The following is a 247,662-nucleotide window of genomic DNA, read 5'->3' on the forward strand; positions in this document are numbered from 1 at the left end:
GCATGAATAGAAATAAATTGCCTGGGCTCCGAGGGCCGGATTTAACATGCCCCATTGGAGCCAGAGATGGCTGGAGGCCGATGGTTTTGGAAATCCCTGCTCCGATCTGTGAAGCTGTACTGAAGCGTGAGGCGCTGTAGTTTATATTTTGTATTGCAATCAATGGTAAATCTGTGCCGTGTACAGTACCTCGGGCTGTAAACCCGCACACGCCAGCACGTAGCACTTTCATATTGATCTTGCCAGTGTAAATAGTGCAGGCTTATTCGCCGTGCCTTTTGTTCAAAGAAGAGAGCGATGAACAGGAAAGCAGAAAGAACCCTTGTACTTATTGACACGAGCTTAGAGCTGTCTACAAGGCTCACTATATCTGCACAGAACGATAGTTTTAATTGGCGGTCACTTTCCAAGTCCAGAAAGAGTGCAGGGGATGTGGCAGGCTGGTAATTTGAAACTCTGTGGCACACACGGAATACTGCTAGTCAAGGCAGAGACGATTGTGAGAGCTGAGATTGCAATGGACCTCTGCAGCTGGACTGATGAGGTTAACATTCTGTCGAAACCTTTGAGATTGACTTATGTTAAAGGCACAGTAAAAATAAATGCAAGTTGCTATCTTTCTTCAAAGTGATGGATGTAGAAAAAGACAAAACCATTCAGTTTCCTGCACTGAGTTACAGGGAGTCGAGGGTTATGGGGAGCGGGCAGGGAAGTGGAGTTGAGACCAAGATCAGATCAGCCATGATCTTACTGAATGGCGGAGCAGGCTCGAGGGGCCACATGGCCTACTCCTGCTCCTATTTCTTATGTCTGATATGTAAAGGAGCAGGAACTACTGTAAATGTGCAGCAGATCAGTCAGTATCTGAAAGAGAGAAGCTGGGTACGCATCACCGGAAGCTGGGGAAGCCCTTTGATAGGGCTGACTGAAAGAAAGAAAGACTTGGATTTATATAGCGCCTTTCACGACCACCGGACATCTCAAAGCGCTTTACAGCCAATGAAGTACTTTTGAAGTGTAGTCACTGTTGTAATGTAGGAAATTTACCCACAGCAAGCTCCCACAAATTTCCTAACTGTTTTGTAAATGATTCCAGGGTTTTTGTCTTCACCCCCTATCCAGGAGTCGGTTCCACCTGTCAATCACACCTTGGGGGTCATTTTCATTTCAATCATGGTGCGATAAACTGATGCTGGATTTTCTGCAGCCCATGTTACGCCTCACTGGAGGGGTCGTCAGTAGAAAAGGAAAGCTGTCAAACTGCTATCAGCTGTCTTTCCCCCAGCGATAAAAGTTAAAATGACCCCCCTTGTGTGAAGAGCTTCGTGATTTGCCTTTTCCGTACAGTTTACAATCTCTCATCGGGTCACCACACAGTCACCGCCACTCAACCGTGTAAAGACCAAGATTCTCCAGAATCCCTTTTCAAAGCATCTTAGTGGCGAGAGAGTGAGAGAGAGCGACAGACAGGCAGAGAGAGAGAGAGAGAGAGAGAGAGAGCGACAGACAGACAGACAGGCAGAGAGAGAGAGAGAGACGGACAGGCAAAGAGAGAGAGAGAGAGAGCGACAGACAGACAGACAGGCAGAGAGAGAGAGAGAGAGAGACGGACAGGCAAAGAGAGAGAGAGAGAGAGCGACAGACAGACAGACAGGCAGAGAGAGAGAGAGAGAGAGCGACAGACAGACAGACAGACAGGCAGAGAGAGAGAGAGAGAGACGGACAGGCAAAGAGAGAGAGAGAGAGAGAGCGACAGACACAGACAGACAGGCAGAGAGAGAGAGAGAGAGACGGACAGGCAGAGAGAGAGAGAGCGACAGACACAGACAGACAGGCAGAGAGAGAGAGAGAGAGACGGACAGGCAAAGAGAGAGAGAGAGAGAGAGAGTGAGAGAGAGGGACGGACAGGCAAAGAGAGAGAGAGAGAGAGAGAGAGGGACGGACAGGCAAAGAGAGAGAGAAAGAGAGAGAGAGGGACGGACAGGCAGGCAGGGTACGAGACAGGCAGAGTACAAGACGAGATAGACAGAGAGTGAGAGATAGACAGAGAGTGAGAGATAGACAGAGAGTGAGACAGAAGTCAGGTCGTGACAAGTTTCTTCAGTCTCCCTTTTCGAAGGGGGGGGTGGACAGGGGCGGGGTGGGGGGGAAGAGAGGAGAGAGGGGGAGGGGGAGGGGGAGGGGGCAAAGGGAAGAGGAGAGAGGAAGGGGGGGAGGGGGAAGAGAGAGGGGGAGGGGACTGAGAGGGAGGGGGAGAGGGGACAGAGAGAGGAGGGGGGAGAGGGGAGAGGGGCAGAGAGAGAGGAAAGGAGAGGTGGCGAGGGTGGGGGCGGGGGCGGGGGGGGGGTGAGAAATTACGCTCTAAGAATGCAACATATCAAGAAACAGTGTGGAAGATGAAGTAAAGAAATAATTTAAAGAGACAGCATCTCTTTTATTGCCCTTACAGAAAGCTGCGTTATTAAGCTCTCATCAATCACACCAGCACTTTGCTGTGTAAAGTTGCCAGCTCTCCTGTCAGGCTGAAGGATTTTAACGTAAGTCTTGTCATTGACGGCAGCTCTGGAGAATTTGTTCCAGCCTTATTTGTGGATTTTACAACAAATGTTATTTAGAATGTTCTAATAGTTCAGTTTTCTTTGTTACCGAAAAGGCTCATTATAATGAGTTCTTAGTTACATCGTCGAAAGCACAGGAACAGGCCATTTGGCCAACTGCTCCATGCCGGTGTTTATGCTCCACACGAGCCTCCTCCCACCTGACTTCATCTCACCCTATCGGCATATTCCTTTCTCCCTCGTGCTTATATAGCTTCCCCTTAAATGCATCAATGCTATTTATTGGTCTGTTTCCCCTGCAATATATGATTAAAATTCCATTTCAATACTCTTGAATGACACATGCTTACAGGACCATCTTAGCCCTGTGGCAATGGTCAGGGACCTTCGGGGTCTTTGGGACTGAAGTGGGCAGGGACCTTATGATCTGGAGCTGTATCTCCACTTTCCTAAACAGGCATGGTGACTTCCCCATCCCCTGGGGCCATTATTGCTCCTGCTACACAGTTTGAAGATGGGACTGATGTAAAAAGACCAAGGTCCATCTAGTTTGCCTTCTACCATCCTGGTTATCGCACAATGCAACAATAATGGAGTTGTTGACTAATTGTAGCAATTGATCTCGATCAATGAGTCTACAACAGACCCAGACATGAGGCGAGGAAAACCCCTAGTGATGGGGAGCTTTGGGAAACATAGGCCCAAAGTCATCCGTTCCTTCGAAGTATCCTACACTCACCACACGTCATGTCTCAAATTACTCATATACTGTATCTCCAAATTTTATTTTGTGAAAGAAATCTAAATGATTGATTCCTGTAATGAGAGGATTGTCCTCTGAGGAGAGATTGAGTGGATTGGGCCTGTGCTCTCTGGAGTTTAGAAGAATGAGAGGGGATCTCATTGAAACTTATATGATTCTGAGGGGGGTTGACAGGATAGATGCTGAGGGGGTGTTTCCCCTGGCTGCAGAGTCTAGAACTTGGGGCCACAGTCTCAGGATACGGGGTTGGCCTTTTAAGACTGAGATGAGGGGGAAATTCTTCACTCAAAGGGTTGTCTATCTTTGGAATTCTCTGCCCCAAAGAACTGTAGATACAAGTATATCCAAGGCTGAGAGCAATAGATTTTGGACTCTAAAGGAATCAAGGGATATGGGGAGAGGGCAAGAAAGTGCAGTTGAGGTTGAAGATCAGTTGTGATCTTATTGAATGGCAGAGCAGGCTCTAGTTCTTATGACCTGGACCTTAATTAAACTCAACTCCAGTAATCATTGTTGGTCTTCTCAGCTTCTTGCTGTGTCAGCGTCTACCCAGGGACTTCAATTTATCCAAAGGATTCAAGCCCTGACCTTTGTTCATCTTCACTGGCTCCGTGCGTCCTAGCTCATCAATAGCAAAATACTTCTACCTGTCTTCAAATTCCTTCAAGACCTAGCTTGACTCGGCCTCTGCGATTCTCCATCAGTCCTCTGCTCCAACACCGCTTGTTTCTCCAGCACGGGTCCACTATTTGTGCCCCTCTCCCCGCACCACCATTAGCGGACATACTTTTTCACCCACTACACTCTCCCACTCTGAAACTCCTGTTATATCTCTTTAGCATGCCACCTCTCTTCCCTTCTTCCAAAGACCTCCTCAAAGCAAACCCATTCTACTGTGCGTGTAGTCATCTCCTGTTTCCTACTCTGTAAAGGAGTGTTTTTCAAACTTTTCATCCTGGGTCCCCTGTAAATATTGACACACTCCCTGGGATCCTCCCAAATTTCAACACGCCTCTAGGGTCCCTCATGTAAATATTGATACATTCTTGAGAATCCCCCCCCGCCCCCCACCACCTTCTCAGCTTCCAAAAGCACAATTTCAGCTACTCAAAGGTAAACAGTGGCTTCATTGCAGAAAACGTTTCTTAGTAAAAAGTGACAGAAATAACACGGTCGTAAGTCAACAAATATAGAAATGTGTTGAACAGATGGAATTCTGTGACTTTGCAATCCCTGGAGATCCCCTCACAGATTCCCCCAAGGCCTGAACATCCCAGTTTGGAAACCTAGTCCGTTCAGGTCAGAACACGGACCAATTGAACTGAATACTCTGAGCCACTTTTGTGTTTTATTTAAATCGACAGAGCGGACCTGAAAATCCTGGAACCAGAAAAGTTCAAACAAATAAATAACTCGCCCAAACGATTGAATTCTTTGGGATGATGTTCCGCATGAGTCCGAGTGAACAAATAATGCGGAAGGAAGTGTTTGAACAGAGCGGCAGGAATGCGTGGGGAGCACATTTATGTTTTAACGATGGAAAGAGATTTAGTTGTTTACCAGGCGGCTGAAGCAGTGAGGCTGTTCCTCTCCTCATCATAGGCAGTCCCTCGGAATCGAGGAAGACTTGCTTCCACTCTTAAAATGAGTCCTTAGATGGCTGAACAGTCCAATACTAGAACCACAGTCCCTGTCACAGGTGGGACAGACAGTCGTTGAGGGAAGGGGTGGGTGGGGCAGATTTTCCGCACGCTCTTTCCGCTGCCAGTGCTTGATTTCTGCATGCTCTTGGCGATGAGACTCGAGGTGCTCAGTGCCCTCCCGGATGCACTTCCTCCACTTAGGGTGGTCTTTGGCCAGGGACTCCCAGGTGTCAGTGGGGATGTTGCACTTTTATCAGGGAGGTTTTGAGGGTGTCCTTGTAATGTTTCCTCTGCCCACCTGGGGCTCGCTTACCGTGAAGGAATTCCGAGTAGAGCGCTTGCTTTGGGAGTCTATCCTGCAGCCCTCACCTGTTCCTGCAGACATCTGTGGGACAGGCAGAAATAAAAACTCCAATTGTCCTCTCGAAAACAAAGGGCCGAGAGGTGACCTAATAGGGGGAGTTAAAATTATGAAGGTGTTTGATCAGGTAGACATAGAGAAAGTGTTCCAACTTGTTGGGAGACTAAAACTAGGGGCCATAAACATAAGATAGTCACAAATAAATCCAGTAGGGAATTCATGAGAAACCTCTTTACCCAGAGAATGGTTAGAATGTGGAAATCGCTGCCACATGGAGTGGTTGAGGCAAATAGTATAGATGTATTTAAGGGGAACATAAGGAATAGGAGCAGGAGTCGGCCATTTGGCCCCTCGAGCCTGCTCCGCCATTCAGTAAGATCATGGCTGATCTAATCTTGGCCTCAACTCCACTTTCATGCCTGTTCCCCATAACCCTTGATTCCCCTATCTTCAAAAGTCTGTCTATCTCAGCCTTGAATATATTCAATGACTCAGCCTCCATAGCTCTCTGGGGTAGAAAATTCGAAAGATTCACGATCCTCAGAGAAGAAATTCCTCCTCATCTCTGTCTTTAATGGGCTACCCCTTATTCTGAAACTATGCCCCCTAGTTCTAGATTCCTCCACGAGGGGAAATATCCTCTCAGCATCTTGTACGTTTCAATAAGATCACACCTCATTCTTCTAAACTCCAATGAGTATCGGCTCAACCTTTTCTCATAAGCCAACCCTTTCATCTCAGAAATCAACCAAGTGAACCTTCTCTGAACTGCCCCCAATGCAAGGATACCCCTTCTTCAATAAGGAGACCAAAACTGTACGCTGTACTTGAGGTGTGGTTTCACCATCGCCCTGTACAGCTGTAGCAAGACTTTCCTGCTTTTATACTCCATCCCCCTTGCAATAAAGGCCAGAGAAGCTAGATAAATACATGAGGGAGAAAAGAATAGAAGGATATGTTGGTAGGGTGAGATGAAGTAGGGTGGGAGGAGGCTTGTGTGGAGCATAAACACCGGCATAAACCAGTTGGGTCGAGTGTCCTGTTTCTGGCTGTAAATTCTATGTCAGAAGTTTTTTCGTGATGGGTTTCAGGGGAAGCTGTTGGTTCTCTGCAAGTTACCTCATCTCATTAGCAGTGATGAAGCTGGAGTAATTGTGGAAAATGAGAGTTTTTAAAAGTAATTATTGCCTATTAATTATAATAGTGCAAAAATAAACTTGATCCACGTGTCGTTCTTTTAATTGAAATACGTCGGCGAAGCTCCAGTAGTGTGCAGGATTGGAATGATTAGGAGAGAAGGTGCAATGAATCAAAAACTGATGTAAGGATTGGGGTATGAAAGGCTGTGGATTGCAGGAGGAAGGGCGGCCTGAGGAATTGGATAGCGTTGAGGTCCCAGGAAAGAATGAGTTGGAGTTGGTGCATCAGGTCTTAATTTCAATTCAATGAGGTTGCTGGGAGAAGGAAGAGTATGTAGGATGTGGCATTTGGAGCCTCGAAGGGGTAAGAATGTTCAGAGGACTATAGAAAGACTTGCATTTATACAATGCCTATCATGACCTCAGAATGTCCCAAAGCTCTTTGCAGCCAATGAAGTACTTTTGAAGTGCAGTCACTGTTGTAATGTAGGAAACGCAGCAGCTAATTTGCGCACAGCAAGCTCCCACAAACAGCATTGTGATAATGACCAGATCATCTGTTTTTTTTTTAGTGATATTGGTTGTGTTATATATGTAGAGATATTCTCTGTATCGTCACTGTATAGTTGCATAAGATGGAGACTTGTTACCTGATGTCCTATCAATATGGTTTACACTGTGTATATACTATGCTGGCACCACTGGTGGGTGCAACTGGTGGAGACCAGGGTTTCCTCCCTCTGTGGCAAAGGCTGTCTACCAGAGGGCACTGCGGTGGGAGACCTGAGGGTCACCTGCATAGGTGTGCAGGGCTCTGTATAAAAGGCTGCCCACCATGCTTGTGCCTCACTCTGGAGTTACGAATAAAGGACCAAGGTCACTACAGTTTGAGTACAACACATTGCCTTGTGGAGTCATTCATAAGTGCATTACAGACATAACAGGTTGAGGGGTAAATATTGGAGAACTGCCCTGCTTTTCTTTGAAATAGTAGCCATGGGAACTTTTACATTCACCCGAGAGGGCTGTTGGAGCCTCGGTTTAACGTCTCGTTTGAAAGACGGCAGCTCCGACAGTGCGGCGCTCCCGCAGTACTGCACTGGGAGTGTCGGCCTAAATTTTGTGCTCTAGTCTCTATAGTGGGTCTTGAATCCACGACCTTCTGACTCAGGACGAGCGTGCTATCAAGTGAACCACGGTATAGTAGAATCAATGAAACAATTGGGCTGGTGCTGAAGGCATAGTGCAAATGCACCTTACAACAGTCCCAGTATGCAGCGGTACCTTATAAAATGGCAAATGCTGAAGATAACCAGCAGGAGTGTCAACATCTGTGAAATGCAAAAACAGGTTAACAGTCTGAGTAGAGAATCCTGTGTCAGGAACGCTCTCTTTACTCTTTTCCAGTGCTGTGTAATTTCAGTTTTGCTTGTTATTCCGCCAAGTAATTATGATAGTTCTGTCTCTAAACTCTGCATCCCACACCATGTGACAGTGGGACAGGCTATATGTGTGGCTCCACAGACTGCATTGTAGAGAGGGCTCACTGCACTTGTTCTGTCATTTCAATTTAATCTTCGATAGGCGCAGGGAAAAAGGTTGGAGCAGGATTGAGGAATCAAAGCACTGGAAGCAGGAAATAATGCCAAAGTACACAAGTACATTGCGCAAGCTAATATTTAGTGATGCGAACAGTTAGATTGCCAGGCCCCTCAATAACTTGAACGCATGCTAAATTTCTGCATTAAAAATAATGCAACTACTGGAAAATGCCATTTCCCTTGGGTGTTCTGAGCATTTAGTGCTAGGTACTCCCTGACCAAAATTCCATATGTGAGTTTTCTACTCTTTGTCTTGGCCAGGAGCTACTTGGAGGCTGAGGGGGAGGGTAAAAGAAGGAAAGAAAGGCTTGCATTTATATAGCACCATTGACGTCCCTAAGCGCTTTGCATTGAATGAAGTACTTTTGGCGTGTAGTCACTGTTGTAATACAGAAAACGCGGCAACCAATTTGCACGCAGCAAAGACCGATAAACAGCATTACAGATAATATGTGTTCAGTGACGTTGATCGAGAACTCTCCTGCTATTCTTTGAAATAGTGCCATGGGATCTTTTACATCCAGCCGAGAGGGCAGATGTAAAACATTGGTTTAACATCTCAACTGAAAGACGGCACCTCTGACAGTGCATCACTCCCTCAGTATTGGCACTTGGAGTTTCGGCTGAGATTTTGTGCTCGAGTCTCTGGAGTGCAACTTGAATCCACAACCTTCGGATTCAGTGGAAAGAGTGCTACCCACTGAGCCACGGTTGACATCAATGGGGAATGGGCGGAGAAGGACAGTATTTGGGAAGAAGAACTTCAAAAATAGGGCCTCCCACCAACTCAAATTATTTTTTTTCACAAATCCTTTGGTGCCTTTAAGTGGGAGTAGGGTTGCACTGCTCCAGGGTTGTCCTGGAGTCTCCTGGAATTAAAGATTTGTCTCCTGGACCCTGCTTCCAGAAACCCAGGACAAAAATCATTTCAAAAATTGTGTCTTTTGTTTGGGAATTGAATACTAGGTCTGATTGAATTGAAGCCATTTTATGTTCAATCCCGCTCCCCGGTATGGACCAGGATTGTAATACACCCTTTCCCCGCCACATAAAAATCCCTTAAGTGGTATGTGCCTATTATACACCGATTCGGAAATATATCAGAAATTTGTGTCCCATAATGGAGGGCTAGAATACTCGAAGATTTGCAATATTTTAGGGACGATGTTTATGGAATCAGAAACTCCATTAGCATTGTATCGTATGGCTCTCAGGATGGCAGAAGGCACACAAGATAGACTGGATGTTACTCTCCACAGATGCTGCCTGACCCGCTGAGATTTCCAGCATTTTCTGTTTTTATTTCAGATTCCAGCATCCGCAGTATTTCGCTTTTGTAGATGGAGCTTGGTCTTTTTTTGGGTCCAGCAATTCCCATGTTTCCTTTACTTTCTCTGACGTTCTGTCCAACTCCCGCATTGTCCCGTTTCTGGATGGACAATCTCTTCCCAATTCTCTGCCGGTGCCGTTCAGTAACCAGCTTGCAGGTTGTCATGTACAACTCTGTTCATGGGTGCTGATCCCCCCTCCCCCCCACCCCCTGGACCTCGGTGAGAGCGAGGCAGTGAGAGCGGACACTGCGATTTCCAGCATCCCATCGCCCTGTTCCTGCTTAGTGAGCGGGATGGCCATCGCTCCAAGAAAATACAGTACCATTTAAAAGGGAATCGGATCAGTATTTGAAAAAGTTAAATATACAAGGTTATGGGGTAAAGGGCATCATCACAGGCAGTCCCTCAGAGTCGAGGAAGACTTGCTTCCACTCTTAAAATGAGGTGGCTGAACAGTCCAATCCGAGAGCCACAGTCCCTGTCACAGGTGGGACAGATAGTTGTTGAGGGTAAGGGAGAGTGGGACAGATTTGCCGCACGCTCTTTCCGCTGCCTGTGCTTGATCTCTGCATGCTCTCAGCATAAAACTGGGGTCAGTGTCAATTGACATAAGGGGTCAAATGGGCTCTCTCGCTGCTTGAAATTGTGGTTGCAAACCAAACATTGTTGCATCAGTGTCTCCAGCCAGCTGTATCATAACACTACCTCACTGCTGGACTTGTTTTTTATACTACGTAAAGGCCATTAATTTTTTTTTTAAGTAAATCCGGTTTCCTTTGTTGCAGTTCTCACTCAGCGCACATTGTGAGGTTCAAGGGGAATGACCTGGGACTCAAGTGATTGGTGGTTACTGTGACATCCAGCCCAAAGGATAACAGCCTCCTGTGACAAGTAAGACGCAATTACGGGGTTTATGTACAGATTGTATATACGTTGATATCAGGCTAACTGTTGAACTGTGAGCTAATTCAAGATCGTTGCATTGAAGAACAGCAAGCTCCTAAAATATGAAGGGGAGGAAGTTTTGCTACAGCTATACAAAGCCCTGGTTTGACCACATCTAGAGTACTGTGTACAGTTCTGGGCACCGCACCTTAGAAATTATATATTAGCCTTGGAAGAAGTGCAGCACAGATTCACCAGAATGTTACCAGGGCTCTGTTATGTTATGAGGAGAGATTACATAAACTAGGCTTGTATTCCCTGGATTGAGCATTTTAGGACAGTTAAAGTTATGCCTATACTTAAGAAGGGAGCTCGAACATGTCCAGGGAACTATAGACCAATCAGCTGAACATTGGTGGTAGGAAAGGTAATGAAATCGCTACTAAAGGAGAAAATAGAAAAACATCTAGAAACTAAAAATATAACAATTGATAGTCAGCATGGATTTCAAAAGGGAAAGTCTTGCTTGACCAACCTCAATGAATGCTTTGAAAAGGTAACCGAGAAGAAAAGAGTAATGCAGTAGGTGTAATTTATTTAGATTTCCAAGAGGCCTTGGATAAGGTACCACATAATAGTCTAATGAATAAGGTCAGAGCAGGCAGAGTCAGGGAACAAGTAGTAGAATGGATAGCTCGCTGGCTGCGAGATAGAAGGCAGAGACTTGGGGCAAAGGGTAGCTATTCAGAGTGGCAGAAGGTGGAAAGTGGGCTCCTACAAGGATCAGTACTAGACCACTGTTGTTCGCAATTTATATTAACTTAGACTTTGGAATCAAAAACACAGTTTCTAAATTTGCAGATGACATCAAATTGAGGGAGATAGTTAATACTGAGGAGGACGGCAACTAATTACAAGAAGACATTAAAAAAACTTGTAGAATGGGCATATAATTGGCAAATTAATTTCAACATAGGCAAATGTGAGGTATTGCATTTTGGTAAGATAACTAGGGAGGTCACATATTACTTGGAAAATAAGAATCTAAATGGGGTACAGGAGCAAAGGGATCAGGAAGTACAAATACACAAATCACTAAAAGTAGCTCCACAGGTTAATAAGGCCATTAAAAAAAAATCAAACTGGTGTTTATTCCGAGAGGGATAGAATTGAAAAGTAGAGAAGTTATGTTAAACTTGTATCGAACCTTGATTAGATCACACTTGGAGTACTGGGTACAGTTCTGGTCGCCATATTATAAAAAGGGGCACTGCAGAAGGTGCAAAAAGGATTTACAAGGATGATACCAGAACTGCAAGGTTATACCTATCAGGAAACATCTCTTTTCTCTTGAAAAGAGAAGGCCAAGGGGTGACCTAATAAGGGTCTTTAAAATTCTGACAGGTTTTGATAGAGTTGACACAGAGGAAAATTCATGTTCACCAACAAAGCTGCCGGTGCTGTTAACGGCTGCTGGAAATGGCTGCTAATGATCTGGGTGAAATTGGTCTGGGCGGCATGGAGATAGGTGCGCAGCGCTCACCCTTCCGCGCAATGCCCTCCTGGTGGCATTGCTGGAGGGATCCGGGATGAAGTTTCTGTCCAGATCCGGCGTTGTTGCAACTTCTGTGAGCAAAACTGTGGAGCTCGCACGGAATTGTGGGTAATGAAGAGGTCTGAGATTTAAAGGGGCCATGCCTACTGAAGCAATACAAAATAAAATGCAGCGAATCAATACATTCTTCAGCTCTTTCTGCCTTTGAAGAAATATTCAATATTTAAAAGAAGTTCCAAATGTGAATATTCAGCTATTAAAGCTGAATTTACCTTTCGAACCTCAACAAATGGGAAAACTGGCACGGAAGCATTTAAGAGGAAGTTAGATAATAATGTGAGCAAGAAGGGAATTGAGGGTTATGCAGATAGAGTTAGATGAGGAGGAACAGGAGGAAGCTCGAGTGGAGCATAAACGCCGGCATGGACTGGTTGGGCTGAATGGCCTGTTTCTGGGCTGTATATTCTGTGTAATTCACGTAAAGGATGGGAGAAGTGTGGAACTCTCTCCCACAAAAAGCAGTTGATGCAAGCTCAGTTAATAATTTTAAATCTGAGATTGATCGATTTTTGCTAGCCAAGGGAATAAAAGGACATGGAGCGAAGGCAGGTGGATAGAATTAAGATGCAGATCAGCAATGATCTCCTTGAATGATGGAACAGGCTCAATGGGGCTGAATGGCCTCTTCCTGTTCCTATGTTTAGTTCTTATGTTTTCTTCCTCAAGCCCAGAGGTTTCAAAGTCAATCGTAACACCACGACAATCAGCTCTGGCTGAGGTCTGTTTACTCGGCATAGACTGGGAATTAAACCCAGTTCCTTCTCGTCTCTGAACCTGCAGGGAAGCCAGGAAAGATTTTTTTTTTGTTTAATTTTTATGTAGCATTTTCCCACGTGTTCAATTCCTGGTAGTTAGTAGCAAACATCTAATGGGAAAACCACATGTACGCGAGTGCTTATATGAGGGGACACATGATGTTAGTTAAATACTGGCAGCTACTGAAAGTTGTCTGAAACTGCTTTCTTTGAAAATAAAATTTACCACAAATTGAGAAGTGAAAAATTATTAGCGGGCGCTCGGCAAGGTCATAATTCCCGAGTAAGTTAATCGTCTCCTGACAACATCCAATGGAATGGCAGCTGTTGTGTTATCTGGCAGGAGGGACACTGGGAGGAGGGAGGGCTGAAGGAGGGATGGAAGAGGGAGGGTGGGAGGGATGCTAAGAGGAGGGAGGGAGAGAGAGGTGGGAGGAGAAGGGAAGGAGGGTGAGAGGAGTGACGGCGGGAGGAGGGAGGTTGGGAAGAGGGACAGTGGGGGAGGGGGGAAAGGAGAAGGCAGGACGGTGGGAGTATGAGAGGAGGGAGGGAGGTGGGGAGGAGGGGAGGGGAAAGGAGAGGCTGGCAGGAGGGAGGATGGGAGGAGGCACGATGGGAGGGTGGGAGGGGGAGGCTGGGAGGAGAGTAGGGGAAAGGAGAGGGTGGGAGGATGAGAGGAGAGATGGTGGGAGGAAGGGAGGAGAGGGTGGGAGGAGGGATGCTGGGCGGAGGGGAGAGGAGAGGGCGGCAGGGTGGGAGGAGGGACGATGTACTGAGCTAGTTGATCTCAGTTGAACCAGGTGAACAAGGGCTACATTTGGCCTTCACGCTGAGGGCTGGGAGAAGGCAGAATGGCCTGGGTCCTCGTTCCTTATCACCATTACATGACTCGTGTTGGCAAGATGGCTACTGAATAGCTCCTGTTGGTGAATGTAGATGTTGGGTGACAGCGGTGTCAGGCTTGGCTATGATGCCCTCTACAGTTGAAAAGCCTGCTAATGCTGACAACCCTGGCTCACCTGTGGAAATGGTCACTTGGGTGAGCTATGGGCCGTATGCTTGTACTCCAGCACGATTCAGCGTCTGCAGCAGAGGAGGGGAGCAAAGATTCTGATGGTAGTCGCCAACTGAAGCATTAAGCTGCCCTTTTCTCTATTCAGGCATTGACGGACCAGTTGTGTATTTCTGGCGGTTTCTGTTTTCATTTCAAGCTTTGCAGCACTTCACAGTTTTTGTTCCCCTCCTTATCTCTGCGTTGTGAGTGTTAGTTAGGCTGCAGTTCCAGCAGCTGCTGTTGCAATGCGAGCTTTCCCCTATTGCCGGTATAATGCTGTTTGAGCAGCGTCCACAGCAGGCTCTGCGACAGTTAAAAGAGCTGAACATAGGAAGCGGAGTAGGCCATTCAGCCCCTCAAGCATGTTACATAGAATTACATAGAAATGATAGCGTAGAGGTAGGCCATTCGGCCCAACAGGTCCATACTGGTGTTTATGCTCTACACAAGCCTCCTCCCACTACTCTTCATCTCACCCTCTCAGCATCTCCTTCGATTCCTTTCTCCCTCATGTGATATCTAACTTCCCCTTAAATGCATCCATGTTATTTGCCTCAGCCACTCCCTGTGGTAGCGAGGTCCACATTCTCAACACTCACTGGGTAAAGCAGTTTCTCCTGAATTTGTTGTCAGATTTTTTTCAGTGACTATCTTTTATCTAAGGTCCCTAGTTTTAGTCTCTTCCCCCGCCCTCCGCGCGAGTGGAAACCTCTTCTGTATGTCTACCCTAGCAAACCACTTCGTGATCTTAAAGACCTCTATCAGGTGACCCCTAAGCCTTCGCTTTTCTTGCGAAAAGATCCCCTGCCCATTCAACCTAATCTGACAGGTATAACTTCTCAGTTCTGGTATCATAACAACAACTTGCATTGATATAGCGATTTTAACATAGTAAAACATCCCAAGATGCTTCACAGGAGTGTTACCAAACAAGTTTTGACACCAAGCCGCACAAGGAGATATTAGGACAGCTGACCAAAAGAGGTAGGTTTTAACAAACGACTTAAAGGAGGGGAGAGTGGTAGAGAGGCGGAGAGGTTTGGGGAGGGAATTCCAGAGCTCGGGCCCTAGGCAGCTGAAGGCACAGCCACCAAGGGTGGAGCGATTAAAATTGAAGATGCGCAAGAGCCCAGAATTGGAAAAGCACGGAGTTCTGGGAGGGTTGTAGGGCTGGATGAGATTACAAAGATAGGGAGGAGCAAGGCCACGGAGGGATTTGGAAATAAAGTTAATCGTTGTAAATCATGGCTGATCTGTATCTTGACTCCATAAGAAGATAAGAACATAAGAAATAGGAACAGGAGTAGACCATACAGCCCCTCGAGCCTGCTCCGCCATTCAATAAGATCATGGCTGATCTGATCATGGACTCAGCTCCATTTCTCCGCCCCTCCCCATAACCTCTTATCCCCTTATCGTTTAAGAAACTGTCTATTTCTGTCTTAAATTTATTCAATGTCCTAGCTTCCACAGCTCTCTGAGGCAGCGAATTCCAAAGATTTAGAACTCTCTGAGAGAAGAAATTTCTCCTCATCTCTGTTTTAAATGGGCAGCCCCTTATTCTAAGATCATGTCCCCTAGTTCTAGTCTCCTCCATCAGTGGAAGCATCCTCTCTGCATCCACCTTGTCAAACCCCCTCATAATCTTATACATTTCGATAAGATCACCTCTCATTCTTCTGAATTCCAATAAGTAGAGGCCCAACCTACTCAACCTTTCCTCACAAGTCAGCCCCCTCATCCCCGGAATCAAACCAGTGAACCTTCTCTGAACTGCCTCCAAAGCAAGTATATCCTTTCGTAAATATGGAAACCAAAACTGCACGCAGTATTCCAGGTGTGGCCTCACCAATACCTTGTATAGCTGTAGCAAGACTTCCCTGCTTTTATATTCCATCCCCTTTGCAATAAAGGCCAAGATACCATTGGTTTTCCTGATCACTTGCTGTACTTGCATATTATCCTTTTGTGTTTCATGCACAAGTCCCCCCAGGTCCCGCTGTGCTGCAGCACTTTGTAATCTTTCTCCATTTAAATAATAACTTGCTCTTTGATTTTTTTCTGCCAAAGTGCATGACCTCACACTTTCTGATATTATACTCCATCTGCCAAATTTTTGCCCACTCACTTAGCCTGTCTCTGTCCTTCTGCAGATTTTTTGTGTCCTTCTCACATTGCTTTTGCTGCCATCTTTGTATCGTCAGCAAACTTGGCTACGTTACACTCAGTCCTTTCTTCCAAGTCGTTAATATAGATTGTAAATAGTTGGGGTCCCGGCACTGATCCCTGCGGCGCCCCACTAGTAACTGGTTGCCAACCAGAGAATTAACCATTTATCCCCAATCTCTGTTTTCTGTTAGTTAGCCAATCCTCTATTCATGCTAATATATTACCCCCAACCCCGTGAACTTTTATCTTGTGCAGTAACCTTTTATGTGGCACCTTGTCAAATGCCTTCTGGAAGTCCAAATACACCACATCCACTGGTTCCCTTTTATCCACCCTGCTCGTTACATTCTCAAAGAATTCCAGCAAATTTGTCAAACATGACTTCCCCTTCATAAATCCATGCTGACTCTGCCTGACTGAATTATGCTTTTCCAAATGTCCTGTGATGCTTCTTTAATAATGGACTCCAACATTTTCCCAACCACAGGCTAACTGGTCTATAGTTTCCTGCTTTTTGTCTGCCTCCTTTTTTGAATAGGGACGTTACATTTGCAGTTTTCCAATCTGCTGGGACCTCCCCAGAATCCAGGGAATGTTGGTAAATTACAACCAATGTATCTACTATCCCTGCCGTTACTTCTCTTAAGACCCTAGGATGCAAGCCATCAGGTCCAGGGGATTTATCTACTGTTAGCCCCATTATCTTACTGAATACCACCTCCTTGGTTCCAAAGCCCTTCCTACAATTGCCTAACAAAACTTCTCCATCTCAGTTTTGAAATGTTTCAATTGACCCCTAGCCTCAACAGCTTTTTGGGGGAGAGAGTTCCAGATTTCTACTGCCCTTTGTGTGAAGGAATGCTTCCTGACTTCACCCCTGAACAATCTAGCTCTAATTTGAAGATTATGTCCTCCCGTTCTGGACTCACCCCACCAGAGGAAATGGTTTATTCACTGGAGTTTAGAAGGATGAGAGGGGATCTCATAGAAACGTATAAGATTCTAACGGGACTGGACAGGTTAGATGTGGGAAGAATGTTCCTGATGTTGGGGAAGTCCAGAACCAGGGGACATAGTCTTAGGATAAGGGGTAGGCCATTTAGGACTGAGATGAGGAGAAACTTCTTCACTCAGAGAGTTGTTAACCTGTGGAATTCCCTGCCGCAGAGAGTTGTTGTTGCCAGTTCATTGGATATATTCAAGAGGGACTTGGATATGGCCCTTACGGCTAAGGGGATCAAGGGGTATGGAGAGAAAGCAGGAAAGGGGTACTGAGGGAATGATCAGCCATGATCTTATTGAATGGCGGTGCAGGCTCGAAGGGCCGAATGGCCTACTCCTGCACCTATTTTCTATGTTTCTATGTTTCTCTCTATCTACCCGATCAACTTTAATTAGCGTAAATCAGCTTGAAAACTCCCAGGAAGGAGGAAAAGTCCCTTTGGCATAATTACAGGGACTTTTCTAGAGCCTGGTTCTGTGTGCTGTCAGCCATCTCCCATCAGATCTTGACAGATGTTTTGCATCCATTAAAACACTTCTATGCTTGTTGAATTGTCAGTGATTGCACCTTAACCAGGCTTTTGGCTTTAACTGCTGTTGCTGTCTCTCATGGGAGTGCTCAGTGAAAATGTTACTTTTACACTCCTGAAGTAATTCTTTCCTGTCTGCTTTCACGATTAAGAACTGGATTCTTTCATTCAGACGTGTTCAGCAGTGTTACCGTAGTAACTGATTTTTGGACTTGAAGAATTGTAATCCCAGTCCAGGAGAGAGAAACACCAGTTCGCACAGGATATAAATCTTCCAGCACATTCAGTTTCACCAGTTAATTAATATTCCAACAAAAAAAATGTTGAATATTAAAAGAAAAGCAGAAGACTTGCAATTATAAAGCTCCTTATCACGTCCGTCAACACAGTTGCCAAGTGCTGCAAGTGCAGTGACTCACTTAGAATTTTTTTGAAGTGCAGGAACTGTTGCCATGTAGCCAAATCTCAACCACTATTTTGTGCGCACAGCAAGATCCCATAAAGAAACGCACTGTGGCAAATAACCACTTGCACAAAAGCAAAATACTGAGGATACTGGAAATCTGAAGTATAAACAGAAAATGCCAGAAACACTCAGCAGGTCAGGACAGCATCCGTGCAGAGAGAAACAGAGGTCACTTTTCAGGTCGATGAGCTTTCATCAGAACTGGAAGAAGTTGGAGATTTAACAGTTTCTAAGCAAGTGCAGAGCCAGGGAAAAGGGGGGTGGGGTGGAGTTGCAAGGGGGAATGGGAGGAAGAATCAAAGGTCTGTAATAGTGTGGAGGACAGGAGGAGGGTGCAAGGCAAAAGAGGGTGTTTATTGGACAATAAAGATGGGTCCAGGGGAGGTGTGAATGGTTGCAGCAGAACCATTATTATCTGCTGTCTGAGAAAATGGACTGTGATGACCAGAACTCGATGGAGTATTCAAGATGTGTCATTACTTAGGTTAATGGTTGATCATGTCGCTCCACAATCTCTCGTCGCTGCTTGATCGGGGCCCAGGAGAGGCGTGAGTTCGGGGCCCAGAAGAGGCAAGGGCCCAGGGGCAGCACGGGCCAGCCCACACTGCGATATGTGTGCACACTAGGGCCGTGCAGCAGAGCTGGTCTCCAGTCGTCCTGGTTAATCCTTGCCGCAGGACCAAGACCTAGCTCTGTCAAGCCCGTATGGTGACTGGTGTGCAACGGCCACCACAGGTTAAAAAAATCCACGCACAGGCATCTTCCACTCTTCAACAAGTAGTTCGGGATCTGGAATATTAGGTCCTTCATTGAAACACCTTTTTGTGTGGAAGCAAATCATCCTCGATACGGGGGACTGCCTAAGAAGAAGTCAAGGTTGAACAGGTTGACAAAGCAGTTAGTAAAGCATATGGGATCCTGGGCTTTATAAATAGAGGCATTGAGTTCAAAAGCTCGGAAGTTATGTTGAACCTATATAAAACACTAGTCCGGCCCCAGCTGGAATATTGTGTCCAGTTCTGGGCATCATACTTCAGGAAGGACATGATGGCTGTGGAGAGGGTACAGAAGAGATTTATGAGCATGGTACCAGAGGTGAGTTGCAGTTACATGGAGAGACTGGAGAAGATGCGGATGTTCTCCTTAGAGCAGAGATTTGATCGAGGTGCTTAAAATCTTGAAGGGTTTAGATAGAGTAGATAAAGAGAAAGTGTTTCCAGTGGCTGAAGGGTCGATAACCAGAGGGCACAGATTTAAGGTGATTGGCAAAAGAACCAGAGGTGATATGAGGAAAAACTTTATTACGCAACGAGTGGTTAGGATTTGGAATGCATTGCCCGATAGGGTGGTGGATACAGATTCAATAGAAGCCTTCAAAAGGGAATTGAATAAATACTTGAAGGAGAAAAGAATTGCAGGGATATGGGGAAAGAGCGGGGGAGGGGGACTAACTGGGTTGCTCTTCGAATGAGCCGGCGCAGACTCGATGGGCCGAATGGCCTCCTTCTGTGCTGTACAATTCTATGATTCCGTGAGTATCACTACCTCTTCTGACTTGCATTCGACTATTTTGGCTATGCATTTCAACATTCTCTTGGCTTTGTTGATGGTCCACTTTGGTTGCACATGTTTAGCATTGGGCCTATTTAGTTCGCCTTCAGCTTTTTCTTCACCATCAGTATTTGTATCATTTATTTTCCTTCTGTTGTTCTGCTCGCTTACATATCTTCTCACGTTGTAATTTCTAAACTTCTGATTCCACTTGCCCTTATAGTTTGGTACAATTTGAAAATTTGGCATGACCTCTCCCCTAAGGGTAGGAGCGGCAAATTTACAAGCAGCTACCAATCTTTAAAAACTTGCCTTGGCAATTGGTCTCGAATTGACCCTGGAAAAATCCGTTTCCCCACAGAGGGTTTCTGAGCACTGACGTTAAGGAGCTAGTGCATGTCCACCTTAGCAGCTAAACATAACTGTGCTTCGAAACCCCAGACTAGCTGTGTACAATGCCAGAGGAGATCATCTAGTCTTCCATGTTAATGGGAGTGCCTAGATTCCATGTAAAGAAAAATGTTTGCATTTATATAGTGCCTTCTGCATCCACAGGACGTCCCAGCGCTTTACAATCAATGAACTACTTTTGAAGTGCAGTCATTGTTGTTGCATAGGTAAACATGGCAGGCAATTTGTGCACAGTAAGGTCCCACAAACAGCAGTGACCAGTTATTCAGTGTTGGCTGTGGGATAAAGTTAGTCAGGACACCAGGAAAATGCTTCAAGTAGTCTAACATTTTACGTTGACCTGAGCAGGCAGCCAGGGCCTTGACTTAAGGTCTCATCCAAAAGACGGAACTTCCCATCAACGCAGCACGCACTCGGTGCTGTTCTCAAATGGTTAGCCTAGATTATGTGCTGACGTGGGACTTGAACCCACAACCTTTTGGCTGAGCGTGCTACCACTGAATCAAGCTGACCCATCTGTAGATGCATGCTTTTTTTGGGGTCGGAAAACCTTGACTTCCGTGTGATTCATTTGTTTTCTGCAGAAATGATTGGCTGGTGATTTAAAGGCTTACAAAATGCAGCATAAACTGCACACAGATGAGTGGACACTATTGCTGCAAGACTCACACACCGTCGGCTTCGCAGCAGTTGTAGCTCACGCATTTTCAGTCCTAAAATTAATACAAGATTAAATCCGGACTGGATTTCAAGGGTTAGGGAAAAGGAAAAAAAGACTTCCATTTCTATAGTGTCTTTCATGACCACCGGACGTCTCCAAGCGTTTTACAGCCAATGAAGTACTTTTGGAGTGTAGTCACTGTTGTAATGTGGGAAACGTGGCAGCTAATTTGTGCACAGCAAGCTCCCACAAATAGCAATGTGCTAATGACCAGATAATCTGTTGATTGAGGGATAAGTATTGGCTAGGACACCGGGGAGAACTCCCCTGCTCTTCTTCAAAATAGTGCCATGGGATCTGTTACGTCCACCTGAGAGAGCAGACGGGACCTCAGTTTAATGTCTCATCTGAAAGACGGCACCTCCAGCAGTGCAGCACTCCCTCAGCACTGCGCTGCGAGTGTCAGCCTAGATTTTTGTGCTCAAGTCCCTGGAGTGGGACGTGAAGCCACAACCTTCTGACTCTGAGGCGAGTGTGCTGTCCACTGAGTCACAGCTGACACTCAAAAAAAAAAAGCAGGAATTACAGAGAATTGAAGATGCACGAAGGAGTCATTGAGAGCAAACTTCAGAGACCAGCTCATCCAATGGACACAGGGCTTGGTGTGACTCATTCTGACCAGAAGGATATCTATGGCTCTGACCCGCTATTGTGTACCCAAAAAATGGGCAGGTGCAGTGGTGGTGTGAAGCTATCACTTGCTTCATAGACTCATACAGCACAGAAGGCCATTCAGCCCATTGTGTCTGTGTCAGCTCTCTGAAAGAGCTATCCAATTAGTCCCACTCCCCCTCACTTTCCCCATAGCCCTGGGGAATTTATATATATGTAGATATAATTTCCCCATTGAAAGTCACGATTGAATCTGCTTCCACCACTCTTTCAGGCAGCGCATTCCAGATCATAGCAACTCGCTGTGTGTAAGAAAAAAAAATTCTCCTAATTTTGAACTGAGCAGCATGGTTCGAGTAGTCTGTCTAGCCATTGCTGAGATGTTAGACCGAATGCTGAAAGATTGTTTTTAAAAATAGAAGTTGACTTTTCCCACTGTGCTTCCTCGTTTCTATTGGTTATTATTGTTTTTAACATATTTTCATTACTAGCAACTCAATGGAACTCGGCAGATATTCAGAACTCGATCCATTATCTCTTCTCTGACTTACATAGGGCTCAATTTTCCCCAACTACCTGCGCCGTTTTTTTTGGAGTAAATTAAAATCTCCAAGTTTCCCCAAAGTTTCTGCGCTAGCGTAATTCACTGAGGATTATTTTAGGCTCCAATTTTTTTTTAATCTCATTGGGGCATAGAAACATAGAAACATAGAAACTAGGTGCAGGAGTAGGCCATTCGGCCCTTCTAGCCTGCACCGCCATTCAATGAGTTCATGGCTGAACATGCAACTTCAGTACCCCATTCCTGCTTTCTCACCATACCCCTTGATCCCCCTAGTAGTAAGGACTTCATCTAACTCCTTTTTGAATATATTTAGTGAATTGGCCTCAACAACTTTCTGTGGTAGAGAATTCCACAGGTTCACCACTCTCTGGGTGAAGAAATTCCTCCTCATCTCGGTCCTAAATGGCTTCCCCCTTATCCTTAGACTGTGTCCCCTGGTTCTGGACTTCCCCAACATTGGGAACATTCTTCCTGCATCTAACCTGTCTAACCCCGTCAGAATTTTAAACGTTTCTATGAGGTCCCCTCTCATTCTTCTGAACTCCAGTGAATACAAGCCCAGTTGATCCAGTCTTTCTTGATAGGTCAGTCCCGCCATCCCAGGAATCAGTCTGGTGAACCTTCGCTGCACTCCCTCAATAGCAAGAATGTCCTTCCTCAGGTTAGGAGACCAAAACTGTACACAATACTCCAGGTGTGGCCTCACCAAGGCCCTGTACAATTGTAGCAACACCTCCCTGCCCCTGTACTCAAATCCCCTCGCTATGAAGGCCAACATGCCACTTGCTTTCTTAACCGCCTGCTGTACCTGCATGCCAACCTTCAATGACTGATGTACCATGACACCCAGGTCTCTTTGCACCTCCCCTTTTCCTAATCTGTCACCATTCAGATAATAGTCTGTCTCTCTGTTTTTACCACCAAAGTGGATAACCTCACATTTATCCACATTATACTTCATCTGCCATGCATTTGCCCACTCACCTAACCTATCCAAGTCGCTCTGCAGCCTCATAGCATCCTCCTCGCAGCTCACACTGCCACCCAACTTAGTGTCATCCGCAAATTTGGAGATACTACATTTAATCCCCTCGTCTAAATCATTAATGTACAGTGTAAACAGCTGGGGCCCCAGCACAGAACCTTGCGGTACCCCACTAGTCACTGCCTGCCATTCTGAAAAGTACCCATTTACTCCTACTCTTTGCTTCCTGTCTGACAACCAGTTCTCAATCCATGTCAGCACACTACCCCCAATCCCATGTGCTTTAACTTTGCACATTAATCTCTTGTGTGGGACCTTGTCGAAAGCCTTCTGAAAGTCCAAATATACCACATCAACTGGTTCTCCCTTGTACACTCTACTGGAAACATCCTCAAAAAATTCCAGAAGATTTGTCAAGCATGATTTCCCTTTCACAAATCCATGCTGACTTGGACCTATCATATTACCTCTTTCCAAATGCACTGCTATGACATCCTTAATAATTGATTCCATCATTTTACCCACTACCGATGTCAGGCTGACCGGTCTATAATTCCCTGTTTTCTCTCTCCCTCCTTTTTTAAAAAGTGGGGTTACATTGGCTACCCTCCATTCCATAGGAACTGATCCAGAGTCAATGGAATGTTGGAAAATGACTGTCAATGCATCCACTATTTCCAAGGCCACCTCCTTAAGTACTCTGGGATGCAGCCCATCAGGCCCTGGGGATTTATCGGCCTTCAATCCCATCAATTTCCCCAACACAATTTCCCAACTAATAAGGATTTCCCTCAGTTCCTCCTCCTTACTAGACCCTCCAACCCCTTTTATATCCGGAAGGTTGTTTGTGTCCTCCTCAGTGAATACCGAACCAAAGTACTTGTTCAATTGGTTCGCCATTTCTTTGTTCCCCGTTATGACTTCCCCTGATTCTGACTGCAGGGGACCTACGTTTGTCTTTACTAACCTTTTTCTCTTTACATATCTATAGAAACTTTTGTAATCCATCTTAATGTTCCCTGCAAGCTTCTTCTCGTACTCCATTTTCCCTGCCCTAATCAAACCCTTTGTCCTCCTCTGCTGAGTTCTTTTCTCCCAGTCCCCGGGTTCGCTGCTATTTCTGGCCAATTTGTATGCCACTTCCTTGGCTTTAATGCTATCCCTGATTTCCCTTGATAGCCACGGTTGAGCCACCTATCCTTTTTTATTTTTACGCCAGACAGGAATGTACAATTGTTGTAGTTCATCCATGCAGTCTCTAAATGTCTGCCACTGCCCATCCAAAGTCAACCCCTTCAGTATCATTCGCCAATCTATCCTAGCCAATTCACGCCTCATACCTTCAAAGTTACCCTTCTTTAAGTTCTGGACCATGGTCTCTGAATTAACTCTTTCATTCTCCATCCTAATGTAGAATTCCACCATATTATGGTCACTCTTCCCCAAGGGGCCTCGCACAACGAGATTGCTAATTAATCCTCTCTCATTACACAACACCCAGTCTAAGATGGCCTCCCCCCTAGTTGGTTCCTCGACATATTGGTCTAAAAAACCATCCCGCTGCCACCCGCACCAATTCTGGCCATTTAAGCAAGTTTGGCCAGCTCTGATTTACTCCAATTTTTCTTAGGACAGCTTATGTGACCACTCTGAGAAAAACCTTCTGGGCAGTTAACAAAATCGGCACAGGTAAAGAAATCAGCGCAGCAGACACTGTTCCACGGCTCGGACAGCAACAGCAGAGAGGGGGAGAGGACAGAGTAGGGGCTGGTGGGGAGAGGGAGGGGGGGGAGGCCCTTCGGCCAGGGTTAGGAGCAGCACCGGCACTGACGTGGGCGGCGGGGGGGGGGATAGAATTTTGGCAAAAACACATTAATAATTTAATGATGGAATGCTGTTGCAATGTGTAAGGTGCTTGGGCAGGTTGCTGTGAGCTGGTCAGAATGTGTTGTATGTTTCACTTTCCAGCCTCAGCCCACAGTGTGATCCTTGTTGCCCTGGCAACCCAATCTTTTTGGCACAGATCTTAGGCTCCACCCCCAAAGCTAAAGGACAGTCAACAATTCAAACGGGGAAAGTTGGATGATTTTTTTTGTAGTTGGGCCCCAAAAAAACTCTTCAAGTATGCCAAGAAACGGCTTTGGGGAAAATTGAGCCTCTTAGAACATAAGAAATAGGAGCAGGAGTAGGCCATTTGGCCCATCGAGCCTGCTCCGCCATTCAATAAGGTCATGGCTGATCTGATCTTGGCCTCAACTCCACTTTCCTGCCCACTCCCCATAACCCTTGACTCCCTTATTGTTCAAAAATCTGTCTATCTCCACCTTAAATATATTCAACGACTCAGCCTCCATAGCTCTCTGGGGCAGAGAATTCAAAAGATTCACTACCCTCTGAGAGAAGAAATTCCTCCTCATCTCCGTCTTAAATGGGCGAACCCTTATTCTGAAACTATGCCCCCTGGTTCTAGATTCCCCCACGAGGGGAAACATCCTCTCTGCATGTACCGTGTCAAGCCCCCTCAGAATCTTGTATGTTTCAATAAGACCACTTCTCATTCTTCTAAACTCCAATGAGTACAGGCCCAACTTGCTTAATCTTTCCTCAAAAGACAACCCCTTAAGACTTCTGTCAAATTTTGGACTTGGGAAAAGGTGCAAGTCTACCACACACTGTGGCACAGGTCTCTCCCGATTGCTTCACTTAATAGTGTGCAGACGCGCTCGGTCAGGGCTGTCTAGGGCAGGTGCCAAACAGAACTCAAGTGTGTCCTTTGAAAGGGCCGTGGGGAGGGAGGCGGGGCCATTGGAGGGAGCAACGTGCGGTGGCATACCACTGCAGGGAGCAGCGCGTGCTGCTGCAGGAGGGCGACGGCTATGAAGCCAGGTCGCTGATTGCAGTGCGGGCAGGCACAGCATGGGGGGGGCGAAGGAGCGGCAAGAGTCCAGAGAGGGAAGTGACCGGGGCCCAGGAGAGGTGTGAATCTGGGCCCAGAAAAGGCGAGGGCCCAGGGGCAGCACGGGCCAGCCCACACTGCAATATGTGCACGCGCTCGGTCTGTGCAGCAGAGCTGGTCTCCAGTTAGTCTTGGGTAACCCTTGGGCCACTGGACCAAGACCTAGCTCTGTCAAGCCCGTGTGGTGGCTGGTGTGCAACGGCCACCACACGTTAAAAAAATCCACACACAGGCATCTTCCACCCTCCAAGATGTAGTTCGGGATCTGTAATATTAGATCCTTCATTGAAACACCTGTGAACTCATCCCTTTTTGGCGTGGAAGCAAGTCATCCTCGCTTTGAGGGACTGCCTCAATAATGATGTTGGGGAGGGAGGAAATCCAGGGACTTGAGCACAAAAATCTAGGCTGACACTCCAGTGCAGTGCTGAGGGAGTGCTGCACTGTCGGAGCTGCTGTCTTTCAGGTGAGACATTAAACTGATGCCCCGTCTGCTCTCTCAAGTGGAAGTAAAAGATCCCATGGCACTATTTCGAAGAAGAGGTGTCCTGGCCAATAATTATCCCTCAATCAACATCACAAAAACAGATTATCTGATCATTATCATATTGCTGTTTGTGGGAGCTCGCTGTGCGCAAATTGGCTGCCGCGTTTCCCACATTACAACAGTGACTACACTCCAAAAATACTTCATTGGCTGTAAAGCGCTTTGAGATGTCCGGTGGTCGTGAATGGCGCTATATAAATGCAAGTCTTTCTTTCTTTTTTCTTTCTCAGTACCTGTGTTCTAGTTAGCTGAGGTCGAGAAGCAGGTTTGTTCCCCACCCTTGGGCACTCTGTGGTTAATGCAGGAAATATTTTGGGTGGAAAACAGCTAACTCAGCAACACATTACATTTATATAACAGCTTCGATGCAGTGCAACATCTTGGGCTGCTTCCACAGACCCGAGCAAGGGTAAGGAAAGGGTTGAGGAGGTGGTCAGAAAACTCCGTTTTAAGAAAGATTTTTAAAATGGGAAGGAGTGCAGCAAGAATTTCGGGAGAGGATTGCAGATTATGGGACACAGTTGGCTGAAGGTGCCGTCACCAATGCAGAGGGAGAAGGAATGCACAGTCGGCTGGAACTGGAAGGAGCGAGATTGTCAGTGGGAATGTCGGACTGGAATCAGAAGGGTTATATATTAGCTTTGGTGCAGTGTTTACTGGGGGTTCAGTGTATTATGTGAAGGACAACATAAATAGCGACATCTTGTTAGGCTGTAAATCACTTTTTTTTTTAACAACTTACTTGTGTGAAATCCTGGTTTGTCACGCTGGATTGCAAATGTGTGCAGTCGTGTGTAAGTGAGGTGCTGTGTGACTGATGTCCACTGCAGGGAGCAGCGCGTGCTGCTGCAGGAGGGCGACGGCTACGAAGCCAGGTCGCTGATTGCAGTGCGAGCAGGCACAGCAGGAGGGGTGAAGGAGCAGCAAGAGTCCGTAGAGGGAAGTGACCGGGGCCCAGAAGAGGCGAGGGCCCAGGGGCAGCACGGGCCAGCCCACACTGCAATATATGTGCGCACTTGGTCTGTGCAGCAGAGCTGGTCTCCACTTAGTCTTGGGTAATCCTTGGGCCACTGGACCAAGACCTCGCTCTGTCAAGCCCGTGTGGTGGCTGGTATGCAACGGCCACCACACGTTAAAAAAATCCACCCTTCACGATGTAGTTCGGAATCTGGAATATTGGATCCTTCATTGTGAACTCATCCCTTTTTGGCATGGAAGCAAGTCATCCTCGCTTCGAGGGACTGTCTATGATGATGATGACTGATGTACTGCAGCTATCAGCAAGGAACAGGAAAAGGGCATTAGCCTCAAAAAAATGCCATCCCTTTGTACAGAGATCTTCCTCACAATCTACTCACCATATCCCTCAACCTCTTCATTTTCTTTCCAAATGTCTGCTTCAAACGTGACTTATTTTTAATTTTACCGACAACTTCAATCAGAAAGTCGTGCTCGGCACCCTATCTTAGAAACACAGAAACATAGAAAATAAGTGCAGGAGTAGACTATTCGGCCACTCGAGCCTGCACCGCCATTCAATGAGTTCATGGTTGAACATGCAACTTCAGTACCCCATTCCTGCTTTCTCGCCATACCCCTTGATCCCCCGAGTAGTAAGGACTACATCTAACTCCTTTTTGAATATATTTAGTGAATTGACCTCAACAACTTTCTGCGGTGGAGAATTCCACAGGTTCACCACTCTCTGGGTGAAGAAGTTTCTCCTCATCTCGGTCCCAAATGGCTTACCCCTTATCCTTAGACTGTGTCCCCTGGTTCTGGACTACCCCAACATTGGGAACATTCTTCCTGCATCTAACCTGTCTAAACCCGTCAGAATTTTAAACGTTTCTATGAGGTCCCCTCTCATTCTTCTGAACTCCAGTTGATCCAGTCTTTTTTGATATGTCAGTCCCGCCATCCCGGGAATCAGTCTGGTGAACCTTCGCTGCACTCCCTCAATAGCAAGAATGTCCGTCCTCAAGTTAGGAGACCAAAACTGTACACAATACTCCAGGTGTGGCCTCACCAAGGCCCTGTACAACTGTAGTAACACCTCCCTGCCCCTGTACTCAAATCCCCTCGCTATGAAGGCCAACATGCCATTTGCCTTCTTAACTGCCTGCTGTACCTGCATGCCAACCTTCAATGACTGATGTACCATGACACCCAGGTCTCGTTGCACCCCCCCTTTTCCTAATCTGTCACCATTCAGATAATAGTCTGTCTCTCTGTTTTTACCACCAAAGTGGATAACCTCACATTTATCCACATTATACTTCATCTGCCATGCATTTGCCCACTTGCCTAACTGAACTTCTTTCAGTTTTAACTTGTCTCCATTCCAGTTGTTCAGGGACATATTACTGAAAAAGCTGCTCGCCGTGAGATTCTAAGACTAGGAACAATGCTTCTCCACAGCACACTCTAATAACCTTATGCTGTTCTGGGGGTTTGCTTGCAGTACATTTAAATGACAGCTGTGGCGTAATTTTTGACTGCCAATACTCGGTTAAAAATCAGGTGTAATTGAGGGCTTAAAATTCTGTTTTTTTTTGTAGAAACAGGAAATTTTGCCCAACAAGGTTGTACTGGTGTTGTTCTCCACATGAGCCATCTAGTCTAATACCCCCCTGCCCTCTTCTGCTCACTCCACAAAGCCTTTAACACTTAATTTTTAAGCAACGATCTAACTCCCTTTTAAAATAATTTATGGACTCTGGTTTGGAGCAGAGAATTCCACATTCCCTGTGTAAGGCTCGATTTTCCTTTCCGCTATATGAATTTAATTTGTGCCCTCGTATTACCATCTCAACGTTAGTGCAAACAATCCATCAGCATTTATCACCATTTACCCTGTCATGAACCTTCATAATCTTGAAGACCTTTATCACGTCACTCCCTAGCCTTCTCAGTGCTGGTTAAAAAGGCCTTCACTTTTCGAGTCTCTCTTCGTAGCTGTGACCCCTCATCTTCAGTAACATCTGAGTGACTATATGATCTGAAATTCCTCAGGGTTTTAATTCCTCTCAGGTGGATGTAAAAGACCCCATGGTACTATTTCGAAGAAGAGCAGGGGAGCTCTCCCCGGTGTCCTACCAACATTTATCCCTCAATCAACATCACGAAAACAGATTATCTGGTCATTATCACGTATCTGTTTGTAGGAGCTTGCTGAGTGCAAATTGGCTGCCGTGTTTCCCTGCATTACAACGGTGACTGCACTCCAAAAAGTAGTTAATTGGCTGGAAAGCATTTTGGGACATCCTGAGGTTGTGAAAGGCGCTATACAATTTAATTTATTTTCTTTTTCCTCTGTTCAATATTTGAATGATCATTTACTTTATTATTTCAATTGGCTAATGAGTTAATTTAAGTAACGAACGAGAATTTCATGTGGAAGAGTTAACCAGTTAACTCAGCATCGAACATTGGGAAATTTACAATCCATGACAATTGCGGCCAACTGATATGCTGTATACCTCTAAATGTTATCGAGCCAGATATCTGCGCGCTGACTTGTGCCACAAAGCCCTCCCTTTGTTTCTGTGTTGTATGCTTCAAAGCAGCTGGTCAGAGCAGAGGTGGAAAGGAGGAAAGAAAATGAAAGTGTTGAAGCTGCACAGCAGGCTTGTCGGAACCAGAAAGGGAAAAGATGGGACAATGTTTTGAGTGTAGACCCTTAATTACAACGAGAAAGTGGACAATATTAAGCCCCATAACATCAGCAAAATGCGATGGAAATGTGAAATAAAAACAGCAAATGCTGGAAACACTCAGCAGGTCAGGCAGCATCTGTGGAGAGAGAATCAGAATTAACGTTTCAGGTCGATGACCTTTTCTCAGAACTGGAAGAACTGGAATTTTTAAGCCCCTTTATAAGTGTGAACAAAATAAAAGCGGGAAGATGAAACAACAAATACATGTCACTGATTCCTGTCAATAAGAAGCTGTTATTAAGTTCAGAATGGCTGAATTATTAAATTGCCCAATGACAAGTGAGCGGGCAAAGATTTGGCAGATGGAGTATAATGTTGGAAAGTGTGAGGTCATGCACTTTCACAGAAAAAAATCAAAGAGCAAGTTATTATTTAAATGGAGAAAGATTGCAGAGTGCTGCAGTATAGCGGGACCTGGGGGTACTTGTGCATGAAACACAAAAGGATAGTATGCAGGTACAGCAAGTGATCAGGAAGGCCAATGGTATCTTGGCCTTTATTGCAAAGAGGATGGAGTATAAAAGCAGCGAAGTCTTGCTACAGCTATACAGGGTATTGGTGAGGCTAAACCTGGAATACTGTGTGCAGTTTTGGTTTCCATATTTACGAAAGGATATACTTGCTTTGGAGGCAGTTCAGAGAAGGTTCACTCGGTTGATTCCGGGGATGAGGGTGTTGACTTATGAGGAAAAGTTGAGTAGGTTGGGCCTCTGCTCATTGGAATTCAGAAGAATGAGAGGTGATCTTATCGAAATGTATAAGCTTGACAAGGTGGATGCAGGGAGGATGTTTCCCCTGATGGGAGAGACTAGAACTAGAGGGCATGAACTTAGAATAAGGGGCTACCCATTTAAAACAGAGATGAGGAGAAGTGTCTTCTCTCAGAGGGTTGTAAGTCTGTGGAATTCACTGCCTCAGAGAACTGTGGAGGCTGGGTCATTGAATAAATTTAAGACAGAAATAGGCAGTTTCCTAAATGACAAGGGGTTAAGGGGTTATGGGGAGTGGGCGGGGAAGTGGAGCTGAGTCCATGATCAGATCAGCCATGATCTTATTGAATGGCGGAGCAGGCTCCTATTTCTTATGTTCTTATGATATAGAAAGATCATCACAGTCGGAGCAGTGGAAAAGCTTTAGAAGAAGAAAAGGTATAAAGCAGTGCTTCAAGTTCGAGCAGAGTCTGGGAGCCAGACGTTTTGTACACAATCCCTTTCCCAGATGACCCTGCAAATTATATTTTTCCCTCTGTACCTATTCCTGAGGTTGCTGGAGGGGGAATTCTGCAAAACATATCGGCCTAGAAATTGGCCCCGTTAGCGCCTCCCGTTAGCGCCTTCCATATTGGGCGGGAGTTTTGCCGTGGCAGTACTACGTTGCGCCCTGATCTCCCACACCCGGAGATCGTCACAACATCGCTGTGCGTAGCGCCCCAGACCCGATCTTAGGTTCCGCCCCTTGCAGCATCGCCGGGCAAAAACACCGGCAGCTTCGGGGGCGATGCTTAAAGGCGAGGAGGCCAAGGTAAGTATAAAAAATTTTAAAAAACCTTCTCTCATGCCGTTTTTTTTGCGGGTTCCTGTCCGCGATCGATCAGCCCGTGTGCACGATCGATCAGCTTGTGTGCCGGGCTGATCGGGCGGGATGGTGGCTGCTGTCATGGAGATGGTAAGTTTTTTTCCCTGCAGCGATGGCCCTTCCCTTTAAGGGAGGGAAGTAGTCTTTCCACGCGGCAGTGCTGCACGGCCCAGCGCTGCCCCACTTACCGCCCTGCCTGCTGCCCATTGCATTCCAGGAAGGAAGTGCAGCGTTGATTTAGCTCTCCCCTTCCTTCCTGCAGCGTAGCCACCAAATTTTTTGAAAGTTTGAAAACTTTAGCGCCTGCCGTTAATTTATCAAACTTTTAAAAGTTAGTGCGCAAAGCGGGGCACTCCTGAATTTCTCCCCCATCTTTCCTTGGATTGCCTCGAGAACACAGATAGCCCCTTTTATAGAATTACCTTTATAAATGTTAATGAGAAGGTGATAATGTCTTAAAGTCTTAGCATATTGTAAGAAGTACAGCTGAACATAGTTACTTGTCACATAATCAGTAGGAACGAGCTGGTCGATTTCTTCAGAGACTCCCCCTGCGGGATTAGCGAATGTCTCATGACTTTCCGGTTCACCCTCTCCTGGAACTAATGCGCACAGTTATCAGCGCATACGCCTCAACACTCGACGCAACAGATGGGACTAAAGAGGAATTCTACTCCAGCCTCGAACAATCCCTGTCCCGAGTGCCTACGGACGACAAACTGATCCTCCTCGGCGACTTCAACACCAGAGTCAGTAAGGACACAGATCTCTGGGGAGGCGTGATCGGCAGAGAGGGGGTAGGGAAAACCAACTCCAGCGGTACCCTGCTCCTGACAAAATGCCTAGAACACGACCTTGTCATCACCAACACCTTGTTCCGCCAGAGGGACAAGTACAAGGCATCGTGGCAACATCCAAACACTGGCATCTGCTCGACTACGTCAATGTCTGAGAGAGGGACTGCAAGGATGTGTGCATCACCCGCGCCATGACGGGAGCTGACGACTGCTCGATGGACCACCGCCTAATCTGTTCCGTCATCAACATTAATATAGCCCCAAAGCGGCAATGGCAACGGAAGCAATGCCGCAGAAAAATCAACGCCAGGACACTCAAAGACCCAGTTAAGAAAGCCCTATACAGCCAGCGCCTCACTGCCAACCTGGCGACCCTCGATGACCACGAGACGCAGAGTGCCCACAGCGCCTGGTCTGCCCTCCAGGCCACCATAACCAGTGCTTGCGAAGAGACGCTCGGTCACTCAACCAGGAAACACCAGGACCGGTTTGACGAGAATGACCAGGAGATCCAAGAGCTAGTAAACCGCAAGCTCGAGGCATTTCTGAACTTGAAGCAGCAACCCAACTCGGGAGCAGCAAAGCAGCTGAAGGCCGAGGTCCAACAAAAAACCCGTGACCTAAAGAATAGATGGTGGGTGGAGAAAGCACAGGGGATTCAGCAGCTGGACGACAGCCGTGACATGTGAGGGTTCTTCATCGCAGTCAAGTCCACCTACAGCCCAAGCACCCAAGGCCCTACCCCACTGCTGGCCAAGAACGGGGAGACACTCATTAAGGACACCGAGGCCGTCAGGGCCCACTGGAAGGAGCACTTCGAAGATCTCCTTAATCGAGACTCTGCCTTTGACACAAGTGTCCTCAACTCCATCCCGCAGCATGCTACCCATCACCATCTCAGCAAAACCCCAGCCCTGCACGAGGTAGAAAAGGCCATCCGTCAGCTCAAGAACAACAAGGCATCAGGAGCGGATGGAATCCCCGCTGAGGCATTAAAAGTATGGCGGAGAGGCACTATTGGCACGAATGCATGACCTCATCTCTCTCATCTGGAAGGAGGAGAGCATGCCCGGAGATCTCAGAGATGCCGTAATCGTGACCATCTTTAAAAAAGGGGACAAGTCCGACTGCGGCAACTACAGAGGAATCTCCCTGCTGTCGGCGACTGAGAAAGTAATTGCTAGAATCCACTAAGGGGTACAACGGACATGATCTTCATCGCGCGACAACTACAAGAGAAATGCAGGGAACAGCACCAACCCTTGGACATGGCCTTCTTTGACCACACAAAGGCTTTTGACACTGTCAAACATGAGGAACTATGGAGCGTCCTCCTCCGTTTCGGCTGCCCCAAAAGCTTGTCACCATCCCCCACCTGCTCCACGAAGACATGCAGGCCGTGATCCTGACCAATGGATCCACCACAGATCCAATCCACGTTCAGACCAGGGTCAAGCAGGGCTGCGTCATCGCGCCAACGCTCTTCTCGATCTTCCTCGCTGCAGTGCTCCATCTCACTCTCAACAAGCTCACTGCTGGAGTGGAACTAAACTATAGAACCAATGGGAACCTGTTCAACCTTTGTCACCTCCAGGCTAGATCCAAGGTCGTCCCATCCTCCATCATCGGACTACAGTATGCGGACGACACTTGTGTCTGCACACATTCAGATGCTGAACTCCAAGCCATTGTCAACATCTTCACCGAGGCGTACGAAAGCATGGGCCTTATGTAAGACAAAGGTCCTCCACCAACCTGACCCCGCCACACAGCACTGCCCCCCGATCATCAAGATCCACGGTGCGGCCTTGGACAACGTGGACCATTTTCCATACCTTGGGAGCCTACTATCAGCAAGGGCAGACATTGACAATGACATCCAACACCCCCTCCAGTGTGCCAGCGCAGTCTTTGGGAGCCTGAGGAAGAGAGTGTTTGAAGACCAGGACCCAAATCTGCACCAAGCTTATGGTCTACAGGGCAGTAGTGATACCCGCCCTCCTATATGGCTCAGACACGTGGACCATATACAGTAGACACCTCAAAGCGCTGGAGAAATATCACCAACGCTGCCTCCACAAGATCCTGCAAATCTACTGGGAGGATAGACGCACCAACGTTAGTGTTCTCGATCAGGCCAATATCCCCAGTATCGAAGCACTGACCACGCTCAACCAGCTACAATGGGCGGGCCACATCTTCCGCATGCCCGACACAACACTCCCAAAGCAAGTGCTCTACTCAGAGCTCCGACACAGCAAGCGAACCCCAGGTGGGCAGAGGAAACGTTTCAAGGACACCCTCAAAACCTTCTTGATAAAGTGCAACATCCCCACCTGCACCTGGGAATCCCTGGGCCAAGACCGCCCAAAGTAGAGGAAGAGCATCCGGGAGGGCGCTGAGCACCAAATGCAGGCAGCGGAAGGAGCGTGCGACAAACCAGACTCCCCACCCACCCACCCTATCCTTCAACGACTGTCTGTCCCACCTGTGACAGAGACTGTATTTCCCCTATTGGTCTGTACAGTCACCTGAGAACTCACTTTTAAAGTGGAAGTATGTCTTCCTCGATTTCGAGGGACTGCCTATGATGATGAATCAATAGGTTTGGAAAAGTGGTTCAATGCTGTTTCCTTCTGCACAATGTTGAAGCAGCAGTCAGAGGATTTGTTTGGGCTTTGCATAATGCAAATGGATGGTAAACCAGTGGACAGTAGTTGGCCATTAATTATGTTATGTAATGATCTGTGTATCGTCCCAGTACCTTAAATGTATTGTAAGTACTATGCCACACCACAGAGGGCGCTGCGGTGGGAAACCCTGGTAGTACCTATAACAAAGGCTATATAAGGCTGACCACCACACCTGGGAGGCACTCTGGAGCTGAACAATAAAGGACGAAGGTCACAGCAGTTAGACTTACACCAGACCGTGTGGAGTCACTGATTTGTGTGCCACATACACCACAAATTAGCTCATATTGGCAGTTTCTTAGCACATGCAGTACAGCAGTATTAGATGCTGAGAGGCTGTTTCTCCTGGCTGCAGAATCTAGAACCAGGGGTAATAGTCTCAGGATAAGAGGTTGGCCATTTAGGACTGAGATGAGGAGAAATTTCTTCTTGCAGAGGGTGGTGAATCTATGGAATCCTCTACCCCAGAGGGCTGTGGATGCTCAGTCATTGAGTATATTTAAAAATGAGACCAATAGATTTTTGGACAATAAGGAAATCAAGGGATATGGGAATAGGGCGGGAAAGTGGAGTTGAGGTAGAAGATCAGCCATAATCTTATTGAATGGTGGAGCAGGCTCGAGGGGCAGTTTGGCCTACTCCCGCTCCTATTCCTTATGTTCTTATTTGGACTGCTTTTGTAAAGAGAATCACAAGTGTAGAAACCTCAGTCTCAGTGGGCGTTGTATCGCTTTGTTAAAGGGGTTCTTTGTTGGTCTGCTCGATAAAGATTTTTGGGGGGGACAGGAGAGGAAAGGAACATCGAGCACATCCTTTCCTGCTGGATCACGCTGCCAGTCAGTGGCGAATGTGGAACATAAGAACATAAGACATAGGAGCAGGAGTAGGCCATTCAATACGATCATGGTTGATCTGATCTTGGCCTCAATTCCACTTCCCTGTCCGCCCCCCATAACCCTTGACTCTCTTATCGTTCAAAAATCTGTCCATCTCCGCCTTAAATATATTCAATGACGCAGCCTTCACAGCTCTCTGGGGAAAAGAATTCCAAAGATTCATGACCCTCTGAGAGAAGAAATTACTCCTCATCTCCATTTTAAATGGGCAACCCCTTATTCTGAAACTATGCCCTCTAGTTCTAGATTCCTCCACGAGGGGAAACATCCTCTCTGCATCTACCCTGTCAAGCCCCCTCAGAATCTTATACGTTTCAATAAGATCACCTCTCATTCTTCTAAACTCCAAAGGACACAAATACGTGCCGCTCAGTGTGGTGTTTAATCAAACTGTGCAACTCAGAGGACAAAAAGAAAGAGCTTGCATTTAAACAGCACCTTTCATGACCTCCGCACATCCCAAAGCTCTTTTCAGGCATCGAATCTTTAATGTTCACCTGAACCACAGGAACAGGTAGACGGAGCCTTGGTTTAATGTCTCATCTAAAATACGCCACCTCTGACAGCGCAGGGCTCCCCTCAGTACCCCACCGAAGCATCAGCCTCGATGATATCGTCAAATCCTGGAGTTGACCTTGAAGCCACCTTGTTTACGCTGGGCGACTTTTAACATTGCTCATTCTTTCCCCTGTAACATTTGTGAATGGACGTGCAGCGTGTTGAATGGGAGCGTGATTTTCTGAGCAGGTCAGCTAATATTGCCTGATCGGGAGCCTTGCACGGTGATGTTACCTGCCACAGCAGCACTGTTTTTATGTCAGAACGTCAAGCTTAAAGACGGGACAGTTGAGAGCTGTGGTCCTTTCTCTTCCCAGCCAGTCTCCAACTTTATTGATAGAAAAGCAAAATACTGCGGATGCTGGAATCTGAAAATAAAAACAGAAAATGTTGGAGTTCATGGCGGGTCAGGCAGCATCTGTGGAGAGAGAAACAGAGTTAATGTTTCAGCTCGATGATCCTTCGTCAGAACTGGCAAAAGTTCGAAATAGAAAATAGGTGCAGGAGTAGGCCATTCAGCCCTTCGAGCTTGCACCATCATTCAATACGATCATGGCTGATCATGCAACTTCAGTACCCCATTCCTGCTTTCTCTCCATACCCCTTGATCCCTTTAGCCGTAAGGGCCATATGTAACAGATTCTTAAAGGAGTGCAAGGAGCACTGAAAGGGGGAAGAGGAGGAATGGGCGAAGGGCTGAATGGCCTACTCCTGCACCTATTTTCTATGTTTCTATGTAAAGCACAAAAGGGAAGGTCTGTGATCAGGTGGAAGGCAGGAGAGATTTGAGAGACAAAAGGGATGATGGGCCAAATTGAAATGGTAATGGCACAAGTTAGGAAACAAAAGATGAATCTCGATAGATTGTCAATGGCGGAATCATTACCAGCTGCCATGGGAAACAGAAAAAAATAAATAAAAATAAAAAGGCGGGGGGGTTTAAAAAAAAAATGAGGAAAGGGAGCAAAATAATAAGTGTGGACTCTGGCAGTAGTTATTCTTCTTCTTTCTCTTTCACACGCCCCCCACCTCCATGCGATTTTAACAACTGAATCCCAGCTGTGGTAACATACCACACATGTGGAGAGTGCATTGTATCTTTAAGTAAGTTAGAAGTCAGTTAAGTTAAATTTTTTTTAAGTTCCTGGTTGCAGTGTGTACTGAATTCATCTACAGAATGTGTGTGACCTTTATTTAATATTACTGTTGGTTTGAAATATTAATTTTTATGTCGCACTTGACATTTACGAGTGTGGTACTTTTGCTACTGGTGTGCACGTTGAAAGAAAAATATGTCATATTTTTCCCCCAAAATGTGTAACGTGTCAAACAAATTGAATTTCAAAATCTGACATCCCTGTAATGCATTTCTACCAGTTTGCTGACAGCAATATTAGACTAAAACAAAAAGTGTAATAATTCTTTCAAAAAAAAGCAGATTTAGTCATTTGAAATATTCTGAAGAGCGCTGTTTAATTTAGTGCCTGGACTCAGGCTGGTGTCAGCAGGGGCGCTAAATTAACCTCAGGGCCTCTGCGCTGGGGAACAAAAACAGACCACATTCCCGTTCCTGATTGCCATCCAATGATCCTGCTCCAGTGTTTGTTTGCGTGTACATTGAATGAGGAGAGCCATGATACCCCCCGCCGCCCCCCCTCCCAAGCCCTATAATCTGCACAAGTTTTGCGCATAAACACACACGGGAAGAAAGCTGACTTGAGACGCACCAGAGGGCTGCCAGTGATTTGAAAAATGTATATATCATTCTTATGATGTGGCAAGGCCGGCATTTATTTCCCATCCCTAATTGCCCTTGAGAAAATGGTGGTGAGCCGCCTTCTTGAACCGCTGCAGTGCGTGTGGTGAAGGTACTCCCACAGTGCTGTTAGGGAGGGAGTTCCAGGATTTTGACCCAGCAACGATGAAGGAACGGCCGATGTCTATCCCAAGTCAGGATGAACTGTGTGAAGATCCCAGGAGTAATGGGGAGAAAATGGAGATGAAACTTACATCCACTCTAAATTTCTACAGACTCCAGCATTTTTTTAGCTTCAGACTTGTCTGCACAGATTTCTGTTGATCAGTTCTGCAAAGCATGCATCTTTATAAATACACTACTTATTATTTGTCATGTTACGGGGTCACACAGTAGTGTAAGAAGATACTGACTGGCAGAGTTAATCCAACCAATTCCTTGTTCCAGTGGATTCTCTGTATCAATGTGCTGCTCTTCATCTGTGCAATCATTAAAAAAAAATCTTTCACTCAGGACTTTATTAAAATATAAAATCAGGAGAGTTTAAACAGGCTGGGGCTCCTTGATGACCTGGTAGAGGTTGTTAAGATTATGAAAGGGTTTGACAGGGTAAACGTAGAGATGTTTCCACTTGTGGGGGAGGCCAAAACTAGGGATCCTGAATATAAGATAGTCACCAATAAATCCAATAGGGAATTCAGGAGAAACCTCTTTACCCTGAATGTGGTTAAAATGTGGAACTCATTGCCACAAGGCGTAGTTGAGGCAAATAGATTAGATGCATTTAAGGGGATGCTGGATAAAACTCATGAGGGAGAAAGGAATAGAAGGTTATGCTGATAGAATTAACATATGAATATAAGAAATAGGAACAGGAGTCGGCCATACAGCAGCTTGAGCCTACACTACCATTCAATAAGATCATGGCTGATCTTCTATCACATCTCCACTTTCCCGCCCTATCCCCATATCCCTTGATTCCTGAGTGTCCAAAAAATCTATCTATCTCAGTTTTGAATATTCTTCTCAGTCTTGAATATACTGTTGGTTAGATGAAGAGGGATGGGAGGGAGCTCAACTGGACAAGTTGGGCTGAAAGGCCTGTTTTTGTGCTGTCCGTTCTATGTAATTTCAAACGGGTTCAGTATTGGACAGAATTGGATGCGTGGGGCCAAATGACCATCGCAAGGGACTGGGGTTGGCATGCAGCCCAGACAGATGGGGCAGAAAGTCTCTCTGACCGTTGTCCAGGGTCCAAAGTGAAATGGATTTCAGCAGCTTAATGTTCCCAGGAGCCATCAGTGCATGGCACAGAAACGGCCTGTAATTTAACATTAATTGGGACATCTCACTCCAAGAGGCCATAGGGGCACGTGTTGTGGGAAATGGAAATATCACGTCAGCACAGTAAGGGATGCTTTTCTGAGTGTGCGATGACTAAGCATGAGGCACTGCAGAGGGAAGACTAAATCTGATACGTGCTGTACCCGACGGGGTGAGATGGTGTGCAACGAATCTACGAGCAAATGCGTTTTACTTCCCAATGCTTACAACATCCAGAGAAAGAAAGACTTGCATTTAGACAATGCCCTTCATGGCCTCAGGACCTTGTTAAGCACTTTACAGCCAATGAAGTATATTTGAAGTGTAGTCACTGAGAATTCTCAGAAATAGGAAAGGGAATATATTAAAAAAGAAACAATTACCAGCATATATCATTTTTAAAGAGAAGTTCTAGTCATCATTAAGCATGTAAGAAAGTTCAGAGCGAAGAAGTTCAGTCAGACCATTGATCCTGCTCTCGTTCAGTGGTTTTTCCACTGTCTGTCGATCTCCTACTTATTCTCTGCCTGCTGCGCTCCTCCAATTCTGGCCTCTTGATTTTAATCCCCGATTTTAATCATTCCAACATTGTCAGCGGTGCTTTTAGCTAGGCCCTAAGCTCTGGAATTCCTTCCCTAAACCTCTCCGCCTCTCTCTCTCTTTCTCTAAGACGCTCCTTAAAATCTACCTCATTGAACAAGCCTTTGGCCATCTGTCCTAATATCTCCTTATGTGGCTCGGTGTCAAATTTCTTTTGATAATACTCCCGTGAAGCGCCTTGGGACAGATATATTACATTAAAGGCGCTATATAAATGAAAGTTGTTGTTATTATTGATGTAATTTCTCCTACTTCCCCTGAAAGAAAGATAAAACCATGCAGTTAATATCTGTGTTACCCAAAGTGATTTGCTGCATCATAGCATCCTGCAAAACATCTGCCATTTGGATAAGTCTTTTGATATGTCTGTCTGTTCCGATGATAAAGATCCCTGGGAACTGTTTGAAGAAGAGCACGGACTTCTCTCAGTGTCTTTGCCAACATTCTTCCCTAAACCATTACTGTCTAAAACAGATGATCTTCATCATTCATTTATTTGCTGTTAGTGGGACGTAGCAGTTTGCAAATTGACTGCTGTGTTTGCCTACAGAACAAGTGACTTTGCTTTGAGAGTAATTAATTGGCTATGAGGCACTTTAAGATACCCCGGGGATGTGGAAAGTGCTATATAAATGCAAGTTTCCTCTTTCTTTACCATCTGCAGTGCAATTTGCATAAAAAGTCTCAGATGGATTGAAAATAGTTTCTCTGCATATACTCTATTGAATCCCGTTACCATTTTAAGCACCTCAACTAGACCACCCCACAGGTTTCTAAACGCAAACCAAGTTTATGCAACCTGTCTTCATAATTTAACCCTTTAAGCCCAGATATCATTCTGGTGAATCTGCGATGCACTCCCTCCAAGGTCAATATATCCTTCCTGACATGTGGTGCCCAGAACTGAATGCAGTTCTCCAAATATGCTCTGACCAGAGTGTTATATAACTGTACATAACTTCAACCACTCTATATTCCATCCCCCTTGAGATAAAGATCAATATTCCACCAGCTTTTTACCACTCGTTCTTTTAATATATTTATAAAATCTTATGCTGTAAACTTTGAAAACTCTTGCAAGTTTTGCAAACTTTTTGCATCTCTTTGTAACCCATTGTTGCTTTGTATAGGTCTCCCAGTCCCTTTTTCCCTGTATTTGTGTAAGCCTTTTATTTAGCTTTATACTGTCTCTTACCTAAGTTGTTGATAATGGTTTCTTAACTACACAAGTGCCGTCGCCTATTAAGGGGTATGCACTGATTTGTATCGCAGCGAATACTTCTTTGAATACTTCCCACTGGTTGTAGATTTACTTGTTAGCAGTTCAGCCCAGTTTACAGTCAATTCAGTCGTCATCCCTTCGAAGTTTGCCTTACTTAAATTTAAAACCTTGACTTGTGACTCTCCTTTCTTCCTCACAAACCTAATATCAAATTCAATGATATTACAGTCACTACTTGGAAGATACTCCCTTACCATTAGATCGTTGACAAATTCTGCTTTCCTGCTCATCACAAAGTCCAATCTGGCCTGTTCACTTGTTGGTTCTAAAACCTATTGTTCTAGAAAACTGTCCCGAACACTTTCTAGAAATTAATTGCCTGATGTATTCATTACCTGAGCTGTTCTGTCTCTCCCAGTTGATGTGGAAATTAAAATCTCTCGTTATAACCACATTGTTTTTGCTGCAGTTTTTTTTACTCATTCCTGGGATGTGGGCGTCGCTGGCAAGGCCAGCATTTATTGCTCAACCCTAATTGCCCTTGAGAAAGTGGTGGTGAGCCATCTTCTTGGACCACTGCAGTCCTTGTGGTGAAGGTACTCCCACAGTGCTGTTAGGGAGGGAGTTCCAGGCTTTTTACTCAGCGACGATGAAGGAACGGCAATATATGTCCAAGTCAGGATGGTGTGTAACTTAGAGGGGAACTTGCAGGTGATATTGCTGCCATGCGCCTGCTGCCCTTGTCCTTCTAAGTGGTAGAGATCGTGGGTTTGGGAGGTGCTACTGAAGAAGCCTTGGTGAGTTGCTTCGCTGGGTAGGTCACATAGTACGCATGCCAGATACGAGACTCCCTAAGCAAATGCTTTATGCGGAGCTCCTTCATGGTAAACAAGCCAAAGGAGGACAGCAGAAACGTGATAAGGACACTCTCAAAGCCTCCCTGATAAAGTGCGACATCACCACTGACACCCGGGAGACCCTGGCCGAAGACCACCCGAGGTGGAGAAAGTACATCCGGGAGGGTGTCGAGCTCTTCGAGTCCCAACTCAAAGAGTATGAAGAAGCCAAGCGCAGGCAGCGGAAGGAGCGCACGGCAAACTAGCCCCACCGATCCCTCGACGAATGTCTGTCCCACCAGTAACAGGGTCTGTGGCTCTCGTATCGAACTCACTTTGGGAGTGGAAGCAAGTCTTCCTCGATTCCGAGGGACTGCCTATGATATGATGATGGTGAGTTGCTGCAGTGTATCTTGTAGATGGTACGCACTGCAGCCACTGTGCGCCGGTGATGGAGGGAGTGAATGTTTAAGGTGACGGATGGGTGGCATCCCTGATCTCCATATTTTTATATCCCCCCCCCCTTCCTGTCTCAGGGTTGCCAACTCTGGCCGGACATATTCCTAGAGATTTTGTCACATGACCTCTCGTCTCCAACCGCCGCCACGCTCCCGCCTTTGGTCGTCCAACACGTCCAACCTTGCTGAACGCTGCCTTCCGACGGCCAATTGGAAAACGAACACACTCGTCGTTAGCTGATTGGATGATTCTTGACTGTCAATCAAACAACCTGATAGAGGTGTTTAAAATCATGACGGGTTTAGACAGAGCAAATAAAGAGAAACGGTTTCCAATGGCTGAAGGGTTGATAACCAGAGGGCATAGATTTAAGGTGATTGGCAAAAGAACCAGAGGCCACATGAGGGAAATCCTAACAAGTGGTTAGGATTTGGATTGCACTGCCTGATGGGGTGGTAGATACAGATTCAATACTAGCTTTAAAAAGGGAATTGAATAAATATTTCAAGGAGAAAAAATTGCAAGGGTATGGTTGAAGAGCGGGGGAGTGGAACTAACTGGGTTGCTATTCGGATGAGCCGGTGCAGACTCGATGGGCCGAATGGCCTCCTTCTGTGCTGTATTGTTCTATGATTGTTCTAAATTTTTTCCCCATCTCCAATATTTTTATAACTAATAAACAACATTGTTCAAAAGAAGATGGAAATAAAAACACAGTTTTTTTTTAATGGCCCTCTGATTTTTCCCTTGAGTGTTGCGAGCAGCGGTGTCCAGGAAATTACTTCCTGGAGATTCCAGGGCAATCCTGGAGGATTGGCAACCCTACCACCTCCACCCCACCTCACCCCTCCGCTCCAACTACATCACTACTTCATTGGCTTAACAACAGGAAGTGGTGATTTATGCAGTGAGGGTTTTCTCCGCTCTGTGCACAATTAACAAAGTGTGGACAACAGTGACGAGTGCATTTGCACAACATGGACCGAAGACTGACGACCTTTTATCTCCCAAAGTGGAACATTTGGCTTCGAAATCAGCGACTTACAGAGCATGCCTCGAGTCAGTTGTTTTAAGGCCATGACTACATTGCAGATTGTCACAGACGATCCTGCTGATGTGGTGCAGGAGTAGATGAGACCACAGCAGCCACGTTCTGTACCGCACTGGGAATTCACCCATCAGACCTCCACACAATCAGTTGACGAATGTCATTGTAATGTCGGGTGGCACTCTGCCTAGCGTACTATTCCACCCTGAGCAGGGTGTCTCCATTGGGAATTCCTCCCATAGCTCTTAACACAGTGAAGCGTAACATCTGTAAATGTGTCACACACCAACCATTTCAGGACTTTTCTACTGTCTGCTTAAAAATGTATTGTTCTACCTTTCTACTTAGCGATGATATTCTGAAGTGCGATATCGCATGTAACTTTACACATCTGACATTCAAATTTATTGATAGACTTCCTTCAATGAAATTAAACTTAATGTAATGTTTAATCAGTGCCAAATTGGATACATTCATATTACATTTTGTTACTTTTGGCAATACAGATCCTGTGATGTTCCCTTCTTCATCTTGTGCCTCTTTTTCATAGCAATGTGTTTTCTTGAGCGCCGCCTTGGCAGTGGGACTCACTTCTGGCCTTCCGCAGGCTGTTATGACTTATTTTGCCAGGCTCATCGGCCTCCAGTGTTATTCTAAGTCACTGTGACCATAGGAAGCAGGAATCCCCAGCAGAGGGCATTCTCTTCTCGCCCCCCCCCCCCACCCCACCTCGGCCCTGCCCCCTTTGTATAGCTGGCCTTGCGGGGGAGGGTTCAAAGGGAATGCAGCATGTCGGCGATGAGCCTGGGTCCGTCAATTTCCGTGATCCCTTGGGTGCAGCTCCAACTGGGTGATGGGAATCCTAGGTTGTTTTCCCCATGTGGAGCGAAGGTGTGCTGAATGGCTTCTTTCATCTGCAACTATTATGCGATCATTGAACAATGTCATTCACATGTACGGAACACTTTAATACCTATAATGGCAGTATGTTTAAGTATAGAATCATGCAGCCCAGAAGGAAGCCATTTGGTCCCTTGTGCCTGTGCCGGCTGTTTGAAAGAGCAATCAATTAATCTCACTCCCTTACTCTTTCCTAATAGCCCTGTAAATTTTTCCTTTTCAAGTATTTATCCAATTCCTTTTTGAACGTTACTATTGAATCTGTCCCCACCACCCTTTCAGGCCGTGCATTCCAGATCATAACAACTCGCTGCGTAAAAAAAAAAAACCTCCTCATCTCCCCTCTGGTACTTTGCCAATGATCTTAAACCTGTGTCCTCTGGTTACCGACCCTCCTGCCATGGGAACTGTTTCTCTGCATCTACTCTATCAAAACCCCTCATCATTTTGAACACCTCTATTAAATCTCCCGTTAACCTTCTCTGCTCCAAGGAGAACAATCCCAGCTTCACTTGTTTCTTCACATAACAGTAAATTACAATTTTTTGTTACTTTGTGATCGTTCAACTGAGGGATTACATCGGATATACAACACAGAAACAGGCCATTCGACCCAACCACTCCATGCCGTGTTACAGATGTGAATGGAGCTCTTCAGTGTCAAACACTCCCAGGTCCTGTGTAACATAGTCAAATGCATAATAGTGTCCCTGTCCTCTGTCTCAACAATACACCCTACTGCACCAGTATGACCAATATCACACCAGCCATCCTGTGGCCTCGTTCTAACCTGTCCTGTTTATCCATCACCCCTGTGCTCACTGACTTACATTGGTTCCCGGCTAAGCAATGCCTCGATTTCACTATTCTCATCCTTGTTTTCAAATCCCTCCATGGCCTTGCCCCTCCCTATCGCTGCAATCTCCTTCAGCCTCAGTACCCTCTGAGATCTCTGCGCTCCTCTAATTCTAGCCTCTATTGAGCATCCCTGATTTTAATCGCTCAACCATTGGTGGCCGTGCCTTTAGCTGCCTGGACCCTAAAGCTCTGGAATTCCCTTCCTAAACCTCTCCGTCTCTCTACCTCTCTTTTCTCCTTTAAGATGCTTCTTAAAACCTACCTCTTTGACTAAGTTTTTGATTATCTGCCCTAATTTTTCCTTATATAGCTCGGTGTCAAATTTTGTTTTCGAATACTCCTTGGGACATTTTAATACTTTAAAGGTGCTATATACGTTTATTGTTTGTTGAGTGAGATTGGCTATTAACACCAAATTAAGAACCTTTCCCTGCTGTTGTCCCATGTCCACTTGAGGCATGATTGAAATTACCCAAATTCCTTTGACGTAGTTACCCGACAGCTAGAAAAGACAAGTGTGGGCTGGATTTGAACCCAGGTTCCAGAGATAAAAGGGGCAGTGTCTAACACAGTGTGCCACCCAGTTCCTTTATAATGTGATGTACTATGACGTGTAGTCTTGTTTCTTTATTAATTCATAGAAAATATTCCCGTAATATTCCTGTACGTGCAACTATTACCATCTTTGGTACAGTAAAAATGTGTCAGACATTTACACTTTGGTGATAGCTGTTACTGCTGTTTGCTCACTGATAACATGCTACCCGTATCCTAACTCGCGGCAAGTCCCATTCGCCCATCATCCCTGTGCTCGCTGACTTGCATTGGCTCTCAGTCCAGCAACGCCTCGATTTTGAAATCCTCATCCTTGTTTTCAATCGCTCCATTGCCTCACCCCTCCCTATCTCTGTAACCTCCGCCTGCCCCCTCAACCCTCCAAAATCTCTGCTCTCCTCCAATTTGGCCATTTGCGCATCCCTCGATTTCCTTCGCCTCACCATTGGCGGTCGTGTCTTCTGGTGCCTTGATCCTAAGCTCTGGAATGACCTCCCTAAGCCACTTCGCTTCTACACCACTTTATCCTCTAAGATGCTCCATAAAATCTACCTCTTTGACTCAGCTTTTGGTCACCTGTCCTAATGTGTCCTTATGTGGCTCAGTGTCAAACGTTTGCCTGATAGCGCTCCTGTGAAGCGCCTTGGGATGTTTCGCTGTGTTAAAGGCGCTATATAAATGCAAGTTGGTGGTGTTTTTAGTTTGATGTCACCAACATGTAATTTTATACAAGAAGATTTTAAGATGTTCAGGCGTGTGAGCAGGCCAGAGAATAATGCTGAATTTTGTTTTCCCTTGAGACAGTTCAATTCAGTTACTACAGCCAGCAAAATAAATTACAATAACATGTCGCCGTACGGTGGTTGGGTGTAAAGGAAATCCACACGTATCAGGTTTAAATTAGTCACAAGTGCCACTTTAAATAAGAAACAACCGCAAACTGGGCGCATAAAACCCCGGCTTTTCCCTCGCACAATTTGAACCCACAGATTGCATGCGCTGCTTGGGTTATTTCAGCGGCAGTCAATACTGCGTAAAAGATAAACCCTTCTTCTCTCATGTTTAGAAACCCACTCCCTTAATAGCAAGCCTTTAATCAGATCAATTTCTGTGGAAGATCAAGCCTTGGCTCAGCAGATATGAAATCTGATGATTGCAGAAGAGTCCCTGTGCATTACCCTTTCTGCGCGTGTACAGGATGTGAGGCTTCGTGAATGAGGACGTGACCTTTAAGGCTGTTTTTTTTCTTGGTGTGTTCTCACATCGCAGGTCCTTACATTACACTGAGCTGTTGCAGCATGTTGCGAAACGTTCTACTTCTGCTGGCACAAGAGAGAAAGAAAGTCATGAGAGAAAGAAAGACTTGGATTTGTATAACGCCTTTCACGACCATCGGATGTCTCAAAGCGTTTTACAGCCAAGGACTTTTTGGAGTGTAGTCACTGTTGTAATGTAGGAATAAATTCAATGAAGGTGATGCCCCAAACCCAATTAAAATATGGTTGAATTGAAAACAACACCAACTTGCATTTATATAACGCCTTTAACGTAATAAAACATCCTAAGGCACTACAGAGGAGCATTATCAGACAAAAAATTGACATGGAGCGGAGACACATAACGAAAGATTAGGACAGGTGACCAAAAGTTTGGCCAAAGAGGTAGGTTTTAAGCAGCGTAGTAAAGGAGGAGAGAGAAGCGGAGAAGTTTCGGGAGGGAATTCCAGAGCGTAGGGCCCAACAGCTGAAGGCACGGAGGCGGGTGGTGGAATGATTAAAATTAGGAATGGCAGAAAAATGTTTTCAAGCTCTGGAATTCCTTTCATAAACCCATCCCCTTCTCCATCTCCTGCTCCTTCTTTAAGACCCTCCTTAAAACCCACCTCTTTGACCAAGCTTTTGTCCACCAATTTTAAAAACCCCTTCTTCGGCTCGCCATCCATTTTTCTCTGTGAACTGCCTTGGGCAGTTTTTCTTTAGACTAGGCGAGGCACAGATGCAACTTCTTGTTGTCGGTATGCCGGGGGCCGCAGATTGGGAGCAGCTCAGAGGAAATTCCGGGCCTAGTTAAATCAAGATGTAGTGGTTAGATTGGCTTTTGGTACGAGGAAAGCAAGACTAAAGATTAACTGCCAATCATAATGTGAGTACAACATCTGGGTTTGTGGAAGATTACATTTTTGGTTACATCTATGGTCGTGCTGTGGTTACGTTACTGGACTGGTAATGTTAGCAGCCTAGACTAACAATCCAGAGAGCGTGAGTTCAGATCCCACTGTGGCTATTTGAGAATTTGAATTTATTTGAAAACAATCTGGAATAATAAAACTGGGGCTATCAGTAAAGGTGACCATGAAACTGTCAGATTGTTGTAAAGGCCCAATGGGTTCACTGATGTCCTTTTGGGAAGAAAATCTGCTGTCCTTACGTGGTCTGGCCTATATGTGACTCCAGTCCCACGTCTACGCGGTTGGCTCTTAACTGCCCTTTGAAGTGGCCTAGCAATGCTACTCAGTTCAGTGCAGCTCGGGATGGGCAATCCGTGCCAGCCTTGCCAGTGACGCCTGAGAATGAATAAAAATATATGGGCGGATCCCACTTGAGAGAATTATAATTTTACCGTTGCCGGTATCATTGGAGACCTGTCTGTCCTGACTGAAATGCAGCACCAGTTCAGATATTTGTGCTAGCATTGTAACAGTGCGAGGTCCACGCACTGGATTGAAGAGAAGGATATGACACAAATATTGTTGCTGAGCCACAATTAGTTCCCAAGCTTGCTCTGCGGCTACAGTAACTGGACTCTGAAAATGTAGAAGTGTTGTACAGCGATATGCCCAAACTTTCTCCAAACGTCGCACCACATAACCTGCAGACACGCTTGAATCCAGGCACATTTGTTGCAGCTCTGCTTGCAGTTGGTGCAAATGCTTCAGTATCTTTGAATCTTTAGATTTAGTGGCTTTAATTGGTATTGTGCTCAGTATTATGAAGGTATTTGGAGCACCATGCACTGTTCTGGTCTCCATATGATAAAAATGAACATAGAGGCACTGGAAAAGGTGCAAAAGGATTTATAAGCACAGTGCTAGAGCTGAGAGGTTTATACCTATCAGGAAAGATTGAACAGGCTGGGGCTCTTTTCTCTAGCAAAGCGAAGGCTGAGGGTTGACCTAATGGAGGTCTTAAAGATTATGAAAGGGTTTGATAGGGTAGACATAGAGAAAATGCTTCTCCTTGTGGGGAAGACCAAAACGAGGTGTAATAAATATAAGATAGTCAGTAATAAATCCAATAGTAAATTCAAGAGAAATGTCTTTATGCAGAGAGTGGTTAGGATGTGGAACTTGTTAACACAGGGAGTAGTTGAGGCAAATAGAATAGATGCATTTAAGGGTGTCATGTATGTAGACCATGTAAACTAACTGTATAGTCACATAAGGTGTGCCACCAGGGGGCACTGCGGTGGGAGACCTGAGGGTCACCTGCATAGGTGTGCAGGGCCCAGTATAATAGGCTGCCCACCATGCTTGTGCCTCACTCTGGAGTAACAATAAATGGGACTGAGGTCACAACAGCTCAAGTACAATACTAGACCTCGTGGAGTCATTCATAAGAGTATTAAAGACATAACAAAGGGGAAGCTAGATAAACACATGAGGGTGAAAGGATTAGAAGGTTATGCTGATAGGGTTAGATGAAGAGGGGTGCAACGTAATCACCGGCATGGATCAGTTGGGCCGAATGGCCTGTGACTGTGTTGTAAATTCTGTGTAACTCGATGTAAAAATGGTTCTGGAGGGTATTACACAAACCTAATTTCCAGTGGAACCTACCTGAAGGCTAGTAGTCGGCTGGCTATTATTATTGTGGCCATCAGGAGGCAGGGCCCATTGTTCCCTGACAAAACTGCACCCAGAGATACCGAGAACAAATGACCTCCTGCACATTACTCCTAACAAGAGCACAGCCACAACAAGGAACTTTAATGCATTAATATACTCTCCCCACAAGCGCCATGCAATCAAATTGTGCAGGTCATTAATAAAGTATATATGTGAAAGTAAACTCTTCAAATTTCAATTGAAAAATCTGCACCGAACCTGGAGTAATGCTGGCTGACAAAGGTGTAAAAAACTGTTCCATTCCCCGGGTCTGTTTTGCTTCGACAGTGTGACTTAACTCCAGCCCTTTAGGGGAGATGTGCAGAAGCATTTTTTCACACAACGGGTAGTGGAAATCTGGAATTCTCCTCCCTCCCTTAATGGTTGTGGATGCTGGGCATCAAGACTGAGATTGATAAGAGTTTTATTATGTAAAGGTCTCGGGAAATATGACCGAAGGTGGCTATAGGTCAGCCATGATCCAATTGAATTGCTGTGCAGGCTCAAGGGGCTGAATGGTCGCCTCCTGTTCCTATATTCTCTTAAAATGGTCCCTCCATTACAGTTTTGTGATTTTTTTTCCCCACTTCCCAAAGCTGCCATCCTGATGTTCTCTCTGAACCAGATTGCTGATTTGTGCTAATTTGCGGCTAATCTTATGCTGTGAACTCGTGCGCACTGAGAACTGGCCCAAACTCCAGGAAGCAGCTGAGAGGATATTTTTCATCCCTTTCTCTCTGGGCTGTGTTCAAACCCAGGTTCAAGAGGTGAAAGAACAGTGTGTGAACGAACTGAGGCACTCAGTCCCCATTGTGGAAAGACAGCGATAACCTTGCCTTAGGTGGATTATATTACCTGTGTGGCTTTGTAACTAGCTTGCCTGCTGGATGTAATTGAGAATCATAAAATTAAGGATGCTGATTTTGGCATCTTTGGAATGTGATCTACTCTGGTACAGAGGAAAGTGCTGGGCCTGTGTTTACCTCTTCCCGCAGCATAAAGCTATCCCTCAGCCTGAGCAGCCACAGTTAAATCAATTATATTTCTCATCTATATAAAACCCACACAACATGGATGCAGTGCAACTAAAGGATTCAAACATCAAACCATTTGGAAGATCCAAACTTAACTTGAGTTTTTCAGTAAGTTAAGTGCAGCCACTGAAAATGGAACAAATATTTTAAAATAAGATTTTAATGAATAATACTAGAAACGTTATTTATATATATTTTTATATATACTATATATGATGACAGGATAGAAAAGCAAAGGACAATAGTTAGTCTTTGTTGTGGCAAGTGTCAATTTCCAGCAGATGGGAACAACTCTGGACTGAGGGTTTTAAGGGTTCTTTGACAACATTTGAAAGTCACTGTATGATGGGTTTAAGTTGAAGTTGCTTTTGCACCAGATGCTTGCTTAGGTGGATTCTTGGAGACCAGCGATTGTGAGACGGCTCCTGTGGTCACACTGCTAAATCCGTAGGTCCCTTATCCCAGCATTAAAATCACAGACTCACGAGAAAGCAGATCCAGGCGCCTGCTGCCTGATTCGGGGAGCCAGATTTAGTAGTGCAGACAATCCACATCCGGCTGTTTGATGTGGGTCTGCTGGAATCGAATTAGATAAGCGACTGTATAAAGGACTGTAATAGTAAACTTTAGCGTATTGTCTCCTTTGGGATTGAAGATAAGTGTCTTCTTTCTGACCAGTTGATTATTGTGCTCCATCTTTTTTCCGGTTACTATTTTTGGAGAAAAAAAATTCCAGAGAATATCTTGGAACAGTTGGGATCTTCCAATAACAGGTCAAATATAGCGGGGAGGATAGGATAGAATTAAAAGTTCATTGGAAATTGGAGAAAAAAATCTTGCGTAGTTATTTTTTTAAGATCTGTGCAAGTATTTTTTGAGTGCATTGTCGGTAATTGTGAGGATGCAAACAACAGAGACATCGCATTAGGAAAGAAAGAACAACTTGCATATGTATTGTATCTTATCGTGTCCTCAGGAAATCCCAATCACTTTGGAAGTGCAGACACTGTTGTTCTGCAGACAAATGTGGCAACCAATTACCCGTATTAGCGAATTAGAGGAACGACGTCCATCGTTTTTTTTTCCCGGTGATGTTAGTTGGAGGGAGGAATGTTGGCCTCAACCTAATCAAAATGCTGGGCAGGAAGGGAGCCTGCTGGGTTTTGGGGAGCCGGGAACAGTATTTGGACCCAGTATTGGTTAGGACCACTGTGGGTACTTACTTGTTCCCATGCCAGCCATCGTCATGGTGAATCTGGGTGAGATTTCCAATTTGCACCAATGCTTGGGCTGTGTTGTACAATTGGAACTAGGTTGAGGCAGAAACAAATGCATTTCATTAGCGTTCAAGACTGAAATCGATAGACTTTTGTTAGGTATCGAGGAATATAGATCAAAGGCTGGGAAATGGCGTTACATAAGAACATAAGAAATAGGAGCAGGAGTAGGCCATATGGCCCCTTCAATAAGATCATGGCTGATCTGATCTTGGCCTCAACTCCACTTCCCTGCCCACTCCCCGTAACCCTTGACTCCTTTATTGTTCAAAAATCTGTCTATCACCACCTTAAATATATTCAATGATCCAGCCTCCACAGCTCTCTGGGGTAGAGAATTCCAAAGATTCTCGACCCTCTGAGAGAAGGAATTCCTCCTTATCTCCGTCTTAAATGGGCTACCCCTTATTCTAAAACGATGGCCCCAGTTCTAGATTCCCCCACGAGGGGAAACATCCTCTCAGCATCTACCCTGTCAAACCCCCTCGGAATTTTATGGGCTAGATTCGAATAAGAACATAAGAAATAGGAACAGGAGTGGGCCATAAGGCCCCTCAAGCCTGCTCCGACATTCAATAAAATCATGGCTGATCTGATCGTGGACTCCACTTCCCCGCCCGCTCCCCATAACCCCTTATCCCCTTATCGTTTAAGAAACTGTCTATTTCTGTCTTAAATTTATTCAATGTCCCAGCTCTTTGAGGCAGCAAATTCCACAGATTTACAACCCTCTGAGAGAAGAAATTTCTCCTCATCTCTGTTTTAAATGGGCGGCCCCTTATTCTAAGGTTATGCCCCCTAGTTCTAGTCTCCCCCATCAGTGGAAACATCCTCTCTGTATCCATCTTGTCAAGCCCCTCTCATAATCTTATACATTTCGATAAGATCACCTCTCATTCTTCTGAATTCCAATGAGTAGAGGCCCAACCTACTCAACCTTTCCTCATAAGTCAACCCCCTCATCCCCGGAATCAACCGAGTGAACCTTCTCTGAACTGCCTCCAAAGCAAGTATATCTGACTTTGCGACCTGGTTTTCACCGCGATTTGACCCTCAGCAGTGAAAACCCGGTCGGCGGGATCCTTGGTGACTTCTTTGCGGCGGCGCTTCCACGTATGCTGGGGAGAGGTGCGTTTGCGTCGCACTTTCGGCTCTCTTGGGATCCGTGCGCCACGCCCACAATACCGACGGGTCAAACCTGTCGGTGCAGCCCTTCCAGCAGCGGTAAGTATGAAGAGCTGCAAAAAGGTAAGTTAAAGTTTTTTAATTTTTCAATTATTTTGCAGCGATTTGGTAGGTAAGTGTTTTTTGAATGTTTTTTGCAGTTTTTAATTTGTTTCCCCCCCCCCCCCCCCAAGACCTCTCTCGCAGCACTACCGGCCTCGGACTAAAGTTGCCGAAACTCGCGGCTAGCGCCGCAAATCTTTGTGCAATGCCAATTTTACCGATAGTGCAGAAGTAAAGACTGAAAGTTAGGCCTGAAAATGGTTGCGCAGCAAAAACGTTAATTTTGACGTAAAATTTCATTCGCAAAAAGCCAAAAATCCAGCCCTATATGCTTCAAGTTGAGGTAGAGATCGGCCATGATCTGATAGCATGGCAGTGAAGGCTCGAGGGATAAAATGGCCCCCTCCTCTTCCTGTGTACCTATTCAGGATCCTTCCAACCAGCAATGAAAGGAGATTTCCATCTCATCAGTCTAGGATGTAATGTCCCAGGGATGAGAGCCTCGTGAATTAATCCACGATGTTAATTGTTATGTCTGTAATGCACTTATGAATGACTCCACGAGGCAATGTGTTGTACACAAATTGTAGTGACCTTGGTCCTTTATTCGTAACTCCAGAGTGAGGCAGCCGCCTGGTGGCTACCCTTTTATACAGCCCCTGCCACCAGGGCAGGAAACCCCGGTCTCCACCAGTTGCACCCTCTAGTGGTGCCAGCATAGTATAGACACAGTGTAAACCTTATTGACAGTACATTAGGTAAACAAGTCTCCATCTGCTGCAATTATACAGTGACTACACAGAGAGTATATCTATAGTCTACAAAAATAATAATAAAAGCCCTCAGAAAAGCAAGCTACCATGTTTAAAAAAAAAATTAATTCCCAGTACTCCTGTGCAAGTGATATCAATCGCAAATGGGGACCAGTTCTTTCGTTTTAATTCTTTTTCATCCTTTCCCCCTCTTGCTCCATCCTTCAGCTGGGAAAGGTTTAGGAAAGTAGACGACATATACATCTCTGCAGCTGCAGTCAGTGTGCTCACTTAGTAAATCAAGGAGCTGGCTAATCCTTTCACCTTTCTCTTCATTTCCCTCATGCCCCTCCCTGAGACAAAGTGCTGTATTAAAATAAGAAAAAACACGTTTATTTATCGTCTTTCACGGTGTCCAAAGTGCTTTACTTTCGAAGTGTAGTCACTGTTATAATGTAGGAAACATGGCAGCCAATTTGCGCACAACAAGCTCCCACAGACCGCAATGTGATAATGACCAGATAATCTATTTATTTCAGTGATACTGGTTGAGGGATAGATATTGATCCAGGGCACTGGGGAAAACTCCCCATGCTCTTATTCGAGCTCGTGCCGTCCATCCACCTGAGAGGGTTTAAAGTCATATCCAAAAGACAGCACTGAAGTGCCAGTGTTGATTATGTGTCGGGAGTGGGGCTTGAACCCACAACCTTCCGACTCCGAGGCGAGAGTGCTACCCGCTAAGCTACAGCTGACACCATGGAATGCTTCTCAGCTAAAAGGGTGCTCAATGGCTAGCAGATCCCCCCCGAGCAAATTGTAATTGTGCTCAGAATGGCTGCCCAGTTCTCTTCCTCTGGTGGGACACATTCGGTTTATGACTACTCCTCAGCATTTTATTCGTGATCTTTGTGGAGAACATGATAATGGAGAGCGGGCGGCAGTTGGCACTGGTAATATCGCATAACCGTGCAAAATGAAGATACTGATAGGAATTCTTGTTTTATAGCACAATGTGTTCCAATGGTGAAAGATTTTCTCTGCAAACTGTGTTCAGTGAAATTGTAAACCAGCTCTGTGTAACCAAATTTTTGTAGTGTGCTGAGGAAATCTTCCACCACCCACCGACGTGTGTTCAAAACAGAAAAAAGGGGCGATTGGGTGACTGTCGGGTGGCTTGGTGGGGTGTGGTGTGACGTGGCTGACCTTTGACCTTCATACCGAGGCTCTGGCCTTCTGTCTGGCGGAACCCAAGGTCAAAGAGTAAAGGCCGGTGACGCCAACGTCATGAAGTGAGTCTTGCCTGTCAAAATCTTTGTAAGAGTTTAGTTTTTTTTTTGTTTAAAGAGGGAGGTGCTTTAGTCATCGTACAATCAATACGGGAGGCGAAAATCTTTTTCGTAAACAGCTGCTCGTTTTTAAAAGTTTGTGAAAACCATGAATATTGCGACACGAGCCTGAGGGCAGTTCTGTATCACCGAGGTTGTAGGTACTGCCCAGCCCTTGTCTGAAAACGGCTCACAAACGATGCCATCCAAATGGAACGCCTGCGCTTCTGGACCTGAGCCGCCTTCACACGGTAACAGAGATCAATAGCTTCGTTTGTTTTAGTTGTATAATATCACCACCTTTGGCCTAATTTTGCATTGAAGTGGAATTTTTTGCAGTAATGCTTGGCTCGCGAGCACCAGTATGATGTGTCGGGTCACGCCACCCTTTTCAAATGTAGTGTTCAAAACTATTTGGGAAAAATAAAGAGCCCACTTAATTAGAAGCGTTTACCTTGCAATTTACAGTTTCCTCGCTATCCATCTTTCCTTCCGTTTTCTGTCACATTTTCAAAGGGCCCAGCTCTGCAGCCTCTCCCCTTCGCAAAGGTATTTGGAGCCTGAATAGAGACTCCTTTCAGGCAGAATGTGAACAACAGCGGTTTGAAAAAAGCATCTGCATTTGACGACAGCCAGGACTACAGTCTGCAGATTTTGTGAAAATTAATGTCTCTTGAATTATTGGATCTTTGCACAAGGTTCAAACTAGAAGGGTGAAAACAATTGGTGAGCAAAAGTTATCGGAGACCATTTTTAGAAATTCCCCCCCTTCCTGCAGTTGCTTGATTCCTCTGGTTGGAGAGTCAGTGACAAGGAGTCATAGGAACAGGAGGAGGCTGATCAGCCCTCAAGCCTGTTCCGCCATTCAGTTAAATCATGGCTGGTCTGTATCTTAACTCCATTTACCCACTTTGGTTCCAAAACCCTTAATACCCTTGCCGAACAAAAACCTATCAATCTCAGTTTTGCAATTTTCAATTGAACCTCAGCCTCCACAGCTTTTTGGGGGAGAGAGTTCCAGATTTCCACTACCCTTTGTGAGAAGAAGTGCTTCCTGACATCACCCCTGAGTGGCCGAGCTCTAATTTGAAGGTTATATCCCCTTGTTCTGGACTCCTCCCACCAGAGGAAATAGTTTATCTCGATCTACGTTATCAACTCTGTTAATTATCTTGAACATCTTAACTAGATGTCCCCTTAATCTTCTATGCAAGTGTAGTCAATGCAACCTGTCTTTATAACTTAATCCTTTTAACCCCGGTATCATTCTGATGAATCTGCACTGCACCTCCTCCAAGACCAAAATATCATTCCTGAAGTACAGTGCCCAGAACTGAACAGGTGGATTCTAGCCAGAGCTTTATATAAATTATCGCTAAGAGCAAGGAGAATAGGCTTGGAAAAATATCTTTACACAGAGGATTGTTGTAACATGGACTGCTTTGCCACACAGGCAGTGGTTGAGGCAGAGACCATTTCATGTTGAGGAAAAAGTGGATCAATATTTGAGGCAGAGAGATGCAGGGCTATGGAAGAGAGCAGGGTGGTGGGATTACTTTTTGATTGCTCTCGCAAAGAGCCAAGTGGAAGAGATGGACTGAATGGCCTCCTTCTATGCTGTGAACTTCAATGCTGTCCTGCATCACAGGCGGTCCCTCGAACGAGGATAACTTGCTTCCACATGAGTTCACAGATGTTTCAATGAAGGATCCAATGTTCTAGTCCTGAACTCCAGTTGAAAGGGTGGAAGATGCCTGTGTGTGGATTTTTTTTTAACGTGTGGTGACCGTTGCACATCAGCCACCACACGGGCTTGACAGAGCTCGGCCTTTATCCAGTGGCAAGTGTTAACCAGGACGACTGGAGACCTGCACTGCTGCCGGACCTAGTGCGCTCACATATCGCAGTGTGGGCTGGCCCGTGCTGCCCCTGGGCCCTCGGCTCTTCTGGGCCCCGTACCCTCATTTGCCGCATCTCCGCCACGATCCCTCACCGCTCCTCCGCCACAAAACACTCGCCGCACCTCCACCACGATCTCCCACTGCACCTCCGCCATGATCACCCACCGATTCTCAGCCACCCATCCCTCAACACTCCTGTGCCTCGATCACTCGCCGCACCTCCACCATGACCTTCCCACTCCTCTGCTGTACCAGGGCCCCACCGATGGTCCTACAATGCTGCGCTAACCATGAATCCTTTTGTACCTTGCCTCAAGTGCCCTTTCGTCAGGTTGGAAATCTGGGGAATGAGTGTCGTAGAATGTTACAGCACAGAAGGAGGCCATTCAGCCCATCGTGCTTGTGCTGGCTCTTTGAAAGAGCTGTCCAATTATTCTCATGCTCCTGCTCTTTCCCCATAGCTCTGCAAATGTTTCCTTTTCAACCAAATATCCGATTCCCTTTTGAAAATTACTATTGAATCTGCTCCCGCCACCCTTTCAGGCAGTGCGTTCCAGGTCATAACAACCCCCTGCATAAAAATATTCGCCTCATCTGGCTCTTTTGCCAATTATTGTCAATCTGTGTGCTTTGGTTACAGACCCTCTTGCTCAATGGTGGCCGAGCTTGATCCTGTTTTCACTTGATGTCCATGCACATGCACTGACCAGTGGGACTCACTCGATAGTGATCGGGAACCAGAGTCCTCACTGACCCTCTTACTGCTCCAAAGTCCAGGGGTGCTGAGAGTAAACTGTAACACCCTTTGTCTCCTCTGGGCTCTGATAGCACAGCAGCCACACCAGGGATTCAACCTGGGATGTCCAGATCTGTAGTGGCAAAAAGGATTTACTGGGATGATATCTGAACTGAAAGGTTATAACTTTCAGGAAAGACTGAACCAGCTGGGGCATTTTTTTTTCGAGAAAAGAGCAGGCTGAGGGGTGACTTGATAGAGGTCTTTAAAATTATGAAAGGATTCGATAGGGTAGAGGTAGAGAAGATGTTCCTCCTTGTGGGGGAGATCAGAACCAGGGGCCATAAATATAAGATGGTGACTAACAAATCCAAAAGGAATTCAGGAAAAACTTCTTTATGCAGAGAGTGGTGAGAATGTGGAACTTGCTTCCACAGGGAGTGGTTGAGGCAAATAGCATTGCAGCATTTAAGGGGAGGCTCAATAAACACAGGAGGGAGAAAGGAATCTAAGGTAATGCTAATAGGGTTAAATGAAAACGGGTGGCACATGTGGTGCATGAAGACCGTCATAGACCACTTGGGCCGAATGGCCTGTTCCAGTGCTGTAAATTCTGTGTCATCCTATGTCTACCTCAGTGCCACACTGGCTGCATAGTTACCAAGTGGGCCAAAAGCTTCTATAGATATGTAAAGAGAAAAAGGTTAGTAAAGACAAACGTAGGTCCCCTGCAGTCAGAATCAGGGGAAGTCATAACTGGGAACAAAGAAATGGCAGACCAATTGAACAAGTACTTTGGTTCGGTATTCACTAAGGAGGATACAAACAACCTTCTGGATATAAAAGGGGTCAGAGGGTCTAGTAAAAAGGAGGAACTGGGGGAAATCCTTATTAGTCGGGAAATTGTGTTGGGGAAATTGATGGGATTGAAGGCCGATAAATCCCCAGGGCCTGATGGACTGCATCCCAGAGTACTTAAGGAGGTGGCCTTGGAAATAACGGATGCATTGACAGTCATTTTCCAACATTCCATAGACTCTGGATCAGTTCCTATGGAGTGGAGGGTAGCCAATGTAACCTCACTTTTTAAAAAAGGAGGGAGAGAGAAAACACAGGGAATTATAGACTGGTCAGCCTGACCTCAGTAGTGGGTAAAATGATGGAATCAATTATTAAGGATGTCATAGCAGCGCATTTGGAAAGAGGTGAAATGATAGGTCCAAGTCAGCATGGATTTGTGAAAGGGAAATCATGTTTGACAAATCTTCTGGAATTTTTTGAGGATGTTTCCAGTAGAGTGCACAAGGGAGAACCAGTTGATGTGGTGTATTTGGACTTTCAGAAGGCTTTCGACAAGGTCCCACACAAGAGATTAATGTGCAAAGCACATGGGATTGGGGGTAGTGTGCTGACGTGGATTGAGAACTGGTTGGCAGACAGGAAGCAAAGAGTAGGAGTAAATGGGTACTTTTCAGAATGGCAGGCAGTGACTAGTGGGGTACCGCAAGGTTCTGTGCTGGGGCCCCAGCTGTTTACATTGTACATTAATGATTTAGACGAGGGGATTAAATGTAGTATCTCTAAATTTGCAGATGACACGAAGTTGGGTGGCAGTGTGAGCTGCGAGGAGGATGCTTTGAGGCTGCAGAGTGACTTGGATAGGTTAGGTGAGTGGGCAAATGCATGGCAGATGAAGTATAATGTGGATAAATGTGAGGTTATCCACTTTGGTGGTAAAAACAGAGAGACAGACTATTATCTGAATGGTGACAGATTAAGAAAAGGGAAGGTGCAACGAGACCTGAGTGTCATGGTACATCAGTCATTGAAGGTTGGCATGCAGGTACAGCAGGCAGTTAAGAAAGCAAATGGCATGTTAGCCTTCATAGCGAGGATATTTGAGTAAAGGGGCAGGGAGGTGTTACTACAGTTGTACAGGGTCTTGGTGAGGCCACACCTGGAGTATTGTGTACAGTTTTGGTCTCCTAACTTGAGGAAGGACATTCTTGCTATTGAGGGAGTGCAGCGAAGGTTCACCAGACTGATTCCCGGGATGGCGGGACTGACCTATCAAGAAAGACTGGATCAACTGGGCTTGTATTCACTGGAGTTCAGAAGAATGAGAGGGGATCTCATAGAAACGTTTAAAATTCTGACGGGTTTAGACAGGTTAGATGCAGGAAGAATGTTCCCAATGTTGGAGAAGTCCAGAACCAGGGGTCACAGTCTAAGGATAAGGGGTAAGCCATTTAGGACCGAGATGAGGAGAAACCTCTTCACCCATAGAGTGGTGAACCTGTGGAATTCTCTACCACAGAAAGTTGTTGAGGCCAATTCACTAAATATATTCAAAAAGGAGTTAGATGTAGTCCTTACTATTAGGGGGATCAAGGGGTATGGCGAGAAAGCAGGAATGGGGTACTGAAGTTGCATGTTCAGCCATGAACTCATTGAATGGCGGTGCAGGTTTGAAGGGCCGAATGGCCTACTCCTGCACCTATTTTCTATGTTTCTATGTTTCTATCAGGGGAGCTTGTTTTTGTATTGTACAGCGGTTATCAAAATGGTCACATAGCTTATTTATTATTTGTTGTACTTCACTACACACAAAATACACAGATGTAAAGTACTGCTGGAGGGAAACAAGAAAGGCCAGAGTGAAGCAGTAAATAGGAGAAGGCCAGAGTGAAGCAGTAAATAGGAGAATTGATCTGATTAACTGTGGATAAATACTGGACGCATCAAAACCCAATCGCCAAAGCTTTGGCCCTTGTTTGTTGGCTCTGTGTGTCACGGTTACATGTTTCAAGCGATGACCCTGTAATATAGATTCCTGACATTCAGGATATCCTGCCCACCGAGGCACGTGAGCCCTCCAGTGTCTGAGTCTGGACCTGTCCAAGCCCATTCATTGCCCAACTGTCGTTTTCCTGATAGCCACGTTAAGCCCGCCCAGGGGAAAAGGGGGTTAAACAGGGATTGGCCGGAGTGGTGTCACTTATTGTTGCCATAACATCCGTGTGGAAAACTGTGCGATTAGCATGGAAAAACTCAAATATAAGCCTTCGATTGAGCGTGAAATTGGGCAGGGTGTAAATCGGGCATCAAACCTGCACCCACTGGACGGGTTGGGTTACATTTGGGGCAATAAGATTTTGCAGGTTTACAGCTACGGGTCTTTAAGATTTTGAAGGGATTTGATGAGGTACATATTTCCACTTGTTGGGTGTCCAAAACTAGGGGCCATAAATGTAAGATAGTCATTAATAAATCCAATGGGGGAATTCAGGAGAAACCTCTTTACCCAGAGAGTGGTGAGAATGTGGAACTCTCATTGAGTACATGAGGGAGAAAGGAATAGAAGGTTATGCTGTACGGTTAGTTGAAGAGGGGTGGGAGAAGGCTCATGTGGAGCATGGATCAGTTAAGCCGAATGGTCTGTTTCTGTGCTGTACATTCGATGTAATTCTATTCATTCATAAAGCACCAAGGGGGAGAAATTTGGTCGCGCCTCAGTTGGAACGCTAACCCGAGCAGAGCGGTAAATTATGCGTCGGCAAATGGTTTGTGTCTGCCGCTGCAAAATGCATCAGCTGTGCCCTGAGTTTGGTGCGGAGCGCTAAAGGAGGCGTTGCACACCTCTTTTAGGGTGCTCGGCCAGCTGAGCAAACGAAAATCCCGAGCTAAACAGCCAGCCTCGGAGCGCCCTAAGAGAGGCCTCTGGGGGGAATTTTGAGAAAAAAACACCAAAAACATTCCCAATAGCTCACGCCACCACCATGTAAATCGCAAATTTAAAAAAATGAAAAACTATCACCCTTAAACTCAGGTGGACGTTACTTACCTCACTGGAGCCACAACAGCTTGGAAAGCCAGCGTCCACAGGCATTCCCACCAGGGCATGTTACGGGGCGCTAAGGGTCGGGTGTGATCCAAATATCGAACCGTTGTCGCAACCAGGGGCTTTGCACGCCGGCTCACCTCTCCCGGGCGGTACTGCTCCGCGCTCTCTCAAAACTGCCAGCGAATGTCCCGTTGGGGTGCCGGAAGCTGGCTGCACACCCGGAAGTGCTGACTGCCGCCATTGCCGCCCCTGCGGGACGCTAACAGGGGCGGCAGAAAACCGAAAATCCAGCCCTGTGTCTGTAAGTTTTGATGTGACTGAAGAAATTGCAACAATATTCAACTGTTAGTTCACAGTAGCTGACTGTTACAAGTTTTGGATCTGCCTTTCATATTCCCTTGGGTTCAGCAGTGCTGGTCACCTTTAGGTGTTCTGAGTGTCTTATGTTGAGGGGTGCACCCATATTGACCAATATCTCACTATACAGTAGTGCAACCCAGGGATGTAACAGGAGTATTATTTTTTGATCGAAATTGGGTAGTCAGGTCTTTTGCACGAGCTGTAAAGACGGATAAAGCACTTGGTAAAGCACAAGTAATTAGCTACTTTATTTCACAGCATGTGAACATACAAAGCAACAGTAATAATGGGTAGTGGGTCTGCTGCCAGTTGCACACTGGGCAGGATTTAACACATGTTTTACAAATGTTTTACACATGTTTCACACTTTTTACTTCAGTTAATACAACAGCAACTACTTGTATTTATATCGTAAAATGTCCCAAGGCGCTTCATGGGAGCGTTATAAAACAACATTTGACACCGAGCCACATAAGGAGAAATTAGGGTAGGTGAGAGATTGGTTTTAAGGAGCGTCTTAAAGGAGGAAAGAGAGGTAGAGATGCGGAGAGGTTTCGGGCGGGAATTCCAGAGCTTAGGGCACAGGCAGCTAAAGCTCGGCCACCAATGGTTGAACGATTAAAATCAGGGATGCTCAAGAGGCCAGAATTAAAGTGCGCAGACCATCTCGTGGAGACTTCTGCAAAAGCAAAATGTTGCGGATGCTGGAAATCTGAAATAAAAACAGAAAATGCTGGAAATACTCAGCAGGCCAGGCAGCATCTGTGGAGAGAGAAACCGAGTTAACGTTTCAGATTGATGCCGTTTTGTCAGAACATGGAGACTTCAGTGACACGGACAGCTTCATGAAGCTGGCATTGTTCCCCTCAGAGCAATGAAGGCTAAGGGGAGTTTGGATAGAGATGTTCAGAATCATGAAAGCTTTTGTTACAGTAAATCAGGAGAAATTGTTTACAGTGCCAGGAGGGTCAGTAACCAGAGGACATAAGCAGAGGGGAGATGAGGAAAGACATTTCTACGGAATGAGTTGTTATGATCTGGAACGCGTTGCCTGAAAGGGCGGTGGAAGCAGATTCAATAATAACTTTCAAAAGGGAATTGGATAAATACTTGAAGGAGAAACAATTGCTGGGCTATGGGGAAAGGGCAGGGGAGTAGGGCTAATTGGATAGCTCTTTCAAAGAGCTGGCACAGACACGATAGGCTGAATGGCCGCCTTCTTTGCTATATCATTCTAAGATTCCATGATTTACAGCCCCGCTGAAGACACATGTTCTGTCTGATGATTTCGCAGATACTCTTGAGATCGCCTCATTGATGTCCTGGGGTCATTTTGAGAATCTAATGGACTGCAGTTTCTCAATCTTGTCCCCACCCACACCCCCCACCCCAGTAATACTAATTTCTGTCAGGGTGAACTTTAAACACCTTGCCAGGCAGTCAAATTTGCCTTGAAGACTCATTATCATACACTGCTCCTCATGCAAATTTCAGTGCAGACTTTCAATAAACTGGAAGTTTAAAATGCTGGCGATAAGTGAAAACAGAAGCATACACATCTTTAATGTGATGTGTTTCCTATTCTGGGTCATGTGCCGCTTTACAATCGGCCCCTTTTTGTTTCACACATTGGACCTTAATGGAAAAAAAGTTAAGCAGCCGGAAGATCGAAGCCACAGTGTTTCGTCGACATTTTCAAGCTGAGTATGTGCGTTCTATTTTTACTCACTGTCTGTGAACCAGTTTCCTGTTTACACTCAATAACTGGTGGGCGTTCATTTTACCTGTGGCTGATCCCCAGCCATAGACCATTTCCTTCCAGCTATTTTTAAACACTTCCTGAAAGGCAGCACATTATCACACACGCTTATCAGATTTGTAGAAAAGAAAATGAGTCGGTGATGAAAAGCCTCTGCTTCTCACTGGTAACCAGTCGAGGCTGGCTGGCACCTGTTGCATCATTAACCAATTCCAGGTTACTTTGCCAAAGTCCCAGCTTTGGGCGCCGATGTAATTCCAGGCTCCCGCCGCCAGAAATAACAGCGGGTTAAATGTTATTGGTGTGTAAATTATCCAGCAACTTGTCCAGCGAGGAGGGACCGCTTGAATTGCGAATTGCCACAGGTTGCTGGACGATTTGCGCCACTCTGCTATTAGTTTCGCGAAAACGGCAGCTCTCCCGCCCCTTGCGTCTCCACAAAATACTGCGTTTCCGCATCAATTGCCAATGAAACTAGCCGCAGGAAGTTAGGGCTGGTACTTCACTGCGAACAATGAACCCCTCCTTAGGCGATTGAAACTGGTCCTGGAGCTCACCTTGGCCCTGAGCGGTTGTAGCAATAAAGTGACTCCCGTGGTTGTTGACAGTGAGATCAGCTGATTGATAATCAGGAAATACACTTGTGCGTGGTTTGGTTTCTCCCGTGGAGGGAGCAGAATTTATTGAAATGCCCAAAATAGCCAGCATGCTTAACACGTTATAAGGGGTGCCTTTGTAATTGACTCTGATGATGATGGTGAACAGTTCGTGCCATTTGCCTGTTTTAGGCGGCTGCCTGTGATAAGTGTGGATGGTGTAAGTAGTGGGGACTGTAATAGGAAATTAGGGGCTTTCACGGGAGGAACGAACAACCACCAGTTTCTGATTATTCCAACGCTCTCCTGGCCGGCCTCCCATCTTCCACCCGTAAACTTGAACTCATCCAAAACCCTGCTGCCCTGATCCTAACTCGCATCAGATCCCCTTCACCCATCACTCCTTGTGCTCGCTGACCTACATTGGCTCCCGGTCCAGCAACGCCTCGATTTTAAAATTCTCATCCTTGTTTTCAAATCTCTCCATGGCCCCGCCCCTCCCTACCTCAGTAACCTCCTCCAGCCTCACAACCCTCTGAGATCTCTGCACTCCCCCAATTCAGGCCTCACGCGCATCCCCAATTTTAATCACTCCACCAGTGGTGGCCGTGCCTTCTGCTGCCTGGGCCCTAAGCTCTGGAATTCTCTCTGTAAACCTCTCCACCTCTCTCTCCTCCTCAAGATGCTCCTTAAAACCTACCTCTTTGATCAAGCTGGTCACCTGTCCTAATATTTCCCTCGGTGTCAAGTTTTGTCAGATAACACTTCTGTGAAGCGCCTGGGGATGTTTTACTACGTTAAAGGCGCTATATAAAAGCAATTTGTTTTTGTTATATTGTTTTCATCGCTCTTTCCACCCATTCCAGAAATCTGTAGCTGGTTCAGTGCTGAAACGGGCTGTTTGTCGGGCTGGTGGAATCTGAGTGTACGGCTGGACTGTGATTCTCCACCCGCTCAGCTTCCAGCTCCGAACCATTACTTTTAAGAGGGGAGGTTGGGGAAGGGGAGAAAGTGAAGATTCAGCCCTTCAGGAAGGAAGGAGGCATTGATCAGTATTTGACTCTGCCCGCTCCTTTGCGATTTGATTACTGCCCTTGCGTTGCTTCCTGTTATCTGCAGTTATTTATAATAACGTTTAAGATTTACGTTCTTCTCGAGGGGGGTGGGAGTTGCCTCATTCAGGGTTAATTTTTGCAGCCGATAGCTGTTGATGCACCAGGTCCTTGACTCCTGATGACATTCACACAAGATAGGGACTTTGCCACTGCAATGTTAGATGGAGAAATAACCTGCAATCCGTTACTGGGAGATTCTCCAGGCATCGCATGTTGTAATCGATCACCAACAGCCCTGCAGGACTGAGCAGCAGTGGCTAACGACTTTCTTCATGACGCACAAATACAACCTGGACGTACAGTAAGTCGGACCTCGTCCGATTGCTTCCTATTAATCTTTGCGAGCTGCATTCTGTCCGCTTGCCTTTACGGAAGAAAAAAAAAAACATGTTTTCAGCTTTTAATTTTCAGTACATCAAAATCTTTTCCTGCGTGTGTTTTTGTGAAGGTACCAAGTCTCTGCTTTGCCCCCTCCCTCCCAGTCATACCTGTGTTTTCCCAGGTTGTGGAGCGCAAGGGGCACATTGGACAACCAGGACTTGGCCAACAGGCGTGGCTCAGTGAGCAGCGCCCTCGCCTCTGAGTCAGAGGTCAGGGTTCAAGCCCCACTGCAGGACCCCAGCGCACAATCCAGGCTGACACTGGAATGCAGTCCTGAGGGGCTGCTGCACGATTGCAGGAGACGTCTTTCGGATTGAGCCGAGCCGCCTCCTGCTGGTTCAGGTGGATGTAAAAGATTCAGTCGTTCTCCGGGAGTCCGGGCTGGCCTTTCACCCTTAATCAACGCCACTAAAACATATTATCTGGCCACTTAACCTCATCGCTGTTTGTGGAACCTTGCTGAGTGCAGATTGGACAGCCACGTTAACCTACCAAACAACAGTGGCTATGGGCTAGAGTTACCGCTTTGGATGCAGTCAGTGAAACGGGCACAAAATGCGCCCAAAATCAGGCCCATTTTGAAAAGTGCTTCTTTCCTCAAGTTTCCACTGAAATTAATTTGCATATCGTTGAACGCAAAATCTGCCATGAACCAGCACAATTGGGCAGCATTTTAAAACGCAATATTTAACAAAAAAATTGTTTTAAAAAATATTCCTTGATATATTTAAGTGGTAACTTGGTGCAGTTTGATTAATAGAGCTGAAAATGAGCCTATCACAAAATGATCAGCTTTCTTAATCAGTGTCAATCTACCACTTCGAGTAAGCCGATTTAAAAATACAGAAAATTACTTAAAAAAAATACAGAATCATTTGCCAGTTATATTGGGGTGCAGTAGTCAGTTTCTTAGTAAATTAAAAACAAATTATATTCAAGAGCTTTCAAAACGTGCCTATGAGTGTCCTTGTGCAAAAAAGATTCAGCTTAATTTTTGTTGCCTCCTCAAAGGCTCAGAAACGAGCACAATTCGTGGAAACTCACAATGGTGATGAATTCATCCTGGGGGCGGGGCCAGTTTTAGTGCAATGTCTTTCAAACAAGTGCAAAAGATCGCGGAAACTCGATTTGCGTTGAACGTAATTTAAGCATAAAATTTCACGATCTTTTGCAAGTTACAACGATATCGGGTGAATTGTGTCAAAAAAAACAGCACAACCGAGCAGAAACTCCAAACCTATCTATTTTTCTTCATTCATTGACTGTAAGATGCTTTGGGACTTCCTGAGGACATGAAAGATGCGAGCTCTTTTGTTGCCAGAAGGGTTAAAACGTTTGATTCTGCGCTTCTAGCCCACATCAGGAGCATGTGTTGTGCATCCCCAGCTCCGGACTTTAAATCCATTAGTATTACTGGATGAGGAATCGTTGTCTGGGGCTGCACAATATTGGTACAGAAGTGGAACTTTCACCCCAGTATAGTCACCAGTGCTGCACTAGTCCGCAACACCACATTCACAACTGAGCTATGAGATGCACAGCCGCAGTGCAGATTCTGGTCGTCCAAGCCTGTATTGTGTTGTGTCTACATGGGGCATTTTGAGTTGTATAGAGCTGGAGGCAGTTCTGAATGTTACAGTTTGGAGCTGGTGTTAGGAGCACTTTGAACACACGCTGGGTGTTGCTGACATTGCGTATCACACAATACTGAAGCGCAGTGGGTTAAATAGTCATTTTTCTCCCAGTGAATTGATGCTCTTGGGTTAAATGAGCCCAGGCATGACACTTGCCGATACAGTATGATGCCATGACCAGAACACACGCAGCAATCTTGCCGTGATGATACTACCTCTGATTCTCTCTCCACTTAGAAAGAAAGATTTGCATTTCTATCGCGCCTTTCATGACCTCAGGACGTCCCAAAACACTTTACAGCCAATGAAGTACTTTTGAAGTGTAGTCGCTCTTGTAATATAGGAAATGTGGCAGACAATTTGTGCACAGCAAGCTCCCACAAACAGCAATGTGGCAATGACCAGATCATCTGTTTTTCCGTGATGTTGGTTGAGGGATAAATATTGGTCCTAGAACACAGGGTAGAACCCCTACCCCGCCCCCACCCCTCTCCTTCTTCGAAATAGTGGTATGCGATCTTTTCCGTCCCCCTGAGAGGGCAGATGAGGATTTGAGGTTTAGTGTCTCCTCTGACAGTGCAGCGCTCCCTCAGTACTGCACTGGGAGTGTCCGACTGAATCCTGCATTCAAATCCCTGGTTTCCATTCCGCAGCTCTATACGGTAACAAACTGAAACCAGCGGTCAGTCTGACGTTCTCTCTGTGTTGGTGCTTCAGTGCACTGCCCTGGCCTTATATTTGTGTCTGGGGGGTGCGCAGTTGGGGGAACACACCCCAATTTTGTTCCTCTTCTGTTTCCCCCGAACCCCCGACCCCATCCTGAATGTACCACCTCTTTCAGGATTTCCACATTGGCTCCACCCCTCTGGCACCGTCTCACATAAGCAGCCACAAATCCAGGTAATGAGTGTAGGCAAGCTATTGGACTGTGGAGGGCATTGTGACCAAACCCGATGCACTTGACATCAGCACATGTAAAGCCTGAGTTAAGAAGCTTGCTGAGCAGCTGGATCCCGGAATGATTTATTTTTTCTTCTCCCTCCCTTCTAACTCTGAACTGAGCCGCCCCCCCCACCCCCCGTCCAATTCTACAGCATGCCGTACCATTCGCCCTTGCGACATGCATTGTTGACAAATGGTCAAATCGCTCATAATTATTACAAAAGAGAAGGAACACTGACGAGCCCCTGAATCTGTCACAATCGTGCTGCAGCTCATAAACTGACTACAAGGAAAATCAGTCAGGGAAATCAATAATTTAGCAGCTGCTATATAAAGCTGCTGAGTCCCCAGAGGGGTGTCTGATGTTACAGACCACTGCTAGTGCTGTTACCTCGAGCTAATTGAGATGAACAGTTAATAAAATGTAAAAGCGCGCATACACTAACACGAACACACATACACACACAGAAATGTACGTACACACACACGTACATACACACATACATACACACACACACACACGTACATACACATGTACATACACACACACATACATACATACACACACACACAATTACACACACACGTACACATACACACACGCACACATGCACAATTACACACACGTGTACACGCACACACGTGTACACACACACGAATGTACACACACATATACACACACACACGTACACACACACGTCAATTGTTGTAAACAGTCACTAAGGGGAAGAGGTGTTACAGCTTGCGATGATGAGTTATGACATAAGCTGCTTTGCTGCAAAAAAAAATCCGAGTCATTGAGGCGCTGGGCGCTCTTGTGACGCTGCGTGTTACTGCGCCGTGATTCTGCTTACACCGAATTCTCAATGGCGGCCGTAGCAATCTAGGAAGGTGCCAACAACAACTTGCATTTATATAGCGCCTTTAACGTAGTAAAAACTATCCCAAGGCGTGTTATTGGATTAAATTTTGACGCTGAGCCACGTAAGGCACAGGCAACCAAAAGAGGTAGATTGTAAGGAGCGTCTTAAAGGAAGAGAGAGTGTCGGAGAGGTTTAGGGTGGGAATTCCAGAGCTTAGGACCAAGGCAGCTGAAGACACAGCCGACAATGGTGCAGCGATTAAAATCGGGGCCGTGGGAGCGACCAGAATTGGAGGAGCGCAGAGATCTCCGAGCACAGGCCTGAAGAAAAGAGTAAATTAGAGCACCACGAAGACTGCAGCCCGATGTGCAACACACGTTTTCCTGCTCTCCCTCCTCCCTCAGATTACTACAATGATGTCATGGTTGGGAAGGAGCTGCCTGCGTCTCCGAGGGGATCTGTTCACTCCCGAGATGGCCAGAGCCTCAGGCGGGTACAGCCGGCACTGCCAATGGGTTGGAGAATTGCCACTCCTGTCTCGGTAGCGCGGGTCAGTGAATTTACTCCTTTGCTTTTTAGCGTTGAGGGATAACTTTGAAGAAAAAGTAATCCCCCCTCAGACTTTCCTTCCCCCTTCGTGGAGGAGGTTTACCAGAATGGTACCAGGGATGAGGGACTTCAGTGAAGTGGAGAGACTGGAGAAACTGGGCTTGTTCTCCTTACAGCAGAGAAGTTACAGGGAGATATAAAGGTGTTCAAAATTATGAAGGGCTTTGATAGAGTAGATAGAGAGAAACTGTTTCCAGTGGCTGAAAGGTTGGTAACCAGATAACACAGATTTAAGTTAATTGGCAAAAGAACCAGAGATTTTGTGATCTGGAACGCACGGCCTGAAAGGGTGATTGAAGCAGATTCAATAGTAACTTTGGAAAGTGCAATGTATTTGCTTCAGGGGTTCTTTGCTTAAGAATTCATAGCAACACATTGCTGTTAAGAATGAGTTAGTTTATTATGATTAGGTTTAACAATCACACTACACATTCCCAGTTCATCCACCAGGCTCACAACCACCTGCCTCATCGTGGCTCCCCTGAACCCAACTGGCTGGGGTTTTATTGAGTCAAGTGACTGGCAAAGCCAATCCCAACTCAACAGCTCTACAAACCTGTGAGCATACTCAGAGGTGCATATATTACAAAATTGGATAAATAGTTGAAGGAGAAAGAATTGCAGGACTATGGGGAAAGAGCAGGGGGAGTGGGACTCATTGGCTATATGGCTTACCCTTTATCCTTAGACTGTGACCCCTGGTTGTGGACTTCCCCAACATCGGGAACATTCTTCCTGCATCTAACCTGTCCAATCCCGTCAGAATTTTATATGCTTCTATGAGATCCCCTCTCATTCTTCTAAACTCCAGTGAATACAAGCCCAGTCGATCCAGTCTTTCTTCATATGTCAGTCCTGCCATCCCGGGAATCAGTCTGGTGAACCTTCGCTGCACTCCCTCAATAGCAAGAATGTCCTTCCTCAGATTAGGAGACCAAAACTGAACACAATATTCCAGGTGTGGCCTCACCAAGGCCCTGTACAACTGCAGTAAGACCTCCCTGATCCTGTACTCAAATCCTCTTGCTATGAAGGATAACATGCCATTTGCCTTCTTCACCGCCTGCTGTACCTGCATGTCAATTTTCAATGACTGATGTACCATGACACCCAGGTCTCGTTGCACCTCCCCTTTTCCTAATCTGTCACCATTCAGATAATATTCTGCCTTCGTGTTTTTGCCACCAACGTGGATAAAATCACAATAATCCACATTATACTGCATCTGCGATGTATTTGCCCACTCACCTAACCTGTCTAAGTCACCCTATAGCCTCTTAGCATCCTCCTCACAGCTCACACTGCCACCCAGCTTGGTGTCATCTGCAAACTTGGAGATATTACATTCAATTCCTTCGTCTAAATCATTAATCTATATTGTAAATAGCTGGGGTCCCAGCAATGAACCTTGCGGTACCCCACTAGTCACTGCCTACCATTCTAAAAAGGACCCGTTTTATTTTGCTTTTGCTTCCTGTCTGCCAACCAGTTCTCCATCCACATCACTGCATTACCCCCAATACCACGTGCTTTAATTTTGCACACTAATCTCTTGTGTGGGACCTTGTCAAAAGCCTTTTGAAAGTCCAAATGCACCACATCCACTGGTTCTCCCTTGTCCACTCTACTAGTTACATCCTCAAACAATTCTAGAAGATTTGTCAAGCATGATTTCCCTTTATAAATCCATGCTGACTTGGACCGATCCTGTCACTGCTTTCCAAATGTGCTGCTATTACATCTTTAATAATTGATTCCAACATTTTCCCCACTACCGATGTCAGGCTAACCAATCTATAATGCCCTATTTTCTCTCTCCCTCCTTTTTTAAAAAGTGAGGTTACTTTAGCTACCCTTCAACCCATAGGAACTGATCTAGAGTCTACAGAATTTGGAAAATGACCACTAATGCATCCACTATTTCTAGGGCCACTTCCTTAAGTAGTTTGGGATGCAGACTATCAGGCCCTGGGGATTTATCGGCCTTCAATCCCTTCAATTTCCCTAGCACCATTTCCTGACTGATAAGGATTTCCCTCAGTTCCCCCTTCTCGCTAGACCCTCGGTCCCCTGGTATTTTTGGGAGGTTATTCCTGTCTTCCTTAGTGAAGGCAGAACCGAAGTATTTGTTCCATTTGTCTGCCAGTTCCTTGTTCCCCATTATAAATTCACCTGATTCTGACTGCAAGGGACCTACATTTGTCTTCACCAATCTTTTTCTCTTCACATATCTATAGAAGCTTTTGCAGTCAGTTTTTATGTTCCCTACAAGCTTCCTCTCATATTCTATTTTCTCCCTCCTAATTAAATCCTTAGTCCTCCTCTGCTGAATTCTAAATTTCTCCCAGTCCTCAGGTTTGCTGCTTTTTCTGGCCAATTTATATGCCTCTTCCTTGGATTTAACACTATCCCTAATTTCCCTTGTTAGCCACGGTTGAGTCACTTTCCTCTTTTTATTTTTACGACAGACAGGGATGTACAATTGCTGAAGTTCATCCATGTGATCTTTAAGTGTCTGCCATTGCCTATCCACCATCAGCCCTTTAAGTATCACTCGCCAGTCTATCACAACAATCCAGTTATTTCCTGGTCATCATTATTCATTCTAGTTTTTTTGTCCAGATTTATTTAATTAACTGAATTCATATTCCACAGCTGCCATGGTGGGATTTGAACTCATGTCTCTGGATTACTAGTCCAGGCCTCTGGATTACTAGTCCAGTAACATAACCACTATGCGACCACACCTCTATTGTTATAAAGGTGTATTAAATACCTGCAGTGTTTTGTTTGTTTGTTCATTTTTTTTCTTCAGGAGTGTATTGAAGATCAGGGATGTCAGCACAAGGTCTGAATGAAGAGAGTCTTTCCCAGGGATATGAGTTTGTGTCGGGCCTCTGCGATTCAGGCCCCGATCACAACCAACAATCCTGATGGGGCTGGTGGCAGGGCGGGCGGCGGCGGGGGGTGGGGGGGGAGGAGAGAAAATAACAATACCCCAGTCAGCAATGTCCCAGGAACTGGAAAGCTGGAAAGCATGGCTCAGTGGGTAGCACTCTCGTCTCTGAGTCAGAAGGTCATGGGGTCAAGCCCCACTCCAGAGACTTGAACAAATAATCTAGGTTGGCACTCCAGTATTTTGGATGAGACGTTAAGTCGAGGCCCCCGTCTACCCTCTCAGGTGGACGGAAAAGATCCTATGGCACTATTTCAAAGAGCAGGGGAGTTCCTCCCTGGTGTCCTGGCCAATATTTACCCCTCAACCAACATCACTAAAAAAAATACATTATCTGGTCATTTATTTCATTCCATATGTGGGAGCTTGCTGTGTGTGAAATGGCCACTGGTGTTTCCTACATTATAACTTGCTTTGGAGGCGGTTCAGAGAAGGTTCACAAGGTTGATTGCAGAGATGAGTGGGTTGACTTATGAGGAAAAGTTGAGTAGGTTGGGCCTATTCATTGGAACTCAGAAGATTGTGAGGTGATCTTATCGAAACGTATAAGATTATGAGGGGGCTTGACAAGGTGGATGCAGAGAGGATGTTTCCACTGATAGAGGAGACTAGAACTAGAGGGCATGACCTTAGAATAAGGGGCCGCCCATGTAAAACAGAGATGAAGAGAAATTTCTTCTCTCAGTGGGTTGTGAATCTGTGGAATTCGCTGCTTCAGAGAGCTGTGGAGGCTGGGACATTGAATAAATTTAAGACAGAGATAGACAGTTTCTTAAATGATAAGGATATGGGGAGCGGGCAGGGAAGTGGACCCGAGTCCATGATCGGATCAGCCATGATCATATTAAATGGTGGAGCAGGCTCGAGGAGCCGTATGGCCTACTTCTGCTCCTATTTCTTATGTTCTTATGTAACAGTGAGTACATGTCACTACATCATTGGCCATGAAAGGCATTATATAAATGAAAGTTATTTCTCCTTTTAATGGCCCCCCCCCCACCTCCCCGCCCCCCCCCCGGCCATCTCATTTCAACAGCTGTGTCCTGTCGCTGAATGTATTTTGACTGTGTGCAGATTTATGCACTCTGCCATGTATCTCTTGAGGTTTTAAAGTGCAGATTTCTAATAGCTCCCCCCTACACATGCACACATAGACACAGGCACACACAGACACACACATGCACACACAGACACATGCACACACAAACACATGCACAAATAGACACACACACACACACAAATGCACACACAGACACATGCACAAGTAGACACACACACACACAAATGCACACACAGACGCGCGCGCACACACACACACACCCACACACACACACACACACACCTGTAATGGGCACTGCTTGGGTTCTCAAATATCAGTTCCAATCTAACATGTGAACGAACACCAGACTTTCCTTCCGATGACGGACGTGGTGCAGCTTTTTCAAACCAAGCCATGTGGAGTCTCGCCAGTAACTGTGTGGCAAAGTGCCTATTGCAGCTTCAATAGACAACTGTTCCACAGTTGATGCACATTCAAAGATAGAATGACTTGCATTTATATCGTGCCTTATCCTCGCCTCTCAGAAACATCCCAAAGCACTTCACACAGAATCGTGTTGAAGTGTAGTGACCATTGATATGTTATGCAGCTGAGTGTGGCAGCCATTTTGCACAGCAACGTCCTCCAAACACCAATTTGATGAATGAGCTGTTAATCTGTGGGTTTTGGTGGTACTTGCTGACAGCTTATTGGCAAAAAATAAAAGCGTATGCAATTGGAGGTAACCTTGTGACATGGGTTAGTGATTGCTTGGGAAGTGGAAGACCGATAGTAGGAATAACGGGAATCCACTCTGATTGACAGGATGCGACAAGCGGTGGTCCCCAGGGATTTGTGCTGGGGCCTCACCTTTTCATCATATATATCAATGACATAAATTAAGGCTGTAGAGAGTTGTATCTCCCAAGTTTGCAGGTGACACTAAGTTTGGAGGCAAAGTAAGTTGTGTGGATAGAGCAGGAAGTCGCAGATGGACACTGACCGATTAAGTGAATGGCCATGGGATTGTGGACTTGCACCTGAACCACCAGAACTAGTGGGCAGGCCTCGGTTTAACGTCTCCTCCGAAGGGCGACTCCTCTGACAGTGTAATTATCACACTGCAACGCTAGCCCAGATTATGTGCTCAGCTCCTGGAGCGGGATTTGAACTCTCTTTAACAACTTTATGACTCGGTGGTGCAATTGAAATGATGACAGTGTTGGAAGGAGAACAAACCTGTATTTTGGGCGCTTACCATAATCGCTAAATGAAGCTGCACGCTTTGCAAGCAAGAACGTCGCTGATAATCTTGGTGGTAGTAAGCTGAATATTCCACTTTGGACATCCCCTGTTCTCGAGAGCTTAAATTGTGTCTAGACATTTTGTCATCTTTGCCAAGACTTCAGCACAGCATTACTTGTAAGGCCATTTAAAAACCACTTCAGCGATGGAATCTTTGAGATTGTCGCAAAAGATAAGGTGCCTCCAGCTGTGAGTAGCGAAGATACCCTTGACAAGAAGCTTGATAAGAAGCTGAATTGTTTATTTTATCCTTACCCGGGTCTCCCCGGGACCACCTGTGACCAGCATCCCAGAGGATGAGTGGGTGCTGCTCTGGACCACTCAACAAGAGGCAGGTATAACGTGCCGAGGACAACTCTGTCTTCACTGTTTTTGGCCCTGCTCCATCCTGACAACAAGGACTGACGGTGAAAATTGTGCAGAGTGGGATTATCATACCTGTCGTGTGGAACAGTACAGCCAGGAATTGGTTTTATACCAAGTCTTTATCCTGTCCCTTGCAAGTGCCCTAAATTTAAACACATTTCACAAATTAATAACTTTACGAATGAACACCAACTGATTGATTGACCGTTCAGTGAGAGTATCTTGCTATTGTGATTACTGATCAGCTCAAGGTTGTAAAGCAGACAAAAGGAGTGTCGTTGAATTAATGATTGATATGTTGCTCGCCACAATCAACCAGCAATTGAAAAACATATACGCTTCAGAGATTGGAAAAAGAAGCTGTGGTTTTTGCAACTGGCTGCCTGGCAGGAAAGGGGAATAGTTAAATAGTTGCAGTAGTTTCAGCTGGCAACATTTGACCTGAGTGAGCTAAAATCTGGGAGACTGAGTGTAATTTGTCATGCATTTTATATATAGATATTGATAGATATAGATACATATATTACATGCATCTTTTAAACTATCTATATTTGATAGACAGACACGATGGGCCGAATGGAAGGGATTGAGTGTAATATCTCCAAGTTTGCAGATGACACTAAGCTGGGTGACAGTGTGTGCTGTGAGGAAGAAGCTAAGAGGCTGCAGGGTGACTTGGACAGGTTAGATGAGTGGGAAAATGAATGGCAGATGCAGTATAATGTCGATAAGTGTGAGGTTATCCACTTTGGTGGCAAAAACACGAAGGCAGAATATTATCTGAATGGTGACAGATTAGTAAAAGGGGAGGTGCAACGTGACCTGTGTGTCATGGTACATCAGTCACTGAAGGTAAGCATGCAGGTACAGCAGGCAGTAAAGAAAGCAAATGGTGTGTTGGCCTTCATAGCGAGATGATTTGAGTATAGAAGCAGGGAGGTCTTGCTGCAGTTGTACAGGGCCTTGGTGAGACCACACCTTGAGTATTGTGTGCAGTTTTGGTCTCCTAATCTGAGGAAGGACATTCTTGCTATTGAGGGAATGCAGCGAAGGTTCACCAGACTGATTCCCAGGATGGCAGGACTGACATATGGAGAAAGACTGGATCGACTAGGCTTATATTCACTGGAATTTAGAAGAATGAGAGGGGATCTCATAGAAGCATATAAAATTCTGATGGGATTGGACAGGTTAGATGCAGGAAGAATGTTCCCGATGTTGGGGAAGTCCAGAACCAGGGGTCACAGGCTAAGGATAAAGGGTAAGCCATATAGCCATATACGAGATGAGGAGAAACTTTTTCACTCAGAGAATTGTGAACCTGTGGAATTCTCTACCACAGAAAGTTGTTGAGTCCAGTTCGTTGGATATATTCAAAAGGGAGTTAGATGTGGCACTTTTGGTTAAAGGGATCAGCGGGTATGGCGAGAAGGCAGGAGTGGGGTACTGAAGTTGCATGATCAGCCATGATCATATTGAATGGTGGTGCAGGCTCGAAGGACCGAATGGCCTGCTCCTGCACCTATTTTCTATGTTTCTGTACCATAAGTTTCTATGATTTTCTCTGATATAGATAGATACTTAGATAGATACAGATATACGTATCGATAAATAGATAAATATAGGTATGGATAGACAGATAGACATACGTATAGATAGATATATAGATCATCATCATAGGCTGTCCCTTGAAATCGAGGAAGACTTGCTTCCACTCTAAAAGTGAGTTCTTGGTTGACTGTACCATCGAATCCGGGAATTACAGTCTTTGTCACAGGTGGGACAGACAGTTGTTGGAGGAAAGGGTGGGTGGGGAGTCTGGTTTTCCGCACGCTCCTTCCACTGTCTGCGCTTGTTTTCTGCATGCTCTCGGCGACGAGACTCGAGGTGCTCAGCGCCCTCCCGGATGCTCTTCCTCCACTTAGGGCGGTCTTTGGCCAGGAACGCCCAGGTGTCGGTGGGGATGTTGCATTTTTATCAAGGAGGCTTTGAGAGTGTCCTTGAAACGTTTCCTCACCCACTCCTGCCGTGTAGGAGCTCCGAGTAGAGCGCTTGCTTTGGGAGTCTTATGTCGGGCATGCGGCCAATGTGGTCAGCCCAGCGGAGCTGGTCGAGTGTGGTCACTGCTTCGATGCTGGGGATATATCGAAGCGTATAAAATTCTGACGGGATTGGACACACCATCACCTGCAAGTTCCCCTCCAAGTCACACACCATTCTGACTTGGAAATATCGCGCCGTTCCCGCATCATCATTGGGTCAAAATCTTGGAACCCCCTCCCAAACAGCACTGTTGGGAGCACCTTCACCACACGGACTGCAGCGGTTCAAGAAGGTGGCTCACCACCAATATCTCGAGGGCGATTAGGGATGGGCAATAAATGCTGGCCTCGCCAGAGACACCCACATCCCATGAACGAATAAAAAAAACACATGTATATAAATATATATATATACTTATATCTATATAAATATATACAAGTGCTCCTCATTGCTAGTTATAAACAAAGAGTCATTAGCAGGATCCAGGTTCGCAGTTATTTGATCTGCTTTCCATTTGGGCTCAGCAAACTGTGGAGAAATCGGCCCAAGTCCCCCACTCCTGTCCGTTATCTACTGACGCCTACTGGAAAAGGAGCCTGTGCACATTGAGAGACTACTATTTAGATGGTGTCTTTCATGTTCAACGTCTCAAAGTGCTTCACGGCCAATGCGTTATTTCTGACTTTGCAGTGACTGTTGTTAAGTAAGCAAACGATGCTGCTGATTGGCGCACAGCAAATGGGATATGGGATTAGTTCATCTGTTTTGGCAGTGTTGGCTGAGGGAGGAATGTTGGCCAGGACTCCAGGGATACCTCCCATCCTCTTCCTCAAAGAGATCTTCTACGTCGACCTGGAAAGGTTTAACGTCTCAGCCTCCCCTAGTATTGCACTGAAGTGAGTTAAGCAACGCCTTGATTTCCAAATTCTCATCCTTGTTTTCAATTCCCTCCATGGCCTCGCCCCTCCCTATCTCTGTAATCTCCTCCAGCCCCACAACCCCCCCGAGATGGCTGCACTCCTCTAATTCTGGTCTCTTGAGCATCCCTGATTATAATCATCGCCTCGGCCCTATGCTCTGGAATTCCCTCCCTACACCTCTCCACCTCTCTACCTCTCTTTCCCCCTTCAAGACGCTCCTTAAATCCTACCTCTTTGACCAACCTGTCCTCATTTCTCCTTCTGTGGCTCGGTGTCAATTTTGTTTTGTGTCTCATAACACTCCTGTGAAGCGCCTTGGGACGTTTCACTACATTAAAGGCGCTATATAAATACAAGTTGTTGTTGTTGAAGTGTCACTGAGATTATGTGCTCGGGTCCTGGAGTGGGACTTGAACCCACAGGCTCTTGACCCAAAGGCAGGAGTGCTTACACTGAGATATGGTGGGTGACAGCAGGACTGGTCTCAACTATGATACATTCCATGGTAGAATAGCTTAATGGCACTATCTGACATGGCGTGTGAGAAATGACTGGCGGAGAGAGGTCCATGCGAATGCCACTGCAGTGTACAATTCCAAAAAAGAGTAATAGAATTAATTGGCAAAATACGTGCAATAAAAACTGAAAATGCTGGGAAATACTCAATAGGTCGGGCAGCATTTGCGGAGAGAGAAACAGAGCCAACGTTTCAGGTCGATGACCCTTCGTCAGAACTGACGAATGTTCAAAATGAACAGATTCCTCAGGAGCACTGGGAGGGGAGGAAAGAACAAAAGGGAAGGTCTGTGATAGGGTGGAAGGCAGGAGAGATTTGAGAGACAAAACGGATGATGGGCCGACTTGAGATGGTAATGGCAGAAGTTAGAAAAAGCTGAGTCTGGATAGGGTGTGAACAGCGGAATAATGACCAGCTGCCATGGGAAGCAGAGAGAGAAAAAAATACATCGGAGCAAAATATGGGCAGAGGTTAAGGTCTGAAATGTGTTCGATGTAATTTACAAACGTTGTTGTTTTTTGTTGAGGATAGGGAAGGGTTAATGCCAGTGCTAATCTTGTGATTTCTAACACAGTAAGAAAGTATGCTGATCTGTGTGAGGGTACAGCTGTTAACTTTCTACAGCTGACTGCCTCTCTCACAGCTGACCGAGGAAAATAAGGAAATGAAAGCATTGCTTTCCACACCGTTTGCTGCCATGCTGTGAATCTGACCAATGTTCAGTTAGTCCATTTACTCAGGAAAGTGTAAAAATTACTTTTATTTTTATGAGAATAATTTTCCAGGATTAACTTCAAAAAAAGATATTCCAGTGCTCCAGGTACGGTACGACCTTCGCTGTGTTTCTGATCAGATGCCTTCTTGTGAGTGGGCCGACAGAAGAAGCAGGTTACCTTCAGTGAACATATACATCGCAGAGCGCATGGGGCAGGTGAGAAGATATCTGTAACCGGGTCGGGTGTGCGAGGGGGAAGAACTGGCGAGTCTACAGGCGGTAAATTTTCTCACGGCCCTTGTTTCCCCCACCTGTCATTTTGTTGTAGAAATTAAAACATCGCAGATGTTTTGCATGATATCAGAGGTGGTCAGGTGGAAATGTAGCCATGTGACAGCTCCCCTGTTTTACACTACATGCGTATTGCACGTGTGTGTATACTCTGCACATGTGTGTATATGCTGCACGTGTGTGTATATGCTGCACGTGTGTGTATATGCTGCACATGTGTATATATGCTGCACATGTGTGTATACTCTGCACGTGTGTGTATACTCTGCACGTGTGTATATACTTTGCACGTGTGTGTGTGTAAATTAGAATGCACAACGGGTCTAATGCCCTGGACAACTGGGAAAATGACTTGTCCCAATTTCTGTTCGGATGTTTTTCAGGCATCCTTGGGGCACAGGACGTTGGGGAAACGGATGCAGCAAGGTCTAATTTCTACCCCCTTATGTTTGCATGTACTTCCAGTCACCTGTTCCATTGTAAGCTTCTATGCTCTCGTTTATAATGGAGACTTCCTATGTTAACGTGTCACACTGTAATGACACCCTCCTGCTGGTGGAGGCGCTACAGCATCATTACCGACGAGGATTGAATTACAGTGCGACAAGGCTAGATAGGCAGTTCCCATTATTAATGTGGTCAGAGAAATTTATAATGGAAGTGTAACACGAAGAACTGAGTCTGTGCATTCAGAATGGGGACGAAATGACACCTGTGTACTTATTTGAGTTTTCCACCAGCCTCTAACCTCTCCTCAACCTGAACACGACACTTTTCCTCAACTCCCTGTGTGCAACACCATGGAAGATTGATTCTTGATGTTAATGGTCTTGCTTAAAAAGCATTTAGTTCCTGTCACATGTTCCCTGTCACACTTCTGATGTCACACTTTAGTCTATTTTCTGACTTAGCAAGCACACGATCTGCTATTGGTTTTAAACTTCTAATTCTTTCACTAACTTATACTTCGGTTCTCTTCCTATTACAACTAAAGTAATATTTTGGGTTCACCTTGCCCTTCCCATTTAATCTCTCACATACCTTGAGGGGGTCCTATCCCTTAACTGCCTTGAGGTTAATGCTGTGTGATACTGATGCACTCGGATACATTTTCTCTGAAAAGTATTTTAACAACATTTAAAAGGACCAGGCTAACATCTTTGTTAAGATATCAGAGGAATTCTAGATAATTTTGCACCAACCTGTTTGTTACTGATATCACATGGTACACTTTCGATCTAGAGTGCAGACTTTCATTAATCGTTCCTCACAACTCAAACCCTTTATGTCAGCTGTGGCTCAGTGGGTAGCACTCCAGGGACTTAAGCACAAAAAAATCTAGGCTGACACTCCCAGTGCAGTGCTGAGGGAGTGCTGCACTTCGGAGGTGCCGTCTTTCAGATTCGACGTTAAACTGAGACACCATCTGCTCTCTCAAGTGGACGTACAAAATCCCATGGCCCTATTTTGAAGAAGAGCAAGGGAGTTATCCCCGGTGTCCTGGCCAATATTTATCCCTCAATCAGCATAACAAAAAAAACAGATTATCTGGTCATTATCACATTGCTGTTTGTGGGAGCTTGCTGTGCACAAATTGATTGCCACATTTCCTACATTACAACAGTGACTATACTTCAAAAAGTACTTCATTGGCTGTAAAGCCCTTTGAGACGTCCAGTAGTTGTGAAAGGCACTATATAAATTCAAGTCTTTCTTTTTATGTAACAATTATAAAACAATGTTTCATGGTTCTGTCACGACAAAGTGTGAGGAAGGGAGGTCTTAATCTGTGAGTGATGACAGCTGTTGGTATAAGGTAAGCTTGTGGCTTAATGCTTACCTTCCCATTATAGCAGGGCCTTGTTTTTAAGTTTGGCAACTGTGCGATACAGTGGTTAGAGCCAGTCAAGAGCCTCTGACGACCTGATAAAAGTAAATGTTACATGCATTACGCATAGCTTAAATGGGAACGAAAGTGCTTGAAGTGCTTCCTCAGTGCATGAGTGTGTAAAATATAAAATCTCTTGTATCTGCATCCGCTCCCTGTCAACATTTTCCATTATAAATTCCTCGCTGTACATTTATAATGTAAACCTGTCACGTTACAATTCTACACTTTCCTCGTGGAGGTGATGCAGCATCACTACTGGTGAGAGTGTGTAATTACACTGGAAATGTGCGATTGTTTGCAGGGGTCCCTGGGAATGTGTCAATATTGGAAGGGGGTCCTTGGGAGTGTGATAGTATTGGTTGGGATTCCTGGTATTATGTGTGTATTTGCAATGGATCCCTGCAATTGTGAGAACATTTGCAGGGAGTTCCCATGATTATGCGAGTATTTGCATTGGACCTCTGGGATTGTGTGAGTGTTTTAATCTCTGGGAGCATGCCAATATTTGCAGAGGGTTCCCTCAGACTGGAAAGTTTGAAAACCACGTTGTTATTTTTATCCAACTACTGCCTGAGATTTGTTTACAATTGGCTCCCAGCTCCTCAGGAGGAAGCTTTTGATTTAGGGGAAGCATTCTTGCCTCTGAGACAGGAAAGGTGTTGGGTTCGAACCCCACTTCAGACAGAGTGAAGACCGGAACTCTGGCTCAGAACTCTGGATTGGCATCCAGCGGGATACTTGTGTCCGATGGGTTGACGGAGCCCATAAAACCGTCCCGGCGTACAGGACTAACCACCCGATCAGTTGGTATAAAGATGCTCATGGCCATAGAAGCAAAGAGAGGGCATGAGAAGATATTGGCAAATAAAATCAAAGAAAATCCCAAGATGTTTTATAAATACATAAAGAGCAAGAGGATAACTAAGTAAAGAGTATTGCCTGTTAGAGACCAAAAACGTAATCTGTGTGTGGAGGCGGAAGATGTGGGCATGGTTCTTAATGAATACTTTGTGTCTGTCTTCACAGAAGAGAGGAACGATGCAGACATTATAGTTAAGGAGGAGGAGTGTTAAATATTAGATGAGATAAACATAGCGAGAGAGGAAATATTAAGGGGTTTAGCATCTTTGAAAGTAGATAAATCGCCAGACCTAGATGAAATATATCCCAGGCTGTTAAGAGAATCAAGGGAGAAAATAGCGAAGGCTCTGACTATCATTTTCCAATCCTCTGGCTGCAGGCATGGTGCCAGAGGACTGGAGGACTGCTAAAGTTGTACCGTTGTTTAAAAAAGGAGAAAGGAATAGCCCAAGTAATTACAGGCCAGTCAGCCTAACCTCGGTGGTGGGCAAATTATTGGAAATAATTATGAAGGACAGTATTAAGGACAGATAAGGTGGCTAAGCAGGGCATATAGGCTTCTTTCCTTTATTAGCCGAGGCATGGAATACATGAGCAGGAAGGTTATAGTTAGGCCACAGCTAGAATACTGCATATAGTTCTGGTCACCACATTACAGGAAAGACGTGATTGCACGAGAGAGGGTACAGAGGAGATTTACGAGGATGCTGCCAGGACTGGAGAATTTTAGCTATGAGGAAAGATTGGATCGGCTGGGGTTGTTTTATTTGGAGCAGAGGAGGCTGAGGGGAGACTTAATTGAGGTGTATAAAATTATGAGGGACCGGGATAGAGTGGACAGGACGGACCTATTTCCTTTAGCAGAGGGGTCAATAACCAGAGGCCACAGATTTAAAGTAATTGGTAGAAGGATCAGAGGGGAGTTGAGGAGAACTTTTTTCACCCAGTGGGGATCTGGAACTCACTGCCTGAAAGGGTGGTAGAGGCAGAAACCCTCACCACATTTAAAAAGTGCTTGGATATGCATTGGAAGCGCTGTAACCTACAAAGCTATGGACCAAAGAGCTGGAAAGTGGGATTCGGCTGGATAGCTCTATTTTGGCTGGTGCAGTCACGATGGGCTGATTGGCCTCTTTCTGTGCCATACTTTTCTATGATTGTTCACGTTGCAGCCTGTCAGTGTGTTAAACATCCTGCAAATCAAGTCTTGCATTTATATAGCGCCTTTCGTGACCTCAGGACATCCCAAAGTGCTTTACAGCAAATGAAGTACTTTTTGAAGTGCTGTAATGTAGGAAACGCGGTGGCCAATTTGTGCACAGCAGGGTCCCATAAACAGCAATGAGATTAATGACCAGAACATCTGTTTTAGGTATTTGGTTGAGGGATAAATATTGGCCAGGACATCAGGGAGAACTCCCTTACTCTTCTTCAAAATATTGCCACGGGATCTTTTATGCCGACCTGAGAAGGCCGACGGGGCCTCGGTTTAACATCTCATCCGAAAGACAGCACCTCCGACAGTGCAGCACTCCCTCAGCGCTGTACGGGGAGCGCCAGCCTCGATTTCGTGCTCAAGTCCCTTCAGACCACTCTCCAAGGGAAGAGCGCGAAGATACAAAAAGCAACATCCATCTTCTCAATCACACCTTGTCCTGACTCCTCAGGACTGGTTCCTCTGCCGTGATTGGATATTGTTTCCTGCATTTGACATCTCCTGCCTTCAGGACTTGCCGCTTGCCCGACACAGGCTCAGCGTAAGTCAACTTTAGTTGATACCATATATGTATTTCCTGTGCTGTGCGTAAGGGAGCTGACACTTGCAGTTCACAGATGGGCCTGAACTGCAGCACACGTGTTACTGCTGTGAACTGCTAGCTTTTACCCGCTGTGTGCTGCTTGTGTTTTGCACCTTGCCATTTCTCAGTATTCCATCTGATAGCCAGTCCTGAGCATGACGAATGCCTCTGTCCCGGCCCGATCGTTAGTCACTCTGTCTGTGACTGCCAGCTTTACTTCACTATCTTAAATGATTCAACCATGATCAAATATGTTTACCGTTTAGAAGAATTGATTCAGGCTCTTCTGAGATCATAATCTTCCAACACAGTCGGCCAGTGTAAGACACGGTGGGAAAGAATTGCTCACATGTGCAGTGTGCAGCAGTGTTATAAATGTATTCAATTGCAAGGATAACTCGCCCACAGCCCAGAGCACTGCTTCCCCAAATATTGTCTTTTCCTTCTTCTTGAATCACTTTATTTTAATTTGCGCCTCCCTCCTCTCCTGAAAGCGCTTATTCTTGCTCCGGCAATGTTCCTTGGGTGCTAGCAGCCCCTGTTAACTCGCTCAAGTGACCATTCTTCATGTATGAGCCCAGATGGTGAGTGTCAACGAATTAATTCATACCGCACAGTAGGAGGTCATTCGGGCCATCGTGCTCTTTGATAGAGCTGTCCAATTAGTCCCACTCCCCCTGCTCTTTCCCCATAGCCGTGCACATTATTCCCCTCTGTTGAACACAAGCACATTGGTGAGTGTCGCAAGCTACTTGACAGTGGGAAGGCGTCACGGAGGAGGAGCTATGATCGTTGTCCTCATCCAACATCTGCACATGGATGTCAACCAACATCGGTAATGCATTTATCTCATTGCTGTTTGTGGGAGCTAGCTGTGCTCAAACTGTCTGCCGTATTTCCTGCTTTACAACAGTGACTATACTCCAAAAGTACTTATAGGAACATAGGAAAGGAGGAGGCCATTCAGCCCCTTGAGCCTGTTCTGCCATTCAATTAGTATCTATATCTCAACTCCATCAATCCACCTTGGTTCCATAACCTTTTGCCTAACAAAGATCTATCAATCTCAGTTTTGAAATTATCAATTGACTCCCAGCCTCAACAGCTTTTTGGGGAGAGTTCTATATTTCCACTGCCCCTTTGTGTGAAGAAGTGCTTCCTGACATCACCCCTGAAAGGCTTAGCTCGAATTGTAAGGCTATGCCTCCCTTGTTCTGGATTCCTCCACCCTGAGGAAATACTTTCTCTCTATTCATCCTTCTGACTCGCTTCTGGGTCAGAATTATTGGGTCAAGTTATTATTTAAATGGAGAAAGATTGCGAAGTGCTGCAGTACAGCGGGACCTGGGGGTACTTGTGCATGAAACACAAAAGGATAGTATGCAGGTACAGCAGGTGTTCAGGGAGGCCAATGCAATCATGGCCTTTATTGCAAAGGGGATGGAGTATAAAAGCAGGGAAGTCTTGCCACAGCTATGCAGGGTATTGGTGAGGCCACACCTGAAATACTGCGTGCAGTTTTGGTTTCCATATTTAAGAAAGGATATACTTGCTTTGGAGGCAGTTCAGAGAAGGTTCACTAGGTTGATTCCAGAGATGAGGGGGTTGACTTATGAGGAAAGGTTGAGTAGGTTGGGCCTCTACTCATTGGAATTCAGAAGAATGAGAGGTGATCTTATTGAAACGTATAAGATTATGAGGCGGCTCGACAAGGTGGATGCAGAGAGGAAGTTTCCTCAGATGCGGGAGACCAGAACTAGAGGGATCTTAGAATAAGGGGTTGCCCATTTAAAACTGAGATGAAGAGAAATTTATTCTCTGAGGGTTGTAAATCTGTGGAATTCGCTGCCTCAGAGAGCTGTGGAAGCTGGGATATTGAATAAATTTTAGACAGAAATAGACAGTTTCTTAAACGATGAGGGGATAAGGGGTTATGGGGAGCGAGCAGGGAAGTAGACCTGAGTCTGTTGTGTATGGAGAAAGAGTCAGACTGAACACTGTGAGCTCAAAGTAAAGTGTGACTTTAGCCTTTTATTGCAGGTCTCCAGAGTGCTTCTCCAACCTGTGAAGCCTCCTTAAATACCTGTGCTCCCAAGGGATTATGGGATCCCTTGGGACTCCAGGGGATGAGCCCTCTGGTGGCTGTACAGAGTAAATACAAGTCCACATATATAACAGAGTCCATGATCGTTTTAAATGGTGGAGCAGGCTCGAGGGGCCATGTGGCCTACTCCTGCTCCTATTTCTTATGTTCTTAGAATGTTGGGGGTTCAGTCCCACTCCAGGGACTTGAGCACAGAAATATAGCCTGATGCTCCAGTGTAGTGTTGAGGGAGTGCTGCGCAGTCGGAGGTGCCGTCTTTCGAATGAGGCGTTAAACTGAGGCCCCGTCTAACCTCTCAGGTGGACGTAAATAATCCCACAGCACTATTTCGAAGAAGAGCAGGGGAGTTATCCCTGGTGTTGTGGACAATATTTATCCCTCAATCAACATCACAAAACAGATTATCTGGTCATTATCACATTGTTGTTTGTGGGAGCTTGCTGTGCACAAATTGGCTGCCCCATTTCCTATACTCCAAAAGTACTTCACTGGCTGTAAAGCACTTTGAGACATCTGGTGGTTGTGAAAGGCGCTATAGAAATCCAAATCTTTCTTTTTCTGTCAATTCCTTTAACCATTTTAATCACCTCAATTGGATCATCCCATAATCTTCTATACTCAAGGGAATACAAGCATAGGCTATTAAGAGAATCAAGGGATATGGGGATAGTGCAGGAAAGTAGAGTTGAGGTAGAAGATCAGGCATGATCTCATTGAATGGCGGAGCAGGCTCGAGGGGCCGAGTGGCCCACTCCTGCTCCTTTTTCTTATGCTAACCGGCCCTCATATTTCTTAATGAAGCATTTTTGAAGTGTGGTTACTGTTGTAATGTCGGAAACCTGGAGCCGATTTGCACACCGCAAGCTTCCACAAACAACAATGAGACAATGACCAGAGAATCTGTTTTAGTAATGTTGGTTGAGGGCTAAATATTGTACAGGACGAATGCTATAAGCCAGACAGAGCAGTGCAAAGCAATCGTCCTGCATATTGTATTTTAACCCAAGTCTTCCCAAAGTTTTTGAAGTGTTACAGTGGCACGCATAAATTAATGGTAATTTATTGATGTGGCGTTCATGTTTTGATTCTTTAATTTCACTTCGTGTGACACATGATGGGTGATTTCAGTAGTGGTTGAGATGTTCCTTGATAAGGGCAGTTTCATAGGAGTGTAGGCAGTTACTGCAAGGACGTCACAGAGATCATTTTCCATTCAAAATAAGTTTATTGAAGGCAAAATCAGACTCCGAGCCACTCAGAAAATAATCTTTACCTTTGCATGAGAAACGTTTGCTAATGATAACATATCATCGATTAGATTTTCCATCTGTTGGTTATAAATGGCAGAAAATCTAGTCCATAATATGTGAAACAAAATTCACTGAGTACTGGAAATCTAGGAAAAAAGCAGAAAATGCTGGAAGTAGGCAAGGATTCTGTTAGCATCTGTAAAGAGAAAGGAAATTTGAGTCTGTACATATGTTGTTTTATCGTGCAGACTGTATGCAATTATATCTAGCAATGTGGGTACTGTGGAATCTTTCTGGATCGGGAATTAAGATGGGCTGAATGTGCTTCCAGATCCGTAAGTAAGTGAACACAGCACCTCAATTGTAGTATTCTGATGCTTGCATTCAAATCCCTCTATTGACCCACCCCTCAATATCGCTGTAACCTCCTCTAGCCCTACAAACCTCTGAAATCTCTGCGTTCCTCCAATCCTGTCCTCTTGTGCTTCCCCGATTTTCATCTCTCCACCATTGGCAACTGTGCCTTCAGCTGCACAGGCCCTAAGCTCTGGAACTCCCTTCCTAAACCTCTCCGCGTCTCTACCTCTCCTCCTTTAAATCGCTCCTTAAAACCTACCTCTTTTGATCACCTCTCCTAATATCTCTTTATGTGGCTCTGTGTCAAATTGTGTCCGATAGCACTCCTGTGAAGCACCTTGGGACGTTTCTACTACATTAAAGACTCTATATATCTGCAGTGTATTGTTGTTGAACGTTGCAAGTGTTAACAAAAAAAATGACCAGTTAGAAGGCGCCCTTGTTTCTTGCGGGGGCCGTGACGTCAAAAGTGAGAGCGCGCACTTCTCTCATCCACTTCCTACCCTCAACCACATCCTGGGGTTTTCTTTGTCATTGCGATAAAGGCTAAATATTGCAGACGGCGGCTAAATTTAGCTCCTCGCCCACGGACTCTGACTTGCGTGGGCCGCAGTGGTGGGGAGGTGAATGGGCGTCGTGAAATGCCATTTTTGGTGTCTCACTTCCACTTCCACGGTTTGACACGTCGGACAGATTGCCGACAGAACAGTTAGCTATTTTTTTCTCCCTCCCTCTTGTCTCTCTGAAACCCAGAGCCAGTTGCTTTTCCGAACCGAGAAAGAGAGATGAAAAAATATAGAACAAGCCCACGCACTTATTTTTAACCTCGCCCGCCCCCGCCATCAGACAATGTTTCGAAGACCGTCATTGTTGCGGAATAGATAAACATCCGTTGATCAGTGCGACGGTGGAGAAATATTGGGAGCTGCAGCTGAGCATGTGGTACCATGGACGGATTACAATGGCTCATTTGATGAGTGACAGCCCATCACTGAGCTGTGACACTGAGATCTGCTTCATGAATGAAGTGACCTTTGTGTCCACGGGCATTACTGCCCCTGCTGTGTTCTCTTCTGTTTCCAGTTCAGCTTCAAATTGATTCCCCCTCTCCGACGGCAGGGTGACTACAGGTGAAAGCGACCTATGCAGACGATCAACATTGATGGTCGCCATTGACCAACAACTCAACTGGACCAGCCACATAAGTGACGTGGGGGACTAAAGCAGGTCAGAGACTGGACGTTCTGTAGTGAGTGGCTCATCTCCTGACTCCCCAAAACCTTTCCATCGCGTCCAAGGCACAAGTCAAGAGTGTGATGGAATACTTGCCTGGATGAGTGCAGCTCCACCAACACCCAAGAAGCTCAACGCCATCCAGGACAAAGCTGTCCGCTTGATCAGCAGCCCATCCACCACCTTAAACATTCACTCCCTCCACCACCAGCGACCGTGGCTGCAGTGTGCACCATCTACAAGACGCACTGCAGCAACTCGCCAAGGCTTCTTCGGCCATGCCTTCCAAATCTGCGACCTCCCCCACCTCAAAGGACAAGGGCAGCAGGCACTACCTCCAAGTTCCCCCTCCAACTCGTACACTGTCACGGCTTGGCCATCTATCACCCGTCCCTTCATCGTCTCTGGGTCATAATCCTGGAACTCCCTCCCTAACGTCACTGTGGGAGAACCTCTGTGAGCGATTCAAGAAGGAGGACCACCATCCCCATTTTAAGGGCAATACATGCCGGCCTTGCAGCGACGCCCATATCCTGAGAATGAATAAGAAAAAACCTGCCCTCTTGAGAGAGCCACTTTTACATTTAGAAGTGCCACCAATTGCCATGCAGCATAAAATGCAAACTCGTGTTTGGTGAGCTGTGGCGAGGCTAGGTCCTCCCTGGGTCTGCCGATTGTCCGCAGGCAGGCTGAGCTCCTTTGGTTGGTGGATTCAGTGTGCTTCCATCACAGTGCTGTCTCAGCATCAGATCGTTCTCAACACCTGGAAATCACCGACAAGCGCACAGCACCCCAAGGCTCACCGTCCCGGCTGAAGGAACCTGTATGCTTGCGAAACAACGGTTTCCTGCTTCGTGGCTCACTCTCCCGAGACCTGCGGACTCTACGCCTGCCAAAGGGCGGTTGAGTCCACCCTGAGGGAAGGTTCTGTGTTATCATCTGCACAAAGCTAATCAAGCAAAAATGGCAGAATCCTCACCCACCCTTTGTTATGGGAGACAAAATTTAGTTTTGAATCGGCACCATTTTAAAAGCCAATTTGCCCCTTTGTTTTTTTTTGTTTCTCAAAATTCTTGGGCAGCCATCAAAACTAGACTATCTGCTTCTAATCAGCCCAGGTGGTCACTCACTCTGCACATGGGAAACTCTGGCCAGTGTGAAAAGGCACCAAGTTTTCTTTAAAACATCTTTGGACACGAGGCTGAAGATGTCAGTTGTAGTTTGAATATTCTAAACCATTTGTCCTTGTGAGCTTTTGCTCGATGAGTTCTTTGCGGAGAGGGAACTGGCTAAGAAATCTTACCTCAGTGAAAATCTCTGGGCTAATGTCTTGTGGTAGAAGGTAGCAAGTCACCTTTATTGATCTTTTCATTTAAGACACACCATTAAGTGCAGCCTGTGGAGCAGGCCGTCTGGTCAAGTGGCAACATCCTGTTATGGTAAAAATTATATCAATTATTTGTTCATTTCAAGATAAATTGAGACCATCGAAAGACCTCTATGTATTTAGGGCCTTATCATGACTCTCAGAAACGTCTCGGACCGCGTCAAGCAAATAATTACTTTAGGAAGTGCAGTTACTATTGCTAGACCGGCAAATGCAGCATTTTGCACACAGCAAGTTTTGACGAACAGCAGTGAAGTGAATGAACAGTTAAGGTGTTTTTGGTAATGTTTGTTGAAGAATTTTGATCGGGATTCCAGGGAACTCCCCGTTCTTCTTTGAGACCTCTATTGGCTCCCGGTCCAACAACGCCTCCATTTTAAATTTATCATCCATTTGTTCAAATCCCTCCCTGGCCTTACTCCTCTCTATCCCTCCATGGCCTCTCCCGATCTCTGTAACCTCCTCCAGCCCTACACCCCTCCGTGAAGTCTGTGTACCCTTAACTCTGGTCTCTTGTGCATCTCCCATCCCCTTCACAACACCACTGGCGGCCGTGCCTTCGGCCATCTGAGCCCTGAGCTCTGGAATTTCGACGCACCCATACACTTTTTTTCGCAGCAAAGCACAAATTGAGTGTTCACATTGCTGAGCTCTGCTCTTTACCTCCCAGGTTGGTTTGTGTGACTGGCAGGAATGGGATGATAGGGGATACATGTCGGAAACATGTGTACATGGATCACGTGCTACTGAAATCCAGTACCCCCACCTCCCTAAAAAAACATTTAAGTATCTATTGAATGGTTGGTGTGAGGATCATAATCTACAGACATTTATACTGCAGAAGGAAGCCATTTGGCCCACCACATCTGGGCTGTTCTTTTGCGAGAGCATCCCAAACGAATCCCATTGTCCTGCTTTCTACCTCTGCTTTAAGTGTTTATCTGAGATCATCTTGCAAGTAGGCCCTTTATCTCTTACCTGGGCCTGGGGAAAATGTAAGAATGGAATATCTGAAGGGCATTACAGCTCTAATAGGTGCGATATAATGGTGTATCATGCATTCCTCAGGATATGCTTAGTATGGGCCCTAATGATAGTGTAGAAAGTGTCAATTGGCATTACGATGGTCTATATCATTGAACCACGCAATACTGAGATGCTTGACCAATTCTGGCCTCTTGCGCATCCCTGATTTTCATCGCTCCACCATTGGCGGTCATGCATTCTGCTGCCTAGGGCCCAAGCTCTGGGTCTAGTGAAAAGGAGGAACTGAAGGATATCCTTATTAGGCAGGAAATTGTGTTGGGGAAATTGATGGGATTGAAGGCCGATAAATCCCAGGGGCCTGATAGTCTGGATCCCAGAGTATTAAGGAAGTGGCCCCAGAAATAATGGATGCATTGGTGATCATTTTCCAACAGTCTATCAACTCTGGATCAGTTCCTATGGACTGGAGGGTAGCTAATGTAACACCACTTTTTAAGAAAGGAGTGAGAGAGAAAACGGGTAATTATAGACTGGTTAGCCTGACATTGGTAGTGGGGAAAATGTTGGAATCAATTATTAAAGATGAAATAACAGCACATTTGGAAAGCAGTGACAGGATCGGTCCAAGTCAGCATGGATTTATGAAAGGGAAATCATGCTTGACAAATCTTCCGGAATTTTTTGAGGATGTAACTCGTAGAGTGGATCAGGGAGAACCAGTGGATGTGGTGTATTTGGACTTTCAAAAGGATTTTGACAAGGTTCCACACAAGAGATTGGTGTGCAAAATTAAAGCACGTGGTATGGGGGTAATGTACTGACGTGGATAGAGAACTGGTTTGCAGACAGGAAGCAGAGAATCAGGGTAAACGGGTCCTTTTCAGAATGGCAGGCAGTGACTAGTGGGGTGCTGCAGGGCTCAGTGCTGGGACTCCAGCTATTTACAATATAGTGCGGATGACACTAAGTTGGGTGGCAGTGTGAGCTGCGAGGAGGATGCTATGAGGCTGCAGAGCGACTTGGATAGGTTAGGTGAGTGGGCAAATGCATGGCAGATGAAGTATAATGTGGATAAATGTGAGGTTATCCACTTTGGTGGTAAAAACAGAGAGATAGACTATTATCTGAATGGTGACAGATTAGGAAAAGGGGAGGTGCAACGAGACCTGGGTGTCATGGTACATCAGTCATTGAAGGTTGGCATGCAGGTACAGCAGGCGGTTAAGAAAGCAAATGGCATGTTGGCCTTCATAGCGAGGGGATTTGAGTACAGGGGCAGGGAGGTGTTGCTACAATTGTACAGGGCCGTGGTGAGGCCACACTTGGAGTATTGTGTACAGTTTTGGTCTCCTAACCTGAGGAAGGACATTCTTGCTATTGAGGGAGTGCAGCGAAGGTTCACCAGACTGATTCCCGGGATGGCGGGACTGACCTATCAAGAAAGACTGGATCAACTGGGCTTGTATTCACTGGAGTTCAGAAGAATGAGAGGGGACCTCATAGAAACGTTTAAAATTCTGACTGGGTTAGACAGGTTAGATGCAGGAAGAATGTTCCCAATGTTGGGGAAGTCCAGAACCAAGGGACACAGTCTAAGGATAAGGGGGAAGCCATTTAGGACCGAGATGAGGAGGAATTTCTTCACCCAGAGAGTGGTGAACCTGTGGAATTCTCTACCACAGAAAGTTGTTGAGGCCAATTCACTAAATATATTCAAAAATGAGTTAGATGAAGTCCTTACTACTAGGGGAATCAAGGGGTATGGTGAGAAAGCAGGAATGGGGTACTGAAGTTGCATGTTCAGCCATGAACTAATTGAATGGCGGTGCAGGCTAGAAGGGCCGAATGGCCTACTCCTGCACCTATTTTCTATGTTTCTCTATGTTTCTATTAATGATTTGGATGAAGGAATTGAGTATAATATCTCCAATTTTGCAGATGACACTAAACTGGGTGGCGATGTGAGCTGTGAGGAGGACGTTTAGAGGCTGCAGAGTGATTTGGACAGCTTAGGTGAATGGACAAATGCATGGCAGATGCAGTATAATGTAGTTAAATGTGAGGTTATCCACTTTGGGGGCAAAAACACAAAAGCAGAACATTATCTGAATGGCGGCAGATTAGGAAAAAGGGAGGTGCAACGAGACCTGGGTGTCATGGTTCATCAGTCATTGAAAGTTGGCATGTAGTTACAGCAGGCTGTGAAGAAGGCAAATGGTAAGTTGGCCTTTATAGCTAGGGGTTTTTGAGTATAGGAGCAAGGAGGTCTTACTGCAGTTGTACAGGGCCTTGGTGAGGCCTCACCTGGAATATTGTGTTAGTTTTGGTCTCCTAATCTGAGGAAGGACGTTCTTGCTATTGAAGGAGCACAGCAAAGGTTCACCAGACTGATTCCTGGGATAGCTGGACTGACATGAGGAGCGACTGGATCAACTGGGTCTTTATTCACTGGAGTTTAGAAGGATGAGAGGGGATCTCATAGAAACTTATAAAATTCTGACGGGATGGGACAGGTTAGATGCGAGAAGAATGTTCCCGATGTTGGGGAAGTCCAGAACCAGGGGACACAGTCTAAGGATAAGGGGTAAGCCATTTAGGACCGAGATGAGGAGAAACTTCTTCACTCAGAGAGTTGTTGACCTGTGGAATTCCCTACCGCAGAGAGCTGTTGAAGCCAGTTCGTTAGATATATTCAAGAGGGAATTAGATATGGCCCTTACGGCTAAAGGGATCAAGGGGTATGGAGAGAAAGCAGGAAAGGGGTACTGAGGTGAATGATCAGCCATGATCTTATTGAATGGTGGTGCAGGCTTGAAGGGCTGAATGGCCTACTCCTGCACCTATTTTCTATGTTTCTATTCTTTTCCTAAACCTCTTATCTTCTTTATCTCTCGTCCTTTAAGATGCTCCCTATCTCCATATCGCCTTACGTGACTCAGTGTCAAATGTTGTTTGGTAACGCTCCTGTGAAGCGCCTTGGAACATTTTACTACGTTAAAGGTACTACATAAATGCAAGTTGTTGTTGTTGTTGTCGGCCTGCTGAATTGCTATTGGCAGTTGCCAGATACTTGCCTTAAGGGAGGTCGGAAAATTGCGGAGAGTCAGCCAGGCAGAGCTGTTCTGTGACTGGTGCAAAACAGCACTGGGGAAAGCCTGGGAGTTGGTAATTAAAGATCACAATCCTTGGTCACACAGTCAGTGCATGATATGGGGGAGACCAGCAGAAATTCGGAGAAATTAGAAGGAAGGCAACTGTGCCATAATATACTTCAGTAATGGGGTGAAATTAATCTCAGCGAAATTTGTAACCAACATGTTTTGAAATAACCCAGAGAGGAACTTTGCAAAGACGTAGTATTCATTGTTACATGTCCTGCGTGAAGCAATTTCGCCCCTTACGTTGTTCATTATTGGTAGTAGAATCAGAAATGCGAGTGTCAAGAACGTTTGTGATCTTGCGTCCAATAGCAAAATGGAGGCTATCTTCTTCCAGGATTGACAAATGGCAAACGCTTAATTGTGATTTTTTTATCTGCAGGTAAAACAACAAAACTGAATTAGAGGTGTCAAGAAATCCACGCAGAGTGAAATAGAGAATGGATCTGTATTAATTACAGCAAAAACCAAAAGGTAAATGTGTTCTGGTTGGATGATGAATACTTATCGGCTACAGCTGCCATTCCGGATTGTTGGTCCAGTTACCTCTTTGAATATGTTGGAGTGCTTCTATATTGGACCCCAATCTATCAAACATCACCATTTGGTCCTTGTGCACCACACGGCAGTTTTCTTTCACATGAACTTTCCTATGATGTACACATATTCGTGTATACACATGCTCGCAAATATCCACATTCACGTATACACACTTGCACTGGCATATACACACACGCGTGTATATACACGTGCTGGTGTATGTACACGCTTGCATATACACACTCACGTATACTGACTGGTGAGGGTCGGGATTCTTGGTGTAACTGGGAAACTCCGGGATTGTTGTTGTGTCAGAGGAGCGCTGAGATTGTTGGTGGTTTGTTGATGTAACTGGGGAGTGCAGGAATTGTTGGTGTAACTGGGGAGCGTTGGGATTGTTGTTATAGCCCATTTTATGGAGGGCTCTTTTGGATTCGCTGACTGGAATTTAGGGTTGAGACGTGAAGTGGTTTGAGCTAATAGATGAGCTATTCCTGCGAAGGGGAATCCTGATTAACACCGGATAATTGAGACTCTGTTTTATATAAAAGCTCTTTGATGCTGACTCTGCTTGTACATTTATTGATACAGTTCAATTTGAGATGAGAACTTGATTAATATCTCTTCAGATAAGTTTCAATTTCCTCTTGTTCCTGAGAATTGCATGTGGCAGTTCTTTGGGCTTCTGTACAGTCAAGTTATACGTGTTCACTGTAGACTATAGCCATACTGCTCATATGATTGAGTAGTACACTGGGTTTCCTGGAACTGGGTAGGACTATAAACATAGTTGCACTTTGAGAAAACACTCACTGTTATGATTCAGGCACTGTGTCCAATACGAAGGAAAGCTTCCACAGACTAGCTAATGCTTCCTATGGCCTATAAGGTGAGCAGAGCTTAGGCTCTTCTCTCTGGAAAAGAGAGGACCGAGAGGTGACCTGAAAGAAGTCTTTAAAATTACGAAAGCGTTCGACAGGGGAGACATAGAGATGATTTTTCCACTTGTGGGAAGACCAAAGCTAGGGCCCAGAAATATAAGATAGTCACTAATAAATCTAGTAGGGAATTCAGGAGAAACTTCATTACCTAGAGAGTGGTTAGAGAGTGGAACTCGCTTCCACAGGGAGTAGTTGAGGCGAATAGCGTAGACGCATTTAGAAGGAAGTTCGATAAGTACATGAGGCAGAAAGGAATAGAAGGATATGTTGATAGCATGAGATAATTTAAGTAGAGTGGGAGGAGGCTGGTGTGGAGCATAAACATCGGCATAGAGATGTTGGGCTGAATGGTTTGTTTCTGTGCTGTAAATTGTATGTAATATAATTATATATAATCTCCAGTAATCTTGGAGGTAGCTTTCCCGGGTTGAACAATAAACCCATTTTAATGTCGATGAGCTTCCTGGATACATATGAGCTGTCTTTCTTTCTCCCATTCTCTTTGATAGGTATACAGACAATTCGCACTTTGGCAGACCATATATCTCAGGCTAAAAAACTACAAATCGGATTTATTAAGAAATAAAATTGCACAGAAGCAACAACAAACACCGCAGATGCCATTTGATTATATAATATCTGATAAAATCTTCCATTGTCTCTTTTAAATATAGCAAAAAGTGAAAAATACTTGAGCAGTTCTTGCCAGCACATTAAATAACTTGCATCCTTGATGAAATTCTTTGAAATGAGAAATGAACACTTTTGGAGTCCTCCAGTTTATTTACACCTGAGTGATAGTGCAGTCAGACGTGAACCTTCGGGCTGCAGAACTCTCAAAGATAGTTCTTTGGAGATACGAGTGACTAACCCCGAGAAACCTGTTTCAAGCCCATCGGCCATTTCCAGGCTGAAGTAAGGCTGTGGGTGTGATAAACAGGCAGCCTTAGGGTTACCAACCCTCCATTAGTGGCCTGAACTCGCCAGAACTTGAAGATGAATCGCCAGGATGCTGCTGCGGACAACCTTGGGGGCATTAAAAAAAAATTGTGTGTTTTTTTTTCATTTTCTTTGAACACCTGGTGTATTAATTGTAAAAATATTGAAGATGGGGGAAAAAAAAGGGCTGTTTGACTGAGAGTCAAGCATCATCCAGTCGGGTAATGAAGAGTCTGTTCGCTTTTCAATTGGCCATGGGAAGGCGGGGCACGGTGAGGATGGGCACGTTGGGTGACCAATGGCGGGAGCGTGGGGGTGGGGCAGTTGGAGATGGGAGGTCATGTGATGAAACCTCCAGGAATACGTCCAACCAGACCTGGCAACCCTGGGCCCTCGTTGGAGACAGCCCTTGCAGCCAGCTATGACTTGGGTGAACTTTGAGGCATCACTCACTTGCCAAACAATTGGTTGACAAAACCTCCCCGTCTTCCACCCGCCCACACATGCCCTTGCATGTAATTGACAGCAAAGTGGAGAAGGAACTCTAGGACAGCCAACTTGTATGGCTGTGAGCCACAGATGTATATTCGAGCTGGCCAGTCTGTGCTCAGTCAGAGCATTAACCAAATTAAACTTGATGTCAAGACATGAGCTTCTGTGAAGAAATATTAATAATATGAAGGCCTCTTACGAAATGAAATAGGATAGAACTGTGATCTATCAATCGCGACCTTGCTGTGAACCCGTGAGATGGGAAGCATTGGCATAATGGTGACTGGGTGCGACTGTTTTTATATTTTGGTGACCTAATCGGCGGTGAGTAGAGCTAACTGTGCCGTGTTTGTATTTCTTAATATGCAGAACGCGTCTTATTATGTATCCTTGGCAGTTCTTCAATAAACCTGTTAAAGTAATGAGCCAGAGTCTTGAGTTCAGTCTTAATACAGGGGCTCTGCCGATTCCCATGAACTCATCAGACAAGGGTATGATGTCCTTTAGCTGTTGTGCTGTCTGACGAGCAGGTTGCATAATGTGTGGCTGTCCAGGGGCAGAGAGAGGGCCGAGCAGCAGACGGTCTGTACCTTCTGCAGGGACTGTGTACAAAAGACTGACTTTAATGGTCTTTGCACTGGCAGCCATTGCTCAGTACAGCTGTGGTGTCAAAGGGAGTGCGGAGAGCACAATCATCACTGCGATTTGGAAAGGGAGAGCCAGTAAAGTCTTTTTCGAATCACCTTTTAGATAAAATATTTGATTATCATAAAGCTTTGGTTACATGATGGCGCACTTCATATAATCCACGTGAATACAGAACTGGAGGCATGGTTTCAGAATAAGGGGTCGCCCATTTAAAATGGAGATGAGGAGGAATTTCTTCTCTCAGAGGGTCATGAATCTGTGGAATTCTCTACCCCAGAGAGCTGGGGAGGCTGGGTCATTGAATGCATTTAAGGTGGAGATAGACAGATTTTGGAACCGTAAAGGAGTTGAGGGTTATGGGAAATGGGCAGAGAAGTGGAGCTGAGTTGATGATCAGATCTGCCATGATCTTATTGAATGGCTGGCCCACGCCTGCTCCTATTTCTTATGTTCTTATGTATTCTACATTACAACAGTGACTACAGTTCAAAGGTACTCAATTGATCTCCTGAGGTTGTGAAAGGCATTATATTATTGATAATGAAGAGGAAAGTCATGGGCTGCAGGAGGATATCAATCTACTGGTCAGGTGGGCAGAGCAGTGGCAAATAGAATTTAATTCAGAGAAGTGTGAGGTAATGCACTTTGGAAAGGCTAATAAAGAAAGGGTATACACAATAAGTGGTAGGCCACTTAATACTGTAGATGAATAAAGTGACCTTGGAATGCTTGTCCACAGATCCCTGAAAGTAGCAGGCTAGGTGGATAAGGTGGTTAAGAAGGCATATGAAATGCTTGCCTTTATTGGCTGAGGCATAGAATATAAGAGCAGGGAAGTTATGCTTAAATTGTATAATATTTTGGTTAGGTCACAGCTGGAGTACTGCGTGCAGTTCTGGTCGCCGTATTATAGGAAGGATGTGATTGCACTAGAGTGGATGCAGAGGAGATTTACTAGGATGCTGCCAGGAATGGAGAATCTTAGTTATGAGGACAGATTGGATAGGCTGGGTTTATTCTCATTAGAACAGAAGAGGTTGAGAGGAGACCTCATTGAGGTGTACAAAATATTGAGGGGCCTGGACATAGTGGATAGTAAGGGTTTATTTCCATTGATGGAGGGGTCTATTATGAGGGGGCATAGTTTTAAGGTGGTTGGTGGAAGATTTAGAGGGGATTTGAGGGAGGGCTTCTTTACGCAGAGGGTTGTGGGGATCTGGAACTCGCTGCCTGGAAGAGTGGTAGATGCAGAAACCCTCACCACTTTTAAGAGATGGTTGGATGGGCACGTCAAGTGCCGTAACCTGCAGGGTTACGGACCTAGAGCTGGTAATCGGGATTAGACTGGATGACATTTTGTTGAACGGTGCAGATATAATGGTAAGCACTGCAGTGTGATCTCCTGGACTAGTTTTGATCGCCTGGATGGGTCGGAGAGGAATTTTCCCAGATTTTTTCTCCCTAAATTGGCCTGGGTTTTTAATCTGGTTTTTGTCTCTCCCAGCAGATCACATGACTCCAGTTGGGGTGGAGTGCAGAATGTTTCATTTTAAGGGGTGTCGCAGTTGTGTGAGATGGATTGGTTGGGCTGGATGCTCTTTGCCTTTCCGTTATTGTTCATAGGTTTATATGTAACCTTTAGGGCTGCTGACCAAGGGTCGTGCGGCTCTTTGTCGGCCAGCGTGGATATAAAATGGCCTCCTCTGCGCTGTAAATTTCTATGTTTCTATTAATGCAGGTCTTTCTGTTCTTTATATTATAGAATGTTTAGAGGGTGGCACCATTCATATATACAATGGGATGTCACCCTGGGATAACATAGTTCATGCACTGTGGAGTATTCTCCTGGGTAATGCATTTCATGTGTTGTGAGGTATTGCTTTTCACTAAAGCACTTTGGGGGATGAAACTCCTGCCTACTTTTTCAGTAAAAGTAATTAAAGCACAAATCTATCGCCCTTTATCTGTTGAGGGAAGTTGCCCAAGGGTAATGCACTTCATATACTGCCCTTGAACAATGTAACACAGCGAGAACAGCCTTCTTCCACAAGGGTAAGTATAGATGAGAGAGGCCATTTGACCCATCCTTCCATGATCCCCTATCATTGCACCCAACTGCGCCTTGAATGATTGTAAAGTTTTTGATTTCCACTCCCCGTCTAAGTCACTCTTTGTGGGTTTTTTAAAATTCATTCCAGGATGTATACATTCTAGTAAGGCCAGCATTTATTGCCCATCCCTAATTGCCCTCGAGAAGGTGGTGGTGAGCCGCCTTCTTGAACCGCTGCAGTCCTTGTGGTATTTCCACAGTGCTGTTAGGGAGGGAGTTCCAGGATCTTGACCCAGCGATGATGAAGTAACGGCAATATGGCCCCAAGTTTCCACATGATTTGCTCCTGATTTTTAGGAGCAACTGGTGTAGAACGGAGTATCTTAGAAATCGGAATTCTCGTCATTTAGTTTGCTCCAGTTCTAGTCAGTTAGAACAGTTTCACTTTGGAACAGAATTTTTTTTCAAAAGGGGGCGTGTCCGGCCACTTACGCCTGATTTCAAAGTTTCGTGAGTGAAAACTTACTCCAAACTAACTTAGAATGGAGGAAGTGAAGATTTTTGTACGCTCGAAAAAACCTTGTCTACACTTTAGAAAATCAGGCGTAGGTTACAAATCAGGCGTAGGGAATGGTGGGGGGGGGGCGGGGTTTAAAGGGAAGTTTACAAACATTAAACACTTCAGTTTTACAAATAACGAGCCATCATCAATAATAAATGATAAATACATCAATAAATCAACCAATAAATCAATCAAAAAAAATTAATAAGAAAATTTTTTTTTTTTAAATCAATAAATAAAACATTTTTTACTTACCGACTGCAGCACCGGGAGCCCTCCAACAGCGTGCTGGGATGCCCCCTCAGTGTGTCTCTGTCAGTGTCTGTATCTCTCTGTCTGTCTGTGTGTCTCTCATTCTCTGTCTGTCAGTGTCTGTGTTTCTGACAGCGAGGGGGGTAGAGGGAGAGAGGGGGGAGCAGAGGGAGGGAAGGGGGGGGAGCAGGGGGAGGGATGGGGGGGAAGGGGGAGAAGGGGAGGGGGGGAGAAGGGGGAGGGATGGGGAGAAAGGAGATGGGGCGGAGATTGGGAGGGGGGAGAAGGGGAGAAAGGAGATGGGGGGAAGGAGATGGGGGGGAAGGGGTGGGGGGGAAGGAGATTAGGGGGGTGGTGGGGAAGGAGATTGGGGGGTGTGGGGGCGAAGGAGAAGGGAGAGGGAGGCTGAACGGGCCGGGCCCGAGACTTCGGGCAGGGCCCGTCCCAGCACCAGATTTACAGGTAGGTGGCGTTGGGTCGGGTCGGGGGGGGTGGTGGGAGGGAGGTCGGTTCGGTTCGGGTCGGGGGAGGGAGGGAGGGAGAGGGAGGTCAGGTCGGGGAGAGGGAGGTCAGGTCGGGGGGAGGGAGGTCAGGTCGGATCCAGTCCGGGGGTGGGGGGTGGAGCGGGTGTCGGGTCCGGTCTGGGGACGGGTGTCGGGTCCGGTCCGGGGGCGGGGGGGGGGGGGGAAGCGGGTGTCGGGTCCGGTCCGGGGGCGGGAGCGGGAGTCGAGTCAGGTCGGGAGGAAGCAGGAGCTGGCCGTGGGAGGAGCCTTATTCACGCAGCCCCAGTGAGGCCATAGGGCTAGGGGCTGCGTGCTTCGGGCCCCTCCCACACAGTTTCGGGCGCCTGGAGCTACTGCATTTGCGCGCCCACTGTAGCGCATGTGCAGAGTTCCCGGCACTGTTTTCAGCGCAGGGACCTGGCTCCGCCCCCTACAGCTCCTGCTGCGCTGCGCCGAGGGCCAGAGGACCTGCAGGGAGGTGGAGAATACGGAGGTTTTTTTTAGGCGCACTTTGTGGCGCGAAAAACGGGCGTCCAGGTCGGGACTGCGCCGTTCTAGGCGCGGCTCGAAACTTGGGCCCTATATTTCCAAGTTAGGATGGTACGTAATTTGGAGGGGAACATGCAGATGATGGTGCTCCCATGTGCCTGCTGCCCTTGTCCTTCTAGGTGGTAAAGATCGTGGGTTTGGGAGGTGCTGTTGCAGAAGCCTTGGCGAGTTGCTGCAGGGCATCTTGTAGATGGTACACACTGCAGCCACGGTGCGCCGGTGGTGGAGGGAGTGAATGTTGAAGGTAGAGAATGGGATGCGAATCAAGCGGGCTGCTTTGTTCTGGATGGTGTCGAGCTTCTTGAGTGTTGTTGGAGCTGCACTTATCCAGGCAAGTGGAGAGTATTCCATCACACTCCTGACTTATGCCTTGTAGATGGTGTAAAGAACTGCCTCTGTGATATCAGTCCTGAACTTGCCTCTCCTGTTGCTTGTTTAAATTTATAGTCCCTATTTCACAGTCCTGGTTATACTTGAAATAGTGCTCCAGAATCACATTTTCTCATCCACTTTGTATATTGTGTATCTCTATGTCAGCCAGGCAAAGGAAACCAGTTTCATCTTTGCAGAAAATATTTATACTCGTGTGCATGTGTCTGTGAATTGATGTATCTCCATAGATATAATAGGTTACAAATTTAGGACACACATTCGATATTCTCTCAGTGCTGGTCACTCCTGTAAGTGGTCTGAATGTCTTACACTTAGGAGTGTGCCCATACTGCCTGTGGAAACATAGAAGAACATCTCAAGACCCTTCACAAAATCGCAAAGAAAAATACGGACTTTGGGCCAAAGAAGGAGATGTTAGGTGGAGGTGCCAAAAGCTTGGTCAAAGGTTTAAGAAGGATCTTGAAGGAGGAGATGGAGAGGAGGAGAGGTTTGGGAGGGACTTCCAGAGCATGGGGACTAGGCAAGTGAAGGAACGGCCTACAATGGTAGGGTGATGGGAGGAGATGGATGCACGAGAAGCTAGAATTAGGGGAATGGGGTGATCGGGGAAGGGTGTTTTAACGCTGAATGTGGTTACGGAGATAAGGAGGAGCAGGAGCATGGATGGATTTAAACACGAGGATGAGAAGTCTAGATTTTAAGTTTAAATTTGAATTTACGGTAATGCTCTCTGGCTCCCTATAACTGATATTTTGCTTTTGAAAGCTCAGATTTTTGTGGCTAAAGGCAGGATGAATGCAACAACAACAACAACTTGCATTTATAGAGCAACTTTAACGTCCTAAGGCGCTTCACAGGAGCGTTATCAGCCATCATTTGACACCGAGTTACATAAGGAGATATAAGGACAGGTGACCAAAACTTTAGTCATAGAGGTAGGTTTTAAGGAGCGTTTTAATGGGGGAGAGAGGTAGGGAGGTTTATGGAGGGTATCCCAGAGCTTAGGGCCTAGGCAGCTAAAGGCATGGCCACCAATGGTGGAGCGATTAAAATCAGGTTGGCCAAGAGGCCAGAATTGGAGGAGTGCAGCGATCTCAGAAGGTTGTGGGGCTGGAGGAGGCTACGGAGATAGGGTGGGGCGAGGCCATGGAGGGATTTGAAAACAAGAATGAGAAACTTAAAATTCTTGGGAGAGCAAGGAAAAATTCAGTAAGCAGCACTCTCGCCTAGGAGTCAGAAGGTTGTGGGTTCAAGGCCCACTCAAGTTAAATGAAACTAAGCTTCTAAAAGTAACGCTTGCAATCAAGTAGCACCTTAATCATTGAAACGTTTGAAAACGCTTCACACCTTTCCCGATTTTTCGATGTATCATTACGGAGTTGAATGTGGCAGCTATTTTGTGTGCAGCAAGATGCCACAAACAATGAGGTGAATGACCTGTTTCTGGGGTTCTTGGCTGGGAGTGGTATGTTGACCAGGATGTGGGGAGAACGTCGTGTTCTTTTTCAAATAGAAAAGAGGTGACAATAGAGTTTCTCCGCCCACTGTGAACAGTTCAATGAAACTTGGCCGCCGGAAGTCATTGAAGTGCGTCCTTCACACAGGATGTAGTGTTCTGTAGTGTGGGTTTGAGAACTACAACACACTGAGAGTCTCAACGCTGTACCCTGAACATACAGTTGTATTTTTATATAATTATTTCAGGCGAATCACCACTGACCCACTTTATTGAACTACTCTTGTGTAGCAGGCTCTTTGTAACACTTAAATAACCTGCCCACAGATCACAGAAAGCTCTCCCACTTTGTTGCTAGGTGCTCTGAACACTATGTCTCGTCCGTGTTCCCTTGCCTGCATTCAATAAAAAGAAATTCTATGCAAGAAAATAAAATGCACATGTGGAGGCAACATTATTTGAACCAAGTGTGCGTGGGAGGAGAGATGCTGAAATTTATGAATCGTCTATTCCAGCGCTGGCAGCAGAATTCTCAATCACCTGTGTCCCCATTCATAGCCCAATGCCATTCTGATGGAGCTCATCTCAAATCAGAGCTCTCCTCGTTGTCGCAAAGTGCTTTCATACTTTCAATTTTTTAGCAATTCGAACCTGGCCGCTCCCCTCTTCCCCTTCTACCCCCCCCCCCACCATCTCCCCATAGCCCCCCCCTCCACCCCCTCCCCCCCGCCCCCCAGAGTGCCCTGCCCTCCACATTCACCCACTGAGGCTGCTGCTTTGTTCCAGCTTCTCCATCGGGAGAGGTCAAGTTATACAAGTATCCAATACAAAGGAAGACTTCCACAGACTGCCTCAAGTTTCTACGGCCTCCAAGGTGATCAGCAGCTGGAGCTCTTTGGTCTTAAAATAAAAAGAGAAGACCGAGAGGTGGCCTGATAGAGGTCATTAAAATTATGAAAGCGTTTGATAGGGCAGATCTAGAGACTGGGAGGGAGTCCAATACTAAGGGCTATAAATACAAGGTCGTCACGACTAAATCCAAAAAGGAATTCAGGAGAAGCTTCCTTACTCAGAGAGTGGTTAGAATGTGGAACTTGCTACCACATGGAGTAGTCGAGGCGAATAGTATAGATGCATTTAAGAGAAAGCTAGAGAAACACAAGAGGCTGAAGGGAATAGAAGGATATGCTGATAGTTTGAAATGATGTAAGGTGGGGAGGAGGCTGGTGTGGAGCTTAGACGAGTTGGGCCAAATGGCCTGTTTCTGTACTGTACTTTCGATGTATGTCGGGCCATTGGAGACTGGGATCAGGAAGCTGATCTCAGGAACACTGCATCGTGGCACGATGGGTGGGCCAGTGAGTCTCTGATGGCACTAGACTGGCACTGCCCGTCAGCACGCCTGTATAGGGCTTTGGCGGCAAGTCATCCTGTTCCGAGCAGGAGAAAGCTGGAGTTCGGTGTTCAGGCAACAAATCAGGAGAGCCGTGGAAAAGTGGCTGTTATATTTGCATGCTTGTTTTGTTGTATGAAGTCTGTCACACTGAATGTACCCTTACACTGTACACACCTTACCTGTACACCAGAGGGTGCTGCTGCTGGAGACCTAAGGGTTACCTGCACACTGCAGATAACCCAGTATAAAAGGGAGCTCACAGCTTGGTGTCCTCACTCTAGGAGCTGCAAATAAAGGACAACAGTCTACACAGTTCAAGTATCATACCCTGCCTCGTGGAGTCATTACCAAAGGTGCCTACATACATTACAACTGGCGACGAGGATACGAGGTCACGAACTACACGCTCAGCATGTCGAACCTCAGCAACTTCCAGCAATTTACCGATGGGGAAGATTGGGACGCTTTTGTCGAAAGATTGGAACATTTCTTCATAGCCAATGACCTGGATGGAAACACACCGGCGACACGACCGAACAAGTGCAGGGCTATCCTGCTTAGCATCCATTGTCTCGTCAGGGACTTGCTAGCTCCGGAGAAAACAACCACCAACAGCCATGAGAAACTTGTAACACTTATACAGGAGCAACTAAAACCGAAAGAAAGCATCCTCACAGCCAGGCACCGGTTCTACGCTTACCGGCGACCCGAAGGCCAAGAAATGACTAAGTATGCTACACATTTAAGAAGACTAGCTGCACCGTGTGATTTTGGAGACGACCTTAATGAAGCCCTAAGGGACATATTCGTCATTGGAATCGGCCACGAGGGCCTCCTACACAAATTGCTCTCTGTCGACATCACAGTCACCCTGCAGAAAGCAATTCAAGTGACATGGTTTCGGCCGGCAACTCCAGGCGAATACTGACCCAGGACTCTAAACCGGCGAACGCAGTGCACCGCATGGACACTTCTAAAGGCAGAAATGCTGCCCCGAGTCCCGCAACCCTGAGTCCACCACATGGGGCAAACCGGATGGCCCCGTGCTGGCGCTGTGGAGGAAACCACAGGGCCCACCAGTGCCGCTACAAAGACTACACATGCAAAGGCTGCAAAGAATGTGCAGAAAAAGCTGTACTCACCGCGTCTCTGATGAGTTGGCTGATCACCGGGGCTCCGACACAGATGAAGGTGAAGCTGCTCAACCCCTGGAAGAAGAGTATGGAGTTTATACCTGCTGCACCTAAAGTTTTCCGTGGATGATGAAAGTAGACATTGATGGGGTCCCAGTTTCTAGAGAGATCGACACAGGGGCGAGCCAGTCTCTGATGAGCCAAATGACTTTTGAAAAAATTTGGATAAATCCCGCCAATCGACCAAAGCTGCATCCTGTCCAAATGAAGCTGCTCACTTACACCAAAGGTAAAATCCCGGTCGTTGGCAGCGTGGACGTCCAGGTCTCCCAGGGCGGCATGTTGAACAAACTCCCCCTGTGGATCGTAGCTGGCGACGGTCCCATGCCGCTAGGAAGGAATTTGCTGAACCCGGTCCAAGTCGGTCGAAGTGGCGACAGCCTCCGGACCCCAGCAGTCGACATCAAACATGGATCCATCGTTGCATCCAGAGATCCCACCGTCCAGCTCAACTGCGCGGCGACGACTCCATCCACAACATCATGGCAAAATCTCCAGGACCGAAAGCCCAAACTCCACCTTCCAGGCCGGGGCAGGACTCCAAGAGGTGAACATCGTTGAAAGAAGTGGATTCCTGACGTCCATGGCCGAACCTGAGGAAGAAAAGACCACCACAGCCCACCTGGAGAAGAACCAGAAGATGGCGGCTGCACCACGAGGAGAAGAACCTGCGAACAAAATGGCCGCGGCCAGGCCACGAGGGGCAGCGTTGGAGGAGTGACACGTGGCACCGAGCGGCCAATTGGATCGGAAGGTTCCTTTAAAGGAGGCCAGTAACCAAAAAAATTTAAAGGGACAGTTTCAACTCAATGATGACAAGGACTTTAAAGCTAAAGATGCAGTAAAAGGGTGCAAGTATGATAATGTAACCATGAATTGTGACGCTGGTGTAACTAATGTGACAGATGAGATGAATGCGTGTGTAAGTAAGGTTCAGAACAAGCTTGGTATGTTTGATGATTATGACAGAGAGTTTGAAATGCCTAATGTAACCATGTCTGGTGAGACCATGACACCAAAAAGTGATGCAAATGCTGTAATTTATAATGTAGACTCGACTATGTGTGATCAGAGCCAAGGTGTCATGTATACAGGTAGGATACTGCTAAAGGAGAATGGGTTCTACAGGGACCATGCAAATGCAAGAGGAATCCCCCTGTGAGAGACCCCCAGGTCCAGCTGGCTACCAGCCCATGTAGCCTGGACCTTTGGAACTAGTGTGATGCCCCTGGAAGGGCCCACACACACCCAGTGGAAGCAGACCCACTACAGGGACAGTGGTCAATGGGCAGCACAGCCAGCACCACTGGCAACCTGCCCCAGACCAGCCCAACACTCCCTGGCCACCAGGGCCAACACCAGGAGTGAGAGGCCAATGCCCTCCAGCTTCCCTGACAAACCCTGGGATGACCAGACTCTCATCCCAATTAGAGGACAAGGAGCCCACCCAGTCCTGTGGCCCTGCCAACCACCACACAATTACCCACATCACAGAGCATGCACCCTACCCACTGCTGCTATGGCTACCCCCCCCTGAGGGATCCCACAACAGTGACACCCACATGGTCTGTGTGTGAGGGAGGGGAAACGTACGAGGCCAGCCTCAAGCACAGGGATCACACCTGACACCTACACAACCCTCACCACAACCTCTCACAGCCCACTACTGATCACCTCCCCAGGTCATGACAATAAGGATATTAAAAATGCTTACGGGGGAGTGTTGTTATATATGCATGCTTGTTTTGTTGTATGATGTCTGCCTGTAACACTGAATGTACCTTTACACTGTATACACCTTACCTGTACACCAGAGGGTGCTGCTGCTGGAGACCTAAGGGTTACCTGCACACTGCAGGTAACCCAGTATAAAAGGGAGCTCACAGCTTGGTGTCCTCACTCAGGAGCTGCAAATAAAGGACTACAGTCTACACAGTTCAAGTATCATACCCTGCCTTGTGGAGTCATTACCAAAGGTGCCTACATACATTACAGTGGCCCATGGGTCAAAGATTCACCTGCTTCCTGTTGCTGCTCTTCATCGTGCTTACAGCCTAGGGATGCCAACTCTGCTTTGACATAACCCCGGACGTTTCATCACTTGACCTCGCACCCCCCCCCCCCCCCCCAATCAACCCACACGGTCGAACAGCCTTTTCTCCCCATCTCCAATGTTTCAATAACTAAGATGCAAAAGTGTTCAAACAAACTGAGAAAAGCACCCAATTTTTCTTCATTCACCCAGGTTTGCTCGCAGCAGTGTCAAGGAGATTCATTCCTGGAGACTCCAGGGCAATCCTGGAGGGTTGGCAACCCTTCTACAGCTTGCTGCTGCCGTGGCTGGACACAGCTCCAGAACAAATCCGTCCCTCGTCCACACCCACATAATCATAGCTTGCTGCTACTCTGGCAGCATTCAACGCAAACCAGACCTCTCCACAACACTCCCCCTGCCCCCAGATCACAGCTTCCTCCCACTGGTTAGTGCGCAGCTGATATCACGTTGATGTAACATATTTGAATCTGCTCCCGTGATTACCTCTTAAGAAACAGGCATGGAAAAGGTACAAAGAAAACACAGAAGGCAGCAGGCAGGATTATGTTTGTTCCTGCAATGAACATAAGAACATAAGAAATAGGAGCAGGAGTTGGCCCTTTGGCCCCTCGAGCCTGCTCCGCCATTCAATAAGATCATGGCCGATCTAATCATGGACTCAGCTCCACTTCCCTGCCCGCTCCGTATAGCCCTTCCACTCCCTTATTGTTCAAAAATCTGTCTATCTCCACCTTGAATATGTTCAATGACCCAGCCTCCACAGCTCTCTGGGGAAGAGAATTTCACAGATTTACAACCCTCTGAGAGAAGAAATTACTCTTCATCTCAGTTCTAAATTGGCGGCCCCTTATTCTGAAACTATGCCCCCTGGTTCGAGATTCCCCCACAAGTGGAAACAGTGCTACAGTGACTAACCTTAAAAAGTACTTCATTGGCTGTAAAGTGCTTTGAAACGTCCTGAGGTCATGAAAGGCGCTATATAAATGCAGGTTCTTTCTTCTGTGGCTGAGCAATTGCATTTACTTGCTGCGTTTTGTAATTTGTACTACCAGTTACTTAACTTCAACTGAAGAGGAGCTCGGGGCCTCTCGGGTAAGACAGACTTGTTCTAATGCAGCACCTGATCATTCGATATCAATGAACGACGTATTTTTTAAATGCGCTACGTGGTCTGAAAGCCAAGGTGGCAGCTATTCTGATCCTGCGGCATCCCATAAACAGGAATGAGACCAATTCATTGTTTTTTTTCCATTTTTGCTGTGTTGCTGGAGGGAGGAAAGTTCATAGAATGACACAGCACAGAAGGAGGCCATTCAGCCCATCTTACTTGTGCTGGCTCTTTGAAAATTCGTCCACTGCCCTGTGCTTCCCCCCACCCACCCTCCCCACCCTCCCACAGCATTGCAACTTTTTCCTTTTCAAGTATATATCCAATTCCCTTTTAAAAGTTACCGTTAGATCTTCTTCCCCCACCCTTTCAGGCCGTGCATTTTCAACTCACTGCATAAAAAAAAATTCTTCTCATCTCCCCTCTAGTTCTTCTGACAATTATCTTAAATCTGTGTCCTCTGGTTTACGACCCGCCTGTCACATGGAGACAGTTTCTTCTTATTTACTTTATCAAAACCCTTCATAATTTTGAACGCTTCTATTCATTCTCCCTCTTAACCTTCTATACTCGTAAGGAGAACAATCCCAGCTTCTCTAGTTTCTCTCTTGTTGGCTCGCACACCAGGAGAACTCCCCTTGCTCTGCTCCAAATACTGCCAAGGGCTTGCTAATGTTAGTCTGAACAAGTTCTCCTCTGCAGAGTGCCACCTCCCTCAATGCTGCCCTGGTGCCTCAGCCTAGGTTATGTGCTCCAGTCTCCGGAGTGTAGCTCCACAATCGTCTGGCTCAGGCAAAAGGGCCAGCGCTGAGCCAGGATGACACAGTCGGCCCGATTTTTCAAGGACCCGCTGGTCAGCTTGCCAACTCTGGTTGGACGTATTCCTGGAGGTTTCCAGACCTTCAACCGTCCCTCCCGGCCAAACAGCCTTCTCCCACCCCCCCCGCCCCCGCCAATCTCCAGTATTTTTATAACTATTAAACAAAAGTGTTCAAACAAAATTTTAAAACAACACATGCGATTTTTCTCCCAGTTTTGAACACAGGTGATTAATCTTTCATCCCTGGAGCGTCTAGGACAACCCTGGGGGTTGGAAACCCCACTTACCGGTGGGGCGTGTCCTTAGAACCAGCGGGAATAAGTCAGAAAATCAGATGCCTAACTTCACATGACTCTGCAGTAATTAAATATGCGATTAAATCCGAGTAATTGAGATTAAAAATGTGATTAATTTTTTTAATTGCTTGACATCTCTATGTTTTATACTTTTCACAGATATATTACATCTGAAGTCTCAGAGGATGCATATTAGACACAAGAATGTATACAGATAATATAAAACACACACACATGCATAAAGAAAGAAAAAACTTGCATTTATAGAGCTCCCTTCATGACCTCAGGCCATCCCAAAGTACGTTACAGTACTTTTGAAGTGTAGTTACTGTTGAAATGTTGGAAACACGGCAGCCAATTTGCACACAACAAAGTCCCACAAACAGCAATGAGATAATGACCAGATAATCTGTTGTTTTATGTGATAATTGGTTTGAGGGATAAATATTGGCCAGGACACCGGGGAAAACTCACCTGCTCTATACTATGTAGATAAAGGGTACACACACATATAGCCAGATGCACATGTATGGAGATCTGCTGTGGTGTTGCTCATGGTGAGTCAGATTAGATGCTGTTTTTTAATGATAGGTGTGCTTGCAACATAATGTGAAAAGGGCAAGTGGTGAAGGAAGCAAGTGACACAGGAACTGCGCACTTTCCTCAAGACTTCTAATATATTATAAATAGAAATATATGTTTAAAGAGAAATTAAAGTTGCACTCACAAGTTGGCCATATCAGGCCAGGTGCTCACACTTGCCTCTGCATGCTTCAATCTAACTGTTCAGTTGTCGTGCCGAGGAGGGGAGTGGTTTCAGTCACCTTCGGGCACCTTTCTGTCTTTGTGTAACCCCACCGAGCTGGTACACGGGAGGGCTTCTAAATCAGGAGGCGCAGATAGTGTTAGCTCGGGAGAGTAGAGGCTCCCAACACACACTGACCCCAGATTATCTATAGTTGGCACATGGTATTTGGATAGTATGGGAATCAAGGGATATGGGGACAGTGCAGGAAAGTGGAGTTGAGGTCGAAGATCAGCCATGATCTCATTGAATGGCAGAGCAGGCTCGAGAGGCCGAATGGCCTACTCCTGCTCCTAATTCTTATGTTCTTATGATGACAGAAGAATCATCAGCAGCCCACCTTGGAAGCAGTCTGCGATGGTCCGAAGCTGTTAATTCATTTACATGGCTCACTACTTTTCTGCCCACACTCGGAGTTGCCAACCCTCCAGGATTGCCCTGGAGTCTCCAGGAATTGAAAATTAATCTCCTGGACACTGCTGCAAGCAACACCCGGAAAAAAAAATCAGAGGGCAATTAAAACAAAATGTGTCTGGAAACCTGTCCGTTTGGTTTGAGAGCAGTGGCAGGGTAGATTGAAACATTGCGATGGAGAAAGTGCACATTTAGTTCTGTTCATTTGAACTCACTCTAATATGGTTTCAAAGAAAACACGGGCAGAAAGGCATTGCTAAAATCTCAATGATTTTGGCCAACACTGGGATTTGTTGATGTGCGCAGTCCTATGCCAGCCAAAACCACAGAGGTTTCTCAACATCTGTTTTCCATATATATATTATATATAAAACCAAGGTATAATTACTGAATTGTGTAAAGGCCAGCGAACTGTTTACTTGGACAAAGCCTTTCTGAGTTCCAGGAAAGCTGATAACTTAATCGTGTTCCACAGTGTTGGTGAGGCTGGAATTTCACCATCGGAACCACTCGCAAAATGCATGGATTTATGAAAAACATTCTGATTACATTTAATATCTCTTTTGGGTTTCATTTTCTCTCACAGACTCCTCACTCACTCACTCTCGGTGACTCCCCACTCACTCACTCACTCACTCTCGATGACTCCTCACTCACTCACTCACTCTCAGTGACTCCTCACTTACTCACTCTCGGACTCAGTAAATCCTCACATCATTCAGCAACAGCAATGATTATCTGAAAACAATAATATTCTAGCTGTTCTTCCTGATCGTCTTCAAATATTGCCTCTCAGTAGATCGCCCCATAGCACGATACTACTTTACCAGACATCCTTTCGGCACCACTGGGTGAGATTGCCAATAGACGCAAAATCGCGGGCAGCTTGTTTGGTGGTGCCAGGCCACTGTGAACCAGAACGGCACACTGCGTAAATACACTCCACGACGGCAAACTTTCATTCTTGTGGCCTCGGTCAGATTGTGTCAGCAGCAAAAGGCCAGTGTGCTAACAAAAGGCCCGTGAAATCGCCCCATCTTTATGAACAACAAAGTGGCAATTTAAAGCAAGCGCTGTTTCCCAGATTGGTTGTGTTCACTGTGCGGTAGTTGGCTGTTTATTCTTCCAATTATGGTTAAAGTGCCAGGTATTCGCTCCTTCTGCGATGCAGCTGGCCAAGGCCAGGAGTAGCTGAGCCTTGGAGTAGGTATCTGGCTCGGTCCCCGCTCACGTGTGGCGATGGCAGTAGCGGCACTGCATCTGGCATCAGTCCACGTGAGAGGAAGTCAGCCAGGCTGCTTGCTCACGTTGCTGTCCGTGGACCCTTTTCCTGGACTTCCAAAGAAAGACTTGAATTTATATAGCGCCTTTCACGACCTCGGGATGTCCCAAAGCGCTTGTAGTCAATGAAGTACCGTTGTAATGTGGGAAACGCAGCAGCCAACTTGAGCACAGCAATAATTTGATAATGACCGGATCATCTGCTTTTAGTGATGTTGCTGTGGGATAAATATTGGCCAGGACATCGGGGAGAACTCCCCTGCTCTTCTTCAAAATAGTGCCACGGGATCTTTTACGTCCACCCAAGAGAACAGACGGGGCCTCGGTTTAATGTCTCATCTGAAAGATGGCACCTCTGACAGAGCCGCATCTCACACTCATGGTGAAACAGCACGGGAGAACTCGCTGCACGGCTGATACAAACAATGGCCACTTGGTTAAGGTACGAGAGAACAGCAGTAGTCTGTGGAACCTTCCGTTGCAAGAGTCCACACATCACAGGAGAGAGGGAGGGAGAGGAAACGGTGTGCGCCGCACTGTAAGCAGTTCAGGCTCAATCAAGAGTTAAACATCTAAACCTCTTGCACCAGCTCGTTGCTGGAGGGTGTCGTTGAGCAGAATCCATAATCACAGAGCTTCACCACTAAACCGAAGAATCACACGATCCGGCCACCTAAAGCACAGTAGCATTAACTGTTTGCTATCAAACCAACACTGCCATTCAGTTGCGTTTCAAAATTGTGTCTTTGAGGTACCTGGGGTGGAATTTCCCACCCTCCCATTTTCCATTGTATGGGAGGAAAATTCCACTCTTAGGGTTTACAAATAGAAAACCGGAAATTGTAAAACATTAAACGAAAGAAACACGGTCAGAACCTATTCAAAAAATAAATTGCTGCAAATTGCTCTAAAATAATCTAAATAAGGAAAGGAATAACTGGACAGGAAGCAAATTGTGATTCATGGTAAACAGTAACGTCTACTTTCTCTCTACCTCTGTCTTCTTCTTAGGCAGTCCCTCGGAGTCGAGGATGACTTGCTTCCACACTGAAAATGAGTTAAGTCACCTGAGAGTCCAATGCGGGACCTACAGTCTCTGTCACAGGTGGGGCAGACGGTGGTTGAAGGAACGGGTGGGTGCGGGGGGGGCCTGGTTTGCTGTGCGCTCCTTCTGCTGTTGACACTTGGCTTCAGCTTGCTCCCGGCGAAGAGACCCGAGGTGTTCAGCACCTTCCCGGATGCTTTTCCTCCACTTTGAGCGGTCTTGGGCCAGGGATTCCCAGGTGTCGGTGAGGGTGTCCTTGAAGCGTTTCCTCTGCCCACCTGGGGCTCGCTTGTCATGTTGAAACTCCGAGTAGAGCGCTTGTTTTGCGAGTCTCGCGTCAGTCATGCGGACGATGTGGCCCATGCAATGGAGCTGATCGAGCGTGGCCAGTGCTTTGATGCTGAGGACGTTGGCCTGAGCGAGAACACTAATGTACCTCTGTGACCTCCTCCAGCCCTACAAACCTTTGAAACTCCTGCGCTCCATTAAGTTTGACCACTTGTGCATCCCCAATTTTCATCGCTCCACCATTGGCGACCGTGCCTTCAACTGGCCCAGCCCCAAGCTCTGAAATTCCCTCCCTAAATCTTTCTGCGTCTCTCTTCTCCTTCAAGACGCTCCTTAAAACCAACCTTATTGACCAAGCCTTTGGACACCTGTCCCAATATCTCCTTATGTGGCTCGGTGTCACATTTTGTTTGATTACTCCCTTGTGAAGCACCTTGGGATGTTTTACTACGTTAAAAGCGCTACATAAATGCAAGTTGTTGTTGTAAATTCTGGAAATGTTTTGAACTGGGATGGCAATGCTGACTTGGAGGCCCGGCTTTAATCAGTTGTATTGTGTTTGCTCTGCATGTTGATGGTTAAAGGACTGCACATAATTCTCCCCTCTTTAAATTCAACCCCAACCCATGTTGTTCACTGTGACGCACCTGTTGACAGACTGTGCCTGAAGGTTAGATAATTTGCCCGAACTGTTTTATTTTCTTTTGGTCATTGAGAAACCTGGTTGAAGGGCCAAGGCCTGTAGAACAAGGCAACAGCCAAGCTGAGAAGAAGGTGAGATGAGGCAAAAAGCAATGGTTAGGTGAGTCAGCCTAGCTAAGCTGTCCATACTTGATACTTCCCACCTTCTCCCTTCTTGATGTCGCCCTGCATATGCTGCACTCCATCTGGGGCTTACAGGGTTAAATTATGAGGACCGGTTGCATAGACTAGGCTTGTATTCCCTTGTTTATAGACGGTTAAAGGGTGTTTGAGATGATTAAAGTCTTTGATGGGGTAGATAGAGAAACTATTTCCTTTGGTGGGAGAGTCCAGAGCAAGGAGGCATAATCTTAAAATTAGAGCCAGGCCATCCAGGGGTGATGTCAGGAAGCACTTCCTCACACACAGAGCAGTGGAAATCTGGAACTCTATCCCCCAAAAGCTGTTGAGGCTGGGGGACACTTGAAACATGTGAAAACGGAGATTGATAGATTTTTGTTAGGCAAGATTATTAAGGGCAACAGAACCAAGGCGGATAGATGGAGTTATGATACAGATCAACCACAATCTAATTCAATGATGGGACAGGCTGGAGGGGCTGAATGCAGACTCCTGTTCCTGTGTTCCGACAGCAAGGGAAATCCCCTGAAGGTAGCGTATCGGCGAAAATGAACCCATTATCAGATTATCTCTGATTCTGCCGACATTGGCATTAACTACTTGGGGAGCGATAGAAGCACATCTTCCCCATCTTACTAATAACCACGGCAGAATTTGAAGTTTCCGTTTCTGTGGGGCCGCCTTGTTATCTGATGGCCTCCTAGGTTTTGTTAGACTCTGCCAGCGACGGATTGTGGAGGTGCGATGTTCACAGGGCTGTAGACACGAGTCAGAGCCAAGGGGCTTCCCCGAGCTCTTAAAAGAGGTTTCTGAAGCCACTTCACAGAAACCAACCTCCTTGAGGCCCGCACGCACGAGGTACCGTATTTGTAAATGCAACACAAGAAGTTTAAAACCTTGTGCCAGAGGAGCTTGTCCTCAAGACTCTCCTCCACTGCATGCCAGGGATATTAATTTCTTACATGACCTCCATGGGTAGAATTTCTCTCAGTGGAGGGGGAGGGGTGATTGGTATTTCCCTCATCCATGCCTTTGTTACCTCTGGACACGACTATTTCAATGCTTCATTGGCCAACCTCCCACCTTGCACCCTCTGTAAACTTGAACGCATCCAAAACTCTGCTGCCATATCCTAACGCGCACCAAGTCCTGTTCATCCACCATCCCTGTGCTCGCTGACCTAACTTGGCTCCCGGTCCGGCCATGCCTCGATTTAAAAATTTTCATCCTTGTTTTCAAATCTCTGAAACTTCCTTCAGCCCTATAACCCTCCGAGATCTCAGCTCTCCTCCAATCCTAGCCTCTTGCGCATTCCTGATTTTAATCATTGGTGGCCGTGCCTTCAGCTGCCAAGTTCTGGAATTCCCTCTCTAAACCTCTCCACCTCTCAACTTTCCTCTCCTCGTTCAAGATGGTCCTTAAAACCTACCTCTTTGACCAAGTTTTTGTTCACCTGTCTCCTTCTGTGGCTCGGTGTCACATTTTGCTTGGTAACACTCCTGTGAAGTGTCTTGGGATGTTTTACTACATCACAGGCGCTATATAAATGCAAGATGCCGTTGCTTTGTAATATTCTGTTAGATTTTTTTTTAAACATTGATGGTAGGCTTGGCTGTGAGGTGCTAAAGTCTTCTTACTCTCCGGGGCATATAATGAAGCACTGAATACTCCAGTCCCACAGCGGCCTGCTGCCAAAGTCCATATTAATATAAGGTTCTTGTTTCTGTGTTATTCAGTGATATCGCTCCCAGTTTTGAGTGCAGCACTTATTTCCATTCTGCCCACCTGGAATTTTTTGATATCTATATCTACATATATATATAGAAAAACATGCAGTCGTATTGATTTCCCCGATTCTGTGACAATAACAATCTCTGGAAATTGAGTTGAAGTTGTTTAAAAGTTGACGTAGGGCCGGACTTTAGGCTTTCCTGTCTTCGGGGTGAAAGCGGAGGTGGGAGCGAATGTTACTGGCCAAAATAGTCTGCGCTTTGGTAAGGATGTTTCGGCATTTGGGCCCTGTGTCAGGGGAGGCGTTGTACACTATTCGTGGCACAAGGGTGGGAAACTCACAAACTAATGAACCGGGCCATGTGCACTCCGAGGGAGGTCGGGGAGGGGGGGAGGAGAAACCTTAAAAAAAAAACCACAAAAACATTCCCAAATCATTGCCCACGCCACCTCAACACACAAAATTTCAAAAACAAATGCCCGTACTTACCTTTGGAGCACTTTACCGTCTGCACCGTCGCTGGCGTTGCTGGACCACACTGATTTCCCAAGCGGTCACTGCCGGCGCACTTCTGGGCAGACGGATCGGGGAAAGGTCAAAACTCCCGCCGGTGTCGCAACCAAAGGCGTTGCACACCCGCAAAACCCGACCGGAGGATCGTGACAGGGCGCAGGAGACCTCTACTCCGCCGTTCGCGCCGCTCCGGGGCGAAATCCCGAGCGCAAAGGACTGGAAAATCCAGCCCGCCTTTTGTAAAAATTTGTTCTCGCGATATGGACAACTCTGCATTTACTGGCAATCACCAGTTGCCCCAAGAAGGTGGTGGTGAGCCGCCTTTGTGAACCGCTCGTAGTCCTCATGGCGATGGTTCTGCCATCGTAGTGTGAGGTCAGGAGTTCCGGACATTGACCTGGTGAGATACCTCCAAGTCAGAATGGAGAAAACTTTCCCATGACATTGTTGCTCTTGTACTTCTTGGTGGTGCTGGTGGGAGTCGGCTTGTTGCCGCAGTGCATCTTGCAGATCGTACACACTGCGGCTGGGGTGTACCACAAGCTGTTTGTTCTGGCTTCTGAAGATTTGGCTGGGCTGGGGATAAAGCGTTCTGGCCTCTTTTGCAGGAGGCCTTCCCCTCCTTGGTCTGATGTTTGGATGAAGATCTCATGGCAATATTTGAAGAACAAGGAGTTCTCTTGGTGTCCTCCCTCAAAAACCACCAAAAACAGATTAATTGCTCATTGCTGTTGCAAAACGGTCCCAAAAGTGATTGGACAATGTAGTTCATTGTGTGTGAATCGCTTTGGAATGTATTTGAGATGTGCGACATGCAAGTGCGTTCATCTTTTACGTTATGTTAGCTAGTAGCCCTGGGCTCAACGAAATACAAACGTATATTTTTTAAAAAGCTCTTAATAAGGTTGAGCTGCGAGCAAAAGTCTGAAGTGATGATTTAATGTCAAGCTTGGCTGTTTTTCTTTTAAATGGCTTTCATCAAAAGAAAACTGTGTGACGGGAAGGATTTCATTTATTTTTTAGTATGCCGGTTACTTTTACTCAGATTGGACTTTGTTCGAGTGCTGATTAAATCTGTGAAATGCTCTCAAGCCGGGAATTCCCTTTTGTGTCTCTCCCAATGAATGGGAACTCGATGACAAAACATGCTAATTTCCCCCCCCCCCAAACAGGACATGACCTCAAAGCATTTCAGTTGGAGATGACAGCAGTCCAGCCTCGTTTTCATGCCATGTGTAATTAAGCATGCAGCATGCATTCCTGTTCCCTCCCCCGACACACACAGACACTCTGATTAGCTCACTCACTCGCTACTCCTCAACACCGGGTGTGATGTCGACAAATGGACAGAACTGTTTTATTAGCCGCATTTTCCAATGCCACGGTTGCGATTTTTTTTTTGGTCCCCGTCGACACCCCTCACAAATCTTTCAGACTTCTCGGTCTACTCTCTCCCGAACCTCTTGGCTTGCTACTTTTCTCCGTGCCTGTAAAAGTCTCCTCACAGCCCCCCCCCCCTTTATTAACCGCTTATACGGTCAACTGTGTCAGCTGTGGCTCTCCTTGATAAAGTGCAACCTCCCCACCGGCACCTGGGAATCCCTGGCCCAAGACCGCCCAAAATAGAGGAAGAGCATCCGGGAGGGCGCTGAGCACCTTGAGTCTCGTCGCCGAGAGCATGCAGAAAACGAGCGCAGGCAGCGGAAGAAGCGTGCGGCAAACCAGACTCCCCACCCAGCTTTTCCTTCAACCACTGTCTGTCCCACCTGCGACAGAGACTGTAATTCCCACATTGGACTGTTCGGCCACCTGAGAACTCACTTTTAGAGTGGAAGCAAGTCTCCCTTGATTCCGAGCGGCTACGTATGATGATGCTGAGTGGGTAGCTCACTTGCTTCTGAATCAGAGGGTTGTGGGTTCAAGTCCCACTCCAGAGACTCGAGCACAAAAATCTAGACTGACACTCCAGTGCACTGCTGAGGGAGTGCTGCACTGTCAGAGGTGCCATCTTTCAGATGAGGCATTAAAGCGAGGCTTCATCTGCTCTCTCAGGTGGATGTAAAAAATACTATTTTGAAGAAGAGCAGGGGAGTTATCCCCGATGTCTAGCCAATATTTATCCCTCAAGCAACATCTAAAAAAACAGATTACCTGACCATTATCACATTGCTGTTTGTGGGAGCTTGCTGTGTACAAATTGGCTGCTGCGTTTCTGACATTACAACCTGACTACACTTCAAAAAAGAAAGTACTTCATTGACTGTAAAGCGCTTTGGGACGTATATATAGCGTTATATAAATGCAAGTCTTTGTTTTTTCCTTTCAACTCTTTTAATTATTCTACTGCTTCGCCATCCGTCTCTCTTGTACGAAACACCTTGCGACATCTTAATATTACATAGCATTACATGAGAATATAAGAAATAGGAACAGGAATAGGCCATTTGGCCCCTCGAGCCTGCTCCGCCATTCAATAAGGTCATGCCTGATCCAATCATGGACTCAGCTCCACTTCCCTGCCCGCTCCCCATAACCCTTATTCCCTTATCGTTCAAAAATCTGTCTATCTCCACCTTAAATATATTCAATGACCCAGCCTTCACAGCTCTCTGGGGCAGAGAATTCCAGATTTACAACCCTCTGAGAGAAGAAATTCCTCCTCATCTCAGTTTTAAATGGGCGGTCCCTTATTCTGAGACTATGCCCCCTATGAGTGGAAATATCCTCTCTGCATCCACCTTGTCGAGCCCCCTCATTATCTTATATGTTTCGATAAGATCACCTCTCATCCTTCTGAACTCCAATGAGTACAAGCCCAACCTACTCAACCTATCTTCATAAGTCAACACCCTCATCTCCAGAATCAACCTAGTGAACCTTCTCTGAACTGCCTCCAATGTAATTATATCCTTCCTTAAATACGGAGACCAAAACTGTATGCAGTACTCTAAGTGTGGCCTCACCAATACCCTGTACAGTTGTAGCAGGACTTCTCCGCTTTTGTACTCCAACCCCTTTGCAATAAAGGTCACCATTCCATTTGCATTCCTGATTACTTGCTGTACTAACTTTTTGTGTTTCATGCACAAGAACCCCCAGGTCCCTCTGTACTGCAGCACTTTGCAATTTTCTCCATTTAAATAATCATTTGCTTTTCTATTTCTTCTGCCAAATTGGATAACCTCACATTTTCCCACATTATACTCCATTTGCCAAATTTTTGCCTACTCACTATATCCCTTTGCAGATTGTTTGTGTCCTCCTCACAATTTGCTTTCTCACCCGTCTTTGTACCATCAGCAAACTTGGCTACATTACACTCGGTCCCTTCATCCAAGTCATTAATATAGATTGTAAATAGTTGAGGCCCCAGCACCGATCCCTGCGGCACCCTGCTAGTTACTGTTTGACAACCGGAAAATGACCCATTTATCCCGGCTCTCTATTTTCTGTTAGTTAGCCAATCCTCTATCCATGCTAATATATTACCTCCAACCCCGTGAACTTTTATCTTGTGCAGTAACCTTTTATGTGGCACTTTATCGAATGCCTTCTGGAAATCCAAATACACCACATCCACTGGTTCCCCCTTATCCACCCTGCTCGTTACATCCTCAAAGAACTCCAGCAAATTTGTCAAACATGATTTCCCTTTCATAAAACCATGCTAACTCTGCTTGACTGAATTATGCTTTCCCAAATGTCCTGCTGCTGCTTCCTTAATAATGGACTCCGGCATTTTCCCAACGACAGATGTTAGGCTAACTGGTCTATGGTTTCCTGCTTTTTGTCTGCCTCCTTTTTTTAAACAGGGGCGTTACATTTGCAGTTTTCCAATCCGCTGGGACCTCTCCAGAATCCAGGGAATTTTGGTAGATTACAACCTATGCATCCACTATCTCTGCAACCACTTCCATTACATAGAACGTACAGCACAGAAACAGGCCATTCGGCCCAACTCATCTATGCCGGTGTTTATGGTCCACACCAGCCTCCTCCCCTACCTCAGCTCACCCTAATATCCTTCTGTTCCTTTCTCCCTCATGTGCTTATCTAGCTTCACCTTAAATTTATAAATTTTGTTTATTGCCTCTTTATTTTCTGTTCACCAATTCGGCCTTTCAATGACGGGCTGTAATACTTAAAAGCCACTCTGCACACAGCAGTTAATATTATCTTCTCTTCTTCTGAGTCAGTCCCTCTGAGTCGACGATGACTTGCTTCCAAACTAACATGAGTTCTCAGGTGACTGATGAGTCTAATGCGGGATCTGCAGTCTCTGTCACAGGTGGGGCAGACGGTGGTTGGAGGAATGGGTGGGTGGGGTGCTTGGGTTGTCGTGCGCTCCTTCCGCTGTTTGCGCTTGGCTTCTGCTTGCTCCCGGCAAAGAGACCCGAGGCGTTTGGTGCCTTCCTGGATGCTTCTCCTCCACTTTGAACTGTCTTGGACCAGGGATTCCCAGGTGTCGGTGGGAATACTGCACTTTTTCAAGGAGGCTTTGAGGGTGTCCTTGAAACGTTTCCTCTGCCCACCTGGGACTCTCTTGCCGTGTCGGAGGTCTGAGTAGAGCGCTTGTTTTGGGAGTCTAGTATCGGGCATGCGGACAATGTGACCCGTCCATCGGAGCTGATCGAGCATGGTCGATGCTTCGATGCTGGGGATGTTGGCCTGAGCGAGAACACTGACATTGGTGCTGCCAATGCTAATGGAGGCAGCGTTGGTGGTACTTCTCCAGTGCTTATAGGAACATAGGAACAGGAGTAGGCTATTCAGCCCCTCGGGTCTGTTCCGTCATTCAATGAAACCATGGTTGACCTGTGTCTTAACTCCACCCACCTTGGCTTCATATCCTTTTATACCTTAGTCTAGCAAAAATATGTCCCTCTCAGATTTAAAATTATTGATGAGCTAGTGTTGTTATACAGTAGTGCCTATTCCATTCAGTCACTAACCAGTATCTCCTGCTCGTGTACAGACATTGGATAAGATTGAGCTCCGCTCTTGTAGCCCTATCATTCCTGTAATCGAGTATCTGGTGAACATGAAGTGAGGGATTCTAACTGGCAGTGGCTTCCGGTGGGAAATTGCTGCTTTTTGGAGCATTGCCAACCCTCTGGGTTCGTCCTGGAGTCTCCAGGAATGAAAGATGAATCTCCTGGACACTGTTTCAAGCAACCCAGGAGAGAAAGCATCAGGCGCATTCATAAATAAAAATGTGTGTTTCCTTCACTTTCTTTGAGCCCTTTTGTTTGTTCGTTCTGAAAACATTGGAGATGGGAGTGGACGGAGCTGTTGGACTGGGCGGGGCAGCTGGAGGTGCGAGGTCATGTGATGGACCCTCCCACGGGAGTTGGCAGCCTTCGCTTTCCGTTAGTTGTCCGCCCGCCCGTGGCAGCAAGAGAACCACCGCAATTTTAACCGCCGCAGCCTCTTCAACAGGCCAGTGGTCCTCCAGCAGAATCCGGTTCCTGGCCTCCGGGAAGATTGGAGCGGTCCTTGGCCACCAATCGGCACTGGGGGAAGTTTGGGGGTCGGGGTTCACCGCTCAGGTCAAAGTCGAAATCGTTGTGGGGGCCTGATGGCATCATGATTAGCATATGTGAATTAGGTACTCCAACTCCTCCCCCCTCCAGCAAAGCGAGGGCCACTTAGCCTCTTGTCCAGAAACTTTTGTTAAAGTTTGAATCAGGCTGGCGGGGGGTGGGGGAGAGGGGGGGGGGAACGTGGTGGGGGTCGGGGGGTGGGGGGGGGGGGGGGCTTTCCGGATGTGTAAGTAACTGGGCCATTTTAATTTACCAGCTGAAGGGTTGAAATCGCATCCGCCTTACTCCCCCCATCAGAATCTCTGGTCTCGCACATGAAGAACAGACACTTGAACCATGGTACCGAGGACAGCTGGTGTCAACCATCCGTACCGTAGTTTGGTGCCTTCAGAAGAGATGGGGAAACAATTGGGACCAAGAAAACAAATCGAGTTACATAATGTTAGCATTGGGAGATCTATGACTAAAACAGTTCTGATCCTGTGTTAACTTTACCCGGGTGTTGAAGGGTAGACAGCGAGAGAGCTATTAGGAGAGTGCGTTGGGGGAGGGGGCGGGAATGCTTGCTGCACGCTTAATTACACATGACATGAAAACAAGGCTGGAGTGCTCTCATCTCTGCCTGAACTGTGTTGAGGTCATGTCCTCTTGGGGGAAAATAATTGGCAAGTTTTGTCCTGCAGGGTAAAGCATTGAACAGTTCCTGCTCATTGAGTTCCCATTCACTGAGAAAGAGAGAGAGAGAGAGACAAAAGGGGGGATACCTGGCTTGAGACCATTGCACAGATGTAATCAACCGGAAAGGTCCCCGACTGGGAAAATCCTCGTGGTTGAGAGCTGCCAAAAGGCACGTCACAAAGAGGGACTCGTTGCGTCGTATATCAGGTTGTCAAGCAGGCATGGTGTGTGCGTATTTGTGTGTGTGTGTAGTGTTTCCTTACTGACTGTTTTCCTTCCACTCTGCCCTGCTGGACAGCAGTCAGAAAATCAGGCGGCTTTAACCCTTTCATTGCTTTGAATGTTTTATTTTTAAAAAGGCACAATTGTATTAGGCCAGAATTTGCTGCTAAAACAACGGCAAAGGCTGATGGTGCTCACTTTTATTTATGCTGCCCAGGCCTTAAGCATTGGAATGCCCTCCTTAAACCTCTCTGTCTCTCACTCCTCCTTTAATATGCTCCTTAAAACCTACCTCTTTGGCCAAGCTTTTGGTCACCTGCCCTAATATCTCCTAATGTATCTCAGTATCAAATTTTGTTTGACAACCCTCCTGTGAACTGCCTTGGGACTTCATTAAGGTGCTATATAAATGCTATGCATTAAAGGTGCTATATAAATGCAAGTTGTTGTAAATGATACAGCAACTTCAGGCGAGGGGCAGAATCGTGCAGTTAAAGGGCAATCTCCAAAGGTTGCTGTCCAAGTTGCGCCGCTCCGCTGTTAACATTGCAAAAATGGCATCTCATCTCACCGTTTATTTTTTAGGAACTTACCCATTAATTGTCCATTAACCCCACCGCTGATAATTAAGTCTTATCATGAAAAGTGTAAGTACCCTTTTAACGACATGGTAAGTGTTACTCTCTGGTACAGGTTGAACCTCCCTTATCCAGAACTCCCTCATCCGGAACCACCCCTCGTCCAGAACCATTCCCGGCCACCGGGTGGCGCATGCGCAGAATTCCGACACGAACAAATTGAAGTCCTTCCTCACTGCCGACTCCCGCCATCGCTGGTCTGACCCCACGATCCAACGCCTGCCCCCCTCCCACCCCCACACCATCTCTCTGCCGCACTCCCAGCCCCAAGCCAGCCAGCCCCGATATCCCCTTGCTCAGTACCTGTACCATCTAATTTAACGTGACCACCCCTCCGGAAAAATCCCTTATCCAGAACCGGCCAGATCCCTAGGGTTCCGGATAAGGGAATTGAAAATTAACTATTGCAAGTGTGGAGTCTCATTCCTTCAAGTTTTGAATTTTTTGGGGATATTTTATTTGACATTGAATTTAGACCCTTTAATTCACCCTCCTTCTCAGTCCTTCCTGTGTTTATTTCTCAATCCTTAATTTAAGGAGATACCCTGTTGGTTGCCCTATTAACTCAGGTCCCAGATGCCCTGTTGCCTTTGCTGCACCATTGTCACCTCGCTCTTTCAGCAACTTAGTGGGCAAAAATAAATTGGGCTGGTCGAACTAACTGTAATGTATTTGCTTCATGGGATATTACTTAAGAATTCAAAGCAACACATTGCTGTTAAGAACTAGTTGGTTTATTAACAAAGGTTTAACACTACACATTACCAATTCATCCACGAGGCTCACAACTGCATGCCTCATTGTGGATGACCTGGACCCAACTGGCTGGGGTTTTATTGAGTCTTGCGAACATCCTGTGACTGGCTAAGCCACTCACAATGCATCAGCTCTACAAACCTGTGAGCATACTCACAGGGGTGTACATTACACTAACAGCAGGCGGTGTTATAAACCCAGCTACAGCAAATTCTGTCCCATTGACTTCTCCTTCATTATTGTACAAATGTGTAAAGGGGGGAAGTGTTGTAAGCACATGCACAGCGGGAGTGGAAAATTGAGATTTTCATCCCTGTTCCGGTTCTGCACCAGCGACATTAGGTCTGCCCCAGGGGAAAAATGTCTTCTCCATGGTACAAACCTTATGTTGATATGCATTTCGGGCATTTCCACTTGTGGAGAAAACTAGAAGCCATCAATATAAGATAGCCACCAAGGAATCAAATAGGGAATTCAGAAGAAACCTTTTTATCTAGAGTGGTTAGAATGTGGAACTTGCTACCACAGGGAGGAGTTGAGGCAAATAGCATACATGCATTTAAGGGGAGGGGGGTGGAGGGGGAGTGGGGGGGCGGGGGGGAAGCTAGGTAAGTACATAAGGGGGAAAGGAACAGAAGGATATGTTGATAGGCTTAGATGAAGTCAGGTGGGAGGAGGCTTGTGTGGGGCATAAACACCGGCATCAGGGAGTAGTTGAGGTGGAGGGAGAAGGGAATAGAGGGTTATGCTGATAGAGTTAGATGAGGAAAGATGGGAGGAGGCTCAAGTGGAGCATAAACACCGGCATGGACTGGTTGGGCCGAATGGCCTGTTTCTCGGCTATATATCCTTTATAACTCTGTGTAATTTAGAAATCTTTCATGTGCAAATCTTATTTGAAGATCAAACGCTCTATCATAGCGAGCTCCATTTCTTAGCTTACTTGCAGCATCCTCCAAGATGGGTTTGTCAAACTAAACTTTTCCCTCTTAAATCTCACCCCTCCCTATCTCTGTAATTTTGTCCAGCTACCCCACAACCCCCCCGCCACCGTCGAGATGTCTGCGCTCCTCTAATTCTGGCCTCTTGCGCATCCCTGATTATAATCGCTCGACCATTGGCAACCGTGCCTTCTGCTGCCTAGGCCCTAAGCTCTGAAATTCCCTGCCTAAACCTTTCTTTCCTCCTTTAAGACGCTCCTTAAAACCTACCTCTTTGACCAAGCTTTGGTCACCTGACCTAATTTCTCCTTTTGTGGCTCAGTGTCAAATTTTTTGTCTCATAACACTCCTGTGAAGCTCCTTGGGACATTTCACGACATTAAAGGTGCTATATAAATACAAGTTGTTGTTGTTGAGGGTTCGCTTGATCCAGTTGATAGCGTTCCCATCTTTGTTAGAAGATTGTGTGTTATAGTCCCATTCCCAACACATGAACACATAATCTAGACTAACACTCCAGTGCAGTACTGAGGGAGTGCAGCACTGATGTCGGTGCCGTCATTCGGATGAGACGTTAAAACCGAGGCCCCGTCTGCTCTCTCAGGTGGATGTTAAAAGATCCCAAGGCACTTTTCAAAATGAGCAGGGGCGTTCTCTCCGGTGTCCTGACCAATATTTATCCCTCAGCCAACATCTCCAAACAACAAATTATCTGCTCATTGTATCACTGCTGCTTGTGGGTGCTTGCTGTGCACAAATTGTCTGTTTGTTTACATATCAACTGTGAAACATTACAAAAATAATTAAAGAAAGAAAGACTTGCATTTCCATAGTGCCTTTCAAAACCTCAGGATGTCCCAGAGCGTTTTACAACCATTGAAGTGCTTTTGAAGTGTAGTCACTGTTGTAACGTAGGAAATTAATTAGCTGTGCAGTGCTTTGGGACGACCTGAGGATGTAAAAGGCACTAAATAAATGCAAGTTCTTTCTTTCATGACTGGGTCTTAAATTGTTCCTACACAGCTACCCATCCAGTCCAGATCCTGAGTTATGAGGTTGCAAAAGGAGCAACATATCGATAATGTGTGGAGCAGCCAGAGTCTAGGGGCAGCAGTGGATCTAGCTCCACGTGTAGCATAGTTCCACTACTGTTTAATTTATACGTTAAAAAAAAAACCATTAAAATTAATCAACCCGTGCACAATTTGAAGTAAATCTGTTTATGGCTAAAACAGAGAGGAAATGAGAGGAAGTGTGGAATGACTCAGTAGCTGAACATCCCGGGGCGTGCTCTGTGTAAAACGAGTGGCCAATCGCATCGCCCCAGTTTCCCAGCGGGTCAGAAAGATTAAAATTGCCCCAAGTGTTTGAGATAATTTAGACCCTGGGCGATATCGGATCAGCCGCCCATTTTACACACCTCTCCTGGTTTTCATTTCCATTGCAGTCAATAAAGACAAGAAAGAACTTGCATTTATATAGCACCTTTCATGACCTCGGGTTGTCCCAAAGCGCTTTACAGCCAATTGCGTCCTTTCCTGAAGTGTAGTCACAGTTGTAATGTAGGAAGCGCGGCAGCCAATTTGCACACAGAAAGCTCCCACAAACAGCAATGTGATAATGACCAGATAATATTTTACACTATCAGCCAAAGTCTAAATTACTCCCATTGTGTGTTCCTTAAGATACGTCTACAGCTCAAGAGTGCATCCGTGGATTGCACAGTATTAAGTGATTTGATTGAGGTAGATACGTCAAATAACAGCAACTGCATTTATATAGCATCCTGAATGTAGTAAAATGTCCCAAGATGCTTCACTGGAGTGTTATCCGAGGTGCATAAGGAGATATTACGACAGGTGACCAAAAGCTTGATCAAAGAAGTAGGTTGTAAGGAGCGTTTTTCTTTTAAATTGATTGATTCATTCTTGGGATGTGGGTGTCGCTGGCAATGCCAGTATTTATTGCCCATCCCTAATTGCCCCTTGAGAAGGTGAGTCATCTTCTTGAACCACTGCAGTCCGTGTGGTGAAGGTACTCCCACAGTGCTGTTAGGGAGGGAGTTCCAGGATTTTGACCCAGCAACAATGAAGGCATGCCAATTAGTTTCCAAGTCAGGGTGGTGGGGAACTTGGAGATGATGGTGTTCCCATGTGTCTGCTGTGGAGGAAGTGCTGTCGAGGAAACCTTAGCGAGTTGCTGCAGTGCATCTTGTAGACGGTACACATTGCAGTCATGTTGCATGATGGTGGAGGGAGGGAATGCTGAAGGTGGTGGACGGGATGCCAATCAAGCAGGCTGCTTCGTTTTGGATGGTGTTGAGTATCTTGAGTGTTATTGGAGCTGCACTCATCCAGGCAAGTGGAGAGTATTCCATCACACTCCTTACTTGTGCCATGTAGATAGTGGGAAGTCTTTGGGGAGTCAGGAGGTGAGTCATTCGCCACAGAATACCCAGCCTCTGCCCTGCTCTTGTTGCCACAGTATTTATGTGGCTGGTCCCATAAATTTTCCAGTCAATGGTCACCTCCAGGTTGTTGATGGTGGCAGATTTGGCGATGGTAATGCTGTTGAATGTCATGGGCGGTAGTTCGACTCTCTCTTATTGGAGATGGTCATTGCTTGATACATGTATGGCACAAATGTGGGCATGGACCTCTTCATTATCTGAGGAGTAATGAGTGGAACTAAACACTGTTCAGTCATCAGCGATCATCCCCACTTCTGACCTTATGATGGAGGGAAGGTCATTGATGAAGCAGCTGAAGATGGTTGGGCCTAGGACACTGCTGTGGGGAGCTCCTGCAGTTATGTCCTGAGGCTGAGATGATTGGCCTCCAACAACTACAACCAATCTTCCTTTGTGCTCAGTATGACTCCAGCCAGTGGAGAGTTTTTCCCCTGATCCCCATTGACTTCAGTTTTACTCGGGCTTCTTGATGCCACACTCGGTCAAATGCTGCTTTGATGTCAAGGGCAGTCACTCTCTCCTCACCTCTGGAATTCAGCTCTTTTGTCCATGTTTGGATCAAAGCCGTAATGAGGTCTGGAGCTGAGTGACCCTGGCGGATCCCAAACTAAGCAATTGGTGAGCACGTTATTGGTGAGTGAGTGCTGCTTGATAGCACTGTCAATGACACCTTTCAACACTTTGCTGATGATTGAGAGTAGACTGATGTGGCGGTAATTGGCCGGATTGGATTTGTCCTGCTTTTTGTGGACAGGACATGCCTGGGCAATGTTTTACTTTGTCTGGTAGATGTCTGTGTTTTAGCTGTACTGGAACAGCTTGGCTAGAGGTGCGGGTAGTCCTGGAGCACAAGTCTTCAGCACAACAGCCGGGATATTGTCGTGGCCCATAGCCTTTGCTGTATCGAGTGCGCTCAGCCGTTTCTTGATATTACGTGGAGTGAATCGAATTGGCTGAAGACTGGCTTCTGTGATGATGGGGCCCTCAGGAGGAAGCCGATATGGATCATCCACTCGGCACTTCTGGCTGAAGATGGTTGTGAACGCTTCAGCCTTGTCTTTTGCACTAACGTGCTGGGCTCCGCCATCATTGAGGATGGGGATATTCATGGAGCCTCCTCCTCCCATTAATTGTTTGATTGTCCACCACCATTCCTGGAGGAGGTCAAGGGAGGAGAGAGAGGTAGAGAGGTTTAGGGAGGGAATTCCAGAGCTTGGGACCCGGGCAGCTGAAGGCACAGCCACCAATGGTGGAGTGATGAAAATCAGGGGATGTGCAAGAGGCCAGAATTGCACTCAGAAAATGAGCTCAATTATTGCCAGCGCAATGGAGACCTGGGCTTGACGAAATGTTTTTTTTTCTCCCGCTGTATGGGCTCGCGAGGATTACTGGAAGCGATATCTCGCTTCGAATGAATGGTGGATCGGAGACAAAGCCAGGGCATTGTGCGGAGATGAATTAAGATAGCATGTGGGTGGCAGCAATCGGGTCTGCTTCTGCATTGGTAAGCAGAACAAACTCCTTTCTATCCATCTGATGGCTGGAGCGTGTTTATACTGTCGCTTCAAGTGCAGAGATGTCGTTTTACGGCACAAAAAAAATGATTTACAAAGGTCTGATCTTGATTAATGTGTAAGAAATGGCCTCTGTGTTCACGTTCGCCTATGCACGTGGGATCTGCATTCCTCCGTCTATGTCAAGTTCTTCTTTCTGTTGATTGCTTTGTCCCCATACAGCAAACACAGCGGATCGGGGTGCATTTTGAATTGTGTCTTTTATTTTTTTTAAACCTGCTGAAATATTAACTTTCTGTGCAGAAATCATCAGTAATGATCTTTTCAATTCCTCGCAACCCCCATTATACTGCAAAATGTGCTTTACCATGCAGGGGTAGGATCGGCCTTTAAAGAAATACTTGCCCTTTTGGCTCACATCTCACTGGTTTTATATTGCCTGCATGGAATAATTGCGCTACTGTAAAGGGAGCCACAAAGCTGCAATTCATCCCAGGGGTTCTCGTGACATCATAACCCATCAGACCGCAGTGAGGGGCCGTTTCTACACATCAGCAGACCGGTGGGGTTAGATTCCAGTCTTTGGCCCCATTCACAGAATTGGTCATTGTGTTGATTGTGCTGTGCGCTTACCACAGGGTCAATTTTCAGGGACGTGGGGGGGTCTCGCGTAATGGGAGCGTGGATCAAGAATGCAACGCAGGAAAGAAGGAACTTGCATTTGTATAGCGCCTTTCATGACATCGAGGCGCCCCAAAACGCTTCACAACCAATGAAGTAGTTACTATTATAATGTAGGAAACGCGGCAGCCAATTTGTGCACAGCAAGCTCCTACAAACAGCAATGTGATAAATGCCCAGATCATTTGGCATGGCCGCTCTGAAAGTGCCACTCCTCACCACGGGGGAATCAGCTGTATAATATCAATGTGGTTAGGGGAAGGGGTGTGGTGGTACACATACCTGCCTGTGCTTCACCATATTCCACATTTAAAACCACTTACAGGGGCATTCAGTTGCAAGAACCTGCGATGATTAAAGTGCACAATAGCTGGAGCAGAACAGGAGAGAACGGGCTACGGATTCCGACTAACTTGATAATGTTGCATTTGTGAAAAAAGAAACGTTGCTCAAGGGTGAGAAATATTGTGAAAATTAGATGTTTTGACTATTATTAAACAGAGCATTTGTTCACCAACTGTCTGTTCAATTAGATTTTGCCACCAATAAGGAGTTGAAAGAATAAATGAAAAATGGAATAACTCTGTCCCTTAAACTGCTCTGAACAGAAAAATAAATTGCAATATATTTTTTTAAAAGCCTTAAACCACAAACTCACGACGAACACGTTTGTTTCACTGACTGTCATGTATGTACACTCTGTTTGTAGCCACCAGATGGCGTCATTGTTGGAGGCCACTGAGCAGCACGCACATGGTGCTGCTCAGGTATAAAAGGCCAGCCATTTCAAGAGTCAGGCACGTTGGGCCTAAATAAAGCAGAGCCAAGGTTGTACCTTGCTTAGTTAAACAGTACTCAGTTTGAACCTTTGTTGTACACATAACACCGACCCTGATCCTATGTTAGAACTTCGCCAGTTGATTAAAAAGTGTAACGAAGGACCCGCCAGCAATTCCAACACTGGGCCCCCTTTCAGAATGGTTTTCCAGCTTCACGTGGCTCAAGCCATATCCCGGATGATGGGGGCAGAAATTACTGGGAAATAACAATTGCAGCCTCCCCCCACCCCATGTCTCATTTGGTAAAGCCTGTGTATAACCAGAATGTTGCGGGTTTGATCCCTCAGTGCCCACACCTGCAACAACAACAACTTGTATTTATGTAGCGCCTTTACCATAATAAAACGTCCCAAGGCGCTTCACAGGAGTGTTATAATTCCAAAAAATGAATAAATAAATAAATAAATTTGACACCACACCACATAAGAAAAAATTACTCCAGGTGACCCAAAGCTTTGGTCAAAGAGGTAGGTTTTAAGGAGCGTCTTAAAGAGAGGTAGAGAGTTCCAGAGCTTAGGGCCCAGGTAGCTGAAGGTACGAGAAAAATCGCCCTGGTTTACCTGCTTCTGATCGATAATTTAAGCTGCAGAAACAAACTGTGCATGTGTGTTAGCCCAGGACAGGACAGGACAGGACTGGGCTGTGATGGCTCCCATGGTCAAATAGCCAGTCCAACACTTAATTGTCTAAGCTTGCGCGTGAAAAGGGGCAACGTGGACAAGGTCCCAGGAGGAGAATGGAATCGGCAAAGCCATGGCCCAAAGATGAGTTATTGCCTTGAGGAAAGGGCCAGTGTGATAAGATAATCACCATCCCAGCTGACCTCTCCTGCTCCCTGTCAATGGTTTTAGCCCTGTAAAAGTCTGTGGTCTAGATTGTGCCGCCTGCTAGGGAAAGAAGAAAGACTTGCATTAATAGCGTGCCTATTCACAGTTCTCACTAAGGTCTCCGCGAGCTATACATACAACCAATGACTCTGAAGTGCTGTCACTCTTTGTTATTTTTGGCCAACGCTGTAGAGACACAGCAATGTTCCGGCAAACAAGCAGTGGGATAAATGGCCGGTTAAGCTATTTAGGTGGCCTTATTGAAGGAGGAATCGTTGCCAGAACATAGGAAGAACTCCCTGCTCCTCTTCAACGAATAAATGGGATCTTTTACAAACCCCTCAACATATCCTTGGTTCAAGGGCTCACCTGAAAGGCGGCACCTCCACCAACATTCTCTCACTACCGCACCGAGGTCTCGGCACGGATCGCACGCTCCAGGATGAAATGGGGCTTGACCCCATGATCGCCCGATTCTGAGGCGGGGATGTTACCAACCGAGCCAAGCTGATTTTTACCAAAACAGCACAATACTGCGGATGCTGGAAGTCAGAAATAAAAACCGAAATTGCTGGAAATACTCAGCAGATCAGAGAGAAACGAAGTTAATGTTTCAGGTCGTTGACCTTTCATTAGTTCTGATCATGGACCTGAAACATCAATTTTGTTTCTTTCTCCACAGGTACTGCCCGACCTGCTGAGTGTTTTCAGCACTTTCTGTTTTTATTGCTGGCTGAAAGAAAATCATTTGATTACAGTAAACAGAGACAAAATGAGAGGAAGGGGTAATGTCATTTAAAAAAAAAGAAAAGACTTACATTTATAGAGCGCCTTTCATGACCATCGGATGTCTCAAAGCGTTTCACAGCCAATGAAGTACTTTTGGAGTATAGTCACTGCTGCAATGTGGAAAATGCACAGCCAATTTGCGCACAGCAAACTCCCATAAAGAGCAATGTGATAATGACCAGATAAGATGTTTTTGTTATGTTGATTGAGGGATAAATACTGGCCAGCACACCAGGGATAACTCCCCTCCTCTTCAAAATAGTACCATGGGGTCTTTTACATCCACCCGAGAGTTTAACGTCTCATCCAAAAGACAGCACCTCTGGCAGTGCAGCACTCCCCCAGCACTGCACTGAAGTGTCAGCCTAGATTTTATGTGCACAAGTCCCTGGAGTGGGACTTGAACCCACAACCTTCTGACTCAGAAGTAAGCGTGCTACCCACTGAGCCCAGAACTTGGGAAGAACTCACTGTTTCCTTAAAAAAAAAATACAGATTTAAAACTGAAATATTAGTCACTTCGTCATGGTATATAGGGCAGTCATGGCCAGTGAGATCAGGTATTAACTCTCGTGCAAAAGCCGAATTAGCCATTTTTTGTTGCAAGAAAGAAGAGAGAACTTGCATTTATATAGTGTCTTTCACAACCACAGGACATCCCAAACAGCCAACAAAGAACTTTTTGAAGTGTGGCCATAGAATCATAGAATCCTGCAGCACAGAAAGAGCTGTCCAATTAGTCCCATTCCCTTGCATTTTCGCCATAGCCCTGCAAACGCTTCAAGTATTTATCCAATTTGCATTTAAAAGTTACCATTGAATCTGCTTCCACCGCCCTTTCAGTGCATTGCAGATCATAGCAACTCGCTGCGTTTAAAAACAAATTGTCCTCATCTCACCTCTGGATCTTTTGCCAATTGGTTACCGGCCCTCCAGTATTGCAATGTAGGGAGACATTGAGTCCCTAGCCTGAAGATGCCTTCAGTTGCAGGAGGTAATGAACCCTTTAGCACCGTCCTGTTGTGCTGGGTCACAGACATTATTGGCGGATCCTGTATTAGCTTCTGTTTGAAGTGCGGTTACCCATGGTATTTGCTGTCTGGGATTCGTACTGCTGGCAGAACTGGGTCGGGCTCATCTCTCTCAACAGTTCCATTTCATTTAGTTACCGACGAACATCGTGTGACTGGAACTTTTCTACTTTTCTACTCATCGCCCTCACCCATTTATAACCCAGCTGCCCACTGCTGTGAAAGACTGTTGCTTGTTTGTCGTGTCCATGTGTCCCCACCACAGGAGCTGCACGATTGACAATGTGTTTAAGATGATTAGAAGGGTTGATAGGGTGGATAGGGTAGAAATTGCCCCTTTCTATAAGGCCCATGGCCGACTGAAAGCGGCGACCACGAGTGGGTGCGGAATGGCCGCTGAGTCTCCGTGGAGGGGCCGCCATTTAAAAAATTGCCCTTCCACATTGGAGCAGTGTACGGGACCGCTCCGCCTGTTTTCCCACCGCATCATGCATGCGCCAACCCCTTACCGACTGACGCTGACCCCCTTCCCGAAATTGCCCCGCGGGAAATTGCCCCTTTCTCGGAATTGCCCCGCGGGAGCGACGCCGCCACCAATCGGTGCCACTGACAGATTTTACTGCCGGTGACACCATGTTATTATTTTTTTGTCGGCTGACTGACTGGTTGGGCCGACAGTGATGGCCCCGGGTTCGGACGGGCCGTCAACAGGCAGCCCCGCACCCCCTCTTGGGTGGCCAGGCCGCTGACCCGGACGAAACCCTCCCTGGTGGCCCAGTGTTTGCCACTAAAGTAGCTGCAGAGTTCGCAACGGCCCTCCCCTTTAACTGATGGGGAGGGCCGTTATGATGCGCCAGCGCGATGACATCATCAGCGCGGCGCTGATGACTTTGAGCGTCGGCTACTCTGCCCCGCCCCCAATTCCCCCCGATGATGAGATCACTTCTGCCCCGCTCCAAAAAAAAGGCACGGTGCTGAATTTCTCCGGTTTGCCCCCCCCCCCCGCCCCCCCCACCATGCCCCGGAACACTTCGAAAACGGTAGGTGCAACTTGTTTCGGTCGGTGGGCAATTTTGGCCCCAAACTATTTCCTTTGCTGGGGAGAGTCCAGAACAAGGGGCATAACCTTAAAATTAGAGCTAGGCTGTTCAGGGGTGATGTCAGGAAGCACTTTTTCACACAAAGAGTACTGGAAATCTGGTACTCTCTCCCCCAAAAAGCTGTTGAGGCCAGGGGGGGGGTCAATTGGAAATTGAAGAACTGAGACTGATAGATTTTTGATAGGTGATGGTATTAAGGGTTATGGAACCAAGGTAGGTAGATGGCGTTAACATGCAGATCAGCCATGATCTAATTGAATGGCGGAACAGGCTTGAGGGGCTGAATGGCCTCCTCCTGTTCCTATATTTCGAGCACTTACATTGGGCTGCTCTGATGTAAGTACAGAGTCCTCCAGACCAAGAATGTGCAAGGATTGATCCCAGGTCTGCATGCTGAATTGATTGAAGAAACAGTGGTGCTGCTATTGGCCTCAGCCATGCCCGGATAGCTTGTCAACGCTTACTATATCGGCCAATTGGCCATTCAGGTGATAGGTAGTTGTAGGACTGCACCCCAGTTTGAATTGGTTTCTTCAAGGGGAGGAGGTGGAGGAGAGTAACTGATTAAAAAAAAAAGACATAGGCCTAGAAATTTGGGTCAATTGCCCCTCTAGTGAGCGCCGCTAACGACTCCCACCAAACTTAAAGTGGAGGTGTGCTGCTGTTTAAAAAAAAAACTGTTGCCGCTTTGAACACGGGGTGCGTGCCGCGATTGGTCTGTTTGAGTGTCGGGCTGTTGGCACGGCACCCTGCTCCCCGGCGGTCCAGTTAGGATCTTTTTTTACTGCAGCATTTGCAGCTTGGGCACCTCCCTTTAATTCAGGGAAGAACCCCTCCTACTCGGCAATGCTACGTGGCCCAGTGTGTAGCGCTGCGCCCCACTCCTGATGCGTCCACCCAGAAAGGAAGTGGAGCGCTGAATTTAGTGTGAGGGGGGCGGTAACCTCAACTTCTCGCGAGAGGCCAGACCGCTGCATCGGGCGCAAAGTCTCGCGCCTGACGAGTGTTACGGGGCAGGACCGAATTTTTTCCCGATAGTCCTTTGACAGACGTAGTTGGGAATGGTGTAGAGGGGAGAGGAGGTAGTTTGACTATCAATGCACGGCAATAACACCATCCCTTTACTACTTGTACATTGGTCGTTTTTACCAAATGGGAGAAAGAGGGCCCTTTGCTCGACTGATCCAGAATACCAACCCTGCTGACTTCCCGCCACAGTAGCAAAGTGTCTCAAACACTCTCACTGCCAATCCGCTCCAGATGTGAATCATCTTGTACGCAAAAGAAACACTTGCCGTCATCGGTCCTAAATTCCCCTTTCACAATCCTGACTTTTTCTTTTCAACTTCTGTGTAAAGGATTTTTTTTTAAGTCGTCAGTCTCACAGAAAAGAGTACAACGAATTAACCTGAGGCTAATAAGATTGACGACGGCAAACTGTGTCAGTGCAAAGAAGGGCAGCATATGGCCGGGAGTGAATTCCAGATGTGCTGATGGTTCTCAGTAGGTTTCGGGTCACCGCAACCCGCAAGCACTCATCTAAAACCAACACGAGTCCCTCATAGACATCTATAATTCATTCGCCAAGCATTGGTTAGTCTGTATCTAAGTTGGACTTGCTGTTATTAATGTTGCAAACCTCAAGCAAATTCATACCACTCACTTAACACGTACGGTCTGTAAATTGTCCTGAAATATGTATGTACTGTGTGATATATATTTTATAGATATATATATATATATATACAGTCCCCGCCATTTACACCGTCTCTGTTTATATTTATCGGGCAAATGGCGCTAACCGTTTGCCGTTACCATAAGCGTCAGTTACAAAGGCGCCCATTTTACCCCTGGAAAATGGGCACGGCGCCAATAGATTTCGTGGCCGGATCTTGGCCAAACTGGGTGTGGGCACAGGCCGAGAGGGATCCGAAGGCTATTTCAGACCGTTCAAGCAGCTGTTCGCACCCCTTTAAAGTGCAGTTACCTGTCACCAAGTCCTCTCAGGCAGCCCCGTCGCGACCGGTCACCCCCTCCCTGTGGCCTCTAAATCTCCTGCAATTTGCTACTCACAAACAAGTGAGAAAGATGAAAGGAAACTTTCCCTCACAGCCTGCTGAAACTCAAGCTGTAGTGGCGAAACTGACCCACGGTGAAACTGACCAGACCACTGCGTACTTCAGCCCCCTAATCTCTCCCCACAGCCCCCTCCCCTCCCCCTCCGCCGTACAGCTCTCCGACGCTCAATATGCAGAGATCGAGCTCCGTGACAGACATTGAGCAATAATGGTGTCAAAATAAAATTATGGTCCAAGTTGTGAGAGTTGGTTGTGCTGCTAGCAAGAGGTTCTTGCGGTCACCTCTTGGGCAATTACTTTCCTTTTCCCTTCTCCTATTGGAGACATGCCTTGACTCTGAACTTCACCTCCTTGGCTTTGCACAACTGAGCTTGAAAACATGCCATTATGGCAACTGCAAGTCTACCATAACATGGAGAGATGGAGCTCTGTGCTTTCTAAAAATTCATTTGTTACACCGCCCACCGCGTATCGTAGGCAAATGGTATGCGCGCAAACGTACCTGCTATAAGTGGTGCGGACTCCATTTATAGTGGCTCAGTGGGCAACACTCTCGCCCCCGAGCCAGAAGTTTGTGGGTTCAAGTCCCACTTCAGGGACTTGAGCACAAAAACCTCGGCTATCACTCTCGTGCAGTGCTGAGGGAGCGCTGCACTGTCGGCTGAGATGCTGAACCGAGGCCCCATCTCCTCTCTCAGCCGGACGTAAAAGATCAGTGGCACGATTTGAAGAAGAGCAGGCAAGTTCTCCCCAGTATCCTGGCGAATATTTATCCCTCAACATCACTAAACAAAACAGACTACCTGGTCATTTATCACACTGCTGTTTGTGGGATCTTTCTGTGTACAAACTGGCTGCTGCGTTTTCCTACATTACAACTGTGACCACACTTCAAAAAGTACTTCATTGGCTGTAAAGTGATTTGGGACATCCTGAGGTCATGAAAGGCGCTACAGAAATGCAAGTCTTTCTTTTAAGATGTCTGAGGTACTGTTAGGTTGGGCCACTATTCCTTAAACACCTTGAATGGACAGTGATGCACATCAGTCATCCCTCTTGTGTCACATAATGAATACAGCTGGATTCGATGATACAGGATGGACCTCTGTGGTCCGGCACCCTTGAAACCTGACCGGTGCAGAAACAGAGAATTTTTCGGACCACGGGAGGTCACACTTAGCCTCGGCTTACCCTGTCGACAGCGCCCGGGCTCCAGTGTGTGTGTGTGTGTGTGTGTGCGCGCGTGCTGGCAGCCTGTAGGTGGCTCCCTCAGCACCTGTGCACACACTCACTGACCGACAGCCGCTCCCAGCGGTGGTTTATAAACCTTCCTGTCCCTCAGGCCCAACTAATGCCGAACTACGGATGTTTCCGGACCAGAGTGTCCCGGACCAGAGAGGTAGAGTAAAGTAATTGGTAGAAGGATTAGAGGGGTGTTGAGAACTTTTTTCACCCAGAGGGCGGTGGGGGGTCTCACTGCCGAAAAGGGTGGTAGAGGCTGAAACACTCACTGTATTTAAAAAAGTACTTGGATGTGCACTTGAAGTGCCATAACTAGTAAGTAACTGACCAAGAGCTGGAACGTGGGATTAGGCTGGATAGCTCTTTTTCAGCTGGCAATGACACGATGGGGTGAATGACCTCCTCCTGTGTTGTAAATTTCTATGATTCTATGAATAGTGGCCCAAACCAATAATTCCTCATCCATCCATCATCTTTCTTTCTTGTCAGCTTGGCTCAGTTGTTAGCACTCTCGCCTCGGAGTCAGTAGTTTTTCGACTCAGATTTAATTTCAAAACTTGAGCCTCTAATCGAAACTGAGACCCCAGCGCAGTACTGAGGGAGTGCTGCATTGTCTTATCACTTTACAGACGCTGCAAAGTGACTGATCTGCTGTGTATTTCCAGCATTTCCTGTGTTTATTTTAGTTCTACCATTTCCCCATCTGCCCCTCTGTGTTCCTGTCCCTTTGTCTCTTTCTCTCCGCATGTCTCTGAGGGCAGTTTTCATCTGGCCCCTTCTCATTCTGGATTTTCTAATGTTCTCAGCCACATGTGCATGGATTTTTCAGTCTAAAAGGCGACAGGAGGAGTAGTATTAATTTGCGGACAGAAGAAAAAGTTAAAGATCAGAAAATGCTATTTAGCCCATTGAGCTCGTCCTTGTGTTTCAACTCAATCGGTCCAGTATCCAACCTACACAGCACAGGATTCTACTCACTGGGTCCATCTCCCCCCCGGCCCAGTCCCCATCTCCCCCCCGGCCCAGTCCCCATCTCCCCCCCGGCCCAGTCCCCATCTCCCCCTGGGCCCAGTCCCCATCTCCCCCCCGGCCCAGTCCCCATCTCCCCCGGGCCCAGTCCCCATCTCCCCCCCCCGCCCAGTCCCCATCTCCCCCCCAGCCCAGTGTCCAACTCCCCCCGGCCCAGTGTCCAACTCCCCCCGGCCCAGTCTCCAATTCCCCCCCGGCCCAGTCCCCCATCTTCCCCTGGCCCAGTGTCCAACTCCCCCCGGGCCCAGTGCCCATCTCCCCCCCGGCCCAGTCCCCATCTCCCCCCCGGCCCAGTCCCCATCTCCCCCCCGGCCCAGTCCCCATCTCCCCCCGGCCCAGTCTCCAACTCCCCCCGGTCCACTGTGCAACATCCCGAGCACAGCTTCCATCTTTATCCCTCAGTCTTTAATTCCGTCAATAACCTGGTAGATCTTTGCAAACATTTTATCACCACTGAGTGAAGATTTCTTTTAGGAACATTGAAATTAACTTTTTGTAAATCAGATGTATGTCCTATGTTCCTAGCTAAACTTAAAGGAATGTCCTAAGGTCTCCTAACCTATACCAGTTAACACTTCATAGACCGTAATGAATGCCCCCCCGCCCCCCCCACCCCCCGCCCTCCCCCCCACACTTAACCACTTTCTTTCCAGACAGTAGAGCCTGAATCTCAATCTTCCTCCCACGTAGCTCATCTCCATACCACTTGGGATCATTCTTGTTGCCGTTCACTTTATTTTTTTCCCCAATGATGTATGGACAAAGTTAAAAGTTCAGCCTGAGGTTATAATTCACAATAAAATCCACTTTTGCCACGTGAATTGTCCTTTGAGTTTTATTGTTCCTTAATGATGACGTCGCCAGTTCGGGGGAAGGGTAGGGAAAATTGCAGCGGCTGTGATGGAGGTGAGGCGATGACGTCATACTCAAACGTTATGCCATCCCATGATGTTTTCCAGCACAGATAATGTCACCATGTCACATGGTTGCATAGGCCCAAAGTTTGTGGTTGGAGGCTTCCCGCGGGCGAATGCCTCCAACCTGTAAAAAATCTACGAATTTACCTGGTGATCCGGGAGGATGGTCGATTCGCGCTCCCGGGCCTCTACGTATAGGCCTGCGTAGAAGCCCACATATCCCAGGGGCACATGCGGTTCGCAAGCGCCCCTGGGATCATGTGGGCTTGCCCAACCAATAAAAGAAGGGACTGCTCCTTCCGCGACAGCCTGGTCCATTCCACAGTCACCCCCAGCACCCCCTCCCCTTCCCACGGCACCTTCCTGTGCAACGCAGGAGATGCAACACCTGCCCTTTTACCTCCTCCCTTCCCACCATCCAGGGCCCCAAATACTCCTTCCAGGAGAAACAGCTATTTACTTCTACTTCTTTCAATTTAGTATACTGCATTCGCTGCTCACGATGTGGTCTCCTCTACATTGGGGAGACCAAACGCAGATTGGGTGACCACTTTGCTGAACACCTCCGTTCAGTCTGTAAGTGTGACCCTGAGCTTCCGGTCACCTGTCACTTTCATTCTCTACTCCACTCCCACCCTGATCCTTCCGTCCTAGGATTCCTCCACTATTCCAATGAAGCTCAATGCAAGCTCGAGGAACAGCACCTCATCTTTCGTTTAGGTACTTTACAGCCTTCTGGACTCAACATCGAGTTCAACAATTTCAGAGCATAACCTCTGGCCACCTTTGACTCCCCACCCCACCCCCACCACCTTATGTTTATTTTTTTCTTTCTCTCCTTTTTTTCTCTTTGTCTACAGTGGCAGCTGGTCATTACTACGCCATTCACACACTGTCTAGATTAACCATTTTCTGACATCTGTCATTACCATTTCAATTCGGCCATCATCCCTTTTGTCTCTCTAATCTCTCCTGCCTTCCACCATTTATATATGAAAAACCCTGTCCATTAAGGTAAGTTTACTTTTGCTCAGCTATACAGGGTATTGGTGAGGCCACACCTGGAATACTGCGTGCAGTTTTTGGTTTCCATATTTACGAAAGGATATACTTGCTTTGGAGGCAGTTCAGAGAAGGTTCACCAGGTTGATTCCGGGGATGAGGGGGTTGACCTATGAGGAAATATTGAGTAGGTTGGGCCTCTACTCATTGAAATTTAGAAGATTGAGAGGTGATCTTATTGAAACGTATAAGATTATGAGGGGGCTTGACAAGGTGGATGCAGGCAGGATGTTTCCACTAATGGGGGAGTCTAGAACTAGGGGGCATAATCTTAGAATAAGGGGCCGCCCATTTAAAACTGAGATGAGGAGAAATTTCTTTTCTCAGAGGGTTGTAAATCTGTGGAATTCGCTGCGTTAGAGAGCTATGGAAGCTGGGACATTGAATAAATTTAAGACAGAGATAGGCAGTTTCTTAACCGATAAGGGAATACGGTTTTATAGGGGAGCGGGCAGGGAAGTGGACCTGAGTCCATGATCGGATCAGCCATGATCGTATTAAATGGAGAGCAGGCTCGAGGGGTCATATGGCCGACTCCTGCTCCTGCTCCTATTTCTTGGGTTCTTATGTTCTATCACAGACCTTCCCTTTTGTTCTTTCTTCCCCTACCCCTTTCAGTGCTTAAGAATGTGCTCTTTTTGAACATTTGGCAGTTCTGACAAAGGGTCGTTGACCCGAAATGTTAACTCTCTTTTTCTCTCCACAGAGGCTGCCTGACCCGCTGAGATTTCCAGCATTCTCTGTTTTTAGTGCAATTAAAGAAGGGAATTCCCATTCATACTTTTGGGGAGTTCTGTATTTACGGAATGCCCAATAAGTATGAATAGAGATAGAAACATAGAAAATAGGAGTAGGCCATTCGGCCCTTCGAGCCTGCACCACCATTCAATAAGATCATGGCTGATCATTCACCTCAGTACCCCTTTCCTGCTTTCTCTCCATACCCCTTGATCCTTTTAGCCATAAGGGCCATATCTAGCTCCCTCTTGAATATATCCAATGAACTGGCATCAACAACTCTCTGTGCTCGGGAATTCAACAGGTTAACAACTCTCTGAGTGAAGAAGTTTTTCCTCATCTCAGTACTAAATGGCTTACCCCTTACCCTTAGACTATGTCCCCTGGTTCTGGACTTCCCCAACATCGTGAACATTCTTCCTGCATCTAATCTGTCCAGTCCCGTCAGAATTTTACATTTCTATAAGCTCCCCTCTCTTCCTTCTAAACTCCAGTGAATACAGGCCCAGTCGATCCAGTCTCTCCTCATATGTCAGTCCTGCCATCCTGGGAATCAGTCTGATGAACCTTCGCTGCACTCCTTCAATAGCAAGAACATCCTTCCTCAGATTAGGAGACCAAAACTGAATACAATACTCCAGGTGAGGCCTCACTAAGGTCCTGTACAACTGCAGTAAGACCTCCCTGTTGCTATACTCAAATCCCCTAGCTCTGAAGGCCAACATGCCATTTGCCTTCTTCATCGCCTGCTGTACCTGCATGCCAACTTTCAATGACTGATGTACCATGACATCCAGGTCTTGTTGCACTGCATCTGACATGCATTTGCCCACTCACCTAACCTGTCCAAGTCACCCTGCAGCCTCTTAGCATCCTCCTCACAGCTCACACCGCCACCCAGCTTAGTGTCATCTGCAAACTTGGAGATATTACACTCAATTCCTTCATCTAAATCATTAATGTATATTGTAAATAGCTCGGGTCCCAGCTGAGTCCTGCGGCACTCCACTAGTCACTGCCTGCCATTCTGAAAAGGACCCGTTTATCCCGACTCTGTGCTTTCTGTCTGCCAATTAGTTTTCGATCCACGTCAGTACATTACCCCCAATACCATGTGCTTTAATTTTGCACACTAATCTCTTGTGTGAGACCTTGTCAAAAGCCTTTTGAAAGGTCAAATATACCACATCCACTGTTTCTCCCTTGTCCATTCTACCAGTTACATCCTCAAAAAATTCTAGAAGATTTGTCAAGCATGATTTTCCTTTCATAAATCCATGCTGACTTGGACCGATCCTGTCACTGCTTTCCAAATGCGCTGCTATTTCATCTTTAATAATTGATTCCAACGTTCTCCCCACTACTGATGTCAGGCTAACCGGTCTATAATTATCCGTTTTCTCTCTCCCTCCTTTTTTAAAAAGTGTTGTTATATTAGTTACCCTCCAGTCCACATAGGAACTGATCCAGAGTTGATAGACTGTTGGAAAATGATCACCAAAGCATCCATTATTTCTGAGGCCACTTCCTTAATACTCTGGGATGCAAAATGTCAGTCCCCAGGGATTTATTGGCCTTCTATCCCATCAATTTCCCTAACACAATTTCCCGCCTAATAAGGATTTCCTTCAGTTCCTCCTTCTCACTAGACCTTCGGTTCCCTATTATTTCCGGAAGGTTATTTGTGTCTTCCTTCGTGAAGACAGAACCAAAGTATTTGTTTAACTGGTCCACCATTTCTTTGTTCCCTATTATAAATTCACCTGAATCTGTCTTCATTTATCTTTTTTTCTTCACGTATCTATAGAAGCTTATGCAGTCAGTTTTTATGTTCCCAGCAAGTTTCCTTTCATACTCTATTTTCCCCCTCCTAATTAAGCCCTTTGTCCTCCTCTGCTGAATTATAAAATTCTCCCAGTCCTCAGGTTTGCTGCTTTTTCTGGCCAATTTATATGCCTCTTTCTTGGATTTAACACAATCCTTAATTTCCCTTGTTAGCCACAGTTGAGCTACCTTCCCCGTTTTATTTTTACTCCAGACAGGGATGTACAATTGTTGAAGTTCATCCATGTGATCCTTTAAATGTTTGTCATTGCCTATCCACCGTTAACCCTTTAAGTATCACTCGCCAGTCTATTCTAGCCAATTCACGCCTCAAACCATCGAAGTTACCTTTCCTTAAGGTCTGGACCCTAGTCTCTGAATTAAATGTGTCACTCTCCATCTTATTAAAGAATTCTACCATATTATGGTCACTCTTCCCCAAGGATCTCCTAGTAAAAGATCCTCTCGGAATGAGTGATCACAGTATGGTTGAATTTGTAATACAGATTGAGGGTGAGGAAGTAGTGTCTCAAACAAGCGTACTATGCTTAAACAAAGGGGACTATAGTGGGATGAGGGCAGAGTTGGCTAAAGTAGACTGGAAACACAGACTAAACGGTGGCACAATTGAGGAACAGTGGAGGACTTTTAAGGAGCTCTTTCATAGTGCTCAACAAAAATATATTCCAGTGAAAAAGTAGGACGGTATCCAGCTGTGGATAACCAAGGAAATAAAGAAGAGTATCAAATTAAAAACCCATGCGTATAAGGTGGCCAAGGTTAATGGGAAACTAGAAGATTGGGAAAATTTTAAAGGACAACAAAGAATGACTAAGAAAGCAATAAAGAAAGGAAAGATAGATTACGAAAGTAAACTTGCACAAAACATAAAAACGGATAGTAAAAGCTTTCACAGATATATAAAATGGAAAAGAGTGACTAAAGTAAATGTTGGTCCCTTAGAAGATGAGAAGGGGGATTTAATAATGGGAAATGTGGAAATGGCTGAGACCTTAAACAATTATTTTGCTTCGGTCTTCCCATGCCAGAAATTGCTGGTCACAGGAATGTGGGAAGGGAGAACCTTGAGACAATCACTATCACTAGAGTGGTAGTGCTGGACAGGCTAATGGGACTCAAGGTAGACAAGTCCCCTGGTCCTGATGAAATACATCCCAGGGTATTAAAAGAGATGGCGGAAGTTATAGCAGATGCATTCGTTATAATCTACCAAAATTCTCTGGACTCTGGGGAGGTACCAGCGGATTGGAAAGCAGCTAATGTAACGCCTCTGTTTAAAAAGGGGGGCAGACAAAAGGCAGGTAACTATAGGCCGGTTAGTTTAACATCTGTAGTGGGGAAAATGCTTGAAGCTATCATTAAGGAAGAAATAGCGGGACATCTGGATAGGAATAGTGCAATCAAGCAGACGCAGCATGGATTCATGAAGAGGAAATCATGTTTAACTAATTTACTGGAATTCTTTGAGGATATAACGAGCATGGTGGATAGAGGTGTACCGATAGATGTGGTGTATTTAGATTTTCAAAAGGCATTCGATAAGGTGCCACACAAAAGGTTACTGCAGAAGATAAAGGTACGCGGAGTCAGAGGAAATGTATTAGCATGGATAGAGAATTGGCTGGCGAACAGAAAGCAGAGAGTCGGGATAAATGGGTCCTTTTCGGGTTGGAAATCGGTGGTTAGTGGTGTGCCACAGGGATCAGTGCTGGGACCACAACTGTTTACAATATACATAGATGACCTGGAAGAGGGGACAGAGTGTAGTGTAACAAAATTTGCAGATGACACAAAGATTAGTGGGAAAGTGGGTTTTGTAGAGGACACAGAGAGGCTGCAAAGAGATTTAGATAGGTTAAGCGAATGGGCTAAGGTTTGGCAGATGGAATACAATGTCGGAAAGTGTGAGGTCATCCACCTTGGGAAAAAAAACAGTAAAAGGGAATATTATTTGAATGGGGAGAAATTACAACATGCTGCAATGCAGAGGGACCTGGGGGTCCTTATGCATGAATCCCAAAAGTTAGTTTGCAGGTGGAGCAGGTAATCAGGAAGGCGAATGGAATGTTGGCCTTCATTGCGAGAGGGATGGCGTACAAAAGCAGAGAGGTCCTTCTGCAACTGTATAGGGTATTGGTGAGGCCGCACCTGTACTGCGTGCAGTTTTGGTCACCTTACTTAAGGAAGGATATACTAGCTTTGGAGGAGGTACAGAGACGATTCACTGGGCTGATTCCGGGGATGAGGGGGTTGCCTTATGATGATAGATTGAGTAGACTGGGTCTTTACTCGTTGGAGTTCAGAAGGATGAGGGGTGATCTTATAGAAACATTTAAAATAATGAAAGGGATAGACAAGATAGAGGCAGCGAGGTTGTTTCCACTGGTCGGGGAGACTAGAACTAGGGGGCACAGCCTCAAAATACGGGGAAGCCAATTTAAAACCGAGTTGAGAAGGAATTTCTTCTCCCAGAGGGTTGTGAATCTGTGGAATTCTCTGCCCAAGGAAGCAGTTGAGGCTAGCTCATTGAATGTATTCAAGTCACAGATAGATAGATTTTTAACCAATAAGGGAATTAAAGGTTATGGGGAGCGGGCGGGTAAGTGGAGCTGAGTCCACGGCCACATCAGCCATGATCTTGTTGAATGGCGGAGCAGGCTCGAGGGGCTAGATGGCCTACTCCTGTTCCTAATTCTTATGTTCTTATGTTCTTATTAAGGGGCCTCGCACAACAAGATTGCTAAATAGTCCTTTCTCATTACACATCACTCAGTCTAGGATGGCCAACGCTCTAGTTGGTTGCTCGACATATTGGTCTAGAAAACCATCCCTAATACACTCCAGGAAATCCTCCTCCACCGCATTGCTACCAGTTTGGTTAGCCCAATCAATATGTAGATTAAAGTCGGCCATGATAACCGCTGTACCTTTTTTGCACGCATCCCTAATTTCTTGTTTGATCACTTCAAAAATACACAAACACATGAAATATATATATTTTTAAATTACATATTTAAAGTTAATTAAAATGGCATTTAGTTCAATATTTTAAACAAAAATTAAATTTTTTGAAAAAAAAATTGTATATTTTAACGGGGCAAAAGTAAACTTACCTTAATTATCAGGGTTTTTAATATGAGTGATAACATTTTACTTTTCTATTTTAAAAACTCTTTTGCTGGTAAAAGCCAGCCTTATGCCTGTTCGCCCCCATTGAATGTACAGCACAGAATAGGCCATTTGGCCCAACTGGTGTTTATGCTCCACACGAACCTCCTCCCACCTCTCTTCATCTCACCTTATTAGCAAACCCTCTATTCCTTTCACCCTCGTGCGTTTATCTAGCTTCCCCTTAAATACATCTATGCTATTCACCTCAACTAATCCTTTCGGGTAGCGAGTATTCTAACCACTCTCTGGGTAAAGAAGTTTCTCCTGAATTCTCGACTGGATTTATTGGTGACTATCTTATATTGATGGCCCCTTGTTTTGCCCCCCCCCCCACTCCCGGCCACCACAAGTAGAAACATGCCCTCTGTGTCTACATTAACAAACCCTTTCATAATCTTAAAGACATCCATTCAGTCATCCCTCAGCCTTCTATTTTCTAGATAGGTAAAACCTCTCAGTTCTGGTATCAGCTGTGTGAATCCCTTTTGTACCTTGTCCATCGCCTCTATATCCTTTCTTATAACATGGAGACCAGAACTGCGCACGTGGTTACTTGAAAGTATAGCAAACTAAGCTGCAGAGGTGGTCTGTTTGAGCAGTTCGGTCTTCTCCGATTTGCTTTGATTTGATATTGTCTTGGGGCTGTTATAAGTGTGACGTTTGGGAGTGGATGTAAGTGGAACTTTCTTACAGTGCAGCATTTTAAGCCAATAACTCACACCTGTCAGTCAGCCGTATTTCAGGAAGTTGTCTGTGGCCAGTATAAATAAAGTTTACTTGACACATTAAAGGCGCCTGCCCTATCCAGTTTAATCTTTCGTAATTACTACAAACAGCTGCGCTCAGAAGAATGGCTGTTTTCATTAACCCAACTGCATTTGGAAATAACGAGCAACTTGTGTCGGAGAAAGAGTCGCTGGCTCGAATAATTTGCTATCCCAGCCTTGGAATCCTGCCTTCTAATTTAAGCCAACCTCCTCCCCTCCAAAAGCTCAGCTGACTAAGTGGTTGAGCCATTCAGGCCCGGTGCTGCAGATAACGTTGGATTAAATAATGTCTGCTAACATCTTCTTGCCTGGAGGGTCGCAGTCAGACTTGCTTCATCCGCAGCAAGAAAAAACTCCCCATCTTTAAAGGCTGGAGGATACATTTATTATTTAACATCTTGTACAGGGTCCATTATGTTCACACAACTGATCCATCAGGCCCCAGCGTCCCCCTGACAGCTCTTTCAGAACTGCTCCGTCACCAGCACAACCCAGGGGCGTCGCAGTATCATTTCTCTCCAAAACTGCCACTCGCTCTGGAAGCTAATTGGGCCAAGTCAGCTGCCTGTCACAGCATCCTTTTGGTACAGCTCGCAAAATATCAGCGCCAGCGATGGGTGGTTAACAGCCACAACAACTGTCTCAGGCCAAAGGTCTTTCACCCTCACCCCCCACCTGCCCATTCCTCAGGAGGGTGCAGAGTTAGATTCTCCGGGCACCAGTTGCTCTGTACCAAGGTTGCCAACTCTGGTTGGATGTATTCCTGGAGGTTTCATCACCTGACTTCCCGCTCCAATCGCCTCTCACCATTGGTCGCCCAACGTGTCCATCCTTGTAGTGCACCACCTTTCCCCACCAATCAGAAAGCGAATAGACTCTTCATTGCCCGATTGGATGGTTCCTCGCTGTCTGTCAGACCGCATTTCCCCCCTCCCCCCCAACCCCCCCCCATCCCCAACATTTTTATGAAAAATAAACGCAAATGAAAAACCATGCTTTTCTTAAAAACGCCCCTCTGCTTTTTCTCCCAGGTGTTGCTTGCAGCAGTGTCCTGGAGATGAATCTTTAATTCCAGGAGGGTTGGCAACCCCCATCCTGTTCACCTGCGCACTTTACAGTTGGAGTCACTGGATAGTGCTCAGGAAGGTGGAGCCTTGGCTGATTTATCCCCTCCCTAAACCCAGGCCAATTGTAACAGCCCACCCTGGCTGTGATCAGCTAACTCGGCGCAGGCCATAGATTGAAGTTGGGGCCTACAGTATCATTTCACAACACAGCCATCCAGAGTAATAATACCACAGTTTCTTCTTTGTGCCTGTCCCCTCCTCCAATACAGGTACGCTCATGTAGAATTGGAAAGAAATCACAACATGGAAACAGGCTCTTTGGGACAACTAGTCTCTCTGGATATTTACCCTCCACATCAGCAGTAGTGTTAGTCTCCAGGAATTGAAGATTAATCTCCTGGACATTGCCTCGAGCAACACCTGTGAGAAAAATCATTGGCTGTATTGAAACAAGTTGGGTTTTTTTTCATTTTCTTCAAACTCTATTAGTTGTAAAATTATTGGAAATGGGGAAAAAGATGAATCCAATCGAGTAGCAAAGAGTTTGTTCCCTTTCCAATTGACCGTGGGATGACGGTGCACCTGGAGGGTGGTTCAGGGGTGGAGTATGGGGGTGGGGTAGTTTGCGGCAGGAGGTCATGTGATTAAACTTCCAGGAATACACCCAACCAGAGTTGGCAACCCTACCATGTGCCCAATCTGTTCCCATATCTCTTTATACCTCCCTTTCCTTCAACCAACCTATCTAATCTATTCGTAAACATTGACATGGTCTCTGCTTTACACACTAACTTTGGGGAGGGGGTGGAAATTCGGCTACGCCCGTTTTTGGGCCCAGAATTGGCGCTATGCAGGCATCGCAGGCCTAACTTGGGAAGCCTCAGGCCTTATTTACATTATCTGGGCCTGTTGCCGGCTCCTTGTGGGAATGGAACGACAAGCGATTAGGATACTGTGGAGTTGGGGGAAGCACTCCTGCTCCTACTGGTTCCACAGGAACCCAATCAACAAAAAGCTTCTATTCCTTTCTCCCTCATGTTCTTGCCTAGCTTTCCCTTAAATGCATCAATGCTATCCACCTCAACTACTCCTTGTGGTAGTGATTTCCACACTGTAGTCACTCTTTGGGTAAAGAAGTTTCCCCTGAATTCCTTATAGGATTTATTAGTGACTATCTTATATTTATGGCCCCAAGTTTTGGTCTCCCCCCTCAAGTGGAACCATCTTCTCTGCGTCTACCCTATTGAACTACTTCATAATCTTAAAAACCTCTATCTGGTCACCCCTCAGCCTTCTTTTCTGGGGAAAAGAGCCCCAGCCTGTTCTATCTTTCCCAATCGCTATAACCTCTCAGTTCTGGTATCCCCCTTGTAAATGTTTTGGAACATTTCGTTATGACAAACCTGCTACACGAACGCACGTTGCTGTTATCGTTCTTGTGTTGACTGAGTTGTTCTTGGCTGGAGCAACAACTCAAGTGCTTATAATTGGCCTTAGCACCCCTGGGCGAGGGAAGAGAAAAATCCAGCCGGGGTTCCTGGTTCCAAGCCCAGTCTGATGACCCTTGATGGAAAAATTGGACTTGGCTGTGATAATGTGGTAACCAAGGCCTGCTGTAATCCTCACGTGAAGCATGGTCACTAGGACAAGGTGTCAGCGTATTGCTGCCACCATGAACAGTACCCAGTGTGAGTCCGCGCCTTCAGGAGAAGAGTGGGGAAAAGCATTTTCAGCAAGGGCCAACTTGGTCGCACTCTCACCTTTGAGTTCGAGAGTTATGGACCCAAGGACCAGAGTATATAATCAAGGTGGAGATTTCAATGCAGTACTGAGAGGAGTGCTGCATTGTCAGAGGTGCTGTCTTTCAGGTGTTAGCGGGGAAAAAAAAACATGGCAGAAGAGCATGGGAGTTCTCCTGGTGTGCTGGCCAACATTCAGTCATTCAGCCTTCAACCAACACCATTGAAAACAAAATAACTGATCAACCATCTCGTTGCTGTTTATGGGACCCAGCTGTGAGCAAATTGGCTGCCGCATTTGCCTACAAAACAAGAGTGACTTCCCTTCATTAAATATTTCCTTGGATGTGAAGTACTTCAGGACATCCTGAAGGCTTGGAAGGCATTGAGTATATGCAGGTTCTTTGGTATTGTATGGGCAGAAGCCCGTGATGAGGGACAGTAACTGGTACCATTGTAAACACACCGACAACTGCACACAGCAGCAAGCGCACGCCTCTCTCACCACTGCTGGTTTAAACATAAACTGCTTGTCTTACCATGTTCATGTCTTCCACCAGTTTGGTGCACTTCTGATGGAGAAGCATGGTGGTGGATAGGGTTATTATAAATGGAGGTGATGCCTGGAGACCAATGTAGTGCCAATTTCCTCAAACCAATGCTACAGTGTTAAGTGTTGGGTTATGAACCGTACAGGTGCCAATGTTGCTCCCATATACTCAAAGAAATACCAATGAAAGTATGAAGACTCAGTATCTGCCGCTTCATTGGTGAGCGTAGGTTGGGAACTCCTTGTGGGAGGGTAGTACTTACTCCATGTTGATTCGTTATAAGTTGTGTTAGCTGTAGCTCATTGGGTAGCACTCTTTAAGTCAGAAGATCATGTGTTCAAGTCTAGAAACTTGAGCACAAAGTCCAGGCTGGCACTCCCAGTGCAGTAGTGAGAGAGTGCGGCACTGTCAAAGGTGTCGTCTTTCAGATGAGACGTTAAACCCAAGGCCCCCTCTGCCCTCTCAGGTGGATATAAAACATCCCTTGGCACTATTTCAAAGAAGAGCAGGGGAGTTCCCTCTGGTGTCCTGGCCAATATTTATCCATCAGCCAACATCATTTTAAAAAAAGATGATCTGGTCATTATCACATTGCTGTTTGTGGGACCTTGCTGTGCGCAAATTGACTGCCTTGTTTCTTACATTACAACAGTGACTGCACTTCAAAAGTACTTCATTGAATGCAAATTTGGGACGTCCTATCATCACGAAAGGCGCTCTATAAATGCAAGTTTTTTGGTCATCCAAAAACAAGCCATTGGTGAGGTCACACGATTTTCACGATCCGCTCACATTATAAATAAATAAAACGATACCAACCCTTTCTATCAGTTGTGAGATGGACTGAATTTCTTAGCTCAAACGCTGTCTCTCATCCAATCTAATCCGTGTTTACTTGGTCTCTCTTCGTCTTGATCCCTCTGTAAGTAAGAGTTGAGAATAAGCTGTCATTACTCTACTTACATGTCCCGAACCATCTGCATGTATAAAGTGCAATTAAAGGAAGCTGTGTGGGTGGGTGGACAATCAGCATATAGAGGGAAATGGAAAGGTAAGAATCTGTTTTTTCTTTGGCAGGAGGGTGAGGCGGGGAGGTCGGAGTGCCTCTTGATCCAAGGTCATCAATACCTTCACAATTTTCTTTTGCTCTGTTTGTTTTGTGTCTTGTGATCTTGATCTCCCTGGATGGGGCATTGAATTCAACAGTCATTCTAGTCCCCCCTGTCCCACTTCAAGCAGCAATTAATTGAGCAAATAAACCTGATGATGACCAGGGAAGGATTTAATCCGCACCGTAGCAACGATGAAAAAAAACTCCGACCGAATAGAAGAAGAAAGTGGGACAATTAAGGCGGAAGATATTTGAAGAAAAAAAAATCAGGGAATAAAGTAAATGTGGTGGGAGGCAGAAAAACTGGAACAAGGCAATTCGGATAGACCCCGTTGTGTGGTATAACTGTGAGAACAAGCAGAGTGAAATACAACATTACAGGAAAAGCACAAAACTGATCTGTAGTTGGCTGACTCTGAACTCACCAGGGTGATTGACCACATTAAAGGGATTGCCAGTGGAAAACGGAAATCAGCCCTCAGAAGAATGAAACAACACAACTGGAAGGAAAAGAGCCGAGGAAGATAATACAGTCTTGTATAGAGGTAAGGAAAATGGCACCGGTCATATATTTCAAGAAAAAAGACAGAGGGGGAAAAGAAGGAGAATGGAAATAAGGGAGAGTCAAAAAAAAATTCTCCTTTTCCTCTCCATCCCCTTCCACTGGCACCCTGGTGATATAAAAGGCATCAGGGTCTGGGTTAGCCTATTGCAGATTCAAAGGCTATGCCTCGTTCCCTGCCGAACATCCTTGAGTCTGATCATATGATCCTGACCGGGTTCAGTGTAAAGTGCAGACATCAGCAACAACAGACCGATTCCAGACAAGGAATCACTTTCTCTTTGTCGCTTGGTTCTCCTTCCCCGCCCCTTCGCCCGTGTCCCATCCCCTCCCCCTCCCCCCCCCCACCCCCACCCCAGTTCCCCTCTCCTCGCTGTATCTGCACATTTCCAGCTCTCTTGCAGTTCAGTAGAAACACCAGACACAAGGCAGCGTTTCAGCTCTGGCGCAGAATATATTTTCAGACCGGTTAAAGAATGAAAATGCTGCAGTTTTAACCACTCCTTTATTATTCTGTTACTCTACGAGATCTGCTGCCGGGACTGGTTGTTTCCACTTAGCTTTCACCTTGGCCATTGTTGCATCGGCTCCTTTGCTGTGACAATAAAATCCATGCAAAGTTTATACCGATGGCAATCAGCGTGACAGGCGTGAATATTAAACTGTCCCTTCGCTCTCTTTCGTGACACTGGCCCGATTTACAGCATGAAATGTCAATTAAAAGATTTTATAAATGAATATTATTCTAAATACATTTCTGCCAAACAGTCCAACTGTTCAGTGTTAACAAATATTAACCATCTTTGAAACTTCCCAGTTTGGAAACTGTGCCCAAGAGGCCGTAGATCTGTGTGCCGGATGAGATGTTAAATCGAGGTCCCGTCAGCCCTCTCAAGTGGATGTAAAAGATCCCATGGCACTATTTCGAAGAAGAGTAGGGGAGTTATGCCCGGTTGTCCTGGCCAATATTTAACCCTCAATGAAGTTAACAAAAAATAGATTATCTGGTCATTATCACATTGCTGTTTGTGGGAACTTGCTTGTGTGCAAATTGGCTGCATTGTTTCCTGCACTATGACAGTGACTACACTCCAAAAGTACTTCATTGGCTGTAAAGTGCTTTGAGACGTCTGGTCGTGAAAGGCGCTATATAAATCCATGTCTTTCTTTCAATGCTCTGTCCACAATTCCGATCAGGGTTTTAACCTGTGTAATTTAAATGTTAGGGTCACCGTTAGAAATAAGGGTCAGCGGAATGTCATACGAGTGCATCGAACGTTCATCTGCTAATATCTTTCTAATAACTCTTGGCATTTCAGCTATTTCTGAATTTATTTTTTAAAAATCGAATAAAAGTCTACATTACTTATTAGCAATAAAATGTAGCAATCTGGACAGAAATCAGTAGTTTATTACGAGGGTGTTGAATCCTCTGCTTCCTCGGAGTGGCTTTTGGTTGCTAAAAGGTCCCGTGACATTTTTACAACATCGCGGTCTCTCGAGATTGTAGATAATCAAAGCTGATTGTTTTTGTTTACCGTCACGTAATGGCTTTTTCCATGCCTGACGAGTAACTTAATGTCAGTGCTGAATCAGTGCAGCTTTGGCATCCTCCTCTATGTGGTTGAGTTGCAAGCAGCTCCCAGTATTGGACAAACATTACAAACACTGCCTCACTGTTACTGTATTTTCTTTTGTGATGTAATGCACCGAGCCTCATTCTTATCCAGTTACATACAGGCTTAAGAGACTCTTCATAGCTCCCAAAGGCCTTCTTTAAGGTTGTCTTTGGGTTTTGTAGTGTTGCTGGCACCAGGATGCACAGCGCAGGCCTCCAAACACATTTGGCAGTTTGGAATGGTTTTGCACCGCTGTGCTGTAATCAGCAGGCTGAAGTCAACAGAAATATCAGGCGTAGTCCAGAATTACACGTTGGAGAGAGCAAAGGATGTGCGAGCAGGAGCCTTTATCAAGAACCTGAAGCGCAGGTAAGGACCATTTCTGGATGTGACAGACATGTCCTGTTGCCTTCTGCCTCCCTGTAGCAGAGTGCTTCCGAGTAGATGTTTACAGAGCATCATAAGCAGACCGATTACCGGGGGGGTGGGTTTGTTTTTTTATGTTGACATGCTAGGGCCGCAACTCCAAACTGAGGTGGGGGGGAAAGTACAATGCTTCATACGGCAACATTTAGTGCTGAGCAGTAAACGGTTCAATGTCTGCTTTTGAAACATTTTTGAAGTACGAACTTGGAGGGGGGGAAGGGCAGGCGGGGGAGAAATATTACACGGGGAAAGAGCGCTGGGGAAATAAGATTTGGCCTGTTCAGTTTGTTTACTGTAGTAGTCTGTTAAAGGGGCCACTGTTGCCTTGTAGGCCTCCTTCGCGGGTTAGTCCGCCGGTCGCTGCAGTGGGGTGAGTGATAATGTCATCACCTCCTTCAGGGCTTCCACCTGGCTAATATTCTGAAACTCAAATTAAGTCAGCAAAAAATCAAAAGGCGCATGGCAGAAACGTGGACTGCAGCAGTTTCCCGACAAGTGTCTGCTGCGCTCCAGATACGTGTCATTGGCCAGCACGATGGACTTTTTGCTGAATTTGCTCTGAGGAATTGAGGAAGTTCGAATGAAGAAGGGGAGGTCAGGTGAAGCGTTTTCACCCAGGGGATAATCGAGCTGTGGAATAGATTTCAAGTATGAGTTGCCAACCCTCCAGGATTGCCCTGGAGTCTCCAGGAATTGAAGATTATTCTCCAGGACACGGCTGGGAGCAAGACCCGGGAGAAAAATCAGACGGACGCTGAACAAAATTGTGTTTTTTTTTCATTTTCTTTGAACATCTTAATTTATTCTTTGTAAAAATATTGGAGATGGGGTCGGGTGGGGGGGAAAGGTTATTCCATTAACAGTCACGATGAATCCAATTGGGTAACAGTTCCCTTTCCAATTGGCCGTGAGAAGGCGAAGAGGAGGGTGGGCCAATGGCGGGAGTGTGGGGGCGGGGCTGGTTTGAGTCGGGAGGTCATGTGATGAAACCTCCAAGAATGCACCTAATCAGAGTTGCCAACCGTAGTTACGAGCACGGGGCATTCAGGCAGGCGGTATGAAAAGGTTCAACAGAAAAATAGATATAACAGCAGCAACAACAAATGTGTTTCTGGAAGAAGAAGTGATACAAGGGGAAGATGGGTAGCTGGGTGGATCTAAGAAAAAGGGACTGGTCTATTGGGCTTAATGGCCTTTTCCTAAAATCTCTTGGGGTCTTGTGAAAACTCTCACTTTTAATAGCCCCGACTAACTATTTGTGTTGGATTCTGGAGCAGCACAGGTAATCTTATGCTTGCAATGGTTTCCATTAGAGATCACCTGTAACACTGCTCAGAAAGAAAGAAAGAAAGACTTGGATTTATATAGCACCTTTCATGACCACCGGACGTCTCAAAGCGCTTTACAGCCAATGAAGTACTTTTGAAGTGTAGTCACTGTTGTAATGTGGGAAACGTGGCAGCCAATTTACGCACAGCAAGCTCCCACAAACATCAGTGAGATAATGACCAGATAATCTGTTTTTAGTGATGTTGATTGAGGGATAAATATTGGCCCAGGACATCGAGGATAATTCCCCTGCTCTTCTTCGAAATAGTGCCATGGGATCTTTTACGTCCACCTGAGAGAGCAAACGGGGCCTCGGTTTTACGTCTCATCCGAAAGACCAAGGAGAGCAACTAACAGTTGAATGTTCCTTAGAGGGGGTTCAGCACAGATTCACCAGAATGATACCAAGGCTTAGAGGGTTAAATTATGAGGACAGGTTGCATAAGCTTGGCTTGCGTTCCCTTGAGGGGCAATCTGAGCGAGGTTATTAAAATATTAAAAGGATTTAATAGGACAGATACGGAGAAATTATTTCCTCAGGTGGGGGAGTCCAGAACAAGGGGGGATAATCTTAAAATTAGAGCCAGTCTATTCAGAAGTGAAATCAGGAAGCACTTTTTTCACACAAAAGCTAGTGGAAATCTGGAACTATCTCCCCAAAAAGCTGTGGATGAGTGGACAGGTGGAGCGTTCAAGGCTGAGGTCAATAGGTTATTGCTAGGCAAGGGTATCAAGGGGATATGCAGCAAAGGCAGGTAAATGGAGTTGAGGTGCAGATCAGCCACAATCTAATTGAATAGCGGAGCAGGCTCAAGGGGCTAAATGGCCTGCTCCTATTCCAATGTTCCTGTATTCTTATCGAGTACCGTCCACTCCTGATAATTCAAAGCCTTTTTTCACTGAAAAAAAATGAATCATCCAATAATTTGAAACAAATATAGTGCAAAGAGTTGGTATTTAGTGCTAAAATCAATTGAATTATTGTATAATTTGCATTAAGAAATTTGGATTATGAGTAGATTGCATCAGTCCCAGAAATCCACCTTTGGTGGGTGAGGTTTTGAAAGAGCTCTCACCTTCTTTCAAAAAGGAATGTAATGTGCTATCACTTCTACAAGAGGGCTGCATGCTTGTATCTAGAAGTCTAATATTAGACATTCTGTTCTGCTTTTGTACATCTGGAAACTAAGCTGCTGTGTGTGGTTCTTGAGCTCGGCAATGATTTCACACATTTGTGGTGCTCTCAATTAAAATACATCTTCAGCTCAGGGAGAAGGGTCCAGTATTTGACTGATTTGTTTCCCATCACTTATAAGAAGATACATTTGTATTAACCAAAAAGTACAGGTTAAAAAAAACACAAAAATATTACTGGTTCCCTTATTATGCATTATATTGGTATAGTTCTGAAGGGGCAGTACTGGTAGGCATTTAGGTCCACATTCACCCTTGTGGCTGAGTTTCCCATCTTCAGCTTGGGAAATTGCTCAACAGAGGCCATGTCAGTATCGGAGAGAAGGTCATCTCCAACCTGTTGGCTTTGCACCGCTAACATGCACCTCCTTCTGATTGGCTTGATCGGGGCTGGAAGCTGATGCAGGCCAGCTGGTTCTCTGCCCTATTGGATACAGTCGAGGTGTGGGAAGGCTTCAAAAGCGCATGAAGATTATGCACCATCACCCAAAAACTACCAACCCGCTGATGTAGATATTGTGATTTAGTATTAATTCATGCCATCCTTTATGTCAGCCTATGAACACAAACACATACAGAGGAACTTACCATCATATATGTATTTAACACACACATGCATAAATACACAGACAACCTATATAACGCATGCATATGTAAACAAATATAGAATACTCACTTTCATATATATAACCTGCCAATCTTTGGCTCCCTTCCCCCCGCCCCCTCAGCCTGTTTCTTTTTTTCTCCTTGTCTCTAATGGTAGCTGGTCATTATCCCACCATTCACACCCTATCTTGACTAATGTTTTTCTAACTCCTGGCATTACCATTTGAATTTGGGCCATCATCCCTTTTGTCTCTCTATTCTCTCCTGTCTTCCACCCTATCACAGACCTTCCCTTTTGTTCTTTCTTCCCCTCCCCCTTTCACTGCTTGTTAAGAATCTGTTCTTTCCGAACACACTCCATTCTGACGAAGGGTCATCGACGCGAGACATTAACTCTGCTTCCTCGCCTGATCTGCTGAGCTTTCCAGCATTTTCTGTTTTTGCTCCAGATTCTAGCATCTGCAGTATTTTGCTTTCATATATAATCACACTGACATAAACATACGTAGACTTGCTCATGCATACAAAGATGCCTACATACGCATATTCCAAGTACATATAAACACACTTACTCATGCATAAGAAGACATACACATATATATAAACTTACATATGGACGCACTCTCACATATATAGACTTGCATGAAGATACACCTGTGCGTGTGTACACATCAACACACACACACACATACACTAGACATACACAAGCAGACAGCCTGAGGATTATGTAGTCAGATTATATCATTACATTGGCATTGTTGCAAATCTTAGTATTTCATATGATAACATTTAAAATTTTGAATGGCACTTCAAGTGAGCAATTAGATTGGGTTTTTTTGCTTTTCCTTCATTGGGATGTTTTTGTGTGCTGCCGATCCTTTAATGTACCATTCTGTTAAATGAGGGGAAGTTCCATCCCGATCCTAGAATAGATACAACTAAGCAAGGAGAGACTCGGTTTTACTATGCAGATCTCCCATAAAGTAAAGCCTATACAGTTTCAGTAAGGAGCGGGTGCAGTGTCACTTTAAAAGCAAAACCATGTGTGGCTCGCAGCCATTGATGCTGATTCTTGGTGCAATGTTTCTGGCTACATGTGATTTGTCCTTTTTCTTTTTGTTATGCCTGTAATGTACTTATGAATGACTCCATGAGGCAATGTGTTGTACTCAAACTGTAGTGACCTTGGTTCTTTATCTGTAACTCTAGAGTGAGGCACAAGCATGGTGAGCAGCCTTTTATACTGGGCCCTGCACACCTATGCAGGTGACCCTCAGGTCTCCCACCACAGTGCCCTCTGGTGGACAACCTCTACCACAGGGGCAGGAAACCCCGATCTCCACCAGTTGCACCCTCTAGTGGTACCAGAATAGTAAATACACAGTGTAAACCTTATTGATAGTACATCAGGTAACAAGTCTCCATCTTATGCAACTATACAGTGACTACACAGAGACTATATGTATAGTCTGCATATATAACAGTTTTAAACGCTCATTTTCTCCACCTCCCCCTCCTCTCTTTGGTCGGGTACAGTCACCCTGTGATACCTTGTCGGAGTGGCCATTAATTGTGTGTGATTATTGACGGTGAATATCATCCATGGGAACACCATCGCTGGACTTGACCCTGTCCACAACTGACCTTTACATCTGGCTAGAGTCAGGAAACCCGGCGGACCTTCACTTTCCTAATCTAGGGTCAAATGTCATGCCTCCACTGCTGAGCTCAACACAAACCCAGGTTAAACCTGGGAGCCTCCTGATTTGTGTGGCTCAGTCACTTGCTGGATGAAGCTCGATGGGTTAATCTTCTCCCCGTCACCTTACCGAGGTGTTGCTGCCAGCGGTCACCATGTTCTGTGGCTGCGGCCTCCCTTTCAGGTTCGCCGGGCCTTTTCCCGCACAGATGATTGTGCATCCTTAGGATCTAAGCACAAAAACACAATGGCCCTGAATTTTGCTGGAGGCAGGGCATCTCACAGCATGCTGCGTTAGTTAAACTTTTTCCCTCACCCTTCAGGCTCGAAAAATATTTGCCCTGCAAATTGCTGGATGTGCGAGCACATATCATCAACAGGGCATTTGGAATCTTGGTGAACAATGGGATCAATAGACTGTCTCCTTAAACCGATGAGAGTTAAGGACAGTGAAGGAAATAGGGTGAATTAACGTCAAATCAGGTATAGAAAGAGAGGAAAAGAAAGATTGCATTAGGACCGAGATAAAAAGAGACAGAAAGGAAAAGAAAATCACTTAAAGATGTTACATTTTAATAATCTCTAAAAACAATGTATTATCTGTAGGAATGAGACTCTACAGTTTCAATTGCTCCCTTTCTGGGCCGGAGAGCTTGAGTGGCAGTGCAGGAACATAAATCTCACCATTAAAAGGGTCCTTACTCTGTTAAATACCAGCCCTAACTTTCGGTGGTGAATTTATTAGGATGCAATTAATGCGCAAATGCAGCAATGTCATGAAAGTCATGGGGTGGTTGGCAGCAAGCTGCCATTTTCACAGCAAATCATCCAGCAACTTGTGGTGATTCGTAATTCATGGGGTATCTCTTCCTCGCCACAAGTTGCTGGCCAACTTGTGCATTAATAACGATGAGCGCCATTGAACTCACCGTTATATTGGCAGCAAAATCTGGACCAATAAAATTCTAGGGAGACAATGATTAGATGATGGTTTGCTGGCCTGTAGGTATCTTTCCCAGGACTGGCAATGGTCCACCAACCAGAAGAGCCTGTTACAAATGGGATATTTGAAGAGTTGCTCATGCCCATGTAAATGGGGTGTATGGCATTGCAATGGATGCGCCAGCGTATTATGGAATCACTTGTACTATTGTTCTGTAACAGTAGGTGAGCAGGAACCAAGTGGTTCGCTGCATTGTTCGATGACCTTTCACCTATGGGAGCTGGATTTGAATCCAGTCCAATCTCTACTGACGGCCAACTTGGGTCTGTGAAAAGTGCCAGGAAAAAAATGGTTCACACTTCAGGAGGCAATGCCTGCTGCAATAAGGCCTGTAAACACTTAGATGGAAATTAAGCCATTGCAGTCACTCAAATTACACATCAAATGCTCCACCTTCCGCATCTACAGAATTGGCAGAAGGGGAAACATTAAAGTTTTGGAAGAGATGGAAAGGGGGCATAACTTAGGCCAAAAAGATTGGTTGGGTGGGGGGCGGGGAGAGAGGGGAAACACATCAGCAACTTGCATTTATATAGCACCTTTAATGTAGTAAAACACCCCAAAGCGTTTCACAGGAGTGTGTTCAGAAAAATTTGGCACTGAGCCACAAAAGGAGATAATAGGACAGGTGACCGAAAGTTTATCAAAGAGGCAGGTTTTAAGGAGCGTTTTAAAGGAGGCGAGGCAGAGACATTTAGGGAGGGAATTCCAGAGCTTCTATTACAGATATATAAATAGTAAATAGAATAATCTGGTAGGAAATGATAATGATGAGAGAGAGAGATTGCTGCTTTATGTAACTTACATGTGTAAAAAAAAGCACTTCACGATTCTCAACATCCGTTATTCTATACTCTGTCAAATCTAACCTTATCATGGCTGGTTCATTAATTAGCAGTTGTTTTTATTAAATGTTTATTAAATGTTTTGCTTGTGAGCAAAAAAGTTTTGTGTAACTGGAATAGAAATGTTGACGTTTAATTGACACTGCAGAGGGAGAATGGCTGAATCAGCAGAGAATGCGGTATAGATGACTGGGTAAAGAAGGGATGTTTTTGCAGAGGGATGATCACTCTGTGTGGAAAGTAGTGTGTATCACATGGCTGAGTTTGTTCAGAGTTGCAGTTTAATTACATCGAATTACACAGAATTTACAACGCAGAAAGTGGCCATTTGACATATCGGTGTCTTTAATCTACAGAAGTCCTCTCCAACCCCTCTTCATCGAACCCTTCATTTCCTCTATGTCTACCCTATCAAACCATTTCATAATCTTCAAGACCTCTATCAGATCACCCCTCAGTCTTCTCTTTTCTAGAGTAAAGAGCCCCCAGCCTGTATAGCCTTTCCAGATAATGCCAAGGGTATTTGCGGGGGCACACCATTCTGGCACTTAATGGAGCTTCAACTGTCTGTATAAATATTGGAGATCACCCTACTCTAAGCAGGAAACTGTACTGTCACATCTGTTACTCTTCTGCTGGGAGAGGGTGTAGAAGAGATTTACCAGAATGGTACTGGGGATGAAAGAATTTAGTTGTACGGAGAGACTAGAGAAGTTGGGATTGTTCTTGGAACGTATTTGCTTCATGGTTCTTTACTTAAGAATTCATAGCAACACATTACTGTTGAGAACTAGTTGGTTTATTAACAAATGTTTAACAATCACAATTATAAGCACGGGACTGCACCGTGCAACACTTTCCAGGCCAAGTCCCCAATAAATAAGGGGCGGACTCCCGCGTAGAGAGCACTTCATTAGGGACCCCCGCCTCCTCCGGACGGCAAGATGAGGATGGCAAAATGGAGGGTGTGCAAGAACAGGGATTCCCCTCCTTGCAGAACTGAAAGGCACGGAGGGGATTTCCCGAACAAGGCTCAAGTGGTGAGGCGCCGGCACCCAAGGGAGATTTCGGGGTTTGGCGTCATGAGGAATTCCGTCCGGACAACTATTTTTAACTGTATCAGTAATCAAATGCCCCCCTGATTAAAGGGGGCGCTCACTCCAAACACTTTTCAAGTGCCCCCTTGTTTTTTTTGGGTTTTTTTGAGGGCACTAGAAACACAAATTATACAAGTGCCCCCTGGCTAAAAAGGTGGGGGGGGGGCACTAAAACCGACAACTTAAACAAATTAAACTTCAGACATCAAATCAAATTAAAATTTGGTTGCCGGGGTGATGATGCACTCCAGTCCCTCCGGCGCCCACCTCTCGCGGAGGTCCGCGAGCGTACCGGTGGACACTGCGTGCTCCATCTCCAGGGACACCCTGGCTCGGATGTAACCGTGGAAGAGAGGCAGGCAGTCGGGCTGAACGACCCCCTCGACCGCCCGCTGCCTGGACTGGCTGATGGCCCCCTTGGCCATGCCCAGGAGCAGTCCTACGAAGGAGGCCTTCCGACCTGCCCGCGCCCCTCCAAATATTGGAAGAGGGGCTGCAACCTCGCACATAAACATGGAACACGGACTCTGCAACAGCTCTACAAACCTGTGAGCATCCTCGCAGGTGCATACATTACAGTTCTCCTTAGAGCAGAAAAGGTTTTATCCCGTATTGTTTAGCATTTCAAAAAAGTATCAAATTCCACTAATTGGTATGAAGGTCTCGTGGTCTTTTGGAAAATAAAATGCAACATAAATATCGAAATAAGCTTCACAATCCTCAGGTGAACTTTGATGCCCCAATTACTGGGCTCAATTTTCCCCAGTGATTGGCGCCGTTTTTTTGCTGTAAGTTAAAAAATTAAAGTTTCCCCAAGGAATGTGCGCCAGCGTAACTCAGTTATTTACCATTTGTTTAGTTTAGTTTTTTTTTGCGTAACCGTTTCTTAGTTTTTGTTTTTGTCAATTATGGAAGTTTTTGTCAATTATGGAAGTTTACCCAAAAAAAATTTCTCCTAGGTCAGCGTATGTGACCACCCCCGATAAACCTTCTGGTGAGTTAAGAACAACCAGCACACATTGAAAAATCGGTGCAGAAAGACGCATTGTTTTTCAGCGAAGTTTTGGAGGGAGTCAAGAATACTTAAATATGCATAATAAAGATTTTTTTTTTTAACCTTATGATGCAGTAAATGGAACTTTGATGGAATTCTGTAAGTTTTAATTGTTTTTCAACTGACACTCCACAACTGAACATCTGCAAACAGGGCTCGAGGATCGGGGCGTCGGCCGGCAGAATTGGTCCCGCGCCCGGACACGGGATCGGGGCTCGGCTGCAAAAGAAGCCTGGGCTGGGGGAGGGGGCGGGCGGGGGGGGACTGTGGAACGCATACGGAAGACATCAGAAGCCTGCACTATGCATCAAATGTAGCCCGGGGGGGTGGGGTGTTCCCGATCGCTGTGCCTGCTCAGACCTGGGTGTGGTCCATACAGACCTTGTGGGGAGAGAGAATAAAGAACCTTGTCCAGCCTGTCTGCCATTTTGAGCTTCTTGCAAAGGTAAAATTTAAGCATGGGGCAATACTGACAATGCTATATGTCATGTATGTAGCCACAATGTAACACCACTGTACTACTGTATACACTCAACCTAGATGCACACCTTGACCACAAGGAGTGAACTTGTGGGAGACACTCCTTACCTGATCACTCAGGTATAAAAAGGGAGGTCCCACGCAGGGTCATTGTCTTTGGAGTCCTGTGAATAAAGAGTTCAGGTCACAGAGTGACCTTGTCCCCAGGATTTGCCTCGTGTGGATTCATACTGTAGAGTAAGGACTTTACATTGGCGACGAGAAACGGGAATTCACGACCCATGAGAATGGCCACCGGTGGCACAGAAGAATGGTACTGTGTTCGGGAAGACTGAGGCGATTTTGTCGAGAGGCTTCAGCAAAGCTTCGTTACGAAAGAATGGCTGGGGGATGCAGCGGCCGACCAGCGAAGGGCTCATCTCTTGACCAGCTGCGGACCATGAAGGACTTACTAGCACCCGAAAAGCCGGCGGACAAAACCTTTGAAGAGCTTAGCAAATTGATCGGGGAGCACCTCAAACCGGCGAGTAGCATACATATGGCCCGACACAGATTCTACACCCACCAACGTCATGAAGGACAGAGCATACCGGACTTCGTATCGGACCTCCGGCTTTTGGCCAGCCTCTGTAAGTTCACAGACGCCTGCAGGGGGGAGATGGTAAGGGATTTCTTTATCGAGGGCATCGGTCATGCGGGAATTTTCCACAAATTAATTGAGTCCAAGGATTTGACCTTGGAAGCGGCGGCGTTGATGGCTCAAACTTTCATGGCGGGGGAGGAAGAGACGAAAATAATATACGCGCGCAATTCTGCCTCTAACATGGTGATGGATCAGGGAGCCAACATCATCAATGCAACTCAGAGCCCCGCAGGCAGGCAAGGGCAGTCCCAAGCAATAGACCCCAGAGCAGGACTTCAACAGAGACAATGGCAGGCTGAATGGACATTCACGCCATCACAGTGGACAGTGTGGCCCGGGATGGGGCCATTGACACCTACTAATAGGGTACTTAAGAGCAGTCAAAGGGTCAGTCAGCGCGGAATGCCTGGCCATAGCCCTTTTGTTCCCAACAATGGAAACTTTAACTCATGCTGGAGGTGTGGGGGAAAACACTCAGCTAGACCTTGCAGATTCCAACAGTTTGTCTGCAGAAACTGCAATCTCAGTGGCCACTTAGCTCGAATGTGCAGGAAGCCTGCAACCAGACTAATATATGAGGCGGATGGACCAGAAGAGGGTTCCTTGAGACAGGATGACCTTTGGGGCAAATCGATGGATGCCGAGGTGCAGCGGGTCCATGTGGCGAATATTCACAGTTCATACACCAAAACGGCACCAATGATGATGAGGGTTTTATTAAACGGTATCCCTGTACGCATGGAGCTGGACACTGGGGCCAGCCAGTCACTCATGGGCATTCAGCAATTTGAGAAGCTATGGCCACTTAAAGCCAGTAGACCTAAATTAGCACGTGTTGACACACAATTACGGACTTACACTAAAGAAATCATTCTGGTGCTAGGCAGTGCAATGTTGGCTGTCACAAACAATGGATTAGTGAATCGGCTGCCGCTCTAGATTGTCCCGGGCAATGGTCCCGCACTGTTGGGGAAGAGCTGGTTAGCCAAGATGAACTGGAAATGGGGGGATGTTCATGCAATGTCATCTGTGGAGCGAAGTTCGTGCTCACAAGTCCTACAACAATTCAATTCACGATTCCAACCTGGCGTCAGGACTTTCAAAGGCACTAAAGTAGTGATACACATCAGCCCGGACGCCAGACCAGTGTACCACAAAGCCAGAGCGGTGCCGTATGTGATGCGGGAAAAGATTGATAGCGAATTGGACCGACTGTTGAGGGAGGGCATCATCTCGCCTGTCGAATTCAGTGACTGGGCGAGCCCCATCGTTCCCGTACTAAAAGCGGATGGCTCTGTCAGGATCTGTGGCGACTATCAACCGGGTGTCCCTACAAGATCAATACCCGCTCCCGAGAACGGAGGACCTTTTCGCCACGCTGGCAGGCGGCAAGCTGTTCACCAAGTTGGACCTCACTTCAGCCTATATGATCCAGGAACTGGCCGACGAATCTAAACTACTGACCACCATCACCACGCACAAGGGACTGTTCGTTTATAACAGGTGCCCATTTGGCATTCGATCAGCGGCCGTGATTTTTCAACGAAACATGGAAAGCCTGCTTAAATCCATTCCTGGAACGATCATATTCCAGGACGACATCCTCATCACAGGTCGAGACACTGAGTAACACCTCCACAACCTGGAGGAGGTGCTACGCCGACTGCACCGGGTAGGCCTGCGACTCAAGAAGTCTAAATGTTTGTTCTTAGCTCCTGAAGTTGAGTTTCTGGGAAGGAGGGTTGCTGCAGATGGGATTTGGCCCACTGAATCCAAAACAGAGGCGATTCGACGAGCACCCAGGCCCTGCAACACATCGGAGTTGCGTTCATTCCTGGGACTGTTGAACTATTTTGGGAACTTTCTGCCGAACTTGAGCACGTTATTGGAGCCGCTACACATGCTCCTGCGTAAGGGTCGTGATTGGTTTTGGGGGGACTGTCAGGAATGGGCTTTTGATCAGGCGCGAAACCTACTTTGTTCAAACAAGTTGTTGACCCTGTATGACCCCGGAAAAAAATTGGTTCTAACATGTGATGCATCGTCCTATGGGGTTGGGTGCGTGTTGCAGCAGGGTAATGCTGAGGGTCAACTACAACCTGTGGCTTATGCCTCCAGGTCGCGCTCTCAAGCAGAACGGGGATATGGGATGGTCGAGAAGGAAGCGCTTGCATGTGTCTATGGTGTAAAAAAAATGTATCAGTACCTATTTGGTAAGAAGTTTGAATTCGAGACGGACCACAAGCCATTGACATCCATATTGTCAGCAAGGCTGTCAATGCCAACGCATCATAGAAAATAGAAAATAAGTGCAGGAGTAGGCCATTCGGCCCTTCTAGCCTGCACCGCCATTCAATGAGTTCATGGCTGAACATTCAACTTCAGTACCCCATTCCTGCTTTCTCGCCATACCCCTTGATCCCCCTAGTAGTAAGGACCTCATCTAACTCCTCAGCTCGCATACAGCTCTCAAGCTGGCTGCTTATGGCTACTCCATCCGGCACCGGCCTGGCACTGAAAATTGCGTGACTGTCGATGCCTTTGACAGCGCAGGCTCCCCCATCACGGCCTGCCAGATCAAAATCTGGACAAACAGAGATCCCCTTCTATCCCTGATTAAGAAATGTGTCCTGACTGGGGATTGGGCGCCCGCACACGGAACATGCCCTGAGGAGGTCAGACCGTTCCACAGACGGATGGATGAGCTCTCCATCCAAGCCGACTGCCTACTATGGGGCAGCTGGGTAGTTATGCCCCAGAAGGGCAGGGAGGCATTCATCAGGGAACTCCACAGCGAGCACCCAGGCATTGTACTGATGAAGGCCATTGCCCGGTCACACGTTTGGTGGCCTGGAATTGATTCAGACCTGGAACACTGTGTTCGCAGGTGCACGACGTGTGCCCAGCTGGGTAATGCCCCCAGGGAGGTCCCGCTCAGCCCGTGGCCCTGGCCCATCAGGCCATGGTCATGCATTCATGTTGACTACGCGGGCCCGTTCATGGGTAAGATGTTCCTTATTGTGGTAGATGCATACTCTCAATGGATCGAGTGCATCATTCTGGAAAGCCTACGTGCGATCTTTGCAACCCATGGCTTGCCGCACATCCTGGTTAGTGATAATGGCCCATGTTTCACAAGCTACGAATTCCAAGAGTTTATGTTGGGCAATGGCATCAACCACGTCAGATGCGCCGTTCAAGCCGGCCTCCAAAGGCCAGGCGGAACGTGCGGTCCAAATCATTAAGCAAGGTATGCTCAGGATTCAAGGGCCCTCCCTACAATGCCGCCTATCGCACCTCCTGCTGGCCTATAGATCCCGACCGCACTCGCTCATGGGGATCCCGCCCGTAGAGCTACTAATTAAACGGACACTCAAAACTCGGTTGTCCCTCATTCACCCAGTCCTGACCGACATAGTTGAGGGCAAACGCAAGTCACAAAATGAGTACCATGACCGTGATGCGAAGGGGAGATGTATAGAAATAAATGATCCTGTATTCGTCCTCAATCACGCCATGGGGCCCAAATGGCTTGAGGGCACTGTAATTGACAAAGAGGGGGAATAGGGTCATCGTGGTAAAGCTCAACAATGGTCAGATATGCTGTAAGCATCTGGACCAAGAAACAAAAAGGTTCAGCATGGACACGGAGGAACCTGAAGAAGACCATGAGATGGAGCTCACAGCACCGCCAGTGAACGAGCAACAAGAGCAATCAGAAGAATGCACAGTCCCTGCGGTCAGCCCGGACAGGCCGGAATCACCACAGGTGACAGACACTCACGTCAGTGTCCGACAACCAGAGCCCCAACTGTGGCGCTCCACGAGGGAGCGTAGACCACCTGAAAGACTAAACCTATGATTCCAATAAGACTTTGTGGGGGGAGGTGTTGTCATGTATGTAACCACAATGTAACACCACTGTATTACTGTATACGCTCAACCTAGATGCACACCTTGACCACAAGGGGTGAACTTGTGGGAGACACTCCTTACCTGATCACTCAGGTATAAAAAGGGAGGTCCCACGCAGGGTCATTGTCTTTGGAGTCCTGAGAATAAAGAGTTCAGGTCACAGAGTGATCTTATCCCCAGAATGTGCCTCGTGTGGTTTCATACTGTAGAGTAAGGACTTTACACTATACCTTGTGCAAGTCTTTTGCATGATGATGCTGCGGAGGAGACAATTAATTCAATGTCTTCGCATGAGGAACCTCAGAGCCTGTAGGGTGATGGGCAGAAGGCCTTACCCACTCGGGTATATCGAGACAGACGTTCGTACCTGCACCAGACTGTGTTAAAAGGCTGCGTTTCCGCAAAGAAATTGTAAGTGAGATCTGTGAGTTAGTAAAAGTAGACCTGCAACCTAGAAGCATCAGGAGTGCAGCTTTGTCAGTTGAAGTGAAGGTTACAGCTGCACTTTCATTCCATGCATCTGGATCATTCCAAGCTACAACTGGGGATCTGTGCGTCATTTCTCCTCATGCAACACATGTCTGCTTTCAGCAGATGACTGCTGCACTATATGCCCGGAGGAATGACTACATAAAGTTCCCCATGACTGCCCAGGCAATGCGTGAGAGGGCTGTAGGCTTCTTCAGGATTGCTGGCTTCCCAAAGGTACAGGGCTGCATTGATTTACCCACATCGCCTTGCAAGCACCTTTGGAGCATTCCGAGATGTACAGGAACAGAAAAGACTTCCACTCTATTAATGTGCAGCTCGTGTGTGACGACGTGCATTGCAGCATGCCAGTTGATGCAAGATACCCTGGGTGCACCCATGATGTGTTCATCCTACACGAGAGCGTTATATCTGCCATGTTTCAGCAGCAGCCAGAAGGTCAGAGTTGGTTACTGGGAGACAAAGGGTACGGCCTTGCCACCTGGCTCATGATGCCCCTAAGCGTAACCCGGACGGAAGTTGACCGGGAATACAACATGTCACACATTGCGACGCGCAGCATCAGAGAGAGGACCATTGGCATCTTAAAACAGCATTTCGGAGACTACTTGCAATACTCTCCTGAGATTGTCGGTCAGTTCACTGTTGTGTGCTGCACGCTGCATAACTCAGCCGTCATGAGCCAGCAGCAGCTGGTAGTAGAAGACCCACCTGAGGTGAGAGTGGCTGATGATAATGATGAGGAAGATGCAGATGACAAGGAGGAGGACGAGGACGAGGAAGCCATGCAACTACCTGAACCCGGAGCACGACAGCGGAGGAGCGCGGGCCGTCGTGCTCTTTTAACAATTGCGTGAGCCTTGCGCCAGCAGTTCATCCATGAACACTTTTCTGCTTGAAGGCTCAGTGGCAACTATTCTACATGGACCATGTTTATTGTTTGGACCTGTTCTGTAATGTTGTGTTCTGTTAATGGAATAAATGATGGAAATGATTCTTGTTTACTTCAAAAGTTGTGTTAATAATGGAACAAATAATGGAAATGATTGTTGTAATTTAAAATATATTTTATTCAAAAGTTTAACAAACATGTGTTTGTACTTAACATTGATAAACATATTCTTGTATCAAACTTTAAAGTTATCACTTAAAAACTTTAAGATCACTTGCAAACATAACTTACAACAAACTTTTAATTTGAGAACTGTTACAACAATAATAAAAACAACAACAACAGCAGCAGCAAAGAAAGGCTGCACCCTTCTCTCCTCCACCTTATTCAGTGACTGCCCGCTGCACTTGGTCTTGGTGACTCCACCACCCCTGCCCATAGGCGGTGGCGCAGCATTTCTCGGGTTGGTGCCAAGCTTATTCTTTTGAGCACCTCAGGTAAAGCGCACTTCTTGATTGGGGAGTGCGGTGCAGCCGGTAATTTGGAAGGCCTGGCTTGGGCCTCTACAGAGGCTAGTCTGGGGATTGGAGTGGGAGTGGCAGTTGATTCTGTTAATGGTGCGGGGTCTGGGCGTTTTCCCTTATTGCAGCAGCAAGCTCCAACATTCCCTCCCTCATGTGCCCTGACAGTGTCTCAACTACCTCCAACATTCCCTCCCTCATGTTCGCCAACAGAGTCTCACCTACCTGTGACATGCCCTTCCTCATGTTGAGCAAAAGTGTGTCAACTATCTGCAACATTCCCTCTCTCATGGTCACTGACAGTGTTTGAACTACCTGCGACATTCCCTTTCTCATGTTCCCGGACAGCATTCCCATTTCTCGGGAGAGTGTTGTTACTTTTCCCGACAGTCCCGATACCTCATCACCCACCCTACTGATGGTGTCCAGGAGTGATCAGGTAAGGTCAGTGCTCTCCGCACTCTTGCCATCATGTGAACCACATCTGTTAGATCCTGAACCTCAGGAGAGCGCTATCGAGCTCTCCTTCCCCTCCTCACCCTGGGTGTGCCTCGCTGCACCCCACTGGAATCCCCAGCCTTGGACGGTGGGGCCCTGGGTGTGCCTCGCTGCACCCCACTGGAATCCCCAGCCTTGGACGGTGGGGCCCTGGGTGTGCCTTGCTGCATCCCACTGGGACCTGCAGCCTCAGACGGTGAGGCCCTGGGTGTGCCTCGCTGCACCCCACTGGAATCCCCAGCCTTGGACGGTGGGGCCCTGGGTGTGCCTTGCTGCATCCCACTGGGACCTGCAGCCTCAGACGGTGAGGCCCTGGGTGTGCCTCGCTGCACCCCACTGGAATCCCCAGCCTTGGACGGTGGGGCCCTGGGTGTGCCTTGCTGCATCCCACTGGGACCTGCAGCCTCAGACGGTGAGGCCCTGGGTGTGCCTCGCTGCACCCCACTGGAATCCACAGCCTTGGACGGTGGGGCCCTGGGTATGCCTTGCTGCATCCCACTGGGACCTGCAGCCTCAGACGGTGAGGCCCTGGGTGTGCCTCGCTGCACCCCACTGGAATCCCCAGCCTTGGACGGTGAGAAACCATGGAATGTCCCACCAACACACAAACCACTACTCAGGGAAGGGGCTAGCGCCTCAATGGGTGGCACCTGCACCTCCTCCAAAGTGAGTACAACAGTGGGGACTTCATCCATCCCCTCCCCCTCCCCCTCACCCTCACCCCCATACTCTTGGCCTGGAAGGTGGGATTGGAAGATGTTTTCCTTTTCAGGTTCGTCCTCTGAATCTTCTTCTGCATCGTCAGGATTGCCCTCAAGTTTTGCAAAATATAACAGAACAGACAAATGGTTAGCAGCAGAAGAGGGGGCAGGGTGGGTGGCATGAGCAGGCTCACACAGCGCAGGCAGCAGGCTGATTTGAAGGACCACGATGAATGATAGCACATTGCATCAACCGAAGCGTAGCTGAAGGAGACATTCCCATGAACTGAAGCATGGCCAACCCGCGCAGTACTTAACATTTAGCAAAGCCAGACTGTGGAATTTGCAGGATTTGCCCTCTCCCTCGAGTGTGGGCCCAGCTTGTGCAGTGGTGGTTGCTTTTCTCCAGGCAGGACCCAACAAAGCAGTGACCCTCTCTTCCAAGGGTGTCAGTGGGTGCAGATTTGCCGGGCCTCCTCCTGTTCGAGTTCTTTCCCTTTTGTTATGTGCTTCTTTCCTCTGTAAAGATGAAAATATAACTTTTTAGGGAGGGTATCTTTCTGCTGGGTGGGACATACAGATGGTGACATTTACAATTGCAATTCCATTGGAAAAATGAAAATATTACACTAACTACTTGACCAAGGTCCTGCCACTTCTTTTTGCACTGGCCTCCAGACCGCGGGGTGGTCACCATTGCACAGTGATCTTCTTCATTTCTTTGGGTGAAGCTTTTATGTGACCTCTGCTGGTGTCCAGCTCCTGTCATCTGCCCTCAATCACAGTAACTAGTGCCTCCACTTCATCCTTTAAGAAATTCTTGCTCCTTGTGCCGCTTGCATCTTGTATTGCAGATCCGATTTTTCCAATGAGAATTAAAATTCTCACACACAACTGGCTCTTTAAAAATGGCCAATTGCAGACCGGGAGCTGTACTGCGCATGCGCGCCCATAGCAATCACGTCAAAAACATCTTTTTTTCCCCGTGCATGCGCAGAAGGGGCGGCATCGTTTTTTTGGCGCAGACATTTGGCTCCACCCCCGTAGGCGACTGGACAGGCTCCGCGGCGCCAATTAAAAAAATAGAGCGGGGAAACTTGGCACATTTATTTTTGGAGCAGTTGTGGTCTAGAAAACAGGCGTAACTCTGGCAATACGCCAAAACACGGCTTCGGGCAAAATTGAGCCCAATATTTCTTTCTTGGGAGCGTTATTTATATCTTGGTCAATGCATTTGCATCAAATTCATGTTTGCAGCATGTTACCAAAGTCAGTTATCACTTGCGGTTTTTAAGTTGAACAATTTTGGTTCCTATATATTGGTACTTGGCTTTTAAAGAATGGAAAGCTTTTCAAAGGATGCTGGAAATCCTTTTGGCTTTTTAATATCTCATTGGCCGCACCTTCTCGTGACCTCTTTCACCTCATTGCCCTTTTAATTGCATCAGTTTGTTTTTCAACTGATGTACTTCTGGGAAAATTCTCACCTATTTTGACTGTGGCTAATATTTTATTTGCTGTCAAATGATGTTGACGGTGACGACTTCTGAAATTTTCCACACGCTATGTTTTTCTAACTTTGCCAGTGCATCAATCGGCAAAAAGCGCCCGCCATGAAGAGTGTTACTTTGCTTATTGCCCAGTTTCCATGGTTTGTCATCAAGAGCAAGTAAACACAAGTTTTGTAATCTAAAAATATTTATTGACCATTTTATCTCCAACTTTTCTTCAATTTCAATTGTCGTTCATAACCCATTTTCAAATCATTGTCTTAATTTCTACAATACGTTGTATAGTTGAATCAATGTGGGTAAATTATCCCATGGAACTATTTCAAAGATAGCAAGGGAGACCAATATTTATCTCTCAACCACTATCACGAAGATGGATTATCTGGTCATTATTTCATTGCTGTGTGTGGGAGCTTGTTGTCACTGCGTTTCCTGTATTACAACAGTGACTACACTTCAGGAGTCCTTCATTAGCTTTCCCGAGGTCATGACATGTGTTATATTAATAGAAGCTTTTTCTCCTTCTGTACTGCACTGAAGGGTCAGCCTAGATTTGCACAGATTGTAAAGTTTAATCAACGTGGGTAAATGATCCCACAGAACCAGTTTGAACAAGAGCATCATTCTACATAAGGCTGGATTTTTGGCTCTTAGCCATCTCTGTTTTCTCCCCAGAGGGGCGGCAACGGCGGCGGTGAGCTCTTCTGGGCGGGCGGCTAGCTTCCAGCGCCCCGCCGGGGTTTTCAGGGCCAGTCTTGGCGGGACGCGGAGCATCCACCGGAAAAAGCGAGCCGGTGTGCAACGCCCCTGGTTCTGGTTGTGATTACGGGAAATGCATATTCTGAGGCTGAACTCCAGGACATAGTCGACGTATTTACTGAGGCGTACTAAAGCATGGGCCTTAAGCTAAACATCCGTAAGACAACGGTCCTCCACCAGCCTGTCCTCGCCGCACAGCACTGCCCCCCCAGTCATCAAGATCCACGGCGCGGCCCTCGACAATGTGGACCATTTCCCATACCTCGGGAGCCTCTTATCAACAAAAGCAGGCATTGATGAGGAGATTCAACACCGCCTCCAGTGCGCCAGTGCAGCCTTCAGCCACCTGAGGAAAAAGAGTGTTTGAAGACCAGGCCCTCAAAACTGCCACCAAGCTCATGGTCTACAGGGCTGTAGTAATACCCACCCTCCTGTATGGCTCAGAGGTATGGACGATGTACAGTAGACACCTCAAGTTGCTGGAGATATATCACCAACGATGTCTCTGCAAGATCCTACAAATCCCCTGGGAGGACAGACGCACCAACATCAGTGTCCTCGTCCAGGCTAACATCCCCATCATTGAAGCACTGACCACACTCGATCAGCTTCGCTGGGTAGGCCACATAGTTTGCCTGCCAGACACGAGACTCCCAAAGCAAGTGCCCTATGCGGAGCTCCTTCACGGCAAACGAGCCAAAGGTGGGCAGCGGAAACGTTACAAGGACACCCTCAAAGCCTCCCTGATAAAGTGCGACATCCCCACTGACACCTGGGAGTCCCCGGCCAAAGACCGCCCTAAGTGGAGAAGGTGCATCCGGGAGGGCGCTGAGCACTTCAAGGCTCAACGCCGAGAACATGCAGAAATCAAGCGCAGGCAGCGGCAAGAGCGTGTGGCAAACCAGCCCCACCCACCCCTCCCCTGGACGACGAAGTGTTCCACCTGTGACAGGGACAGTGGCTCTCGTATTGGACTGTTCAGTCACCAAAGAACTCACTTCGGCAATGGAAGCAAGTCTTCCTCGATTCCGAGGGACTGCCTGCGATGATGATGATGATGATGATGTGACACCGGCTCGATTTTTGGCTCGAGCCCGCTCTGTAGAGTGCCGCGCTGGGACCGCCTGTGAAAGTGGGCGGTCCGACCCATAACGGCTACAGTGAGGTAAGTAATGTCAACCTCAAGTAAGTGTGATTGTGGGTTTTTTTGGCGATTTATGTTGTGATGGCATGGACTATACGTCTTGGTAATGTTTTTTTTCTCTCCCCAGGCCTCTCTCAGAGCGCTCCCAGGCCGGCTCTTTAGCTCGGGATTTTCGCATGCTCAGCCGGCCTAGCGCCCTAAGAGAGGTGTGTAATGCTTTCCTTAGCGCTTGCCCCATACTCAGGGCCCGGCTGCCCAATTTTGTTGACTGAGGCGCAAACTTTTTCCAGGTAGTATCAGGACCACCCGCCGTCATTACCGCCCCAAAATCTCAAAAGCCGGAAAATCCAGCCTGAGGATTCTACGGACCATACCTCAGTTTGAGAAGCTCCCTTTTGGGAAAGAAATGGAACAAGTCGGGAAGCAAAAGCAAAGTGATTGGATTATTTTTGTGGGGCTTCACGTCCGGTAATGGTGATGCAGCTTATCGTGCCCCGTGCTGAGTTTCCTGACCTGAGTGCAGCTCGATGGCCGCGCTCTGTTGATCTTCTGCAAGCTCCATAAGAGGCTGTGCTTTAAGCTGAACAGGAAAGGTGGTGTTTGGCTCTCGGCCTCTTGCCAGGCCAGCGTTGAGTATTTACACTGGAGGTGAGTATTCCAGCAGTATGCCGTGGGTGGCACATTTAACGTGTGCTCCACATTTTAAATAGGGTTTTTCTTCATCCAGAGCCAGAAAAACATGAAATGGAAAAGAGTAGAAAGTAATAAAGCACACTGAGAAGAAAAAAAGAGGCTTTGTGATTGTGATTTTGAGCCGCATAACACGCAGAACATTAGTTTCAGAACCAGCTTTCTCGCTAATCCTGGATACTGGGACACCAGCAATAAGTCTATGGGGATGTCTGTGAGGCTCAGTAGCAACTCTGGGCTCCTGGTCAGAAAGTTGTGGCTTCAAGATACAAGCCAGGACTTCAGTGCATGCTTTTGACTGACTGGCGCTCCAGTGCATCAGTGCACCATTGGCTTGCAGTCCTTCAGGTTCTGTTTGCCTATTGAGGGGACGTTGAAATGTGACGGTGAGATGGTAGGGTTGGCCTTCTGGGAGGATGCGATCAAGCGGTTAGGAAGGCCACCTTCATCCAAGTCGCTCGCCATCTTTTGAGTTACAGAGTGTTACTTCTTCTGAAAGCTTCATAAACCACAGTACTGAAGCTCAAGCAGTTCACAATCATCCCGGACCAATATTTATCCCTCAACCAACATCACTAAAAACAGAAGATCTTGTCATGATCACATTGCTGTTTGTGGGAGCTTGCTGTGCCCATATCGGCTGGTGCGTTTGCTACATTACAACAGTGACTATACTTCAAAAGTACTTCATTGGCTGTAAAGCACTTTCGGACGTCTCGCTCTGGGGACAGTGGCAGGTGGGGAGTTTGACTGGGGCGGTACACCTGTCACACTGTAAGGCAGGTGTCCTAAGGTGAGCTCAGGGAGGACAGAAACCTCCCGTGGAGCGCTGTATAAAACCTCAAGGAGCTTTACTTTGACGACAAACTGCTTGCTCTGTTAAATAAAAGTTAAATTTTTTATTTTGTTTTGTTCTGCTCACGGCTGCGTGATGTGTCATGCATCTTACATTATTATATATAACTGTATCCTAACATGCTATACATGACTGCAATAAGATAGGACCTGTAACCACAAGCATACCTTACCACCAGGATGCACTTGCAAGAGACAGGTATATAAGGACAGGTCTCAGGCAAATGCAGCATTCCAGAGCTGTGAAATAATGGTGCAGGTCCAGAGTGACCTTGACTTCACTACCTGCCTCGTGTGAATCTGTACTGAGGGGACAGGACTTTACAGTGGCGACGAGGATGGGATTACAGAATCCACAGAATGGCGAACAGCGGATCAGATGAAAAGTACAATGCTGGAGACAATTGGGAGGACTTTATAGAAAGGCTCCAGCAAAGCTTTGCAACCAAAGACTGATTCGGAGACGACAAAGCAGACAAGAGAAGAGCCCATCTCTTGACCAGCTGTGGCTCGAAAACATACGCTTTAATGAAGGATCTGCTGGCACCCGAGAAACCAGCAAGCAAGTCGTTTGAAGAATTGAGCACACTGGTAAGAGACCACCTGAAGCCAGCGAGCAGCCTACACATGGCCAGACACAGGTTTTACAACTACAGACGCTGTGTGGGCCAGAGCATAGAAACATAGAAACATAGAAACATAGAAAATAGGTGCAGGAGTAGGCCATTTGGCCCTTCTAGCCTGCACCGCCATTCAATGAGTTCATGCTGAACATGCAACTTCGGTACCCCATTCCTGCTTTCTCACCATACCCCTTGATTCCCCTAGTAGTAAGGACTTCATCTAACTCCTGTTTGAATATATTTAGTGAATTGGCCTCAACAACTTTCTGTGGTAGAGAATTCCACAGGTTCACCACTCTCTGGGTGAAGAAATTCCTCCTCATCTCGGTCCTAAATGGCATCCCCCTTATCCTTTGACTGTGTCCCCTGGTTCTGGACTTCCCCAACATTGGGAACATTCTTCCTGCATCTAACCTGTCTAACCCCGTCAGAATTTTAAACGTTTCTATGAGGTCCCCTCTCATTCTTCTGAACTCCAGTGAATACAAGCATACCCGACTTCGTGGCGGAATTTCGGAGGTTGGCTAGTTTATGTGAGTTCTCCAATGAACTGAGGAGAGAAATGCTGAGAGACTTTTTCATTGAAGGAATAGGCCACGCAGGCATATTCCGTAAGCTCATAGAGACCAAGAACCTGACCTCAGAGGCAGAGCACTGGTTGCACAGACATTCTTGGCAGGGGAAGAAAAAACGAGGTTGATTTACAATGCAGGTACGACAACTAACGAAATAATGGAACAAGGAGTTCACAGCACTAAACAAGCTGCTACCCCCACACACAGACAAAACCGGGAGAACAGGCTCTCGACAACAGGCAGTGGCACCAGAAGCCATCAAGGGCCACAGGAACGGCCGTTCACATCTCATCAACCCACAATGCGAGCAATCAACTACAGACTGTGAGAAGCTCAAGAGAGATCAGCCAGACGCAGCTCATTCTTTGGGAACAATGAAAGAAGTCTGTGCTGGAGGTGTGGGGGTGGGCACTCGTCAAGGGGATGTCAATTTCAGCAGGCTGTTTGCAGAAATTGTGAATATACAGGGCATTTGACCCACATGTTCAAAAAAACGGCAGCTCGGCTGGTATACGAATCGGATGGGTCGGAAAGCGGACCAGAAGATGGTGGGGACAGTACCCGGGACACCGATGTACAACACGATCAATTGCCGCTGCTCCTACAACAGGACGCCTCCTATAATGATGAGGGTCCTACTCAACGGGATATCTGTCAACATGGAGCTGGATACGGGAGCGAGTCAATCTCTCATGGGTGCTCAACAATTTGAACAACTGTGGCCGCATAAAAGAGACAGGCCAAAACTCACAAGGGTCGACACCAAACTAAGGACTTATACCAAAGAAATCGTACCAGTCCTCGGCAGCGCCATGCTCTCTGTCACACACAAAGGGACAGTGAACTGACTTCCCCTGTGGATTGTCCCCGGAGATCCCCCAGCACTGCTGGGGAGAAGCTGGCTGGCAAAACTAAACTGGAAATGGGATGATGTCCATGCCATGTCATTAGAGGAACGGACCTCCTGCTCAACAGTTATAAAGCGATTTGAACATCTCTTTCAGCCAGGTGTGGGCACTTTCAAAGGGGCCAAAGTCAAAATCTACATCACATAGGATGCTAGACCGGTCCATCACAAGGCCAGAGCTGTACCCTATGTGATGAGGGAAAAGATTGAACACGAACTAGACAGGCTGCTGCGGGAAGGCATTATATCACCTGTGGAATTTAGTGACTGGGCAAGTCCCATTGTCTTAGTCATGAAGCCTGATGGATCCGTACGAATCTGTGGGGACTACAAATCTACCATAAACAGAGTCTCCCTACAGGACCAGTACCCGCTGCCCAGAGCGGAGGACTTATTTGCCACATTGGCTGGAGCTAAACTTTTCTCAAAACTCGACCTCACATCTGCGTATAATGACGCAAGAATTGACCGAAGAATCGAAGCTACTCACCACCATCAACACACATCGAGGCCTTTTCATGTACAATTGATGCCCATTCGGCATCAGGTCGGCAGCTGCCATATTCCAGCGCAACATGGAGAGTCTGCTCAAGTCCATCCCGGGGACGGTTGTATTTCAAGACGACATACTTATCACGGGCAGGGACACCGACTCCCATCTCTGTAATTTGCAGGAAGTACTAAAGCGGTTGGATCGGATAGGCCTACGAGTCAAGAAATCCAAGTGCCTGTTTCTCACACCCGAGGTTGAATTTTTGGGCAGAAGGATTGCCGCTGATAGAATCTGCCCAACAGAGTCCAAGACAGAAGCAATTCGCCTGGCATCCAGGCCCCGGAATGTCTCAGAACTGCGCACCTTTCTCGGGCTACTCAATTACTTTGGGAACTTTATGCAGAACTTAAGCACGCTGCTGGAGCCTCTCCACGTGCTACTCAGGAAGGGTGCGATTGGTTTTGGGGGGACGCCCAGGAACGCGCCTTCAATAAGGCATGCAACTTCTGTGTTCCAAGTGTTTTGACTTTCTTTGATCCAGGTAAAAAGCTAGTTCTCACATGCGATGCGTCAGCGTATGGGGTCAGGTGCGTTTTACAACATGTCAATAGTGCGGGCAAATTACTACCCATAGCTTTTGCCTCCAGGTCACTTTCGCGGGCGGAGCACGGGTATGGAATGGTAGAGAAGGAGGCGCTCCCGTGCGTGTACGGTGTCAAAAAGATGCACCAATACCTTTTCAGGGCCAAGTTCGCGTTAGAAACGGACCACAAGCCCCTCACGTCCCTCCTATCCGAGAGCAAGGCAATAAATGCCAATGCCTCGGCGCGAATTCAACGGTGGGCACTCATGCTGGCGTCCTACGACTATACCATAAGGCACAGACCAGGCACAGACAACTGTGCCGATGCGCTCAGCAGGCTACCCCTGGCGACCACGGAAGGGTCTGACGAACAGGACTGTGAGATCGTCATGGCAATCAATCCCTTTGAGTCCACAGGTTCGCCCATGACGGCTTGCCAAATCAGAGCCTGGACGGCCAGCGACCCCACGTTATCCTTAGTAAAAAGATGTGTCCTAACCGATGACTGGGCAGAGGCCCGCGATGCCTGCCCCGAGGAATTAAAACCCTTTCACAGGCGCATGCATGAGCTATCACTACAAGCAGACTGCCTGATGTGGGGCAGCCGAGTAGTCATGCCTCTGCGAGGCAGAGAGGCATTTGTCCGGGAGCTCCACCGCGAGCACCCGGGGATCGTTCTCATGAAGGCCATAGCCAGATCCCACGTCTGGTGGCCTGGTATTGACGCGGACTCTGCATCCGAAGGTACACCATTTGTGCCCAACTCAGCAATGCCCCCAGAGGCTCCACTGAGCCCCTGGCCCTAGCCTACCAAACCGTGGTCGTGGGTGCACGTAGACTATGCGGGCCCATTCATGGGCAAAATGTTCCTCGTAGTTGTAGATGCATTTTCAAAGTGGATCGAATGCACCATTTTAAACTCGAGCACAACCTCCACCATTGTGGAGAGCCTAGCAACCATGTTTGCAACACACGGAATCCCTGACATATTGGTCAGTGACAATGGTCCGTGCTTCACCAGCGCAGAATTCCAAGACTTTATAATTGACCACGGCATAAATCACGTCAAGACGGCATCGTTCAAGCCAGCCTCCAACGGCCAGGCGGAGAGAGCAGTGCAAATCATTAAACAAGGCATGCTTAAAATCCAAGGTCCCACGCTGCAGGGTCGCCTGTCGCGACTGCTGCTGGCATACAGATCTCGTCCGCACTCACTGACTGGGATCCCCCCCGCACAACTGTTGATGAAAAGAACTTTAAAAACACGGCTCTCATTAATCCTCCTAGACATGCACGAAATCGTTGAGGCAAAGCACCATAAGCTGACTGAGTACCATGACAGAAATTCGAGGGGGAGATGGAATGAGATAGGGGACAAAGTGTTTGTACTAAACTATGGCAGGGGTCCCAAATGACTTGCAGGGACAGTAACGGACAAGGAAGGAAACAGGCTACTGGTAGTACAAATGGACAATGGCAAAACCTGCCGGAGGCATGTAGACCAAGTCAAAAGCAGATTTACCAACAACACTGCAGAACCAGAGGCAGACTGCAATGTGGAACTCGCACCACACCTGGTGGACAGACAGAGGGGAACAACCTGAGGAAAGGGCAATCCCAAAAGACAGCCCAGGCAAGTCAACAACAATCACACTAATCGAAACAGACAACCCAGGTGAGATACCAGCAACCACACCCAAAGAGAAACAGACACCTAGGCAAACAACTGAACCAAAACTCAGACGCTCCACGCGAGAGCGTAAACCACCTGAGAGACTGAACCTATAAAGACAATAAGACCTTGGGGGAGGGTGATGTCATGTATCTTACATTATTATATATAACTGTATCCTAACATGCTATACATGACTGTATTAAGATATGACCTGCAACCACCAGCATACCTTACCACCAGGGGTGCACTTGCAAGAGACAGGTATATAAGGACAGGTCTCAGGCAAGTGCAGCATTCCAGAGCTGTGAAATAAAGGGGCAGGTCCAGAGTGACCTTGACTTTGCTACATGCCTCGTGTGAATCTGTACTGAGGGGACAGGACTTTACATGATAAACTTGCATTTATATTGTACCTTATATTCTAATCACTCTCTGGGTATATAGTAAACATGGAAACATAGAAACATAGAAAATAGGTGCAGGAGTGGGCCATTCGGCCCTTCGAGCCTGCACCACCATTCAATAAGATCATGGCTGATCATTCCTTCAATACCCCTTTCCTGCTTTCTCTCCATACCCCTTGATTCCTTTAGCCGTAAGGGCCATATCTAACTCCCTCTTGAATATATTCAATGAACTGGCATCAACAACTCTCTGCGACAGGGAATTCCACAGGTTACCAACTCTCTGAGTGAAGAAGTTTCTCCACATCTCAGTCCTAAACGGCCTGCCCCTTATCCTAAGACTATGTCCCCTGGTTCTGGTCTTCCCCAACATCGGGAACATTCTTCCCGCATCTAGCCTGTCCAGTTCAGTCAGAATTTTCTATGTTTCTATGAGATCCCCTCTCATCCTTCTAAACTCCAGTGTATAAAGGCCCAATTGATCCAGTCTCTCCTCATATGTCAGTCCAGCCATCACTGGAATCAGTCTGGTGAACCTTCGCTGCGCTCCCTCAATAGCAAGAACGTCCTTCCTCCGATTAGGAGACCAAAACTGAACACAATATTCCAGATGGGGCCTCACCAAGGCCCTGTACAACTGCAGCAAGACTTCCCTGCTCCTATACTCCAATCCCCTTGCTATGAAGGCCAACATACCATTTGCCTTCTTCACCGCCTGCTGTACCTGCATGCCAACTTTCAATGACTGATGAACCATGACACCCAGGTCTCGCTGCACCTCCCCTTTTCCTAATCTGCCGCCATTCAGATAATATTCTGCCTTCGTGTTTTTGCCCCCAAAGTGGATAACTTCACATTTAACCACATTATACTGCATCTGTCATGTATTTGCCCACTCGCCTAACCTGTCCAAGTCACCCTGCAGCCTCTTAGCATCCTCCTCACAGCTCACACCGCCACCCAGTTTGGTGTCATCTTCAAACTTGGAGATATTACACTCAATTCCATCATCTAAATCATGAATATATATTTTAAAGAGCTGGGGTCCCAGCACTGAGCCCTGCGGCACTCCACTCGTCACTGCCTGCCATTCTGAAAAGGACCCGTTAATCCCGACTCTCTGCTTCCTGTCTGCCAACCAGTTCTCTATCCACGTCAGTACATTACCCCCAATACCATGTGCTTTGAGTTTGCACACCAATCTCCTGTGTGGGACCTTGTCAAAAGCCTTTTGAAAGTCCAAACACACCACATCCACTGGTTCTCCCTTGTCCACTCTACTAGTTACATCCTCAAAAAATTCCAGAAGATTTGTCAAGCATGGTTTCCCTTTCATAAATCCATGCTGACTTGGACCGATCCTGTCACTGCTCTCCAAATGCGCTGGTATTTCATCCTTAATGATTGATTCCAACATTTTCCCCACTACTGATGTCAGGCTAACCGGTCTATAATTACCCGTTTTCTTTCTCCCTCCTTTTTTAAAAAGTGGTGTTACATTAGCCACCCTCCAGTCCATAGGAACTGATCCAGAGTCGATAGACTGTTGGAAAATTATCACCAATATATCCACTATTTCTAGGGCCACTTCCTTAAGTACTCTGGGATGTAGCCTATCAGGCCCTGGGGATTTATCGGCCTTCAATCCTGTTAATTTCCCTATCACAATTTCCTGCCTCATAAGGATATCCTTCAGTTCCTCCTTCTCACTAGACCCTCGGTCCCCTCGTACATCCAGAAGGTTATTTGTGTCTTCCTTTGTACGAAAGTATTCGGCAGTCCCTCGTATCGAGGATGACTTGCTTCCGAATTACCTATTGGATTTATTCGTGATTATCTTATATTTATGGGCCCTAGAGATAAATGACCAGATAATGTTTGGGGTTTTTTTGGATGGTGTTGGTTGAAAGTCCAGGACACGGAGGAAACTCGTGGCTCCTGTGTGCCTGTTTAGGTGGATATTAAAGATCCCACGGAGCGACACTGGTGAACATGTATTGAGAATGCTAGTGACGGCACACGAAATTCCGTTCGCAGTATTAAACAAACAAATCTAGTTACTGTCAGATTTGTGCTGCATTTATACTGTAGCAATGCCACCTTCAGCTGCACCAGTGTCACGTTGATAAGGTGCTACTTGTGCCTGCAGTGACACAAAGAGCTAATCTCAGATGGCAAGTATGTCCCCGTGACGGTTTGGGTGCAGACCCACAGATAACGGACACAACTAGCTCCTAGTGTGTAGTGCTGGGTGCTGCAGGTGGATTTTTTATACTGGGGTCAGCTCTCAGCCTGCCCAAAGAACACGCAGTGCTTCCCTCTCCAGACCTTCTCCTTGACCTCTGGGTGCCACAGTATTAAAGCTGTGACAGTGATGCTTGGACAACTGCACATACATAGAATCATAGAACAGTACAGCACAGAAGGGGGCCATTCGGCCCATCGGCTCTTTTGAAGTGCAATCCAGTTCGTTCCACTCCCCCCGCTCTTTCCCCATATTGTTCAAGTATTTATTCCAATTCCCCTTTGAAGGCGACTATTGAATCTGTGTCCACCACCCTGTCAAACAGTTCATTCCAAATCCTAACCACTCATTGCGTAATTTTTTTTCCCTCATTATAGCCTCTGGTTCATTTGCCAATCACCTTAAATCTGAGCCCTCTGGTTATTGACCCTTCAGCCATAATACTTGTGGTTCTCCCAACTTACACCAGGCAATATCAACGCGACAACTTCAGTTCACCGCATTGCAGAGCCACTTCTAGAATCTCCTATTAACGAGGTTCTCCACAAATCTCACCACTGATGCTCTCACACACTTTGGTGTAGACCTATATTTCCTGCGGAACAGGCTTGAGGGGCTGAATGGCCTACTCCCATATCTTGTCTGGGCAGCCGCTCATCAGCCAGTTGGAAATGTTGAGAATCAACCAGGGGCTCGATTAACCCAGTTCTCATGCCTGGCCTCTCTGCTGCATTGAAGGAGATGTCAACTTCTCAATCAGCCCAAGTAGTTTTTTGAGGGAAGGAGGAAGTTGGCATGTATTATTGTAGCAGTCACTGTTGCGTTCTGTCAACTCAGCTGATTCCGCCTCTTCCAAGGTCAACACAGATGTGAAATTTTGTGTAATGTGACTGTCTCTGTCCCATTGGCAGGCTGCAAGCAGGCAAAAGCAGCCGTAGCAATCTGCTCGGCTCATCCACAGTGAACATCGCGGCCCTGACTGGGGTGCATCATTGAAAATAATTGGTTTATTGTAATTCGCCTCTTGTTGCTATGGCAATACAGTGTTAATGGTCCCACTGCCAAACCATGACAATAAAAGCATGCCGCCCCTTTAATATTGGCTAAAAATACAGCGACTCTTGAATGAAGAACTGAAGAGGAGAGTGATGTCATTATCCAACGATGAGACAATGCTGATTCCCTAGTATCAGAATATTGAAATGTAAAAAAGAAAGGAATGACTGGCATTTACACATCCTCAGAACGTCCCAAAGTGCTTCACAGCTCATGCAGTACTTTTGTTGTACAGTCACTGTTGTAATGTAGGTAACGCAGCAGCCAATTTGTGCACAGCAAGGTCCCACAAACAGCAATATGATCACGACAAGATAATCTGATTTTAGTGACGTTGGTTGAGGGATAAATATTGGCCAGGGCACCTTGTAGTCGTCCCCTGCTATTATTTGAAATAGTGCCATGGGATCAGTTATGTCCACCCGAGAGTGCAGGCGGGGCCTTGGTTTAATGTTTCATCTGAATGGCAGCACCTCCGACAGTGCGGCACTACCCCAGTAGTGGACTGGGAGTGTCAACCTAGATTTTGTGGGATTTGAACCCACAACCTTCTGATTCAGACTGCACCACTCACAGTTCTCCCCCCTCTTCCCTTTGTCCCACTATTGGTAGCAGAGGTTCTAGCCACCTTGCCCCTTTTCTCTGAACTCCTCCTGCTCTGTTATTCTCTGCCTACCTGTAATAGCCTGCTTAAACCCCATCTTCTCAACCAAGTTTTTGATCACCCACCTAACTCTTCCTCCATGGCTCAATATCTGTTCCTTATCATTTTTCCCTCTGCAAAGTGTCTTGGGGTGTTTTTCTACATTCAGGACACTGTGTGAATGCAAGGCATTTGTGGTGAAAGGTGGCAGCTGAGAAGGGGATTTTGTGGAGGTATATTGGGGTATTGAAATATCTATATAGAAAAATAAAATTCAGAGCACAAGGTCAGGCTAACTTTGACAGCAGAACAAGGGAGTGCAGTTCAAAGTGGTGAAAGACTAATTTGGGAGTAACATCAAAGGATTCCTCACCCAAAGTGTGATCAGTACTTGCCATATAGGATAGTGGAGGTTAAAGCCTTGGATGCTGTGATGGGGGGAACTACAGTTTTGTTTCTGGATAGATTAGGTAAGATAGCTCTCTCTTCTGATCAGAGGATTGTGGCAATCTTACATAACTCATGAACAAAGCACTTCAGAAAACAAACTGGCTGACAGGACAGAGCAAGATCTTGCAGACACCCACTATTCCTTCTGTATAATCACTCCCAGCTATCCTGTATTCCCTCTGTAATCACTCCCAGATAGCCACTATTCCTCTACGGTTGCAGCAATATTTACGGCAGGATTGTCTGTAGTATTACAGATTTGATGCGTATAGAGCCCTGCTGGCTTATGAATGGGAATCCTGCTGAATATTTTATAAGTACTCAATACTTCCTTAAAATGCTCACAGATGTACATTAATAAAACCATGAAATTGTAATTCATATTTAACATTATCAGGGACTGGTTTAAAAATAAAACATGAAGGTTTTCCAATGACTCAATGAATAAAGGCACTGACTGCTATGGGACAGAGCCAAACCGACGTGGAAGGTCCCATGATCAGTGCTTAAGAAACTAATATAGTATTTACTGGCTACCTTTGAAATTTTGCACCTAATGCCTGTCATATGCAGACATCATAGTTGATATGCAAAGCAGCCATCACACTTGCAGGTGAATGGCATAAATTTCACATTCATAAAGCTGCAAATAAAAAACAGAACCAAAACACATAGGGAATGTAACAATTGAACCCCACACATAAACCTCCAATGAAAAGTGACTAAGAACATAAAAACAACCGATCCAGAATAAATGGACAGCAAAAGCTACCAATTTTTAAAAAGAACAATAAAGTTGCTAAGATGGTTTTCAAAACTCTTTTCAGCTGCTATCTTTACAAGAGGAAATTGGATAAAGACTTGAAAAGGAAAAATAAGCAGTGCTATGGGGAAAGAGCATGAGGGGGCAGGACTAATGGGATAGCTGGCACAAGCACGATGGGCTGAATGGCCTTATGTGGTGCTGTATCATTCTCTAAACTTAGTGACGGCACAAAGCTGAGGACTGGCTACAGGTAATAATTTTTTAAAACTTCAAAAAATTATAACTTTACAAGGAAATGATTACACTTGGCCATGAAATAGGACTTTCTACGTTTGGAAAGCCTCCAATATGCTTTGCTGTTTGAAGCCTGTGTCTGTCAGAATCCGCCACCCCACCCTCAAGTCTCCAAATTATGGGGCTTATCAGAGCTATTCCATTCAGAAGAAATTCATCAAGGTCGTTTTCAACTTACATCTGTGCCTAATATTGCCAGAAATCTGTTTGATGATTGACAGCAAGACTGGCCATTCTAGGTGTGCCGGGAGTTAATGTTTGTAAAGCTCCTTCCCACGTCCCCCCTCCTATTTCGAATGACGGAAAATTGCTGGCCGGGCAAAGGCAATGGGCTTTGAGGATCAAAAAACAAATTTTACATCAAAACAGCAAAATATAGTATACGCTGCAATTTTTCTGAGGTAACTTTGAAAGCAAAAGTAATGCATATATTCGCAACTTGCTGATCCTGTGCAACTACAACAACAACTTGTACTTATATTGCATTCAGCTATCACTCAGTGGGTGAGCACTCTCCCCTCTGAGTAAGGAGGTTTTTGGGTTCAAGTCCCACTCCAGAGACTTGAGCACGGAAATCTCGGCTGACATTGCAGTGCAGTACTGAGGGAATGCTGCACTGTCAGAGGTGCTGTCTTTCGGATGAGACGATAAACTTCTGACGTCTGCCCTCTCAGGTGGGTGTAAAAGAGCAGGGGAGATCTCCATGGTCTCTTGGCCAATATTTATCCCTCACTCAACATCAGCAAAGGACAGATGATCTCATCATAATCACATGGCTGTTTGTGGGATCTTGCTGTGTGCAAATTGGCTGTCGTGCTTTCTGTATTTATCTCCGATTTCCAGCACTCGCGGTCTCTTTTTGAAATCTCTACTTGTCTTTCCGAGCGAGTGGAAATTGATGTAACAAAGATTCTGGGTTCATAAAGTGTCACCATAAATCATTACAGTTTTGGTATTAACGTCTTTTCCTCAGACCCGCCATACCTGAGTTAAGCAGGCACTTGCTGCAATTATGTCTTTTTTTTAAATTTATTCGCTGCAGCACTTCATAGTTTACATGTGACTTACAGTCACACCTTTTCCATCAGCAAGCTTTGAGCCGTGCCAAGGCATTACATAACACCTGCTGAAATTCAGTCTCTCATCCAGACTCGCTGCAAGATGTGTTGTTTAACAACGACACCAGCTCCCTTGTACAGATCTTAAATCGCTTTAATGCACATGGGAGCTGAACACGTTCTTCAGCGTTTCACTTGTACCAGGGAGCCAGACTCTGCCTGAGTGAGAAAGTACAAATTCACGTCACCTTGGCCCAGTCGAGTCTGAGTCAGAAGGTCGTGGGTTCAAGCTCCACGCTGAAGACTGAGCACATAATTCAGGCTGACGCTCCCAGTACTGTACTGAGGGAGTGCTGCGCTGTTGGAGGTGCCGTCTTTCGGATGAGACGTTAAACCAAGGCCCCATCTGCTCTCTCAGGTAGACATAAAGGATCCCACGGTACTATTCGAAAAAGGGCAGGGGAGTTCTTCCCTGAAGTCCTGACCAATATTCATCCCTCAACAAACATCACTAAAACAGATTATCTGGTCATTATCATATTGCTGTTTGTGGGAGCTTGCTGTGCACAAATTGGCTGCCACATTTCCTACATTACAACACTTTTAAAATTACTTCATTGGCTGTAAGGTGCTTTGTGATGTTCTACGATGAAAGGCGCTATATAAATGCAAGTCTTTTCCAAACTGCGCCCTGGTAATTCATTGTATGTGACATTTCTATTGGTTCTTTGGATGTTGTTGGTAATTTCTCTGCACACAGCTTTGTTATTTCAAATGTGTGATGGCCAAAAAAATGGGAATTCACTCGTGTGTGGTTAAAAAAAAACCCTTAACAATGCTTAGTAGCACGGAGTGTTCTGAAATTTATGTGTTTAAGGGCCGCCAGCCAAGTTTATACATCCAGTTACACTGGGCTCAAATTTGGCCCACCCCTTTTTTCGGCGCACTCACCAGAGATGCGCCAACTTTGTGGGCTGAAAACGGCGCCGAAAAAAATCTCCCCCGATTCTGGCCATTGAGTTGCCTCTCCCGGGGCTTGGCGCGACCAGTCGATTGGGGGGGTAGAGCTAGGGCCCTGCGCCAGAAACAGTGCCGGCAGCAATGCGCATGCGCGATGGAGTGTGCGCGCATGCGCAGTAGCTCCTGCCCCCAGCCTCTGTGTGCGTGTTGCAGCGTGGGACCCGATGTGTCCCACCCCTGTCCCGGGCCGAGTGGCCTGTCGCACAAGCCGGCCCGCTGCCTTCCCGGGCTAGAAGGCCACAACAAACAGGTTGGTGCGGGGTCCAAGCCTGGGGGTGTGTGGCAGGAGTGGGGGGGTAGTTTTGATCCTGGGGGGTGGGGGGGGGGGGGTTTAATCCAGGGGGGGTGGAATTTTGATCCCCGTGGGTGGGGGGGTGGTGTGATAACAGTGTAGCCAGTAATTTTAATGAGCTTACCCTAGACTTTCCTTAACCCTGTTGATGAAAATACTTTCCGAACCAAGTTAATAGAAAATACTTTCAAATACATCATAATCAATTCTTGAACATTAGATTTGGTGGAATAATTTTGCTTTAATTTTCAAAATATTTAAAAGCATAAAACAAACCGTAAATTTCCTGTCTATATGGTATAAAATATTTCTATGATGGTGGGTGAGCTTAGGCGGCTGGGATTACATAAGAATTATGAGCAGGAGGTACTTCTATTTTTTATTTGGATATTTTGAAAAAATTATGTAAATATGTTTTGTCTCTTTACTTCTTTTATTTTTGTAGTTTAAGCTTCCATGAATGCTTCTGTTGTATAGTAAATTAACTTTGCGAAGTTTGTCATATGCTGTCCTGTATAGCTGTTTGATCCTATTCACATTCTTTAGTCAAGTCATTAAGTTCTGCTGGCCTCTGATGTACCCTACCTGCGCTGATTTCTTAACTCTCCGCAAGGATTTTCTCTGCAGCTACAAGTGGCCACATACGCTGGCCTAATTTAGTTTGGAGCAAGTATTAGCTGTCCAAACTGGCCTAAAAGGCCAAAACGGGCGTAAGTGGCTGGTAACGCCCCCTTTTGAAAAAAACTAAACTAAACTAAAAAATCCTAACTAACTCACTTACTGGTGCAAATTAAATGATACTCCAGAAAAATCAAGTTGCTCCAAAAAAAATGGAGTAACTCCTGGGCAATTTTGAGCCCCTTGAGTCTACATCACTGAAACGGGCCATTCGGCCCAACTGTCCCATGCCAGTGTTTATGCTCCACACAAGTCTCCTCCTTTCCCTCTTCATCTCACCCTATCAGTTTATCTGTCTAGTCCTTTCTCCCTCCTATGTTTATCTAGCTGCCCCTTAAATGCAACTATGCTATTCGCCAAAACTACTCCTTGTGGTCGCGGGTTCCACATTCTCACCACTGTCCGGGTAAAGAAGTTTCTCCTGAACTCCTTATTGGATTTATTAGTGACTGTCTTATATTTATGACCCCTAGTTTTAGTCTCCCCACAAGTGGAAAAGCTTTCTCTATGTCTACACTTTCAAACCCAATTATAATTTTAAAAAAAGAAAAAAGGAAGACCTGCTTTTATACAGCGCCTTTCATGACCACTGGACCTCTTAGCTCTTTACAGCCAATGAAGTACTTACTGTTGTAATGTGGGAAACGCAGCAGCCAACTCCCACAAACAGCAATGTGATAATGATCAGATAATCTGTTTTTGTTATGTTGATTAAGGGATAAATATTGGTCAGCTGACCAGGGATAATGCCCCTGCTCTTTTTCAAAATAGTGCCACAGGATCTTTCACATCCACCTGAGAGGGCAGGTCAGGCTTCGGTTTAATGTCTCATCTGAAAGATGGCACCTACAACAGTGCAGCACTCCCTTAGCACTGCACTGGAGTGTCAGCCTACATTCATGTGCTCAAGTTCCTAGAGTGGGTCTTGAACCCACAACCTCTGACTCAGAGGTGAGTGTGCTATCCCTTGAGCCACAGCTGACCTCTATTTGGTCACCCTGCAGCCTTCTCTTTTCGAAAGAAAAGAACTCCTGCTCCATCTGGGGATGGGGATCGGAAATAAGGCACGGATAGGGTCCCGGAGTGGCTAAGAGGTGACTGGTGCAGCAGTAACATATAAAAGCATCATTAAATTCGATAGGCTCTTGTTATTTGGGAAACCATTTGGGAAGGAGAACAATAATTAATTGGGATTTGAGTGACCTTTTTAAAAAAAAAAAAATCAGTATTGTTCTGAAAAAACGGTGTCGGTATTTTAAAACACAAAGCAACAAGAGACAGTATCTGCAAGAATCACCACAGCCCACTCCCCCAATGGCTCAGAGGTAAAGACATCGTCCCAATGGACCAGGAAGATCATGGGGCTTGATCCCCAGCTCGTGCTGACTGAGCTGAACCCAGCTTGGGTATCTCTGAGGGCTGTTACGAGTGGGTGAGTAAAGTTGTTGTTGTTTCGTATGATGGGAAAAGCTTATTATGGGATGTCTAGTTTGGCTATCCATCCTGAGATGCCGAGTGGAGAAAGGAGGTGCCTCCCGGAACAGATCTCGGTGGGCGGGTCGATGTAACGTGTTCCGTGGTCGGAGACTCAGGGTCACAGTCGCACTTCGGGTCGTCCCTCATTGTCCACTGGTGGAGCGGGTAATTGCACCGTCCGTGCCCTGTGCAGATTGGGTCGAGCGCTGCCCACTGTCCTCGAGGGAGGTCGAAGTCAGGGACCCCTGTTGTTGGGTCAGTGATGAGATGTTGGATCTTTATGTTGCATCCCGTGAGTGCAGTTAAGGTCAGCCAGCTCTCGGTCAGTATCCAATGACCTCCCGCCCCACCCCTGCCTGAAAGTACGTGTGCCAATTAAAGGCAGGTTTGGCTCAGTTATGATGTGCTCTACAGTTGAATAGCCCAGCGGCACTCATGGTGAAAGCTCGCACATAAGCAGCGGTGAACTCATAGAGTGATACAGCACAGAAGGAGGATATTCAGCCCATCATGCCTGTGCCGGCTATTTGATAGAACGATCCACTTAGTCCCACTTCCCCTGCTCTTTCTGCAAATTTCTCCTTTTCAAGTATGTATCCAATTCCCTTTCGAATGTTAGCATTGAATCTGCTTCCACTACCATTTTGGGCAGTGCGTTCCAGATCGTAACAACTCACTGCGTAAAGGATGCCTTTTGTTTGTCCTTACCCAATATGGCGGGTGACGCATCTTCGGCCAGACGTGTGCGTGCGCAGGCGTCCTTCCCACCATTTTGGGGAGTATGTAGGCCGCTTAGCGCCTGTAAAACGAGCTCAACATGACCCGAATTTTAGGTCACAGTTCCTATTTATTCAGTGCAGGGTGAGGTGCGGCATCAAGAACATGAAGACAGTAGGATTTTGACACAGGGCAGGAGTCCTGAGGAAAGTGGGGGAGTAGTCTTAGTATTAAATTATCATGCCATCTTTTTCACATTTTTCACAAAAACTAAACTGTTTACTTCAGAGCCTTGCAACATCGACGGCTGCGCGCATGATATATAAAAGCTCAGATCTGAGATGGTCAGATGCAGCCAAAATGTGTAACTCTCGCATCTAATGATGAGTCCCGTCATGATTGGAACGATGTTTTTTTTTACAAAAATCCTACACACACTCACACAGACGCTTTGTGAATTAAGTGAATTCCGTTTGACTAATCCGTCATCTGTTTTCAATGCTAATATGCAGTTTTGATATTTAAGTGTCAGTCTTGGCTCAGTGGGCAGCACTCTCGCCTCTGAGTCTGAAGGTCATGGGACCCTTTAATTTTTGCCAATTATCTTAAATCTGTGTTCTGGTTACCAACCTACCCACCAATGGAAACAGTATGTCCTTATCTGCTCTATCGAAACCCCTCATAATTGTTGAACACCTCTATTAAATCACAGTTTCTCTTGTCTCTAATTGGGTGAGGTCAATGTAAATAAATGATATATATATATAATATATAAAAGTAAGTCTTTTACTGGAATAGATAGAACCATAATTTTTCTTTCAGAGCAATCTGGCAGATAAATATGGCAGTGAGGACATTTAAGGTGCTTCCCTAATTCGTGCAAGTGTCATCGATCTCTCAAGCTCCCACGAATAGCAATGTGCCCAGGACACCAGAGAGAACTCCCCTGCTCTTGTTCTTAACAGTGCCATGGGAATCTTTTATGACCACCAGGGAGGGCAGATGGGGCCTCAGTTTAAAGTGTCATCCGACAGACGGCACCTGGAACAGTGCAGCACTCCCTCAGCACTGCACTGCAACGTCAGACCTCGATTTTGCACTCAAGTCCCTGGAGTGGGACTTGAACCCATGACCTGCAGACTCAGAGGCAAGAGTGCTGCCCACTGAGCCAAGGCTGACACTTAAATATCAAAACTGCATATTAGCATTGAAAACAGATGATCGATTAGTCAAACGGAATTCACTTCATTCACAAAGCGTCTGTGTGAGTGTGAGTAGGGTTTTTGTAAAAAGACATTGTTCCAATCATGACGGGACTCATCATTAGATGCGAGAGTTACACATTTTGGCTGCATCTGACCATCTCAGATCTGAGTTTTTTATATCACGCGCGCAGCCGTCGATGTTGCAAGGCTCTGAAGTAAACAGTTTAGTTTTTGTGAAAAATGTGAAAAAGATAGCATGATAATTTAATACTAAGACTACTCCCCCACTTTCCTCAGGACTCCTGCCCTGTGTCAAAATCCTACTGTCTTCATTCTCTTGATGCCGCACCTCACCCTACACTGAATAAATAGGAACTGTGACCGAAAATTCAGGTCATGTTACGCCCGTTTTACAGGCGCTAAGTGGCCTACTTACTCCCCAAAATGGCGGGAATGACGTCTACGCACGCACACTTCTGGCCAAAGGTACGCCACCCACCATATTGGGTAAGGACAAACAAGAGGCATCCTTTACCCGTGCCTGAAGCGGTCATTACATCTTTTGTATATACGAAATAAGAGACCTAACACTTGTTTCTGCCCTCTTGAGCATACCTGATTATAATCGGTCATCCATTGGCGGCTGGGCCTTCTGTTGCCTAGGCCCTAAGCTCTGGAATTCCCTCCCTAAGCCTCTCCGCCTCTCTACCTCTCTTCCTCCTTCAAGACTCCCCTTAAAAACCTACCTCTGGCCATGTTTTTAGTCACCTGTCGTAGTTTCTCCTTATGCGACTCGGTCTCAAATTTCTTGTCTATAACTCTCCTGTGAAGCGCCTCGGGACGTTTCACTACGTTAAAGGCGCTATATAAATACAAGTTGTTGTTGTTATTGTTTGAGGCCCCCTCTTCAAGTTTGGTTTGGCCTGAGGCAGCCAGCACCACGGCGGGCTAGACTCAGGGAAACCAGCCCTCGGGATAGCCTGCGACAAAGAAGGGAAGTAACGTGGCTAAATGTGAGCACCCCTGCCATGCCCGACCCCACTCCCGACTCATGCGACACCAGCCCCGGCCCGATTCTTCGTCGAAACGTGGGTCCTGGGAATGAAACTGTCCTGATGAGAGCTGCAGATTTCGCCATGTGTTTCCTCAGTAGGAATAACCTCACCTACAGAGGGCCAATGGCACAAGGATGTGGGCCGATGAATCTGCTGTCGGTTCAGCACCTCTCATTGAACATTAATCACAGGGAACCGATGCCCATATTGACATCACTCGTAAATTAGAGCCCCATCTTACATAGCAGAGTCTACCCGTCTTGCAGAAACATAGAAACATAGAAACATAGAAAATAGGTGCAGGAGTAGGCCATTCGGCCCTTCTAGCCTGCACCGCCATTCAATGAGTTCATGGCTGAACATGCAACTTCAGTACCCCATTCCTGCTTTCTCACCATACCCCTTGATTCCCCTAGTAGTAAGGACTTCATCTAACTCCTTTTTGAATATATTTAGTGAATTGGCCTCAACAACTTTCTGTGGTAGAGAATTCCACAGGTTCACCACTCTCTGGGTGAAGAAATTCCTCCTCATCTCAGTCCTAAATGGCTTCCCCCTTATCCTTAGACTGTGTCCCCTGGTTCTGGACTTCCCCAACATTGGGAACATTCTTCCTGCATCTAACCTGTCTAACCCCGTCAGAATTTTAAACGTTTCTATGAGGTCCCCTCTCATTTGATGAACAGATCATGAGGGAGAGTGGTACAAGGGCAGTCTCCTCTCCTCGCACTGACCTGGTGACCATTCCAATATTACAGAATCTTATGAGGACGGGGAGATATTCGCCATGTTTGTTTTTAACCCCTCTTCCCTGTTTACCATCGTTTGTGTGCTAATTTTCGATTAGAATCAGACAGCACAGGAGGAGGCCATTCGGCCCATCGTGCCTGTGCCAGCTCTTTGAAAGATCGATCCAATTAGTCCCACCACTCCTCTGCTCTTTCCCCACAGCCCAGCAAATTAAAAAAGTTTATTTTATTGAGGTAAGAAAATGACTTTGTATTTTGTTCCCTGCACAGCCCTCGTCGGGGTGATGAAATATTTAGCGTTTTGTTTTTATAATTAACTTCATTATTTGTCTTGAAGCCAGGGAATGTGTCTGCTTTTTTTCCACTCTGTACAGGACTGCAAGTACCGCCAGTTGGCACAGGGTCTCTGTCAGTGCGCTGGGAGGCATATGGCGGTGGTTTGACCATTGTTATACTTGGATTGTTTTCCTTTCTCTTGTGGGAAGGTGCCTTATCCGCCTCCCCGCCGCCCATCGGCCTCTGGCTCAGACTTGGAACTCAGATAGGTGGGGGGAGTCATCCTATCAACCCACCCCCACCCTCCCTCCAAAGCTACCTGACTCCTGTCTAGTTCTAGTCTCCCCTATCAGTGGAAACATCCTCTCTGCATCCACCTTGTCAAGCCCCCTCATAATCTTATACGTTTCGATACGATCACCTCTCATTCTTCTGAATTCCAATGAGTAGAGGCCCAACCTACTCAACCTTTCCTCATAAATCAACCCCCTCATCTCCGGAATCAACCTAGTGAACCTTCTCTGAACTGCTTCCAAAGCAAGTATATCCTTTCGTAAATATGGAAACCAAAACTGCACGCAGTATTCTAGGTGTGGCCTCGCCAATACCCTGTATAACTGGAGCAAGACTTCCCTGCTTTTATACTCCATCCCCTTTGCAATAAAGGCCAAGATTCCATTGGCCTATCTGATCACTTGCATTCTTGTTTGCCACTCTCAATTTACAACAAGCAGGTCTTTAAAGTTAGTGCACGTACATTGTGGGGAGTGGGTGGGGAGGGGGGGCGGTATAGTTAATACTGAGGACGATTGCGACAAGATACAAGAAGACGTTCATAAATTTGCAAAATGGGCATGTAATTGGTGAATTAATTTCATTATAGATAAGTGTGAGGGAGTGTATTTTGGTCGGAGAAATAAGGAGGCTGCCTATTCCTCGGGAAATAAGAGTCTAAATGGAGTGGAGGAGCAAGGAGATCACGAGGTACAGATTCACAATCATTAAAAATAGCAACCCAGGTTAACAAGGCCATAAAATATGCAAACGAAGAACTGGGGTTAATTTCTAAATGGATAGAATTCAAAAGCAGTGATGTTATGTTTAACTTATGTGCATAAGTACACAAGAAATAGGAGCAGGAATAGGCCATTCGGCCCTTCAAGCCTGCTCCGCCATTCAATAAGATCGTGGCTGATCCTCTCCGCACTCTCCCCATATCCCTCGACTCCCTTATCCAAAAACATTTTCTGCCCAGGAATCGAACCAGGAAAAGCTTCAGATTCTAACGGCAAGACCAGTATAGAACCTTGGTTCGACCACACTCAGAGTGTGGCTTGAACTCACAACCTTCTGGCTCAGAGGCAGTATCCCCACTGCAAGATCGGTGAGCACCTGGGCTTTCACATCTTGAGAGTTACCAAAAAAAATGTAAAAGCGAGGAAATAAAACCCAGTGTGAGCTGTGAGACGCTGAGACTGTATTTTCCATCGACAAAGTAGCGGTGGCAAGGTCCCATCTCGTTTTCGTGCCTTCGATAATTGTGCCCGTGCGGGGGTCCTTGCCAATGCAACTTCCGTCATGGAAAACAAAAGTGGGGTTGCGGCATTTATTGCTGAGTTGAAGAAAATGAGCTCACCACATCTCGGAATGATTGGTCAGTAAACTGAGATGCCTTCAGGGCTTCACTAAATGTTGGCGCACTGTCGGAGTGCTGCAGTTTTAAAAGCTGAAGTCGTCTCCTGATAATTCAAAGTTGTGTTCTTTTTTTTTGCATAAACAAATATGAATTGTCCAGTAACTTGACTGAAGCAATGTGAGTGACACAGGAAGGTGGTAATTCACTGAATCGTCGGTTTGGAGCGGGGGGCGCAGTTAAATTATTCAAAATGGGATTCCCAACCTGATCCCGCCTCCAACCCACCCTCTTCCGGTTTTAACGGAGACGTGGGCGCGGGCGACCAACACGCTCCCAGGGGGCGGAAAGCCAATTTAAATATTATAATGAGGCTGGATGCTTCTTTTTTTCACCTTCATTTTGAATTTAACAGCAAATGGACAGATTTCACACAATGCATGAAACCCGGCAGTTAAACTGAGGCGGGGACTGCTGCATCCAGGAGGTAGGTAAGTGGCTTTATAGCTACCTCCTGGATCCAGGGTCCCTACCTAGCCCACCCCCACGATCGGAGACCCCACCACGAGGCCTCCAATCGCCTTTCCAGGCCTCCAATCATGAGGGCTCGCCACCGCACGCCTCACCGATGATGCTGAGGCCAGCCACAATCCTCTGGTGACTGGCCTCAATCCTCTCTACACCCCGCCGACCCTCCAGCCGACCCCCCACTCCCCCACCCGTTGTTCCACCGCCCCCCCCCCCCCCACGCCCCCCCACGCCCCCATGATCCTCCGGCCGAACCCTCCCCCCGTTGATCCTCCGGTCGACCATTCCCTCGGAGGCCCCACTACACCCAACCTGCCTACCTGCAGAAAATTCCAGTCGTAGAATCCTACAGCACAGGGGAAGGCCATTCAGCCCATCATACTTGTGCCGGCTTTGAAATTCGTCCCACTCCCCTGCTCTTCCCCGTGGCCCTGTCATTTTTTCCTTTTCATGTATTTATACAATTCCTTTTATGAGAGTTAGTATTGAATCTGCTTCCACCGCCCTTTTATGCAATGGATTCTAAATCATAACCACTCATTGAGTTTTAAAAAAGTTCTTCTCATTGCCCCGCTGGTTCTTTTGCCAATTATCTTAAATCTGTGTCCTCTGGTTACTGACCCTCCTGCCACTGGAAACAGTTTCTCCCTATCTACTCTATCAAAATTCTTTAAGATTTTGAGCACCTCTTTGAAATCTCCCCTCAACCGTCTCTGCTCTAAAGGGAACAATCCCAGCTTCTCCAGTCTCACCACGTAACTGAAGTTCACATTGAAAGGTTATCTGCCTTCTTTTTAAAACTGGTGAGGTTACAAGCGGAATCGTCTTTTGTCTGCGGGGAGGTCGGCATCATTTGCGTCCGCTCTCACTGATGTTCTCTCTCGCAGTGTCATGAACTTCAAGTGGGCCTCGGCTCCGTCGCAAATGTTTGCTTTGAAGTTGTGTCACCAGGGTGCCAAAATAACAGCCCAAGAAGAATAACAGATGCTGACTCGTGGTCGCTCGTGAAGCTCTCCGCATTGTGCGCGCAAAATGTCAAGCTGAATGAACACAGACGTCAGTGTAATCCCCAAAGAGAAGGGGATGAAACTCTTCGGAAATCTTAAATAGCTTTAGGAATGAAGCATTGCTCTGTGCATTGTCTCCGTTCTGCTGGGCAGCGGGCCATTTAGCTGTTGCTTTCACAGCTCGGTGGATGACTGTTGCTGTTCAGTGACCTTAAAAATGTGCACTTCAGGTACGGCTGCACCATCTGATGTCATTAATATTTTCATGAACCAAAATGACTTCAGGTGACTGAAGTATTTTGTAAGGGTCAATACCGAGCTTAATGCTCAATTGTTCAATAAAATTCTGCACTATTCCGCAATTCCAGGGTGCTGGAAGCAGATTCAATAATAGCTTTCAAAAGGGAATTGGATAAATACTTGAAAAGGAGAAATATGCAGGGTGAAGGGCCAAGTGGCTCGATGGGCTGAATGGCCTCCTCCTGTGCTTCAAGATTCTATGATTCTCCTCGGACAAGGAGGCAGCCCTAAAAAGTAACCCTACTTAAAAGTACTATCAGTGCAGTTCATGAATGGCTATAGTGATTGCCGCGATATAATTGCAGTAGCGTACGGCAGACTAGCTCCCTGTCACACTATCCCCAACACTGGCAGTGGACAACTGCAGGGTGGTCGTGTTAAGTTAATGAGATTTGGCGGTAGCTGGATGATACGAGGCAGAGGGTAATTACTATTGGTAGCAGTACTAACGCTGCTGATGTGACCAGTGCTGGAACTGGTCCCGACACCAGTCATTTGGCCAGAAATCAATCACTTCTCAATGAATAAGTGTGTGCAGTATGGTGTGTGCATTTGACGCGGAAAACCTGCCCTTGTTTTGGCAAGATCTTTGGTTGCCCGGGAACCAATGCTGTTTCAGGGCCGTGTTATGCAAAAGGGGATCAACAAGATGCCACAGGTATGGCTGCACATTGTGAACCGAGTGCAGTTTCCTGTTGGGTTCCTGAAGTTATACAAAGTCAACATCACACCATTTATTACACAGGTGTCTCCTACAATGTATGTAACATCCTTCGGTGAGCGACAGTGGGTCTCCCAATTGTGCTGAGTCTCAGAATCTGCAAAAAAAAACGTCAGACAATATGTAAGATCATGGGTAACAGTACTAGTGGTGTAAAAAGAAAGAAAGAAAGACTTGGATTTATATAGCGCCTTTCACGGACCAACGGACGTCTCAAAGCACTTTACAGCCAATGAAATACTTTTGAAGTGTAGTCACTGTTGTAATGTGGGAAACGCAGCAGCCAATTTGCATACAGCAAGCTCCCACAAACAGCAATGTGATAATGACCAGATAATCTGTTTTTTGTTATGTTGATTGAGGGAGAAATATTGGCCAGGACACCAGGAGAACTCCCCTGCTCTTCTCTGAAATAGTGCCATGGGATCTTTTACGCTCACTTGAAAGGGCAGACGGGGCCTCGGTTTAACATCTCATCCAAAAGACAGCACCTCCGACAGTGCAGCACTCCCTCAACATTGCACTGGGAGTGTCAGCCTTGATTTATGTGCTCATATGGATATGGATACAATACACTATATTCAGCAGAATAAAGGGGTGATAGGGATGTATATTTCTGCATTGACAATGTTAAAGGATCACTGTGTTGGTGACCCATGCTAAACATATTTCAGCTGCCAAGCTGCTGAGTCCCTCTATAGAGAATAACATGAGAACGCACAGCAGTCATGGGCAAAGGCCATATGGCTTGTTCCGTCATCTAGGGGCCTGTTACAGGACTGATTTCTTTGAACAATATCTATCTCTTTGAAGCTTCCTTCCTTGTCTATAACTCGAATATCAGTCACAGACTGCAATGTCCTAGTTTCAGGATCAATAATCAAGATTGCGAGTAGCAAGGACTTCAGGACCTGCCCCGGGGAGACTGCAGGTTAGCTGAGGGTGCAGAAACTCACTGTAATGCTCAAAAGTCTTCAGACCGAACCAAATCTGCCACGGAGGATCAACTTGGCTTTAGCCTTCCATCAGGAAGTGTGTCCGTCACCTTGGAGCCAAAGCAACTTCAGAGAGATCCAGCCTATTGTTCTATCTCATCCACCTCCACAAGGAGGATAGTCGCAAGACAAGTGATCGTTGCGAGTTTGAGCCTTTGCTCGACAGACTGCAGCACCCAGAACTCCTCCCGAGTGACACGATGACTCACCACGAAATATAAGTGCATTGACACCATTTTCCCGATGAAAACATGGATGCATAGGCCATTGGTTCTGCCAGTTGGCAGTGCATAGGCTGGTAGGGGCCACGTAGGCATGGGCCAGGTGGGTAGCTCTTGCTCCTGGAACCATTTCCCCTTTTTGCCACAAACCTTTCTCGAAGCTTGATCTTGGTTGGGAGCTCCGGACCATGAAGGACAAATGTTTTAATTCATTTTGCATGTGTCAAGTTTAACTTGCATCCCCGATTTTCGTCGCCCCACCATTGGCGGCCGTGCTTTTAGTCGCCTACACCCTAAGCTGTGGAATTCCCTCCCGCAGACTCTCCACCTCTCTATCTTGCTCTCTTCCTTTAAGATGCTCCTTAAAACTTACCTCATTGACCGAGCTTTTGGTCAGCTGTCCTAATATCGCCTTCTGTGGCTCGGTGTCAAATTTTGTTTGTTAACACTCCAGTGAAGTGCCTTGGGACATTAAAGGTGCTATATAAATGCAACTTGTTGTTGCATTGGGACTTTGTCATCATTGAAGCAGTCACACTATACTAGTTAGAGGTAATTTCAGTGTTACACACCTCTGCTGCTTTCTATCTAGCTGCTGTCAAATCTGGGTCTGTATCATAGTGCATACTTTTGATGCTTTGAAATGATGGAGGCCAATGCGTGATTTATAGGGTTTGTATTGAAGAAACAGGAGAGATAGGAATAATTTCTGTACTAAGTTTTAATTAGTAATTCACTGCGTTGCATCATTTGAGACACCATGAACGTTCAGTTTAGCCATCAGTCTGATGGTCAGGATCTATCGCATCAGCCAGCTTACCCTCTTCCAACTATTTTACACCTTCAAAGCAATGCCAATACATTTTCCGAGCACCGCCTGCCTGTCGTAAACCCATGTTAGTGAATTGCTGGCACTGTGATAGACTTCAGTGCTTTCCCCATTGTCGATGCTGCGGGAGGAACCATATAATTCCCAGGATCATGCTTCTCCTATTTCCTGAAGATTGAAGCCACATCAGCTGCATTCCACTCCATTGGTAACAACCATGACTGATACTGGGACTGAAAGGGTTAAATTATGGGACAGCTCGCACAGACTTCGCTTGTATTCTCTAGAGTATAGACTATTAAGGGGTGATCTAATTAAAGTGTTTAATAGAAACATAGAAACATAGAAAATAGGTGCAGGAGCAGGCCATTCAGCCCTTCTAGCCTGCACCGCCATTCAATGAGTTCATGGCTGAACATGCAACTTCAGTACCCCCTTCCTGCTTTCACGCCATACTCCTTGATTCCCCTAGTAGTAAGGACTTCATCTAACTCCCTTTTGAATATATTTAGTGAATTGGCCTCAACTACTTTCTGTGGTAGAGAATTCCACAGGTTCACCACTCTCTGGGTGAAGAAGTTTCTCCTTATCTCGGTCCTAAATGGCTTACCCCTTATCCTTAGACTGTGACCCCTGGTTCTGGACTTCCCCAACATTGGGAACATTCTTCCTGCATCCAACCTGTCCAAACCCGTCAGAATTTTAAACGTTTCTATGAGGTCCCCTCTCACTCTTCTGAACTCCAGTGAATACAAGCCCAGTTGATCCAGTCTTTCTTGATAGATCAGTCCCACCATCCTGGGAATCAGTCTGGTGAATCTTCGCTGCACTCCCTCAATAGCAAGAATGTCCTTCCTCAAGTTAGGAGACCAAAACTGTACACAATACTCCAGGTGTGGCCTCACCAAGGCCCTGTACAACTGTAGCAACACCTCCCTGCCCCTGTACTCAAATCCCCTCGCTATGAAGGCCAACATGCCATTTGCTTTCTTAACCGCCTGCTGTACCTGCATGCCAACCTTCAATGACTGATGTACCATGACACCCAGGTCTCGTTGCACCTTCCCTTTTCCTAATCTGTCACCATTCAGATAATAGTCTGTCTCTCTGTTTTTACCACCAAAGTGGATAACCTCACATTTATCCACATTATACTTCATCTGCCACGCATTTGCCCACTCACCTAACCTATCCAAGTCACTCTGCAGCCTCATAGCATCCTCCTCGCAGCTCACACTGCCACCCAACTTAGTGTCATCCGCAAATTTGGAGATACTACATTTAATCCCCTCGTCTAAATCATTAATGTACAATGTAAACAGCTGGGGCCCCAGCACAGAACCCTGCGGTACCCCACTAGTCACTGCATGCCATTCCGAAAAGTACCCATTTACTCCTACTCTTTGCTTCCTGTCTGACAACCAGTTCTCAATCCACGTCAGCACACTACCCCCAATCCCATGTGCTTTAACTTTGCACATTAATCTCCTGTGTGGGACCTTGTCGAAAGCCTTCTGAAAGTCCAAATATACCACATCAACTGGTACTCCTTTGTCCACTTTATTGGAAACATCCTCAAAAAATTCCAGAAGATTTGTCAAGCATGATCTCCCTTTCACAAATCCATGCTGACTTGGACCTATCATATCACCATTTTCCAAATGCGCTGCTATGACATCCTTAATAATTGATTCCATCATTTTACCCACTACTGAGGTCAGGCTGACCGGTCTATAATTCCCTGCTTTCTCTCTCCCTCCTTTTTTAAAAAGTGGGGTTACATTGGCTACCCTCCACTCGATAGGAACTGATCCAGAGTCAATGGAATGTTGGAAAATGACTGTCAATGCATCCGCTATTTCCAAGGCCACCTCCTTAAGTACTCTGGGATGCAGTCCATCAGGCCCTGGGGATTTATCGGCCTTCAATCCCATCAATTTCCCCAACATAATTTCCCGACTAATAAAGATTTCCCTCAGCTCCTCCTCCTTACTAGACCCTCTGACCCCTTTTATATCCGGAAGGTTGTTTGTGTCCTCCTTAATGAATACTGAACCAAAGTACTTGTTCAATTGGTCTGCCATTTCTTTGTTCCCCGTTATGACTTCCCCTGATTCTGACTGCAGGGGACCTACGTTTGTCTTTACTAACCTTTTTCTCTTTACATACCTATAGAAACTTTTGCAATCCGCCTTAATGTTCCCTGCAAGCTTCTTCTCGTACTCCATTTTCCCTGCCCTAATCAAACCCTTTGTCCTCCTCTGCTGAGTTCTAAATTTCTCCCAGTCCCCGGGTTCGCTGCTATTTCTGGCCAATTTGTATGCCATTTCCTTGGCTTTAATACTATCCCTGATTTCCCTAGATAGCCACGGTTGAGCCACCTTCCCTTTTTTATTTTTACGCCAGACAGGAATATACAATTGTTGTAATTCATCCATGCGGTCTCTAAATGTCTGCCATTGCCCATCCACAGTCAACCCCTTAAGTATCATTAGCCAATCTATCTTAGCCAATTCATGCCTCATACCTTCAAAGTTACCCTTCTTTAAGTTCTGGACCATGGTCTCTGAATTTACTGTTTCATTCTCCATCCTAATGCAGAATTCCACCATATTATGGTCACTCTTCCCCAAGGGGCCTCGCACAATGAGATTGCTAATTAATCCTCTCTCATTACACAACACCCAGTCTAAGATGGCCTCCCCCCTAGTTGGTTCCTCGACATATTGGTCTAGAAAACCATCCCTTATGCACTCCAGGAAATCCTCCTCCACCGTATTGCTTCCAGTTTGGCTAGCCCAATCTATGTGCATATTAAAGTCACCCATTATAACTGCTGCACCTTTATTGCATGCACTCCTAATTTCCTGTTTGATGCCCTCCCCAACATCACTACTACTGTTTGGAGGTCTGTACACAACTCCCACTAACGATTTTTGCCCTTTAGTGTTCTGCAGCTCTACCCATATAGATTCCACATCATCCAAGCTAATGTCTTTCCTAACTATTGCATTAATCTCCTCTTTAACCAGCAATGCTACCCCACCTCCTTTTCCTTTTATTCTATCCTTCCTGAATGTTGAATACCCCTGGATGTTGAGTTCCCAGCCCTGATCATCCTGGAGCCACGTCTCCGTAATCCCAATCACATCATATTTGTTAACATCTATTTGCACAGTTAATTCATCCACCTTATTGCGGATACTCCTTGCATTAAGACACAAAGCCTTCAGGCTTGCTTTTTTAACACCCTTTGTCCTTTTAGAATTTTGCTGTACAGTGGCCCTTTTTGTTCTTTGCCTTGGGTTTCTCTGCCCTCCACTTTTCCTCATCTCCTTTCTGTCTTTTGCTTTTGCCTCATTTTTGTCTCCCTCTGTCTCCCTGCATAGGTTCCCATCCCCCTGCAATATTAGTTTAACTCCTCCCCAACAGCACTAGCAAACACTCCCCCTAGGACATTGGTTCTGGTCCTGCCCAGGTGCAGACCGTCCGGTTTGTACTGGTCCCACCTCCCCCAGAACCGGTTCCAATGCCCCAAGAATTTGAATCCCTCCCTGCTGCACCACTGCTCAAGCCATGTATTCATCTGCGCTATCCTGCGATTCCTACTCTGACTAGCACGTGGCACTGGTAGCAATCCCGAGATTACTACTTTTGAGGTCCTACTTTTTAATTTAGCTCCGAGCTCCTTAAATTCTTTTCGTAGGACCTCATCCCTTTTTTTACCTATGTCGTTGGTACCAATGTGCACCACGACAACTGGCTGTTCTCCCTCCCATTTCAGAATGTCCTGCACCCGCTCCGAGACATCCTTGACCCTTGCACCAGGGAGGCAACATACCATCCTGGAGTCTCGGTTGCGTCCGCAGAAACGCCTATCTATTCCCCTCACCATCGAATCCCCAATCACTATTGCTCTCCCAATCTTTTTCCTGCCCTCCTTAAGATGAGTAAATGATTTGAAAGGGTAGATAGAGAGAAACTGTTTCCTCTGGTGGGGCTGGGGGAGGGGAATAACCTTAAAATTAGAGCGAGGCCGTTCAGGGGTGATGTCAGGAAGCACTTCTTCACACAAAGGGTACTGGAAATCTGGAACTCTCTTCCCCCAAAAAGTTGTTGAGGCTGGGGATCAATTGAAAATTTCTAAACTGAGTTTGATATGTTTTTGATAGGAAAGGGTATTAAGGGTTACGGAACCAAGACTGGTAAATGGAATTAAGATACAAATCAACCATGATCAAATTGAATGGCAGAACAGGCTCGAGTGGCCGAATGGCCTATTTCTGTTCCTATGTTAATTTTGCGTTCAATAAATAGACGCAAAGTTTCTCTTGCGTCCATTTCTCCCACCCTCTATTTTTTCAGTTCTCCTTGATTTATTCCATACCCCGACAAAGTGCTTCTGTTTTTAACTTTTAAAAATTCATTCTTGCGATGTGGGCGTCGGTAGCAAGGCCGGCAATTATTGTCCATTCTCGTCGCCCTTGAGAAGGTGGTGGTGAGCCGCCTTCTTGAACCGCTGCAGTCCGTGTGGTGAATGTGTTCCCACAGAGTTGTTAGGTCAGGAGTTCTGACCCATCGATGATGAAGGAACGGCGATATATCTCCAAGTCAGGATGGTGTGTGGCTTGGAGGGGAACTTGAAGATGATGGTGTTCGCATGCACCAGCTGCCCTCGTCCTTCTAGGTGGTCGACGTCACGGGTTTGGGAGGTGCTGTCGCAGAAGCCTTGGCGAGTTGCTGCAGTGCATCTTGTAGATGGGCCTCACTGCAGCCGCAGTGCGCCGATGGTAGAAGTACTGGATGTTTAAGGTGATGGATGGAGTGCCAATCAAGCGGACTACTTGTCCTGGATGGTGCCGAGCTGCTTGAATGTTATTGCATCTGCAACCCATCGAGAAAAGTGCAGAGTATTCCATCACATTTCAGTGGCCACTTAATTGTGGAGGTGGTGGCGTTCCCATGTGTCTGCTGCCCTTGGTGGTAGAGGTCTTGGGTATGGGAGGTGCTATCGCTGAAGTTTCGCTGCTGCTGTATGCGGCGAAGGTTGACATAAACACGCAGTGCTTAGCGCGGAGGGAATGGACAAGTCATTTGACCTTTGTCCAAGTGGCCCAGTTTGTGTTCCTTCGGCTAAACAAATCCAGATGGCTGACAACGCGAGCAGATTTGTAGCTCTTGGCACTGATTTACCCACCTGGTAGCAGGCAGGAAAGTGAATTTCTCAGCCAGTAACTCATTCACTGAGTGACCCAAGTTGGGCTCTGCATCTTGCCCATCAGAAGGCTTCCTGCTGTTTTGTTTTCCACAATGTGCCTGTGTCTTTAAATTTCCAGGGTTAGAATTAATTTGGCAAAACAAATTTTCTGGGCCAGGTATTCATTAAAAACATTGTTCCAAGAAGAATGTATTTTGTTTTAAGTAGTGAAGTCTTCAAGTAATACCCAGGAGACCAGAGTCAAGTATTGCTGAGCGTGACTGTGTCATGTTGTCTGCCCGACAGTCATGGTGTTGCTAAAGTTCAGGTGCGTAAGTTAATTCAGAAAAAGTTGACTGCATTTACAACGGTCTGGATTTCAGCAACATGCAGAAACGAAATGTTCCACCGAAAGCAAAGCTGCTTGCTAACTTTACTTGAACGCCGCAGTACTTTACGAATCCTTCTGTGCACTCACAGCTCTCCTGTGCCACTGCCCTCTTTGAGTCAGAGGGTGCAAAGTGCACTGTGTCACTTTTAAAACAAAAACGCACTTGCATTGATATCGGGCCTTTCACGATCTCAGGAAATCCCAAAGCTCTTTACAGCCAATGAAGTACTTTTGAAGTGTAGCCACTGTTGTAATGTAAGAAAAGCGGCAGTAAATTTGAGCTCAGCAAGGTCCGACAGACAGCAATGAGATAAATGACCAGATAATTAGTTTTTTCATGTTGTTTGAGGGATAAATATTGGCCCCAGGACACCGGGGATAACTCCCTGCTCGTCTTCGAAATAGTGCCATGGAATCTTTTACGTGCACCTGAGAGAGCGGACGGGACCTCGGTTTGACGTCTCATCCGACAGTGCAGCACTCCCTCAGCACTGCACTGGAGTGTCAGCCTAGATTCTGTGCTCAAGTGGCACCCTCCCCTCCCCCGATCGCCCAGTTAGTAAATGCACTAGCCAATGGAGTACCAAAGAATGTGGGCCAAGATGGTCGCTGGTCTGTGCTGAGGTAGCTGAGCTCCACCAGGGCAGGCGGGGGTAGTTGACAAGAACTCTTCTGTACAGGTGAAAAATCATCCCCAGTTCTCAGTGATGCATTTTCTTTGAACACTTTAATTTATTAGTTGTAAAACTATTGGCGACGTGGGAGAAAGCTGTTTCACTAATGGTCAAGAACAATCCAGTTGGGGGAGCTGTCATGTATTTCACCATCTTGCAATGACTATAAGTATGTAACTGTAACTCATGCATACTGTACCTGTACCCTTGTAATGCACACACTGACCACAGGGAGTGAGCTCCTCACCTGGGCTTCCAGGTATAAAAGGGGAGGTCCCACCCAGGATCAGCACTCTTCAGTCCTGGAAATAAAGTGAAGGTCAGAGAGTAACCGTGTCTGATATATCCATGCCTCATGTGAGTTTGTAACAAGGTGCAGAGACACTACAGGTAACAAAGAGTCTGTTCCCCTTCTAGTTGGCCGTGGGAAGGCCTGGAGGATGGACCAATGGCGGGAGTGTGAGGGCAGGGCTGATTCGAGTTGGGCGGTCATGTGACGAAGCCTCCAGGAATACACCGAACCAACACTGGCGGAAGCGGAGGTGCTGTAGTTTGCCTCGGAGCATCCCTGGCTGGGGAGGAGAAACATTATTCAGTGTTCCCAGTCCTGATAGCTAACCAGTGAGTGGTGCCTGTGGTATGCAGTCCCAGCCTGAGTCAGAAAATATACCCCCTCGCCACTCAAAAAAAAAAAATCTCTCTCAAATTGGTTGCTGCGGAAGGTTCACACTAAAAGAGAAACAACTCGTGAGCCTCCCTCAGCGCAGCCTTTCTCAACCGTCTATTGGATCAAACATTAACCCGACGTCCCGAGGAGGACGTAAAAGATCCCGTGGCACTATTTCGAAGAAAAGCAGTGGAGTTTTCCCCAGTGTCCTGGCCAATCATCATCATCATAGGCGGTCCCTCTAACGAGGCTGACTTGCTTCCACACCAAAAGGGATGAGTTCACAGATGTTTCAGCGAAGGAGTCGATGTTCCAGTCCTGAACTCCAGGGGTGGAAGGTGCCTGTGTGTTGATTTTTTTAACACGTGGTGACCATTGCACACCAGCCACCACACGGGCTTGACAGAGCTAGGCCTTTATCCAGTGGCAAGTGTTGAACCAGGACGACTGGAGGCCTGCTCTGCTGCACGGACCTAGTGTGCACACATATCACAGTGTGGGCTGGCCCGTGCTGCCCCTAGGCCCTCGGCTTTTCTGGGCCTCGCACCCTCACTTGCCGCACCTCAGCCACGATCTCCCACCGCTCCTCCGCCACAAACATTTGCCGCACCTCCGCCACGATCTCTCGCCGTTGATCTCTCACCGCTCCTCCGCCACGATGCAACTATTTATCCCTCAATCAACCTAACCAAATCAGATTATCTGATCATTATCACATTGCTGTTTGTGGGAGTTTGCTGTGTGCAAATTTACTGCCGGGTTTTCCACATTACAACAGTGACTACACTCCAAAAGTACTTCATTGGCTGGAAAGCACTTTGGGACGTCCGGTGGTCGTGACAGGCGCTTATATAAATGCAAGTCTTTTTTTTCAAAAGTTTGTTTTTCCAACGTTTGATCTTTATCTTTATTTGTACAGCGGGATATTAAAAAATCTGAGAGTTGGACACACTGGGGCTGGGTGAGCAATGGCAGCTCTGAGCATTTTTAATTTCTGTTCCGAAATGACACACCGAGACATCACCTCCTTAAACACAAAAAACAAATATTTCAGATTCAGCGGGGTGGGTAGGGAGAGGGACAAAGCATTAATGTTGAAGGAAATGAAAAACAAACAAACTTGTTTTTCTTTCCAAAACGGCAAAACTTCCTCTCAGTGTGAGGTCACGGTGATTGTGGCCATGTGTGCGAAGAGCACGCAGTAAATCACTGGCTGACTGATGGTGTCCATACAAATGATTCCCTTTTGTTTGGTGTGTTTGGAAGGGTGCAGAAAGGGGGGCTCCTGAACAAGGGGGCATAACCTTAACTAGAGTTAAGCAATTCAGAAGTGAAATCAGGAAATATTTTTGCACACAAAGGGTAGTGGAAATCTGAAAAACTCTTCCCTCAATAGGATGACGGAACAGTTGAAATTTTCAAGACTTGAGATCGCTAGATTTTTGTTAGGTTATGGGTATCAAGAGATATGGAGAGGAGGCAAATAAATAGAGTTTAGGACAAGATCAGCCATGTTCTGATAGAATGGCGGAACAGGCTCGATGGGACTGAATTACCGACACCAGTTCCCATTTTGCTACTTGAAGTGAAGATGATATTATTTCCCGGCTTGTACACACTTGCACAATATCGAATCGTGCAGGTAAGGTTGTATCCACACCTGAAACCTTTTACTGTCATACCATCTCAATTTGCACAATTCCAGGTATAAATAAGTGATAGGAATGGGGGCCTTGCTGATGAGCTGTAACAGAGAGCAATGGGAAGTGTTTGTGGCAACAGGAAGCCTTTCCATTCTGCCACCTGCTAATGTTTGTTTCATAGAATCATAGATCCACACAGCGCAGAAGAAGGCCATTCGGCCCATCATGCCTGTGCCGGCTCTTTGATAGAGTTCTCCAATTAATCGCACTCTCCTACTCTTTCCCCATAGCCCTGTAAATATTTTCCCTTCAAGTATTTATCCAATTATTTTTGGAATGTTTCTATTGAATCTGCCTCCACTGTCCTTTCAGCTGTGTCAGCTGTAGCTCACGGGGGTAGCATTCTTGCCCTAGGGTCAGAAGGTTGTGAGTTCAAGTCCCACTCCAGGAACTTGAGCACATAAATCTAGGCTGACACTCCCAGTGCAATGCTGAGGGGGTGTTGCACTGTCTGAGGTGTCGCCTTTCAGATGAGACGTTAAACCGAGGCCCCGTCTGCTCGCTCAAGTGGACGGAAAAGATCCCATGGCACTATTTCGAAGAAGAGTTCTCCCCAGTGTCCTGGGGCAATATTTATCACTCAATCAACATAACAAAAACAGATTATCCAGTCATTATCACATTTCTGTTTGTGGGGGCTTGCTTGTATGCAAATTAGCTGCCACGTTTCTCACATTGCAACAGTGACTACAGCCCAAAAGGCTGTAAAGCGCTTTGAGACGTCCGGCAGTCATGAAAGGCGCTATATAAATGCAAGTCTTTCTTTCTTTCCTTTCAGGCAGCGCATTCCAGATCCCTGTTTGGCTGGGATTCTTTTCTTAAGCTGCTTATGCAGCTGTGCCTTTAAACCGAAGAATCGGTCGCACTTTAGCTAGCCGCCCACATCCTTCTGACTGCTTCAGGCGTCACTCATGTACCATCAGGCTAACCTTTGCAATGCGACTGAGCGCTGGAAAGAAAACTTTGTTGCATTTACCCTGACGTAACGTTGAACTGATAAACACAGCAGGTTACGGCAGCAGATGTACACCTGTGTTGCATTTTTGCGACGTGGCTTTGACTCAGAACCAGTCCCCTGCCACAATTCTGCACTTGGCTTGCCAATTGCCACAGGCGCTCATCTTTGGATGCCCTGCCTCTCCTGAACCGCCCTTGTTTTCAGCTCTTCCTGTTTTGCTGGTACCTTGTAAATGTAGCCAGCGTGCATCCCAGCCTATGAGATTTATGGCTAGTAAAAGGCCAGCTGGTCCATCGGGACTGCTCCATACGCAATGAGCATCTTGATTTGACACGTCCCCTCCCACCCCACCCCATCCCACCCCCCCACAGCCATGTCATCTCCCGGGAGAGGCAAAAAAACAGATGAAACAAGCGCCAATGGAGTACTTTTGGAGTGTGGTCACTGCTGTAGTGTAGGAAACGCGGCAGCCAATTTGCACACGAGCAAGCTCTCACAAACAGCAATGCGATAATGACCAGATAATAAGGGAAAAGATACTCTGGAAAATTCCTCTCGGAAAACCTCAAGTGATGGAAACCAGTCCAGGAGATCACATGGGCCAAGTGTTATCTTTAAAGCCTCTGCCCTTCCATATGATGCCATCTCTGCCGCAGTCGAGACTCAGTCCAGCTCCCTCTTGAAGGCCTGCCGAGAGTCAGCACCCACTTCACCAGCCGGCAACACATTCCAGAGGCTCACTACTCTCTGGGAAAAGACGACTGCCCAACGTCTAGTCTTTGAGGTCAGGATGCATTATGATAGGGTAAATAGTGCTAAATTGTTTCCAATCATCTGTGAGCGGGCACAAATATAAAATAGAACTAAAAAGAATTAAAGGGAAGGTTCGCAAAATATTCCTTACACACAGGGTGTCTAGAATGTGGAATTCTCTGCCACAAGTCATTGTTAGGAGCAGGAGTAGGCCATTCAGCCCCTCGCGCCTACTTCGCCATTCAATCAGATCATAGCTGATCTGTCCCTCATTGCTATTTTCCCGCCTTAGTTCTATATCCCATGATACCCTTACAAAAGTTGATCGATCTCAGTTTTGAAAGTTCCAATTGCCCCAACATCCACAGTCTTTTGTGGAGAGGATTCCGGATTTCTACCACCCTTTGTGATTTCCCTCCTGAATGACCTGGCTCTAATGTTAAGATTATGGCCCCTTGTTCTGGATCCCCCCACCAGGGGAAATAGTTTCCCTGTATCTACTCTATGAATCCTTTCAACATTTTGAACACCTCAATCAATGTTGTAATATACATCAGTGATCTAGACTTGAATATAGGGGATATGATTAAGAAGTTTGCAGATGATACTAAAATCGGCTGTGTGGTTGATAATGAAGAAGGAAGCTGTGGACTGCAGGAAGATATCAATCAACTGGTCAGGTGGGTAGAACAGTGGCAAATGGAATTTAATCCAGAGAAGTGTGAGGCAATGCATTTTGGGAGGGCTAACAAGGAAAGGGAATATACATTAAATGGTAGCGCACTGAAAAGTGTAGAGGAACAAAGGGACCTGGGAGTGCATGTCCATAGATCCCTGAAGGTAGCAGGCCAGGTAGATAAGGTGGTTAAGAAGGCGTACGGAATGCTTGCCTTTATTAGCCGAGGCATAGAATACAAGAGCAGGGGGGTTATGCTTGAACTGTATATAACACTGGTTAGGCCACAGCTGGAGGACTGCATGCAGTTCTGGTCATCGCATTACAGGAAGGACGTGATTGCACTGGAGAGGGTACAGAGGAGATTTACCAGGATGTTGCACTGGAGAGGGGACAGAGGAGATTTACCAGGATGTTGCGCTGGAGAGGGAACAGAGGAGATTTACCAGGATGTTGCACTAGAGAGGGTACAGAGAAGAGTTACCAGGATGTTGCACTAGAGAGGGTACAGAGGAGATTTACCAGAATGTTGCATCAGAGAGGGTACAGAGGAGATTTACCAGAATGCTGCACCAGAGAGGGTACAGAGGAGATTTACCAGGATGTTGCACTGGAGAGGGGACAGAGGAGATTTACCAGGATGTTGCACTGGAGAGGGAACAGAGGAGATTTACCAGGATGTTGCATTAGAGAGGGTACAGAGGAGATTTACCAGGATGTTGCACTGGAGAGGGGACAGAGGAGATTTACCAGAATGTTGCATTAGAGAGGGTACAGAGGAGATTTACCAGGATGTTGCATTAAAGAGGGTACAGAGGAGATTTACCAGGATGTTGCACTGGAGAGGGGACAGAGGAGATTTACCAGGATGTTGCACTGGAGAGGGAACAGAGGAGATTTACCAGGATGTTGCACTGGAGAGGGGACAGAGGAGATTTACCAGGATGTTGCATTAGAGAGGGCACAGAGGAGATTTACCAGGATGTTGCACTGGAGAGGGGACAGAGGAGATTTACCAGGATGTTGCATTAGAGAGGGTACAGAGGAGATTTACCAGGATGTTGCACTGGAGAGGGGACAGAGGAGATTTACCAGGATGTTGCATTAGAGAGGGTACAGAGGAGATTTACCAGGATGTTGCATTGGAGAGGGGACAGAGGAGATTTACCAGGATGTTGCATTAGAGAGGGTACAGAGGAGATTTATGAGGATGTTGCCGGGAGTGGCGAATCTTAGCTGTGAGGACAGATTGGATAGGATGGATTTGTTTTCCTTGGAACAGAGGAGCCTGAGGGGAGACCTCATTATAAATTTATGAGGGGCCTGGATAGAGTGGATAGGAAGGATATGTTTCCCTTTCGCAGAGGGGTCAACAACCATGGGGCATGGATTTAAAGTCATTGAGGGGAGGTTTAGAGGGGTTTTGAGGAGAAATTTCTTCACACAGAGGGTGGTGGGGGTCTGGGGCAGACTGAGAGAAGGAAAGTGGGATTCGGCTGGGATGGCTCTTAGTCAGCAGGCATGGACACGATGGGCTGAAATGGCCTCCTTCTGTGCTGTGGTTTTCTGTATGATTCTGTATCAGATCACCCTCGGCCTTCTATACACAAGGGAATAGAAGACAAGTTTTGGACCCTGTCCTCATAATGGAACACTCTAAGCCCCAATATTGTTGAAGCAAAGACTATAAATTATTTCCAAAGGGAATTTGATCATTGCTGGTAAAGAGGATATTAAAGAATATGGGGAGTGAGCAGGAGAGTGGGATAAGACTAGGTGGCATACATAAAGAAAAACGGCAGCATAGACTTAAGGGGCCAAATGGCCTCTTTCTGTGCTGGAATTCAATAAGCAAATGTAGCTGTGATGGAACTATAGTCTTTATATACTCCTCCCTCTGTCTCTTTTGCTTGTACTTTTGCTGTGAGTTTCTAAAGAAGAGGCAGAGGGGCCAAAGTTGCCCACCGCCTGAAACGAGTCGCAATTACCGCTCTTGAAGTGTTCATCCGCCCCAATGCATGGGGCAGCCACACCGGAGAAATTCAGCACTTAGTGCTTTTTTTTGGAGCGGGGCAGAAGTGGCCTCACCATGGGGGCGAAAATGAGGTCAGGTTGGAGTAGCCGCCACTAGCGGGCAGAAGAGTGGGGGCGGGGCATAGTGGCCGACGCTACACGTCATCAGCGCCGCGCTGATGATGTCATCGCGCTGGCGCGTCACAAAGTCCCTTCCCTTCAGTTAAAGGGGAGGGCCACTGCGAACTCTGCAACCACGTTAGTGGCAAACACTGGGCCAACAGGGAGGGTTTCGGCTGGGCCAGCGGCCTGGCCACCCAAGAGGGGGCCGAACCCACGGCCATAATTTTCGGGCCGACCTGGCCTCATCAGTTATCCCATTGGTCCCGCTCGCGCTGCTCTTTCCCCATAGCCCTTCAATGTTTTCCTTTTCGAGGATATATTCAATTCCCTTTTGAAAGTTACAACTAAATCTGCTTCCACCACCCTTTCAGGCAATGCATTCCAGATCATCACTTCCAGATTCCCACCGTGCACCCTTCGTAAGCTTGAACTCATCCGAAACTCTGCAGCCCGAATCTTAATTCACACCAAGTCCCATTCGCCCATCACCCCTGTGCTCGCCGACTTTCATTGGTCCACGGTCCATCAACGTCTCGATTTTAAAATTCTCATCCTTGTTTTCAAATCCCCCCATGGTCTCTCCCCTCCCTATCTCTGCAACCTCCTCCAGCCCTATAACCCTCCGAGATCTCTGCGCTCCTCCAATTCTGGCTGCTTGCTAAACCCCGATTTTCATTGCCCCACCGTTGGCAGCCGTGCCTTCACCTACCTAGGGCCCAAGCTTTGGAATTCCCTCCCTAACCTCTCTGCCTCGCTCTAACCTCTAACCTCTCTGCCTCTCTCTCCTCCTTTAAAATGCCATAAAAACCTACCTCTTTGACCAAGCAGCTGCCCTAATACCTCCTTTTGTGGCTCGGTGTCAAGTTTCGTTTGATAATGCTCCTGTAAAGCACCTTGGGACGTTTTTACTATGTAAAGGCGCTATATAAATGCAATTTTTTTTTACCAGAGCTAAACGTTTTAACTCACCAGTTAGCAATAAAACAATTGTCAAAACAGGAAAAAATAAATAGCAACAAACAAAATAATGCAGGACTCGGAAATATTTTTTAAGCCACATTCAGTAAATTTCATATCCTATAACTTGCTGTCATTGCTCACAGTTCCAGTCAGTAGTTTTTCATACTGTTTGTGGGGGTGTGGAGCGAAACTTTCCTTTCAAATAAAAACTCTACCCATAAATTTCTCGAATAACCACTCAACATTTTCCCTCAAAAATTACTCTTTATTGTAGCTACTGTTTTTTAAGCCCTTGAGAATTGAATTTCCTTTACAGGCTTTCAATAAATGCACATGTTTTCAATCACGCAGCATCTGCAAAATGAAAGGATTTCAGTAAATTCCTCTGATTCAATATTGTTGAAAGCAAAATTGGGGACATTTGTAGAATCCCACACAACAGCAACAACTTGCATTTATATAGCACCATTAACATTGTAAAACGTCCCAAGGTGCTTCACAGGGCGCTATCAAACAAAATTTGACACCGAGCCACGTAAGGAAATATTAGGAGAGAGCTTGGTCAAAGAGGTAGGGTTGTACAGAGCGTCATAAAGGAGGAGAGAGAGGCAGAGAGGTTTAGGGGGAGAATTCCTCAGCTTAGAGTCTAGGCAGCTGAAGGCACGGCCACCAATGGTGGAGCGATGGAAATGGGAGTTGCACAAAAGCACAGTTGTTGGCAGGGTCCTTGAAACAAGCTTCAAAAATGATACCCTTGCAATTTTTAAGTTTTGTAGCAAACACTTTGGATAGGTTTTCTATTTAAAAAAAGAGCTGAGAACATAAAGTTGGCCTTGGGAAAGTTGTCTCGTAGCGCTTAAAGCTTTAGCGGAGGCGAAAAGTTGGGGACAGGCGCCATAAGCTTGGTCAGCCTCTATCTGGAGTACAGTGTTCATTCTTGGGCACCAAATCTTAGAAAGGATATATTGGCCTTGGAAGGGGTACAGTGCAGAATCACCAGAATCATATCAGGGCTTAGAGTTAAATTAAAGGGCCTGGTTTCTTTTGAGATTAGAAGGTTGAAAGGTGATCTAATCAAGTTGTTTAAAATGATAAAAGGATTGGATTGGGTAGATACAGAGAAAATATTTCCTCTGTGGTGGGGGTGGGAGTTCATAACAAGGGGATATAATTTAAAATTAGAGCTAGGTCTTTTAGGAGTGAAATCAGGCAGCACTAGTGAAAATCTGGAACTCGCTCCCCCTAAAAGCTGTATATGCTGGGGATCAATTGACATTTTCAAGATTGAGATCGATAGAATTATAAATGGAATTGATGCAGATCAGCGAACGATCTAATTGAATGATGGAACACATTAGAGGGGCTGAATGTCCTGCTCCTGTTCCTAATGTTCCTGTGTCCATTGTGGAACGAGACAAAAGTTGCCAACTATTGTACCACTTGGCTAAAGTGCATCTCTTTTTAGTAAACGAGATGACAAATAAAATCAAATATTCCAGAAAATAAATTGGGTAATAATTCCTTCACGAATAGCGACATCGTAAATGATTTTGTGACGATTTCCTCTACCTGAGAAAATTCTTTAAACTTTTTTTTAAAGAAATCTTTACAAATGCATTAAGAGTAATTCTTACCATGCGATTGTTGAACTGTAGTTATACTAACACCTTTACATTGGTGTTGAGTGGTTTTGGTACATATCAGTGCAAAAGTAGCGGTATCACTCAGGTGACCTTTATTACCATCCCTGCTTACTTCGAGGGTATTAAGAGTCAACCACATAGTGTGGGGCACAGACCAGAATGGATTGTGGTAGCAAGTTCCCATCTCAAATCTTGAATGCTCCATTTACCAGCACTGACATTTCTCTCCTAGATGAGCTCAAAATTTTTAACAGCATAATAAAGGGGAGGAACTGGATGACAAGCTCCAAGTGCCCATTCCACCCATTAGCACGATCTAAGCTCTCGGCGAAACATGACTCTTCTCAACGTGAGTTGCTTTTAACCTCAGCTGCAGTATTGTGTCCAAATTTCGGTACCTCACTTCAGCAAAGATGTCAAAGCCTTGGAGAGAGTGCAGAGGAGATTGGGCAGCTCTTTGAGAGCTGGCATAGGCACGATGGGCCGAATTACCACTTCCTGTGCTGTAAGATTCTATGATTCGGTGAACTTCAATTTGCCATCTCTGGCACTAGGCATGGACCTCAGTTCTATCACATGGATGTAGGTCAGTCCCATTCTCATCCTTGTTTTCAAATCCCTCCATGGCCTCGCTGTTCCTATCTCAGTGGTCTCCCCCAGCCGCACAACACCTCCGAGATGTCTGCACTCCTCTTGAGCATCCCTGATTATAATCGTTCAACCATTGGTGGACGTGCCTTCAGTTGTCTAGGCCTTAAGCTCTCGAATTCCCTGCCTAACCCTCTCTACCTCTCTCTCCTCCTTTAAGACGCTCCTTAAAACCTACCCCTTTGACCATTTGGTCACCTGCCCTAATTTCTTCTTAAGTGGCTCGGTGTCAATTTTGTTATCTTATAATACTCCTGTGAAGCGCCTTGGGATGTTTCACTATGTTAAAGGCACTATATAAATACAAATTGTTGTTGTCTGGCCTACATGTGACTCCAGACCCACAGCAAAGTGGTTGACTCTTAACTGCCCTCTGAAATGGCCTAGTCAGCCACTCAGTTGTCATCATCATCATAGGCAGTCCCTCAAAATCAAGGAAGACTTGCTTCCACTCTAAAAGTGAGTTCTCAGGTGACTGTACAGTCCAATACGGGAATTACAGTCTCTGTAACAGATGGGGCAGACAGCGGTTGAAGGAAAGGGTGGGTGGGGAGTCTGGTTTGCCGCACGCTCCTTCCACTGTCTGCGCTTGGTTTCTGCATGCTCTCGGCGACGAGACTTGAGGTGCTCAGTGCCTTCCTGGATGCTCTTCCTCCACTTAGGAGCATTGCAGCAAGGAAGATCGAGAAGAGCGTTGGTGTGATGACACAGCCCTGCTTGATCCCGGTCCGAACGTGGAATGGGTCCGTGGTGGATCCGTTGGTCAGGATCACGGCTTGCATGTCATCGTGGAGCAAGCGGAGGATGGTGACAAACATTTGAGGGCAGCCGATTCTGAGGATGACGCTCCATAGTTCCTCACGGTTGACAGTGTCAAAGGCCTTTGTAAGGTCAAAGAAGGCCATGTACAAGGGTTGGTGCTGTTCCCTGCATTTCTCTTGTAGTTGTCGTGCGGTGAAGATCATGTCCGTTGTACCCCTTAGTGGACAGAATCCGCACTGTGACTCCGGGAGGAGCTCCTCAGCCACAGGGAGAAGACGGTTGAGGAGGATTCTAGCGATGACTTTCCCAGTTGCCGACAGCAGAGAGATTCCTCTGTAGTTGCCGCAGTTGGACTTGTCCCCTTTTTAAAAAATGGTCACTGTTATGTATGCATGCTTGTATTGTTGTATGATGTCTGTAACACTGAATGTACCTTTACACTGTACACACCTTACCTGTACACCAGAGGGTGCTGCTGCTGGAGACCTAAGAGTTACCTGGCACACTGCAGATAACCCAGTATAAAAGGAAGCTCACAGTTTGGTGTCCTCACTCTAGGAGCTGCAAATAAAGGACTACAGTCTTCACAGTTTAAGTACCATACCCTGCCTCGTGGAGTCATTACAAAGGTGCCTACATACATAATAGTCACGATTATGGCATCTCTGAAATCACCCGGCATGCTTATCTCCTTCCAGATAAGAGAGATGGGGTCATGCATTCGTGCCAATAGTGTCCCTCCGCCATATTTTAGTGCCTCAGCGGGGATTCCATCCGCTCCTGATGCCTTGTTGTTCTTGAGCTGATGGATGGCCTTTTCTACCTCGTGCAGGGCTGGGGTTTTGCTGAGAGATGGTGGCGGGTAGCATGCTGCGGGATGGAGTCGAGGACACTCGTGTCAAAGGCAGAGTCGACATGCAGCCCGACACTCTGCTGGCCCGGTCGATTGTGTCCCTGGTGACCCAGCAGCGGCCACCAAAGGGCCTGCAGAGTGCTCAGCGGCCCTCCCCTTTAAATCAAGGGGGAGGGCGTTATAGAGCGTCACAGATGCTCCACATAGCGCTGGCCTCCTGAGTACAGTGCTGGAATCAGTGCCCTGCTCCCGCCCCGGGAGCGCCCCTCCAAGGAAGCAGTGTGTCGGAGACAACGCCCCACTTTCTTTGAGGGGCACACGTGCCCAATTCCCACACGTGTCGGGACTTCCGGGCCGGGCGCAGCAAGTCCCGGCCCCGGAAGGTTACTGCCCCCAATCGGGACGAGGGGCAATTTCGCCCCCCTGCCCCCCGTGAAACTTACAGCACAGAAGGAGGCCATTCGGCCCGTCGTGTCTGTGCCGGCTCTTTGAAAGAGGTGTCCAATTTCGATCCCCACGTCAGCTTTCTCCCAATAACCCTGCTAATTAGCTCTCTCCAAATACATGTCAGTCTTCTCAGACTCCTTCCCAGTGGAGTTCCCTTGAACAATACGAAGCTTTCTAATTTTCCTATATCACAGCAATAACAACACCTCATTGGCTGTGAAGTGCTTTGGGATGTCTGACAATGAACGGATGCTAGAGAAACATTAATTCTTCCTTTCTATTCTAATTTGTAAAGAAAGTTTGTATGAAAGAAATGCAAACTATAAACCAAAAAATTATCTCGTCCTCTCAGTTTTCTTCATTCGTCTTCGGCAGACGTTGAGCCAAATTTTCCTCTTCAGAGTCTGAGCGCAGGAGCATGTCGGGGACTGAACCGTTTGTCATAAAGGCAATAATTCTGAGTGTGTTTACCCGAACTTGTGATAAACGATTCCCCCTCGCCAAGCTCTTAGGCCCAGAGTGCAGTTCCACTGATTCTGTAACTCATTGACAACAGCAACAATTTGCATTGATGCAGCGCCTTTAATGTAGTAAAACATACAAACACTCAAAAGCTCGACACCATCCAGGACACAGCAGCCCGCTTGATTGGCACCCCATCCACCACCTTAAACATTCACGCCCTCCACCATTGGCGCCCTGTGGATGCAGTGTGTACCATCTACAAAATGCACAGCAACTCACCAAGACTTCTTCGGCAGCACCTCCCAAACCCGCGACCTCTACCACCTAGAAGGACAAGGGCAGCAGGCATTCGAAAACACCGCCATCTCCAAGTTCCCCTCCAAGTCACACAACATCTTGACTTGGAAATATAATGCCGTTCCTTCATTGTCGCTGGGTCAAAATCCTGGAACTCCCTCCCCAACAGCACTGTGGGAGCACCGTCACCACACGGATTGCAGCGGTTCAATAAGGCGGTTCACCACCACCTTCTCGAGGGCAATTAGGGATGGGCAATAAATGCTGGCCTCGCCACCGCTGCCCACATCCTGAGAATGAATAACAAAAAACACAAGGCGCTTCACAGGAGCGTTATCAAACAAAACATTGTGGGCCACCCCGACCTGCGAGAGGACACCACCGCAGGTCGGGAGGATAAAAGAGCTGGAGCGCAGGCCCTGCAACATTGTGGGCATACCACTACAGCTTCCAGTGCAAGCCATTCCAAGTATGCAACAACTTCGAGGTGGGCGACTGGGTGATGTCATCAAGGCCCAGTTCGCCACTTGGAGCGTGGGCAGGAACATCGGCGGGGCCCAGGCACAGCGGAGGAGAGAGAAGGTCGGGGCGGATGAACGGCGAGAGATCGCAGCGGAGGTACGGCGAACGACTGAGGCGGAGGAGCAGTGATAGTTCGTGGCTGAGATATGACAAGAGATGAGTGGCGAGAGATCGTGGTGGAGGTGCGGCGAATGTTTGGTGCGGAGGTGCGCTGAGAGATCGTGGCGGAAGTGTGGTGAATGCTTGTGGCGGAGGAGCGTTGAGAGATCGTGGCGGAGGAACGGTGAGAGATCAGCGACGAGAGATCATGGCGGAGGAGCGGCGAGGGATCGTGGCGGAGGTGCGGCAAATGAGGGTGCGGGGCCCAGAAGAGCTGAGGGCTCAGGGGCAGCACGGGCCAGCCCACACTGCGATATGTGTGCGCACTAGGTCCGTGCAGCAGAGCAGGTCTCCAGTCGTCCTGGTTTACCCTTGCCACTGGATAAAGGCCTCGCTCTGTCAAGCCCGTGTGGTGGCTGGTGTGCAACGGTCACCACATGTTAAAAAAATCCACGCACAGGCATTTCCACTCCTGGAGTTCAGGACTGGAATATCAGGTCCTCCATTGAAACATCAGTGAACTCATCCCTTTTAGTGTGGAAGCAAGTCATCCTCATTCGAGGGACCACCTATGATGATGATGATCAAACAAAATTTGAGACCGAGCTACATAAGAAGATATTGGGACAGATGACCAAAGCTTGGTCAAAGTGGTTTTAAGGAGCATCTTAAAGAAGGAGAGGGAGGTTGGAGAGGCGGAGAGGTTTAGGGAGGTAATTCCAGAGCTTGGGGCCCAGGCAGCTGAAGGCACGGCCGCCAATGGTGGAGCAACGGAAGTCAAGGAATGTGCAAGAGGCTAGAATTGGAGGAGCGCAAAGATCTCGAAGGGTTGTAGGGCTGGAGGAGGTTACAGAGATAGGGTGGGGCGAGGCCACGGAGGGATTGGAACACCAAGTTGGCGCTGAGTGAGTCAAGATGAAATTCCACCCCAACCAATACCGTCCAAAATAAAACAGATTAACTGGTCGCTCATTGCATTCCTGTTTGAGGGATCTTCCTATATGCAAAATTACTCACTTCACTTCAAAGTAGTTCATTCTATGTGAGTGCTTGGAGTCCTTTCTGAGAGGCTTAACAAGCCTTTAGATGCATAGAATTACACGTAATTTACAGCACAGAAACAGTCCATTCAGCCCAAAGGCTAGCTGCTCCGCACAAGCCTCCTCCCACTGTACTTCGTCTTATTCTATCAGCACAAACTTCTATTCCTTTCTCCCTCATGTGTTTATCTGGCTTCCCCTTGAATGTATCTATGCTATTCGCCTCAACCACTCCTTGTGGTAGCGAGTTCCATATTCTCACCACTCTCTGGGAAAAGAAGTTTCTCCTGAATTCACTATTTATGAGTGAGTATCTTGTATTTACGACCCCTAGTTTTAGACTCCCACGCAAGCGGAAACATCTTCTCTACATCTACCCTATCGAAACCCTTCTTAATTTTAAAGACCTCTGTCAGGGCACCAATCACACAAAGGGTAGTGTAACAGTCTGATCTAGTCACATTTCCCCACTGGGCAGCCAATTCTCCAACTGAGCCAGTGGGAGAACCGCACAAACCGCAGCTTTATTGCAGTAAATATACCATCTACACTTCACGCTCTCCGCTCCAAGAATCCTGTGTAATTGCTGGTTACGCTGGTTGCCATAGTGTTGCTATGGTGGTGCTGTAACTTTTTGAACTGTTTCCATGTAGATCAGTGGAGTTGCTATGCTGTGGCCACAGGGTTCCGGTGAGCTTCGCTGCCACGTAGTGATAATCAGTTGGTGCACCTTCAGTTGGACAATATGATCAGGCACAAACAACCCGGTTTTTGCTGTTTGATTTGTGCGTTATTATATTTGGTGACGCAGTGCAAGTACACTGCGATTCAACTGATCACATTTTCTCTGCCTCCCCCTGAGCCGTACACAATGGTAGCCACTGCGACAATCTGCTGTATGGCGGGGACAGAGACCCTGACATTGTGGCCTGTAACACTCAATCAAACGTGACGCAGTTGAGGTAGGGTGTAAGCCATGTCTCAGTTGGTAGCGCTCTTGCCTTGAAATCAGAAGGTTGTGGGTTCAAGTCCTACTCCAGGGATTTAAGAACATAATCCAGGCTGACACTCCCGGTACTGAGGGAGTGCTGCACTGTCGTAGGTGCTGTCTTTCAGATGAGACGTTAAACCGAGTTTGCAGTTCCATTTTATCAACGCCCTCCCGGATGTACTTTCTCCACCTCGGTCGGTCTTCGGCCAGGATCTCCTCGGTGTCAGTGGTGATGTCGCACTTTACCAGGGAGGCTTTGAGGGTGTGCCCACCTTTGACTCGTTTACCATGAAGGAGCTCCACATAAAGCATTTGCTTAGGGAGTCTCATATCTGGCATGCGAACTCTGTTGCCTGTCCAGCGAAGCTGATCGAGTGTGATCAGTGCTTCAATACTGGGGATGTTAGCCTGAATGGTGGCAGATTAGGAAAAGGGGAGGTGTAACGAGACCTGGCGGTCATGGTTCATCAGTCATTGAAAGTTGGCATGCAGGTACAGCAGGTGGTGAAGAAGGCAAATGGTATGTTGGCCTTCATAGCTAGGGGATTTGAGTATAGGAGCAGGGAGGTCTTACTGCAGTTGTACAGGGCCTTGGTGAGACCTCACCTGGAATATTGTGTTCAGTTTTGGTCTCCTAATCTGAGAAAGGATGTTCTTGCTATTGAGGGAGTGCAGCAAAGGTTCACCAGACTGATTCCAGGGATGGTTGGACTGACATATGAGGAGAGACTGGATCCAACTGGGCCTTTATACACTGGAGTTTAGAAGAATGAGAGGGGATCTCATAGAAACGTATAAGATTCTGCCGGGATTGGACAGGTTAGATGCAGGAAGAATGTTCGCGATGTTGGGAAAGTCCAGAACCAGGGGACACAGTCTTAGGATAAAGGGTAGGCCATTTAGGACTGAGATGAGGAGAATCTTCTTCACTCAGAGAGTTGTTAACCTGTGGAATTCCCTGCCACAGAGAGTTGTTGATGCCAGTTCGTTAGATATATTCAAGAGGGAGTTAGATATGGCCCTTACGGCTAAAGGGATCAAGGGGTATGGAGAGAAAGCAGGAAAGGGATACTGAGGGAATGCTCAGCCATGATCTTATTGAATGGTGGTGCAGGCTCGAAGGGCCGAATGGCCTACTCCTGCACCTATTTTCTATGTTTCTATGTTTCTTCACAGTCAATTGAACCGAGAGCTGTGTAACGCTATGTGAACCAACATTTGGATTTCTTGACCCAATGTGACAAATCTCAACAAAAAAAATTGTGTAGAAAATGTACGTATAGGATGAGCCATTTGTTGCGGCAAATGATTTATCATCAATCGCATCCACTCAGAAACCAAAATGTTCATGTCTCTGGGACTTGTAATGCAAAGTTACGATATTCATGCAGCAAATTGTACCACACAAGGGCCCCAAGTTTCCACATGATTTGCTCCTGATTTTTTGGAGCAACTGGTGTAGAACGGTGTACCTTAGAAATCGGAATTCTCGTCATTTAGTTTGCTCCAGTTCTAGTCAGTTAGAACAGTTTCACTTTGGAACAGAATTTTTTTTTCCAAAGGGGACGTGTCCGGCCACTTACGCCTGATTTCAAAGTTTCATGCGTGAAAACTTACTCCAAACTAACTTAGAATGGAGTAAGTGAAGATTTTTGTACGCTCGAAAAAACCTTGTCTACACTTTAGAAAATCAGGCGTAGGTTACAAATTAGGCATAGGGAATGAGGTGACGGGGAAGCGGGGGGAAGGGAAGTAATTAAATTCTACAATCAATCCTTAGTTATACTTATACAAATATTATACAAATAAATCCAACCTGAATAAAAATTTATAAGCAAAGAAAAGATTAAATAAACCATGTTCCTACCTGTGTGAAATAGCATCAGTCTTCGAGCTGCTGTGCTTCAGGCAGGCCTTTCATGTTGGAGACAGGCAGGGGTGTGGCGTCAGTGTCTCGACGGCAGCGGCAGCAAGCTTCGAGCTGAGCTGCAGTGCTTGAGGCAGGCCTTCATTCTCTTCGTGGCCGGCCGCGAAGAAGCAGCACCGGACGGACCAGAGGCCATTCGGCCATGAGATATCAGCGGCGTCAGTGGCTGGCCGGCAGCCGAAGAATCAACACCTGACACACGCAGCTCTTTATGGTGCTTGAGGCCATTCGGCCAGGCTTTAGGGGCGGCATCAGTGGCTCAACGGCAGCCGAAGATACAGCAGCAGCCTTCGAGCTGTGAGGGGGACTGAGGCCATTTGGACAGGGAGAGGCAGCCACATCGACAGTTTTATATTTAAATTTGCAGAATGGGTGCTGCATTGTCAACACCACGTATTATTGCAAAGTTGAATTGGCACTCTTATTTCTCCAAACACACAGTCCTTAATTTGCATGCACCAATGCAGCACCGGTTCTGCAAGTTTAGCCGTGAAAAGCTGAACTCACTGATTTCAGCAGATGATTTATTCAGCAGTGCTGCTAAAAGCACCCCCTCACACACAGAAATATCAAAAAAAATTAAATTACAAGCCTTTGCAGGGGTCCAAGAAACAAATCTTCACTTTTTCTGCAGTATTTAAAAAATGGCCGAGTGCCAATGTTTGTGTGAGACTGCGCGTGCGCGCACGCTCCAACGCGCACGCACAGGGTTGCAGGCACCACGAAGGCTAATTTAAATTGTACCCGCCCCCTGCTACTTAGAAAATTGGCGCGAGTGTTAGGCTCCGCCCCCTGCTGTGAAGAGTGCGCCGCACCAAGCAGACATCGAGCTCCAAGGAACTCGAGAATATCGGACTTTTTTTTAGGCGCAGTTTTCGGCGCGAAAAACAGGCGCCCAGCTCGGAGGTGCGCCGTTTTCGCCGCGGGACGAAACTTGGGGCCAAGGTGTTGTGTCCTTCGATGCTCTAATAATGACTCCACGAGGCAGTGTGTTGTACTTGAACTGTAGTGACCGTAGTCCTTTATTAGTTAACTCCAGAGTGAGGATCACACCTGGTGACCTGCCTTTTATATTAGGCCAGGCACACCTGTACAGGTAACCTACGAGTGTCCCACTGCTGTGCCCTCTGGTGGCACACCTTGATATAGTATCAACAGTGACCATGTAAGATACATGACACAAGGCAAATGTAAAAGTAGATTTGATTTGGTGTACTCTTACATGTACCCTGCACCGTGGAAATATCCAGCGATGGGCATGGAACATTGTAAAGGATGAGCAGGCTGGATCTCTTTTCTCTTGAAAAAAGAAGGCTGAGGGATGACCTAATAGAGGTCTTTAAAACAATGAAAGGTTTTGATAGAGTGGATAGAGAGAGAATGTTTCCACTTGTGGGGAAGAGCATAACTAGAGGCCGTCAATATAAGATCGTCACCAAGAAATCCAATAGGGAATTCAGAAGAAACTTCTTTACCAAAAGACTGGTGAGAATGTGGAACTCGCTACCACAGGGAGTAGTTGAAGTGAATAGGTTAGAAGCATGTCAGGGGAGGCTAGACAAGTATATGAGGGAGAAGGGAATAGAGGGTTATACGGATAGATTTAGATGAGGAAAGACGGAGGAGGCTCGAGTGGAGCATAAACGCCGGCATGGACTGGTTGGGCCGAATGGACTGTTCCTGTGCCGTATATCCTATATAATCCTGTGTAATGTCAACATGCAGAACCTTGGGTGCATTCTAATTTCACAAGCAGAAGAAACTATGATGCAGCTGCTTCGGGGCAGGAGTCCTCTCATCTGAAGTGCCCACGATTAGAATACTCTGCACACTGAGTTAACGGGGCATATTATCTTGTAAAGGCTTTGTTTTCCATCTGTATTTAGACCAACAATAAAGAAACCTCTGGTTACACACGAGCAAGTCGGTGATTATTCGTAACCCATTACATCAGAATGAGTCATGGGAGGGCCTTTTGGTTAGCTGTCTTTTTATAAACAACCTTGTAACTCTCTCAAGGAGAAGGAGTTCCTCGCTGACTGAGTTTTCCTGAAGACTCGAGGCTATGAGAGGGATTGCTGAAGATAATCCAGCCAGATTGCTTTCTAAAGTTGTTGACTCTTCTTAATTCACATTTTTCATGGGGGGTGGGGGGGGGAATCAAAATAATGTTAAGTTAGCCACAGTTGCAAAACACAACAAGGCACAGGTTTGAAATTAAGGAATTTAAGAGAAAGAAGGGGGCAGTAAATGATAAAGAAGGCCATGGAAGAGAACAGTGTAACCGAACTAAGCCGATGCTAGGCAGGGCAGGGGTTGTTGGGCAAACAACCTGCAGAGTGATTGTAAAATGCGGTCCCAGCTCAGGCCTAAACCTTCCTGAAGTGAACTTCACCAAATACCATGCAATTAAAGCAAAGCATCAAACCTATTGGAACATAAGGGCGGTGGAAGCAGATTCAGTAGTAACTTTCAAAAAGGAATTGGGTATTTACTTAAAAAGGAAACATTTTGCAGGGCTGCGGGGAAAGAGAAGAGTGGGTGGGACTAATTGGATAGCTCTTTGAACTGGCACAGGCACGATGGATAGAATGGCTGCTTTCTGTGCTGTATGATTCTATGACAACAGATCCAACGACACTATGTTTGTAATCTGCTGAAATCTTCCAGATGAACTGCTCAACGGAGATGAGGAAACTTGCTCCTAAGACTGTAGAAAAGTGCCCGGGCTGCTTTTCTTTGTACACCACGGACCATCGTAGGCCACATGCACAGTTTAAATCCACGCCCCCATTACTTTGCACATACCTCAAGCTGCTGATGCTTGAAGATGTTGGGTGTTGTGATGTGGGATTTATCTATCAGTGAGGCAACACATTTCCAGGCCCATGAAATGCAAACCAATGGATGCAAAATTCAGGCACAAATAAAACTCAACATCTTGGACGACGTGAGTGGATTGTCAGGTCTTGTGGGCCAGAGTTTGAAGGTCTTTAATGTAGGATATCCAGCTACTGTAACTTCATTGTAAATCTCTTCACACCACCTCCCCCACCAAAAGTAATATTGTTATGTTTAGGTACTTCATTATTTTATATATTTTCCTTTTTCTCTCCTCACTCTAGGTTCTCCTGCCTCTTCCTCCCAGTGCCACGTGCCTCACCTCAGCTGACAGAGCAGTAGAAGACTGGCATGGATTGACATGCACACGCCTCAGTAAATGCTCGGAGGTGAGTGATTGTGACCCCAGGGGACTCACGCTCTGATTTTTCCCAGCCTCCCTGTGCAGCAGTGTCTAACCTCCCCCACAGCAGCATGACAGGGATGTGACATAGAAACATAGAAAATAGGTGCAGGAGTAGGCCATTCGGCCCTTCGAGCCTGCACCACCATTCAGTATGATCATGGCTGATCATGCAACTTCAGTACCCCATTCCTGCTTTCTCTCCATACCCCTTGATCCCTTTAGCCGTAAGGGCCACATCTAACTCCCTTTTGAATATATCTAACAAACTGGCCTCAACAACTTTCTGTGGTAGAGAATTCTGCAGGTTCACAATTCTCTGAGTGAAGAAATTTCTCCTCATCTCAGTCCTAAATGGCTTACCCCTTATCCTTAGACTGTGTTCTGGACTTCCCCAACATCGGGAACATTCTTCCTGCATCTAACCTGTCCAATCCCGTCAGAATTTTATATGTTTCTATGAGATCCCCTCTCATTCTTCTAAACTCCACTGAATACAGGCCCAGTCGATCCAGTCTCTCCTCATATGTCAGTCCTGGGTGACAATGCCAACCTCAGCTGTCCTTGGAACTGGTTGGAGCTACAGCTGACCAAATTCTATGAATCCCAAGCAAATTGCTTCCTTTTCCCTTTTCTTCCTTTCTTTTTAAACCAATTTATTTCTCCTTTGCTCCTCTTCCTCTCCTCTAAGAGGTGTTGTCTCCTTGCTGGGATACGGTCCCGTGGGTGCCAGCTGACCTTACGTTGTCTCCTTGCTAGGGTATGGTCCCATGGGTGCCAACAGCCCTTACATTGTCTCCTTATTGGGGTATGGTTCCAGGGTGCCAACAGCCCTTACGTTGTCTTCTTGCTGGGGTCCGGTCCCACGGGTGCCAGCTGCCCTTGCGTTGTCTCCTTGCTGGATTGGATTGGAAAGCAGCTAATGTAACGCCTCTGTTTAAAACAGGGGGCAGACAAAAGGCATGTAACTATAGGCGGGTTAGTTTAACATCTGTAGTGGGGAAAATGCTTGAAGCTATCATTAAGGAAGAAATAGCAGGACATCTCGATAGGAATAGTGCAATCAAGCAGACGCAACATGGATTCATGAAGGGGAAATCATTTTTAACTAATTTACTGGAATTCTTTGAGGATATAACGAGCATAGTGGATAGAGGTGTACCGATGGATGTGGTGTATTTAGATTTCCAAAAGGCATTCGATAAGATGCCACACAAAAGGTTACTGCAGAAGATAAAGGTATGCGGAGTCAGAGGAAATGTATTAGCATGGATAGAGAATTGGCCGGCGAACAGAAAGCAGAGAGTCGGGATAAATGGGTCCTTTTCGGGTTGGAAATCGGTGGTTAGTGGTGTGCCACAGGGATCGGTGCTGGGACGACAACTGTTTACAATATACACAGATGACCTGGAAGAGGGGACAGAGTGTAGTGTAACAAAATTTGCAGATGACACAAAGATTAGTGGGAAAGCGGGTTGTGTAGAGGACACAGAGAGGCTGCAAAGAGATTTAGATAGGTTAAGCGAATGGGCTAAGGTTTGGCAGATGGAATACAATGTCGGAAAATGTGAGGTCATCCACCTTGGAAAAAAAACAGTAAAAGGGAATATTATTTGAATGGGGAGAAATTACAACATGCTGCAGTGCACAGGGACCTGGGGGTCCTTGTGTATGAATCCCAAAAAGTTAGTTTGCAGGTGCAGCAGGTAATCAGGAAGGTGAATGGAATGTTGGCCTTCATTGCGAGAGGGATGGAGTACAAAAGCAGGGAGGTCCTGCTGCAACTGTACAGGGTATTGGTAAGGCCGCACCTGGAGTACTGCGTGCAGTTTTGGTCACCTTACTTAAGGAAGGATATACTAGCTTTGGAAGGGGTACAGAGACGATTCACTAGGCTGATTCCGAAGATGAGGGGGTTACCTTATGATGATAGATTGAGTAGACTGGGTCTTTACTCATTGGAGTTCAGAAGGATGAGGGGTGATCTTATAGAAACATTTAAAATAATGAAAGAGATAGACAAGATAGAGGCAGAGAGGTTGTTTCCACTGGTCGGGGAGACTAGAACTAGGGGGCACAGCCTCAAAATACGGGGGAGCCAATTTAAAACTGAGTTGAGAAGGAATTTCTTCTCCCAGAGGGTTGTGAATCTGTGGAATTCTCTGCCCAAGGAAGCAGTTGAGGCTAGCTCATTGAATGTATTCAAATCACAGATAGATAGATTTTTAATCAATAAGGGAATTAAGGGTTACGGAGAGCGGGCGGGTAAGTGGAGCTGAGTCCACGGCCAGATCAGCCATGATCTTGTTGAATGGCGGAGCAGGCTCGAGGGGCTAGATGGCCTACTCCTGTTCCTAATTCTTATGTTCTTATGTTCTTTGCTGGGGTACGGTCCCATGGGTGCCAACTGCCTTTCCCTGCCACGCCCAAATGGGCAGACTCCATGCGTGTGTGAGAACCTCTACAGTTAAATGTCTGCAAGGTACTGGACACAGAGGTGCATTACAGCCAACCCTTATCCTAGCTCCATGCGCACTTTCCAGCAGGAGTCACCGGATGGGGCTCAGGAACGAGAAGAGCAAGAGTTTCTCTGCACATCTATCTGCATCTCTGTAGCGCACACCAGCTGACCTCCTGAATAATCACTGGCGGTAGATTGGAAGCTTAGTAAAGGAACTGTGTTGTGTTTCCTTTTCAAAACTAAGAAAACACAATACAAAGTCTGATTTATAATTTGCGTAGAGTCATGACAGTGCTTACAGTGTGCAGGTGGCTTTATAGGTTATCTCATGGGGATGGACGCACAGGTTTTATAGACTGAAACTAAACCGGTTACAGCTAAAATAACATTCCTCATTCAGTCGTGTAGCTGGTGTGGATGGATCGTCAACATACTGAGGTTTTGTTTCAGTTGGAGTTTTCAATTCCTTTATAATAACAGGAATCATAAGGTCTGTAGGAAAGGTTTTCGAATATAAACGACCAGCTCGGGCTGCTGGAACGGTGCAGTCTCACACGGAATAGTAAGAAAACAAGGATTATGTTTGCTGTAAGCGTGCTCCTGCTTTGCCTGCGGTGAACAGTTTTTACATCCAGTCTTCTGTATCTGTTCCGCCTGGGGGGGAGGGCGGGGTTCGCTTCAAAATAGCTGAAAGGAAAACGTTGCGTTAGACGGCTTTTTGATATTTGAGCGCAAACTCCGCATTGGAGCGCTCGATGGGAACGCGCGGTGGAAACGAAGCCTCTCCGCAGCTTCCTGCATGGCTCAGCTGGCGAGGGCGAGGTGAGTGGATGAGCCAGGCGGCTTGAGAAGCTCCCAGATCCAAACCTCGCTCTGCCGCGTTAGCTGACGGCTGCAGAATTGGCGACAGCACCTCGGGTTAAGAAGGGGGTCTCAAAGTCAGCCCGCGTTCCCAATCCTGATCAGTATCGAGTAACTCGGGCTGTGAAGTTGCTCAGGTGATGCTTGGACCAGCCTCAAATTTGATTCTTCTACCGCACCCCTCTCTTGGTTGAATAGCCAATCAACACTCACTGTCTGGGCCTCTTGGGTGGGGGTACATGAGGTTGAGTAGCATCTGAAAGAAACAAATAGGTTAACATTTTGGCTGCACATATAGCGAACTCAAGTCCCATCCAGAATGGAGCTGTTTGGCTAATTCCCCCGTCAATCACGCCTGGGGACCGCACTGCTGTCAGTGACCGGGATTGATTTTACGTACATCATTTGTATGGGGAACTATCCTCCGCTTACTGGACTTTGCTGGAGAAATAACCCTGCTATTATCAGGAGACTTTGCTGTAGTTTCGGTCATCAGTTCTGCTTGCTGTAGTTCGTAGAGACGCTTTTTAAATAGACCCTGTTTTCTGAGTAAATAGACTCTGTTTGCTGTGAAATAGACTACTTACTGCGAGTCCTGCTATAAGTCCTGCCCGCCTCTAACTGATTGGCTGACACAGTGGTGTCAATGCACACTCCGTTATATTTTGGGAGTGACCCTCCATCAGAACCGGCTGTTGAGGATTCCCTCCTGAAAAGCTAGCCTCACTTTTTCTCTTTCAGTTGCTGACTTACCTCCTGTGTATATCTAAGGTCTTCAAGTTTCATTTCAGATTCGCACTATTTGCTCCTTTCGCCTTGAATATTTATCGGTGCAGTTAGGCAGTCGTCCTACAGGTATGGTAACATAGTGGTTATGTTACTGGGTTAGTAATCCAGAGGCTGGGACTAATAATCCGGAGACATGAATTCAAATCCCACTATGGCACTTTGTCAATTAAATAAATCTGGAATACAAAAATTCGTCTCGCTAATGGTGAAGCAGCCGAATTGTCGTCAAAATGCAACTGGTTCTCTAATGTCCTTCAGAGAAGGAAACCTGACATCCTTAGAGGGGATCTCATAGAAACATATAAAATTCTGACTGGACTGGACAGGTTAGATGCAGGAAGAATGTTCCCGATGTTGGGGAAGTCCACAACCAGGGGTCACAGTCTAAGGATAAGGGGTAAGCCATTTAGGACCAAGATGAGGAGAAACTTCTTCACTCAGAGAGTTGCTAACCTGTGGAATTCTCTACTGAAGAGAGTTGTTGATGCCAGTTCGTTAGATGTATTCAAGAGGGAGTTAGATGTGACCCTGACGACTAAAGGGATCAAATAGTATGGAGAGAAAGCAAGAAAGGGGTACTGAGGTGAATGATCAGCCATGATCTTATTGAATGATGGTGCAGCCTCGAAGGGCTGAATGGCCTACTCCTGCACCTATTTTCTATGTTTCTATGTCTGGCCTATAGGTGACTCCAGACCCAGAGCAATGCAGTTGACTCTGAAATGGCCTAGCAAGCCACTCAGTTGTATCGAAACACTGCAAACAAAAGTAAGGTCCTTCCCTCCACCAGCGGCGCACCGTGGCTGCAGTGTGTACCATCTACAACAACCACAACTCGCCAAGGCTTCTTCAACAGCACCTCCAGAGCCCGTGACCTCTACCACCTAGAAAGACAAGGCCAACAGGCGCATGGGAACACCATTACCTCCAAGTTCCCCTCCAAGTCACAAACCACAGACTTGGAAATATATCACCGTTCCTTCATCGTTGCTGGGTCAAAACCCTAGAACACCCTGCCTAACGGCACTGTGAGAGCACCTTTACCGCACGGACTGCAGCAGTTCAAGAAGGTGGCTCACCACCACCTTCTCGAGGGCAATTAGGGATGGGCAATAAATGCTGGTCGTGCCGGCGATGCCCACATCCCGTGAATTAATAAATGAAAAAAAGCATTGGGTTGCTGCCGCTGTTGTTCTTACGGAAACGTTTCCACTAAGTCCCCGATTGCTGGTTCCATCGGGAAAAAAAAACACAGAAAAACATCAGTACCCGATGACTCAAAAAAACTCTATAGTTTAAAAAAAAATATGCTCTCCACTTTTTGAGAAATTTCAATTAAGGAAAAGAAGGTTCATTCTCTGTTAACGAGAGTTAAAGTCAGTGCTGGGCACGAGCAGAGAGCTGTGTGAAGTGCATTTGTACACTGAGCCCGCAGGGTCCTGAACAATCAGCCAATACACTGCGGCTCAGTTGCACTACTGTTATTTAGATAATAGTGGCACCAATCGCCGCAGTTTTGTTGTTCTCATCAAATTGTGAAAAATGAATACTTCATTGCAAGTCAGAACGAGAGACTTGCATTTATATAGCTCCTTTCATGACCTTAGGGCGTCCCAAAGCGCTTTGCAGTCAATGAAGCACTTTTTGAAATTTAGTCACTGTAGTAATGTAGGCCACTTGTGGGGTCTTGCTTTGTTGCTGCGTTCACCTGTGTCACAGCAGTGACTGCACTTCAAAAGTAATTTCGTGGATGTAAAGCGCTTTGGGGCGCCCTGAGGATGTGATTGATGAGGTGCTATATAAATGCAGCTTTCTTTCTCCATTATAGCTGGTGTTGAAATTACTGCAAGCATTAGTGTAGAATTTCACAGTGCTGCATTATCTAGATTTTCATTCCTTAGTCCTACTTGGCCAAGCTCAGCCTTGTAGCCTTGCAAGCCCAAAGGGGAAAGTCTGGATAAAAAGCCTCTTGAACCCCCAGGCCTGCCCCGTCAGTGGCCCAGTCATGATCATTTTCTCACGGTTCCCCCTTTTCACGCCTGTCAATCCTCCAGTTCAAGTAACTACGCCGCTTCCCCTTGGAGGGAACAAACGTCAAGTCGTGTGGCTGATATCTCTAACCCGCAAACTCCCCTTCTCAACGTATATCGATCCAGCTTCCTTTTAAATTGATCCTGCATCAACTCGCTGTCTGCCTGTCCTGTGGCCGGGGGGAAAGGTTTACTTCCAATCGTCAATATTGATCGAGGCTCGTGCGAACAGATACATACCTGCTCTGTGTCAGGGTGGCGTACATCGGCTCCTTGATTACCTGGTCATTATCACAACACTGTCAATGGGAGCTTGCTGTACACAGATTGGCTGTCGCGTTTCCTACATTACAACCGTGGCCACATGTCGAAAAGTACTTCATTGGCTGTAAAGCGCTTTGGGACGTCCGGTGGCCGTGAAAGGCGTGATAGAAATGTACGCCTTTCTTTCTTTAAAGGCTCCTTCTCTTTCTCGTCCTGCTGCTTCGGGCATGTCTGCATCCAGCCTGTGCGCCAGGCTCAACGCCGATTCTCAAGAATTTCTGGAGCCTCCAAAGCTCGACCTCAAACGCCCAACTGGAAGCTCATCCCGAAACGATCAATAAATGTAAACTTTGAAACCTTTCTTTAAAAGTGTTCTCCAAGCGACGGCTTTTGCAGCGGAGCGTTTGGCTGTGAGACTCTCGAGGCGTTTTGTTTGGCACGGGGCTGTACTGTTGTAAACAGACCGGTGCATAGCTGCTGAATCCAAGGCACATTGGTGACGCAGCTGTCTAATTGGCTGCTTTATTAAGATAATGTGTGATAGGCAGCTGCCCCATTTACAAATGGTGTTCATCCTCTGCCAATACCCTGCTGGGGTCAGGTTCCGTCCAAAGACACTGACAGCAACACTGACGTGGCTCAGTGGGCAGCACTCGCGCCTCCGAGTCAGAAGGTCGTGGGTTCAAGTGCCACTCCAAGGAAAGAAAGACTTGCATTTATATAGCGCCTTTCACGACCACCAGACATCTCAAAGCGCTTTACAACCAATGAAGTACTTTTGGAAAGTAGTCGCTGTTGTAATGTGGCAACCAACTTGTGCACAGCAAGCTCCCACAAACAGCAATGTGATAATGACCAGATAATCTGTTTTTGTTATGTTTATTGAGGGATAAATATTGGCAAGGATACTGGGGATAACTCCCCTGCTCTTCTTCGAAATAGTGCCACGGGATCTTTTACATCCACCTAAGAGGGCGGACGGGGCCTCGGTTTAATGTCTCCTCTGAAAGACGGCACCTCTGATAGTGCAGTGCTCCCTCGGCACTGCGCTAGAATGTCAGCCTAGATTTTAATGTGCTCATGTTCCTGGAGTGGGACTTGAACCCACAACCCTCTGACTCCGAGGCGAGTGTGCTACCCACTGAGCCACGGCTTACACTTTAAAAGTACTTTACCTGCTGTAAAGCACGTCTGGACATCCCAAGGTCGTAGAAGGCGCTATATAAATGCAAGTTTTTCTTTTTAACTAAGAGCTAACGGTAAATGATTCCAGTCAGTTTTGACGGCGCAATTCTGCAGGTTGCATACTTCACAGGCCACTAAAGATCAGAATTTCACTGGAGTATTTCCAATTCTACAGCCCCTCACAGGGTGCAGTGTTCTGAAATTAACCACCGTTGACTTGTAGTCTGCAGTTATCATGACACAATGGAAAAATAATTAGGACTTGGAATTACAGCCAACTGAAACTGTTTTAAGACTGCTACTTTGAGGGTAGGAAAATACATAAAATGAGGAAAACCAAGCCAAATAATGATGGCAAATTTAGAGCACTATTAACGTAATAAGTTTCAAGAATAACGATTAAAGACTGCAGTTCTAACTTATTAAATGATTTATACTGTAGCATCTTGCGGGACAGTACTTTTGTCTAATTTTCTAGATTTGTTTTTTTTGCTCTTGATGTTCTCCATAAGTGACAGAGGAACGGGGAGAGAGAGTGTGAGAAAGGGAGGGAGAGACAGAGAGAGGGAGAGAGTGTGAGAAAGGGAGGGAGAGACAGAGAGAGAGAGAGGGAGAGAGAGTGTGAGAAAGGGAGGGAGAGACAGAGAGAGAGAGGGAGAGAGAGTGTGAGAAAGGGAGGGAGAGACAGAGAGAGAGGGCAAGGGAAGACAGAGACAGAGAGAGGGAGAGAGAGTGTGAGAAAGGGAGGGAGAGACAGAGAGAGAGGGCAAGGGAAGACAGAGACAGAGAGAGGGAGAGAGAGTGTGAGAAAGGGAGGGAGAGACAGAGAGAGAGGGCAAGGGAAGACAGAGACAGAGAGAGGGAGAGAGAGTGCAGGAAAGGGAGGGAGAGACAGAGAGAGAGGGCAAGGGAAGACAGAGACAGAGAGAGGGAGAGAGAGTGTGAGAAAGGGAGGGAGAGACAGAGAGAGAGAGGGCAAGGGAAGACAGAGACAGAGAGAGGGAGAGAGAGTGTGAGAAAGGGAGGGAGAGACAGAGAGGGCGAGAGAAGGAGACAGAGGGAGAGGGAGAGGGAGTGAGAAGGAGACAGGGACAGAGGTAGAAGGGTGAAAATGAGTGACTTCAATACAAATAAAAATCGGGAGAGATGTAAAATGGGATGCCAAAGTCAAGATCTACCCCAGAGAGGGAGAACATATCAAGCACGGAAATTGGTCTCCCTAAGAGATATTTTTAGTCTGTTTTGGTGTAGGAGTAATTCCCAGTTGAACTGCTGAGCATTATGACAGAGCAGCAAGCGCCTGCTTTTCCCTTGTATCCGAAGGCACTAACTCAATTGGTTGACATCAGAAAGATTAAAGGCTCAGTGCGCTCTGTTGGATTTGAAGCTTTTAGTCCAGATTCTGGTGCTCAACCAACTGAACTGCCCCGGCTAGGGGAATGGACAATGAATTTGTGTTTGAAATGTTAAAAGGATTTGAAAGGGTAGATAAGGAGAATCTATTTCTACTGGTGGAGGAATCAAGAACAAGGGGACATCGTCTTAAAAGGCCGTTCAGGAGCGAAATCAGGAAGCACTTTTTCCTCACAAAAGGGTAGTTAAAATGTGGAACTCACTCTCTCCCCAAAAAGCTGTGGATGCTGGTGGTCAAGACTGAGATTGATCGATTTTTGTTGGGTAAGAGTATCACGGGATATGGAGCAAAGTGGGTCAATGGAGCTTGAGGTGCAGATCAGCCATGATCTGATTGAATGGTGAAGGAGGCCCGAGGGGCTGAATGGCCTCCTCCTGTTCCTAATGTCACTGTGACAGACAGCCGAGGGTTAAATTCCCTAGAATTTAGGAGGTTAAGGGGCGATTTGATCAAAATTTTCAATGTATTAAGGGGAACTGATGGGGTAGATAGAGAGAAACTATTTCAGCTGGTTGGGGAATCCAGGACTAATGGACACAGCCCAAAAACTACAACCAGGCCTTTCAGGAGTGAAGTTAGGAAATTCTTCGACACGCAAAGGGTGGTAGAAGTTTGGAACTCTCTTCCGCCAACAGCGGTTGATGCTCGGTCAATTGCTCATTTTAAATCTGAGACACACAACCTCCGTGAATGGCGGAACAGGCTCAAGGGGCTAAATGGCCTACTCCTTTTCCTGTGTTCCTAACCTGCTAACATGTTCCTATCCTTCAAGAGTTACCGGAGAGCTGCAAGACTGCAGTCCAGAGCAACTTACTTGCCTGTGAGATGTGGGTAAGCATCTCTGCCCAACGCCTCGGCGCTCCTCCAGAGATTGAGTGCCGCAGCAGTAACTTGACCTAAGGCTGTGAACCCGTCTCCAAACACCCCTTCACAAAGCATTTTGCAATGTAGAAGTCACGCAGTCTTTCGGAATCTATATAAGAAAAAAACACACCTAGTAAAAAAAAAATAATTAATAAGCCAGATGTGCAAGCGGTTGAAATGCAATTTTTTAAAAAATGAATAACTTCCAGCTGCTGACACTTTGAAATAAGGAGAATATCGGGCTAATGGAGAATGGTAAAAATGGACATCTAGTTTGAGGGATGAGTAATATTAGAAATCATTCACTGCATTCTACATGCCTCTAAACAGCTAGGACAGGGGCTGCCAGTTAACACGCTGCCTTTGCTCCTCAATCCCAATGCTTTCTCCAGGCAACACACGAAATGTCTGCCAACCAGCTCCCAAATGTCTGCCAACCCTGTATGAACCGGTTGCCAAGAGACACATAATAATGATCTTGGGATGGACTCCTGAACCTCTTTCACGCCTCACCCTCACACAACAGGTTGATGCCCTGTCCAGCCAGTCACCACATGCTCAATGTTCTAGTCTCCACTGGACCCTTAAGTGTTGGGCATGCCGTCTCAGAGGTTGCAACGTATCTACGCAAAATTGCGTGCATTTGAAGAAAGAACTTGCGTTTGTTTAGTGCCTTGCACAATCTTGGTACGCCCCAACGTGCGTTACAGGCAATGAATTACTTTTGAAGTGTAGTCACTGTTGTAAGATAGGAAATGCGGCAGCCAATTTGCACACAGCAAGATCCCACAAAGAGTAAGGACAGGATCGGGCTTGGTTGTGATGCCCTTCAGAAATGAACAGCCAGCCGACACTCTGTCTAACTCAGGCATTAAGAGCGGCCGCTCAGGTGAAGCACCAGAGGGTTGTCAGTGAGGATGGACCCGCGTGAGAGTCAGAGCCTTCAGGAGAGGAGGGGTGAACAAAGAAAGAAGGAGCTTGCATTTATATAGCGCCTTTCACGACCTCATGATGTCCCAAAGCACTTTACAGCCAATGAAGTACTTTTTGAAGTGCAATCAGTGATAATGAGTGGATAATATGTTTCAGTGATGTTGTGATGAGGGATAAATATTGGCCAGGACTCCGGTAGAACTCCTCTGCTCTTCTTCGTAATAGTGCCGCGGGATCTTTTTCGTCCATCTGAGAGAGCAGACGGGGCCTCGGTCTCATCCGAAAGACGGCACCTCCGACAGTGCAGCACTCCCTCAGCACTGCACTTCATAGTTCTCTTTGGTGCCCTGGCCAATATTTATCCCTCAGCCAATATCACTCGAAAGAAACGCAGAATTATCTGGTGTTATCTCAGTGCTGTTTGTGGGAGCTTGCTGTGCGCAAATCAGCTGCCACGTTTCCTGCATTGCAACAGTGAGCACACTTCCAAACAGTAATCTAAGCGCTTTGCGATATCCTGAAAGGCGGTATACAAATGCAAGTTTTTCTTTAAAACCCTAAGTAAACCATTTAGCTGAGAGTTGTGAAGTTAATGTTCTGAGAATAACGTGGCAGGACTGCTTCTCATTTGACAGGAGCAAGTGATTCACACAATTGTCTATTTTTTATAAGTCAGCTGAGTGTTGAGTTGACAGGTTCGGGGTGTGGAGATTTTCTGAGTCAAAATATGGCCTCCGCTCACAGAATAAACAGTGCAGCGCAAGCGAGTGTCAATGTGAAGATATTTTGTGAAAGACAGCAAGACGTTGAGGAAAGATACAATTTTTAAATTTGTTTGAAACATTAGAGTTATGTCTATAATGTACTTATGAATGACTCCACGAGGCAATGTGTTGTACTTGAACTGTAGTGACCTTGGTCCTTTATTCCAAACTCCAGAGTTCTGTGCAAACATCGTGTGCAGCCTTTTATACAGGGCCCTGCCACCAGGGCAGGAAACCCACGGTCTCCACCAGTTGTACCCTCTACTGGTGCCAGCATGTATGTACAGGATGTGAACCTTATTGATAGTAGATCAGGTAAACAACTCTCCATCTTATACAATCTCACAGTGACTACACATAGCGTATATCCATAGTCAGCATATACAACATCACTCTCCCCCAAGTCCTTTGTGCCAATTACCTTTGCACTATGTGTTCTGGCTTAGCTCTCCCCAGACTTAAGTACCAATAGCCCTTGCACCTTGGCTGTGCTTTGGCTTGGCCCTCATCCCGTTAACCTCCAAGTCCTTTTGCCACAACGTTGGGATGGCTCGATGATGCAGTGGAGGTTCCAGTGGGTTCTGGGTGTGTTCCATGTGTGTGTCCATAGCTACATACATCCATTCCCCTCCCCCCCCACAGCGAGATCATGCAGCTGGCCAGTTACATTAACATACAGGATCAGACGCAGTGCAAGTAAAAAAGAAAGGAAGAAAAAAAATATTTTTCAGTTTGTATCGTGGCACCTAGGTTCCGTGACTTACATTCGTTATATTTTACAGTCGTGCGCCAGGATTGGGTAGATTGCATTCATGGTTTAGTCATGGTCAGTACTGAGGTAGCAGTACAGATATGTGAGGACCCTAGTTCCAGAGCAACCGGATGGGGTCCAAGTCGTCTGATGGCGGAGCTGTGCCCCCTGCTAGCGGGGTGGGCTTGGTTCGCTCACCGAGCCAGGACTCGGGGCCTGTGCCATTGCCTAGTGGTGGGCAGAGCCACAGATGTGTGTGGCCTCCCTGCCCTCCTTTGAGGGCTGCAGAGTCTTCTGCCTGCTCTCTCACGGTGTTGGGAACCTGGCTGCTCCAGGTCTCATTTGGGGAACTCGTTGGTTCTGATCTTTCGCTCCCAGACATGGCCGAGGTAGCGACTGGGTCTGGGGGCTGCGCCGTCTCCACCCGGGTGGTGGGTAACGGCGGCCGACTGCGTGTATTGGCGCCATCGGGTGCCTGCAGTGTGGGATAGACCTGGGGCAAGGTATCAGGCTCGCACCTTTACCCTCCCGAATTCGCTCGCTTGCTGCTCTAGGGGACACGCGCAACAACATTTGGTTCTTTATATTAGGACTGGTACCGACATCTCGCAACAACATTCTGTTCACAATCTTAATCGGTTTGTGGCATTGATTGCCATGCATACAATGTCTCTTTAAGTTCAGTTGGTTGCAGGTCTCCTTTAAGAGAACCCTGCTGGCTTTACCCCAATCAGATCCTTTGTTGGATCCCACGTGCTGGTCCCTCAGCGCTGCACCTCGTGATGTTGCAGCGGCCATCTTTGTTTTCAGCCATGTTGCTCCTCGCTGCAGCAGGAACGTCATCTTGCCTCAGTCCTCGAGGTCGACTGCCTTGATCCTTCTCTCCCGCGATTCTGCCAAAAACGCTGGAAGGGTACCTATGATTTCGATCTTCCTCCTCAGGAGTACTGCATTGGAGCCGGGAAGGTATTTTTCGATCGTGCCGGTCGGATCATTGCCACGCAGTCGTGATGGATGCTCTGTGCCTCAGGTGCTGCGCTGGTCTGTTCTCTGGTGCCTGGCCCAAGCGAAGGTGAGGTTTTGCTCTGCCTCTGAGCACAGGGGACATTGATTGCTGGAGTGAAGAGGTCATCCCATTTCCACTGGATCTTCCCCATCCACCTTCTTCCGAGTAGCGTTGGACCATCACCTGCAACAATCCACAGAGGTAACTTATGCATTACGCCATTATGGATTACACTTACATCCGCTACCAAGGACTGGGATTGGCTCCTTGGTGTAGGTGCGCAACATTTTCTGAACTGGAGCCAGCTTGGGTCATTTTTCGTTGCACAGCCTCTCGAAGGCATCCTGGCTCATCACTGACTGGCTCGCTCCCATGTCCACTTCCATGAAGACTGGAACGCCGTTTATCTCGACTTCCATCTTCACTGGAGGACAATCGGTGGTGCAGGTATACACTCCATACACTTCTTCTTGGGGCTGAGCTGCCTCTCTGGCCAAATCATCATACTCCCCGCTGGATTCAAAGTCATCTACCGACTCCTCTGCTGGAGGTGGCCCTTCGTGTTACAGGCTTTGCATACATACTCCGCAAACCAACACCGGTGAGCCCTATGGTTTCCTCCGCAACGCCAGCATGGTGCTACTCGATTAGCACCCCTCAGCGGACTCTGAGTTCTGGAACCCTGAGGTCTGTGCTCTCTGCCCTGGGCGGAGCCACGTTCTACAGACTTGCCTGTGAAAGGCATCATTCTGTGTACAGTACTTGCCAGGTTTGAGTCCACAGGCTGAATAATTTGCTTGGTGCTGCAGGTTGAGGTCATGAATGCCTGACTGATGCTGATGGCCTTCTGCAGGTTGACTGTGGTGTCAGCAGATAATAGCTTATGAAGGAGGCCCTCGTGGCCAATTCCCATAACGAAGATGTCTCGCAATGCTTCGTTGAGGTGCGTGCCGAAATCACACAGTGCCGCAAGTCTCCTGAGGTCGGCAGCATATTTTGCAATCTCCTGGCCCTCAGGTCTGTGGTGTGTGTAGAATCTGTGCCTGGCCGTGAGGATGCTTTCCTTTGGTTTAAGTTGGTCACGAATTAGTTCAGTCAGCTCATCATATGTCTTATCCTTGGCCTTCGTGGGTGCCAGCAAGTCCCTGACGAGGCGGTAGACCTCGGGCCCACAACTGGTCTGCCAATGTGTCCGTCTCCCCTGCCAGGTTGTTTGCCACAAAATATTGCTCGAGCCTTTCCATGAAGGCATCCCAATCATCACCCTCTGCAAAGGTAGCCATGATCGCGTGAAAGTCCTTATTCTCATCGCCAGTTGTTATGTCTATAATGTACTTATGAATGACTCCACGAGGCAATGTGTTGTACTCAAACTGAAGTGACCTTGGTCCTCTATTCCAAACGCCAGAGTGCCGTGCAAACATGGTGTGCAGCCTTTTATAGAGGGCAGGAAACCCTCGGTCTCCACCAGTTGCACCCTCTAGTGGTGCCAGCATGTATGTATACGGTGTGAACTTTATTGATAGTACATCAGGTAAATAAGTCTCCATCTTATACAGTCTCACAGTAACTACACATAGCGTACATCCATTGTCAGCATATACAACAGTTAGCTTCACAGTATTTTGGCCAGCATGTTCTGTGTTTCTGTTCTTCTTGTGCTACCCTTTTCAGTAGTTTAATGTGCACTTACATAGAAACATAGAAAATAGGTGCAGGAGTAGGCCATTCGGCCCTTTGAGCCTGCACCACCATTCAATAAGATCATGGCTGATCATTCACCTCAGTACCCCTTTCCTGCTTTCTCTCCATACCCCTTGATCCCTTTAGCCGTAAGGGCCATATCTAACTCCCTCTTGAATATATCCAATGAACTGGCATCAACAACTCTCTGCAGCAGGGAATTCCACAGGTTAACAACTCTCTGAGTGAAGAAGTTTCTCCTCATCTCAGTCCTAAATGGCCTACCCCTTATCCTAAGACTGTGTCCCCTGGTTTTGGACTTCCCCAACATCGGGAACAATTTGCGCGCATCTAGCCTGTCCTGTCCCGTCAGAATCTTATATGTTTCTATGAGATCCCCTCTCATCCTTCGAAACTCCAATGTATAAAGGCCCAGTTGACCCAGTCTCTCCTCATATGTCAGTCCAGCCATCCCAGGAATCAGTCTGGTGAACCTTCACTGCACTCCCTCAATAGCAAGAACGTCGTTTCTCAGATTAGGAGACCAAAACTGAACACAATATTCCAGGTGAGGCCTCACCAAGGCCCTGTACAACTGCAGTAAGACTTCCCTGCTCCTATACTCAAATCCCCTAGCTATGAAGGCCAACATACCATTTTCCTTCTTCACCACCTGCTGTACCTGCATGCCAACTTTCAATGACTGATGAACCATGACACCCAGGTCTCGTTGCACCTCCCCCTTTCCTAATCTGTCACCATGCAGATAATATTCTGTCTTTGTGTTTTTGCCCCCAAAGTGGATAACCTCACATTTATCCACATTTTACTGCATCTGCCATGCATTTGCCCACTCACCTAACCTGTCCAAGTCACTCTGCTGCCTCTTAGCGTCCCCCTCACAGCTCACACCGCCACCCAGTTTAGTGTCATCTGCAAACTTGGAGATATTACACTCAATTCCTTCATCCAAATCATGAATGTATATTGTAAAGAGCTGGGGTCCCAGCACTGAGCCCTGTGGTACACCACTAGTCACTGCCTGCCATTCTGAAAAGGACCCGTTTATCCCGACTCTCTGCTTCCTGTCTGCCAACCAGTTCCCTATCCACGTCAGTACATTACCCCCAATACCATGTGCTTTGATTTTGCACGCTAATCTCTTGTGTGGGACCTTGTCAAAAGCCTTTTGAAAGTCCAAATACACCACATCCACTGGTTCTCCCTTGTCCACTCTACTAGTTACATCCTCAAAATATTCCAGAAGATTTGTCAAGCATGATTTCCCTTTCATAATTCCATGCTGACTTGGACCGATCCTGTCACTGCTTTCCAAATGTGCTGCTATTTCATCCTTAATAATTGATTCCAACATTTTCCCCACCACTGATGTCAGGCTAACTGGTCTATAATTACCCGTTTTCTCCCTCCCTCCCTTTTTAAAAAGTGTCTGCTGGTCTAAGGCGGCTATCTACAGTTCAGGTTCCAGCCAGGCAGCATGTATTTACGTTGTTGTCTGACTCTTAACTGCTCAGTGTCTGAGAGAACTTTGCGCCTGCCTGGATACGTCACACCTCTCAACAGTTAGAAATGTAAAGGTTTATCAAGGGTTGGATTTTTGGCTTGGATGTTTTTGGAGCGATAATGGCGACGGGGCCATTGGTAAAGTTTGCGCCTCAGTAGGTAAGCTTGGGCAGCTGGGCCCTGAGTCAGGGGGCGCAGC

At 46.5% G+C, this 247,662-nt stretch overlaps 1 long non-coding RNA gene across 1 annotated transcript; it reads left to right on the forward strand.

Annotated features, from left to right (window-relative positions):
- The first annotated feature begins 10,213 nt into the window (after positions 1–10,213).
- On the forward strand, positions 10,214–230,866 carry LOC139279296 (uncharacterized). Its single transcript, XR_011596437.1, has 3 exons — positions 10,214–10,287; positions 95,818–95,909; positions 230,816–230,866. It is a non-coding gene; the product is annotated as an uncharacterized lncRNA (long non-coding RNA).
- The last annotated feature ends 16,796 nt before the right edge of the window (positions 230,867–247,662 follow it).

Source organism: Pristiophorus japonicus, chromosome 14, assembly GCF_044704955.1.
Source record: "Pristiophorus japonicus isolate sPriJap1 chromosome 14, sPriJap1.hap1, whole genome shotgun sequence".
Lineage (NCBI taxonomy): Eukaryota > Metazoa > Chordata > Chondrichthyes > Pristiophoridae > Pristiophorus > Pristiophorus japonicus.